This window comes from Mesoplodon bidens (assembly GCF_964165515.1).
Source record: "Mesoplodon bidens genome assembly, chromosome: 6".
NCBI classification, from domain to species: domain Eukaryota; kingdom Metazoa; phylum Chordata; class Mammalia; order Artiodactyla; family Ziphiidae; genus Mesoplodon; species Mesoplodon bidens.
In genome coordinates this window covers 5,582,384-5,812,120 of record NC_138162.1, presented here as the reverse complement: position 1 = coordinate 5,812,120, position 229,737 = coordinate 5,582,384, and the positions used below count along the sequence as shown (strand labels likewise).

At 48.7% G+C, this 229,737-nt stretch overlaps 6 protein-coding genes and 1 pseudogene across 8 annotated transcripts; 4 read left to right on the top strand and 3 right to left on the bottom strand.

Annotated features, from left to right (window-relative positions):
• Nucleotides 1-6,614: 6,614 nt before the first annotated feature.
• On the top strand, nt 6,615-20,147 carry PRDM12 (PR/SET domain 12; the record flags this gene model as incomplete). Its single annotated transcript, XM_081237264.1, has 5 exons — nt 6,615-6,837; nt 8,604-8,794; nt 10,256-10,411; nt 18,222-18,333; nt 19,744-20,147. The coding sequence occupies 5 exons, from the start codon at nt 6,615-6,617 to the stop codon at nt 20,145-20,147; spliced, it is 1,086 nt and encodes a 361-aa protein (XP_081093390.1).
• An 8,771-nt stretch (nt 20,148-28,918) lies between these two features.
• On the top strand, nt 28,919-43,353 carry EXOSC2 (exosome component 2). The gene is made up of 9 exons (XM_081236511.1): nt 28,919-29,046; nt 30,391-30,492; nt 32,278-32,323; nt 32,548-32,637; nt 33,726-33,791; nt 39,897-39,965; nt 41,078-41,254; nt 41,655-41,783; nt 42,313-43,353. The coding sequence occupies exons 1-9, from the start codon at nt 28,925-28,927 to the stop codon at nt 42,391-42,393; spliced, it is 882 nt and encodes a 293-aa protein (XP_081092637.1). The 5' UTR covers nt 28,919-28,924; the 3' UTR covers nt 42,394-43,353.
• Nucleotides 43,354-46,667: 3,314 nt separating this feature from the next.
• On the top strand, nt 46,668-47,546 carry LOC308619443 (uncharacterized protein). Its single transcript, XM_081238219.1, has one exon. It carries the CDS (start codon nt 47,441-47,443, stop codon nt 47,537-47,539), a length of 99 nt encoding a protein of 32 aa, XP_081094345.1. The 5' UTR covers nt 46,668-47,440; the 3' UTR covers nt 47,540-47,546.
• Nucleotides 47,547-47,574: 28 nt separating this feature from the next.
• ABL1 (ABL proto-oncogene 1, non-receptor tyrosine kinase) lies at nt 47,575-182,441 on the top strand. 2 transcript variants are annotated; one of them, XM_081238217.1, is made up of 11 exons: nt 47,575-48,287; nt 151,254-151,427; nt 151,972-152,267; nt 159,499-159,771; nt 167,645-167,729; nt 168,386-168,563; nt 170,392-170,576; nt 172,986-173,138; nt 174,335-174,424; nt 174,769-174,933; nt 177,175-182,441. In XM_081238217.1, exons 1-11 carry the CDS (start codon nt 48,152-48,154, stop codon nt 178,890-178,892), a joined length of 3,453 nt encoding a protein of 1,150 aa, XP_081094343.1. In that variant the 5' UTR covers nt 47,575-48,151; the 3' UTR covers nt 178,893-182,441. The 2 variants fall into 2 exon arrangements, with proteins under 2 accessions (XP_081094343.1, XP_081094344.1); XM_081238218.1 differs by lacking the exon at nt 47,575-48,287 and adding an exon at nt 135,060-135,263 and having other exon boundaries at nt 177,175-182,440.
• LOC308618771 (S-adenosylmethionine decarboxylase proenzyme-like) lies at nt 73,570-106,953 on the bottom strand (annotated as a pseudogene). Its single transcript has 6 exons — nt 106,838-106,953; nt 106,021-106,750; nt 79,699-79,749; nt 79,237-79,409; nt 78,093-78,224; nt 73,570-73,665 (listed from the first exon to the last, which is right to left on the bottom strand). The product of its transcript is annotated as an S-adenosylmethionine decarboxylase proenzyme-like (transcript).
• On the bottom strand, nt 181,524-187,318 carry QRFP (pyroglutamylated RFamide peptide; the record flags this gene model as incomplete). The annotated part of the gene is given in 4 exon segments (XM_081237875.1): nt 181,524-181,808; nt 186,790-186,977; nt 186,980-187,025; nt 187,028-187,318. Coding segments are annotated over 4 exon segments (795 nt in total). The 5' UTR covers nt 187,304-187,318.
• A 9,004-nt stretch (nt 187,319-196,322) lies between these two features.
• Nucleotides 196,323-226,731, bottom strand: FIBCD1 (fibrinogen C domain containing 1; the record flags this gene model as incomplete). The annotated part of the gene is made up of 7 exons (XM_081236335.1): nt 196,323-196,582; nt 197,201-197,380; nt 202,465-202,561; nt 212,407-212,543; nt 212,966-213,125; nt 216,717-217,196; nt 226,660-226,731. 7 exons carry the CDS (start codon nt 226,729-226,731, stop codon nt 196,323-196,325), a joined length of 1,386 nt encoding a protein of 461 aa, XP_081092461.1.
• Between the last annotated feature and the right edge of the window lie 3,006 nt (nt 226,732-229,737).

Here is a 229,737-nt window from a genome sequence, read left to right as displayed (position 1 = left end):
ATGACAGCTCTCCCAATGGAGTTTCTATTCTTATCCCCATTTTGCAGATAAAGAAACTGAGGCTCAGGGCTTCCCTGGTGGCGCAGTGGTTGAGAGTCCGCCTGCCGATGCAGGGGACACGGGTTCGTGCCCCGGTCCGGGAGGATCCCACATGCCGCGGAGTGGCTGGGCCCGTGAGCCATGGCCACTGAGCCTGTGCGTCCGGAGCCTGTGCTCCGCAGGGGGAGAGGCCACAACAGTGAGAGGCCCACGTAACAAAAAAAAAAAAAAGAAAGAAAGAAACTGAGGCTCAGAGAGGGAAAGTAAGTGCCTTGGCTCCCGGACAGTACCTGCTGGAGTCAGGATTGGACTCGTATCCTCAGGTCTCTGGTGCTTGGGGCATCTCCTGATGGGGCCAGTGGACCCGTACATGGGCCAAGTGGTCTTTGGAGAGGGGACAAGAATGGGGACGACAGCCACAGGCATCTCCTCAGTGTCAGCTCACGCACCGGGCACATCAGGCTGCATGAGACAGGCAGGGTGATTGTCCCCACTTTACAGATGAGGCTGAAGTCACTTGGACAGAGGCATCAGAGCCAGCGAGGTGCCAGAGCCACCAGGCTGGCCTGGGAGAAGCTGCCACCACCTCTGGCCCCATCAGAGTGTGCTCCACCCCTGGAAGCTGGTCAGAGAAAGCAAGGACTGGGTCTGCCCTGGTCACCTGCACCTCCCAGGGCCTTGCCCAGAGCCTGGCACACATAGGCACTCAATAAATATTTCTGGAACAAAGGAATGACCAGGGCCTCCAGGATTCCCCATGAGGCTGGAGATGGTGTGGGTGGCAGCGGTGGTGGCAGGGAGCTGCACCTTTAGGGCACAGCTCCCTGTGCCAACCCTCTCTGCTCTGGGGACATCCCAGGTGGAGGGTGAGCAGATGCAAGGGCCTGGAGATGGAGGAGGAAGGCCAGCAGGCTGAGTGTGGGGTGGGAAGGGCCTCTGGAGAATGGAAGGGGCATGAGTGAGTCAGGGATGGTTCCTCCTGGCTGCCCCTAGACTCACAGGAGGGGCAGAGAGCTGGTGACGGTGAGGGGTCAGGCGACGGGCAGGGAAGGGGCCCGCCCGTCTCCCACCTACCCCACCCGACCCCCCCTCTTCATCTTTCCTGCCTGCTTTCGTCGACCCCTCCCCCACTCCCACCCCCTCCCCCAATCTCTGTGTCTGAGGCACCCCCATTCCTCCCCATTCCTGCCTCTCCTCCGTCTCTCTAACTCTCAAAGAGGTCTCCCCAAGCCTTGGGCTCCTTTGGAATCCCTGCCTCCGCTTCCTTCATTTCTCTGTGTCCTTGTGTCTCCACGTCTCAGACTGATTTTTATCTGGATCCTTCCCTCTCGGCGTCTCTTTGCCTCAGTCTCCCTCCACCTCGGCCCCACTGTGCCTTCCGAAGCCTGTGCTTCCTCTCCCGCCGTGACGCGTCCGCCTGGAGGTCCAGGACTCTAGCGGTGGCAAAGGCAGGCCTGGGGGTCCGGGCTTGGGAGACTCTGGAGAAGGTTCCCGGAGGCGCAGGAGAGGGGGCACCCGGGCCTCAGCGCCCAGAGAGGCTCGCGTGCCAGTCACCTGGCGGCCCGGGCGCCGGCTCCGCGCCGACGCGCTCGACGTGGGCGCCCCGAGGCGCGCCTTTGTCTCTCCGCGGCCGAGGAGGCTAATTAAATTGAGGAAGGGTCGCTGTCCCCCTTCACAGCGCTGCGGCCGCCACTCCACCCGGCGGCCCTGCGCTGGCCGGCCCGAGTCACGTCGACTGAAACCGTCTCTGCGGCCCGGGCCTCCCATCCCACCTCGGCAGCGGTCGCTCCTTTGTACGCGCGAGCCGGGGCGCCCCCGGAGCCCCGAATCGTCCCGCGGGAACGCGGGAGGGGGCACACGGGCCCCACGCGGGGAAGGAATTTCCCTAGGCCACGCGGGCGTGGGGACCAGGCAGATTTTGAGACTCAGACAGCAAGACAGAGAAATGGGAGGAGGAAGCCCAGAGGGTGTGAGAAAGCCGGAGCGCCCGCGAAAAAGGAGAGGCGCAGAGGAAGGAGGGAGAGGAGGAGAGAAGCGGGTGGGGGACGCGCGACGGCGGCGGCGAGCAAGCGGAGGAGGGAAGTGGCGGGAGGAGGGGCGGGGGCGCCGGGCGGGGGAGGGCGAGTAGCCGCCGGAGGCAGCCGGACACGCGGACCGCGAGCCGCGCGGACGGCACAGGGGCCCCACTCCCGCCTTGCGGCTGAAGCGCCGGAGGCCGGGGGACCGGGGCAGGGGGTCGGGTAGCCGCTCGTCCACATTCTTCGCCTTTTCTTCCTCTGGCTCATTCTGGCCGATCGATACCTGCGCGGGACCTGCCCCCGCCGCTAATAACTTTTTAATGAGTTCGAGGGGCTTAGAGCGAGCGCGATCTGCCCTCCAGGGTGGATTTTCCCCTGGCAGATGTTTCGGGAGGAGGAGGCGCGCGGGGCCCCCGGGAGGTGGGAACCAATCTTTCCCTCCGAGGCGCGAGGCAGAAGACTTTCTTCTAAAGTTCAAAAGAAAGACGGGCTTTCACTCGGCCCCCAAAAATGTATTTCCCGGCGGACAATGGGCTCCTTTCTGCGCCTCCTAGGGCCGGTGGGGCGGGAGGGGCGGGGACCCGTGCGCCTTGGCCCCGCCTGACCGGCGAGCGCCCCCTCCACCCGGGCCGGGACGCCGAGCGAGGGCGCGGAAGCCAGGAACCCGGCCTCGCCTCCGAACGCCCCTGGAAGAGCGCTGTCCGGACCTGGGCGCACAGGCGAGAACGAAAGTGCCCTGCGGGCCGAGAAGCGTGGCCTGGGGAGCCCTAGACTGCCCCCCACCCCGTGCCCTGGGCCTTGCGGGTGCGGCCGCCGGGCCCGAAGGGGCTAGTGCGGGTGCCTCGAGGGGAGGTAGGACAGGTCTCCGGGCTTGGGCAGCGGCCCCGGTTCTCTCCGCGATCCGCCCTGCGCAGGGCACCAAGGAGAGGTCAGCCGGCTTCCAGCGGCCGCGGGGCGCTGAGGCCCTCTTCACCTGCCCCAGCCCGGCCACCCCTCCCGAGGTCTCCGTGCCCTTGCCACCTCCCCACCCACCCAGTGCCCCTCAGCCCGTGGGTCCGTCGGCCTGCCGCCGCCTCCCTCTCTCCGCTCCCGTGGGCGCGAGGAGACGGGGGTGCCAGGGCTATGAGGCTGACCTCCGAAGAGCCGCGGCCGATTGATTCGTTCCGCCCGGAGCCCGGGCCGCGTGAATGGGAGCCCGGGCGGCGGCGGCGGCGGCGGGGATAAAGATGTTCTGCCCGCAAGGGGGAGGGGGCGCGGGGCGGGAAGCGGGGCCATTCACTCCTGGCCTGGCCCCTCGGGAAGCCGCGCCGAAGAAAGGGGGCCGGGGCCTATTCAAGCCCTACGAGCCGCCCACAATGGACCGATATACTGGGGGCCTCTCTATTAACGTCCATGAATATTGAAGAGAGCTCGGAGAGGCGGCCCGCGGCCGCGAGGGGGGCGGTGCCTGCGAGTTCAGGCTGCCGGGGCTAGGGGAGGGGGCTTGGCGCGGGCACACTCCGCGCCCGGGCCCCGCGGAGAACTACACGGCTCCTCCGTGGAGAAACCCCAGAACGTGCCGTGTTTTCCCTCGCGATCTCAGCGAGGGGAGGTGCCAGCGCGGGGGGCCGTGCTCCCCAATTCCAATGGGCCCTGAGACTGGGGCGCTCCCTACAGATCCCCTTTTCCCTGGGGCGCGGTCGGGTGGGTCTGCGGCTAAAACAGAAGCACAAAACTTGAGGGCGCAGAGGAGACGCTCGGGGCCGGCTCCGCTTCCGCCTCGCCCCCAGCACCTCTCCCGGGGTTTGCGGGTCCAGGGGAAAGAAGAGGGCTCCCTGGCCGCAGTCCGGACCCTCGATCCTCTCATCTTCTGACCCCGAGCTAGCGTCCAGGACCCACATGCTGCATCCCCAGGGCGGAGGGACCGCACAGAGCTGAGGACTTTTTGTCAGTGGGGTGTGGGCTGGGAATCCTCGGGGCTTTCAGAGGAAAGTGACCTGACCCAGAGAGACAAGAAGGGAAGAAACCTCAGTTCACAAAGTCCAACCCAAACCATTGCACACATCAGGACACTGAGGCTCAGAGAGGGGAAGGGCCGACCCAAGGACGCACAGCGGTCCTCATCCCTCCTTGGTCTCCCGGAGGCGCCGCTGAGGTTGGTTATGGCTCCTGGTGACTCTCTTCCCCTCCATCAAGTCTTTGTAGAAGCCGAGGCCCAGGCGCGGGTGAGGCTCCCATGCCCGGACTCCATCCGCCCTCCTCAGACGCGAACTCTGAGCCCAAGCCAGAGCCAGTGTGACTCTCCGGCGACCTCTGGAAGAACGTTGAGGTTCCGGGACCCTAACCCTTGGGCTGCCCTTGCTCCTCCGCAGCTCTGCCCTCTGCTGGCGCCGGGCCCGACGGTCGCCCCTGCTGCCCAGTGCGGCTTCTCCCGGGCATCAGATTCGAGGTGACCCGGGCTCTGGGTCTGAAGGCCAGTGGTTGCTGCCTTCCTTACTCTACGCCCCGATGCGGACCCCGGGATGCCAGGAGACCACTGGCCGGAACGGGGTACGCAGAGGCCGGGTGTCTGCGGCCGCCAGGTGTGAGGCTGGCTTAGCAAAGGCAGGACCCCGCTATGGAGGGAGCACTTTTCCAAGGAGCCTGAGGACGGTCCTCCTCGTAGGAAGGCCAGGCCCCCTGCCCCTCCACCCAAGTCCTCTCTCTGAGGACAAGGCCTGGGGAGTCCGATTCCTCCAGCTAACGGTGAGCCCAACACACTGCCCTGAACGTCTAGAAAACCCGGCTCCATTATCGGAATCTGACATTGCGGGGAGGTGGGGCGGGGGGCGCTGAGGAGTTCAGCAGATGGAGATGTCCCTGTGCTCCCCATCCCTTGTCTGGGGCTGAGGTGGGGATGAGGCTAACCCTGGGAGGCGGCAAAGCCCGCAGGAAGCGGTGACCTTTCCCGCTTTGGCTCCGGGCTCAGCAGCTCCCTGTCTCCAGGGAAAGACCGCGCTGGCGCTCTGGGTACCTCGGAACCTCCGCGAAGAAAGCCGACCGGTGGGACGAGGTTGAGGTGGGGTGGGGTGGGGTGGGGTGAGGAAACGAGTAGGGAAGAGGGGAGAGAGGAAGAGGGGGGCCAGAAGAGAAAGGGTGAGAGCTGCGAGGCAAGCAGGAAGGAGTGCAGGACGCAGCGGGCCTCCCTAAGTCGCAGCTGAGCGAAGGAGCCTGGAGGCTCGAGCCTTAAGCCGAGGGCGCACAGCGGCCTGGCCCGGGGCTGCCTGCAGATTCGGAGGGCGTTCGCTCCAGGGCACAGCTGCTGCTCCCATTCACGACGGTCCGGAGACCCCTTTCGGTCCCCCTGCCTCCGTAAGGAAAGCCTTTTCCAAGCGACCCGCGGCTGTCTCGGATTTCGGTCTGCCCTTCCCGACCCCGACCTAGCCCCCTAGGGCCGGGAGACGGTCGCCTACGAAGCCGTCTCAGGCCGGGCTCAGCCCCGACGGCAGCCCCGCCCCGCAGCCCTGTCCGCCCACGGAGGAGTTTGACAGCCGGCCGCGGGCAGCGAGCGGGGCTGCTGCAGCGGCCCGTTTGAAGCGAAGAGCAGGCCTCCGCAGCGCCGTCTGCGCAGGAGTTCAGCGCGGCCTGCGCCGGGCCTGCTGGCTCCAGGGCGACTACCGCAGTCTGGGGCGTGGAGCCCGGGAGAGCGCGGGACCCGGCGGGCCGGGCGGGCCGGGGAGCGGTAGGGGAGGTGAATGCCGGCCCGGCCGGGCAGGGATGCTGAGCGCAGAGCCGGCCTAGGATAGTGGCTGAGCGCGGGGCCCGAGGCCAGGCGTCCCCTCCGGCCTAGTCTGGTCCCCGGAGTCCGAGCGATCCTCGCTGCGCCCCCTGCCCTGCTCTGTCCCCTCCTCTCCTCGCCCCGGGCTGAGCCTCCCTCCCTGCCCGGCACTTCCCACGGGGAGAGGAGGAGGAAGAGGAGGGGGGTGGAAGGGCCGGGGAGGGGCGGGAGGACGCAGGGGGAACGTTCCGAGCGGCCCGAGCGCCCCCGCCCCTTGAGCTCTCGCGGTGGAGGCTCCTCGAGCCGGGCCGGGTACAACAAGTCTGTCCTCCGACGTCAGGGGGTCATTAATAACCAATTAGGAGGGTCACTGCGGCTCCTATAAAGGCGCTGAGATTTTGCCAAGGGGAAGACCGTCCGGGCCGGGTGTGCGAGAGGCGAGCGCGCGGCCGAGAGCCCCTCGCCGCCGTTTCTCTGAAGCCACCCGCCTCCCACCCACCCCGCACCGCCCCCCTCCCCGCACCCGTCTCCGCCTCCACCCCTGGCTCTCCAGCCCTCCGCGCCGCCTCTGCCATCTCCGCAGATTTCTCCATCTCTCTCTTCATTTCTGCCTCGCTCCCCCTCGTTCACTTTCCTCCCAGCCACCCCGCCCCCCGCCTCCCACTACCTCCGGCGTCCTCGTCCTCATCCTCCTCGTCCTCGTCCTCCCCCATCCCAGCCCTCTTCTCTCGCCCTTGTGCTCCCCACTCGCCCACCACATCCCCGCCTCGGCCCGGCCGGCCGTCCGTCCGTCCCCGGCGCCGGCGAGCCCCGGGCCGCCCATGATGGGCTCCGTGCTCCCGGCTGAGGCCCTGGTGCTCAAGACAGGGCTGAAGGCGCCGGGGCTGGCGCTGGCAGAGGTCATCACCTCCGACATCCTGCACAGCTTCCTGTACGGCCGCTGGCGCAACGTGCTGGGCGAGCAGCTCTTCGAAGACAAGAGCCACCACGCCAGCCCCAAGACAGCCTTCACCGCCGAGGTCCTGGCGCAGTCCTTCTCGGGCGGTGAGTCGCGCCGTCGAGGCCGATCGCATCCCCTCCTCCCCGCGGCCCCTGATTCCCGGGCCCACACGCGCAGGACGCGGCGGGGACACGGGGCGTCGCAGCAGCTCGCGCCAATCTGGGCGTTCCAGATGCTGCGTGTGACTCAGTTTCCCGCGAGCCGAACCAGGGAGCGAGCAGCCAAGCCCGGGCGGGGAGGGTCCGGGGGAGGGGGGCACCTCCACCCCGCGCGGCTCGGTGAAGAGATCTCGGCGTCCAGGCGGCCGGGCGCGCCGCCCCCGCGCTTCCCCATCCGCCCCTCACCCCTTAGAGCCGGCGGGTTCCCGGCATTTAAAGCCTTACTAGGCGTGTAATAGCAGTTGACTCAAAAAGAAGGGGTTTTAAATTCATTTAGTTAACTTGGGCTTGACCCGCGAAAGTTCCCACTTAAACCAAGAACTTTAAAAGGCAGCGGGGGCTGGGGAGGGGGCGGAGGGCGGGCGGACGGGAGGGAAAGCCGCGGAGAGAGAGACGGAGAGAAAGAGCCAGAAAAGTTTCTTTTCTTTAAGATGTCTCAAGTTCTTACTCCTCATTCATCAACCCGCAAACAATATCTTTCCCCGGCGCTGGCATCTCTGCGCGTCGCCCCCTTTTCCCCCTTTACGATTTCTGTTCCTCTCTTAATTTACCGTGCAGACTAATTCCACTTCCATTCACGCTATGTCAACCATCTAATCCCCCCTTTTTGTAAGGGGAATTCCTCGGCCCCTTTTAAACAAGTCCCCTCCGCATTGAGCTACAATTTACTGCTACAGCATTCTTCCAGGGCTAATGAATTTAGAATTAGCAATTTCTTTCGAATGGAGCCGAATGAATGCGATCACTTTAACAGCGTGACAAATTGCCGGCCGCGCCGCAATGGACACCGTTTAACCCCCCCTTTCAGCTGGCCCGCTGGCCGGGTATTTTCCCAGGTAGCTTAGAGGGGGACCTTGTAAGACACGGAGGCCGCCCCTGTGCGCCTCGCCGCTCCCACTCCGGCTGCCCGACCAGGCGGGGGGACCCCCGGAGGTTGCGGGCCGCCCCGGCTCTTGTCCGCCCAGAGAGGCGACTGCGCGGCTCGCCTCGATCCGGGCACTGCCCTTCCTGGCACCCCGGATCCTGGCGGCGGCGAGGGACCCAGGCGCGCCCGGGGTCACCCAGAGAGCGCGAGACACGGCCCGCCGTCGCCCGCGTTTCTTTTGAGCTTCCGCCGCCTCGAAACTAGGCTTCCTTCCCGGGCGCTGCCAGCCCGCCCCGGGCGCGAGGCCCGCCCCCCGCACCGCGAAAGGAGTCAGAAGCCCTGACCGCGTCCTGGGTCCTCCGACTGTGCCCTGTGCTCGGTGCCGCGACGCGCAGTGAGCGCCGAGCGACGCACGATCGGCCCAGAACCAGACAGGGCGAAAGAGTCTTGGCTGGGCCGTCACCCCCTCGTGGGAGCGGGCCTCAGTTTACCCATTGGTAAAGCCACGCACTGCGGTCGGCTCAGTAGTTCTTAAACTTTGCCGGGGTGGAGGGCAGGGGAGGTTGTGGGTGCTTTGAGAATTCGTGGAGAGACTAAAAACAAAAACAAATGCAAACAAACAAACAGAAAACTCTCCTCGAAATGAGTCCCAAAGCACCTCTTGCTTTCGGAGGGTCCCCGGGTTGCAATCAGAGGAGGCTCGGGTCGCTGAGCCTCCAGCCCCGGGGAAGAGCCGGGCCTCCCCTGCCTCAGGCTCTGACCGGGTCCCCATGCCTGGCGGCCACAGAGGTTCAGAAGCTGTCCAGCCTGGTGCTGCCGGCCGAGGTGATCATCGCGCAGAGCTCCATCCCCGGCGAGGGCCTCGGCATCTTCTCCAAGACGTGGATCAAGGCGGGCACCGAGATGGGCCCCTTCACCGGCCGCGTCATCGCCCCGGAGCACGTGGACATCTGCAAGAACAACAACCTCATGTGGGAGGTACGCGCGGGCTGCGGGGCGCTGGCTGTGGGCTTCGGGTGGGGCCCAGGCGTCCGGCCGCTACTTCCGCCCTCGCTGGAAGCTGCGGGCGCCTTGGGCCAGGCCTTGACGCTCCCTGAGGCCGGATCCTACGCCGCCTGATGCCTGGAGGTTCTTCCCCAAATCGCGAGGCGAAGGCGCTCTCCTCTGGCCGGCCCTAGGGATCACGTCTGTTGTTAGGTCCGCTTCATAGAGGAGGGCACGGAGACCCAGAGAGGCCGTGCCCTTTGCCCAGGGTCCCACGGAGAGCCGGCAAGCCACTCCTGGGAGCCACCGCCCAGCCACCTGCATTCTTTCCCTCACTCCAGAAGCAGCAAGGAAAGCCCCTCAAAGCCAGCCTGGCCTCGGGGTGAGGGTGTCTGGAAGGATGAAGGGAGCCTGTGCTCCTTGGGCCTCGGGCTTCTCAACCCAAGCACAGTAATGGCATTGGAAATGAACACCGACTAACCGGCACTGAGTCGGCTTTCTGAGCGCTGGGCCTACATTCCACCAGATTACCTCAGCAGCCCCATGAGTTATTATTCCCATTTTACAGAAGGAAACTGACCTTCCATCCAGGCTCTTCTGACCCTCCTCCTCCACAACTGTGCCAGATGCCAGGGAGGGCCCCCCTGGGGACAAAGCCCCTCCCAGAGCACTTCCTCCTCTTGGGGGTCTCACCTTGAGGAGGCCAGGCTGAGGCACCCTCTCCCTAATGTCATTTCCCCTCTTCCCCCCATGGCTCCCCACCATAGCCCCCACCGGGCAGACCATTAAGGAGACGAATGGGCCAAATCCTGCACCCGGTCACGGGAGCCAAGGAAGAGAGCAGAGGGCCATGAGGCCTCTCCTAACCTCACCTCCTCCCACCTCTGGAGGCCTGGGCCGTGGTTCCCATCTCCCGTTGTTGCTGGGTTAGGAAGTTGGGGTCCAGTTTGGTTTCTGAGTACTTTTGGTAGCTCCCACAAAGGGGGCCTGGGCCAGGCCAGGGTGACACAGTGAGCCAGGCTTCCCTTTCTAGGCTCTTCTGTGTCCCCCGCTGAGGTCCTGGCCAGTGCCCTCCGCTGCTTTGGGGAGCACCTCTGCATCCCCGGAGAACTAGCTGGAGTGGATGTCACTTTGTGTGCTCAGTGATCTCTTGGAGATGCTTTTCATCTGGGGATGGGGAGGACATGGCAGCAGGAGCCTGTGGGGCCCTAGAGACTGACTCCCTGTTGGCCACTTCTAGCCAGCTGGCCTCAGGCAAGTCACCGTCCTGCTCTGAGCCTCCCTTTCATCGGCTGGCAAACCAAGACAATAATAGCTGCGTCCACTTCCTGGGGCTCTTGTGAGGATGGAGAGACAGAGTGTGTGGATGTGCCCAGCCTGAGGCCTAGCCCTGGCCACGGGCGGCACACGTGACCCAGCCCCGCCTCACCTGGCTCCCGATTCACCTGCGCCCAGGTTTTCAACGAGGACGGCACGGTGCGCTACTTCATCGACGCCAGCCAGGAGGACCACCGAAGCTGGATGACCTACATCAAGTGCGCACGTAATGAGCAAGAGCAGAACCTCGAGGTGGTCCAGATCGGCACCAGCATCTTCTACAAAGCCGTCGAGGTGAGTGTGTGTGGTGTCGTGTAGGGAGCAGCGCGTGCAGCTGGCGGGGGGCGGGGGAGCCGGGCATCTGTGTCCAGGGGCCGAGGGGGAGAGAGGGGCGTACATGCTGGCCCAGCTGGCCCTGCCCAGGCTGGAGGACTGAGGCCCATGCATCACTGTCTCTGGGAGCACGACCTCCAGGGCAAGCTTTCTGCTGTCGATCAGAAAGGACAGGGCTTTCCACTTTATGCCGTTGTGAATATCATGAGCACCTCAACTGGGGTCCCCAGATAGCTGCTGAGGGGGTGCTGCGGTTGAGAAGCCATAGAAATACAGAGAGAGAGACACCAGAAGGCAGCCCAGGGAAAGCATTTGGGTGGGAGAGAGGGCGTTGTCTCGGCAGCATCTTGGTTGTGCGTGGCCTGTCACCGGTGACGGGTGGACCTCGCGCGACTCTAATCTCAGCTATCATGTCCTGATCGCTTGTGGCGTCGGGCTTTTCCTAGACACTGTATGTGCATTATTGTATTGAATCCTCACGTATTTAATCCACAAGGGAGGATTCTGTGATTACCTACAGTTTGCTGGGTCTCACTTGATGGCTGGCAGACTCAGCAGCTTTCATGGGCATGTGTGAGGGATGCGAACGCTAGTGTCTGAGCTGGGTGAAGCTTCTCAGACGAGAGAGAAAGGGAGAGATTAAATAGCATATCCCATGGTGGGTGGGAGGGGCTGTCAGAGGAGCTGGCCAGGCCCAGGGCAGGGAGAGGTTCAGGCGGGATGGGGAGAGAGGTGTCCCCAGTGGGGAAACGCTTGGGCAGAGGCAGACAGGCTCGCAGCGTCTGGAAAGCTGATGATAGCACAGAGCAAGCCGAGTGGTGGTAGCCGGGCGGTGGTAGCCGAGGCAGCCATGCTGTTAGGACCCTCCCTGCACGTTGTCTCTTGGCAGGACATTTGCTCAGCGTCCCGCCCAGGAGGGGGCAGGCAGCCCAGCTTCCCTGTGGCAGGTTGGTGGCGAGTGCTCGGCCCGGGTGGTGGTGGGGCTCTTCCCCCAATAGTCCTCTGGACCCCACGCTTCTGCTCCTCTGGAGGGAGAAGCACGGTGCCCCTTGGGGTGCGGCTAGGCTTGGCTGAGTTTGGAGGTGTTCTGAAGGAGCGCCCCGCCCCAGGCCAGAGAACGACTCTCCTTTCGTTTAGTCCGTTTTCTTCCTGTAACTCAGAGCCCCATGTCTCTCTAAGGCCCCGAGGGGCACTGGACAGCTGTCCCTCAATAACCAGGCCCCTGGGAATCTTCCAGGAGTGACAACAGAATGGCCTTTGCCTGGGCCCTGGTGTGGTCCAGCCAAGGGCTGGACCTGAGGAGAACCAAGAAGGGTAAAGAAAGGTTGGGACTTCCCTGGCGGTCCAGTGGTTAAGACTCGGCGCTTCCACTGCCGGGGCCTGGGTTCGATCCCTGGTCAGGAAACTAAGATCCTGAAAGCTGTGCGGCACAAAAGAAAAAACAAAGAAAGGTGAGCCGTTCTTGGACTGGGGTTCAAGTGAGGTGGGACAGTGCGAGGATAGGACGGACGGTGGCCCAGGCTGAGGACTGAGTTGTTTCTTGTGACTGTTGGCCGGGCGGCCACCCTGTGGGAGCAAGGGCCTCGCATTAGACTTCCTAGGACCAGCCTCACGTGTGGCTGAACCTCGCATCTGGCAGAGAGCACCCCCTTTACCTGCTCAACCTTACACACGGCCTCACATTTGCACACTGCTTCCCGGCCCCCCTGAAACAGATGAGATGGGGGACACACAATCATTCCATGCCTCCACGCAGACATACGCACGCTCACACACACACGTGCTTACACACAGGAGAGAGGGTAAGGATGCTGATGTGATTTTGGCAAAAGGACTCCCCAAGGCGTCAGATGCGGAGGCCTGAGTCTCATCTTGCTGTTCAGGTCATACTGGCTGAGAGCTGGACAGAGTCAGGAAATATTAATAGACGTTTATAGAGAAATTCAGAGTCAGAGGACAAGGTGGCTGAAGTGTATCTCCACGGAGGAATCTAAGATTATAAGATTTTTTAAAAGTCATCTACATCTGATCAGGAATTTAAGTTGAAAAAAGAGGATCGGGAAAACCTACCGTATATGATCAAGATAAGTAGATATCACCGGTTTGGCTATTCGTGCTTTTACAGAGTTAGCAAGCCGAGTGCTGGAGTGAGGAATAAGGAAACACAAAATATCACCCATTTTACTTTTAATAAGTGAAGTTAGGTACATTTTTCGTGGTGGCAATTTTCTTAAAGCAATGTGTCAAAATGTCAGACGCCACTTACGGGACCAACTGCGTGTCCAGGTGTGTGTGACTACTGTGCAGCAGGGCTCGGCCAGAAGAGATTCCTGCTGCTCCAGGCCACTCGCCGGACGCCTCTCGAATTCGTGGGCTGTTTGTTCTGTGCATGTGTGTGAGTGAGCCAAGAAGGGTCTGTGCCGTGACCTGTTTTCTTAATCTTTCCGCCACTCAGAACCACCGTGTAGATTTCATAACAGTAACCCATTACTTGCCAAAAAAAAATGAGAAGAAGCATCTTCATTCAATAAGCAGAATATACTACTGCTGCCCTAAAATTTCCCACAGATACAAAATTAACAGCCGTCCAAACAGAGACGAGGGTGATGGGTCTCCAGGCCGGCCAGTCTGTGCAGAATCCCTAGGCGGGGTTTATGCATCTGGCTGGATCTACCAACATGTTATCCCAGGCTCTCCCCTCGCTATCTTCAACCTCAGGTGCCTAAAATGACATTTCTAGAAAGTGCCCAGCACATAGAAAATGGGCACTAAATGTTGAATGAATAAGTCTTTCTCCAGGTGATGGGGGCTGGGTTGAAAATGGGCACACGGACCCTTTTCTCCCAAGAAAACAAAACCGGCAAAGAAACCAGCTGCCCCAGGGAAGCAAGAACTTTGACCCCAAAACTCAACACAAGAAAACGATTTAGGAATAAATTATGAAAATTTTGGATTTGGGAACTGGGAAGAAAATTCCCAGGCTTTTCCCCTCCTGAGGTTTTGGCAAATGACTGTGCCCTGAAGTGTGGGCTTTTTCTTTCAGCTGCTTTTCTTCTCATTTCAGGCAATTGAGGTTTGTTTTGGGGTTTTTTTCCCCTAGAGCCTCATAGCCCCATCTCTCTTTTTCTTGGCTGTATGAGGGCAAGCACCATTTTCCTTCTGATCTTGCTCACCGGTGGGTGCAGTTAGGCACTTTGATTATTAATAATCAGCATAATTAAGGATGCTACCATCTGTGGAGCCGTTACCGTGTGCCAGCACCGTGCAAAGGGTCTTAGCAACTTTGAAAAAATTGAATCCACTCAGTCTGGTGCTATCACTGTCCCTGTTTTAATGACGTTGAAACTAAGGTTCGGGAGATCTTGGGAGACTGTTGAGCTGTGATTTGAATCCAGACCTGTGTGCCCCCACGGTGGAGCCCTTGGTCACCACGCCGTGGGACCTCCCTGGCCAATATCTATTTGCTGGAACTCTATTAATTGGTGTATTGGGACATCTGTGGTACAATGGAAATTGATATTCGTCCAGATGACACTGAGGTCCTTCTAGACAAGGGCTTCTGTACCACCGGGGGACGGGGAGGACATCAGAGCCTCCTGGGAGCATGTTCAATACCGTGACATGAATTTGTATTAGGAAAACAAACCAAAACCCCCAAGCGTTTTCAACTGATAGTAAAAATTCGGAAATGGGTCAGAGCAGAACTTCTGGGCCAACAGGGAAGCTGAAGAGGCACCAGTTAGGAGATTATATAATTTGTCAGCCAAGGAGTCAGGCGCTGATATTCACCCCGTGTCTTGAGGATGTGGATTTTATGGTACAGGATGCATTTCTTTGGGAATTGCTTTGTTTATTGTGTATCCTGAGCCAGTCTCAGATCCCCAGAAAAGTAGATAAGCAGCTGATTCTCCTTCTCCGAGCCCCCGTGGAAAGCCCTGGCTGGGCCAGGCCAGAGTGTTGGCCATAAAGAAACAGGGCTACTGAGGAGGTCTGCACAGGACTGTGGCCGTTCTTTGCTCTTAGGTGATTGGCTGATGGGACCCTGGCAGCCTCTGGACAACGGTACTAAGATCTCAGGGAAGAGGCTGTGGGTCTCCCCGGCACTCCTGGTCTCCATCTCCGGGGTCATTCCATGAGGGGTGTCTGGGAGCAAGCAGATGCCAGAGGTCCAGGCCAGGAGGAGCTGCTGCTGGTTTCCCAGAGCTCTGAAGGGCAGAGAGAGACTCCAGTGCCCGGCCTCTGTGCGGGTGAGACTGCCTTCCCCAGCGCTGCCTTACAGCTGGAGGCTTCTTGCTGTCTGGGGATGTGTGTCATTCTCAATTCTAGTAGGTTCTTTTTAATAGATTTTCTCTCTTTAAAAAATATTTTTTTGTATAAACGTAATATGTGCTCATTAATTCTTAAAAAATCAGGTGCATCTCGTAGAAAATGAACGTCACTCTGCTCCATCACGCTGTTCCTCATGCACCTTAAATCAGCATTAAAAAAAAAAAAAACTGGTCTCAAAACGACAAACTCTTCTGAGGAAAGATGCGCAGAAAACCGGCCACAGTGGCTGGGTGCCCTGAGTGGGAGAGATGGTTACTTTTCCTTATGTACTGCTTTGTGTCTGTATCACTGTTTTAATTTTTAAAATGCACTAGTAAAATTAATTTTAGTGCATTTGAAAAATGTGTTAGTAAATACATGACTCAGCCTATATTGAAGCAGTCAATATTAAAGCTCTTACTGTAAAAATATGATTCCCAACCACCATTTTCTTTTTTTTCTTTTTTTTTACATCTTTATTGGAGTATAATTGCTTTACAATGGTGTGTTAGTTTCTGCTTTATAACAAAGTGAATCAGTTATACATATACATACGTTCCCATATCTCTTCCCTCTTGCGTCTCCCTCCCTCCCACTCTCCCTATCCCACCCCTCCAGGCGATCACCATTTTCAATAATAATATTCAGGATTTGTTCTTGGCTTCTCATTCACCACCATGATTGTTGTTGCTGTTATATCTGTTTTATATTTAATAATAATTGTTAGTCAATTCAAATGAAAAGGCCGGTGTTGACTTAGATATTTGATTCCCAGACTGCACGTCTGGGGGTGGAGATGCAGCTCCCACTGGCGACTTGCTGAATCTGTCATCCCACATCTGTGCTCCCCCCGGGCAGATGGGCCAGGGAAGAGGTGGCACCGGAGGGGCACTGGTGTCCAGGGAGCATGTGGGTCCAGCCTGTGCTTCTTTTTGCTTTTTTCGCTGCGCGGCTTGTGGGACCTTAATTCCCCGACCAGCGATTGAAGCCAGGCCCTCAGCAGTGAAAGCGCCGAGTCCTCACCACTGGACCACCAGGGAAGTCCCCAGCCTGCGCTCTTGATGGTCACTGAAGGCAAAGCCGCAGGATATCCTGGGCCACCCCTCACGTTCCGTGGGGACAGCTGAAGGACCCCATGTCCCAGAGATGGCTGCCAGCTTCTCTGAGCGGTTGATGAGCTCTCAGAAAATAGTACAAACAGCTTTAAGTGCGTGGCCCCGTTGAGCCCGGACAAGCACCCTGTGAAACTACAGAAGGGGCTGTCCCTGTTCTGCAGTTGAGGAAACTGAGGACCAGTGACAGAAGGCACCTTGCCCAAAGTGGCACGCTCAGCAGGTGGGGAGCCCAAGTGGACCCCGACGTGTGTGAGCCCAGGGCCTGAGCCAGGAGCCTCAGCAGGACAGTCTCCTGAAGGAAGGGGCGTGTACAGACATTTGGACAGGTGGTTGGTTGCTTTAGAAGAACCATGATGTATAAACATCTGGTGTCGTCTGAGAATTGAAACCAGGGGTTGGGACAATGTCAGAGGTGACATAATCAGAGTCTTAGAGTTGGGGGAGCCTCAGGGATCATGCTCCCCACCCCCTTCACTTGAGGAGACAAGCTTAGAGAGACAGAGTGCTTGCCTAGGGTCACCCAGGGACCTGGTGACCAAGGGCCCACCGGCACCATCTCTCAGCAGCTTCCTTCACGGTGAATTTATCTTGAATATTTTAGCTCCGTCACCCTCTTTTCTAAGGGGTTCACAAAACTCTTTCAGCTCCACCCTTTCTCCAGCAGGGCCTCCAGCTCTGACCCGCGCTGGCCTCCTTTACAGCGGCCGTGACTATGAATGACCAGAGAGGCCTCGAGGACTCTTGCTGTGGTGCCAGATTCTAACCTGCCTGCTTTCTTTGACACACTGCCTAATTTTCCTTGGGTTCAGGGACTGCATTTGGTTTTTCCATATTAAAACCCCGTCACTCCGCGCTGGTGTGGCACCCTCTGCCCGGCTCCTCATCACTCACTGTCCCTGAGGCTTGATGTGACACCCCATGGGCTGTAGGGTCTGTTGGGAAGGGGCACAGTGACCCCTGGCTGAGTCTTAGGAGGATGGACGTTGCCTAGGCTCCCTGGAGCTTCACTTCTCCCACCCCCTCCTCTCTCTGCTTCCCTCTCCTTTCAGGGTCCAGCAGGGCTGGCTGTGATGCTCTGAGGCTCTTCCTGGCTCTGACCAGAGGAAGGAAGGTGTGGTGAGCAGATCGGGGGTCTGCAGGCCAGAACCAAAGGGAATGGAAGGGAGCCTTCTCTGTGACCATGGAGGCCAAGGAGAAGGGCCCTATTCTGGTGTGATTTCAGACAGCCCTAGATGGAGTCCTGTGTGATCTTTTGTACTTCAACTAAAAGAAGACCCACCAGGAAAACAATCCAGCCATTGCCCGGGGGGCGGCATCCATTCTTCTCTGGGCAGATAAGAGAGTGACCCCCCAGGGTGGGTGCCACAGCTAGCTCCTCCGGGGTCCAGGCCTTGGGAGGCGATGGGCCTTCCCCTCTCTCGTTTGCTCTAGCTGTCTGGGGCCTGAAGGTTCTTTGCTTTGATGAATAGCTGGCTTCCACCAAAGGTGTGGCAGGCCCCTGGGCTGTCCCAGAGGGCGGGGTCAGCCTCACCTCTGGAGCAGGCCTTCCACTGCCTTCCTGGATTGTCACTGCAAAGCCCTCCCTCCTGACCACCGGCACCGTGTCCCTGGGGCAGTCCTCCCCTGGGAGCAGCAGAGCCCTGTCACCATTTGTGGAGTTCTCTGCCACAGACCTAGGACATGGCAAACGGATCTTGTTTAAGGCTCTGTGCCCCAGTATTTCCGGAGGTGGAGGTGTTCACTGAACCGAATGCTTCTTTTTTAGCTGCGTACAGGGAGTCAGGCAGAACCCTGTGATGGGGAAAGAAGGGTATGTGACGTGGCGCTGCCTCGTGGCTGCTCTGGATAAGAGATATTTCCAGAACATCATCAGGCAGGGTGTAAGCGAGAACCACAGGGTGCCCCGCAGGCCACTCTCCTTGGGAACGTCTGGCTCAGCCCCACAGACCTGAGGGCTGGCTGACTCTGCTTCCCCTCGGAGAGAAATGAAAAGTTTTCTAGCTTTCCTTCTTCCTTTACTTCTGCTTGTGGCAAGGCTTCTGTTCCACTGCTGTCAGTTTGGGAGCTCCTGTGTGGCCAGGAGACAGCTCTGATCCCAGCAGCAGAGCCAGGACAGATGCAGCGAGAAGTCCAGGCAGAGGGGGGCAGAGGGGGAGAACAACCCAAGGCCTTCCATGTCTGTGAAGCTTTGCCGGGGATAGAAAGGGACCCAAGTGTGCCTTTCTTGGGGCTGAGACTGTATCCACATCTCCATGGTGGGCACCAGGACAGCCCCTCCCGGCTGTGAGGGGACGCCCCCACCCCCGGGCTGCTGCCTTCCTGATCTCCTTTTGTCTCCTTCCCTACAGATGATCCCTCCAGACCAGGAGCTGCTGGTGTGGTATGGAAACTCACACAACACCTTCCTGGGGATCCCTGGTGTGCCCGGGCTGGGGGAGGAGCAGAAAAAGAACAAGCATGGTAGGTAGTCCCCATGAGGCCACAATGACAAGGGAGCCACGGAAGCCAGAGAGAGAGTGAGTGTGTGTGTGTGTGTGTGTGTGTGTGTGAGTGTGTGTGTGTGTTTGGCAGGGAGGCTCCTGGTCTCTGGGGACCCTGGTTCCACGTCCAGCAGCATCAAGCACATGGGACTTACTGGTTCAAGGAGGCCAATGCCCCTGGAGCCGCTGCCATGGTCCAGGCATAGATGGAAGACAGTTCTGATTTTGGACAAGACAGACTGTCTGGGGGCAGATTGGGTGGAGGTAGCAGCAGTGCGTGGTGGAGAAGCAACGGGCCAGGCAGTAGGAGCCTGGATTGAGTCCCAGTTCTGCTGTGCAATCTTAGGAAATGGCTCGGTGCCTCAGTTTACCCACCTGTAAAAGAAGGATGTTGGGCGAGATGATCTCTAAGCTCCCTTCCAGCTTTCACAATCTACATTTCCCTGCCCTGTCCCTGGTGCTGAGCCTGGCCCAGAGTAGGTGCTCAGTATAAACCTGTTGAATGAAGGCAGAGCAGAGTGTGCCTGTGTGTGTGTTGCAGCGGGGTGGGGTGGGGCGCTGATCATCACGGTAGAGACCATTTGCTCAACACCTATTTCCTGCCAAGTACTGGGCTAAACCTTCTACAGATGTCATCCCACATGGGTCCTCATAAAACCCTTGTGATATTTGGTTATCCTTATTTTTAGAGGATGAACCTGAGGCTCAGGAGCTACTGTTTATCCAGCACTTGCTCTGCAGCTAATGTTTCACAAACCGTTTCTCTGATCCTTACAGCAACCTTTTGGGCGTGATGCTATTATTACTTCCATTTCAGGGATGAGAAAAGTGAGGTGCAGTTCACTGGTACATAGTTGGCACTCAGTAAATATTTGTGGGATGAATAAATGAAAGGTTTTGGGGGGAGAGGAGGAGTTATAACAGTGGCTACCACTGATGGAAGATTACTATAAACCTGGTACTTCCCCATATCCGGCCTCAGGCAGGTAAAGTGATCAATACAGAGTAATCTTCAAAGACGTCAGTTTTTTGTGATCATCTCGTGTAGTCGTGCATAGCCCCGTGAGGTCGTAGTAGGTTCCCATTTTACGGATGAGAAAGTTGAGGTTTCCCGAAGCTAAGTCACTAAGTCCCTGAGATCTCGCAGCATGGTCTGGAGTCCAACTCCTATTTGATCCCAGGCCAGGGCTCTTGCTGCCCCTACCACCCCTCTGCCAGCGCCAGCAATCTGCGCAGTGGGCACCCGACGATCGGAGGCTGTTGGGCCCTGGGAGGGGCGCACGTGGGGGAGGGGTACGGGGAGATCAGGCCGCGGCCGCGCGGGTTCTAACAAGGCTGCTCTCTCTCTCCCCCTCCCCGCCTACCCCCCGGGCCCCGCCCGCGCGGCCAGAGGACTTCCACCCGGCGGACCCGGCGGCTGGCACCTCGGGCCGCATGCGCTGCGTCATCTGCCACCGCGGCTTCAACTCGCGCAGCAACCTGCGCTCGCACATGCGCATCCACACGCTGGACAAGCCCTTCGTGTGCCGCTTCTGCAACCGCCGCTTCAGCCAGTCGTCCACGTTGCGTAACCACGTGCGCCTGCACACGGGCGAGCGCCCCTACAAGTGCCAGGTGTGCCAGAGCGCCTACTCGCAGCTGGCCGGCCTGCGCGCCCACCAGAAGAGCGCGCGCCACCGGCCACCCAGCGCCGCGCTGCAGGCCCACTCGCCCGCGCTGCCCGCGCCGCACGCGCACGCGCCCGCGCTCGCCGCCGCCGCCGCCGCGCACCACCTGCCGGCCATGGTGCTGTGAGCGCCGCGGCGCGCCCGCTCCCGCCCGCGCGCGTCTCCGCCGGCCAGCCCGCCGGGGCGCGCGGCGGGGCTGCTCTCCCTCCCGACTCGCGCTCCCTGCGGCACGCGGCCGCCGGACCGGCGCTGTAGGTGCGCCCCAGAAATGACGCCCAGGCATACACTCTTCGCCCCGTTTCGCAGATGAGGACGCTGAGGGGCGACTTCCTTTTCGCCCAGCTGGTGCAGCTGCTCGGCCGCCTCCTCTTCAGGGGATCCCCATGCTCGGCCTCACCCCTGAGTCTCCCTCCTCTTGTGGAGTCGGCTGCCCAGGCTGATAGCCCCCTGGTGGGTGCCAGGAGAGGGGACCGACAGTCTCCGAGGGCCCTCAGCGGGGAAAGGGGGCCCTCACCACCCCCACAGAGAGCTGCGTGTTGGGATGGAGCTCTCTGTCCCAGTGTGGGCAGCGGGCCCGGGCACTACGCGCATGTCTCCTCCTACCGCCTCTGAGACTGATATCTTGCAATGTCAGGACTCAAGGACGCGACCTTGAGAGTTGGGGACTGAAGGGGTTCAGGAGCAGCCAGAAGAGGCCGGAGAGACCTGCCCTTTCCTGCCAAGCGGGCCCTTCTCTCCTTCGGGCCACCTTCCCCCGAAAGTCGGCTCCTTGGGGATGGACGAGGCACAAATGTGCCAGGTAGGCTGAGAATGAAGGCAAAACGGAAATCCACTATGGGGACCCCGGGAAAGGCCCTGCCCTTCTTTGGGCCTCCGTTTACCCTTTCCCCATCTGTAAAATGAGAGAGTTGGACCAATGCCTCCTCCCCTTCGGCTCTGACATCAAGCTTGGAAAGAGGAATTTTCCCGCCCCTCCTCGCCACTCTCCGACCCGCGGAGGCCAAGACTGGCTTCTCAGCCCGGAAAGCATCTCCGAGCTGTGCGGGATCCCGGGAGGTTCCGCCCTTGCTCTGTCCCAAGTTTCCCCAAGCTCCGGCCGTGGGCGCCCTCTGGTGTCGCCTTTCCCACCTTGCAGTCATTTACTAGAATTCCCGTAGGGCGTTTTGTAAAATAAACCATAATAATATTAATGAAAAGTACAAAATGTATAGAATTTTCAAAAACTTGTGTTCTACTTCCAGAAAATGGTCACTTTAACTTTGTAAATATTTATCTAAGATGATATTTACGAAACTGTGATATATTATTTGATTGTATATGTACAACTGTAAATACATTTGTACCTCTCTTGTATTCTAAAATAAAAATTACTTGGAACATTTATCACTTAGCATCTGAATGGATTGACGCTTTTGTCTGCATGAAAAGGAAATATGGAAAAGGAAAAGGAAAAATGTCTAGAAGTTGGAGAGGGGGCAGGAAGAGTTGTTCCACTTACTGGTTTTGAAAGTCACCCTTGTCACAGCTGGGTGTCAGCTCCCAGAGATATGACCACAGTACAAATCAATCAGAAATCTCCCGAGGGGCTGGCAGATTCCTCGTGGTTTCCAGCTGACTCCCAAATATCAGTGTCTTGCTTTGTTACTGCCCCCAAATCTTTACTTACTTTTTTTTTTTTTTCATTTTCATGGACAACTTGAGGAATCTAAGCAGCCAGTGTGGGTGGACCAAGATGGACACCAAGTGCACTCCCAAGGCCTAGAATTTCCAAATGCTCTGGGCACCCATTTCCAGACCCTCCTTGAGGAAGACCAAAGAGCAAGGAGGCCATCAATGTAGGGCCAGGCCCTGGCTCTCCTCTCCAGGACCTCCTGACCAGGAGGTGTACACACTGGGAAGTGTGAGTTCTCACCTGTGCTCCGGCATGTAAGGCTGTGAGGCTGTCACCCTTCCAACCCACTGGCATCCCCCAGGCACACCTCTCTGTGCACCCTCGTCTAGCTGTACACACACACACACACACACACACACCCCTGAAGACACTGGAATTCACACTTGTACACACAGGCCATCCCCATTTGGAGCTTCAGGTATTCCCAAATACGGCATACTTTGGGGGACTGGTCTTGCACCCTGGCAGATGGGGGCACAGGCAGAGATGCACACTTGATGTGTTCACTTGTAGGTCCCATCTGGGGTCTGGGGTTTCCTCCTTGGGCTAGTGGGGGATGTCACCCTTGGTACTCCCCCTCCTCCCATTACAAATCTTGCCTCTCCTTTGATTCCTCACCGTGAGGCTTCCGATGTCTCTGGGGGCCCCTGGCCTTACCCTTCTCTCACTGCAGTGCAGGTGTCAGACTTCAGAGAAGTCAGTGGGGCCCCTGATCAAAAATCTAAATCGCTCTCTGTAGGTAATTCTGTGAAGTTTCAGCTGCAGTTCACAGGGACGCAGCGCGGGCTCCAGAACCCACCTGGTGGCAGCAGGCTGTAATTGCAGACGAAAGTGCATGTGCTCTGCCGGCTGCTGACCTGTTTCTCCTCCAGAAGTGTGCTGGCGCTGGAGATGCTAGGATGAGCAGATAGGAATCATCATTTTGAAGAATTGCACGCTGGTGGGAGGTCTGGTACTCAAAGCCTAATCTACCTTGCTCCCATTTCCAGAAGAGGCTTCGGGCCCCTTTCCCAAGAGTGCACGCCCCCTCCTCCCCACAAAGGCATGCAAACACAGCCACAGTCATTTTGGGGTTTAGAGATTTACCTGCGTGCATTCCAGGAATCCTCCCCGTGAACCCATGAGCTTGGTACTCTTTTTTCTTGTTTCTCCCCCATGCTCTATTAAAGTCCATTTGAAGCATGAGAAAACTGTGGCAGAGAGGAAGTCATTTGCCCGTGTCACTCAGCCAATGAGTGGCAGAGCAGGTGTCACCATGGCAACTGACCTTAGAAGCCATGCTCATGACCAGCAGGCCACACCACCTCCCAGTCAGCCTGCAGATTCGGCCAGAAGGGCTTGCTGCATAACCCATAGGGATGCAGTGTAAACCAGCACTGTAAATTGTTCTTGTATATTTCAACCTTGCAAAACTCACTTATTCATTCTCGTAGTTTTTTGGGGTAGATTCCTTAGGACTTCTATGTACACGATCATGTTGTCTGTGAATAAAGGCAGTTTTATTTCTTCCTTTTCAATCAAGATGCCTTTTATGCCTTTTTTATTGCATGGTTCAGGACCTCCAGGTGTAGAGGATTCTAGATAGAGGCCACTGGTCTGTGCTTGAAACCCTGCTCGGCCATTCACTAGCTGTGTGACCTTGGGCAAGTCAATTAATGGCTCTGTGTCTCAAGTTCCTCAAATGAAAAATGGGGTGATACTTAGCTCCTCAGGATATTGTGAGGATTAAGTGGGATAATATAAATAAATGAATAAAGTACATGGCTTGGTATCTGGCACATAGTACGTGCTCAAGAAATGGGAGCTGTTGTTAGCATATGGATGCCTTTGGTGGGTAAGAAGGGTTGTAGCTGCTTCTACCACCTACCTTACTGTACATCCCCCAGAGGGCATCTAAGGCAGCTGTCCATCTCCTCTTCTCCTGCCCTTTCCTATAGCCATTATCCTCAGATCTCTTGAAATGGAAGAACAGATATCCTAAGCTTTCAGCTTCCTTCCCACCTTGGATCTGGTCTGCTGGGATGTGTGGCCGTGAGGGGTGGGAAAGGTTATGGATGGTGGCTGGTTAGCACCCAACCTGACTGCTTCCTACAACATGGCTGCCTCAGGGAAGTCAGACTTCTTGCATGTTGTCTCAGGGCTTCAAGGGCAGGTGTTGCAGGAGAACCAGGTGGAAGCTGCATCGTCTATTCTGACCAGTCCTTGGAGTCCCCTAGAGGCACTTCCGACACATGCTAGCTATCGAAGCAGTCACAAGTCTGCCCAGATGCAAGACGAGGGGGCACTGACTGCACTTCTTAACTGAAGATGTAGCAAAAATTCTGTGGACATGTATAAAAACTGCCACAGACATCAAGGCTATTTCTATGTTTTCAGAAGGCAATACTTTGATGAGGGTCCTTGGGCAGAAATCTTTGTGCACATCTCTGATTAGAAATTTTCTGAAGAAAAAAAAAAGGGGGGAATTCCCTGGAGGTCCAGTGGTTAGGACTCCATGCTTCCACTGCCAGGGGCACGGGTTCGATCTCTGGTTGAGGAACTAAGATCCCACAAGCCGCGAGGCACGGCCAAAAAAAAAAAAAAAAGAAAACTTCTGCAGTTACTTTTTTACCATTTCATGGAACACAAGGTGAAGCCAGCGGGTGGATCAGGACTGGGCAAGAGCTCAGGGCCAGAGGGTTCCTGCTGCTTCGGTTTTCACACTTTTCAAGATTTCCTTGTTGTTTACTTTCACTTGAAGTTCATCTGTCCCTCTCAACCCACTCCCCAGTGTCAGTAGTTCCTTTCCTTCAAGGCTCACTCATACGCCGCTGCTGTCAGGAGGGCTTTTCTGTCTTCCCCTCACCACCACCCCCATCCCTGAGCTCCTGACCGAGCACCTTGATGCCTGGGGCAGGAAATGCTCCAGAAATGCTTGCCGAATAAGCTTATTCATTCGTTCCGCAAATATGTATTGAGTGCTGTTCTAAGGGTACCCGGGATTTGTTTTAATCAAGTATGGTAAGACATGCAAACATGGAAATGACTGTTCTGAAGGGAGAAGTTCATCATACTTAAGATTGCCTAGAAACAGGAGGCACGGCACACCACGCAGAGCCACATGGGGAAGCACGTGGGGGGCCGATCAGAAGGCAGCGGGAATGAGGAGAAAATGTGGGAAAGAGCCTTTGCTAGGGTTTCCAAAAGGAAGGACCAGGGGAAGCAGGGGAAGCAGGTTTAGGATTGGCTGGTTTGAATAATTTCAGTAGGCTCTGAGGCACAGGGCCTGTCCCTAGTTGTCTGGTACGGGGCCCTGGGGGGATTAGGGCAGGCGCATAGGGGTCCAGAGTCTGAGAGCCCCGTAAAAGAGGTGGTAGGGGGCATGGGCTCTGGATTGATTGGTTTGCATTCAAAAGGCACACTCCTGGGCCAGTTGTTTACCATTTCTAGGAATCAGCTAACCCTGGAAGGGGCAGTCCTTCCAGGCTCTGGGAGGCCCCAAAATGTCCAAACATCAGACTACCATTGAAGATATGGTTAATAAAAGGGCCTACTCTGTACCCAGACAGTGCTAGGGACTGGACAGTGAACAGAAAGTCTGGGCATTTGCGGGGCTTATACCCTGTGGGGAAGATACATGGTGAGTAAATATTTTGTAAATATATGTCATTTTTTCGACAAATGTTTTATGGTTGCCCTCTAGGTACCAGATGAACAAAATAGATAAAGGCCCTATTCTCAGAGTATTCCCGTTCTAGTGGAGGAAGACTGCAATAAACAAACAAACAAAAAAACAAATAAGAAAATTCAGTGACAAGAAATAAAACAGGATCAAGTGGTAAAAGAGGGACTGAGGATTATTCCAGATAAGGTAGTCAGGGAAGACCTCTCTGAGGAGGTGATATTTGAGCAGAGATCTAAGTGAGGAAGAGCAGCCAGCTACACAAAGACTGGGAGAAGAGCATTCCATGCAGAGAGCACAAAAGCACGCAGGTCCTGGGGCCAGCGCCTCTGGCTGCAGCGTCTGTAGTGAGTAATAGAGCAGGTTAGGTCAGAGATGGGCAGAGCCAGGCAAATGCGAGTTTGGATTTCATTCTTGTGTACAGGGAAGCTGCCAGAAGTGTTCTAAGCAAGGAAGTGGTTTAATCTGATCTGTTTTTATTTATTTATTTATTTTTGAATATCCTAAAAGACTTATTTATTAATTTTTATTCTTTTCCATTATGGTTTATTACAGGATATTGAATGTAGTTCCCTGTGCTATACAATGAGACCTTGTTGTTTATCCATTCTATATATAATAGTTTGCATCTGCTAATCCCCAACTCTCAACCCGTCCTTCTCCTACTCTCCCTCCCCCTTGGCAACCACAAGTCTGTTCTCTAGGTCTGTGAGTTTGTTTCTGTTTCGTAGATAAGTTCAGCTCCCTCTGGCTGCTGTATGGAAATTGGGTGGTAGGAGGGGCAAACACAGAATTAGGGAGCTGAGTTAGGTGGTGATGCCCAGGTGAGAGATGACATTGATCGGCTTGGGGAGATGGCCCTGGAGGTGCACAGATGGGGAGGTAGAAGGATATGGGAAGAAGTGGTGAAGGTTAGACCTGATCAGCAATTCAAATCACACTGGGGGTTAAGACACACCCTCACAGACTTCTGGACCCCACTTTGCAAAGCCCCAGTGCCTAAATCTGGGCTCAGGAATCTGTATTTCTAACAAGCCCCTTAAGGATGTGCACTCAGTGGCCCCAAACGTCCATCAAGGATAGCAATGCCTATGTCCAAGATGGGCTGAGGATAAGGAATTCATAATGTAATGTTTGTAAAGCATTCAGCAAAGGACAAGTCCCTGAGGATGTGCGGGCTCTAGGGTAGAGCAGGTGCAGTCTGAAGGAACATGGCCCTGCTGCCAACTGCTGTATGAATTCTAGTCCTTTTTGGGCCTTGGTTCCCTCCTCTTTAAAAAGGTACCTACAATGGACTGAATGTTTATGTCCCACCCCAAGTTCATATATTGAAATCCTAACCCCAAGGTGATGGTAGTAGGAGGTGGGACCTTTGGGAGGTGATTAGGTCATGAGGGTGGAGCCTCCATGAATTGGATTAGTGCCCTTATAAAAGAGACCCCAGAGAGTCCCCAGCCCCACCCACCATGTGGAGACACAGGGAGAAGACAGCTATCTGAACCAGGAAGTGAGCTCTCACCACACACTGAATCCGCCACTACAGTAAGACAGATCCATAATCCCGACGTTGTGACAAGCTCCCTAAATGTAAGTGCTGTGAGAATGGGAGGGGTTAACGTTATGTCCATCCCTCCTTGAAACTGAATGATGTCAAGACTGTACCCCAGCCTTGGTCTAGGGGCACTCCAAGGCCTAGCTGCCTCGTGGACTGAGCTATGCTGGTTCAAAGGACAGCACCGCCCTCTTCTGGCTGAGGTCAGACTCCACATATGGACCCTTCTCATGCTTTCTTGGCTCTAGCCCCTTCCTCCAGGCAAGGAGGAGGGCAAGCGTCTGGCCTGTCCACTTACCCATGACCTGTGGCTCATTCGAATTTATATCATTGACTGTCTCACAGGGTTGGCTTTCTTTTTTTCTTTTTTTCTTTTTTTTGTGGTATGCGGGCCTCTCACTGTTGTGGCCTCTCCCGTTGCGGAGCACAGGCTCCGGATGCACAGGCTCAGCGGCCATGGCTCACGGGCCCAGCCGCTCCGCGGCATGTGGGATCTTCCCGGACCGGGGCACGAACCCGTGTCCCCTGCATCTTCAGGCAGACTCTCAACCACTGCGCCACCAGGGAGGCCCGGGTTGGCTTTCTTGACAAGTGTAGTTTGTGAGCCGTGCTTAGGTGAAAGAAATGCTGTCCTTTTGGAGATTTATCCATCTATTGGTCTGTTGGACCTTCAGGAGGCAGCAGACCTGATTTACTGGGCTCAGTGTGTGGTGACGACACAAGGTATTTCATTGAATCCTCTTTAGAGTCTCTGTGCATGAAGAAGTATCATCTCCAGTTCCCTGAGGTTGAAACTCAGTCTGTTGTGGATGCTATAAACCATGCCGGGGAAAGGTGAGGGAGAGGGTAGTGCGAAGCAGGGAGAGAAACGAGGGACATGCTCCTGGCCCGGAGATAAAGCCACACATCCATCTATCTGTTCATCACGGGACCCTTAGAACAGCTCCTGGCTCAATTCACTGTATGAGTAAATACAAGCGAAGATCTCCGTATTATGTGTGCATTTGTCCTCCCTGCGAAATACACCCTTCTGGCAATGTCTTCTTAGATGGTTCCTTGTTTTTTCAAAAGAAATACTAGGGAAATCAGCTCACTTAAGAAAGAATGGAAACAGCACCTGGAGCATTGTTCGGGGGTGTAGGTGATGGCTGGTGCTGAACCAGCACCCACGAGGCAGCAGCGTGTAGAACACAGGGGCCACTAGTAACAGTATGAAAAGGGGCTCTTCTCTCTGTCCAGATGGTGTTTTCTGTATATCCCACCTCCTGATCCTCCTGGGCAATCTCATACCCAAAAAGTTCGATTTTTTTTTTTAAGATAAGGACTTCTTAAAAATTTATTTATTTATTTATTTTTGGCCTTGTTGGGTCTTCGTTGCTGCCCGTGGGCTTTCTTTAGTTGCAACAAGCTTCATTGTTGTGCATGGGCTTCTCATTGCCGCAGCCTCTCTTTGTTGCAGAGCACAGGCTCTAGATTCACGGGCTTCAGTAATTGCAACACACGGGCTCAGTAGTTGTGACACATGGGCTTAGTTGCTCTGCGGCATGTGGGATCTTCCAGGACGAGGGCTCAAACCTGCATCCCCCTGCATTAGGCAGGTGGATTCTTAACCACTGTGCCACCAGGGAAGTCCTCCCCAAATTAGATTTTAGCAGCTTAGAGTTGGAAGGAAGCTCTGAGGCCCATTTCTCAATTATCTCTAACCCTGTAAAACAATAGCTGGGATGACGAGTACAAGAGAGTTTTGGTGAAAAGTCAATACATCATACAACTTGAGATTTTCACTACTCCACAAAGGCAGCCTTGCCAATAATAAAAATGGCAACTCGACTCCTTCCTTCCCTTCATGTTAACCTAATGGTTGACAATAGTCAAGATGGCAGCCAGACCGTGAGTTCCCATTGGCGGCTTCTCTGAGGCCCCGCCCTGCCCCGCCCCTAAGAGCGAAGGGCGGGAATTGCGGAGGCGGATATTGCGACTCCGAGTCGGGCTGCGCCTGCGCAGGTTATTGACGTCAAGATGGCGATGGAGATGAGGCTTCCTGTCGCTCGCAAGCCTCTTAGCGAGACCCTGGGCCGTGAGACGAAAAAACACCTGGTAGTGCCGGGGGACACGATCACCACGGACACAGGCTTCATGCGGTACGTGGGGACGTGGGGGACTCTGGGCCACAAGGGGCGGCTACATTGCTCTCCACGTGAAACCCGGGCCTGTGCTCTCTTCCATCTAAGTTCCCGTGGTACCCGGGGCACATCTGCTGAGCATCTCAGTCGCCTAGTTTTCTGGGCTTCGGACTTCTTACCCCCTGCATCTTGTGTGTCCTTGTCTGCATTTGCCCCAGTCTCCCGAAACCTTCCTCTCTTGACCTCTGGTGGCCGCGACTCGTGGGTCCTCTGCCTGAGGCCCAGATCCTGAGCCTTCCTCGTGGAGGACTTGGAAAACTGGGGTGGGTTAGGAGCTGGGGCCTCTTAACAGTTTTCGGCGGGGAGACGGTGGGCGTTTTTGACTTGGCCCCCGTATCCCTCAGCGCCGTCTCCTAGCCAGGGGTTACGGTTTGGGGACGAGTCATTGTTTGGGCTTAGGGCGTACAAATACATTGTTATATGCACCCAAATATCCACCTTTGAATCTGAGGGCAGTACCGTATGTTGTCGTTAAGAGGGCAGGCTCTTGAGTTGGACGGCTGGAGTTCCAGTCCTGCTGCCGTCACAATATTATTGGCTGTACTGTCTCTCCGAGGTCAGTTTCCTCATCTGTAAACTAGTGATATTAACTATTCAACAAGGTTGTGAGGATTAAATTACGTAATGATTACGAAAAAAAGCAAAACTTACCGTTCTGTCACCATCATAGAGAAACACTAGTGGTTATCTCAGCCTTTTTTTGGGGGGGGCGGGGGTACACTTGTACATACAGGAGAGGTACAGCATTTATACTGTTGCCCTTTAACCTCTTAGTCCGGGGTTGTTGGATCCCAGGAAATCTTAAGATTCAGCCCTTTATTCCTGCATTCAGTATGTGTGCGCTTGGGGTACAACAGTGAACCAAGTGGAAATCAATGTCCTGGAGAAGTTTATTTTCTATTTGGGAGAGACAGATAACAAACAATAAGCACAACAAGCAAATACGTTATTCAGAATGTTTGGCGATAAATGCAATAGAAAAAATTAAAAGCCAAGCAGGGTGAGTGGAGCGTAGTTGGGATGTGGTCGTGGCGGCAGCAGCAGGGTGGGTGACTATTGTAAGTGGGATAGTCGAGGAAGGCCTGGTGGAGAAGGTGACATTGGAGTAGACTTGGGTGGAATGAGGGAGATGTCCACGTAGCTGTCTAAAGAAGGAGTGTTTTGGGAAGAGATGGCAACCAGGGCAAAAGCCTGCCTTTAAGGCAGGAGGAGGCTGTTAGGTTTGAGGAGCACATTGGGCTAGATGCGAGAGGTCACCTCAAGTGTTACCCTGGTATTCTTTGTATCTTCCTGTTGCAACAGGGGCCATGGGACCTATATGGGCGAAGAGAAGCTGATTGCATCTGTGGCTGGCTCTGTGGAGAGAGTAAACAAGTTGGTCTGTGTGAAAGCTTTGAAAACCAGGTGAGAACAAAAGGTGTGTATTCTCTTGTGGCATCCGAGTTGCACAGCCAGGTCTTTTCTGCCACGACAAACCCTCCACCCCCATCCCGGCCTGCTGTATCCTTCTGTAGGTCTGGGATTGTGGGAACATGGCTATAGGAAGGGTATAGATGACTACAGGTAAGCGCGGGCTTCAGAGGTTTGCCTGTGTTTCCTGACCTCTCCAAACTTTGGTTCCCTCCTCTGCAAAATGAGACCTAGCATGACCTACCTTGTAGGATTTTCATTGGAATTCACTGAAACAGTGCCTGTAAAGTGCTTACACAGAGCCTCCTACCTAGAAGGGCTCCATGAAGGTTAGCCCCAGAATGTAAGCCAGTGGGGTTGGAAGAGAGCGAGCAGGCGAGGGGTAGGAGCGGATGCAGGCAGAGAGGTGAGGTGGGCAGTCTGTCTGCCTTGTAGCCACACTAAACATTTTCGACGTGCACTTTGTGTAATCTGGGAAGCCACTGGAGGAGGTGGAGCAGAGGGGGGACATGACCTGACTCCTGTTGGAATAGAATCACTCTGGCTGCTGTGGGTGGCCGGGGAGGTGGGGGGATAGGGACAGGGTTAGGGAGACAGATGAATGTACTGTTTTGAGTATGTGTTGTGTTCTGAGTGTTTTTTTAATCACGAAAATGTGTCGGATTTTATATGCCTTGGCATTTTCTATATATAGGACCATGTCTGTGAGAAGAGATATTCTTCCTTTCCGATTTGGATGCCTTTTATTTTCTGCCTATATTGTAAAGGTAGAGGTAGTAGGATCTGCTGCTGGACTTGCCCTGGAGCCTGAGAGAGAGAGACAGAGAGCGAGAGATTGAGAGAGGTCAAGGGTTCTTCCAAGGACTGTGGCTTGAGCAACTGGAGGGGTGGAGTTGCCATTTCCTGAGCTCGTGACACCTGGGAGAGTTTCAGTTTGTTATGGGGGAGTGAAGGGGGCTGCTGGAAAGCTTTGTCGTAGGTGTGTTACTTTTGCAGATTCCTATTAGCCACGTAAATGGAGGTGCTGGGTAGCCAGCAGTTGACTAGAGTCTGGAGTTGAGGGGAGTGGTATACTCATCAGTGGTCTTTAAAGCCATTAGGCTGGATGAGCTCACCAAGTGGGTATGGGCTGAAAAGAGAAGAGGTCCAAGGACTGCGCCTTCGGCATGGAACACGTCATCATTAGAACTGGGATGAGGAACTAGCAAAGGGCCCTGAGATGGGCAGCCAGTGGTCGGGGGGACAGTGAGCAGGCTGGTTTGGGCGGTGTCCTGTCTCAGTTTCCTTTCTCCTCCTCTGGCTGAGGCAGAAGCCATCTGTGTTCCAGAGCCCACCAGAAAAGATTCCATGCTTATCGTTTTCTTTTTATTTATTTATTTATTGTTTTAAGTTTTTGGCCGCACCCCACGGCATGTGGGATCTTAGTTCCCCGACCAGGGATCGATCCCGCGCCTCCTGCATCGGAAGGCAGAGTCTTAACCACCGGACCGCAGGAGAAGTCCCTCATTTTCATGTAATTAACAAAATAGGGGTTTCAGGCTTAATGAACTATTTGCAATAAATGGTTTAAGAATAGCTAGTTAATGGAGGCTTGATACATACAGGATGTTTGAAGTTATCAGTTCCTGAGAATAAGTCCAAACAGCATAGTTATGTGAATTTACTAAATGTGGTGCCTCATCAAGGCCTTCATCCCTGTTTAACTGAAATCTCAAATGGTAACTTGGTCTTGTAATGAAGTCTTTTCACTGATGGAGGACCTTCTGTTTTATCTTTCAGATATAATGGTGAAGTGGGAGACATTGTAGTGGGGAGAATCACAGAGGTAAAGTCTGTCTGATTGGTTTTTACAAAGTAAAAGCAGGCTGGTGATCTAATGAATGGCATAGTCATTCTATGTGTATTTATGCGAACTAGGCATTCGTTGTGTTTGGCTCTCATGTGACCTTTGATGTAAACAGTTTGTTACATTTGGAATTATTGGTCATTTACAGTGTGAGCTCTGGCCCCTGGCGTGTGTGTCCAGGTGTGGGGTTTCTTTGTTTGTAGGTTCAACAGAAGAGGTGGAAGGTGGAGACCAACTCCAGGCTGGATTCAGTCTTGCTTCTCTCATCCATGAACCTTCCCGGAGGAGAGCTGGTAAGGGTCTCCGGCTGGGACTGAATAGTTTGCTGGCGAGAGCTCTGGGGTCCTTTGCTCCACCAGAGAACTTTGCTTTACCCTGAGGTTGCCACTTTTACTCCTGTTTGTCTGCTGTGAAGTTTGCTGCCTTGATGTACACGTAGGCTTTTCACTTGGCCCAGGCCTCCCAACTTAGGTAGCAACTGGTATATGGTAGGATCTGGAATGTCCATGGGGAGCGATCCCAAAAGAGAGTTGAGAGAAGCTCTCAGATGCTTGGTGCTAATAATTTTCCTTTTCTGGGTGTATCAGCTTTGCTCAGTGAAAGTGTTCCTTGAAAAGTTGTGTTTAGATTAGCTTTTCATGAATTGAGTGGCATTTGATTATTCCAGACAACCACAGGACCTAAGCTGCCTCCTTCTATAAAATGCAGTGGTTCAGCTTTACCTTCAGGCCAGCATCTATCTATAGAGAGGCTCACTGTGCTAGGCTCTCTGGAGAATGCCAAGATCCAGGAGGCACGACTGAGTTCCTGAAAGAGCTTAGACTAGCAGGGGATATGAGATAACTGGTCTGAATACCCAGCAGTCCAAGAACAAACAAGCGTGTGATTGTACAAAAGGAGTGATTAAGTTCCCGGAGAGAAGCTCGTAGGAAAGATGAGTGTTGGAGTTGATCCTTGAAGGATGGGTAGAATTTTAGTGATGAGTTCAGGGAATCTGAGATAAAGGGAAACGTGTGAGCAGAGATACAGTCAAGCTGGAGGTAGTCTGGTCCTGCTGGAGCGTGGAGGGCCGCCACAGAAGATAAGCGTGGAAAGGGGGCCTGGTCTAGATTGGGAGGGTTTTGAATAGCACGTGAGGAGTTTGAGTATTATTCAGAGGAAGGAGAAGAGAAGCCGTGGGAAGGTCTGTCTGTAAGACGGAACGTAGTGGTTGTCACTTTGTCTTCCTTCAGTGGTACAGGTTACCTACTCTGGTGTGTGAACATTGTGGCTGCCTTCGGAGATCGCGGGAGGCAGTGAAAGAGAAAGAAGAGATGGATGGAGAGAGATCTTCCTTTAGGATCTGACTTCCATAACGTGGCCATCTCTTTGTGTATTTCAGAGGAGAAGATCTGCAGAAGATGAGCTGGCGATGAGAGGTTTCTTGCAGGAAGGGGACCTTATCAGTGTATCCTGTACCTTGCATTCCAGCATCTTTATGTTTGCTGTGGAGCTGGCAATTGGGGCTTAAACTGTAGGTCTCCCACACGAGAAACATGTAATCCTGGCAGGGTTCTGAGTCCTTGACTGAGTGTGAAGGGCTCTGCTACAGCCTTTCTCTGTCTCCTTAACCCAGCTAACCCTCCAGCTCTTGTTCAGACCTGCTGCTGCTCAGTCATGTCTTTGGGTCTTGTAACTTACGGTGGCCCATGCTTTAAGCTAGCTCAGATTTTCTTAGCGATGTTAACTTTTTTTTTTTTTAATGAAACTATAAGAAAGATATTGTTTGGTAAAACTTTTGTTTCAGTTGCTTACACAAAAACACATACATGTACTCTGAGTAAAATATGCTTCTTGCTGTGGGTTGTATAAAGAAAAGTTTGAAAGCCACTGATCTCTATATATATATATGTGTATATATATATATATTTTGTGTGTGTGTGGTACGCGGGCCCCTCACTGCTGTGGCCTCTCCCGTTGCAGAGCACAGGCTCTGGACGCGCAGGCTGAGCGGCCATGGCTCACGGGCCCAGCCACTCCGCGGCATGTGGGATCTTCCTGGACCGGGGCACAAACCCGTGTCCCTTGCATTGGCAGGCAGACTCTCAACCACTGCGCCACCAGGGAAGCCCTGATCTATATTTTTGTTTATTTATTTATTTATTTGAATATTTGAATTTTATTTATTTTTTTATACAGCAGGTTCTTATTAGTCATCCATTTTATACACATCAGTGTATACATGTCAATCCCAGTCGCCCAATTCATCACACCCCCACCCCCACCACCCCTCCACTTTCCCCGCTTGGTGTCCATACATTTGTTCTCTATATCCATGTCTCAATTTCTGCCCTGCAAACTGGTTCATCTGTACCATTTTTCTAGGTTCCACATATATGCGTTAATGTATTTGTTTTTCTCTTTCTGACTTACTTCACTCTGTATGACAGTCTCTAGATCCACCCACGTCTCTACAGATGAACCAATTTCATTCCTTTTTATAGCTGAGTAATGTTCCATTGTATAGATGTACCACGTCTTCTTTATCCATTCATCTGTCGATGGACACTTAGGTTGCTTCCATGTCCTGGCTATTGTAAATAGTGCCGCAATGAACATTGGGGTGCGCGTGTCTTTCTGAATTATGTTTTTCTCTGGGTATATGCCCAGTAGTGGGATTGCTGGGTCATATGGTAATTCTATTTTTAGTTTTTTAAGGAACCTCCATACTGTTCTCCATAGTGGCTGTACCAATTTACATTCCCACCAACAGTGCAAGAGGGTTCCCTTTTCTGCACACCCTGTCCAGCATTTGTTGTTTGTAGATTTTCTGATGATGCCCATTCTAACTGGTGTGAGGTGATATCTCATTGTAGTTTTGATTTGCATTTCTCTAATAATTAGTGATGTTGAGCAGCTTTTCATGTGCTTCTTGGCCATCTGTATGTCTTCTTTGGAAAAATGTCTGTTTAGGTCTTCTGCCCATTTTTGGATTGGGTTGTTTGTTTTTTTAATATTGAGCTGCATGAACTGTTTATATATTTTGGAGATTAATCCTTTGTCCGTTGATTCATTTGCAAATATTTTCTCCCATTCTGACGGTTGTCTTTTCGTCTTGTTTGTAGTTTCCTTTGCTGTGCAAAAGCTTTTAAGTTTCATTAGGTCCCATTTGTTTATTTTTGTTTTTATTTCCATTACTCTAGGAGGTGGATCAAAAAAGATCTTGCTGTGATTATGTCAAAGAGTGTTCTTCCTATGTTTTCCTCTAAGAGTTTTATAGTGTCTGGTCTTACATTTAGGTCTTAATCCATTGTGAGTTTATTTTTGTGTATGGTGTTAGGGAGTGTTCTAATTTCATTCTTTTACATGTAGCTGTCCAGTTTTCCCCGCACCACTTATTGAAGAGACTGTCTTTTCTCCATTGTATATCCTGCCTCCTTTGTCATAGATTAGTTGACCATAGGTGCGTGGGTTTATCTCTGGGCTTTTTATCCTGTTCCATTGATCTATATTTCTGTTTTTGTGCCAGTACCATATTGTCTTGATTACTGTAGCTTTGTAGTATAGTCTGAAGTCAGGGAGTCTGATTCCTCCAGCTCCTTTTTTTTCCCCTCAAGACCGCTTTGGCTATTCGGGCTCTTTTGTGTCTCCATACAAATTTTAAGACTTTTCGTGCTAGTTCTGTAAAAAATGCCAGTGGTAGTTTGATAGGGATTGCATTGAATCTGTAGATTGCTTTGGGTAGTATAGTCATTTTCACAATATTGCTTCTTCCAATCCAAGAACATGGTATATCTCTCTATCTGTTTGTATATCTTGGATCTCTTTTATCAGTGTCTTATACTTTTCTGCATACAGATCTTTTGTCTCCCTAGGTCGGTTTATTCCTAGGTACTTTATTGTTTTTGTTGCAATGGTAAATGGGAGTGTTTCCTTAATTTCTCTTGCAGATTTTTCATCATTGGTGTATGGGAATGCAAGAGATTTCTGTGCATTAATTTTGTATCCTGCAACTTTACCAAATTCATTGATTAGCTCTAGTAGTTTTCTGGTGGCATCTTTAGGATTCTCTATGTATAGTATCATGTCATCTGAAAACAGTGACAGTTTTACTTCTTCTTTTCCAATTTGTATTCCTTTAGTTTCTTTTTCTTCTCTGATTGTCGTGGCTAGGACTTCCAAAATTATGTTGAATAATAGTGGTGAGAGTGGACATCTTTGTCTTGTTCCTGATCTTAGAGGAAATGCTTTCAGTTTTTCACCATTGAGAATGATGTTTGCTGTGGGTTTGTTGTATACGGCCTTTATTATGTTGTGGTAGGTTCCCTCTATGCCCACTTTCTGGAGAGTTTTTAATCAGAAATGGGTGTTGAATTTTGTCGAAAGCTTTTTCTGCATCTATTGAGATGGTCATATGGTTTTTCTTCAATTTGTTAATATGGTGTATCACATTGATTGATTCGTGTATATTGAAGAATCCTTCCATCCCTGGGATAAATCCCACTTGATCATGGTGTATGATCTTTTTAATGTGTTGTTGGATTCTGTTTGCTAGTATTTTGTTGAGGATATTTGCATCTATATTCATGAGTGATATTGGTCTGTAATTTTTTTTTGTAGTATCTTTGTCTGGTTTTGCTATCAGGATGATGGTGGCCACATAAAATGAGTTTGGGAGTGTTCCTTCCTCTGCAGTTTTTTGGGAGAGTTTGAGAAGGATGGGTATAAGCTCTTCTGTAAATGTTTGATAGGATTCACCTGTGAAGCCATCTGGTCCTGGACTTTTGTTTGTTGAAAGATTTTTAATCACAGTTTCAGTTTCATTGCTTGTGATTGGTCTGTTCATATTTTCTATTTCTTTCTGGTTCAGACTTCGAAGGTTATAGCTTTCTAAGAATTTGTCCATTTCTTCCAGGTTGTCCATTTTATTGGCATACAGTTGCCCGTAGTAGTCTCTTAGGATGCTTTGTATATCTGCGGTGTCTGTTGTAACTTCTCCTTTTTCATTTCTAATTTTATTGATTTGAGTCCTCTCCCTCTTTTTCTTGATGAGTCTGGCTAATGGTTTATCCATTTCGTTTATCTTCTCAAAGAACCAGCTTTTAGTTTTATTGATCTTTGCTATTGTTTTCTTTGTTTCTATTTCATTTATTTCTGCTCTGATCTTTATGATTTCTTTCCTTCTGCTAACTTTGGGTTTTGTTTGTTCTTCTTTCTCTAGATCCTTTAGGTGTAAGGTTAGATTGTTTATTTGAGATTTTTCTTGTTTCTTGAGGTAGGATTGTATTGCTGTAAACTTCCCTCTTAGAACTGCTTTTGCTGCATCCCCTAGGTTTTGGATCGTCGTGTTTTCATTGTCATTTGTCTCTAGGTATTTTTTGATTTCCTCTTTGATTTCTTCAGTGATCTCTTGGTTATTTAGCAACGTATTGTTTAGCCTCCATGTGTTTGTGTTTTTTACGTCTTTTTCCCCGTAATTCATTTCTAATCTCATAGCGTTGTGGTCGGAAAAGATGCCTGATACGATTTCAATTTTCTTAAATTTACTGAGGCTTGATTTGTGACCCAAGATGTGATCTATTCTGGAGAATGTTCCATGCGCACTTGAGAAGAAAGTGTAATCTGCTGTTTATGGATGGAATGTCCTATAAATATCAATTAAATCTATCTGGTCTATTGTGTCATTTAAAGCTTATGTTTCCTTATTAATTTTCTGTCTGGGTCATCTGTCCATTGGTGTAAGTGAGGTGTTAAAATCCCCCACTATTATTGTACTACTGTCAATTTCCTCTTTTATTGCTGTTAGCAGTTGCCTTATGTATTCAGGTGCTCTTATGTTGGGTGCATAAATATTTACAACTGTTATATCTTCTTCTTGGATTGATCCCTTGATCATTATGCAGTGTCCTTCCTTGTCTCTTGTAACGTTCTTTATTTTAAAGTCTATTTTATCTGATATGAGTATTGCTGCTCCAGCTTCCTTTTTAGTTCCAGTTGCATGGAATCTCTTTTTCCATCCCCTCACTTTCAGTCTGTATGCATCCCTAGGGCTGAAGTGGGTCTCTTGTAGACAGCATATATATGGGTCTTGTTTTTGTATCCGTTCAGCAAGCCTGTGTCTTTTGGTTGGAGCATTTAATCCATTCACGTTTAAGGTAATTATCGATATGTATGTTCCTATGACCATTTTCTTAATTGTTTTGGGTTTGTTTTTGTAGGTCCTTTTCTTCTCTTTTGTTTCCCACTTAGAGAAGTTCCTTTAGCATTTGTTGTAGAGCTGGTTTGGTGGTGCTGAATTCTCTTAGCTTTGATTTCTCCATCGAATCTGAGTGAGATCCTTGCCGGGTAGAGTAATCTTGGTTGTAGTTTCTTCCCTTTCACCACTTTAACTATGTCGTGCCACTCCCTTCTGGCTTGTAGAGTTTCTGCTGAGAAATCAGCTGTTAACCTTATGGGAGTTCCCTTGTATGTTATTTGTCATTTTTCCCTTGCTGCTTTCAAGAATTTTTCTTTGTCTTTAATTTTTGCCAATTTGATTACTGTGTGTCTTGGCGTGTTTCTCCTTGGGTTTATCCTGCTTGGGACTCTCTGCACTTCCTGGACTTGGGTGGCTATTTCCTTTCCCATGTTAGGGAAGTTTTCGACTATAATCTCCTCAAATATTTTCTTGGGTCCTTTCTCTCTCTCTTCTCCTTCTGGGACCCTTATAATACGAATGTTGGTGTGTTTAATGTTGTCCCAGAGGTCCCTTAGGCTGTCTTCATTTCTTTTCATTCTTTTTTCTTTATTCTGTTCCGCAGCAGTGAATTCCACCACTCTGTCTTCCAGGTCACTTATCCGTTCTTCTGCCTCAGTTATTCTGCTATTGATTCCTTCTAGTGTATTTTTAATTTCAGTTGTTGTATAGTTCATCTCTGTTTGTTCTTCCATTCTTCTAGGTCTTTGTTAAACATTTCTTGCATCTTCTCGACCTTTGCCTCCATTCTTTTTCCAAGGTCCTGGATCATCTTCACTATCATTATTCTGAATTCTTTTTCTGGAAGGTTGCCTATCTCCACTTCATTTGATTGTTTTTCTGGGGTTTTATCTTGTTCCTTAATCTGGTACATCGCCCTCTGCCTTTTCATCTTGTCTGTCTTTCTGTGAATGTGTTTTTTGTTCCACAGGCTTGTAGTTCTTCTTGCTTCTGCTGTCTGCCCTCTGGTGGATGAGGCTGTCTCGATCTGCTAGTGTTGGAGGGTCTCCTGCAGAGGCGGGGGGGTGGCTGTGTCTCAGTGTGAGGACAGGGACACTCGCAGCAGAAGTTCTGGGAAGTACTCCTTGGTGTGAGCCCTCCCAGAGTCCGCCATTAACCCCACCCGTGATGTTAACTTTTATCTGAGGGAGTAGGAAGGGTGGTGTTCATGTCAGCATATTCATGACAGCCAAGGGGGAGAGGTTAGGTCTCAGCAGTGTGACCTCCGGGTCCGTCTACGACTTTTGGCGGGACTCTTGGCCATTAGAGGAAAGGATGGAGGGGGGAGCCAGGGACGCAGGTGACGTGAAAGTGTTTGTTCCTTCATCACCCGGCCAGGCTGAGGTCCAGGCAGTGTTCTCTGATGGAGCTGTCTCCCTGCACACGAGGAGTCTCAAATACGGGAAAGTAAGTTGGGCTCTGGCTGTTCTCATTTGCTGACGGAGACTTCAAACCCATGTCCCAATCCCCAGTGCTCTCTGGTATTCTGACCTAAAGCCCCCCAGAAGTCAAGCCTTCACAGGCTGGCATCCTACACACTGATTCACACAGTCAAGGGCCGGTGGCGTCATAAAGGATGACAACTCTTAACCTTTTCTACGGAGGAGATTGTTCTGTCAGAAGAGCCCCTGTGACCCTGGGCCCCGGGCCCTGCAGCCCTGCAGTCTCTGCTCTCCCCCAAGGGCGTGGCAGCTTTGCGTTGCATTTGTGCTGAGAACAAAGGGAGGCCACAGACTGATGAAGTAGGATGGCCTCAGCCCTTAGACACGTGTCCCGTCAATAAGATGGATATTATTGTGAGGGAAGGTGGGCTTGTCACTTGAGCCTCTAAATGAAATTTCACCGCTTTTCTAATATAAGGTGACAGTATGGAGGCTAGTTATTTTTGTAATGATAACATACTTTCCAAAACAAATTATGATTTATCAGTCTCTTGCCTTTCTCTGGGTGAACGTTCTCGTTTTCTGGGTGGAAGAAAAACCTCTCTCCTCAGTGGAGTGGCTACAGCCAATCATGCTCACATCCTTGAAGCAGGAGAGGAAACAGCTGCACTGCACGTGCTGACCTTCGTGGGCCCGGGTCCTGTAATAGACGCCCCCTCAGCGGGAAGCCCTAGGCTTGTCGCCTTGTCCAATGGCGTATCTCGTGGGCAGGATGGGTGGTTGAGGTCAAGGTGGAACAGAATAGTGCTCCTTGACCCACAGGAGGCTCGAGCCCACATTCTCACTGGCTCCAGCTTCTCTAACAGCTGTGGCACCAGCCCTGGATTAGAATGTGAAGACGACTGCAAAGGAAAATAAATGGTAGAGAAGAGATGGAAAGTTACCTTCTCTTGGGATATGTAAACTACTTACTGCATCCGGAAGTGTTCTCTGTATTTACTATGTATGTGCATGTAGGGGCAGTTATCAACAGGAAGGACCCTGATTCCCGTCTAACTAGGACACATCCTGTACTCTGCTTTTAAGTTACCTCACTGATGATCCTACAGTGACTTAATTTACGATATACTTTTTTAGCTAGGTCAGGGCGTCTTGGTTCAGGTCTCCCCCACCCTGGTGAAACGGCAGAAGACTCACTTCCATGACTTGCCCTGCGGTGCCTCAGTGATTCTGGGCAACAACGGCTTCATCTGGATCTACCCAACACCTGAGCACAAAGAAGAGGATGCAGGGGGCTTCATTGCAAACCTGGAGGTGAGTAAACGCCGTTGTCACTGTTGGGACGGAGCGGCACTTAGTCGGTGCTGTGCTTCTGTGGCAGGTGGGGACGCGCTCTGTCTGCCACGTTGCTATGGTTTGAGTTGGTTTGAATTTCCATCGAAACATTGTGTCGCCCTGTCTTGTTCTGAAGAGATGAAATCAGCTCCTGGTTTGATCTTTCTAGTCAGAGATGGCAGAGTTGCAGGGTAATAGCCTAAGAGCCACTAAAGAAGCCCTCCTTTTTAATCTCCCTTGGAGCTAGCTGTTTGATTGGTTTGGAGTCCCAGAGTGATATTGCCTCAGTTATAAATGATTCCCGGGATTTGCTGTAACCATTGGCTTCTTTTGGTCCTGGTTCTGTTTCCCTCCCCTTCCCCTCGGCATCCCCTGGTAGCCTGTCTCCCTTGCTGATCGAGAGGTGATCTCCCGGCTTCGGAACTGCATCGTCTCGCTGGCAACTCAGAGAATGATGCTGTATGATACCAGTATCCTGTACTGCTATGAAGCATCCCTTCCACATCAGGTAGTCTACCCGGGGCCTCCCTTTTCCTTGTTGATGTGTGAGCAGCCTTCAGTGTCATCTGCGCCATGTTTCCTCAGACAGCAAGCACGTCTCCCACATACCTTAACCATGTCCCTCGGTGTGAACTGATCTGGTGGACAGCCTTGTTGAGTGTCTGGAGAGCTGTCGCCAAGATGCTAGTGATATTCTCAATGTCTAATGTCAGTGTAAGGATTTGTGGGCGTTTGGAGGCGCCAGCTGGGGCTAATTTACAACAGCAGCCCCCTGGACTTCATCGTGCCCGTCCCAAGTTTTAGCTGTCTTTCTAGTGACTGCCGGGGTAACGTCCTTGTTCTTGTCAGCTTCCCCCCTGGAACCTTCTGCTGGTTTCTTAAGCTGTTTCTAGCAGATCATCCCTCGCCAATACTGAGCCTCCGATACATGACAGGAAAGCAGAAGGTTCCCGCTTCTGCTCCTGGTTTCTGCGTTTGGATTGGCTTGATGGTGTGCTGATGGATGGAACAAGTACCTTTTTCCCTTTCTTTTTCAGATCAAAGACATCTTAAAGCCAGAAGTAGTGGAGGAAATCGTGATGGAAACACGCCAGAGGCTTTTAGAACAGGAGGGATAGGGAGAAGCATCTGAAGGACAGGACTGTGTGTACCTGACCGGAGCAGTCCTTGAAAGTGAACAGTTGGCTTGGTGGTCCCCATGTGCAGCTCAGTGAAGACCTGGGGAGCTCATCACTTTACCTACAAGGGGCCGCCTCCACCCTGAAGGCCTGCTTTCTCCTGTTTTAAGGCAAAGCCTGGGGGAAGGTGAAAGCACTGCTGGCCCCTTGGGTTGCCCACAGAGCTTTGGTACTAGGGGTAGTTTCAGGCCTTAAAAGCACACTCAGCGTTCCAGCCGAGTGGACTCCTATCCTGGAATAATGCAAGGAATCTTTTGTCCTGTACTTACCATCAACTCACCAGGCACAATGCCCCATGAAATTGCCTGTATAAAAAACATGGCCTCCCTGACCCCCAAATTGTCTGTTTTGGCCTCCATCCCCACCTCTTCTACAGCGCGGGTGCAGCACTGAAGAAATAGTTGGTAAAGTTAACCCAAGAATCTAATGGAAGAATAAAGCAACCAAGCAGCCTTTTGCTGGGTTGGAATCTTATTTCCCATTGCATGTTCCTCCTAGATAGAGGCGAGTATATTCCCGCCAGGCTGCCCTTAATCTATCCTGCCTTCAAGGATGAGTTGTAAGAAGTTGAATTATTGATAGAAGAGAATGAATGTTTTGGGTGCTCTGATAAACATGAAAACAAAGTAAGAAAAACGGAGATGGGAAAAGAAAAGGTGTTTTCCTCCTACGATTGAAGGAGTAACGCATTAACTTTTTAATAATTCAGGGTTAAAAGGTAAAAACAAGATGCTGAAGTTCTCAGTGGGAAGGGCTAGAATGTCTACGCATTGTTTTTCAGATGACTATCTAAAAATGATGCCCTGAGTGGGGTTTTGGGAAACATTCTTTTAAAGTCAGTATATGAGAGTGCTATTTGGTGAACTATTTTTTTATATTTATAAATGTGGCATCACTGTTTCTGTTCTTGTGTTCTGTGTCATACTTGGGAGCTGAGTACAGTTGAAGGAAGGCTTGGGAGATAGGAATTCTGACAGAGACCTAACTACTCGAGTCACCTAGTAAAATGTAAACCTAGGACAGTTTCAGGAGTAAGGTGGAACATCTGACAGTTTTGAAATATAGCTCAGCTCTTTCTTGTTAAATTGTATGTCTTTTCTTTATAACATTATTCAGACAAATTTTATCTCTTTTTTTTTTTCTATCCCAAGTGTATCACCTGTTTTGAGGAGTTTGCAGACACCTGAATACTGTATATGCTATGTTGCAACTTTGGATTTGCTCCCTTGTTGTTTCTGAAACACACTCCAGGTTGTGTGCCCCTTAAGAGAAGGGAATGGGGAAGGATGGGAGCCTGCATCCCTGGTTTGGGTTGGTTTTGACCAGGACCACATGGGGGTTCGTTGCAAGTTTATCTTTCTCACTTGGTCTCCCAAGCTGCCAGCCTCTGCCGTTCATTCAGTATATTCTGAATAGTGATTACCTACTAAGTGGAAATGTATAAAGGTCTGAAAGCACCTTTCGGTGATTATCCACTTTCTTTGGCCCACTAGAGGGTGCCCTTGTTAAGTGTAATTCCAGTAGGTGTTTTTTTTTTTAAAAAAAAAAGCTGAAGTTTTTACATGGGTACTGAATCCCTGTAGCAACTTGTGGGTTGCTTTGCTTTATAAACATGAGGACAAAATTAGACTGAACTGAATCACTTTTAATAGAATATATGAGCTTAAAGGGATTTATTCAAAAATGGCAACACTTATTTACTTCTGACTGTCAGGCATTTGCTGGGCTCAGGATTCTAGTTTTAAGTCCTTTAGAGTATCATTCTACAGTGTTATACAGTGCATCTGTGGAAGAAAATATTACAGTCTGGGCTTGGGATTCACCTAAAACTAGTGCCGTTGGCTTCTACCCAGACTTTAGGAAGCATAGTCTCAATCTTTGTGGGAAACAAGATCCCATTTGATCCTCACGATAACCTTGTAAAGTTTGATATGACCCCCATTTATAAATGAAAGCCATTCACGGAATTACAGTGACTTCATTAAAACTCATTAGCAACTATGAGTCAGTAGGTTTAAGCTCTAGAGAGGCGTCATAAAGCAACCCTTTAGAGAATGGGTTGGACTGATTGTGAAAGGTTATGGGGTCCAGAAATTTTATTTCCAGCATCGAGACCAATACTTCGGATTTTACTCATTTTACTTATTGCCTGTCCCTCCCATGTCTGCTCTGGGAGGACAAGGATGAATCCGTTTGTGCCCCCCCCCCTCAATTTTATCCCAGCACCTAGGACAGTGGTACACAGGGGCTCAACAATGCTTGTGAATGAATTATTAGTTTAAGAAGTGTGGGTCAGTAAGAAGTGTGGGTTAATTATTAGTTTAAGGAGTGCGCCTGATTTGATTGCTCAATTTTAAGCTAAACTAGAGAGAAGAATGAAGATGTGTAGGAAATGATTAAAGCTTTAATAGGAATAAAAAGCAAAATTCAAAGAGAAAGATTAGGGTGATAATCAGGATAAGAATGGGTGAGTTGTTGAAGAGTCAACAACTTCAACAAAGTTGTTGAAGTTTGAAGAGTGATCTACAAGCCAGGACCAAGTCTGTCAGCCAGACTATTTAGTGATAGAGCAAAGCTAATCCAATTAACATCTAAATATAAATTCCAGTTCTAAATCTGGGCACACATATTCATATGCTTCACATTCAGTACCTCCAAGTGACTATTTTTTCTTCAAGCCAATATCTATAAAATTAGCACCATTTCCCAATCCAGCAAAAGTATTTCTAAAATACACAACTCAGTAACTGAATGTACAACACCTGTAATGCAACTGGTTTCCCCCTACTGTCAGTAGCAACTTCTAAAAAATCAACTGTCTGGGTCTTCCCTGGTGGCGCAGTGGTTGAGAGTCCGCCTGCCGATGCAGGGGACACGGGTTCGTGCCCTGGTCCGGGAAAATCCCACACGCCGCGGAGCAGCTGGGCCCGTGAGTCATGGCCGCTGGGCCTGCACGTCCGGAGCCTGTGCTCCGCAACGGGAGAGGCCGCGACAGTGGGAGGCCCGCGTACCGCAAAAAAAAAAAAAAAAACAACAACAACTGTCTGACATTAAGTCAACAGTTACTTGATGCTGAATGGTACGGTGGAAAAATAGTGACTTTGTCACATCACTAGGCCAGTGACCTTGAGTAAGTCACATCTCACTCGGTTTCCCCATCTGTATATGGGGGTTAGCAATCCATGCCTCACTGGGCTAGAGTGAGGATTAAATGAGAATACAGGTTATAACAGCATAGTATAGACTAGGTGTTGTGATGAGTGGATCCCCTTAGAAATGGGTATATCCGGGGAAGGTAGGTGCACTGCTCTGGGGAGACATGGAGTGAAGAACTGGGGACAAGGGTACATTTTAGTTGCATAAAATGCGTTATGGCAGGTGTGGGTTTGGTGTGTCCGGGTCATCGGCTAGCTCTGTAGGCCTACTCAACAATCTCGGCTAACATGTTTCCATGTAAATATGTGTACACCTCTGAAATCAGATTGTTTAATCTTCCCGCCCCCCGCCAGAAGTTAACATACATCACTGTATGAGTTTGAGATTAATCTCAAAGGTTCCTTCTCACCCAAACATCTAAGATTGTGTTTGGCTTTGCCTCCGAAAGGTTCTTAAATTTTGTTTCTTTAATGGGTGAGCTTTCTGATACTCCAAAGAAAGAATTCGTTAGCAGAATGTCGGACGCTTTCCAGTTGTCTATTTTTCGCTAGTTCTAATATTTATGCTTCTTGGAGTAAAGGTGGAAGCTGGGGGTGAGGGGGGGCGGTGAAGTCACCAAATACCTCAGTTTCCAGAAGCGAGATAAATTTTCTCTCCTAAAGAGGCTCAAGGAAGTAATCCAACTCCAGTTCTGGGGAAATCCAATCCGCAGATTTCCCCTTGCTTTGGTTCCTCGCCGGTTTTAATTACCCGCTCAGGGGAGCCATCGGCCAGCCCTACGCGAGGCCGGATAGAGTGCACCGGCTCCCAGGAGGGCGGGACCGAAGCTCAGGAGCTGGGAGTAGAAGGCAAGTCCCCGGCGAGCTCTGACAGGGGCTGGCGCCGCAGGACCACGACTCCCAGCATACCCTGCGGGCTACGCCAAAAGTGGTTGGCTGGGAGCTCTAGCCGTACTGTCCCTACTGGCCAATGGGATGCAAGATAGTGATCTGACCCGGATTCTCGGAGACCAACGGCAGTACAGGGGAGGCGGGAGCTTCCTTACCACTCACCTTGTGCTCGGAAAAACCACATTTAACAGGTCGTGCGGGGCTGGGCTCCGGAGGGCAGGGAGGCTAGAGCCGAAAGGTCCGGCGGCATCCCAGAAAGCGGCGCCGGGAGGGTACCGATCACCTCGCGGCGCGCACCGGACGTCACCGGGGGCGGGGCCAGAGGCGGGGCCTGGCCTCGTTGTGAGCGGCTCGTAATCCATCATGGCGGCCGCGGGGGTCGGTGACCGTCCCTGAACAGCGTTGGAGCCGGAGCCGGTTCCCGGGTCCTGCGGCTGAGGAGCCCTTCCGTTGTCCACGGCCCCTACCTGGGGGGGAGGTCGGGTCCTGCGACGGAGCCCGGGGGATGTGACTGCCTGGCGGCGGCGGCCGTAGCAACGTCCGGGGCCGGGGGAGGGGGTGTTTCGGGCAGAGACCCCCAGGATCGGAGCAGCTGAGGCGGCCGGGCCTCCTCCCCCGCTCCGCCCGCGACCCGCCTTCGGGGCCGTGAGAGTCCTTCGTCCCTTACAGCCCCGCCCCGGCTCTGGGACCCTCGGGGTGGTCTCTTTCCCCAGACCTGGGACACCCCGTTTCCTGAGGCGTGGAGGAGCGTCGCCCCCGGAGTAAGCCGCCCGTGCCTCGCCCCGGCAGCCTCCCTCTTGCCCCCGAGCCGCTCCTTGCTCCGACTCCCGGCCCCAGGTTTGGTCTCGGAGCCCCCCATTCAAATCCCATCCCTGCTGTCAAGGGGCCTCCCCTTCCCCCCAGGTTGCTCCCGTGAGCCTCTAATGCCCTGACTTCTTCCAATGTCACCTACGGCCCCCTTAGTCTCAGCCCAGCCAAAAACTTTAATGCAAAGGAAAAGCTTGGACTGGTTTCACAGGCCTTTTAAAAAGCGGACTTAAAAGTTGCTGGCAATGCATTCCTTCTCGTCTGAGTGGAGGGCCAGCTCTCGCTGAAGTCGGGGTGACCCGTGTCCTTTTCCGGAGAGCAGGGTAGAGAAGCAGGAGCGGCAGCTAGTGCAGCAGGAAGTTTGTCGGAAGATGAAGACACCAAGATAGGGGTTGGGTGACTTCCCCAGGAAAAGTTCTGGAGGAGCATCCAGACACGATCAACGTTTCTTGATGTGTGGAAATCGACATGACTTTAGCCTTACTGACCCTTGTACAGCATACCCTGTGAATATTTCTGTTTAGGTTTTTCTCCTTGAAAGGGAAGAAACTTACTCAGCCAGTAAAAGACACTTAAAATCAAGAAACTTTGGGATCACGTCGCAATTACATTACTTCGAATTGATAAACTGCGAATATAATCTGAACTCCTCTGTTTACATATGTCAACCTAAAATCTTCGCTTCCTTTCATTATGGAAGATGTCTTGTGATTGACCTCAATTACTGACTTGTGGAGATGCGGTGAATGTGAAATCCCACATATAGATCGTTTTCCTTCTAAGCTCACTGATCATTCTGAAAGATCTTGAACCCTCTTCTGGAAAGGGGTGCCAATCGTTACTTTATGGGGCAGCAGCCTGGAAAAGTTCTTGGGGACCAGAGAAGGCCAAGTTTGCCTGCCCTGCACTTTATCAAAGGAGCAGGGAAGAAAGAATCATCGAGGCATGGGGGTCCACACTGCAATGTTTTTGTGGAACATGGTGAGTGCTTTTCAAGCTTTCTGGTCCTGTTTTCAGCTTCGGGATGCCTAAGGAACTTTTGAACCACAGCCCTTGTGTCGGTTCTTTCCAGTTTTACTTAAAACTTCTGTTTCTGTAGTTAACTCTTAGTTTCTGGTGGGACTTTCTTTGTATAAGAAAAAGTTACTTGGTGACACTGGATGGCTTTATTCAAAATCTCTTTGAGTTGCTTATTTCTTGCCTGATTCCCCTTCTAACTCACTGTTGACCTTGGACACGCCATTTTACTATTCCACCTTCCTGAGGAGGTTGGATTTAAGTGGTTTCTCAGGATCCATAGTCCACGATTCTGCTCTGATCTAACGCATGGGGTCTTCTTCCCCTGCGGTGCGTGGATCTTTTACTACTTTACCTACAGGGAGCTTTTACCATATCCTCAAAGGGGTTTGTGCTCCCCTCCAAGTTAAAAACCACAGGTCCTAGTTGACACTAATAGTCTTGACCTTTTCAGTCATAAGTAGAACTTGAAAATACTCACTTTGGAGCTATGTGGGAACAGTCGAGGCGGGGGAGGCAGCATTCCTTGTGAATTGGGGATCCCCAGCTTCTAGTTATTTCACCTTACACCAGGAGTATTCCTTTGCCATGGATGGAGCTTTTTCCTCTTCCTCTCTCCCTGTTTCATATGACATTTGGGACAAGAAAGGTTGTCTTTGACATTTTTATGAAAGTCACTGGCCTTTGAGTGCTGACAGTACATATTATACGGGTCACGTCCAGTAATTTTGCGTGAAGTTTTAAAGCTAAGCAAGCGTCAGCTTAGACTGATGTCTGGGACAGGGGACAGCCATGCACCAATTAATTAGGGTCCTGTTTGTACTGCCACAGCCTGACATTTTTCAAACCGTGTACTTTACATTAAAATATCAACTGAGCCCACCCACCCAATAAGCAAATGTAGGACGTGTGCAAGTAGCATATACTTTGAAATTCAATCACAAATACCCTTAACAATGGGTGACTACAATGAACAAAGGTCTCTATGCAGTGAACTTGCATTTGACAGTTGAGGTTGATTTTCTTAACGGAAATCGTCATCTAAATAATCTGAGTACTTGGATTTTACTTTGCCTTGAAACATTAGTTATATTTTAGCATTGGTTTTAGACAGGCAACTATAGTAATGTTATGGCGCTTCCCAAATTCAGGATTTATAAAGTGAATTGTTTACATTTTTAAATAGTGATGATCATGCAACCTTAGTGAAAATTGGTACAGACGTTTTGGAGAGCTTTGGCCAAACTTATCAGAATTTAAAATATACATACCAGTGACCCAGTAATCTCACTTCTAGGAAACTACCCTGGTATAGAACACTGTAGTGCCTTACATGTGCCTTATACCCCTCCGGGGGGTCCAGAGGTTAAAACTTTTCGTATTAACACAATACTAAGACGTTATTGGCACTCTTTGCTCTATTGGTGCAAAAGTAATGCAGTCTCCTACGCATGAATCCAGGCTGTGGCGACTAACTATAGTAGCCATTGTATTCTTCATGCCATGCACTCATAGTAAAAAAAAAAAAAAAATTTTTTTTGGTTTTCACTTAATGTTCCTGGTGAAGCAGCAAAAATGATTAATTTTACTAACTCTTGACTCTTGTGTTTATATCTTGTTAATCTTCTGTGGATGAACGGGGAAGTAATTTTGTGCACTGGTTGTCTCTAGGAAGAGTGCTTGGGCAGTGGTTAGTTGCGAGCTGAACTTGCCGCTTTTTTCATGGACTACCATGTTTACCGACAAACTATGGTTATTCAGATTAAAAAACGTATAACAGAGTCTTTCAAGGAAGACAACTGGTAGGGTCTATTGTCAATGATAAAATTTTTGCTTTCCAGCGAAAATTAGGATTTTGGAAAACCTGTATCTGCTACTGTGATGTAGAGATTGGTGGTAATATCTACAAACGTGCTATTTTGATATCTTATAATGGAATGTATTATTTGGAAAATCTACATAATTCAGTGAACTGATGTTTTCTAAATGATCAACACATGATGTTATAAAATCAGGCACAGGTAAAAAAGATTCATTCAAGGTGCAAGATGGACCATTGGATTTTAATGTAACAATACAAAAATTAATTGATAGAGTTTTAGATTCTACTCAAAACTAATCTTTAAGAAACTACCACTTAGCGAGTTTGGTATACCTTCAAAGAACAATACCTACAATTATCTATAAACAGGGGAAAACAAGTTATTTTCCAGTGATAATAAACTTTATTTTTAGGTGGACAAATGAATAAATGATTTAACTTTTTCAGTTTAAATTTATACTGTGGTAAATATTGATGAGATAACCTATATAAACAAAAGCACTTTGGGGTCCTATATAATTTTCAAGAGAGTAAAGTGGTCATGAGATAAAAAAAGTTTTAGAACTGCTGCTACAGAAAGTCTATCAAGAAGTCATATAAGGGTGTGTGCAAAAAAAAAAAGGAAAGTCATATAAGGATGTTTATTGCCAGCATACTGTAAAGTACCAACACTGAAAGATGTCCATGTAATGGTAAGTGGAAGAAAGCAATATGGGGATCAGTCTGCATGATATGGCCGTATTTTTGTAAAACAAAAATTAACTATTTATTTGTACATGCACAGAAAAAAGTGTGGAAGGATTTAGACTGACATAGTTGTTCATCTCTAGGGAATTGGGATTTAGGTGGAACAGCAGAAAACTTTCACTCTTTACTTTGCATTTGTGATATTCCAGACCTTTTACAACAAATTTGTTTTATTTTGTAATACCCAAATTATGAGGGTTTGAAAACCAAATTGATGGGAGCCCAACCAAATAATCACTTCTTTGTAGCACCTTTTAATGAAAGAAGTTGCCTAGATCATGTTTTACTGAAGACAAATCAATTTCTTTGGACTTCGGGTATACTTTTTCTAGGGGAACAAATGGTTCTTGATCTCTCACAGGCTGATCTTTCTAGAGTTGGTTAACATCCATATAGATTGGATTAAAAAACTCGCAGCCATAGCATACAACATTGAACCAGACATGAATCTGGAAGCCAAGAATAATGTTGCACGGTGGTGGTGAATCTGAAAGGAGTGGGCAGATGGCAGCTTTTTGCTGGGACCTTTCAGGGTCAAAGGGCTGGTCATATGTGCAGGGGAAAAAAAGGAAGCCATGATATTATTTCAGGGACCATATGTTCCAAATTTCGGTGTCTTGACAAAGAAAATTCACTTTTTTTTTTTTTTTTTTTTCTTTTTGCGGTACGCGGGCCTTTCACTGTTGTGGCCTCTCCCATTGCGGAGCACAGGCTCCGGATGTACAGGTTCAGCGGCCATGGCTCACGGGCCCAGCCGCTCCGTGGCATGTGGGATCCTCCCGGACCGCGGCACGAACCCGTGTCCCCTGCATCGGCAGGCGGACTCTCAACCACTGCGCCACCGGGGAAGCCCAGAAAATTCACTTTTATGAAAGCTGGTAAAACAGGATTGAAAGCATTCACTAGTAAACCTGTTTACCTTAGTGTGTCCTTCTTTCTTCAGCAAATATTTATTGAGCTCACACTATGTTCCAGGTAGTGTTTTAGTCATTGGTGATACATTAGTGAATAAAAACACTTCCCTGCCCTTCTTAAACTTACATTCTAGTGGGTGGAGACAGACCATAAATAAGCTAAATAAGTAAAATATAGAGTATATTAGGTGGTGGTAGGTGCTGAGGAGAAGAATAACATAGAAAAGGGGGCAGGGAATATTGGAGGGGGGTGATTTTCGTTAGGGTGGCTAGAGAGGCCCCACTGAGAAGGTGGCTCTTGAATAAAGACCTGAGGAGGGAGGTGAGGGAGCAAGCCATGGAAATAATGGCTTTCAGGCAGAGGGGAATCAGGGCGCACAGGGCCCTAGGCAGAGCTTGCTTAGCAGGTTCACGGAGAAGCCTAGAGTAGCTGGAGCAGAGAGAGCAGAAGGAGAGTTGTGGGGGAAGAAATGGGCGGTGGGGGGAGGTGGCTGGAGAAGAATGTGGCCTTGTTGTCCATCTCAAGAATTTTGACTTTTACTTATGTGGTGTTGGGAGAATTTTGAGGGAGGAGTAACAGGGCCTGATTTACGCTTTAATAAAATCTCTCTGGCTGCTACGTTCTGAAGGAAAGCGAAGGAGGAAGGAGGGATTCCACTTGGCTGTTGATGGCACTACCCTAGATGAGAATGGTGAAGGCTTGGCGCAGGGTGTGGTGGTGGTGAAGGGGTCAGATTCTGTGAATATCTGAAGGCACGGCAGACTAGATTTGCTCTTATATTCGATATGAGACGTGGGGTGTGAGGGAAGTCAAGGGTTTTTGGACTGAATAACTGGAAAAATGGCGTTGCCTTTTACTGAAATGTAAACTAGAGGAGCGGGGTTTGGGGAAATGGGTTGGGGGATGAAGATCTGGAGCTGAAGTGCCTGTTAGGCATCCAGGTGGATATGACAGATACACAGTTGAGTCTACAAGTCTGAATTCAGGGAAGCAATCCAGGTTGGTGAGAGAACCTGGGAGTCACCAGGTTCTAGATGGTATTTAAAGCTAGGAGAATGGATGGCATCCCCAAGGGAAATCTCCATGTATGTGTCTTTCATATAAGTAAGGTGCTATTCAGTAGTTTATGATATTAAGACTTTACATTTTTATATAGGATTAGTTTGAAACTTTTTTTTTGCGGGGGGGGGGGCGACATTCAAATTTTGCGTGGGAATGATTTTTAAATCCTATATTTCTGTGGATTTTTCCCCCTAAATCAGAAAGTTTCAGAGTTTAAAAAAAATTGCACACAATTTTTCCTATTTTTCTTGGTAGTGAATACTTTTAATATAAAATCATTTCAATTTTTTTTTTGGCGGTACGCGGGCCTCTCACTGCCGCGGCCTCTCTGGCCACGGAGCACAGGCTCCGGACGCGCGGGCCCAGTGGCCATGGCTCATGGGCCCAGCCGCTCCGCGGCACGTGGGATCTTCCCAGACTGGGGCACGAACCCGTGTCCCCTGCATCGGCAGGCGGACTCCCAACCACTGCGCCACCAGGGAAGCCCTCATTTCAATTTTTAAAGTTTTGTAATGCTTTTCTAGTTAATGCTTTAAAAAAATTGAAGCTTTTTTTTTTCTCTATAAATTATTTCTGGATTTTCTAATTTTAACTTAGTACATCTATGTCCTTCAAGGTATTACTTAATTAATTTGTTTATATCAGATATTTTGCTATGTATGACCTTAACTGAAAAATGATTTTCAGAAATTGTTTACTCTCAATTTAAAACTACTCTTTTCAAATAAAAGTTTATTCAAGGTAATTGAATGGGAACTTGATAGATCAACACTGTAATTCTCATCACTGTTAAATTATACTAAGCATTCAAACACATCAGGAGGTGGGAGAACATACAGCTATTGAGTCTTATAGGTATTAAAGTTCAATCAGATCCTTAAAAAGAGGTTGTTTGGAAAGATTATATCCCTGTATTTATTAGGTATTGGGTTGTGGTACATGAACTAAGAAAATGCAAAATTGTATGTTTGTACAGTTTTTTTTAAGGCATCCTGTTATTTTCCATAGTCTTAATACATTTTGTATGGCTTTCTTGTTTTTCATGAAATCTTATTGCCACTTTAAGAAATATGCTTATAATATAGAAGAATACGGAAATTTCAGTCTTGGGATAAGTAACGGAGGATGATCAAAGATGATTTAACGAAAAGAGTTTTTACCTTATTTAAACGAAACATCCTGTTAAAGAAAATAATAGAAATTGGAGAAAACAAGAAATCATTTTGTATTGGTTAAGATCTGTGCTTCAGATCTCCATGTGATAACCACTGGTGTGTTGTGAAGTGTGTTGCAAAGAGATACATTTTATGAGTGGGAGGAAAAAGGATGAGTTAACATGATTGAGTTAGGAATTATACCCATAGGAGTATGTCAGGCATATTATCTGGGTCTACGGGGTAAAAAGATTAAAATTGCTTCTTAAATGATGAGCGTCAGTAAAAAGAAGCACTCCCTTAAGGTCTTCTGTGTGTGTATTCTGCAGTTCCCTGACTCCTTGCCTTTTTGGTGGTTGTGCCCCTGACATCACTCTTCTGTGGGTTCAAAACCCACCTGCCTTTCAAAACTCTGCTTGGGTCCCACCTCCTTCTTGAACACAGATTTTGATGTGTTGAGTTTGGAGTGTTTATTTCCCAGATATTTGGGAGAGTCTAGATATCTTACTGATTTCTAACGTAGTTCCATGTGGTCAGAGAACATCCTCTGTAAAATTTCAGCTTTTTGACATTTACTGAGATTAATTTTATGGCCCAGCCTATGACCTGTCTTACTGAATGTTCCATTTGTACTTGAAAAGAATATGTGTTCTGCAGTTGTTGGTTGTAATTTTCTATAAATGTGAATTAGATCAAGTTGGTTGACAGTGCCGTTTAAAATCTTCTACAGCCTTACTTATTTTTGGTATACTTTTTTATCTGTACTTTTGCTAAGTTTCTTTTTGGTCTCTTTTGTTACTGAGCAGGGGTGTTAAAAATCACAGCTGTGATGATAGATTTTGGGTTTTCTTTGCTTTTAATTCTATCTTAAATTTTTTTTTTAGCTTTTAAAGTGTTTGTTAGAAAACAAAGATGGCAGGGGTGGGGGAAGGAGGGGGGCTAAGCAATTAACTAAAGAAGCTAGAAAAACAAAGTAATCCCACAGTACACAGAAGGAAGAGAATGGTAAAAATAAAAACAGAAATTAAGGGACTTCCCTGGTGGCACAGTGGTTAAGAATCCGCCTGTCAACACAGGAGACACAGGTTCAAGCCCTGGTCTGGGAAGATCCCACATGCCGTGGAGCAGCTAAGCCCGAGCACCACAACTACTGAGCCCACATGCCACAGCTACTGAAGCCCGTGCACCTAGAGCCCGTGCTCCGCAACAAGAGAGGCCACCACAACGAGAAGCCCGCGCACCACAATGAAGGGTAGCCCGCACTCGCCACAACTAGAGAAAGCACGTGTGCAGCAGTGAAGACCCAACACAGCCAAAAAAAAAAAAAAAAAAAAAAAAACCCAGAAATTAATAAATGGAAATGATAAAAATACCAAAAGCTGACTTTGAAAGAAATTTGTAAATTAGGCGAATGTCTAGCAAGATTGATGAAGAAAAAGAAAAGGCATACACAAGCAATACTGAGAATGAAAATATAAGTATTCTGTTAGTTTTTGTTTCATGTATTTTGAAGCTCTGTTATGTAACCAAAACTTAATTTTTTTTTTGTTTTTCAGTTGGGATACTTTCTGTTGATCTGTGTTCAAGTTCACTAACTCTTCTGTAGTTTCTAGTCTTAAGTTTCTTTAAAATTTTCATTTCAGATATTGTCATTTTAAATTGTGAAATTTTCATTTGGTTCTTTTTTATAGTTTGCATTTTTCTAGTGAGATTCACCATCTTTTCACTCATTAGGTCCATCTTTTCCTCCAAATCCTTGAAGGTATTTATGATAAAGATCTGTCTGTTCATTTAAATATCTGGGTCATCTTGGGGTCTATTTTTATTGATTGCTTTTTCCCTACATTATGAATCACATTTCCCTGCTTCTTTGCATGTTTAATCATTTTTTATTGTATGTCAGACATGTGGATGTTACATTTGAGGGATTTTTGGATCTTGTCTTACTTTAGAGAGGTTTTCATTTTGTTCTGACAGGAAGTTAAGTTACTGACATACTCTTTTGACCCTGAAGTTTGGTTTGTGTTTTGTTAGATTGAGTCTATTTTGGATTTATCCTTAGTCCAGAGGCATGGCCCTTACTCTAGGGGGTATTCTTTTTTTGTTTGTTTTTTTTTGTTTTTGGCTGCATTGGGTGTTCATTGCTGTGCGCAGGCTTTCTCTAGTTGTGGCGAGCGGGAGCTACTCTTTGTTGTGGTGCATGGGCTTCTCATTGCAGTGGCTTCTCTTGTTGCGGATCACTGGCTCTAGGCGCGTGGGCTTCAGTAGTTGTGGCTTATGGGCTCTAGAGCGCAGGCTCAGTAGTTGTGGCGCATGGGCTTAGTTGCTCTGTGGCATGTGGGATCTTCCTGGACCAGGAATCGCACCCATGTCCCCTGCACTGGCAGGCGGATTCTTAACCACTGCCCCACCAGGGAAGTCCTAAAATTCTTTTAAATTAAAATTTTTCTTTCAGATTTTCTTTGATACTTAGTACTTGGTTCCTTGATGGTAGAGACAAAGTTCATACATCTTCATGGGTCAAGCACTATATTTTTTACAGGCTGGATGCTCAGTAAATATGGAATTGAATCTAGTTAAGTGATTTTCTCAATGCCCCCTCTGTATCATGAACTGTGTCAGTCTGGGGTAGGACAGCAGACTACCCCAGAACAAGGGGACAAGGTAGCTAGCCAACAAAAGACTCTTTGTGTCCAGTTTACAATCCTGAGGACCACCATTGGCCATCTGCTTGGGAAAATGGTTATTGCCTTAGAATCAACAGTGTGGGATAGGTCCGATAAACAGGCTGAAGTTAAGGGGTACTTGTTCAATTTGATCTTGGTGGTTAAGTGGTGGGGAGACCCCTGCTGGAGCCAACAGTACCTTTTACCTAGGTTCTTATCTTTTTATGCCAAGGGCTGCTTGTCGCCACTAACTGAGTCTGGAAATACAGTATAGCACAGGAGTATTGGGCTGAATTTATAGTAATACCTAAACTTAATTGGAACCTTCACTTAAATAGGTTTTATTTTTTGGCATTTTCACTTTTATGAGAAAGAAAGAAAGGCAGCCAATCCAGTATTAAGAATTTGGTCAAAACAAACAACTCCTGAATTTGCCCTGATATTGAGCAGATTCAACATTAACTTCTGTACTTTCTGCTTCTGCAATATCATTTAGTAATTCATGGTTTTATTGGTGATTCTGTAGAATCCTGAATTACAGAGGGTGTTTCTTATGGATGTGTAAAGATCTAAATATTTTAAAAGCACTTTCATATACTTTTTTGGGGGAAATCTCTAATGTAGATAGGATAGGTGTTATTCCTCTTTTTCAGTAGAGAAAACTGAGGTTCAGGGTGGTGAAGTCGTGTTTTTAGGATTATATTGCTGATTCATTATAGAGCTGGGGTTGAAATCAAGTGTTTTTTGATAGCTTGAGTATTTTTTCTGTCAAAAACATTACTTTTTTGAAGATGGACTAATGCCTTTTGAAAATCTTCACAACGTTGAAATGGGGCGGGGGCGTGTTTAGATTTAGAATGCATCTAATCAAGAAGTTTATTTTTTTACTGTTTTGTGGAATATGTTTTTGACACTATATTGAATATTCTTACCTTTTGGTAGTTGGGTGTTTGGGGATGGTAGTGCATAACAAAATACCTTATTTAGGCATTTATAACTTACAATTTATGCTTTAATAAATTTAATTTTATTCATAATTTTAGAAACCTATAAATTTTCCATGCTTTGTGACAGTTTTAAATTTTATTTAAAAATTTTTAATAATTTCAAATAGACAGTACAATTTCTGATTTAACTACAAAACTACATTACATATATTTAAACTATAAAACTATATTACAAATGTCTATTCTGAGAAGCTTGCTTCTATCCCAGTCCTGTCTATCCTTTTTATTCCACTACTCCCTTTGGGAAGCCAGTTTTATTAGTTTCTCTTATCCTTCCAGTGTTTCCTTTGCAAATATGAGCACATATATATTTATTAAACAAACGATAGCATGCAGTATATACTGTTCTGTACCTAAAAAATTTTTCACTTAATGTATCCTTAGGATCTCTACATATTGGAATATAGATATCTTCATTCTTTCCGTTGGCTTCTGTTGTATCCCACTGTCTTAGAAGTACCATTGGTTTTTCAACTAGTCCTCTGTTTCTGGATATTTAGGTTGTTTCCTGTCTTTAGCTATTACGGACAAAGCTGCAAGAATAACCTTATATCTGTCATTTTATACTTGTGCAGGTATAGCTGTGGGAATGGGAGTACTGGGCTAAAGGGTAAATGCATTTGTAATTTTTATTAATAGCTAGATATTACTTAGTAGATAGTAGTAGCAGATAGTTAGATATTAATATGGATACTATGTTGATAGCTACATTCCCTTCATTAGTAATGCACAAGAATGATTATATCCCTAGAGCCTAGCTGAGAGAGTGTTACCAAGTTTTGGGACTTTTAAGTAAGTGATAGTATTTTGGATTTACTATGGATTTAACTAGTAGCTCTCCTATGAGCAAGGTTGAGCATTTTGAACATGATTAATGGACATACATATTTATCTTGCTGTGAACCATCTCACCAGGTTCATTATGTGGCAAATGCTGAAGTAGGGAACTGTGCAGGGCCAGGTTGGTTGCCTGAACAGCATCCACTGTCCTCTGATCCGTCACTGCCCATGTATGTCACGAGAAACAGCCCCATCCCAACCTCCGGAGGGGGCCTGATGAGGTGGTTTTCAGCCCTAGCTGTACAGTGAAATCTCCTCAGGAGCTTAAAAAGACTTCTGTCCAGGTCCCACCCCTAGGGAGGATTTAATTGGCCTGGGGAGATGCCCAAGCATCAGTTTTTTGCTTGGTTTTCTATTAATGAAAGATTTTATTCAAAAAGATTATTGCAAGGGAGGGTAAGGGGCTCTTGAAATAGAGAGAATGCTCTGACCATAAGGGCTGCAAAGTGTCCCCTTGTTTTTGTTTTTAACTCTCCAGGTGATTCTAACAGGCAGCCAGGACTGAGCACCCCTGGTCTAAGACAATCATAGCATTCTGAGTTGACCCAGTCTGATGGAAAGCAAGGCCTTTTCTTCCCTGGAGCTGGGGGTGGACCATCTTTGCTTCTGGTCGTCAGTGTAATCCTAGAGGGCAGCCAGCCTTAGGCTGGAGCCTGAAAGCCCTGGGGGCGGGGGGGGGTTGGTGTTGGGGGTGGAGTTGGGGGAGGGAGTGGGCACAACATGGTGCTGCTATGCCAGCTTGCCTCTGGACTTTGAATTAAGTGACGTCGTATGTTTCCTTATAGTTTAAGTCATTTTGTGTTGGGTTTACTATTACTTGCACCACCAGTGTTCTCGCTGAAAAAGCAATACATTTTAACTTGATCAGTTATTTCACCTTTCCATCTTTTGAGAGAAAAATGACAGGTTCCATTGACAAACGATGTTATAATTCTTTATATTTGTTAGGCTCTTAATTTACATACTACTTTCACACTTGTTTTTATGTTTTGTAAAATTGGCAAAATCCTGTGTTATAAGGATATTCTTACTTCTCCCTACCACAGTGTACTAATTATATCCCTGAGGTATATTGCTGGACTGCCATGTTATAGCACCACTTTGTTAAAGATAATGCGTTATTTATATTGTCTTAAAACCCATTCCTGGGTTGGTAGTGCGGCCTGCCTGCTTCCGCTTCTCGGGGACTGACTGGATCAGCCACTGCCAGCCCTCCTGTGCCCCTGCAACTTAGCTTGTCCTGCAGTTGGCACCTCCAGCTAACATGCTAAACTCCGGGCCGCTTTGAAGAACACAGGACTTCTGGCTTAAGGACCTTTTATGTTTGTTCCAGACTGTGCTGCGAGGAAGCCACGGGGAGAGTGGTAAAGCCTGCTGAGTGCCCAGGGGGAGACTGGTCAAGGACTCAGCTCAGTTCCAGTATCTATCTTGAAGAGTGCTTCTGGCTACTGTTTGCCTAAATGTTAAAACAGCTTCTTCCTCACAACAGTGTCTGTTCTTGAGGAATGACGGTCAATTAGGAGGAAAAGCAAAAAAAAAAAAAAAAAAATCCCAATGCTAGGAACCTCATAGCCTAAGATGTAGTCAGAACATTGCCTAAGGGGAAAGAAATGGCATGATAATGTTTGTCTTTCAATTGCCCTTCCTTCCGGAGGCTAACAATACTAACAGGTGACAGACATTTGATGAGTGCGTACTATATTCAGGCATTAGTCCAAGCACTTGTAATATATTAAGTTATTTAATACAACAGCAATTTCAGATATTTTTAACAGCAATGAAAAAATGGAAATTAAGAAGTGATCATCGGGCTTCCCTGGTGGCGCAGTGGTTGAGAGTCTGCCTGCTGATGCAAGGGACACGGGTTCGTGCCCCGGTCCGGGAAGATCCCACATGCCGCGGAGCGGCTGGGCCCGTGAGCCATGGCCGCTGAGCGTACGCATCCGGAGCCTGTGCTCCACAGCGGGAGAGGCCACAACAGTGAGAGGCACGCGTAAAGCAAAAAAAAAAAAAAAGTGATCATTATTAACACATCTGGAAGGTTTGTTTTTGTTTGAGAATCGCATTTGAGGTAGTTGCTGGGATCCGGTGGTTTGTGTGGATGAACGATAACACCTAAAAATGTTAAAACATGCTATTATGAGTAATAGTAACAGTTATTACTCTCCACCCCCCCCACCATTCAAAACAAAATATATTGTTCAGCGGCTACAAGGTAAGGACAATTTTTTACCCTTAGAGAAATGTGTTGTTTTTTTTGGGTGGTGGGGGTGATTGTGAGCCTTTTCAGTCTAGCAGGGAACATAGAGCTCTTGAAATACAGAAAAGTGCATTGCCTCTGTTATGTGTTCGCAGTAAGCTGCCTGCATGGCCCTGTGTTACTTGGGCCGAGCCACGACGTGTGACGTTTACTTAGCAGCCCCCCCCTTGGTGCGTGTACTTCACGAACATGCTATTGTGTCATTGTCACGTACATTAAATGCGTAGTGTTTCCTGAGAAAACATTGTTGAGGGCTGTTTTAAGTTTAATTAAGATATGGGCATAATAGAGAAGAGCCTTCAGGAAATATAAGAAAGATGTATTATTTTTAAAAGAGCTACATGGTTTTTAATTAAAAAAGCACGCATTTCTGTAAATTATTCAAAGAAGATTTGATTCAGAAAGTAATTCGAAGTTCAGTCAGCATGATCAGTGTTACTTTAATTCCTGTTCAAATGAAAAGTAATCATTTCCTAGTAAAAGTAATACATGATCAAAGTAAGAAAAATGTAGGTGTCCTAAGAGCAGTTTTCAGGGTGCATTTGGGTTACAGTGTTTCCAACTTATGAAGTCAGTTATTGGATGGATTTTTATAAGTTGATCAAATCCTGATATGACTTTCTGTGTAAGTTCACATCATTGCTTTGTAAGAATGTGTAATCATGATGTTGATAGTGAGTCAGAAGGGCCAGTAACTTATGATTCTTTAATAGAAATGAAGTTTTTGTTTAAGTTGGCTTGTTGGAGAACTTATCAGTAAATTCATAATGAATCCCATAATGAATGGTCACAAATACACAGTCCAAAGAGCCATGTCCTTGCTCTTTGGGGTGTCCTTTCATTGCAGGACTGGAAAGAACTGGAAACTGCCTCCTTCTCTGTGCTCAGGTACAAAGTTCCTAAGCTTCGTGGGCGGCTGCTCTGCTCTGTGTGAGTGCTAGTCATGGGTCTGCCTGTGCCCACAGATGCCATTGCAGACCCATGAGCAGGGATGCCAGTTAACCCACTGGAGAGCATGTTTTGGCCAAGAATTGTGGCTTACCCAGAAGAGGGAAAGACCACACCTGTCCTCAGGCATTTACAATCCAGTACAGAGGAAAACAAGAGAGAGGTAAGAAAAATGTGGTAAAAAGGAAATTGGGGGCTTCCCTGGTGGCACAGTGGTTGAGAGTCCGCCTGCCGATGCAGGGGACACGGGTTCGTGCCCCGGTCCGGGAAGATCCCACATGCCGCGGAGCAGCTAGGCCCGTAAGCCATGGCCACTGAGCCTGCACGTCCGGAGCCTGTGCTCCACAATGGGAGAGGCCACAACAGTGAGAGGCCCGCGTACCGGAAAAAAAAAAAAAAAAGGAAATTGGATGAGGGCCTAAGAAAAGGGATAAAGTAGGTTGGTTAGGATTGGTGACGCCCAGCTACTTGCCACTGCATAGCACCAGGGCTCTGGGGGCTGCAGTACATCTGACCCAGACCTTCTCGAGCAGGGGACTCTGTGCCCTCTTCAGACCAGTTGTCAAGAGAGAGGAACCCAGGTCAGAGGGCAGACAGCAGAAGCAAGAAGAACTACAATCCTGCAGCCTGTGGAACAAAAACCACATTCACAGAAAGACAGACAAAATGAAAAGGCAAAGGACTATGTACCAGATGAAGGAGCAAGATAAAACCTCAGAAAAACAATTAAATGAAGTGGAGATAGGCAACCTTCCAGAAAAAGAATTCAGAATAATGATAGTGAAGATGATCCAGGACCTTGGAAGAAGAATGGAGGCAAAGATCGAGAAGATGTAAGAAATGTTTAACAAAGACCTAAGAATCAAAAAACAAACAGAGATGAACAATACAATAACTGAAATGAAAAACACACTAGAAGGAATCAATAGCAGAATAACTGAGGCAGAAGATCGGATAAGTGACCTGGAAGATAGAATGGTGGAATTTACTGCTGCGGAACAGAATAAAGAAAAAAGAATGAAAAGAAATGAAGACAGCCTAAGAGACCTCTGGGACAACATTAAACTCACCAACATTCGCATTATAGGGGTCCCAGAAGGAGAAGAGAGAGAGAAAGGGCCCAAGAAAATATTTGAGGAGATTATAGTCGAAAACTTCCCTAACGTGGGAAAGGAAATAGCCACCCAAGTCCAGGAAGCACAGAGAGTCCCAGGCAGGATAAGCCCAAGGAGAAACATGCTGAGACACATAGTAACCAAATTGACAAGAATTAAAGACAAAGAAAAATTATTAAAAGCAACAAGGGAACAACGACAAACAACATACAAGGGAACTCCCATAAGGTTAACAGCTGATTTCTCAGCAGAAATTCTATAAGCCAGACGGGAGTGGCTTGATGTATTTAAAGTGATGAAAGGGAAGAACCTACAACCAAGATTACTCTACCTGGCAAGGATCTCATTCAGATTCGATGGAGAAATCGAAAGCTTTACAGATAAGAGGGAGGAACTCGGCCATTTGCCCCATAGTCTCATTTGCCCCATAGTCTAAGTCCTCTGTTGTGGTGTGAGTTTCATTCCTGGGCCCACCAAGGTTACAGTGTCATATGTGTTCTCTGGTTGTCTTTGGTTTTGGCTGAACTCAAGGGATGGCCGTTTGAGAGGAATATTGGTACATTTTACCACTTATGTGCTCCAGCTGCAGTGGATGTCATTTTGAGGATGCACGCTTGGCAGTGAGTCAGATGGGATGCACACATGGCTTTTCAGTTATTAACCCAATACACTGCACTCTCCTGACAGACTTCTGAGAAGTACTGGTGACTACATTTAAAAGCTTTTCTCCGCTGGCTGGAGGTTGAGCCCTATTTCAGCAAAAGCACTTCCATCTCTTCTGAAGTGCATTAGGAAAACTGGAGTCCGTCCCTGATTCACAGACAATGGGTTGCATGTAAATAACCCATCTTAGACACCAGGTGTTGTCATACATTCCTTACCTGTTGTAGCTGCCCTTTGAGTGCTTTCTCTGTGCTAGACTCTGTGCAGAGCCCTTGGCATATAATTTTTTAAAGTTACCAAACAATGCCAGAGCCCTTATGCTAAGAACAATCTAAGTTTCGGGTTTTGTAGCTTAAAACCCTCTCGTGGTTCCCACTGTGTGGAGCAACAGTCTCTATTTTTGTAAAAAATCACGTACCTTTATCCCTAAAAATTTTTTTAGCAAGCAAATTATAGTTACCAATTAACGTCAGAGCCCTTATGCTAAGTTGGAATCTGTTTGGCATTTTGTAGCTCAAAAATTTCTGGTGGTTCCCATTATATAGTGCAGCAGTCTCTAGTTTTGTAAAAATTTATGTACTCTTTGTTTTTTTTTTCTTTGCTGTGCCACGTGGCACGTGAGATCTTAGTTCCCCAACCAGCGATTGAACCCACGCCCCCTGCAGTAGAAGTGCAGAGTCTTAACCATTGGACCACCAGGGAAGTCCCCAAAATTATGTACTCATCTGAAAATTTTTTGAGCAAGCAAACCATATATATATATTTTTTTCTTTTCTTTTCTTTTGCCAAAGTTGTGTTTAAAGTTTTGGAGTTGAATTTTCTCACCTGTTTGCTTTTATGGAGACCAAGTGAGCAAGGAGTAAAGGTAGGGAGGTGAGAGGGTACTACCCTTCCTTGGGACCTTTAATTGTCTAGTGTGTGGGTGGTTTTTGCTGGCCTACCTAATAGAGCACCCTGCTGTTTTGATTTGCAGTTTTCTGTAGAAAGAAAAAAAAAATCAAACCTCCTCATTTCTCCCTTCCTTCTGCCTACATACTCTGGCTTATGATAGGAAATGGAAACTCCCAGAGTGAGCGGGAAATGACTTTCACATTTAGCTTTCTCATTCTAAAGTTCTTTCCCTCAGATTTCAGCCTGAACTCTTTTGATAACAGACCTTAGCTCTGTTCTTTGAAGTGCATATGGAAAAATGTTTATCAGTGTTGAAATTTAGCATTTTTGATTTCATAAAGCTCCCAATTTGGCTGATTATTAAATTCCTGCTTGTTTGGTTTTGGCTAAATTCTGTTTTTAAAAGAGTAGAATGTGCTCCCAGCAAATTGAAGATCAAATTAATAAATAAAACTGGACCTGGAAAAGTAAGGCTTGACAGTGTGACCAGTATATGTTAAACCAAACCTTCCCAGAAATGAAAGTACAGACTGTAGAATGTATAGTTATTTTGTCCCTTGACAATTTCCTGCTTCTGTGTTTATCTCCTAGTCCAACAGGGAGACAGGGGTGATATTGAAATCATGGTTTTATCTGAATTCAAATCCCAGCTTACCACTTAACAGCAGTGTGACCGCAGGCATCAGGACTGACGTAGTAGATACTAGTTGAGCACGTTGCCAGCAGCTGGCAGTGCAACAAGTCGTTTTAATTCTCGGAGTCTCTGGTTCCTGATTTGCAAAATGGGAATATAGGGCTTCCCTGGTGGTGCAGTGGTTGAGAGTCCGCCTGCCGATGCAGGGGACACGGGTTCGTGCCCCAGTTCCGGGAAATCCCGCATGCCGCGGAGCGACTGGGCCCGTGAGCCATGGCCGCTGAGCCTGCGCGTCCGGAGCCTGTGCTGCACAACGGGAGAGGCCACAGCAGTGAGAGGCCCGCGTACCGCAAAAAAAAAAAAAAATGGGAATATAGTCCTTACCTTGATTGTGCTGTTGATGAGAGAATTAAATGAAATAATAAGTAAAAAACGTCTAACAATGCCTGGCACTTAGCCTCTAACAAATATTAATTATTGCTGCTATTATTCTTTATAATTCTAGAATAATATACCTGTCAGTAATAAGGAGCAGGCCAAAAGAGACTACACCAGAGAAAGACTAAGAAATAAACTCCAGGGCTTCCCTGGTGGCGCAGTGGTTGAGAGTCCGCCTGCCGATGCAGGGGACACGGGTTCGTGGCCTGGTCCGGGGAGATCCCACATGTCGCGGAGCGGCTGGGCCCGTGAGCCATGGCCGCTGAGCCTGCGCGTCCGGAGCCTGTGCTCCACAATGGGAGAGGCCACAACAGTGGGAGGCCCGCGTACCGCAAAAAAAAAAAAAGAAATAAACTCTGGTAGTAATAACGTTGTGATGAGCAGTTTGCCTGAGACACGGTTGTACGCTGTTGGTAATTATGGATTATCTATAAAATCCGTGGGTTATAGCTGAACACATTGATGACACTGGAATGCAACTCCTCAAGAAAATTCTAGAGAAAACCCCTGCTTAAACTGTAAATACTTTTTTTTTTTCAAAGTACTTCCTATAGGGTGATTGGAGGATGTCAGCTGTAGAGATCTTTCCACCCCTGCTGCATGAAATCCGGGCTTCTCATGACTTGCCCTGAGGCTTTCCATGTCGTTTGGGCCTTCAGGCAGTTCTTGCTGTGAGAGGCAGCGTCCTCTGACCAGATGGCTGCTTTTCTTTTCCTCGTGTAATTTATTGTTTCTTCAGGACAAAGTTGTCTAATCCTAAATCTGCTGCTTCTTGTTTAGCACACATTTTTTCAGCTCTTTTCTCACAGTCTGCATAGGTTTTATTTATGAACCTGTGTAGATGACAGATTTGTGAAGCACAGTTTGGTGTAATATATATTGTGGTTAGTTGGCTAGAGGTGAGTTCTGAGGTTTGTAAGTGTGTGTGGTCACCAACCCAGCAAGCTTTTAATTTTCCTTGGTCCGAAGGATTTCTTGTGTGGACAAAAGCCTAAGCAATTTACTGGTCTACCAGAGTATTTGGGTTTTTTCTTTATGTTGTTGTGATGGCTAATTCTCCTCATGACTTTCTGGGAATCTGTCAATTTAAAGAAATTTATAGGAATTTAAAGTAAACCTTACGCTCTGTGCCGTTTATTTGGAGATTGGTCTTCCAGGCCCTTTCTTTCAGTCTCCTCCCTTCTTACGCCATTTAGCCATGTTATTTTTTGCCAGCATCTTCACTACCCATACGATGAAGGGAACAGGTGAATTTCTTTGAGGCTGTTCCCCTAAGGAGCATTTTTTCACTTTATAGTCCTTAAGTTTATATTTAATTGTGCAATGAAAGTGGGCTGACCCAAACGGCTTTGGAGAATTCTTCTGGCTCAGAAGTTATTTCATTCTCCTTTGTTACTGTGCTAGTGCTGATTTAAGTAGGGAAGATATAGAATAGACTATAAATAAAACTTAAAGATTTGTGTAACTACCACCCATCACAACAGGACGCAAAATACTTCCATAACCCCAATAACCTTTCTCATGTGATCCCTTTACAGTCATTCCCTCCCCTCACCCCTGCCCCCTGGCAACCACTGATCTGTTCTTGTCGCTGTATTTTGTCTTTCTGAGAATGTCATATAAATGGAACCATGAAGTGTATAGCCTTTTAAGACTAGCTTCTTTCACTGAGCATAAGGCCTTTGAGATGCATCCAAGTGTTGCATATAACAATAGTTTGTTCCTTTTCATTACTGAGTAGTATTCTGTGGTATGGATATACCACAGTTTGTTTATTCGTTCACCTGTTGAAGGACATTTGGGTTGTTTCCAGTTACTGATGCTTATGAATAGAGTTGTTATATATCTTTGTGTACAGTTTTTATGGGAATACACACTTTCATTTCACTTGGCATCTTAGTTTCCTATGGATGCTGTAACAAATTACCACAAACTGGGTAGCTTAAAACAAGAGGAATTTCTTTTCCCACTATTCTGGAAGCTAGAAGTCTGAAATTAGTATTGCTGGGCCAAAGTCATGGTGTCAGCAGGGCCTTGCTCCTTTAGAGGTTCTAGGGAAGAACCTCTTCCTTTCCTCTTCCAGCTTCTAGAGGCCACCAGCATTCCTTGACTTGTGACCCCTTCCTTGAATCCCTCCAACCTCTCACTTCCATTGTTACATCTTCTCCTGTTTTGTAGTCACATTTCCCTCAGCCTCCCTCTTGGTTTTTTTTTTTCTGTTTTGTTGTATTCATTCGCTTGCTTTATTTTTTAGATTCCACGTATAAATGATAACATACAGTATTTATCTTTCTCTGACATTTCACTAAGCAAAATACGCTCGAGGTCCATCCATGTCCTTGCAAATGGCAAAATTTCATTCTTTTTTATGGCTGAGTACTATTCCATTGTATGTATATATACCACACCTTTTTTATCCATTCGTCTGTTGATAGACACTTAGGTTGCTTCCATATCTTGGCTATTGTAAATAATGCTGCTGTGAACATAGTGGTGCATGTATCTTTTTGAATGAGTGTTTTTGTTTTCTTTGGATATATACCCAGGAGTGGAATTGTTAGATTATATGGTAATTCTAGTTTCAGTTTTTTGAGGAACTTTCATATTGTTTTCCACAGTGGAGTTTACGTTCCCACCAACAGGGTACAAGAGCTCCCTTTTCTCTACATCTTTGCCAGTATTTGTCGACTGTGGTCTTTTTGGTGATAGCCATTCTGACAGGTGTGAGGTGGTATCTCATTGTGGTTTTGATTTGTATTTGCCTGATGATTAGTGATGTGGAGCATGTTTTCATGTGTCTGTTGGCCATCTATATATCTTCTTTGGAAAAATGTCTATTCAGTTTTTCTTTCCATTTTTTAATGGGGTTGTTTTTTTGATAATGACTTTTATTAGCTGTTTATATATTTTGGATATTAACCCCTTATCGGTCATATCATTTGCAAATATTTTCTCCCATTCTGTAGGTTGTCCTCTCATGTTGTCACTGGTTTCTTTTTCTATGCAAAAAATCTTAAGTTTAATTAGGTCCCATTTGTTTGTGTTTGTGTTTGCTTCTTTTGCCTTAGGAAACAGATCTCAAAAATATAGCTACAATTTATGTCAAAGAGTGTTCTGCCTATGTTTTCTTCCAGGAGTTTTATGGTTTCTGGCCTTACATTTAGGTCTTTAATCCATTTTGAGTTTATTTTTGTATATTGTGTGAGAAAATGTTCTAATTTTATTCTTTTATATGTAGCTGTCTAGTTTTCTGAGCACCACTTATTGAAGAGACTGTCTTTTCTCCATTGTATATACTTGCCTCCTTTGTTGTAGATTAACCATAAGTGCATGGGTTTATTTCTGGGCATAGACATTACTGGCTCTTGTGATAAGTTTATTTAGTTTTATAGGAAACTTCCAAACTATTTTGCAGAGTGGCTATCATTTTACATCCCTACCAGCACTTTTCCATGCCAGAATTCCTGGCATCCTTGCCAGCACTTGGTATTATCATTATTATTTATTTTTGCCATTCTTGTTGAGTACTCATTATGGTTTTAATTTGCATTTCCCTGCCGGCTAATGATGGTGAGCATCTTTTCATATGAAAACTTCAGGGGCTTCCCTGGTGGTGCAGTGGTTAAGAACCCACCTGCCAATGCAGGGGACACGGGTTCAAGCCCTGGTCTGGGAAGATCCCACATGCCGCAGAGCAACTAAGCCCGTGTGCCACAACTGCTGAGCCTGCACTCTAGAGCCCGCAAGCCACAACTACTGAGCCCACGTGCTACAACTACTGAAGCCCACGCGCCTAGAGCCCATGCTCTGCAACAAGAGAAGCCACTGCAATGAGAAGCCCGCGCACTGCAACGAAGAGTAGCCCCCACTCGCTGCAACTAGAGAAAGCCCGCGTGCAGCAACGAACACCCAATGCAGCCAAAAATAAATAAATAAAACACATTTATTTTTAAAAAAAAGAAAGAAAAGAAAACTCATGGCTTTTAATTTTTGTCTTTTTGTTGCCTTCGTAAGTATGAGGAAGAAAAGCGTGAACTGAATCACAGCTAAAGAAAGAAGAACATTATAGTCTTATAGCAGAATCTCGCCTAACAGCATTGTTATACAGTACAGTACCATAACACGTTCCAAGTCTCTTTTATTCCATTTAATCTGTCTTCTGTTAAATTTCTTTAATTTAAAAATTTTTTAAAAAGTATTATCTGAGTTGTTGATATGCTTGGTTCTATTTTAAGAGGCAAGTGTTATATAGCTTTCTAATGAATAATAAAGAATCTAAACCATGCTGATTCTCTACCACATTATCTTTTTAAATGAAAAACCTCTACCAAGCCTCACCACCTCCATGATCCCGAGCATGATATGGGCTTATCTTTTTGCTGCTGTCAGGCTGCAGTTCACGCTGGTTTAATGTTGCTGTAGGTCACTTTTAGGGACATTTAATCATCACTTAGACTAGATTTGAAGTCCTGACCATTTATCTTCTCTTGAAGCAGTGGTTTATAGTAATAAATTGTGCTAAGTTGTGTTTTGGTCCTTGATTAAGTCCAACACAGTAGCTTCTGATGCTTGAGTTCTTATTGAGTTATGACGGGCAATTAAGTGAATGCTGGTAACCATTCTGTGAGAATTAAAAACCTTGGTTCAGAAAGGCATGGCAGAGTAGAATAAAGGAACTGATGCAAAGTAAATGACATATCTTTATATTATTAAGTTATTCTAATTGTGCTCCTTTTAATATGACATTTGGGGTTTAACATAAATAAATAGTACCAAGTTTCAGTCTCTGAAAATTGAAGAGCCCATTATTTAACCTAAAAATGGTCATGGCTCAGAAAATGGCATTACATGTCATTTCCTTGCTACCTACCAGAATCCGCCCCCTCCAAAGAGGTATCACTTCCTCTGCTCCCACAGCATTCTTTGCTTATCACTGTGGTGTTTCTCGCACTGTGTTATAATTGCCTCCCTGTCACTTCCTTTGAAATGCCTTTAGAGCAGAGATCGTGTGGTAGTACCTATCACATAGGATGTTCAGTAAATATTAAATGAATGAATGCATAATGAATGGTTAAAGAACCTGGGTGATGTTTTGAGCTTGGAGAAGAGACTAAGGGAAGGTGTGTTAGCTGTCTGAAAATATTTGAAGGATGGTCATATAAGAGGGAGTTGGTCTCACCCGGCACTGCTTTGGAAAGCAGAATTAGGAGAAGTGGATGGCAGTCACAAAATAAGACATGTTTGAGCTTAGCGTGGAAAGAGCTTTCAGAGAAGGAGAGCAGTCAAGCAATAGAATGGGTGCCTTGGAAGACCGTGATTGTTCTGTCACTGGGGATATTCAAGAGGAGGCAAGATATGACAATAAGGAGGGATTTGAACCCAGTGGGGCTTCTCAGGACTCTTCCTTCTCTGAGTATCTTTGTTGAGTACACTAGGGAACAGTCTCAGGGAGATTCTTATCTAGTAAGGGAGAGATGATAGCTTCAGGTGGCAAAGGGCAAAGTATGTTAGGAATAGCTTGGCTGGGATATTCAGGGTAGTACATGGATTAAGATGGAAAGGCACGTTTGGTCTACTTCAGTGATGACCTTGAGTGCCAAGCCAGAGATTCCAGAGATATTTGGCGGCCAATGAAAGCTGTAGATGTTAGTTAGCATCATGAAAGTATCCCCGGTACTTAGAACAGTGATAGTACGTGTTCAATAAATATTTGTTGAAGGAGTTTGTCAAAAGATCAGAGCCATGATTTAGCAAAATTAATCTGTAATCTAAGTTTAGGTTGCAAGTGGAAGGGAGGACACTTAAGTAGAAGTAAGGAGAGCCTGAAGAAAGGAAGGTGACACCAAGAGCCCCCTTGGATATGGGATTGGCTGGACTGGTCAAGTGGGCAGAGATGGGGAAGAGGTAAAAATGATTCTCTGAACTTCAGTCTGGTGACCAGAAATGGGAGTGACATTCACAGAAATAAGGTGGTTCCTTGTAGTTCTTATGGAAGCAGAAGGCAAGGCTTTTGGTTCTGGACATGCTTCAGTAATGGTGTTGGGTTGACAGTGTCTGTCCACTCTTCCCACTGTGGTTTGTACGCATGTGTCACTCACTCCTCACTTACTTCCATGTTATTCACGGTTCTCACCATGACTTGGAAGTCTGGGTCTCTAGAGAGGATCAAATATAATGATGAGAATAAGTGCCTGGTAGAACTTATTTCCTGCAGGTTCAGTAAGACACACCCCTTCATGTGGTTTTCCTGTTCACTCATAAGGTGTATTTGATGTGTTAGCTGTAGTAGTGGGTAAGTTAGGAGACCCTTTTGACCCATTCTCCCCTTTTTGCTATCTTGGAAAAGCCAAACAAAGCTCTGTCTTGTTGAGTCGTTGGCGCCAGCCCTGGAGGTCCTTCCCCTGGGCATGTGGGGTTGTGGAATAAGGGCACTCTGCGCAAACCCAGCGCGAGGGGCCTCTGCTTGGATGCTGCTCTGCCTGGTCCCCAGAGATGGGGTCTATGACCTGCCATCTGTAGATGTCCGCTTCAGGTGACCGAGGAGGACCAGGATGCGCTCCAGGACCTATGCCTTTCAGGACTTTCATTGTGCAGAAAGAGCACTCTTTAGTGTCAGGATAAGTTTTTGTCAAAATACAGAAAAGTGTTGATTACACTTCTCATTTATTAAGAGTGATTTGTAAGCATTGTAGTTGGCCCATTATGTAAGCCATTTAGTATAATATTTCTCCGTGAGAAAAGGGGCAGCTGCTTTTCTTACGAAGAAGAATGGGTTTATTTATTTATTTATTATTTTTTTAATTTTTCGGGGCTGTGTTTGGGTCTTCATTGCTGTGCACGGGCTTTCCTCTAGTTGCAGAGCGGGGGTGCTACTCTTCATTGTGGTGCGGGGGCTTCTCTTGTTGCAGAGCATGGGCTCTAGGCGCACGGGCTCAGTAGTTGTGGCTCGTGGGCTCTAGAGCCCAGGCTCAGTAGTTGTGATGCACGGGCTTAGTTGCTCCGCGGCATGTGGGATCTTCCCGGACCAGGGCTCGAACCCAGGTCCGCTGCATTGGCAGGCAGATTCTTACCCACTGCGCCACCAGGGAAGTCCCAAGGATAGGTTTAGAAATGCAAAGATCAACAATAGAAGTTGGTTCCCTGCTGTAGCCTGCTTCCAAATTTATACTGCTTTACGAAAGCAGCTGAATTCGGGAGGCTTTGTAGTTTTTCCTTTCTCCTTGACTTTTTTTTTTTTTTTGCTTTACGCGGGCCTCTCACTGTTGTGGCCTCTCCCGTTGCAGAGCACAGGCTCCGGACGTGCAGGCTCAGCGGCCATGGCTCACGGGCCCAGCTGCTCGGCGGCATGTGGGATCTTCCCGGACCGGGGCACGAACCCGTGTCCCCTGCATCAGCAGGCGGACTCTCAACCACTGCGCCACCAGGGAATACCCTCTTCTTGACTTTTGACACACCGGGTTCACACTGAGGCTTCCCCCCAGTTCTCCTCTTGCAGAAAGCTGCTTCTTGGGCTTTCTGCATTTGAATAGGGAGTTTAATTAATTATTTGGTCAAATGAAAGACACTTACCCCAGATTTTCCACATGAAATTGCAGCAGTCTTTAGATTTCCAGTCAGCTAATTCAGTGGGTCACGTAGTTCTTCGTAACTTTTAAAACATTTTACAAATTCGAACACTATAAAGTTGGTGCCTTTTTCAGCTATTTTTCAGCACTGCTATAAATGGAAGGTTTTCTCTTCCGAGCCATTGAAGTGCAGTGTATCCTAACATTGTCTCTTCACCTTTGGAGTTATCTTGACAGTGTCTAGGGCAAAGAAGAGAAGTTATTAGGGCTGCGGGGTGAAGGGAAGGTGTTGTTTCTGTTGCTGCTACTTGCCGAATCGTCTTTGGATGTCTAGAGGAACTTTTGTACCCGCGGTGCAGGCCGGCTGCTGGCCTCTGCAGCATCAGCGCTGGCTGGCTGCGTTTAATATGTGATAGCTGATCCGTGTCCACTTTGACTTGACTGTAAGAAGGTTTTGAGGTGTGTGTGTCTGGGGCGTTTTAAAAGGAAATGAAAACAAAGCTCTTCCTTGCCTTGCGCTCATGGTTCTGAACTTGGGCATTTGGACTCCTCCAGGCCCTCAGCCTGGGCCGAGTTGGGCTCTTCTTGCTGCTGCCTGCTGTCCTCTCTACATAGCTGACCTCAGGGAAGGCGGGGGGGGGGATCCTGAACACTGGATTTTATTCTGCACAATGCTCTTCTGACCTTGTGGGAAGGCAGTTTGGGGCCCTTTTAGAAGCTTGCTTTATAAGTAAAGAAACTGAGGTTGGCTCAAGCGTACATTCTCAGAGCTCAGAACAAGTTGCTCTAAGACAGGCTCTGAGATCAGCCCCCTTGGGAAGGGCTGCTCGCCTCCTGGAGGAGAACGCCAGATGGTGGGAAGCATACGGGCCCTGTTGAGAATCTAACTTTCATACAAGAAACTGGAGGAGTTTGATGAAGATTCTGAGAAAGCTAAGAAGCTATGGTCCCTCCAGGGCATCCCCCAGGCACTGTCTTTTCTCCCCCAGGAGTTTTACCTCAGTTCCTTTAGAAACTGGGACCAGTAATACCTTCCTTGAAGGGAAATTGTTAATGCTACTTAGGTGATTCGCCGACTTACACTGAGTACTTACTCTGAGCGGGTGATGTGCCGGGTGCTTGACATACTGTCCCCCTTTTGATTTGCAGAGTGGCTAAGAGTTTGGGTGCAGGAGGCAGTCAGACCTGGGATGGAGTTCTGACTCTGTCTTTACTAGCCGGCAAACCTAACTACTTATTTCGGCCCAAATCACACCTGTTTCATTGGGTTTGGGAGGTTGACTAAGAGAGGACATTCTCTCATTCATCAGAGGAGAGGGAGGCCTGGTAAGGTGCCTTCCAACCATTCTCCAGAGCTGTGGGGGCCTGGGGGCACCTGCACAACTTGCAGGCACAGGAGCAAGGGGTGAGCGTTTCCCAGGATATCTGCCATTATCGTAGTAATTGTTGAGTATATTGTGTGTCTGGGATTCTCCTAGTCTCTTGCTTAATCTTCCCAATAGCACTGCAGGGCCAGGATTACTCACTAGCCACGCTTCTCACTTAGTGGTGAGGCCAGGACGGGAGCCCAGGCTCCTGTTGCAGACTTGGAAGGCTCACCCCAGGCCACGTAGCAGTTGTTTAGTTTTCATGATTTAACCTGGTTGAAATTGGTCTCCTTAGGCTTGGGTCACAAACCAATAGTCATTGCCTTGCTTGCATATCCTGGTGCCGTTGGGATGTCATTTTGCTGTACCAAGGAGAAGCAGTTGCTGTGTTTGGTCCCTTACCCCCTCCGTAAAGGCAGTCCCGTGGTGTGGGGACTCGCCCTAGTAAGGACTGGAACCTTGTTGTCAAATGGATTCCTGGTATCCTTGGGTTTGTAATGGACACTACCGTCCTGTCACAAGAGACCTGTTTTTCCTGGATTTCTTTCTGTTCACTTAACATACACCCTTCCCAGTCTTACAAATGTCAGGGGTTCTTGAAAGCAGGAGATATTCTGATCTTTTCCAAGGGGCTGCATAACTCATCCTTGTAAAAAGACCCCAAAATATTAGGAGATGACTTTTCTGCTTAAACGTTAGGATAATAAATCATTAGACTGCTTCTCTACGTCTTAAGGAAGAAAATTTCTCTTATAAATTTCTTTTGGTGGCTAAATGTATTTTTTCCTACTTTTGTGACTAGTCACGGTCTTTGGCATATTACTAAAATCTGATAATTGACTTCTGGTTAGCAAAGTGACATCTATCTTCTCTCCAACCTGTCAGTTCTTCCCCATCCTGAAGCCTCTCACAGCCTTTTCTCTTTTCTTTGTGAAGGAAAGGTCTTTGTTCTGAAGCATTTTTAGGACCAGGAGAACAAAAATCAAGAAATGCTGAAATATCCTGTTTTAACCAGCTCCCCCTTTAATTTTTTTAAAAGTCATCATTAGACGTTAACAGACAAGAAGCCGTTCACTGTTACCCAGCATTGAGAGCATCATTTCTTCCCTGCTCTGTCATGGACGTTGCATTTCGCTGTTGCAATGTGATCAGAAGATTCTCCCAGTTAATATTATTTCTCCTTTGAAATGATATAAATCTTCATTTAGTGGACTATCCAGCCATTTCTTCAAATTTCTTTCTTTTTCTTTAAGTATACAGAAAAGTTAAGTGTTTTCCTACAAAGGAAAACAATTTTATATTTATCTCTATTAAATAAATAAATGTTCATTATTAAAAAAGAGAATTCATAAGTATAGAAAGGGATAACGAAGAAAGTAAAAATGACCCACAACTGCACTGAGACCTCTAATCCTATTTAGAGATAACCACTGTTTATTTTGTGGAAACCATTCAGATTTATTTCTCTGCTTAGAGCCATGCCCCTCATGCGTAGAAACTGTTCATTTGCTTTTTAAAAAACCTTTAACAATATATTGTAAACATTTTTCCATGCCATTGAATGTAGAATATGGTAAGTTTTTATTCTGTGTTGTGTGCATGTGTACTTTATGGTGATTGCATACGTTTATCGTGATTTTCAAATTGAGCATTTGCAAAGAAAAAATAACAGTTGGGTGCCTAACGTCTGCCAGGCGTTGTGCTAAGCACTATGTAGGAATCATCTCATCAGATCCTCACTTCATCTGGGCTTGTGCAATGGCCTCCTCTTGCTTTCAGACTTTCTGCTTTACAACTTATTTTTCATACAGAAACCTGAATAATCTTTCAGGAATGCAAATGAGATCATCTTGCTCCTCTGCTAGAAACCCTGCAGTAGCTTCTCAGTCCACTTCAACTAAAAGCCAGATGGCTAACTGAGATCTGGCCTGTGTCCCCGGCATCCCCTCACAGCCACATTGTCCCATCTTCCTATTCATTAAATATGACAAATCTATCTCAACCATAGGGTCTTTGCACTGCTTTCTAGTTCTTCTGCCCTGGGGCCTTTGGATGATTGGCTTTCTTTTCTTTCAGATCCCAGTTCCAATTGAATTCAAGTGAGGTGAACCCCATCATACATGTACTTTGTAGAAAAAATTTAAAATATAGCAAAGTATAGAATAGAACATGTCACCTATAATCCCATCATTGACTCTTAACATTTCTGTGATTCTTTTCATTTCATTCACTCCATTTATTCATTCTTTTGACAAAATATCTGCTGTATGCCAGGTATATTGTACTAGTGTTTGGTAGGGTTACAGCATTAAAAAGACAGTCATGATTCTTGCCTTGTGAGGTCTTCTGGGACATTAATCCTGCTGTGGAGAAGGCTGCCTGGTGTAACGGTTAAGAGCTCAGGCTCTGGAGTCAGACTAGCAGGATTCAAAACGTTTGGCCCCACCACTTATAAGTTGTGTAACTGTAAGCTAGTTACACTCTGAGTCTCAGTTTTCCCATCAGTATTAGTTATCTATTTCTGCATGACAAATCACCTCACAATGTAGTGGCTTAAAACAGCAAATATGTATTATCTCACAGTGTCTGTGGGCCAGGAATTTAGAAGTGGGTTAGCTGGCTGGGTCTGGCTTGTGGTCTTCACTGAGATTGCAGGCTGGATGTCAGCTGGGGCTGCAGTCATCTGACAGCTTGACTGGGGCTGGAGGGTCCGCTTCCAAGGAGGCTCGCTTGCAGGGCTGGCTAGGCGGTGCTGACTGTCGGCAGGAGGCTTTAGTTCCTGGCCACATGGCCCTCTCCACAGGCTGCTGGAGTGGCTGCAGAGCAGGCAGTCCAGACCACAAGGCAGAAACCACTACGTCTTTTTTGACCTGGCGGCAGAAGTCACACTGTCATTTCTGCAGTATCCTATTGGTTACACAGGTCAGCCCTATTCAGTGAGGGAGGGGACTAAACAAGTGCGATGGGAATCACTGGGGACCATTTTGGAGGCTGACTACTATACCAGCTGTACAGTGACCATCATAATGGTACCCACATCCTTGGTTTATAAGGAGGATTAAATGAGAAATACATGTAAAGTGAATGAGGAAAAGTCCTGGTACTTAGTAAGCACTCCAGAAATCTTAGCTGCAATTGTGTGTTGTCATTACCATCACCACTACCTCCTCTGCCAGCCCAAGTGGGAAACGAACCTAACGTAATGGGGTCGGGGGGGGTGGGGGAGGGCAAGAGGAGGAGACATTTAAGCCGAGACTGGACCAAGGGGCAGGCTTTGGAGAAGTAAGAACATTCCGGGCCAAGGGGCAGTATATGCGAAGGTGCTGAGTGGGCAGGCTGCTGAGTGGAGAGGGCAGAGTGGCCACGAGGGGGCAGAGATCACGTCACGCCCAGCTGCCGAGGCCAGGATGCAGTCATCACCATGCTCTTTAGGGAGATTTTCTTCTCTAGGAGTATAGCTGAGTTTATCCAGAAACCAGTGGAGAAAATAAGAGCCAAGCTTTCTGGATTGCATTTATCCTGCAAAGTGAGGTTCTTGTGTACCATGCATCTCCCCAGAGCTCTTTAAATGGTTTTGTTTCATTACCCTGGGGGCGAATGTACATCTGGGTCTTCTGGTTCAGACTGAACTCCGTTGCTGACCTTTCTTTTGGTGAGAAGGTCCATAGCCTTTACCGGCTTCTCAAGGCGGTTGCCGGAGGTGCTAGGCGAGGCTTTGGCGCGGTGATGATAGCGCTGCAGCCAGCAGCCCGGGGCCACCTGCGTGCTGCTCACCTGCGTGCTGCTCACCTGCTTCTCTGCTGAGTTCTTGCAGGAGGAGGGAGTGCCATACAAACGTGTGGCAGAATGGAAATCTGCCATGTGAGAGATGTGGATATATCATGATTTATTCTCCTAATCCCCTATTCATGAGCACTTAACGTTGTTTGCAGTTTTTCTCCCCAGGATCTTCTTCATGATACATTTTTGTATGTTCTTATTATTTCCTTAGGATAAGTTTCTAGAAGTGGGATTTCTGCATCGAAATAATAGGTACTTTAAAGGATTTAGAGACATACTGCGAACTGCCCCTCTGGAAGGTGTGTCCAGTAGAACAGTTTACCTGCACGCTGACAAGGACGGATCAGTATGTATTTCTCTTTATCAAGGAGGAAATCCAAGTCAGTTTGTGGCGTAGAGCCATAATTCCACCCGACAGCCCCTGTGTTTCTGATCTGTCTCTTAGGCCACCAAGAGCCCTTTTTGGGTTTTTGTGTTTTTTTTTTTAAACACCATAGCTTAATGCTTTAACAAATGTTGAAATTTTTGAAAGTGTTATAAATCCAATAGGGCATCACAGTCTGGCACATTTTCCCAATCCTGGGAAAAACTGACCAAAAAATCAGTTGTAGGGCTTCCCTGGTGGCGCAGTGGTTGAGAGTCCCCTGCTGATGCAGGGAACACGGGTTCGTGCCCTGGTCCGGGAAGATCCCACATGCCGCGGAGCGGCTGGGCCCGTGAGCCATGGCCGCAGAGCCTGCGCGTCCGGAGCCTGTGCTCTGCAACGGGAGAGGCCACAACAGTGAGAGGCCCGTGTACTGCAAAAAAAAAAAAAAAAATCTGTTGTATGCTGCGGCTTGGTGGAAAAACCATTCGTCAGCAGAGTTAGGTAAGGAGACTGTCACAGGACTGGGTGTTGGTCTCCTTTTGAGCACTTCCCCGAGGAGAGAAAAGATAAAGCAAAGAATTGGGTAAATTCATCAGATTGTATTTGGCAGCATGGAGACCAAGTGGGTGCGGGTCATCGCCCACGACAAGTTTCCCAGGGTTGTGGAGAAACGGCTGCCCGGGGCTTCCGGTGCGTTGGTGTGCTCTGAGGAATGCGGCCGTATCCGTGGCATTCCACCCGCACATACCGAGCACACTTGGCCTCCCCCGGCGCCTCCCGCCACTTGCTCACGGTCAGGCTGAATAACCAGAGCAAGCCGTGTGACCACAGCATGGAAAGCGGGTCTGGCCGGGCAGGACAGACGCCTTACTGTTGGCTCAGGGAGAGAAAGGATGATCCTAGACAAACTTCTGAGAAGGACCCTGAGAAAAGAATGGAAAACCCGTTGTGAACGGCAGCCCCAGCCAACAGTGGCTTCTGATAGGAAATTGTAGGGCCGAGTAGGTAGGCTGCCGGGGTCGCTGTGTTGGACGCGGCTCATTAGGGCGCAGACGAGAATGTGCCCTATGATTATGACGAGGAGGAAGGGCAGGTCTTTCAGGGGCTTTTTCTTTCGCATTAATGGGTTCTCACCAAACCTGGTCTTCACATTGTCGTCCTGTTCTTTTTTGGATGGCTTAGGACCTGGGGAAAGGGTGACAGCCTGTGATCATGGCATCATACCCCCAGGTACCCTGCCACCCCCGTAGGTGTCATCCTTGACTCCTCCTCCCACATCGGATGCAGCAGCAAACGCTCCAGAATAATGAATCCTACAGTAAATCTTAGAATAACCCTGGAGTCCTAGAAAAAATCCTAGAGTAAATAAATACCACCCTGGCCCCTTACCACCGCCATCTCTGTTCTGAAAAATTTCTCAGCCTTGCAGCCTGGTCCTGTTCCCATCTGTGTCTGCTCTCTTGCCAGCAGAGAGACCTTTCCTCGGACATTTATGTCAGACCTTTTCACTACCCAGTTTGTAGCCTCCATTGGGTACTCATCTCAGAATAGAATTCCCAACTTCTCTCCACAGCCTGTTGGCCCTATGTGGTCTGGGCCTGGTTTCCCTCTTGGACTTCCCCTCCCGTCACTCCCTTTGTTTACTGGGATGCTCTTCTCTGTTAGTGCCCGCCCCAGGCCCTGCCCTGCCCTCTGCTGGGTACTGTTACACCAGATCTGGTGCAGGCTGATCATGTGGCACCTTTAGGAAAGACCTCCCCTGATTACCTAATCCAGAGTACCTAGGAAAGACCTCCCCTGACGACCTAATCCAGAGTACCTATGCTGGCAGAGTACCCGTGCCAGCACCAGCTCTTTATCTGCTTTCCCCCTTTAATTTCTTCGCAGCTCATGCCATCTGAAATCACCTTGTTTAGTTATGGATATAGTTGTTTGCACTCTTACTAGAATGCCGAGGATCCCTTCACACTCCTGTTCTTCTGAAGGCACACCTGGCCTCAGAATGCCCTGGAGAGTCTGACCTCGTGAGGAAATACCAAATTTTAGTTCCGGAAGAGCTGCAGGTTGTATGAGAAACACATTTGATTCCTCAAACCAGCCACGGCACCGCCTTCCAAAATAAAGTGCACACATACACCCATTCCTCCCCACCCCCCGCAGAAGTAAGGCATCTCTTGTAAACAGAAACTGTCACCTGCATTTGAGCAAGCAAAGTTCTCCCATGAAAGGAAACATCAAAATATAGCTCCTACCATGTTAAGCTCAGTCATCAAAATTTAGACAGAGGGGAACTCTGGAAAAAATGACTTGGTTTAATTAATGAGTAAATTGGAAGAAAAAAATTAAGTGGAACCTATAGATTAAAGGAGACATAACACAATATATGGAGCTTATTAAGATCTGAATTCAAACAAAGTATAAAAATTGGGGTGGTGGAAATCCATAAATTATATAATATTAGATATAGGCTTCAAAACTATTTGGGCTGGAGGAGTGGGTGGGGGTGTAGGTGAAAGAAGGTGAGCTATGAGTCGATGCTTGTTGAAGCCAGGAAGACTAGGATGTGGGTACATGGGTACGTGGGGTATGTGGAGTGCATGGAGGTTCTGATGCTCTTCTACTTTGAGGTATATTTTTTAAATTCCATAATCCTTTTTTTTAACTGGGAGATTTTTATCCCCTGCATTTTTTTTTTTTTTTTTTTTTTTTGCGGTACACGGGCCTCTCTCTCACTGTTGTGGCCTCTCCTGCTGCGGAGCACAGGCTCCGGATGCGCAGGCTCCGCGGCCATGGCTCACGGGCTCAGCCGCCGATGAGAGTCCGCCTGCCGATGCAGGGGACACGGGTTCGTGCCCCAGTCCGGGAAGATCCCACATGCCGCGGAGCAGCTGGGCCCATGAGCCATGGCCGCTGAGCCTGCGCGTCTGTAGCCTGTGCTCCGCAACGGGAGAGGCCACAACAGTGAGAGGCCCGCGTACCGCAAAAAAAAAAAAAAAAAAAAAAAAAAAGAAAGGTAGTGAGTTACATGATGGCCAGGAGTATCTGACCCTGTGCACTGTTGTATTCCTGGCACAGAGTAGTATTTGTTGAAGGAACGAATTAGTGCATCTTTCCAAGTCTCGGGGGACTTATCTGTAACAGGTCCACTCTACAGGGTCGTTGGGGGAATTAAACCCTCTGTGAGGAACCTAACTTAGAGCATTTGGAATAACTTAAATATTCATCATTAGGGAATGGCTAAATAAATTGTGGCCAGGGTTCTGTGTAACATTCTGCAGCTGTTAAAGAGGTGAAGGTAGCTTTATGTGGGTTGCCGTGGAGAGATGTTTAAAGCATCCAATAGAAAAGCAAGTGTACTACAATCCCATTCATACTACAGGGAAAACTGTGGGTCTGTACAAAAAGTCTGTCGATAGCTGTTATTTCTTGGGAGTGGATTGGATGGCAGAGTATGGTGTGGAGAGGTGAGGGGTCATTTTTCCCTCTTTATTTTACATACATCTGTAACTGACATAGAAAATTAAGCAGTAAACCTAAAGAAACAGAATAGTACTTGTTACATAGTTAGCTCAATAAATTATAACTATGATAAAGGGTAGTTATAAAGTTAATAAAGGCTAGAGGTCTAATTAGAGTAGGTCACTTACAGAGAAAAAAATCTAATCAGGTTTTGTTTAACTTTTATGGAATGCAACTTCTTTAGCTTCTGAAAACATAACCAGTCTTTAATTTGGAAAGCCAAACTGTGGACCTAGTCTTTTATTGTATTTTATCTTATTATTTATAGTCAGGTTTATTGAGTTATAATTTCCATATAGTATAAAACTTACTCTTTAGTGTACAGTTCTGTGGACTTTGACCAATGCATACAGCTGTGAAATTACCACCTCATTCAGATACAGAACAGTGCTATGACCCCCTAAATTCCCTTGTGCTGCTCCTTTATAGTCGTCCTTCCTCGACCCCTCCTCAGCTCCTGGCAACCACAGTCAGTTTTCTGTCCTTATATGTACAGGATGACATATAATGGAATCATGCAGCATATGACCTTTTGAGTCTGGCTTCTTTCACTTACCATTGTGCACTGCAAGTCATTCACAGTGTTACATGTTATCATAGTTCCTCCTGTTATATCTCTGAGTGGTATCCCCTTGTGTGGATGTACCGCTGCTTGTTTATCCAGTCACCAGTTGAAGGACAGTGCTCCAGCTTTTTGGAGCACAAACAGACTTCTGGCTTTTGCTGTTAGCTTTATTTCTACCCATTTTGCCTCCTTTTTTTTTTTTTTTTTTTTTAAACCCTAGAAGATTGTTGAGATTTTATAACATAGGCTGTTATTTCAGAATCCTCAGATGAGAAGAGTTGCATTAAATACAAATTATTTAGAGGCTTTAATTTTTTGTTTATTTGACACATATAGTGCTTACAACAGTTGCAGGCACATAGTAAGTGCTATATACATGTTTGTTAAATAAATAAAAAATTTAAAGTTGCTAAATAACTTGCATTTTATATAGAAGAACCGGGCTGTGGGATAGTACAGAGAGGCAGGAGACCAGGGTGGTAGCCCCTAGCGATATTCCTTCCCCATCTCACCCCTGCCCCAGTTGCAGGCTTTGGTACCGTGGGTGATTAATTGACTCTGGGTCTCACTAACATGAGATAAGGGTCCCAATCTGGATCGTCCTGAAAGGAGCAGATAATATCTTAACTCTAATATTTTAACTCTAAAGTTTGATCATTGTGAAAGTAATCTGTTATAAAATATCCTATAAAACGTGGCCTGAGTAATTTGTTCCTTCCCCTACTGTTTTCAAGTACATAACACATCCTATTGGTATCTATGTTAAAAGTGTACTAAAGTTAGTCACCACATGGTGGCACTCCCTTAAAAAATGAAATTTAAAACATTATAGGTTTGGGCATGGAATTGAGTACAGGCAGCTAGAGTGCCAGTTTATGTTCTATACATTTGTGCCTTGAATTTTGGGGGACAAGTAGGGAAATAGAATCCTTTCATTCTGTTGGCTCAGGAAATTATGCAGATGTCAGAATATAGGAGCATTTGTTCTTTCTTAAACAGTGTGACAGATTCATGTTACATTAACCAATGCTATACTTTTCAAAATGTTGTGGATATCTTCACTCAGAAGCTTGTGTGCTTAGCAGGAAAAAAATACATCTGTAAAGAAAATATCACCAATATTTCTCCTTCAAAATTTGGTATTAAAAAATGCTGCCTGGGGGCTTCCCTGGTGGCGCAGTGGTTGAGAATCTGCCTGCCGATGCAGGGGACACGGGTTCGAGCCCTGGTCTGGGAAGATCCCACATGCCGCGGAGCAACTGGGCCCGTGAGCCACAACTACTGAGCCTGCGCGTCTGGAGCCTGTGCTCCACAACAAGAGAGGCCACGACAGTGAGAGGCCGGCGCACAGCAATGAAGAATGGCCCCCGCTCACTGCAACTAGAGAAAGCCCTCGCACAGAAACGAAGACCCAACACAGCCAAAAATAAATAAATTAATTTTTTAAAAAAGCTGCCTGATAATTACTGTAGGGAGTGCAGTTTTAACATTTTAGGTGTGATTCTCTTGAAGCAAAGTGTACATGGCTTGTAGATTTGAAATGGATGCTTCCAAGCAGTTCTTGCTGTGACTGTCTGGATTTAGGACATTTACATCAGAATGTCAGGCTGGTTGACCTTTGCACCTTTGGGAGCCATCTCCCATTATACTACTTTCCCTTCAGGATTTTCATTCCTGCCTGTGTTCAGTGATTCACTTGCCAGGTATTTATTGTTTGCTCACATGAGCACAAGGCATTGTGCTATAGAGCTGTGGGAGATTCAGAGATGGTCGTGATTTTCAGGAACCAAATTGAGAAGATGAAACACCCAAACATTTAATTCAAATGCTAGGCCTTATTTTGTTGACATTAATAATATAGGTAAGAAGAATTACAGTGGTTGAGAGAAGGAGAGCCTGCTCTTCACTAGGGTGAATGGTCAGGGAGAAACTTGGGAGTGGTATTTGGTGGGGGGAGATGAGGAGAGAGAGCTTTTGGGCATATGAAGAGGCCAGGAGTAAGGAGGTAGAATTTCACCCCACCCCAAATCTGACTATTGAAAGGAGTAAAGGGTACAGGACAGTGACACAGATTCCGGGCAGAGGGCATGTCCTTCCTGTACAAGAGTCTGAGGAAAGGAAAATACAAGGTCCTTAGGAATTAGCTTGTGATCCAACTCTGTATGCTCGCCTAAGGGGTTTTGGTGTTGAAGGATTTGGGATGAGATGGGGACAATGTGACAGAACTTTGGGGAAATTTAGCATTGCCTTCCAACACAGATATGAGGGAGACTTTTGCTGGCCATATGACAGATTAACTGTTCTGAAAATCCACCTGATAAAAACACTTAGACATGATGCCTAAATATATGACGTCTTTTTAATGAATAGCTGAACTTGCAAGAAAAGGGGGAACTCCTCATGGCCTAAACAATAAAGGACAAACTGGAAGTTTGAGGTGCAGGCGCAAACTACAGCTGTCGTGGAGTCATTTGCTGATTTCAGTAACCAAGAGGCTTTTTTTCCCCCCAGATAGTTTTATTGAGGTTCATTGACATACAGTTAACTGCAGATATTTAAAGTGTACAATTTTATAAATTATGACATGTGTGTATACCCATGAAATCATCACCATAATTAAAATAATGAAACTATCAGTCATCAAGTTTATGACCTTCTGCAGTCTTTTGCTCACCTACACCCCTCCATCCCCAGTCAACCACTTAGCTGTTTTCTATCCCCATACATTAGTTTTCATCTGTATAAAATTCTAGGCAGTACAGTCATATACTATATACTCTTATCTGCCTGACCTAATTATTTTGAGATTCATCTGTGTTGTTGTGTGTATCAATAGTTTGTTCCTTTTTATTGCTGAGTACTATTTCATTGTCAGGATGTACCGTACTTTGTTTATCTATTCACCTGTGGGTGGGCATTTGGGTTGTTTCCATTTGGGGGTTATTACAGATAAAGTTGCCAGAACATTTGTGAACAAGTCTTTGTGCAGGCATATGCTTTTATTTCCCTTTGGTAAGGAGCTAGGAGTGGAACGGTTCAGTCATATGGTGGACGTCTGTGAGACTTGGGTTTTAAAGGCTATTTGGGCGCAGGAGACAAAGTCTTGGGCTTGTGTTAAACATGGAGGTGGAACTGAGACTACTATATAAAGCTGGGACTTTTGAAGTGCTATCCATATCTCTAGCAAATGGTAGAATGAGAAAATAAGCCCATTGGCAGATTTTTTTTTTTTAAACTTGTCTGATTTGGCCTGTACTTTGAATGGGGGAAAAAAGTCTCCTCAGGTAGTTTTTACCCTAGGCCTGCCTTCTCTTGAACTTTGTTTGAATTTACCTGACCTATGTAATCTGGGTATTTCCAAGAAGAGACATTGTCTTAAAGAGATCCTAGGTTGATAGAGTTCCCAGATATTGGCAGTAGTCAATAACATAACCTTTTTGGATATTCCTGCCTTTATCCAGCCTTAGCCCAGGATTCCCACAGATAAATCCTCGCCAAACATGAGCTCATAATCCAAAACTTAAAAACACAAGGAAATAAACAACTATGAATGAGAGAGAGAGAAAAAAGCAGAACTAGAGTGGAGCTTTAGATATTAGAACTATCAGGTTCAGAATATAAAATAATGGCTTAAAAACATTTAAATAAGTAAAATGTGAAGTAGAAAGTAAGTAAGGGCTAAAATCCTATGAAGAAAGATCTGGAAGAATTGAAAACAGAGATATATAATCAGTGAAATTAAACCCTAATGGATGGGTCAAACGATGAGTTAGACACAGCTAAGAGAGATTTTGTAAATTGGGGATAAAGCTTAAGAAATTATACAGAATGCAGTATAGAAAGACAAAGATGAAAACTATGAAAATTAAATCTAAAGAAACAGAACAGAATGAAATGATTTAAAATAAATGGTGAGAGACTTCCCTGGTGGTCCAGTGGTTAAGAATCTGCATTCCAGTGCAGGGGACGCATGTTCGATCCCTGGTCGGGGCACTAAGATCCCACATGCCACAGGGCAGCTAAGCCCTCACACCCCAACGAAGAGCCCGCACACGACAATAAAAGATCCCGCATGCTGAAACTAAGACCCGACGCAGCCCAAAATAAATAAATAAATATATATATATATATATATTTTTTAATGGTGAGGCAGAAGATGATAGAGGTAATAGGGGAGAGGCAGTATTTGAGGAAATTATGCTAAAAATTTCCAAAAAATATTGAAAACCAGAAATCTTTAGATTTAGGAATCAGAGTAAATCCCAAGTAGAGTTTTTTTTTTTTTTTAAAAAAACCTTATCCAGACAAACTGGAGTATAATAGAACACCAGAGACATAAAGGTGATCTTAAAGCAATCAAAGGGAAACTGATTGCCTCCCAAGGAATGCTGTTTGACTGCAAGGAAACTTCTCTGCAGCAACGATGGAAACCAGAATACAGAGGAATAGTATCTTAAAGTGCTGAGAGAAAATTATCACCAACCTAGAATTTTAAACTCAGCTAAAATATAATTTAATAATGAGGGAATGATAACATTTTCAGTTAAACAAAAACTGAGCTTTTGCCTCCAACAGACTCACAAAGGAACTTTTATACTTTAAAAAAAGGGGAAAATGACCCCAAAAGGGAGAATGTCTGCAATGCAAAAGAGAATGTCTGTGCAATGCCTAGGAGACTAGCTCTTGAACGATAAAGTCACTCTGAGATAAAGGAGTTAAACCTGAGAGTCCTCTGTCAGTCTGCTCTAGGTGTCCGCTGTGAAATTTGCATCAAGTGAGCTTTAAGTTAACCTAAATTAAGAAGTTTTGGTAACTGATTTTCAGGCACATTGGTGGCCAAGGGTGGTATGCAGGAGAAAGCCCTGGAGGGGATGGGCAGAGTTGCAGGGATAGTGCCAACAGCTACAGAGTGATGAAACAGGGTCACGTTTCTTAGAAGGGGCTCTTTGTTTGTATTTATTTAGTATTTGCCCTCCTGGACCTTTGCCTTTTTTTCCTTTGCTGTTTGGGAAATTTCCTTGACTACTTTTCATTCATTTTTTAAATTTTTTATTTTGGCGGTCACATTTTTAACTACCAGAGGTTTTTTTTTAATTAATTTTAAAAATCTTTCTCATAACGTGACATTCTTGATTTCTGAACATATAATCCTTATGAGTCTCTCTGAGGATATAAACTAGAGGAGTTGTGGGGTTTTGTTTTTTGGTGTTTTTAAAAATTTTCTCCAGTTTCCAAAATTATCTGTTTCCTTCAGGGTTAATCTGTTTGTCTTGGTCTTGTTCTGTGATGTTCTACGCTTTCCTTAAAAGTCTGATGATCCTTGTTGTCTATTCCTATTTAAGAAAGTGGGAATGGGAAGGTTGATTGGGAGTTCTGTGTATGTGGGTGGGATTGTAGCTTGGCTGGTTCCATTTCTGGATTAACGAGTAGGGGAATTAAGAAATTTTCTCAGATGGCTTATATGACATTGGGGCACCAACATGCTGCAATGTGTTTTAGTGTTTTCCAGACTTTAATTTCTTTTTTTTAAATTAATTAATTAATTAATTAATTTTTGGCTGCATTGGGTCTTCACTGCTGCGCACGGGCTTTCCCTAGTTGTGTGAGCAGGGGCTACTCTTTGTTGCGGTGTGCGGGCTCCACATTGCAGTGGCTTCTCTTGTTGTGGAGCACGGGCTCTAGGAGCGAGGGCTCAGTAGTTGTGGCTCAGGGGCTCTAGAGCACAGGCTCATAGCTGTGGCACACGGGCTTAGTTGCTCCGCGGCATGTGGGATCTTCTCGGACCAGGGTCGAACCCCTGTCCCTTGCGTTGGCAGGCAGATTCTTAACCACTGCGCCACCAGGGGAGTCCCTCCTTTTATTTCTTTAGAGGAGATTCCTCCTTACCAGTGGTCAATGTCTGGGCGTGCAGAGGTGGGTCAGTGTGTGTTTTGGCTGTCGACCATTTCATGTACAGATGTAGAATCATCAGTTTTCACCCCTGTGTCTCACTCCCACCTGCATTCTACCTGCAGTCTTCATGTTTGGAGCTCTTCCTGGCACATGGGCTCCCTCTGTCACTCTGCTCTTTCAAGACTCTCCTCAGCAGGGGTTTCCCCCACTCTGCTTCACTAGGCAATGTGCACCCATCCCCTTTCAGATTCCAAAAAATTTGTCGAAATTTGTTGTATGATGACAACCCCCTTTCTTTTCTCTTCACTGTTGTGGGTTTAGACTTCTAAAAAATTCCTTTATTGTAATTTAAAGGGATCACAGTCAGGAGAGGGGATAAGCACATGTGCTCAGTCCACCATCTTTCCCCAGAAACCCAGTCATTAGTTTAACACCTTTGATGATTATGGATTACTGCAGATAGAGAAAACATAGGCCATGAAGCCAAATATATATTAACCTCTAGGGTATTATCCAGAGCTTAGAATTTTTTTTTTTAAGTTCCTTATATTTTGAAAATTTGTCATTTTCTCCTTGAAAATGAAAAAAAAAAGTTTATGGCAATTTGGGAGGAAAAAACTTTCTAGTTAATTGAGAATTATGATGAAGTGAGATTTAAATATTATCATATATTGAGAACTATGACCTTTTTTAAAAATCTGAGAATTAATTTCTAATTACTTGTTCACAAAACAGCCCCCCTGTGTGATGTGTATAACAGCCTCTGGTCTAAGCAGCTGCCAGGTGAATGAAAGCTGAACTGGAGTGACAGAGTGGCAGTAACAGCACTGGAGATGTGTATGCAGTTGTTAAGATGATTCAAATGGTAGTTATGGCAACAAAGATCAACAGAGGGAAAAAGAGAGACACTGGAAAAGCAGCAGCACATTTTAGTAACGGTCATTATTCACAATGGCCAAGTTGTTCACTATAAAAATTCCATCCTCCTCTGCCTCTTTGTGGCCCTCCGCCATTTTTTACTTTATGTTAGAGCTTGCTGATTTATGGCGTAATGTACAATTTCGCCTCTGAAACCAAGTCTGTAAAGTCTCGAGGTACGTTAAAGACTTTAGTCCCCAACAGTAAATCACGAAAGGATCTTGTACTGTTTATCCCTTTATGCTTGGAGAGGGGGAGCTTATACATTTACATAGAGAAATGAGTTTGAAGTGGTGCGTTTGATAGTGAAATGCCTCAGCTAAGCAACCAACAACATGTGTATCATATGAGTAATCTGTTTTGTGGGGAGTTACTTTGGGTTTAAAACAATGTCACACTTTTGATACTTTCAGGTGGCTGATGTCTTGGTCAGGATAAACTTGAAATACGGTGAAGTTGCATTTGATGCCATGGGCTGATGCTCTTCATTTGGAATGGCTGGGTGGAGGTCTGCCATTGCCAGTCCTTTCCGTTATCCACTATGCCCATGGTTGGTGGATGCAGATGGGGACTGATTTGGGAGATGAGGTGAGCCATTCAGTGTCACCTCTATTAGCACTGGAAGAAATATTGAGTTACAGCCAGCTTTCAGTTATCTCTAATAATGGGGCAGGAGAGCATGGCTAATTTAAGTTGCTCTCCCAGTCCCCACAATGAGTTTTCTTTTTTCAGATTAAAAAAAAAAATTAGAGGAGGGAACTGGAGATGTGTGAGACACCCAGCACTGGAGAAGTTTGAAGTGGATTTCTTGTTTCCATTCTTTTCTTACCACATGATCAAGTAAGTCCAAGGAAGCAGATTGGCCCCTAAATGGGCAGTGAAGATGGATGTGAGGTCCCAGAGAGGATGGGCAAGTTAAGAAAAGATTTAGAAAAAATGGTCAAGCTCTTTTACCAGTTGAGGAAAGTGCTTGGACTACGATGAGACTGGCGATGAGGCGCAGAGCATTCTTGTCTCCTGCCTGGTCCTCGGGGTTCTGTGAATGGGTGCCTGATGGATCTCGTGGTTCCTAAGACAGCCTTTGCCTGGATATATCCACAGTCTGTTTTGAAGTTGTACAGAGAAGCTCACTTGCGTCATTCTGAAGATGTAGTGAGTCAACACAGTCCCAAGGGAGCAGTAATGGCCTCAAACAGAAACTTGGAATGAAAAATGGCTGTGGATTTAAAGACATAGTACTTTCTTCCTATGACTTCATTTGGTAATGGTAAGATGAATTCAGGTGACCCTCCTTTAACGGTGGGCCTTAAGCCCATGTGGAATTTTATTTTTTCCTTCACTTTTGTCATTTAACCTTTTAAAATAGGACATCTAGTTGGGTGCTTGGTCTGGGGAGACTCTATTGATATAATTGTCTACCGCTCACTTGCCCTGCCCACCTCCCCCCACCCCCACAAACAGCACAGACACATACATACACTCCTCAACTTGGACTTCTCAGGATAGTTTTCCCTGGTCATTCTTGACCTCAGTCATGTTGACATGCAATGGTATTTTCCATGGAGAAGGATCACCAGAGAAGAATCTTCACTTAACTTTAACAATGGACCATATTTAGATATACTATTTCAGCCAGAATTTTAAATCGATATTATTTAATAGGATTGCAGATAACATCTTACTATAACAAACATCAAGGGGATTATCCAGATTCCTACTTGCAAGTGTCTTTTATATTAGCACATTTGCCAGCTGTATGATTATCTGATAGTGTGTACTAAAAGTATATTATTTTGGCTTACTTTGAGATTAGAGAATTCTCAATAGAATTTTTCCCTTAACTATCCAAATCTGCATTGCTTTTTTTCCCTCTAGTCCCCTAAACAGTGAGCCTTCTGGGCAGGAGATGAAAGAGGTGGAAGGAGGCAATATAGAATAATGCAGTGGTTTTCAAGCATTGCAACCTGCGTGGGGAATACATACTCTACTGTGACTCTGTGTGTGTGTGTGTGTGTGTGCGTGTGTGTATCTGAAGAAAGTCTGTAAACTAATACATACCCTCATTATGCAGCACAGTGATTGTTCTTTTTTATTTCATATTGAAAAATGCTGGCTGTGACTTACTAGTGGATTTCATGACCAAGCATGAGTCCTGATCTAGGTTTGAAGAGATGGTAGTGTAAAGAGTGTGGGCTCCAGAGTTTCTCTACCTAGAAATCCCGACTCTACCATAACTTGAGTGGGCTCACACAGTCACTAGATTAGCCCTTGAAAGCTTTGGCTCTGACGCCTGTGAGATAGGAATGGAGATAACACACACCCACCTCAAAGGATTATTGAGAGGATGCGAAGAGGCAGTGCACTAAAGCTCTTAGCGCGGTGCCTGCAGAGAAGCCCCAGTAACTGTAGCTGCTGCAGTGGTAGTTGTGACTGTCCTTACTAAGGTGCTGTAGCTGTATTGGCTTCATGGGAAGTCGTGGAATTTACTTTCCTGAAGATGTTAAGAAGGATAGATTGTATTTATCAAGAGCATTTATTTTATTTTCTTAATTTTTTATTATGAAAAATTTCAAACCTATAAAAACTTGAAAGAAGAGTGCAAAGAACTACCAATCTATATCCCTCACCTTGATTCCAGCTCTTAACACTTGCCACACGCTCTCCATCTCTCTTTACATAAAACACTTCCCTTTTACCAGACCACCTGGAAATTGGCTGTAGACTCACGATAGCCAAGAATAAGGACATTCTCTTACACCACCGCAGCACCGTTGCAGCGCATAAGCAAACCAGCATTAACCCAATAACATTGTTCAACATGCAGTCCATATTCAGAATTCCCCAGCTCTCAGTAATGTTTTAAACATGAACCATTCAAAGAGTTTAGGATGAACTAGATGGCCTATGAAGTTCCTCATGGAGCTGAAGGCTCCTGTGAAGTTGTGAGTAACCACCAGAAGTGTAACTCTCATGTGGAATATTAAATCAATTGTTGGCATCCTTTTATGTGAACCTGAGAGAGCTGGTGAGATGAGATGGAGGTTGTGGTTGTCTCCTCTGTGTGGGACAGTCAACACACCTGGTTTAGAGATTGCATCCTTTACTTTGCCAGTTCACACAGATGTGTTCTGGTAATAAAAGGAGGCACCAAAAAGATACCCGCCGGCATGCAAAGTGGTAGAACAGTAGGTTACGTTTGAATTTAAACGGCTGTGAATTGGAAACACATACTTGTTGGAATTAGAATGTGTCTAGGTAGGAATTTAAGTTCTTCCCTCAAATTGAGGATGACAAGGATGTTTTCTAAGGAGAGAATTTAAGATGAATAGTATGGAAGTTTGTACATGTGTGCTTTTTAAATACACATACACACACAGTAAGAAAATTAAAGCAACAAAGGCAGGCATTCACTAGAAGTAAGGCCTACCTTACTGGTTTCTTCTGTATTTTTTCAAAGCTACTTTAATTAATTCCAAAATGTCCATTATTTCACATTAAAAAAACTCTGTAGCAAATATTTTATAATAACTACAAATGGAATATAACCTTTAAAAATTGTGAATCACTATATTGTACACCTGGAACATATATCAACTATACTTCAGTTTAAAAAAATAGTTAAACAATAAAAAATGAGAAGAAACAAATCTCTAAAACCAGGATGGATCTTATAATAATTCTATTATAATAGAATGCCATGGTTTAATGGAACATAAAGTAAAGGTGCATCTCACAGTGGCATCTTAGATGTGATGAAGTACGATATTCTATGCATTTACAAGTTTGTGTGTTCTTTTTGGTTTTTTCCTCTTTTTTTAAGACACATAGTAATGTAGAAGAGTCATAGATTTGTATACTCCTCTACTAGCCAGCTGTGCAGAGATACGATAGTCTTAAAAAAAGAAACCACCCACCTGCCTTCCTCATAAATTGCCATGTTGTAGTGGGGAGAAGTAAAGAGAAGTGTTTTAATTAGCCAATTAACGAGGTCTCTCTGCCTTATCCTGCCATGCTACTCCCAACTTTTATTCTGTGGCCATCCGTGTATACAGGGATGGGAGGTGGCATCCCGCAAGGTGATCTTCTCTCAGTTTCAATTAGGAGGTGGGGCAGAAGTTCATTATTTCCCCCTCAATCCGCCGGTCTGCCCTCCCTTCCCCTCACGGTGTCAGTTACCAGTTTATTTTATTTTATTTTATTTTTATATATTAATTAATTTATTTCTTTCTGCTGTGTTGGGTCTTCGTTCCTGTGCGAGGGCTTTCTGTAGTTGCAGCAAGCGGGGACCACTCTTCATCGTGGTGCGCGGGCCTCTCACTGTCGCGGCCTCTCTTGTCGCGCGGCACAGGCTCCAGACGCGCAGGCTCAGTCGTTGTGGCTCACGGGCCTAGTTGCTCCGCGGCATGGGGGATCTTCCCAGACCAGGGCTCGAACCCGTGTCCCCTGCATCGGCAGGCAGATTCTCAACCGCTGCGCCACCAGAGAAGCCCCAGTTACCAGTTTATTGCCCTTCATCTCCAAATCCATTTTTCTTCGCTCTGCTTTGTGACATAGGATCTGGACTCCATAAGCGCTTCTCCCTTGCCAGCTGGCTTAATGTTAGGCTTTGTCAACAGAGGGACAATGTTAAAGGGACACGGCAAGGCCATCGAGGGAGAAGGGGTTTCCTTTCCTATTTCCGGTGTGCTGATTTTCAGTGGGGTATGTCCTTCAGTGGGCTATGCCCAGTGACACTCAGCGTCCCTCACAGACCACCCGGGAGGCCGTACTGTGGACTGTCGCCAACCCGTTCACACCCTCCAACAAATGTCTCCACTGCACAGTGGGCCGCTTTCATAGACCTCTGTGGATTACTTGCTGTGTGTTCCTGCGGAGCACCACCTCTCTGCAGGGTCTGAACCTAGTCTTTGGAGTGGAGGGGAGGAGGTTCTTCTGAGTTCTTTAGCTCCTTCCTTGTTTGCTTTCCCTCGGCCCTAGTTGTCTGGTGCTTGGCCCTGGATGACTTAGGGCAGGGGAAGTACTGGCTGGGTGTATGAGACTCGGATAAGGGGGTGGTTTCGACTGTTAGCTCTGGATCACAGGGCAGATCTAACCAAGTTGGCCCTATAATTAATGGAGGCCAAATAGACAAATATGGACTCTTAAGAACACACAGTTAGAAAATCCTCTTATTCGTTAACAACTTTCTGTTAGTTAATTCTTTATATTAAAATTTCCCTGTACATATTACTGGTTTGGTTTCTGTCTCTTGACTGGACCCTGACTGATACATCATCTCTTCCCTCAGAATTTTGCAGGGAAGGGAAGTAATGACACTTGTTTGACTATTGGCTTCTTCCTCTCTTCTTCTCTTTACACTTTGATATGATGGAAGGGTTGGACCTTCTACTTCTTTCTGGTGGGATGGAGCTCCTCTCATATCATTTTCTCCCTCTTCCCTAATGCAGTTGTTCCTAAAACATCTCTGCCAATTTGTCATAGAAGGACATTTGAGTTATTTTGCTAACACAAACAGTGCTGCAGTGAAAATGTGACATTTTTTGAAATGACTTATTAGCTTTAAAAGCTGGTTATCATATAATAATAAGTAAACAATTATGTAAATAATTAGCTCTAAAAGCTGGTTATCATATAATAGTAAGTAATAAAAGTTGGACAGTAAGGATGGAGGAGAAGCAAAGAAATGACTAGTCAGGATTAAAGGGAAGACTAAATTACTTTTATTTACATTATTTCTTTTTATATTTTGAAGCTCTGTTATTAGGTACATACGCATTTAGGATTGTTAAGACTTTTTGTTGAATGGACCCTTTTATCATTATGTAACATCCCTCCTTATCCCTGGTAATATTTCTTGTTCTGATAGCCAGTTCAGCTTTCTTTTGATAATGCTTGCGTAGTATTTTTTCCCCATTCTTTTACTTTTTTTTTTTTTTTTTTTTTGCGGTACGCGGGCTTCTCACTGCTGTGGCCTCTCCCGTTGCGGAGCACAGGCTCCAGATGTGCAGGCTCAGCGGCCATGGCTCACGGGCCCAGCCGCTCCGCGGCATGTGGGATCTTCCCAGACCGGGGCACGAACCCGCGTCCCCTGCATCGGCAGGCGGACTCGCAACCACTGCGCCACCAGGGAAGCCCTATTCTTTTACTTTTAACCTACCTTTATTATTACCCTAGTGGTAAATTGCTGTAGCTTTTTACTTGGAGCCAGGCTCATGGTTGGTTGGGGCAGAGAATTTCTTGGTCCTCTTAGTCCTTAGTCTTAGACATGTCCTGTGGTGGGGCTCTCTTAGTATTCCAGCACTTCCACTGGTGCTCTGTGTCACCCAAACTCTACCTTCCAGGGTGGGGGGTGTTGGTTGGGTGGGATAGAATTTCTCATGGGCCCCTCCTCCCCAGCAGTAGCAGACCTCTATATTGTATCAGTGCATGATCCAGCTGACAATGGCTTTGCTTCTCCTCCACCCCCAGAAGCGGTAGATCTTTGCCTGGATCCTGGGGGGCAGGGAGGGTTTCCTGCCCTTCCCCCAGTGGATTAAAGTTTTCACGCTATATGAGAGAATGGTCCAGGAAGTGGGCAAGATTTTATCCCAGTTCAGTATTGAGGGGCTCTCTCTAGCCTCCTTCTCTGCTCCCAATCTTTATCATGAGCATCTGGTAGAGGCCCCATGGAAAAGAGCTTGCAAGTCAGTTCAGACAGCTGTGATGTCTGGAACTCCCAGGGATTCGATATGTTATACTAAGCCACACTCGGCTTTATAAGACTTTATTAAAATTTAAGCTGTTTTCCTCTTACCTAATTTTATGGCAGCCACCTGTTCCTCCTGTGCTCTGTGAAAGGTCACACAGTTTGTATGCCTTGTCTCTCTTTGGAGGGACTTGTCACTCTTTAGAATTCTGTTCACTTGGTTACCTTGTGACCTCAGCTCTCTGATTAGCTCAAGAAATGTTACGATTTTATAGATTATCTAGCCTTTTCTTGTTAGGTTGGGATGGAGGTTCTCTTACGGCTTTCTGTGTCTTAGGCAGGAGCAGAACTCTATATTATTTCTTCACCTGTTCCTCAGCAGAAATATTTGGTAAAATGGAGTTTGGGTTCCTCACAGATCAGTACAGTTTGCTAATGCAAACATTGTATGTTTGTTTATTCTGTTTTCCACATCTACCATTGGCTCACGTTTGACCACCCGTGGTTTTTACTTTGTATTTTGAAATTGTTTCAGAATTTGCTAGAATAGTAGAGATTCCCACATACTCTTTACTTAGAGTCATCAACTTTTAGCATTTTGCCACATTACATTTGCTTTATCATTCTCCCCCCTCCTCTCTCTCTTTCTGTATGTGTATGTGGATAGAAAATTCATTTTTCTGAGTCAGTTGAGATTAGGTTGTAACATTTTGTCCCTTATGCTTCAAATGTATTTCTTTAGAACAAGGATATTCTTTTATTTAACTACCGTATAATTACCAATTTTAAGAAATTTAACCCTGATAACTATATTTTTGTTTAATCTACCATCCATATTCCAGTTTTCTCACAGTAATGTCTTTTATAGCATCCCCCCACCCCCACCCCCAAGTGTAGGATCCAGATCATGGATTGCATTGTCATGTTCTTTACTCTCCTGTAATCTGGAACAGTTCCTTAGTATTTCTGTCTTGCATAACATTGATATTTTTAAAGAGTATAGGCCAGTTATTTTATAGAATGTTTTTCAGTTTTGGTTTGATGTTTTCTTACTATTAGATTCAGGGTACACATTCTTGGTTAGAATACTACAGGAGTAATGTTATTTCTTTCTCATGGTATCACATCCAGGTACACACAGTGTCCTTCTGCCTGTCATTAGTGACACTAATTTTGATTATCTAGTCAAGGGTGTGGTTTGGTTCCTCCATTGGATAATTAGTTGCTAGTTTTCCTCTTGCAACTAAAAAGCAATCTGTGGGGAAGACATTCCCTGACCATGTAAATCATCTGCTCCTCACAAAACTTTAACCCCAGAAATTGATGATAACCTGGGTATACAGATTCAAATGACCCAGAACTCTGGTGGGGTGAGGGAGGAGAGTAGTGTGCCTGTGACAAGCTTGGGCTCTCTTAGGGTAGAGAAAGGGGTCGCTGATCCAAGACCATTTCTTGTAAAGCCAAGACTTCAGAGAAGTTACACTCTCAGAGAAAAGGTGGACTAGGAGAGGAGTACTTTACACAGTATCAAGCAGCAAAGAAAATTTTCCGTTTCACTTTTGGCTTTGGGTGGAGGACAAAGTAAAAAAAAGTCACATGAGAACTTGTGGCTACTGACCAGCTCTCACATGGGTTTGGAAATTGATTTTATACTATTTGTGTGACACTGCCCCCCCCCCGCCATAATTGCAAGTTGGAAATCTTGATTTAAAGTGGACCTAGGTTTTTAGTGTCCGTGGGCCCATGACAGAAGCAAATTGAAGTCTTCTCTGGACTCAAAAGAATTCCCATGGATCATTGCAACTAATATGAACACACAAAAAGAGACAGGCAGGCACACAGACACACAGAAACAGGATATCATGAGCAAGAGTCAATAGAAATCATAGTAAGCTCTGACATCTAAAGATTTCAGATATTGGAAATATTGGATATTGAATATAAAATAAATTCACTTAGTAATTTTTGGAAACAAAAGAAGGAATTGAAAATATGAGTAAAGAAAAAGATATCATCAAGAACAACCAGGCAAATTTATTTTAAAAACCAAATATAATGTCAAGAAGTGAAAAGTGTAATCTTTGAAATAAAAAATTCAAGAAGGGGTTGAATATCAGAATAGATATAGCTGAAGAGAGAATTAATGAACTAGAAGATAAATCTGAAGAAGTAACACAGCTTGCAGTTTAGAGACATAAAGAGATAGAAAATATGATTGGTTAAGAGCCAGGGTATATAGTGAGAAGATCCAACTTAGGTTTAATTGGAGTTCCCAGAACATAAGAGGATGCTAGGGGGAATGGCAAAGAGGAAATATTGAAAGAGATAACTGGTGAGAATTTTTATAATTGATAAACATCAGGCCGTCCCTTGCCATTTGTGGAAGTTAGGGCATCAGTATAAATGGAGGCCCACAAACTATATGTCTAAATATTTAAAAGTTACAAGTGTAACAAACTACTAAATAAAATATGTTCTATACTCTTGCCTTGGTGAATATACCATAGTAACCTAGAAATTTAGAGTGTTTGAACTTCACAGAGTTTTGCACTGGCATGTAGCAGCACAGACTGAGCCAGACCCTGAACTATGGCCTGACCCTCTTCTCTTTCTTCCCCCAGCTTTTTTGTGCACTGTGAGGGGCCTCAAGCACGCATGTATAGATGTTTCAGCCTGCCTATATAATCTCTGTTCACATTTCTCACAAACATGCCACTAGAAGACACCTCTGGCATGTTTAATCTGCCCACACTGCTGGTGCATTCCACTTTCAGAGTAGACCTGGGAAGAGATCCATGTAAGCCCTGAATGTGGGCTTGGAGCTGACTAGGTAGGGAATTCCAGGGTCCTGGATACCTAGAATATGGTAGTTAGGCTCTTGGTAGGCACATCCCCTGAGCCTTCAGACCCCTTGCCTTGTGGGGAGAGCTGGAGTCTGTTAAATTGTGGAATTGAGGACGGGGTCCTCTCTTGTCCTAAGTTCTAAGTGTGGTAGAGAGATCAAAGTTCTCAGGTTCAGGAAGCCCATCAAAGTCCAACACAGTCAAAAAGGAAAGGAAAAGAAGGAAAGAAACCCATGTCTGAATATATAGTGAACCTATAGAATATCAAAGGCAGAAAAGACTCTTAAAATAGCTAGAGAGAGGGCTTCCCTGGTGGCGCAGTGGTTGAGAGTCCGCCTGCCGATGCAGGGGACACGGGTTCGTGCCCCGGTCTGGGAAGATCCCACATGCCGCAGAGCGGCTAGGCCCGTGAGCCATGGCTGCTGAGCCTGCGCATCCGGAGCCTGTGCTCTGCAAGGGGAGAGGCCACAACAGTGAGAGGCCCGCCTACCGCAAAAAAAAAAAAAAAAAAAAAAAAAAAAAATAGCTAGAGAGAAAAGACAGATCACCTGCAAAGGATTAGAGTGACGGCTGGCTTTTCTACAGCAAGAGTAGAAGCCCTGAAACGGTAGAATAATATTTTCAAAGTAGGCAAAGAAAATAGCTATTAACCTAGAATTGTATAGCCATAAAACAGTCTTTCAAGACTGAGAGTGAGATACATTTTCAGATAAATAAAAACAAAAAGAATTTACCACTGAGAACTCATCACGAAAGGACATTCTCAAGGATATATTTCAAGAAGGGAAATGACTCTAAGAAAGAAGGTTTAGAATTTAAGAAGTTAAATAGACCCAGAGAAGTGGATTAACTTGCCTAAAACATCCCAGTTGGTTTAGAACCGAGCCAGGACTTAAACCCCCAAATCATCTTTCTTCCATCCAGACAGAATGAAAGTAAGAAATAAAGTTGAAAATAGAATAGCATTTTCATCTAGGAAGTAGACCTAGGTTGCCTTGGGGTTCACTTCTGAGGTATGCCCTACGTTTGTGCGGGGACACACCATCACTTAGGTTGAGTCTTGACAGCCTCTGGGAATTCGCTCTGAGCTTCCCATTGCTAATGTGTCATTTTTCCTTTCTCCTGACACTGAGTTGGTTGCTCAAACTGAGAACTTTACATTTTGCCCTTCAAGAGGCCACATGGTAACCTGAGGCCACAAGTAACTGAAAGCCTCTCCAGGGAGGTGACCCCTTTCATGTCACTGCTTGTCTCTTGATTTTCTTCTTTTTCCTTTCCAGTTTCCATCAGCTACCTCCTGCACCAACTGGTCCTTCAAGAATTTCTTCATCCTCCCAGCCCTCCGCTTGTACCCTTTCTCTATAACAAACCAGTAACCATGTCAAATAAGATTTCTGATGTGGGGTCCTGGGCAGTACAAAGAGTGGAAGTATTGAATGGGGGAGGGTATAAGATGGGTTAAGATGTGTGGAAAATGTTGAATAGGGTATTTTAAGAGAAAAGTAACTATACTTCAATAAAACTTAAAAAAGGATTTTTTTTAAAAAATAGGATATTTTAAGAGATATTTCAAATAATACTGTACTGTCTATTTACGTAGTTGTGCTTGAATTCTTAACTGGTGGTAGTCATAATCATCAGGGTTTCCTGTAATTGGAATGTTCTTAAACCTTTCAGAACATGTTGATATTATCCTCTCTGTCCATTTTAGAAGTTTCGGACATTTCTTCTAAGAAACAAATCTGGTCCATACAAGCTGTGTTGTGAACTGCACATTTTGACTTGAGTTTTAGTACTGAGCTTTGCCTGCTTTTTAAAGAGTCAGGTAAACACAGCTAATGAGTGCACCTCATTAGCTACCATCATCCTGCAGGTGACATTGGATCATGGTACACTGCTATCTTGTTGAGTTTGGTGCTTCAAACAGCAAAGTTTGTGACTGCCCTTAGGTCATATATATTTTTTTACCTGCAAGCTTACATCCATAAAGTTAGCAGAATATATCATGGTCAAGTTCATAAACTAGCTGATTTATTTTGTTCATTTACTGAGCTTGGGAAGAATCTTTTTTTAAAGGCCAAGTTTAAGATACCTTAGAACATAAAAATATGTGTGTTTCCTGGCCCATTCTATCTTTTGAAGGCCAGATTTCATCAAAACAAATGAATCACTGTTTTTTCTTCCTTCATCATCCCCTAATTGGTTTCCAAAATAAAATGATTAATGGCTGCGTTTCTCAACTGCATTGTTTTGATTACAGTCCTACCACCAGTACTGATGATACACTGGGAAACATTTTCAAAATGGATGGATGTTCTTGACTGGGTCACATGACTTCCTGAAGGGTTCCCCTGATATGTCGCCACCAGGAAGTCTTCAAAGGGGCAAGCCCTTTCATATGCTTTTGTTATAAGTTAAGGAAAATGATTTTAAATAATGAAACCTTGGTTATGATTCAGGCTCCATTTTTCTTCAGATCTGTTTTAGTTTTCAGATTGGAAAAAAGTATGCATTTTAGAATTCCCTAGAGCATATTTTTAATTCCTGGAGTTTTTTGTTTGTTTGTTTGTTTTTTAAATCATCAGTTTGTGTGAAAGCGTCATCAGTTGATCCACTGGCAGAATATGATTATTCCTGACTGTAGGCACCTCTCTCCTGGTACCCTCAAAAGAGCGACTCTCTTCACATTTCTTTAGCACTTTGTCCGATGTGTGATAAGGAAGCATAAAGCTAGTTGGACTAGCTAGAAGACCCAAGGGTTTCTTGTGAGCATCCACTTGTACTACAATTGGGCCTTTTGTTCATTGGTGAACTGCTCCTTGCCATGCTGTCTTATAGCTCGTTGGCCATTGAGTATTTCATTTATAGCAACAGGAAGGAATAATTACCCAGATATTACGAAGTGGGTGGTTTTAGAATTCCACTTCAGATGGCATCGACCCTTAATGCAGCTGGTTTCACTTAATACATTTTGTTTAAACAAACCCTGTTCCTGGAAGTGGTTTCGGAATAGTCTGTTCCTTGTAGCTGTTCCTTTGCTCTTATTTTTAAAAATGTTTTCCCAACGATATCATAAGTGCATGAGCCTGACAGATACAAAAATTTTGCTTAAAGTTATTGCACTTATGAATAGAGTTGTGTCCAGATATGATATATTGATTATTGTATTCAGAGCTTAAAGATTTAATTTGGTACCTTTATTTTGCATAACTGGCCACATTGTTTTGTTGTTTAGGTATATTTCTCTTTAAGGGACTCTGATGTCTAGAAATCACGACTGACTGACTAAATAGATAAATTAGAGAATAAGTGTTTTTCACTTTGTAAACATGAAAAATTCTTAACAAAAAGCCATGGCTGGGCTGATTAAGCAATCAGTATATTTTCAAGTGGGATATAAATTTCTAGTTTAGGTATGATACCACAATATTAAATTTTAAAAAAGACTGAATAGAAATAAAAAATAAGGTACTGGTAGTCTCTACTCTGACTTTTACTTTATCAAAAGAATTTTAATGAGAGAATCTTTTAAAAACAGGAATTTATAAAACATATGCAAGTCATTAAGAACTTTTTATATAAACTTTCATTTTGCTGTATTCTCTCACAGGATTTATTCTTGTCTTTGGAGAACTTATTTCGATTTGTAATTATACTTTAATTAACGTGATACTTTGTTCACTGCCCCTCCCCTTCCTGGACTGTAAGCTCCCTTAGCACAGGAACATGCCTATATTGTGCTTTTATTAAATCTCAGTACATATTCTATTACCTGGCATACAGTAGATGTTTAGTAGAAACTTATTGAGTGAATGAATGAATCAGTGAAATGCTTTTCACATTTCTGTGCTACTAGAGTGCAGTATAATGATAATGATAGCAAACTTACATTACTGTTAACTATGTCAGACCCTGTTCTGAATGCTTTATATACTCCGTAAGTATTGGGTAGTCACTGCATACAAAGCATTCAACAATGTAATGGTTAACATTTAAATCTTGCTGCCAAGACCTTTCTTATTTGTATTTGACAGTTATTCCAGGCATTTTCCATATAGGAATATTTTGGTAATAAAAGAACACAGGATGTTCTTCCGCTCCCAGGACTAGTGTGTTTGTGATTCCAGGTGCAAATCTCTGTTGCCAGGACCCATGGACCTGTTCTCAAAGCTCAAACACTACATCAAGAGATTAGACCAGGTACCTTTTCCTATTTTCCCTCTTTTTCCCCCGCTTTGGTGTTCATCTATTCAGCAGGTCAGAATTGATACAGCTTCCAGAAGCTTCCAGTAAACAAATGATTACCTTTTAATTCTTATCCTGATGAATACTTTTTGATTGTAATTGTTTTTATTACAATGGTAGTGTTTACTCATTATTTTACAATAAGTAAATGTCTCTTTCTCTTGATCACCCCCCTTAGGAGTATCCCCTGTTGTTTGTTGAATTCATCAGACCTTTTTCTCGTGGCTTCTTTTTTTTTTTTTTTTTTTTTTTTTTTTTTTTTGCTGTATGCGGGCCTCTCACTGTTGTGGCCTCTCCCGTTGCGGAGCACAGGCTCTGGACGCGCAGGCTCAGCGGCCATGGCTCATGCGCCCAGCCGCTCCACGGCATGTGGGATCTTCCCGGACCAGGGCACGAACCCGTGTCCCCTGCATCGGCAGGCGGACTCTCAACCACTGCGCCACCAGGGAAGCCCCTCTCCTGGCTTCTTGAATGTTTAAGAAGGTTGCATTTGAAAACACTGTATCCTACACCATATGTAAAAGTGGATGTTCTGCTTCTCAGAGTACAATTTAATTTACTTTGTAGATGTTATTAATGAAAGGCAGAGAAGACACTGGGCCCAATATTAAGTGTGGAACTTACAAAACGTGTATTAATGATTGTTACTAAGTTATTGCTCGCAATGGAACCTGTAACATATTCCTGTTAAATTAATCTCAAATTGCTAAGTGTATTATTCCAATAATCAGAAAAGGTAGATAAGTAACAAGGAGCAGGAGACTTGTGCCCAAGTTAAAAATAAATGTTCATTTACAGCATCTAAGAATCTTTTGGCAAATCAAGAATGATCACCAATAGCAAAAAGCTTTACTGGTCATCTGTCTGCTTGGATTTAGTACACTGGTTTAGTACAATATTTGGTAGAACATTACTGGCCAGAACACATGGATGTCACATCTCTAGAAAGAAAAACTATAGTAGTTCAATTCCCAATGTGTACCTTAGTTGTTTTTTGTTGTTGTTGTTGTTTTTATTTTTACTTTTCAAGTAAAAATAAGAATCTCAAAAAAAAAAAAAAGAAAAAAGAAAGAAAAGAAAAGAATAATCACCAAGCTCTTTCACACTACTTGAGAATAGTGGAAATACAGAAGAGACATGCTATGAGATTGATTGGTATTTCCCAGTGTGCTTTTTCTATTTCTTGAAAATTGTACAGTACTTTGCCATGGTTTCTTACCTGGATGAAATGAGAAACCTGTGCCTTCAGTATTTCCTACCAACCCTTTCTTGACTTTGTTCTCTGCCTCTTCCTATAATAACAATGAATTCTTTAAGAATAGCAGGGGGGGCTTCCCTGGTGGCGCAGTGGTTGGGGGTCCGCCTGCCGATGCAGGGGACACCGGTTTGTGCCCCAGTCCGGGAAGATCCCACATGCCGCGGAGCGGCTGGGCCCGTGAGCCATGGCCGCTGAGCCTGCGTGTCCAGAGCCTGTGCTCCGCAATGGGAGAGGCCACAGCAGTGAGAGGCCCGCGTACTGCAAAAAAAAAAAAAGAATAGCAGGGGGATTGAAGAAGTGGTTAAACAAAAATTGTCTTTACACATACCAGCCCATTCTGTGATGTACATGAGTTCAGAGCAACCTCAAAGGCCCCTCTTCCAGCCCCATGCTTCACCCTTAACAGTAATGTGAATGAAGCCAGGAAAGTCATAAAACTGTGGGTTTAAGGTGCCATAAGGAAAGGAGGCTGCACTAACGCCAATGTTTGGAGCTGTGTTTGTCCTCCCAGAGGTGTTGGTACTGGTAAGCAGTGCTCCGTGGTGAGGGTGAGCTTTGCCTTTGTAAAGTGCATGATGGGTGATAGTGAAAGGGCCATGGGAAAGAATTACTGGGAGGGTTGCAGGTGCATTGGCTCAGGCAGATTGGTTGTACGAAGAGTACACAGGAAGGCTGAGGTTTGGGAGTTTATTCTCTTAAAAGTGATCCGTGTCTAATAACCCCTGGAAAATCTTCATTTACTTCCAAGGGGTACACATACTCCAATCTGAGTCCTGATCTAGATTCTATCATGTATTAGCTGTGACCCTGGACAAATAACTTTACTCTTATGGCCTCAGTAAGAAAATGGATCATAATGCCACCTCCCTAAAGGGTTTGATGGGATTTCAATGGGATATTGCATATAGAGTGCTTGATACAGTAAGTAGAAAGTTATGTGTCAACCATTATTGATATCATGATGATAAAATCTGTAACATAATGGTTTTTATAAGTGAAATATAGTTGAAATTTGTTAACAGTCAACTCCTCACAGACCTTCAGGGAAGCCTGTCAAGGAAGGAAATCTTAGTGAAGTAATGGAGAACACTGAACAGTACCTTGACAGCGTCTTAGTTAGGGGAGGATATGTATAGAATATTAGGGCCTGGGTTGGGAGATTTTTTTTTAAGTAATTAAAAAAAAATTAAGGTATTCTTTACATGTAATGAAGTCCACCCATTTTAAGTGTACGTTTTGATGAATTTTGATGTGTAATCATGGAACCTCTGTCACAACTGAGATTATAAAACAGTTCCCTCGTTATTACAATTTTTTCTGTGCCCCTTTCCAGTTAATTCCCTTCTCCAACCACTGGTTCCAGGCAACTACCCATCTGCCTTCTGTCTCTGTAATTTTGCCTTTTCAAGAAGTTCATGTAAGTGGAATAATACAAAAACCATAGACTTTTGTATTTGACTTCTTCCACATAGCATGATTTTTTGGTATTCATTCATGTTGTTGTGTAGACTGTCTCTTTTCTTTTCCTTGCTAAATTTCTTTATCCATTTATCAAGACGTTTAAAACCTTCAATCTTCTGGGGCAAAGAAAGCACTGTGCGACATTTAGAACTCTGATTTACAAACAGGGTGGTCACAAATTTTCCTGGCTTGAAGACTTCCACAACTTTCCTGATCAGGTCATCATAGGAGGTCTGACTTAGGTTTGTTTCAAAGCTAACATAAGAAAATTGTGGTTCTGGAGTGATGGGAATAGTCCAATAAGTTCCATCTGATTTCATTCCATTCATTGAATACCCACAAGGATTGAACAGTGTGGGATCAATGACAGAACCTGGTATCAGGTCACGAATTCCACTCTCACGAGTGCCATCCTTTGCAGTAACACCATCTTTCATGTAGAACTGGTCCATAACTGCTGGGTCAAGCTCACTCATCAGAATTTCCAGGGTTTGATCTGGCTGATTGATTACCCGACTCTCTGGGAAACCCAAAGTATACAAGTACCAACAATCAGAATTCATGCCTCCCATACAATATGCTGCTCCATTTGGGGAAATTGAGTTAAGAAACTTCCTGGAAATTCCGGTGTGGGTACCCTTGGTGAGAAGACTTCATGAAATTCTTACAAGAATAAAAGAAGCTTTGAGTCAAACCCGCTGTAATCCCTAGCAAGTTTCAACAGGGGAACCAGTGCTTTCAGCAAGAGGGTAGTACCACACGTCTTCAAAACGAAACGTCTCTTGGAGACAAACATGCTACTGTCATGGAGTACATAAGCTTCCTGCTTGTCAGTTTTTGTCACACTTACGATTGAACACTGCACATCCTTCAAAAGTATGTCCCACTCGGATCTTGGGATGGTGCGAAGATCCCCAGATCCTTGGTTTGCGCCGGGTTGCTGCCTGGAGAACCAAACCTCCAGCAGCTTCTGGGTCCCTTCGAAAAAATGTGCAACTTCCATCAGCGTGAGACTAGTGAACAACCAACAACCCCCCAAAATCAACTAAATTAAATCTCTTCTCCCGCTGCTGCTGCCGCAGCTGCGGATTGTTCCGGCTGTGTTAACTAAAGTTCAGGTTCCATTTTTGCTATAATTCTATGTTAACTTTTTTTTAAAGGGTTAATAAAATTTTCCCGGCTTTTTGTGTGTGTGTGTGTGTGTGTGTGTGTGTGTGTGTGTGTGTGAGTGAAAGTTGAACGTGAGTCTGTTGGAAATAGAGGCAGATACAGCTCAGTCCCTTGTAGTCCACTGTTTCCGCGTTAGAGAGAGTAGAGCGAGCGCTAGCTAACGTCGCCGGCCATACTGAGGAAGCCTCTAACTTTGTATTGCCAATGTATAGAAGTAAGAACGACTTTTGTATACTGAACTTGTATCCTGCAATATGCTAACTTCACTTATTAGTTCTAGTAGCTCTTTTGTGTGTTGCTTAGGGTTTTCTCCAAACACTCGGAGTTTTTTTTTTGTTGTTTCTATCTTCAGATCTTTTGTCTTTAGCTGAGCTGCTTTGAGTCTGTCCCACATATGAGTATGAGTAGTTCAAGGGTCAGTGAGAGATGAGTGTACACAGTTTGGAGATCACCCCGTCTCTGCCCCTTCTAGGATTACCCTGCACTCTTCGGCATTTGTAGTTTCCTGGCTTCACTTTTCTGATTCACCAAGTCAGAAATGCTGTGAGTTTCTCTATGCATGTTCCAACCCCCTCTGTATATGACATGTCATAGTATCCAAAGACAAGAAATTGTTGATTATAGGAACTTAAAAAAAAAAAAGGGAACTTTTTTTCAAAATGATTCTTGAGTAATGACAGAAAATTCACATAGTTAACATAATATTTTGTTGATAAAAAGGAAAGGAGGGATTCCCTGGTGGCGCAGTGGTTGGGAGTCCACCTGCCGATGCAGGGGACACGGGTTCGTGCCCCAGTCCGGGAAGATCCCACATGCCGCGAAGCGGCTGGGCCCATGAGCCATGGCTGCTGAGCCTGCGTGTCTGGAGCCTGTGCTCCGCAACGGGAGAGGCCACAACAGTGAGAGGCCCGCGTACCGCCAAAAAAAAAAGGAAAGGAATCTTTTATCTAGAAGCGGAATAACTTGGTCACTTTACAGAAAGAAAACCCAAATTCTGATTTTACTTTTTGTCTATCATTCATTTAAAAATTTGCAATAAAGATTTATAAGTCCTTTTTTTAATGAATAAATAAAGTTATTAACATTGAGCCAAGATTTCCAATATTTTTAAACACAATTCAATATTTTCTTCAAATTCACTATCTGTAGGCATTATAAATCTAGACAAACAGTTTATTTTCCTCAGACCCTTTACATTTACAATTAATAGTTTATCCTCAAATTTGTCTTCTGGTATCTTTTATCATTTATAAAACTTTGAATTAATTAATATACCTTCTTAGGTATGTGTTTAGGAATAGATGACAATTTTTTTTTTTTAATTTTATTATTTATTTATTTATTTTTAGCTGCCTTGGGTCTTCGTTGCTGCACGCAAGCTTTCTCTAGTTGAGACGAGCGGGGGCTACTCTTCATTGTGGTGCGCGGGCTTCTTATTGCGGTGGTTTCTCTTGTTGCGGAGCACAGGCTCTAAGCGTGTGGGCTTCAGTAGTTGTGGCATGTGGACACAGTAGTTGTGGCTCCCGGGCTCTAGAGCGCGGGCTCAGTAGTTGTGGTGCACAGGCTTAGTTGCTCCGTGGCATGTGGGATCTTCCTGGACCAGGGCTTGAACCCGTGTCCCCTGCATTGGCAGGCGGATTCCCAACCACTGTGCTACCAGGGAAGTCCCATAGATGATAAAATTAAACCTCTTAACTAGTTGTAAAATTTAACTGATTACATCACATTAAATAAAACAATGCATAGATTATATTGGTTTACTCTCTTAATAAACTAATAATTTTCTTAATGAAAGAACAGACAGGGCTTCCCTGGTGGCGCAGTGGTTGAGCGTCCGCTTGCCGATTCAGGGGACACGGGTTCGTGCCCCGGTCCGGGAAAATCCCACATGCCGCGGAGCGTTTGGGCCCGTGAGCCATGGCCGCTGAGCCTGCGCGTCCAGAGCCTGTGCTCCGCAATGGGAGAGGCCACAACAGTGAGAGGCCCGCGTACCGCAAAAACAAAACAAAACAAAAACAAAAACAGACAAACCACATTTATCTTAGGTACCTATTCCTATTTCTCTGTAACCATTTATATTAGCTAACTTTAAAGTTATAGTTTCTAGACACAAGAGAAAACTAGAAGACTGGAAACCAAGAACTGTCTAGCAAATTTTTCTATGAGCATACATTTTATGTCACTTTAACAAATTTTAAAGTGACAAAATAAGCATGGATATATCATTTAGAGAAATTTACACATCCAGTTAATCAATCTATTGGTAACTTTTATATAAAAATAAGGAAGAAGGGTAATTTAAAACTATATGTGGTGCCCAATGTTTGGATCTTTTCCTTTAGTTAGACATTATCCATATATCAGAAGATTATTAATTAACTCAATTTATCGTTTGTTTAAGAGATTTTTTTTTTTTGTGGTACGCGGGACTCTCACTGTTGTGGCCTCTCTCGTTGTGGAGCACAGGCTCTGAACGCGCAGGCTCAGCGGCCATGGCTCACGGGCCCAGCCGCTCCGCGGCATGCGGGATCTTTCCAGACCGGGGCACGAACCCCTGTCCCCTGCATCGGCAGGCGGACTCTCAACCACTGTGCCACCAGGGGAGCCCTAAGAGATCTTTAAGTGGACTAAACAACTGGAAATTAAAACTTAGACCAACACATCAAATCTTTATGGTTTAAAGCATTATAAGAATTCATGAGATTAAATCATTTAAAAAAGATATTTTATTATATAAGTTCTTTCAATTAAATTCAATTTTATTTTTTATAATTTTAAACAATTTGTGGAAACAGTGATAACTTACTGGATCCATAGAACTAATAAAGTTAATTTAGAAGGTTTAAATCATGAGAAATTAACCCCAAATCTTACATTGATTTAATTATTGCATTATTTTTATATCATAATAAAATCAGGAGGCATAGAGTTATTTTTAAGCTAATTTTATCTCACTCTTGTATATAGTCCAAAGAATCATCTAATTATCAGGAATATTACATAAATATTTTAATATAAATAAACCTCCTATGGTCATATATCCAAAAAGATTTTTAAGACTCTTGGATATACTAAGCCTAGGTATAGGAAACAAAACTATTACCCAAACCCACATTTAAACTTTTGGGTTATAATTTCAGCAAGGGAAAAGTAGAAGCAAAAATAGTTTAATTTTTCTCTTTCTTATGGAAATTTTGGACTGTTAATCTGTACTAGATATTTCTTGAGTCTGCACATAAGGACTGAAAAACTATTTATTATTAGTTAATCTCCAGACTTACCCAAGAAAAGAGAAAATATGGGAAAGGAAGGAAGAAAGAAGTGAGAGCAAGCTGACTGCAGATAGATACAAGTGGCTGCTTATCTTCTCTGTGTAAGGAGAGGAGAAGACTTAGACAAGGCAAAACCCATTTTGACAGACCCACTCAAAACTACCAGAGCTAAAGTCAGTACAGCTCGTTTAAATAGTAATTCAGATTCTTGGCATCCTATTAAGTCATGTCCTTTAAAAGCTGGCACTTAGTAAGTATGGGAGAAAAGAGGAGGTCTCCCAATTTAAAAAGGTGATCTGTCTTATAGATGGGCAAGACAGAGACTCTCCTCATGAGGTTTCTTCCCTTTTTGTTCTGTGTTTAACGTGTCTCTTAAATGAAAAATCTTATTCATAACAAAATTTTCAAAATGGCAACTGCAATTTCAGATTGGTAGAATTACACCAGTTAGAGAGTGGGGGCCACTCTTCATCGCGGTGCGCGGGCCTCTCACTATCGCGGCCTCTCTTGTTTTGGAGCACAGGCTCCAGACGCGCAGACTCAGTAATTGTGACTCACGGGCCTAGTTGCTCCGCGGCATGTGGGATCTCCCCAGACCAGGGCTCGAACCCGTGTCCCCTGCATTGGCAGGCAGACTCTCAACCACTGCGCCACCAGGGAAGCCCTATGCAATCTTGAGAAAGAAGAATAGAGCTAGAGGTATCACACTCCCTGACTTCAGACTATACTACAAAGCTACAATAATCAAAACAGTATGGTAGCAACACAAAAACAGACATATAGATCAATGGAACAGAATAGAGAGCCCAGAAATAAACCCGTGCACTTAAATGGTCAACTGATCTATGTCAAAAGAGGCAAAAATATATAATGGGGAAAAAAGTCTTTTCAGTAAGTGGTGCTGGGAAAACTGGACAGCTACATATGAAGGAATAAAATTAGAACATTTTCTTACACCATATACAAAAACTCAGATTAAACGTAAGACCAGAAACCATAAAACTCCTAGAAGAAAGCATAGAACACTGTTTGACAGAAATTGTAACAGTATATTTTTTATCTGTCCTAAGGCAAAGGAAGCAAAAGCAAACATAAATAAATGAGACCTGATTAAACTTAAAAGCTTTTGCACAGCAAAGGAAACCATTGACAATATGAAAGGACAGCCTACAGAATGGGAAAAAAATAACTGCAAATGATATGACTGATAAGGGGTTATTATCCAAAATATATAAATAGCTCATATAACTCATTATCAAAAAAATAAACAACTCAATTAAAATGGGCAGAAAACCTGAACAGACATTTTTCCAAAGAAGACACAGAGATAACCAACAGACACATGAAAAGATGTTCAGCATCACTAATCATCAGAGAAAGGCAAGTCAAAACCATAGTGAGATATCACCTCACACCTGTCAGAATGGCTATCATCAAAAAAGACCACAAATAACAATTGTTGGCAAGGATGTAGAGAAACGGGAACTCTTGTACACTGGTGGTGGGAATGTAAATTGGTGCAGGTCCTATGGAAAACAATATGGAGTTTCCTCAAAAAACTGAAAAGGAATTACCATATGATCCAGCAATTCCACTCCTGGATATATATACAAAGAAAACAAAAACACTAACTTGAAAAGATACACGTACCCCAGTGTTCAAAACAGCATTATTTACGATAGCCAAGATATGGAAGCAACCTAAGTGTCCATCAATAGACGAATAGATAAAGAAGGTGTGGCGTGTGTGTGCGTGTGTATATATGTATAATGGAATACTACTCAGCCATAAGAAAGAATGAAATTTTGCCATTTGCAGTGACATGGATGGACCTGGAGGGTATTATGCTTAGTGAAATGTCAGACTGAGGAAGATAGATAGTGTATGTTGTCACTTATATGTGGAATCTAAGAAATAAAATGAATTAATATAACAACTGAAACAGACTTACAGATATAGAGAACAAACCAGTGGTTATCAGTGGGGAGAGGGAAGGCAGAGGGGATTAAGAGGTACAAACTACTATGTATAAAATAAATAAGCTAAAAGGACATATTTTACAGCACAGGGAATATAGCCAATATTTTATAATAGCTTTAAATGGAGTATAAGCTATAAAAAATTTTTGAATCACTGTGTTGTACACCTGAAACTAATATAAGATTATAAATCACTATACCTCAATTTAAAAAAAAAAAAAAGAGAGACTGGTGCTTATGCAAACCTCATATCTCCAGAATCTGGTCAAAGGCCAGGGAGTCACCAAGTGGAGTCCCAATGAACCCCCCAACAATTGATGTCTATCACTACCCTTAGAAAACAGGGCTTGTGGAAATTCACTTTAACACCATTTGCTTAACAGTGGAATTAGGTTCTTAATTCAACCAACCCAAGCAATCAATAATGAGCGACTGTATACAGGACTTGGCTGTAGGTATATACAAAGATGGATCAGACATAAGACATAGTATCAGCTGCCTAGGGAGCTCACAGTCTAGCTCTTCTTTTGAGCAAAATATTGCTTAAGTTGTTGCCTTAATGGTAGGATAAATCTGCCTTGGAATTGATCCAAGGTGATTTAATTACTGTGAAATAGTTACACCAATAAGACTTAAATTCCAGAGAAGCCCCTACTGGATTCCAGCATGCTGCAGAATATTAGGATTCCTGTTCTTATGTTGGTAAGCCAGGCCAGCCCTATTTTCTGTGATGACTTTTTTTTTAAATAAAATAATGCATTCACTAGTTTAAAAATTAATATATAAAAATGTAGATTGAGAAGTCTTACTCTGACCCTTGTGTGTATCTACTTGGTTATTGCATTCTCATTTCTCCCATGAATAAACACTATAATCAGTTTCTTAGATGTCTTTCCATTGTTTCTTTGTGCAAATACAAGCAAAAATGAATTCATATACTTTTAAATCCCATTCTTACACAGAAGCTAGAATACCAGTTCAAAGGTGGTCAGGCAGGAGGAATTCTGTCTTACTTGGGAGAGGATCAGCGCTTTTTTTTCTAGTCAGGCCTTCAACTGATTGGATGAAATCCACCCACATTAAGGAGGGCAATCTCATCCAAAAACACCCTCATGGAAACAACCAGAATAACGTTTGACCAAATATCTGGATACTCTGTGACCCAGTTAAGCTGACACATAAAATTAACCATCAGAAGGGTCTTGCCCCAATTAATGGTAGAGTAAATGCTACTCTGGTCTTGCCTAACAACGTTTAAGAGCAAAACCCAAAAGGATCAAATTGTTTCCAGACTGTATCTCAGAACAAAGCTAAAGAATATTTTTAGCAATGCAAAAAAATCTAGGACCCAACATGGTAAAATACACAATGTCTGCATCCAGTCAAAAATTACTAGGTATGTAAGGTAGTAGGAAATATTCCAGTAACTGACCAGAAATGACACAGATGGTAGAAATAGCAAATATGGACATTAAAATAATTATTATAATTGTATTCCATATGTTTAAGAAGCTAGAGGAAAGGTGTTAATTAGAGACATGGAAGATAAACTTCTAGAGATGAAAACTACAATTGCTGAGATGACTACATTGAATGAAATTGATGTCAGAATAAACAGCATAGAAATAAAGATTAGTGATTTTGAAGACAATGTAAGCTGTCCAAAATGAAACACAGAAAGAAAAAAATCTGAAAAAAATTAATGAACAAAGCATCAGTGAAGTGCGGGGCCAATTATATGTGTAATTGGAGTGTCTGAAGGAGGAAGGAAGTGTGAGGGATAGAAGAAATAACAGAAGAAAAAAATGACTGAAAAAAAAACCCTCCAAATGTAATGAAAGTAATAAACCCATAAATCCAAGAATCTCAAGGAACTCCACGCACAAGAAACATGAAGAAAAATGGTATCAAGGCACATTATACTCAAATTGCATAAAACTAGTGATAGAGAAGAATGTTAAAAGCAGCCAGAGAAAGTGAAGATTAGGATGACAGGAGATTCCGCTTTGAAAACAGTGTAAGCCAGGCAACAGTGGAGCAACATCTTCAAACAAAAGAAAAACATCGTCAACCTAGAATTCTTTTCTTGCTGAAAATATCTTTCAAAAACAAAGGCAATATAAAGTCTTCTTCAGACATATCAAAAACTGAAAGAATTCACTACCAGCAGGCTTGCACTAAAAAAAATGTAAAAGAATGTCCTTGAAGCAGAAGAAAAATGATACCTGGTGGAAACCAGAGCTACAAAAAGAAAGTGATACACTGGAGAAGGGTAACTACCTTGTAAATATATAATATTTTTTCTCATTATTTATTTATTTGTTTATTTATTTTGGGCTGTGTTGGGTCTTCGTTGCTGCGTGCGGGCTTTCTCTAGTTGCGGAGAGCGGGGGCTACTCTTCGTTGCGGTGCGCGGGCTTCTCATTGCGGTGGCTTCTCTTGTTGTGGAGCACGGGCTCTAGGCACGCAGGCTTCAGTCGTTGTGGCACATGGTCTCAGTAGTTGTGGCTCACGGGCTCTAGAGCGCAGGCTCAGTAGTTGTGGCACACGGGCTTAGTTGCTCCGCGGCATGTGGGATCTTCCCGGCCCAGGGCTCGAACCTGTGTCCCCTGCATTGGCAGGCAGATTCTTAACCACTGCGCCACCAGGGAAGCCCTTTCCTCATTATTTAAATCTCTTTAAAAGATACGTCTTTTAAACAAAAGCAGAAACAAATAACACAGTGGCATTTACAGCTTATGCAGAAGTAAAGTTTATGGCAGCAGTCGCACAAATGGGAGTGGGAACAGGGAAGTATACGGTTGTAAGATTCTTATGCTATATGTGGAGTGATATATCATCTGCAAGTAGATTGTGATAAGTTAAAGATGTCTATGATAAACTCTAAAGCAGCAGAGTTATAGCTAATAAGCCAACAGAGATAAATTATAATAATGAAGGTATTTAATTAATACAAAAAAGGGCAGCCAGAAAAACTTGGAAAAATGAACAAAGAACAGATTACATAGCAGTACATCTGAAACGTATTTTTTACAAAAGAACAGATTGGATAAATATAAAATAGCAAGATGGTAGATTAAATTCCACATTGATAGTATGTTAAATATAAAAGTCTAAACGTCCCAATAAAAAACAGAGACTGTCAGATTGTATAAAAATAAGACCCATTTATATGTTACCTACAGTGAACCCAGTTTTAATATAAAGATACAAATAGATTAAAAGCAAAAGGGTGGAAAAAGTTGTACCATGTCAACATTAATCAAAAGATTAACTTGAATGTCTATATCAGACAAAGTAGATTTCAAAACAGAGCATAGTACCAAGGATAAAGAGAGTCATTTCGTAATGGTAAAGAGGTCAATCCAATAAGAATATATAATCCTAAGTGTTTATATATGTATTAGAGATTCAAAATACATGAATCAAAAACTGATAGAACTGCAAGGAGAAATCCACAATTATATTTGGAGATTTTAACACCTCTCACTCAATTGATAGAACACATAGACAGAAAATCAGTAAGGATATGGGAGATTTGAACAATATAATCAACTGTCTTGGCTTAATTAGCATTTATAGAACACTCTACCCCTCTACCCCAAACAGTAGAATACACGTTCTTTACAAGTGCACATGAAACTGTTACCAAGATAAATCATTTTCTGGGCCATTAAAAAAGTCTCAATGAATGTAAGCTGATTCAAGTCATAGGAAGTATGATCTCTGACCACAGGAGAATTAAATGAGGAATCAGTAACAGAAAGATATCTGGAAGAGCTTTCAATTATTTGGAAATGAAATAACACACTTTTAAATAAACCATGAGTCAAAGAAAAAAAAATCAAAAGTGAAATTTAGTAAGTATTTGGAACTGAATGAGGGTGAAAATGCAACATAAAATTTTGGGGATGGGGCTAAAGGGAAATTTATTTAACACTAAAACCCTGTATTAGAAAAGAAAAGAGCTTCAAATAACTGACCTTGGGATCCCATCTTAAGAAACTAGAAAAATGAAAGCTATTGAAACCCAAATTAAGCAGAAAAAAAGGTCAATATGGAAATCAGTGAAATGGAAAACAGAAAAACCATAAAGAAATCTATGAAACCAAAAGCCAGTTCTCTGAAAAGAGCAATAAAATTGATAAACCTCTGGCCAGACCAATCAGGAAAAAAAGAGAAGACAAAAATTTTAATAAGTATACCAAATAGCAACCTAGAAAAAACAGACAAGTTCTTTGAAACACACAAACTGCCAAAACTCTCTCAAGAAGAAACAACCAGAATAGGCCCAAATCTATTAAAGAAACTGAGTTTGTATTGTAGTTAAAAACCTTCCCACAAAGAAAATGCCAGGGCCTGATGGTTTTACTGGTGAATACTACCAAACATTTAAGAAAGAAATATTACAAATTCTATACAGCCTTTCCAGAAATTAGAAAAAGAGGGAACAAACACTTCCCAGCTCATTCTTCAAGGTAAGCATTACTGTGCAGATGTTCCCTCTTAGTCTCTTCTCCCTGTGCAGCCAGAGTAATCCTTTTAAATATAATCAAATCCCAGCCTCTTCTCTGCCCCAAACCTCCAGTGCCTTCCCAGCTCCTTCAGAGTAAAAGCCAAAAAGACCTGGCAATCACCTCAGGCAGACAAGATCTCCCCACCTCTCTGCAACTTCTGACTAATGTCCTTTTACTCTCCCTCTTACCTACTCTGTTCCCTCCACATTGACCTCTTAGCTCTTCCTTGGACCTCCCCCAGTCATCCTCCCTGCCCCACTGACTTTGCAATTGCTGTTCCCTATGCTAGGAAAGTGCTTCCCCCATAGTTCACGCTACCTCCTTTGGGTCTTTGCTCAATTGTCATCTTCAGTGATGGTGTTTCTGACCACTTTATTTAAAATTATAATCCCAATCCCCACTCCTCAACCTCAGCAACCCCATCCCTCTTACCTGCTTTTTCTCCCTAGCGATTTTTACCCTCTTATGTATTCTATAATTTATTTTGTTGTCTGTCTCCCCTACCCCCAATGGAAAGTGAACTATCGAGGGGCAGGGATTTTTTCCCCATATTCTACCTGTTGTAACCCTAGAGCGTAGCACAGTACCTAGCTCTTAGTATGTACTCTGTAAACATTTGCAGAATATTTCTCTCTTAATGGTGCTCTCTTTGCTTTGTTCTCAAAAAAAAAAAAAGAAAGAAAAAGAAAACCACCTTCCTGTCTAACGCGATATATTCTCAGATTGTCCCATAGTTTGATGACCAGGAATCTTTAAACCCGTGGATTTACAAGAGGTGTTCCTCTCTTTTGTGGGGAAGGAGAGGGGTAATTACGAAAGCAACATGAGAAAAGGAGAACTGACACAGGAGTTCTTAGGCAGATCAGTTTTAGAAAGGATGATGTATGAAGCTGAGGCTTTGCAACTTGATTCCTTTTTAAATAAATACTTGCATACTTGGAAAGCTCACATGAACCCCCATCCAGGCATCAATGTACCCCATTTTGAAGGCTAAGACCAAAGTTTATTTAACTTAATGATAGATCCTTGCTATTTAAACAATCTACAGTGAATATATGTGTATTCATATTCACTTGTATGTGTATGTGTAGGCAAGTCTGTAAATTCCCAGAAATAGAATTGCCGGGTCAAAGGGTGAATAAATCTGAGGTTCTGAGAGATATTGAATATTGCCAAATTTCACTTATGGGGCTTTTTGAGAACCAGGAATCAGATACGCAAATCCTAGGCAGAGTCAAGAGCTAGCAACTATAGGACAAAGTTAAAGGCAATTTTGCCACCTTAAATAGTGGGAAGCTGCAGAATTAATTAAACGCTGCTTTCAGTCCTTAGGAGACCATGTACAAACCTGATAAGCCCCCGCCCCTTGTCTTTGTACAACTCCCTGGCAGGAAGTTGAACACCCAGGGCTCTGGACACTGTTTTTCATAAAGCTTTCTGGCTCACTTGCTCTGGAAATGTTGAGACAGGAATCAGTTGCAGCCAGCCAGGGCTGACTGTCCATGTTCTTGATGTGATTTGCTGGAGACCTGCCCCTCATCCTCCTGTGGCCCAAAGGCTCCTAAATCCATTCGTGAGGATTGGTTGGTTGTGGGCACAGTCTAGATAAGGGAAGCCAGTTTTTTGGTACAAGTGCTGGCATTTGTAAGTTAGCAAACTCACTCTTTCTAGTCAGGAAAATGTCATTTTTAAAAAGCCCTTGACAAGGAGAAAGAGAAAAATTTACCTTAGACCTTGAATCGGCTCACAGACTGAGAGCCTAGACAGGTGGTACCAGGCATTTGGCTCAGCCTCCATTTTGCAGGTGAACGAGGCTCAGAGTGGGGGAAGTGCCCCCCCCCCGCCAGCCTCCTACTGGAACCCAGGGCCCTGCTCTCTTGCAGGGTTTCTCTCTACCACCCCACAGCTGCCTCTCCTGCATGGTCACCAGTGCTTTCCTATCCAGGTACAGGGAGGTGTGCATTAGAGAAAGACAACCCTTTAGCATGGATTTCTACCACCTGGCATGACAATGGATAAAGCTACTTATCGGTGCTGTTTGTACTTCTGATATATATTCCACTTGGGGTCTTGTAGAGCAGAAGGAACAAAGGGAAAGAAACCGAATTGTACAGACTGTACTCACTCTAGGACCACTAATCTAATTCTCACCAGCCAAATCAGGTCCAGCAATGGAGTGCCCTCTCACAGCCCCAGAGGGGCTCTATTCACAGGGAAGCACCAAGCAGGGGCTCTGGCAGTGAGTGGACTCCCCTGAGGAACGGGACATTTGAAGAAGGAAAGCAGTGTTTTTATTGAGGTATAATTTACATATGGTAAAATTTGCCCCTCTTAGAGTATGAGTTTTGACAGTGCTTATAGTCATGTAATTACCACCACCCTTGACATCTAGAACTGTTCCATCACTCCCTGCCCCTCCCGCGCCAGTCCTAATTCCTTTGGTCGGCAATGCATCCTCCCAGCCCCTGCAACCACTTTTCAGTTTTCTGTCCTTAGGATTTTGTCTGTTACAGAATATCATAAATAGAATTATAAAGTATATAACCTTTTGAGCCAGGATGCATTTAAGATTCATCCATGTTGTTGCATGTAATCAACGTGGTTCATTCCTTTTTATTGCTGAGTAGCTTTCTGTTGTATGAAGATACCGCAGTGTGTTTAGCCATTCAGCTGTTGAAGGACATTTGAGTTGCTTCCAGTTTTTGATGATTATTAGTAAAGCCACTGTAAATTCACATACAGGTTTTTGTGTAGACATTAATTTTCATTTCTCTTGATTAAATAATTAGGATTGGAATTGCTAGGCCATATGTTAAGTGTATGCTTAACTTATGAGAAACTGCCAAACTGTGTTACAAAGGGAATGTATTATTTTGCATTCCCACCAGCAGTTCCTACCAATTTGCATTCATGCCAGTTGCTCCACATTTTTACCAGCACTTGATATTTTCTCCCAGTCTTTGACTTGTTCTTTTCATTCTCTTAACAGTGTCTTTAGAAGAGCATAAATTTTGGGAATTCCCTGGCGGTCCAGTGGGTAGGATTCCACGCTTTCACTGCCATGGGCTCAGGTTCAATCCCTGGCTGGGGGGAACTAAGATCCTGCAAGCCTCATGGCACGGCCAAAAAAAAAAAGAATGGCATAAATTTTTAATTTTGATGGAAGTCCAATATATGAGTTATTTCTCTTAAGGTTCATACTTGGTATTGTACCTAAGAAATATTGCCTAACACAAGATCACAAAGATATTCTTCTAGAAGTTTTATTTAACATTTAGATCTATAATCCATTTTGTATTAAATTTTATATGTGGTGCATACTGACCAAGTGTCATCGTTTTGTATATGGATGCACAATATTCCAGGACCATTTGTTCAAAAAACTATCCTTTCTCCATTGAATTGTCTTTGCACCTTTGTGGAGAATCAATTCAGCACATATGAGTGGGCTACTTGTTATGCTTTTAACTGATTTCTAAATTGTGAAAGGAGAATGGTAAAAGGAAGAATCTTCCAGTCTTTCTATACTACTGATTTCTCCACTAGGAAGCCTCTCCTAACATCTGTAGGCAGAATTATCCACTTCTTCTGTGCTCCTTTTTATTATTATTTATTTATTTACTTATTTATTTGGCCACACAGCACAGTTTGCAGGATCTTACTTCCCCGACCAGGGATTGAACCTGTTCCCTCGGCAGTGAAAGCACAGAGTCCTAACCACTGGACTGCCAGAGCATCCCCTGGGCTCCTATAGCTATTATGCATACACTTATTATGGAATTTTTCTCACCCTTATGATTCCTTGTTTCAGGGTCTGCTCCTCTCTCCTTCCCACCTCTCTCTCAAGACCAAGCATCCTTGGAGGCCCAGAAGTGTGTCTTCTTCCTTTTTATCATCTTCATCACCACTGGCTCTATAAAGTTTGTTGAATGAATGGCCCATTCTCAGATCTCTGATGACAAGTCAGATCTTTGATTGACAAGTGATGACAAGTCAAGAGTTTTATGAGAGCTCTACCAGTCAGATGAGGACCAAGAAGTGAAGATAAAGACCCAATTCTCTTTAAAGCAGGAGCTGTTTCTTATTCTATTGTGGTGTGACCTCTGTTTTGCCAGGCATGCGTAGGGTGGGTCTGTCATACCAGGCACATTTGGGTTATTGGTGGAATCTCAGCTTCAGAGCATGCCTGGCTTCTTGAGTCCCTCTTCCTTTGGGATTCCTTCATGCTGGGCTTCAGTCACTGTGGCTTTGTTGGGAATACAACCCCCTACTTCCCTTGAGTTGTTTTGGAGATCAGACAAGAAAAAGTAAGGGAAAACGCTGGACAGTATTGAGAATTATTGACTGATTAACCTTTGCAATTCATTTGTTTATCAGAAGCCTAAGACTCATGACATATTTATTGTTAGTTCCAGTATTTAATTGGTTGCTTCTCCTTCTCCTAGTACTTTGGAAACATAACATTTACCACCTAGAAATTTTACTACCTAGAAATTTTCTTACAATAGATCTTAAATATTCTTCTTAACATTTTGATCTCAACTAACTTACTCTGATTCTTGGTTTCTATGAGAAGTTTAACAATTTGGACTGTCTGTCCAGAAGATGAGTGGTGCCAGGGTGTACATTTGGGAACTCTTAAAGTTGTAGCCCTTCAGGCCTCTGTGAAGGCTACATACTGGAAAGCTACAGTTACTTGTGAGAGTATCCAGGTGCTTCCTAGGCGTGGGAGATGTGTTTCTGTGCCTTTCAGTCTTTGATGTGCCAGGCTGCTGGCTTTCTCAGATGTCTCTATTTTAATCAACCTGAGCTACATCTCCTACTCCCACCCAGGTCTCGATCATCTTAGTTGTATATACAGTCCTCCCCCTCACATACACTCCTTAGCCAGGAGTATGCTGGGAGTCAGTAGAGGTGTCAGGGCTGGGTGGAATTGTTGCATGTTTCCTCTCCGGGAATGTGGCTCTCATTAGAAGCATCTCTAAATAAGATGCCACGTACCTGCAACACACAGAGCATGGTCTCTTTAGGTTCACAGCATGGAATTGAGCAGCCAAACTTATTGCATTTCTAATCCTCTGTCTCATCCTTTCTATGACATCCAATCAGGAAATGGGGTCAAAATCTTAGAACACATTGCTTTCTCCCTTTTTTATTAACATTTTTTGAGGTAAGATTTACATGCCATAAAATTTACCATTTTAGTGTCCACTTCACTGATTTCTAGTAAATTTATAGAGTGTGCAGCCATTACCACAATCCAGTTTTAGAACATTTCCATCATCCCAAAAAGATCCCTTGTGCCCCTTTGCAGTCAGTCCCACCCCCATGCCCAGGCAGCCGCTAAATCTGCCTTCTGTCTCTATAGATTTGCCTTTTCTGCACCTTTCCTATAAATGGAATTATACAATATGTAGTCTTTGTGACTGGCTTCTTTCATATCACAGTGTGTTTTTGAGGTTTATCTATGTCGTAGCACATATCAGTACGTCATTCCTTTTTATTATTGAATATTATTCCATTCTTTGGATGTACATTTTGTTTATTAATTCATCAACTGATGGACGTTTGGATTGTTTCCAATTTTGGCTGTTATGAATAATGCTTCTGTGGACATTCATGTACAAGTCTTTGTGTGGATATGTTTTCATTCCTCTAGGGTAGATTCCTTGGAGTAGAGTTGTTGGGTCCTCTAGTAAGTTTATGTTTAACTTTTTAAGAAACTGCCACAGTGTTTTCTATAGTAGGGCTGTACCATTTTACATTCCCAGCAGCAGTGTATGAGTGTTCTAGTTTCTCCGCGTCCTCACCAATGCTTGGTTTTGTCTGTCGTTCTGATCATAACTATTTGAGTGGCTGTGAAGAAGTACCTCTCTGTGGTTTTAGTTTCCATTTCTGGAATGGCTGATGCTGAGCATCTTTTCATGTGCTTATTAGCCATTCATATTTCTTCTTTGGTGACACATCAATTTAAATCTTTTATCCATTTTTTCATTGGTTTGCTTACTGTCTTATTATTGTGTGTTGAGTTCTCTGTATTCTGGATACAAATTCTTTATCAGATCTATGATAGAACACAGAATTTTTTAATCTTCCTCACACCAGTACCAGAGGCTCTGGAAAGGGGGAGGGACAGTTAAGGTAGCAATAATAATTAATGTGTAACTTTTGAGTCTTTGTTATGAGCTGGATACTGGACTACGTGTTTCACAACGATCATTTAAGACACTTTCTCATTTTCTAAAGGTTATAGGATAATTTCAAACGCTTGCTCTTCAATTAACAGTTTTTAATAGATAAAGAAAAGAAACAATTGATTTGGGAAATTCTTAGATTTAGGGGAGTTAAAACTGGTCTTTTAGTATTACCGTAAAGACTAAATGGCTGTTATACAGATGCAGAATACCAGCGGTTTAAAACAGCTAGATGTTTATTTCTCGCTTCTGTTAACAGGCTGACATTAGCAGTCCTGCATGTGTATGGGGACTCCACAGAATCAGACACCTGCTATGTTGTTACTTCTTTTTTTTTTTTTTTCCAGTACACGGGCCTCTCACTGTTGTGGCCTCTCCTGCTGTGGAGCACAGGCTCCGGACACGCAGGCCCAGCGGCCATGGCTCACGGGCCCAACCGCTCCGCGGCATGCGGGATCTTCCCGGACCGGGGTACGAACCCGCATCCCCTGCATCGGCAGGCGGACTCCCAACCACTGCGCCACCAGGGAAGCCCTATGTTGTTACTTTTAAGGTGTGGATTCTACCTCAGGATCCAAATGGCCACTCCAGCAAGCCTGTCCCCTTGCAGGCAGTGGGAAGTAGAAAAGAGAGGGAGGGCATTCTCATTCCTTTTAAGAACCTGACCCAGAAGTTGTATGTATCGGTGCTGCTCGCCGTGTCATTGGTTAAAACTTGTTACATGGTAATGACTAGGCCCAAGAGGGACTAGGAAATGCAGTCTTTATTCTGGGGCCATATGTCCATCTAAAACTTAAGGGTTGATGGTGAGAGAGGAGAACAGATGTTAGGGGACATTGTTGGGCTTGGCAGTTCCTGTAACTAGTCTGTGTGGGATTCCCATTACTTTTTCATCAAAGAAAGTCTAGTTGATATGAGGTTATTGGCCTAAACCTTTTGGAGCAGTTCATTTTACTTTTGTTTTAGAATTGCACTAGAATGTTCTTAATGGTGAAGTAGCCATAAATATGAATTACTGTTGCTTAGGGAAGGTGAAGATACCTTAGTGATTAAATACAATTCTGGAGTTGCTCTACTGAATACAGATTTTATATACCAGCTCGTAGGAAGGGTAGCAAACAAGAGGACAGCTTCTGCCAGGTTGACTTTGTTTTGCAGTTTTCTTTTCAAGGGGCCCTTTCCTCCTGACCGTGCCATTTAATGAGCAGTTTCTCCAATGTTAACCGTAGCTGTTCTTCTCCGGTTAGTATGTAGTTCTGGATCAATATGCCAGATCTGTCTCTTTAGGAAGAAAAAGAGCAGTACTGTTTCATTTAGAGATGTCATTACTTGTCTAAGGACAACAGTAATTTCTAACACGTGTAGGGAAGCAATCTTCTGGATCCATTTGTCCTTTGTATGTTTAAAACCCTGACAACAAAACAAATTGGTACTGAATGTTTTGAAGAAACAAACATTAACGCTCTCTGAGTGTTTCATTTCTAGGTTTTCAGGCCTTGGTAACATTACCAAGAAATCTGCTTTCCCGGGTGCAGCTCTATTGCTGAGAAGATTTTAATATCAAAGGAGCCCATACTTTTACAGCCCATTTCAGCTGCCCCAGAGATAACTTGGATAAACATGGGCTCCTCCACGTACCTCCTAATCCCTGCTGGGTCTTACACTGTGGGGAGGTTCAGACAACTTGTTTTCTTTCCCTTCTGGCCCTTCTCTCTACACTCCCCTCCAGCTGCCTTCTTTCCCCCACCCCCAAAGTAACGTGATCTCCTAGGCCTGGTCTGCTGCTTTGGCAGATTCTTTTAGTCTTAGAGAAAGAGAGGAAAAAAATTAACCATTGGTTTTCCAGTTCAGACTTAACAAAACTATAAAAGCCAAAAGCAGTACCAGTGTTTGAAAATAAAAGTATTGTTTGTAAATAACCAGTGCTTGGACTTTTCTTTTATCAACGAGTTCTACTCAAGGGAGATTAAATTTACCTTATTATAATGATGATAGTTTATCGCCTTTAGATTTTTGCAACATTGCTACTTTTGTTTGTTTTGTAGATATCTTAATCTTTATTCGGTATTCAGATTAAAAACAAACAAACAAGACTTTCCACGATTTACAATAAAATTCTGTGGCATTTATTTCAAAAGTTAACCAAAGTAAAAGGGACAAAGACAATTCATGAAATCATGCAAAACCTCTTTAAGTTGAATTCAAGCACTTAGATTTTAATAAGTATCTCAAACTATTTTTGTTTAATAACATAACTGTTTATAATTTAACTTTATGTGACTGGATTTAAGAATTCAGGGTTTGGTTGTTTCTTCACCACCAGCAATATTAAGATTTGAGACCTGTAGTTTGCAACAAATTTTTTTTTTTTTTTTTTTTTTTTTTTTTTTTTGCAGTACGCGGGCCTCTCACTGTTGTGGCCTCTCCCGTTGTGGAGCACAGGCTCCGGACGCGCAGGCTCAGCGGCCATGGCTCACCGGTCCAGCTGCTCCGCGGCATGTGGGATCTTCCCGGACCGGGGCGCGAACCCGTGTCCCCTGCACCGGCAGGCGGACTCTCAACCACTGCGCCACCAGGGAAGCCCTGCAACAAATTTTAAATACTTTTTCAGCCTAGTATCCTAAAACTAGTCTGTCAGCTCTTAATTATGGGTGCCTAGTGGGTGTCACATAATCGAAAAAATCTAGCAACGTGGTTTGGAGATCTGGGCTCTTTTCCTGGCTCTGCCACTAACTTGCTATGAGACCTTGTACAAGTTTTCTTAACCTGTTTGTGCCTCAGTTGTCTCATCTGTAAAATGGTCGAACTAGATTCTTTTTATTTATTTATTTATTTATTTATTTATTTATTATTCATTTATTTTTGGCTGTGTTGGCTCTTCCCTGCTGCGTGCGGGCTTTCTCTAGTTGCGGCGAGCAGGGGCTACTCTTCGTTGCGGTGCACGGACTTCTCATTGTGGTGGCTTTTCTTGTTGTGGGGCACAGGCTCTAGGCATGCGGGCTTTAGTAGTTGTAGCACGTGGGCTCAGTAGTTGTAGCTTGCGGACTCTAGGGCGCAGGCTCAGTAGTTGTGGCACACGGGCTTTGTTGCTCCGGGCATGTGGGATCTTCCCAGACCAGGGATCGAACCCGTGTCCCCTGCATTTGCAGGTGGATTCTTTTTTTTTTTTTTTTTTTTTTTTTTGCGGTACGCGGGCCTCTCACCGCCGCGGCCCCTCCTGTTGCAGAGCACAGGCTCCGGATGCGCAGGCCCAGCTGCCATGGCCCACAGGCCCAGCCGCTCCGAGGCATGTAGGACCCTCCCGGACCGGGGCACGAATCCCTGTCCCCTGCATCCGCAGGCGGGCTCTCAACCACTGCGCCACCAGGGAAGTCCCAAAACTAGATTCTAATTTAAAATGATTAAAGTTTGCAGACCTGTTTTTATTTCTATTACCTTCCCCAAGCCCCACTGGAATGATAATAAAAAGATTTTTTGAAAAGTGAAAATGCATAAGGACAAAACGAACCCAAAGGGAAAAGTAGATAAGAAAGGTGAACACATTTTTGGAAAATGAGAGGCAGTCAAAAGCGTGGTAATAGACTTAGCAGAATCGAAGAAGCTGAAGCCTAACCTCTTCTAAGAGAGACATTGATTAGAAGTAAGCCAGTTTACTTGTAAGAACCTGAGAGAAAAAGTCAGAAATTAGAGGCATTAGTACCACAGAAAGCAGGGGGTCATGAGGCCTTAACTGAAATCAAGGGGATCAGTTGAAAGTCTGTAAAGGACTTTTTAGATTCTTCACACCCTTCCCCATCCCTGTACAGCCAGGTGACCACTTCTGTTTCCCACCTACATGAGAGAAAAGTATTATTGAGAAATTGCCCTATAAAGGCTCCAGACTCAGGGATATTACCCCCAGCTGGGGTGCAGGTAAGCCATTGAGCTGAAAACAGTGGGGTGGGCAAGAGCAGATTTTTTTTTTTTAAGTCTGCATGCTGAATAATGAGATTCTCAGGCCTCTTCCAATACCTGGTAGCCAGAGCCCTAACAGAGAAGAGATGGAAAGATTCTTTTCTAGAGAAAAAAACAAAAAAATAAAATTTACTTGTCCCAGAGAAAAGCCCATGTGGGGGTTCTCTTGATGGAAAAGTAAGCTCACCACCTCCCTTCACTGAAGTCCACATGTTGTGCCACTTCCATGCATATTTTTTTAGTTCCTCTTTCATGTATAATGAATGGACAGCCAAATTAAAAGTCTCTACATGATAGATAGAGGGTAAAACAAATTCACAGAAAAAGGGAACATGGTGGAAATAAAGACAATGCAGGAAACAGAAGAAGAGTTCAGAAGAACTATTCATTGCTCTCCTCAGAGAAAAATACAGCAAACATCAAACAACAGTGTGTTATTAAAAAGTAACAATCAGAATAAAATGAGCTCTTTAATATTGAAAACATGATAGCTAAAATTTAAAATTCAACACAAGACGTGGCAAATAGTCTATCTCAGAAAGCAAAACACAAGACAAAGACTTGGACAACAAAAGAGAACAGATAAGATTAGAAGCTCAATCCCAGGGCTTCAGTATACATCTGGTAGGAATTCCAGAAAGAGAGAAAATGGAGGAGAATTTAGGAGACAATAAATATCAGAAAAATTCCAGAGCTTAGTGAAGTGAGTATTTTCTGGAGTTAAATGAAAAATCTTTGAATTGCATTGGCTCCCTGAGTACACAGAATATATATATATATATATATAGAGAGAGAGAGAGAGAGAGAGAGTCCAAGCCATATCATTGTAAGATTTCAGAACACCAAGAATATTAGAAGATCCTAAAAGCTTCCAAAGAGAAAAGCAGGTGATATATAAAGGATCAGGAGTCAGAGTGGAATTGCATTTCTAAACAACAATACTGAAAACTAGAAGATAGTGGAGAAATGCCTTCAAAATTAAGTGGGGAAAATGATTTTCAACCTAGAATTCTATACCCAGCCAAACTGAGTGGAATGGAAAGGCATTTTTTAGACATGCACCTCCGCTCACCCCCCCAGGAAGCTACTGGATGATGAGTTCCAGCAAGATGAGGATGTTAAGTCAATACACAGAACTGAGGATATTTTAAGTGTCTTAGTATTTGGAAAAAATTCTACTGGGTGTTTGGCAGATACTTGAAATGTTTGGGGGAAAAACAGTAATAGGCATAGAGAAGATGAATCAAATGAAAAAATCAAGGCAATTAATATCTCCAGGATAAACAAAGTTATATAATAAAGGAGACATTCATAGTGTATTATTGGTGGAGCAATGAACAATATTTGTATCATCATAATAATATCAACACTGACCAATGATTTAACCAAAAATTGTGATTTTATTGTTATGGGAGGTTGGAGATGGTGATAGTATAATACTGCTATAACAAGTTAATATATAGTGTGGAAAGCTGATGAATCCAGAAACAATAATATGAGGATATTAAAAATCTGAAGAAGGCTGCCTCTGGGGAAACAGACAAGGGGATGGAGTCAGGGGACTACTGATTTTATTATAAGACTTTTAGTGTTTGATTCTTAACCATGTACGTATTGATATATTACTTTGATTAAGAAAAATTAATAAAAAATATTTAGGGCATACCAACAATATTTCCTTCTTCCGGGAGAAAATTTGTTTAATCATTATGTTTGACTTGTTGATTATAAAAAATACAGTAAAATCTTACTAAAATGAGATTTTCTAGAAAGTGGATGTAATTACTCTAAAGCAGTTTAGATTTGGCCCCTCCATTAAGAATTGTAGCTCTGTAAATACTAAAGGGACTAACAAAACAAGCAGTGTTATATGAAAGACAGTCCTATGTGTGGCCTGCACATCAAGTTCTGGGCCTGAAATAGGCCCCCACTAAAGATGTGGGGTGTGGGGCTTCCCTGGTGGTGCAGTGGTTGAGAGCCCGCCTGCTGATGCAGGGGACACGGGTTCGTGCCCTGGTCCGGGAAGATCCCACATGCCGCGGAGCAGCTGGGCCCGTGAGCCATGGCCACTGAGCCTGCGCGTCCGGAGCCTGTGCTCCGCAACGGGAGAGGCCACAACAGTGAGAGGCTCGTGTACCGCAAAAAAAAATAAAAATAAAAAAAGATGCGGGGTGTGGAGTTTGTGTTTTGCCACAAAGCTGTGGTTGTAAAACTTTGGCTTTAGGATTAAAGATAGGACTCTGTGTGACATTGAACCTTGGTTGCTACTCCTACCCCACAGCTACTGTTTCTTTCCCTTAATCAAATAAGTTGATTTCCTTGTCCCTTGGAAAACCTCCAGACTGCTTTCACTCCCTCAGACTGTGCTTTCTGGAATCATTTGCACATATCACATTTGTTAATTTTAGCTCTTGACTTAGTGGCAGTAAGACTTAGGCAGGTAAACAGACCATCACCTGATATAGTTAAGAGGCCTCTTTTGGAAATAACAATAGTTATTGTTTATTGAGCACCTTCTCTGCATTGGGCACTTTCCATACATTATTTCCAATCTTCATAACCCAGTGAGAGAGCTACTCTTAAGACCATCCCCCAGTTTTACAGACTAGAAAATTGAGTCACTTGCCCAAGCTATCACAGTGAGTGGCGAGTTTGAGACTGAGAATAAGTTTGCGAGATGTCACACCTCATTCAGTCTCCACTGTGTTGCCTCCCCCTCTCACCTGGTTTCCCCATTACCAGAGTCCCTGGACCTTTCTGACACTTGACCAGTAAACAGTGTTATCTCACTGAAAATGTATGATACTTAAAGGGTTGCATGTATGCCCTTTACAGAGGCAAAAGTGGGTATGATTGATGTGATATTCTAAGCTGCATTCTCCAGTGGGTTGGGCCCACAGCACTAGGGAGCCTGGCAGTCTCTCACTGGACAGTGTCTGCAGAATCAGAGGATGTGGGCTTTGTTGGCATGTGAAATAGCATACACATACCTCAAGATCTTTGCTTTTTCCTCCTAAAGTTATTAACTGGGCTGGAAACAGTGAAGAGATCAGTCAGATCTGGGACCATCTCGTCCTGGGTGCCCCAGACCAGGCACCATGTCAGATTCATCTGTCTGTCTGCCTTAAACTCCCACCCCCATCCTGCTGCTCCCAGGTGGAGATTCCACATCCTGCATCTGTGTCCTGCTTTCTTCCCTTGACCAACTTCTGTGGTGGGCCCTTGTCCACCCGCCCACCCTGCTTTTAAAAAAATAGGACTGGGGGCTTCCCTGGTGGCGCAGTGGTTGAGAGTCCGCCTGCCGATGCAGGGGATACGGGTTCGTGCCCCGGTCTGGGAAGATCCCACATGCCACGGAGCGGCTGGGCCCGTGAGCCATGGCTGCTGAGCCTGCGCATCCGGAGCCTGCGCTCCGCAACGGGAGAGGCCACAACAGTGAGAGTCCCGCGTACCGCAAAAAAAAAAAAAAAAAAAAAAATAGGACTGAACTTCAAACTTAAAAAAAATTCAATCTGTATCCAAAATTTTCAGAGAAGAGTTCTCTTTTGGTAACTTGTTTAGAGTTATACAATTTCTTTAACTCACAAATTGCTTTCCAATGAATAAATTTTAGAAATATCCATCCCTGTTTGTCCTATTCCCAGGGAAAATAAGAAGCAGCTCTTCCCACTTCCAAAACAGTGGTTTTTAAACTTAAGTGTGGGGACTTCCCTGTGGTCCAGTGGTAAAGAATCCACCTTCCCATGAAGGGGACGTGGGTTCGATCCCTGGTCGGGGAACTAAGATCCCACATGCTGCAGGGCAACTGAGCCCACGCGCCACAACTACTGAGCTTGTGCGCCTTAGCAAGAGAGCCCGTGTGCAACAACTAAGACCCAATGCAGCCAAAAAGAAGAAAGAAAATAAATAAATAAATATAATTTTTAAAATGTCTAAAATATGCACACAGATCATCTGGGGAACATGTTAGGATACAGCCTGCTCCATATATTCTGATTGTGTAGGTCTAGAATGGAGATCAAGAGTCTGCATTTTAAATAAGTACCCCAGGCGATTCAAAATAGGTTGTCCATGGACTGTACTTTTAGAAACACACAGCTCAGATCACATACTTTAATGTAATTAAGGACCTTTATTCTTTCTTTCTTAATATTCTTAATATATTTTAAAATATTCTTAAATATCAATAGTTCTAATTCCCTGAATTGTTTTAAGACATATTTTTCAACAGTTAATGATTTTCATTTCATCCTCTGGCTTTGCTACAGTTATCCACCTTTCACTTAAATTGCAAATTATGTCCATTTTGGAAAGTTCAAGGGCTTTAGACCTTACTACTTCTAGGTGTGTGAACCTGGACAGAATACCTACCTGTCCCGATCTCTGCTTACCCCCCTGTTTCCTTACCTGTGAAATGAAGTTAAACTACACAAAATTCGTAGGGTTTTTGGAGGCTTGTGCCTGGCACATATTAGGCGCATATTAAAAGTTTATTCCTTTCCCAAACTGAATGTAATGTAGCAAACACATTAGCTCACAGTCTTTTTAATTTCTTTGTTTTTTTTCCTTTTTTTTTTTTCTTCTTTAAGTTAATGGCTTTTAGGTTTAAGGTTGCTTAGAGGGAATCCTTCTCAGGCCTTTCTTCATTCTAGTAAGGAGATTGAAGCTCTCTTATTTGCTTGTAACAGAATGGTTTTTGTATCTTGTGAATAAGCTTCAGAGAGCATCAAAAGCCAGTACTGGTTTAATTTGGTGGTGTGCAGCTTGACAATGTTTTCAATATTCGTTGCCGCTAATTCAGAGTGTTTTGCCAGACCTGTTGATGTATGGTTTTATAACTAAGTTTTAAAAGATTTGGACACAGTTTATAAGCATTACTCATTTTAAGAGTTTTTAAAAGGATAAAGTCATTTCATTTTATTTTATTATTTATTTATTTATTTATTTAGGCTGCACCCGACCTTCCCTGCGGCATGCGGCATCTATTTAGTTGCAGCATGCGGACTTCTTAGTTGTGGCATGAGGGCTTCTCTTAGTTGCAGCATGCGGACTTCTTAGTTGCGGCATGCATGCGGGATCTAGTTCCCCGACCAAGGATCAAACCTGGGCCCCCTGGCATTGGCAGCGTGGAGTCTTACCCATCGGACCACCAGGGAAGTCCCCAAAGGGATATGGTCATTTTAGACTCAAGAGCAGAATATTAGTAACAGTCATTAGCTTTTTAAAATAAACTTACATCCTAATATAAAGTATAGCACATGCAAACAAATACCTGGGCCTGTATTAAGTGATAGAATTCAAGGATATGGTTAGAATTGCAAAAATGTCCATTAACATATAATCCTTTGCATTAAGGTGCCTATTTAAATATAGCCCATTAAATCTTTTTTTTTTTTTTTTTTTTTTTTGCGGTACGCGGGCCTCTCTCACTGCTGTGGCCTCTCCCGTTGCGGAGCACAGGCTCCGGACGCGCAGGCTCAGCAGCCATGGCTCACAGGCCCAGCCGCTCCACGGCATATGGGATCTTCCCGGACCAGGGCATGGACCCACGTCCCCTGCATCGGCGGGCAGACTCTCAACCACTGCACCACCAGGGAAGCCCGCCCATTAAATCTTAAATGCTATATAATGACAGACTTTATTATAGTCTGGTCCAAAGACCTTTAACTTTCTAAAATGGCACCAACACAGTAGTTTTCAGCTTATTTGTACTGGTGGCACCCTTTGGGATTTTATTTTTGGCATTACACTGGAGGTTGAAAGTTTCAAGTAACACTAAATAAGTTGGCTATCATTACAAACAGGCTCTCTAGCAGAATGATAGTGTCTCCCAGAATCTAGATAGCATCCACAGTCACTTGTCACCTGGTGGCCCTGTAGCCCTGTGTCTCCAGGCGATGGGAACTGCTGTGTCTTCTTAGGTGCCTATGAGGCCTGACCTGGTACTACAACACAAACCATAGGTCCCTTACTTGCAGTAGAAACACATTTTGTACATGCATCAGAATCTGACAGGACATCTCTAAAAAGTTAATGACGCCCTGGCTGAGAAACCCTGTGATATACACTAGTCACATCCAGTCCAATCTTGAACTGTCCTGTACTCTTTTTGACAGACCTGAGTGAAGATCTTGTTACTTAGCCATTCCTGGTGTACTGAAGATACCCAGGTTTTTGTCACTGCAGGGTAGGCTAGACCACGAACGAGTCCAGCTTTGCCTCTGGAGCTGATCACCATAGCTGGGGTCTCTTGACCAAGGCTGCTTCTGAAACATATGACAACCTTAGTTATTTAACCAAAGATATAGATATCCAACGCTTTAATTTCCTTGGAATTTATTCTTGGTGGGAAGGGGCTGCATAATCCACTGGTTAGGAGCCTGATCCTTGGAGCTAGGTAGACCTGGGTTGAGTCCAGCTCCACCTGTTTCCAGCCATAGGACTTTGGGCGAGGTGCTTGACTTCTCTAAGCTTCAGATTTTTACCCGAAGAATCATATAATAATTCTGTTTTCCTCACAGGATAGTTGTGCAGATGCAATGTGGTAATGAACAGAGGGTGCTTCTCACAAGAGTCTGACTCATAGTAAGATCTCAATACATGTCAGCTTTTAGTGTTCATGTGCTCTAAGATGTGTACTAACTTAATTCTTCTCCCTATTGCAATTTAGTTATCTAACACTATTTAGATAACTTCACTTTCCTATAGTTACTGAAATCTATCTTATTTATTTAATTTATTTATTTATTTTTGGCTGCATTGGGTCTTCGTTGCTGCGTGCAGGCTTTCTCTAGTTGCGGTGAGCGGGGGCTACTCTTCGTTGAGGTGCACGGGCTTCTCTTTGCGGTGGCTTCTCTTGTTGCAGAGCACGGGCTCTAGGTGTGCAGGCTTCAGTAGTTGTGGTGCACAGGCTTAGTTGCTCCATGGCACGTGGGATCTTCCTGGACCAGGGCTTGAACCTGTGTGCCCTGCACTGGCAGGTGGATTCTTAACCACTGTGCCACCAGGGAACTCCCTCTCTGATTTTTATTAAATTATTTGATATAATTGGATTCCATATGGTTTCCCACTGATCTGGATTTCCGGTTTTGTGCCAAGGAACACATTATTGTGATTATTGTTATTTATTATGTTGTTATATTTTATGATATTGTCTTATCATTAGTTATAAAAAGATTTGAGCCAAGTACAGCAATGAAATGGGTTTTAAACAATGGCCCCCCATGGCACACACCAAACAAGGGAAGAGTTCTGTGTTGAAGAAAATGAGGCTTCTTAAAGAAGGGGCACAGGCCATGACCCTGCTGAGATCTCATTGCGGAGACTAAGCTAGCTCCCTTTACAAATTATCAGAAGTTATGTTTGAATTTGAACTCGCCCATCTCTTTTGTCTCCTAGTCTGGATGTATGGTTTGACAAATGTGTTGCAAACTTGTGTAGTTGTAATGTGGGTTGCAGCTGATTATTCATTCCTCAGACACCCATTGAGTTAGCCTGAATCACAGTAAGTTCACTGAGTGTAAATGAGACCAGAATTGATAATTCCAGAGGAATTTGCATTATTCACCAACAGTCTAGGGACACAGGGTTCGCCAGGGCACCGCGCCCAGTGGAACTCGCTTGGCCTTCAGTGGTGCAGGTTGGGGGCACCTCCTGCCACAGAGATGCAGGCCTGCCCTCCCGAACTGCCGTAGTTGTCGGTGTCTTTCATGGGGAGTTAGGACCGCACTTCCCAACGTTGAGAACCCATGAATGCCGCGCTTAAAATAACCACCGTCTCTCTCCTTAACCTAGAAATTGGTGGGGCCTCGGTTTCGGACCGCGGTAACGGTCCAGGGCCGGCCTAGGCCTTGAGAACGCCGGGAAGCTCTGGGTCCGGGCGCGGCGCGGCGCGGAGAGGGTTAAGGCGGCGGGGGCGGGCCTCGCGGGCCGGGCTTTTGGCCCTTTGTTAACAGGCGCGTCCGGAGCGGAGACCGAGACGCGGCCGCGGCCACGGGCGGGCGCGCGGGGCGGCGGGGCGGCGGGGAGGCGGCATGGCGGGGCCGCGGGGGCCCGGGAGGGCAGGCGGGGCCAGCCGGGAGAGCCGGGCTTGAGCCGCGCCGCGGAGCCAGCCCAGGGCGCCGGCCTCGACGCCGCCGGCACGCGAAAATGTTGGAAATTTGCTTGAAGTTGGTGGGCTGCAAATCCAAGAAGGGGCTTTCGTCCTCCTCCAGCTGTTACCTGGAAGGTAAGCGCGGGGCCGGCGCCGGGATTGGGTCTAGGCGGCCGCGTGTCCGCCGCCGGGCCTTCCTAGGCCTCGCCCGCCCGCCCGCGCGCGTTCCCTCCTCTTCCTCGCCCTCCCTCGCCCTCCCTCGCGCTCCCTCGCCCTCCCTCGCCCTCCCTCGCCCTTTCTCTTTCTCCCTCTTTCTCTTTCTTTCTCTTTCTTTCCCTCGCCCGCCCCTGGGCGCTGCCGCGAGCCGGGAGGGTGCGGGGCTCCGGCCCCCGCGCACTCACCGCGGCACAGCCCATGTCGGGAGGGCGAAGTCGCGGGCCCGGACTGCGGGGCTCTGCCCGAAAGTTGGGGAAAGCAAACTCTACAGGCCTGAACGGCCTTGTGAGCCCACGTTGTGGAATTTCCACCGTTAATTAGGAATTATGTGTCAAAAAGGTCAACCCGTGTTTGTGAAACATACGATTTTCATTAAGTCTCGTGTACAAAGAGAACACGGCTCTACCATTTATGGATACAGAATTTCAAGTGATCTTTCTACTCCCCCCCCCACCCGTTATCTGCGGACCACGAAGAGGTCTTAGGAATTCTCTCACTTTTGCGGGGTGAAAAGAAAAGTTACGCCGCATTTTAAGAAGGCATTTTGAATGAGTCCAGGGTACTTGGGAGGGAGGAGGATAACCTCCTGTTCAGTTCCTTCGAAAAAGCCTCGGAGCCCGGAGCGGTTCACTTTCTCCCTCCTTCCATGCTACTCTCCTTTTCTTCTCTGATCCCATTTTTTTTCTTTCCTGTTTATTTGTCTTTGTTTTCTGTCTTAGTAAGGTGACAACTGAAAAAAAAAAAAAAGCGCCAATTGAGTATGATGAGTGGCCCTCATTTTGTAGCTTCAGGATGAATCTGAAATTTATCTGATTTGGGGACTGGTCACCCCAGACTGCTTGCTTTCAGCAGAAAGGCTAATTCTTCAGAGATGTAATCCTGCTTGCATTTGTTTGTCATTTTCATTTAGGACTTGAAATAGGAATAGAAATGTAAAGCTCATTTTAGAACAAGTAGAATTTCTGCTGCGATAAGTGCCATGAAGTTGTAATGTTTTTATTTTTTAAATGAAGGCAAAATAAACGGAGGCCTTGTTAATCGTCTAACCTATTTTTCTTTTCTTTCCAACTTTTTGACTTGAGGGTCTGCCTGCAGTCACATACATGTGCAGCTCAAACCATAAACACCAGCGATACAGGTGCCCCTCTTGCCATGAGATGTGTATATTGTTAGCCCAAGGTTAGTCCCTTGGAGAAGATGCATCCAGATGGAGTGGGCTCACAAAACCTAGCATTTAGAGGGGAAGATGGTTTATTTGTCCCTAAAAGTTGGCATCTGAGCAGCCAAAATCATCTTCAGTTAATACGTTGCTTACTTTCCAAGTTGCTCAAAATTCTGGACACATTCTCATTTACATCTGTAACGAGTTAGTGTTAGGCATTACCGTCTCCATTTTGCAGATGGATACTTAAGGCAGAGTAGATGAATGGGCTTTTGTAACTGCAGTGATGGAAGAAAGGTTAGGTCACAGCAATGCTGTGACATTGTTTTGTTTTCCTGGGAATAAACAGGAGATTTAGTTCTTACCTGGCTGGTCTAATTATTGTTTTGGGGGAGGGGAGACAAAATCTAATGCATCTTATTCCAGCATATCTTGAAATAATGTTGACTGTCAAGTCTCAAAAAAAAAATTCTGATTACAGCAGACTGCCTTGCATTAAGGCTTCATCTAGGAAGGTATCACTCTAGGAATTCTTTTTTGTGACTGAGTTTTCCTTCTTTCATTGTTATGGTTAATCGGAGAAAGTAAATGGAATTACTGTTTTGTAGTTGAGAGAATTTAACAAACCTCAGTGATCATTTCTTAAAGACTGGATGTGCTATTAGTCGCTTGGGAAAAACACTTGCCAACATCTGGATAAGTAATCCAGGCTTTTTGTTTTTACTGACATCCTCAGTCAGTCAGTCAGTGTTTAATTGACATGCACTAGGGACCCAGGCATCCCGAGTCACGGAGAAAATTGAATATGGTCAAGTTTTCCATTCTATCAGAGAAAGTTCAGCCATAAATGCAACTTGATTGTGCATCTATTGCTACTTGGGCCTAGCTGTCAAAGCAACAATTATTAAATGCTTACTGTGTTCCAAGCACTGTGTTTCAGCATTCTATATGATTTAATTTGCTTATTTCTCATGATGGCCCTTTGGTTACTTCCATTTTATAGATGAGGAAGCTGAGGCATCTGAAAGTTAGGAAAACATGTCTAAGGTCACAGAGCTAGCACGTGGTGGTGTTGGGATTTGAACCCTTGCTGTCTGGCTCCAAAGAGCCCAGTTTTAGCCAGTGTATGCTGTACCAGCTGTGACTGTTTATATCCTTTGGAACTCTCTGTGGATGTTAAAATGGTATCTTCAGAAACACTCTAAAGCCTGAAACAAAGATATTCTTTTTTTCTCTTCTAGAAGCCTGATACTGATAAAAATGATTACCTTTAGCAGTAGATGTATATTCAAATAGCTGTACATCATAAAAAATTCTAAATAGGAGAGTGAAAATAAAATTCTGTCCTTTATCCAGTTTCCCTACCCAGAAGCCTCACTTGAGTTTCTTGTGTGTCCTTCTAGGAACATTTTATGCATATATAAGCATTTATAGCATTTAAATTTTGTGCTCCAACTTTGTGAAAGTGTATGTTTATAGCAGTAACTATTCACCATGACCACATTTTGCTTTACAACCTTAGGTTTACTTCAAGCACTGAATTTTCTGATTATTTCTTCCCTCTCCTAGCGGTGTGAAAGAAAACATGAACCTTAGCCAATTGAATTCTTTTTTTTTCCAGTTTACTTTTATTTGTTCATGTATTTGTATTTGCATACATTGTGCATGAATGTCGTACATGGGCATGTTAGTTCTGTACTGTGGAATCAAAAACTAATGTCTGTGAAGTGACCTCTTCCTGAACTTTCAAAATTTATTTTAAGGGCCCACTTTTAAACGCTTCTTTTCAGCAGTTAACTTTCTGGCGAATGCTTTATGTGGTGCCAGCCACACAGATACACTTTTAGAACTTATGCCTCAGAGAAGCTTATGCTCTCTTTCTAAATACTCTCTTCTGAGGTCATCAAATACTTCCCTTGTTTAGTAACAAAGAAAATCTGAAGCTCTTTCTGTAACCAAATAGAAAGCCAGTCAGTCCTTCTCATTTGGGGTTACGTTGAAATTGTTGAACGTTTATGTGACAGTTCTGTGGCACCAAGCGCTTCATAGACATCCTCACTTCATCCTCATACCAACGCTCTGAGGTTTCTAGAGAAGAGGAGGAAGAAGGGCCCCAGTTCACTTTGGTTGGAAATAGTTTTGAATTTGGAGTCAGGCGATCCCAGTTTGCGTCTCTCAGCTTTTCTGTCTTCTTACCTCTAAAGAACGAGAGAACAAACATTCTGCCCAGCCCACCTTCAAGGATTGTTTTGAGGATCTAGGAGATGATTCAAGGGAAAGTGTTGAGACCAATAAAGTGCTAAACGTATGTATTTATACTGATGTGAGGTTCTTCTGAGATGTCCTTAACTCAAGGCAGTGTTATGGCTAGGGTATTGCCAAGGTCCCATTCTCATGTGAAGCACACAGCTCTGGAGCCAGCCCGCCTGAGCTCAGATGCCGGCCTGGGCCCAGATGCTGGTGACCATGGGCATGTTGCTCTCTGAGCCTTGGTGTTCTCCTTTTTAAAATAAGGCTCTTGGGGCTTCCCTGGTGGCGCAGTGGTTGAGAGTCCGCCTGCCGATGCAGGGGACACGGGTTCGTGCCCTGGTCCGGGAAGATCCCACATGCCGCGGAGCGGCTGGGCCTGTGGGCCATGGCCGCTGAGCCTGCGTGTCCGGAGCCTGTGCTCCGCAACCGGAGAGGCCACAGCAGTGAGAGGCCCGCGTACCACAAAAAAATAAATAAATAAATAAATAAATAAAATAAGGCTCATAGTAGTCCCTACCTTCTTGAGTTGGGAGATTCACATGAGAGATTTCATTTAAATTGTTTAGCACAGAGCAAGATGTTTGCAAATGTTAGCTGTTGTTATTTTAAGTAAATATTTCACAGTCTAAAATGTTGGCATTGCCAATTTCTCTAATGGCTGAAGTGTGATGGTAGAATAGAGCTAAACCCACCCATAGTTTTTCTTGTTGTTAAGAAAACAATTTGTTTCCAGGTTTGCTTTGATGCATATAATTAATACTTCCTGTCCTTGGTTTTAAGGAAAAGTATCTTCCCTTCCTCTGACCCTTTTTTTTTTAATATAAATTTATTTATTTTTTGGCTGCGTTGGGTCTTCATTGCAGCGTGTGGGCTTTCTCTAGTTGCGGCCAGTGGGGGCTACTGTTTGTTGCGGTGCGCGGGCTTCTCATTGCAGTGGCTTCTCTTGTTGTGGAGCACGGGCTCTAGGCATGCGGGCTTCAGTAGCTGTGGCTCGTGGGCTCTAGAGCGCAGGCTCAGTAGTTGTGGCGCATGGGCTCAGTAGTTGTGGCTCACGGGCTCTAGAGTGCAGGCTCAGCAGTTGTGGCGCATGGGCTTAGTTGCTCTGCGGCATGTGGGATCTTCCCGGACCAGGGCTCGAACCCGTGTCCCCTGCATAGGCAGGAGGATTCTTAACCACTGAGCCACCAGGGAAGCCCTCTGACCCTTTCTTATTCCCATGGTGAATATTTTAATTGTGGAAGAAAACTCCCGTTGGTTCATGGTTGGCATCTTATTTCTTCTCTCTAGAGGCAGCATTTCCACAGCTCCAAACATATGAAAGCTGAAAATTTCATACTACTTATTACCTTTATTGCAAAATCAAATAGTAATTTTGCCAGTGTAATCACTGGTCTGAAATAGAAACAGGAAAAATCATTGATGAGTAGGTTTTTAAAATCCATAACATTGTATAACATGATGACTATAGTTAACAATACTGTATTGTTTATATGAAAATGGCTAAGAGAGTAGATCTTCAAATTAAAAGTTCTCATCACAAGGAAAGTAATTTGTAACTATGTATGGTGATGGATGTTAACTAACTTTCTTGTGGTAGTCATTTTACAATATATACATATATCCAATCTTTACGTTGTACACCTTAAACTTATACAATGTTGTATGTCAATTACATCTCAGTAAAACTGGAAAAAAGTAAAACCAAAAGTATGTATAACAAGAACTGAAGATCAGATGAGTCATTGGAAGAATTTAACTTTTCCTCTGTAATGGTGAATCATCATTAAACACCCAGAAGAATGACTTACAAAATAAATTCTTAGGTTAGTTGTGGGGTTTTTTTGTTTGTTTGTTTGTTTTTTACTTTTTTTAGTGGAAAACTTTTAAACCTGTAACAAAAGCAGACAGCATAATGAATGTCCTTGTACTCATCGCCCATCTTTAACAGTTATCACTTATGGTCAGTCTTGTTTTCTTGCCTAAGCCATTTGGAAGAATAGCTTGCGAGTTACTGACTTTTGCGAGACTAACTTCGTCCTCAGATAATGACAGTTGTTTTTCTCTGAAATTGGTTTTCAAATCCTTCTTTCTTTTTCATTCATTCATTCATTCATTTATTTATGGCTGCGGTGGATTTTCGTTGCTGCACGTGGGCTTTCTCTAGTTTCGGGGAGCGGGGCCACTCTTCGTTGCGGTGTGTGGGCTTCTCATTGTGGAACACAGGCTCTAGGCACATGGGCTTCAGTAGTTGTGGCACGCGGGCTCAGTAGTTGTGGCGCACTTTCTTAATCCTTCTTCCTTAATCCACACCTTAATCCACACCTTCGATACTTTGTTATACTGTATGTTGGGTGGTGGTGATAGAGAAGACAGACAGAAGGGAGAGATACAGACAGACTGGGAGACAAAGACAAGAAGTCAAGATAAGAGGGAAGGAAGGGGTGGGGGCTGGGACAGGGGCAGAGAGGGGATGGGGGTGGCAGGGAAGAGATCCAGAGATGAGAAGGAAAAAGAGCCAGATCATGAGAGAGCAGTGCTGGAGACTGAGTGAGACCGACAGACTGACAGACAGACAGGTGGCTGATGGATGGATAACTGGAGGGAGAGCAGGTGAGTCCCTTCACCTCTGCTTCCACTTCCTGCCCTCTCAAGTGCACTCGGTACTAGCTGTTATTCACTCACGTTCAGTGGCATAAACTTTAGCCTTCTTACTCTTAAATTCTCTTTGGAGACCTAATCCTTATCAGTCTCACCAGTCCTCAAATTCACCTGATAGCATTGTACATTGAATACCTTAAAATTTAATTTAAAGGCAGGCCATGGGCTTCCCTGGTGGCGCAGTGGTTGAGAGTCTGCCTGCCAATGCAGGGGATGAGGGTTTGTGCCCTGGTCCGGGAAGATCCCACGTGCCGCGGAGCGGCTGGGCCCGTGAGCCATGGCCGGTGAGCCTGCGCGTCCGGAGCCTGTGCTCCACAATGGGAGAGGCCACAGCAGTGAGAGGCCCGCGTACTGCAAAAAAAAAAAAAAAAAAAAAAAGGTGGGCCATGAGTAGAATTAGCCATTGCTTTTTGGAGCCAAGATACCTGTTTGGGGGTCATGTTCACTTACTCCAATTAGCAATAGGAATAATAATGGCTAATGAGACATTCTGGGGAACTTGCCTGCCATTGGGCAGCCCCTTCACTTAAGTCAGTCGGGTCTAAACTGTCCCAGGAGCCTTGATGATGCTTTAAAAGAGAACAGGAATTGTGAAATGAGTGCTTTCAAACCATCCCAGGCCTGGCAGGCAGAGGGGAAGGCTTTCAGTCTGTTGCAATGGCCTGTGACAGAATAAAGATGCTTTTAGGGTTAGCAGGCTCACTGTGGATAGTTTGCATCTGGGCCAGTACAGGGATTCATGGAACCTTTCTTCACCCACAGACAAGAAGTGTGTAGAGGCATTGGGATCTCACCGGGTGTCTGCCTGTTAGGAGACTGTAACAAGTCCTGTTTCTTTTGGAAGCACAGAGAAATGTACTTTCCTGTTACACCTTGTTTTAGGATCTTGGCCATGGTTTACATTCCATTAAAAAGTTACTGTATTTCTTAGATCTTTATAAAAGTTTTCCTGGTCAGGTTGCATTTGCTTTTCATCTTTTTTTTTTTTAATATTTTATTTTATTTTTTAAATTTTATTTATTTATTTATTTATTTATGGCTGTTTTGGGTCTTTGTTTCTGTGCGAGAGCTTTCTCTAGTTGTGGCAAGCGGGGGCCACCCGCAGGCTCAGTAATTGTGGCTCACGGGCCCAGCCACTCCGCGGCATGTGGGATCCTCCCAGACCAGGGCCCGAACCCGTGTCCCCCGCATCGGCAGGCAGACTCTCAACCACTGTGCCACCAGGGAAGCCCTGCTTTTCATCTTTACTGTCTGTCATTTCTGCTTTTCTTAATTCAGGCTAACAGATAATTAAGGTTCACTCTTCAATCATGACTTAATATTTTTACCTTCTTGCTAAAGACAAACAAGTACAGGGTGTTCTTACAATTGAGTTCATTTTAAGCAACACTGAGCGGTGTGGTGCTGTATGTCCTGCATTGCGTTAGGCAGGTGCTGAAGACTCTGCTAAGAATGCTTGGTCTCTGCCCCAAAGGAATTCACATTATTGTGGTAACAATAATAAGAGAAGGAATAATTATCCTGTAGTGCAGTGCCCTGGTGCCAGGTACCACTCCCGCATTCGTGCAAAAATTCTCTGCATGCAGTATGCGTTGACCCCTCCTGATGGCCCAGCTAGGTTGAAACCATCGTGCAGTTGAGAAACTGAGGCTCAGAAATTAACATCTTAAAGACATGGTGGGCTGAGGTTTGAACAAGGCTTGTCCACCCTGGAGCCCAGGCTTACTGTACTGCAAGGGACATGGGAACAGATTCCTTACTGTGTCCCTATCAGACACCAAGTGCTCCCCAGACGAGGTGAAGGGGAAGTAGTCAATGGGGGGAGAGGCGGTAGGGAGGCAGACAGACCCGTCAGAGGTTTCCTAGAGGGCGTGAGGGCGCAGGATGCGGAGTGGGCTGGGAAGGCATTCCAGGGGGAGTGACTGGCCCTTGTCCAGGTGCGCACGGCTGAGGCAGCAACAGGGAAACTGCAAGGCATTTGGGGAGGCTGGGTGAAGAGTGGGTGTCGGGGGGAAGGTGCTGCTTCTGGAGCGCGGACTGCTCCTGCCCAGCCGTTTTCTGAGGCCCTGTTTTACTCGCTAGGCTAGGAGCAGTGTCGCCTGCAGTATCGGCAAACTGCCAGCTACCCTGCAAGGCACGTGATAACACTGTTCCTTCTGTCGCCACAGGTGACAGCGCTAGTATTGATAAATGCGACTGAGCGTTGACAGGCAGAGCTGCCTTGCGAGGTTTCTGTTCTGCCTCTTGGCCAGCAGCCATCTCAGTGGGTTTTAGCAGAAGAGTGGCTCGGCCAGATCTGCATTTTAGAACGACTGCTCTGGTGGCAGTGTGGAGGTGGAATGAAGTGGGGAGTCAAAGGGGGAAACCAGTCAAGGGCGTGGTGGGGCCTGGAGAGTACGGGACTGATCAGAGGTTTAGGGGGGAAAGTGGCCAGCCTGTGGGTGTGCGCTTACTGGGATGAGAGGGAGGGGGGTGTGAATGATGGGGTTCAGAATGGTTTGAACACCGTAGGGTCTTATTTTGTATTGGTCTTTATTCTTCATTTGCAGTAACGGTAGACTTCTTTGACAGTAGGTTCTTAGAAGGTGACACAAAATTCCTTTTATTTTTTTGCTTTCTGGCGGAGGGAGGGGGGCAGGGACTGTGTATCTTCAGAAGGGAGCACTGTGTATCTGGACTGCTGATAGGGACAGAGGTTTGTTAGCATGGAGAATTCTGTTTTCTAAAGTTGGCTAGGAACACTTTAATGTAAAAAGATTCCCAGACATAGTTAGACCTTGGGCTAATTTAAATAACTTTATTTTTTAACTTTTTATTTTTTAAAGGAGATTTCTCTAAGAAACCCATTTAATTTATTACCTACAATGCCCCTAAGTGGGAAGTAATAAAACTGCATTTATCTATAAAGAAAACTGAATAATGCGGGCTTGGCACTAATTTATTGCAGCCCCCTTTCTCCGCTCCTCTCCCTGTCAGGTTACTGGGGTTCTAGTGAACCAAATCTGTAGTGTAGCAGTTGTGAACCTGCAAGGCCCTCGGGGTCTGGCATGGAATTCGGAGCCTCCATGTCCTTGGATGGAAAAACATTCAAACTTTATTTCACTAAACATAACTGAAAATTAGTATATTATTCTTTGAAGAATGTAGGTAACAAACCACAGTAATATTAGCAGTACTTGTGACTTTGCCACCAGTAGAGATCAGATATTTTCATACCATGTAACAATTGTAATTATTACTTACACTCATTACTACTTTGAAATGACAGTGGCTACTACTAGAGCTTGTTATTTAAGGTGTTAATAAAGGAACATATATTTAATGCATTAATAAAGCAGCACCGTACCACAAATTCCTTCTTTAAAAATATTTTGAGGACTGTTTCAATAGACTTGTTTTCCTTTGCAGTACTCCATATGTATTTTTTTTTTTTTTTTAGATGTTGGGGGTAGGAGTTTATTAATTAATTTATTTATTTTTGCCGTGTTGGGTCTCCGTTTCTGTGCAAGGACTTTCTCTAGTTGTGGCAAGCGGGGGCCACTCTTCATCGCGGTGCGCGGGCCTCTCATTATCGCGGCCTCTCCTGTTGCGGAGCACAGGCTCCAGATGCGCAGGCTCAGTAGTTGTGGCTCACGAGGCCAGCTGCTCCGCAGCATATGGAATCCTCCCAGACCAGGGCTCGAACCCGTGTCCCCTGCACTAACAGGCAGACTCTCAACCACTACGCCACCAGGGAAGCCCGCTCCATAGGTATTTGATGCATTTACAAACTGTATTCTGAGAAGGAGTTCCTGGGCATCACCAGAGGGTCCACAACACAGCCCAACTGAAGACCCCTCCCTTAGTAGCCTTGATGTGTCAGGCTGGCCTTGGGTCCCTGTGTTAATCCTGCTTCTCTTGCCAGGCACGGTCTGGTTCAGGGTCCACCTCCTTCCTACTGAGCTCGCCCCCCCGCACAACTCCTGGCCCTCAGTGTCTGTGTCCTTATCAGTTAATCCGCAGGACAGCGCCCATCTTCTGTTAGACTTTTGCATTGAGGGTGTGTAAATTTTCATGAACTGTGTTCCTCCCACAAGGAGCGGAGGCTGTGTGACGATTCCTTGCATCGTTACCACGTTGCCCTACCCCTGCTCCCCAGCAGCTGACACAGTGTTTTGGGGTGCTGGGAACATTTTGTTCAGAATGAGAACTTAATGCCAAGGCTATATTCAGCCAAACTTGTTTTTTTAAATAATTTTAACTGCTCCGGTGAGGGTGTAAATTACAAAATAAAGGACCCTGTAGCATGTAGGTAAAATGGCTTTCATCGAGTTCAGATTGTGGGAAATAATACTTTTCCTTTAAGCTCATATCATAAAAAGTTGTATTAGACCGTTATAAACTGACTTGAGAATAGTCTGAGCATGATCTCATCAGTTGGAACCGAGTATGAAATAAAACGCGAAGGCTTCCTTCTTTTTTGAAGGATCTGTTTTATAGATTTTTAAATTACAGAGATTCCTTGAGCTAGAGCATAATAATGAAGGGCCCACAAAGGAAATAAGACTAAAGCAACCAGGGTTTAAATAATTGAACGTGAGCAAAAGTAAAGGGAATGTGTATCACAGGCGACACGCCCCACCCTCGCGCCCCTCCCCCACACTGAACCCCAGTGAGAGCCCCAGTGTGGATAGTAATGACTGCCACAGAGCTGGCTGCTCTGACTCTAGAAGGAACCGTGACCTTGGGCATGAGCGCCAACAGGAAGGTAGGAAGCTTCCCAGGGATGTTTTTCCTGGAGGTGAAGCCTCCCCTCCCCTCCCCTCCCCTTGGGACTGCAGTAGCACATTACTTCCTCCTGCTTTTGCCAGTGGCAGCTCCAGCAGCAGCCCCTGAAAGTCTAGACAGATATGCCATATGGGAGAATCTTTTGTAAACATTTTTGATCAGTGACTCACAACTTTAAGAAAGGATTATCTTTGTATAAAATGCTCTTTAAATTGTACTTTAAAGACCCAAGCTATTTTCTTAGAATACTGTCCAAATAAGTTAATCACACACAGATCCAGTGAATTCTGTGGCATTGTTCTTACAGAATTTTCAGTTTGTTATTCTCGTAGTTGGAGCCATGGCTTTTTAGAGCTTTGGAGGCATTTTTTTAGATAGCACCATTCTTGGTATATGACTTTTCCTGAGTTTTGTTGGTGAGTAGGAACCTTCTCTTTAAAGATGTAGTGACATAACAAAAGGATTTTCAATGAGATGGGAGACAGTTTTGAAGGTATAAAAAATATTTTAGGGCCTCCCTGGTGGCGCAGTGGTTGAGAGTCCGCCTGCCGATGCAGGGGATACGGGTTCGTGCCCCGGTCTGGGAGGATCCCATATGCCGCGGAGCGGCTGGGCCCGTGAGCCATGGCCTCTGGGCCTGCGCGTCCGGAGCCTGTGCTCCGCAACGGGAGAGGCCACAACAGTGAGAGGCCCGCATACCGCAAAAAGAAAAAAAAAAAAAAAAAAAAAAAAAATATTTTAAAAATATAACTCAGGGTGCCTCAGAAAATGTGAACTAAAATTTTTAAGAATAATAGATGCTAAGATTCCTTTATCCATTGGCAGAACAGAAGAGGGGAGCTGCTTGGGGCATCCTTTTTTAATGAATCCTTTGAGCTTCTTTAGGGGGTCTAACCTGGGACTGGCAGGAAGTTCATGTATTAAGCAAGGAAGCTTTAAGTACATTCTGCAACTTTGGCCTTGTAAACTGTGATCATTTTTAAGGTTGACGAGCATAGTTCACTGTGAAATGAAGCAAGGAACTTGGCATTTATACATCGTGAGTCAATTTTGACATCAGCCTGAATTGGGAATTGACTGGAAGGTTTTGGTGTTCGACTGTGGCTACACTTCAGTGTCTCGATCCAGAGGCAAGCATGAGCAATACTTCCCTTTGGGCTTCGGCCATTAATCTGTGGAATGGAGCAAGAACTGGAGAGGAAAACTGAAAGGCTGCCTTGGATTTCCTGACGTCCTGTTGAATCAAAAAGCTGTGGGAGGCCCTTTCCTTCCTGACAAAGGCCTCATCCCCTCACATGAAATTCTCAGCATCTGTCTCCATGTTAGGGACAGTCCCCCTTTAACCCATACTTCAAGTCGACAGTCACCCCTGAGCCAGTATCTGTGTTCTGCCTATTCCAGGTGTTTTCCAGGCTACTTCCCCTGATTATGTAACTTTGATCAAATCCAGATGCTGCAGAATGTTTGATAGAAGAGGTCAAATGGCATTTGAGAAGAAAAGCATTTCTGTATTCATGACTTTGCTTTAATTTCCTGCGTAGGCCTGGTCCGCGAAAGTCGTGTGCTCGTGGCCACGAGGTTGGGACGCTGGAGGGGAATGCACACATACTTTTTCAGGACAGCTTGAGGAGATGCCCTCCCCACCCTGTGTACTTTTTCATGTTAGATGATCAATTATATAAGTGTCCACTGGCTTCTATATATGACAGGTTTTTTTATTTTTGTAATTGTTTTCTGATTATAAAAACAATCCACATTCATTGTGAGAAATATGCCAAAATACAGAAAAGAATAAAGAAAACTTAAAGTGTTCATAATCCCACCACCCCAAGTTAAATTACTGTTAGTGGTACTGTTAACATACCACCATGCATTAACTACTGTTCACATTTTGATATAGTTCCTTCTGGACTTCTTTCAATTTTTATGAAATGGGGGATTGTTATAGTATATTTCCAAGTTATTAGGTATTTTTTCCAAAAATATTTTGAAGGGCTTTATGAATGTATTCTATTTTATCGATGGACCACGAACTAACTGTCTTGTATTGATAAATATTGTGTACCTTTCCTTTTCTGTGCTGTTATTTAAAAATCAGTATATACAAATCATTGTGTGGGTCTCCTGGGATAAATTCCTAGCAGTATGTCAAAGGTGATGGAATTCTTTAAAGACTCAGTTCGGTTCACATTTCCAGTTTTCCTCCTAAAATGTTACAGCAATATCTATACCAACTATTAGCATTGTATGAGAGTGCCCATTTCATTGAAATTTTACCCTGTTAGCCTCAGGAAAATGTCCCTGCCCAATTTCATGGAGAATTTGCATTTCTTTGATTATTAGGAGGGTGGACATGCTTTCTGTGTTTAACGGTAATTTAAATTTTCTGTGCGCTGCTTATTCATAGTTTCGGCCTATTTTTCCATAGAGGAGGGTTTTATCTTTTCCTTTTGATATGCAAGAGTTCTTTTATGTTAAGAATCCTTTGCCTTGGACACATATACACTACCAAAGATAAAATAGATAGCTAGTGGGAAGCAGCCGCATAGCACAGGGAGATCAGCTCAGTGGTTTGTGACCACCTAGAGGGGTGGGATAGGGAGGGTGGGAGGGAGGGAGACGCAAGGGGGAAGAGATATGGGAACATATGTATATGTATAACTGATTCACTTTGTTATAAAGCAGAAACTAACACACTATTGTAAAGCAATTATACTCCAATAAAGATGTTAAAAAAATAATGAGTAAAGAAGAGAAAAAAAAAGAATCCTTTGCCTAATAATTTTAATTAATATCGACGTAACGACAGTAGAAGCTCCTTTGACTTGCTTTCACCCAACTGACTTGCTGAAGTGACCAGCGGCTCGGCTTCCTTAAATACACATGCCTCTCTGGTGCCCACGGGGTAGGGCAGCCACTCCGCTACCACACGTCGCTCCCACGACCTGAGTCACAGCCACACCCAGAGCCACTTGTGTTTCTTTCTATACCTCTTTATTTCAGATACACTTGTTGCTTTATTACTTGGTTAATATGAAACCAGTGAAATCCAAATGTGAACAGAGATTTGTCTCTGAAAATTTAAGTGAATGTTTTAGATAGCCTCTGTAAGTGCAGGTAACTTTTTAAAAATTGCTACAGGACTAGGTGTGAGTGACACACCTATAAACACTGGAAGGGATTGTACTGAGATGACATATCGAATGGCTCCAGCTTCTTCTTCCACCTGTAGGAAGCTGAAGTGAGATGGTGCATTATAGGTAGGATGGTAAGACAACATCCAACTGTAAACACATATCCGCACTCAAAAGGACAGTCCTTGGCCCTGTCGTCAAGACTAGTAAATCAGTGTACATTCAGGTGGGGTTAGGGGATCACAGATGTTAATTTCCAAAAATTCCCTGCTTTGACCAGCTTTTTTTGGTTAATCGGTCAATCTGTGATCATGATGGCACTAGATACACTTTTAGAGCTGCTGCAGGTACTCAGAGAACAGGGCCTAACACATCACTAAGCCTTTTGCACATTCTAGGAAATGGTAGTGTTACAAGACGCTCTTCCTTGAAATTATCTTTGCCCTCAAGATTCATAAAGCGAAATTACCAAGCACAGTAGTGACATAATTTGGGATCTTCTCTTTTAGAAAAACAATTCCTGAAGGTTCACTATAGTCAGTATACAAAAGCTAGAATTGAGAGGCCTTCTTATTTATGTTCTATTGGTTTATTCCAAAGAGATAGTTTAAAGAATGTTTGTTTCTGAAAGTTCTCCAGTTGCGTTTCTGGAAGTTTAGGCTAGTCTCTCAGATGTATTAGGTGCCTCCAGTGTCTTTTTTGAAGTGAGTACTACAGAATCACGCCCATCCCTGAGATGGGTGTTATTGCCCAAGAAAAGATGTTTGGGGGTCCTCTAAATCCATAAAAAGGGAGATTTAAAACAATTTTGTTCTGTTGCCATTTATGTTTGGTGTAAACAGATGGTAGATCTTTCCATTCTTCTCAAATTAGAATTTTCCCCTTTCCTCCTTTTTAAAAGTTTGAGTTCTTAGCCATAATATTCTATAACTGTTAAAATCTACTTGGAGTAGATTTGCTGGCGTGAAAGGACCCATGGAGAGTTTGAACATAGTTCAAAAAAAAAAAAAGAAAAGAAAAAAAACTTCAGGAAAAAATATTGAACTGTATTTATCCCTGTAGTGAGTAATAGTCACACTTTCCTAATGTAGAAGATGTTGATTGGTTTTCAACTTTTAGAATCTACCTATAGACAAAAGTGAAAGACTTCATTAAAGAATAGAAGAACAGAATTTCTTTTACACGAAGTGGAAGAAAATGTAAAGAAGGCCATACTTTGAGTGTAGAGCGGGGAAAGCTGGAAGAAAGGGTAGGATGTTAATATCCTTATCTTGTGAGGTAAATAGTTGAGAGATACGGTCTCTAGCAGGAAGAAAAAGAAATAAAAGTGTAAGTCTGTTACTGAAAATGCAAAGGTGACCAGTAGAGGCTGGTGCAGGAGAGATGGGGGGAGAGGGAACATCGATTATAATGATACAGCTTCTGTTCAGAGAGATGGAGGTGGTCACCAAGAAAACAGCTGTTGCCTCTGGGTGTAGAGGGGAGTGGGATGGAAACTGTTTGTCCTTCACTGTAAGCTCTTCAGCACTATTTGACTTTTAAATTATGCACGTTTATTAACTTTCAGACATTTAAAAATGCTTTAAAGCAAGAAACTTTTGCTCCGTGTTATAACATAAGCAACGGCAAAGACGTGTGAGGATGGACTGTCTCTATTTCTAGATGAATTTTTTGAATTAGTGAACTTAAAAAGTTTAAACCATTTGGGAACGGTAGTTACCACTCTGGAATGTAAATATTTAGGGTTTTTCACAAGATTTGGGAAAGGAAGAGTCCGTTTTTTTAAATCACCTTTCTGATTAATAGATAATACGTGCAGATGTTAAGAAATGAAATCAATTAAGAATATGTATAATGTTGGATACACAGACTTTTTTGCTCCTGAGAATAAAACTTTCTTCCCTGTTTCTTTCTTCTGTTTCTCTCTTTCTCTTCCAGAAGCCCTTCAGAGGCCAGTAGCATCTGACTTCGAGCCCCAAGGTCTAAGCGAAGCAGCTCGTTGGAACTCTAAGGAAAACCTTCTCGCTGGTCCCAGCGAAAATGACCCCAACCTTTTTGTTGCACTGTATGATTTTGTGGCCAGTGGGGATAACACTTTAAGCATAACTAAAGGTAAAAGAGCTGTGGGCAGCTGGTGATCGTTGCAAGAGACAGAAAGCCGGGGAAGCCGGAGCCGGACTGGCTGCCCCTTTGCTGGCGGAAAAAGCAGCTTTAGTTTGGAATGCAGAGAGACCCGAAAAACTAACAGCATCCTTGCAAGAGTCACTTTTCCTTAAGGAGAAGAGTTCCTGCATAGTTCTTGGCAAAAACAGAGCTTTCCCTATTTTATATTGAAAAAGACATCTGGACCAAACACTGAAAACACTTTTTTTTTTTTAAGAAAAAGTATCTTTTCACTAAAAGCTTCCTTATATTAGAAACAAAGCACTTGAGTAATAGATTTATAAAAACTGAGGCTATGTATTTATCTGCATATGTAATATAAACAGGAAGCTTCCTACTCGTACGCTTGCAAATACATATATTTATGTGGACTTGTTAAAATGAAATAGGTATTTAGGAATTTGGAGATCTTTAGTAATCATAGAAGAGTACATGAGAATGAACGAATTAGCTTCTAAAACTGATATGTCTGATTTGGTTCTTTTCTTCTAAGGTGAAAAGCTCCGGGTCTTAGGCTACAATCACAATGGGGAATGGTGTGAAGCCCAAACTAAAAATGGCCAAGGGTGGGTCCCAAGCAACTACATCACGCCAGTCAACAGTCTGGAGAAACATTCCTGGTACCATGGGCCCGTGTCCCGCAACGCCGCTGAGTACTTGCTGAGCAGTGGGATCAATGGCAGCTTCTTGGTCCGGGAGAGCGAGAGCAGTCCTGGGCAGAGGTCCATCTCGCTGAGATACGAAGGGAGGGTGTACCACTACAGGATCAACACTGCTTCTGATGGCAAGGTAGGGGGCCCCAGGCAGGGGAGCCTATGGGCCAGGGTGGGCACAAGAGGTCCTGCTGCTAGGCTGATAACGTTTTTGCAATAAAGCTCAACCAAGAAGATGTTTGAAACAGCAGGCATCATCCCACTAGCCTTGTTAAAGACCCTCCGTTGAGGACCGATCATGTGACATTACAAGTCCACGGGCTGATGTGGTTCTCTGATTGTCCTGCTGGAGTTTGGTTGTTAGCAGTTTCATAAGATAAGTGGATTGTCCGTTGGGTTTTGGACGTATTTATTACACTAAGACTCTTCCTTTTTAAAAAAAAATCTCTTATTATGAAAGTAATTTATCCTCAGTGAGGACAATTCACACAATAGATGGTTATTTTTAAAGTGAAAGACCACCTTAATAGCACCTCCCCAAAACAAGTCTGGTACGTGGCTTTCTTTCTATAGATAAAATCACATTTGTGTGTGTGTGTGTGTATAATACATATATACACACAGTTTTTAAACAAAAATGGGATCGTGTCATACCCGTGTATTTCCAAACCCAAACTGTAGTTTTGTAAAGGAGTTGATATATATGGTTTTGTGATCATCATATAAACAGTCATTAAGAGTCCATGAAGGGAAGGGAGAAATTAACATTTACTGAGTTCCTACTGTTTGCTGGGGCATTTTTCAATCTTCATTTCTTTTAAACCTCACCTTAGTCCTCAGGGCAGATACTGCTTTCAGCTGCATTTTTGCATTAAGGAAACGAAGGCTTAGAGGGATAAAATTTCTTGCTGAAGATCACGTAGTGAGTAATTGATGGAACTAGGCTCAGATTCCACTGTCTGCTCCACTGCACCATGCTGTCATTGAGGGTGTAGATAGGTGGATTGTCGGGATGGGCCCAGATGGTGTATGTATTTTTTAGTAATATGTAATGCATGCACATGGTTTAAAAAAAAAAAAAAGAATTACCGTGAAACATAATTCTGTCTCCTAGTTCAGTTCCCCTGCCCAGAGGCAACCACTGTGACCAGTTTCTTCCAGAGTTCCCCAGTATATATATGTTTATATATTTTCAACAACACACATGATGCATAATCGATGCTGTTCTGCGTCTTGCTTTTACCACCTAATAATATATTTTGGAGATTGTTTTATGGCAGCACATTTAGAGCTGCCTCATTCTTATTAATGACTGCCTAGCATGGTTGGACCATCATTTATTTAAGCAGTCCCCTGCTGGCCGACTTTTAGGCTGTTTCCAGTCTTTTGCTGTTATAAATAATGCTGTTGTAAAGTGGATTTCAAACCTTTAAAAAAAAACAGCCCACTGTAAAAAAAAAAAAAGAAAAAAAAAAAGTTTTCCATCACCATCCAGTACACACACTGGGAACAGAAGGTTCATGAAACCCTACTTACTCTGACCGTACGTAATGCATTCCGATCTTTTATATACCATTCTGTTCTGTTGCATTTTTTTTTTTAACTCCTGGTCACAATGCCCTGAGTTTATTTCATAGACCCACTAGTGGGTCACGACTGGCATTTTGAAAATACACTGCACATACTTCTTTGTGTACAGTCCAAGCATATTCAAGGTAAGCTGCTAGAACTGATTGGCGGTTATGTGTATTTAAAACTTGTGTAGATATTGCCAAATTACTTTCTTTAGAAATCGTACAGATGTGTTTTCTCACCAGCCATGTTGTGAGAGTGCGTGTTTCCCCTTCCCCTCATCAGCAGTATATTCTCAGACTTGTAAAAACATCCCTGTCACTGATTGGTAAACATGGTATCTCATTATGTTTAATATACCTCTGCTTCCTATGCCATCTACTAAACTCATCCTTCCCTGTGTATTTGAGGTATACCAAATTTGCATATGTATTTAGGTCTGTTCTCTTCCATCCGTCTGTCTGTTCATATGCCAGAATCAGACTTTTAATTGTTATGGCTTTATAATATGTTTTAATATCTGGTAGGGCTAGTTTAGTTCCCTCTTCTTTTTTTTTTTTTTTTGGCCGCGCCATGCAGTGGCATGCAGGGTCCTAGCCCCCCACCACCACCACCGACCAGGGATCGAACCCATGCCCCCCTGCAGTGGAAGCGCAGAGTCCTAACTACGGGGAAGTAGTGGGAACTACTGGGGACTGGGAAGTCCCTAGTTCCCATTTCTTAATCTTGCTAGCATTTTCCTGGCTATCCTCACACATCCATTTGTACCACACAACTGCACAATACGTTTCTTTTTTCAGTGTTCTTATCTGTTGTTTTTCCTACATGTCTCAAAGTCTTCTGGCTAAAGTCCTTATTGCCAATATCTGATCCTTTTCGTCATTGCACATGTCTTTATACCAGCCCTGTAGTCTGTAGGACAGACAGCATAGTCTGCCTTTGATGTGTGACCAGAGAGCGGCCTCATCAGCATGCTTTTCAGGTCATTGTTCTCATCCCAGATGTGGGACTAGGTCCTCCATTCTGTGGGATATATTGCAGGGTGCTGGGCCCTTGGAAACCTTGACTTCAGACCACAAGGGTGCCTTTTTAGTGAATTAGAACACCAGAGTGCACCGCCCATGAGGGAGGTGATTTCCTGGAGCTGGCAGCTTGCTTCCCATCTGTGCCGTTTATCCAGGGCGAGCCCCGCTGCACCACGGTAATCAGTTGAGGTTTGTACTGAACAGGATAATGGTTCCTTTTCCCTGGAGCTGTTTAATCAGCATCCTTGGAACAGATGCAGGCAAGCATGATCTAGTCTGACAACTCATTAGCTGGGGGTTGGTCTAAAATATGGTGAAAAGGGGGAGAGCAAAGCCTACGTGGATACATGATTTGCAGAATTTGAGAGTCATCTGACGAGGAAGCTGAGCCCTCTGTCTAAAAGCTCACGTGTGCCAGGTGGGTTCCTTTCATTCCAGGTAGAGCACAAGGAACCCATTTGATCAGGCTGTACCCGCCACGCATCGAAGTGACCTGGGTATCTTGCCCTCCTCCTTCCCTCCCCGGCAAAGAGCACCTGGAGACTTCTCAACCCACGGGGTCATCCGGCCACACTCGAGGGGGCTCTGTTGGGTGGGATTATATTCCTGGAATGAGTGGAACAGTGTCAGAGTCGGGGAGGGGGGGTATTATAACGACGCATGGGACAGTGTGGCTCGGCATTGAAAAAAAGCTGCTCACATAGCAGAGCTTTGATGCAATCCTTTTTGGATTTCGAAGGGGAAAATTTAAAGTTTGGTGGGAGGAATAGGCTGGGGTTGAATACGTTTTAATTCTTATTTTCAAATTAGCTAATCTTTAGAAAACAACTGAATTTAGAAGATTCTTCTCTAAGGCCCCAAAGGATTTCTTTCTGCCTCCACCCTCTTGGCTCTGGTTTACCTCCCTCCCATGTTCCTGAGCTTTCAGCAGCCGTTGTCTGTTGGTCAGTCAGCCCGGGGCCACCGGCTCAGGGCCCAGAGCCTAGGACTCTGGGAGTTTCAGGCTAGACTCTTGAAAGCACCATAACAAACTGAGCCATTGCTGTTTCCTAGGCGTCCTGAGAGTCTTAACAGCCCTCAGATACCCTGGGATTTGGTTTTCCTTCTTGCTGCTTTCTTAAAGTTTGGAATCCTCTGCCAATGTAGTGGAATCAGAGACTGATTTCCCTCCTCCATCACCCACTCTCAGTCATTCTTCACTTGTTCTGGTTCTCTGTGCCTGCGTCTTACGTACCTGGGTGGGTTGCTGCCACCAAGCCCCACGATTATAGCCCTTGATAGAGTCTTTCCTCTCCTTCCTTTTCTCCAAGAGATGCAGTTGACGTTTATTTTCATGGTCTCCTAAAGTGACAGGTTGGGGTTGACAGGAGTGGAGTTCAGGCATCAGCTTCAGCAGGGGTGGCAGGACACTGGCTTAGCAGGTGCAGGCATCTGGTGAAAAGCCTGCTAAACCGTAGCTGATCTTCCCTTGTCGAGGAGACTGGGGGCCTTATTGTGAAGTACTGCTTCATTATTAAACACTGCCTTCCTGCTGGTATTTGAGTAGCTTGGAGGTTGGTTGTGGGGGGGGGGGTCACTTCCTGGCCTTGCAGCCTGTAAATACTACGTCCCAGGTGGGACTCCAGGTTCTGAGGCAGCCAAAGGTTGCACACGTCCGATAAGCCTGTGAGTCTGGCTGTCAGGAGGAAAGCTGTTTCTGGTGAGTTTCTTTGACAAGTCCTATCTTTCTGGTCCCTGCATGATTAGGAAGAGGCACACCCTGGCTGAGCACCCAGAGTGTTTATGTAACTGGGTGCATAGCATAATGACATGCCATTCATAACACTAATTTCACTTTCTTCTGTGAACATGCCATGAATTCCTGATGAAGATTACCCAATTCGCTAGCAAAATGCTGCTCACAAACTAGCACTAATCAGAAGGAAGCCACCAGCCATGACTGTTAGAAGATGACTGTGCAGTACATTTAAGGGAGTTTCAATATTTAATGTGTTGGTACGTTGGTATTTTATGTTGAAAAATGAACTAAGTTTTGGGGTCTGTAAATTTAATTATTGAAAAAGATAAAGTTTGCCCATTCAGTGAAACCTCCCATAACTCTGAAACCTCTAATAAAGGAGCCTGAGAGGGAATCAGCTGAGACCAAGAACAAATTCTGCATAGACTAGGGCTTCGGGGAGCCATTAGCATTCTGGGCGATTGAGTGAACTTAATCTTCGGGTTGGGGAGTGCTCCTTTCAGGCTGACAGGGAGAAATAGGTAATGAGCCTTGCTCCCAGGCGACCTGCCCCAGGAGCCCAGCAAGTGAAACAGGCTCTTTTTTTTTTTTTTTTGCGGTACGGGGGCCTCTCACTGTCATGGCCTCTCCCGCTGCGGAGCACAGGCTCCGGACGCGCAGGCTCAGCGGCCATGGCTCACGGGCCCAGCCGCTCCACGGCATGTGGGATCTTCCCAGACCGGGGCACGAGCCCGTGTCCCCTGCATCGGCAGGCGGACTCTCAACCACTGCGCCACCAGGGAAGCCCAAAACAGGCTCTTTTGCGTGTACTGTGCCAGTGACTTCCAAGGAGGGAGGGGTGCTGTGGCTCCAGGGGGGTGCCTTCTCGGAGTGGGTTTTCTCTCTTCTCGTCCCTCCTTAGTAGGAAAAGTGCCCACCGGCTGAGTAGCCAGAGAGAAGAGGGCTTGGAGCATTTGCAGCCTGTAGTGAAGCAGTTGGACAGCTGACTTCTCCAGAGAGGGGCAAGGATTTGGAACTCTCCCTGCATCCCCGGCTCCATCATCTTTGTGAATTGCACGTGCATTGGTGACTTAACACCCAGGAGAGTGCCGTGTTGTCAGTGTGCGGACCTTAAACTAAGGGCAGGCTCAGCGGTGCCCGCCTCTGCCCCCCACCCCGATCCAGCCCCTGGCACGTTCAGGGACCTGAGTGAGGCTCATGGCCTCTCCCTAGAGTGGTTCACTTAGAGGTTTCTCCTCGGTGCCCTGATGTCTAAAAGTAGGGCCTCCTCGCAGGCTTTCTCCTCACCCTGAAAGGTCCTGCTGTTGTTCAGAGGTACCGTCTTCCAGAGGGATGAGGCCCCCAGGGCTGCAGAATCTTTCTGGACAATTCTTGGGTTGCTCAGAATTTTATTTTAGTAGGATTGCTACAGAAAGATTGTAAATTATACATCTCTAAGTCAAAGTTTGCCATTGGCTTGCATGATTTTTAAAAATTTGTTTGTCATCTCCCCAAACAAAAAAGGAAAAAAAAAATCTCCTGTTAAAGCCTCCTGTTTGTTTACCCTCTTGAGACTTACAGATGGTTCCGATTGTATATTTGTTGTTATTTCCTTCTTCTGAAGTATTTTTATTATCTAACATTGCAAACATGCAGAAGGTAATGGAGCCTACCATCGCCGACAGCCAAGGCCTTGGCCCTGCCATATGTGTTTCAGGCTTTTTCTTCCTGTTTCTCTTTCTTAAGTAGTAAGATATTACAGCTACAGCTGACTGATCCTGTTCCTTTTTGTCCCTCTGGCCTCAGGCATCACCACTGTCCCAAATCTGTTTCCTCCTTCCCGTGTCTTTGCAGTTTGGGCACGTCTTAAATGAACACCTAATCGTGATTCTTAGTATCCTTTCCACCTTCAGCAATCATGGGCTGCCCTTAGTGAGCCAACAGATTCAGTTATGTGCCTGGAGTCCAGATGTTCTATGTGAGTTTTAATGTGAATTGGTTTTGGTAAGGAAGTATCCCCTCACTACGTCACTGAACCAAACAAAAAAGAGAGGAGAAGAAAGATAGCTGTCACCATCCACCTTGTTGCTCTCTGCCAGCCTGCGCCTTTGCCTGCCTCCCCTTTGCAGCGTCCAGACGCGAATGACCCAGGGAGGGGCTCCCTGCATGGGTCCTCACCCGCTGTAGGTCTCAGTTAGAGACTCACGTGCACTTGTGTCTCATATCCCTTCTCCTGACTTCCCTGTGCCGGAGGAGGCTGTACGGCCTCTGTGCAGCCCTCCCACTCCCCACCCTGTTCTGGGGGAGCGCTGGCGGGGGCATCCCACGTGGGCACACTGCTGGGATTTGCAAGTCTCGCCCTCTGATGCTTCTTACTCAGCCCAAATCGAGGGAGCAGGAATGCGAAGGAGTTTTGTGTTTTATAGTGATTTTCATCTCTGATCACTGTTTAGTTCTAGATGATTATATAATTATAGGTTTCAGGTAATAATAATTAAAATTTTCTTTCTTTTCCAGTCAGCAAATGCTTATTAAGTTCTACTCATTATTAATTTAATCAACAACATTTACTGAGTACCTGTTATGTGCTCATCTCTTGTTCTGGACATTGGGGATACAGGATAAAAGCAGACAGCTTAGGGCTCTGTTGTCATGAAGCTGTCATTCTAGTAGCTGGAGGCAGGCAGTAATCAGGCAGATAAACAAGGAGTTGTCAGCTAGTGGTAAGTGCAATGCAGAGAAGTAAGACGGGTGATATGGTGACTAACTGGTGCCGGTGATGACTCTACACTGGGTGGTCAGGGACTGCTTCGTGGACATTTACGCTGGGCTCAGAATGGTTACAGAGAGCCAGACATGTGAGCATTAGGCAGGCGGAGGAGGTCCTGGAGAAACACAACATAAGTGGTTTTCTGAACCCTCGACCCTGTGTGCAGAGTCGTTTATCTGAGGTTCTGCTGTGCATTCATTAAATTAAGGCTCAGCGAAGCTGGCCTCCGGAGTTGTTGGCGTGTGTGTCGCTCTGTGGCTGAAGGCCGTCCCTGTCCCCTCAGCTCTACGTCTCCTCAGAGAGCCGCTTCAACACTCTGGCCGAGCTGGTTCATCACCACTCAACGGTGGCCGACGGGCTCATCACCACTCTCCACTATCCGGCCCCCAAACGCAACAAGCCCACCGTCTACGGCGTGTCCCCCAACTACGACAAGTGGGAGATGGAGCGCACGGACATCACCATGAAGCACAAGCTGGGCGGCGGCCAGTACGGGGAGGTGTACGAAGGCGTGTGGAAGAAGTACAGCCTGACGGTGGCCGTGAAGACCTTGAAGGTAAGCCCGGGACCACCCAGCCGTCCGTCCAGTGAGAGCCTCGCCGCTCACAGCGCCTCAGGGTGGCGCACCACCTTAGCTCAGGGTGGCCTGTTGCCCGCTGGGGCGCAGCGACGCCTGCCTGTGCGCACAGCCCAGGGCCTCGCTCTTCAGCTCGAGCCGGCCGTGTTTCTGTATACGGCTTGACTCATTCTCTCATTCTCAGTGTGTTTCCACATATGCCGAGAGCTGAGAAGTGCTGTGGGGTTTTTGGTGTAAAAAGATTAGTCATTTGGAGGAGTCTTTTCATTCTATGGCAAGGGTGTTTTAAAGCCGTGGGTTTCCGTTCTGTTTGTGTGGCATTTGGATCGCTTCCTACTGAGTTAAGAGAAGGGGGGCGGCGGGGGCGGGTCTCTGAGTTGTAGGAGATGTAACCAAAATGCGTTTGACTCTTCCGTGGATTTTTGTTGGTGGATTTGAGAGGCAAGTGCATTGGGTGTTTCTAGCAGGTTCCCATTCCCCAAATCGTATGTCCAAACTTCGGGAAGCACAGGTGTGGGCTGCCTCCTCTGGGAAGGCACCAAGGAGACATGGGGGCTTCACAGGGCCTCGGATACTGCCTGCCCGCTGTGGATGACTGCAACTTCCACTCTCAACTGATGCCTGGCGTCTGTAGTCTCTAGCGGCTGTTGGCGAGCCAAGGGAAGGAAGTTCAATTTGCAGGCCTCGCCTCCTTCAAACTGTGAGCCATGTTGTTAGCTGTGGTGAGAGTGTCCCCTAGTGTTGCCCTCTGTGGCTTTCGCTTGCTTTAAATGAACTCCCATTGTGTTGACCTGTGCACAGAAATTGAGAGAGGGAGCCCCGTTCTGCAGCTGTTAACAAAGAAGCAGAACTGAAACACCCACCACTGGGAAAAACGAACCCGAGTGTGCATGCTTCTTGAAGGTCGGTCAGGTGCACGCAGCCAGAACGCCCACCTTTTCGGGACTCGGTCATTTCCCTGCTGCCCTCACTCAAAGGCACAGTAAAATGGAAATTGTGATTTCTGGTTGATATGAAGTGACACTTTAGAGAAACGATTGCATTCTTCAGTCCCAGAAACCAAAGGTGGCTTCCTGCCCTTCATGTTGACTGTGTCCCCTCAGCTTGGTCCTTGGGGCAGGACTGACGCTTGGGGAGGGGGCTGGGGAATGGTGGTGGCATGGGTATTTCGAGGAGCCCTGGATATTTTCCAGATAGGATTTTCTTTAACTTAATAAGCATTTATCAAACTCCTCACTTTTATTTGCCAGACCCTGAGCTTAACACTGGGATTGTGGAAACGAATTGGACAGAGTTCTTCACCTCAGGCTGGTCTAGGTGGTTAGAATCATCTGGTTGGTCGTAGTCTAGTTAGTAGGAGAAACAGGCGAGTATGACAATAATTACAGTGTGGTGTGACAAGGGCTGTGTTAGAGGTACGAGCTCAGAGCTGTGGCACCACACGGGGACGAGAGGAGGGACGGGTGAGCTCTGCTCAGCAGGGAGAAAGCAGGACGGGAGTTGTGAGCGGGACGAGCAGGAGTTGGCCAAGGGAACAGGGCCAGGAGAGGAAGGTAGAGGGCAGAGAGGGCTCGCCGAGTCACAGAGGCCTTGAACCCGGCTGAGGGGCTGGGACGCTGTCCCGGAGGCAGTGGGGCGTGTTGAAGGGTTTGACGCACAGGAATAAGGTGGTCGGATTCGCTGTTCTCAGGGACGCCCATGTTGGCGAACCCTCGAATGAGCTGAACAGCTATTGCCCCACTTCCCAGAGCTCAGGCCAGGGCACGGGGAGGCGTGCGCTCCAGTGTCCCAGGGCGGCACACGGCCGAAGGCCAGGCCCAGGGAAACTGGGCCTTGACCAGCTTGCAGAAGTGTTAAAGGGGCAGGCGCTACCCACACGTTTGCCAGGGCTTGCCAAAACAAAACGAGTAAAAGCACAAAATACACTAGATAGCAGTGCAGGAAAGGCTTGTTGGAAAACTTTAAAAAGAGGTAGAGTTTGCACTTGGGGAAACTGTAGCTCAGTAGCTGATGCTGTGCCATTATTTTCCAAACAACTGAAGAAGATGATTCTAGAGGAGGGACCCCCTGGAGCTCGGCGGTCGTTTTTTTTTATACCAATACATCAGAATTTTCTGGAAGTGGGTGCCTTCTAGAACATACTTCTCTAATGGTTTGTTATTAAGCTTTTTATTATACTTTTAATGATTTTTCCTAAGAGCCTTATTAACTTGTGATCCCATAGTTCATTAAAAAAATTACAGAATATAGTTGCATAGATTTCTGTGAATAGTCACTCCAAGTGGTAGCTAATTAGGCAAAAGAGAATGTGTCATTTTCTTTCTTTTTTTTTTTTTTTACTTGTGAATGTGTTTTTTTTTTAATAATTAATTTATTTTTGTCTGTGTTGGGTCTTCATTGCTGCACACAGGCTTTCTCTAGTTGCGGCGAGCAGGGCCTACTCTTCGTTGCGGTGCACGGGCTTCTCACTGCGGTGGCTTCTCTTGCTATGGAGCACGGGCTCTAGGCCCACAGGCCCACTAGTTGTGGCTCGCGGACTCTAGAGCACAGGCTCAGTAGCTGTGGTGCACGGGCTTAGTTGCTCCGCAGCATGTGGGATCTTCCCGGACCAGGGCTCGAACCCGTGTCCCCTGCATTGGCAGGTGGATTCTTAACCACCGTGCCACCAGGGAAGTCCCAAGAGACTGTGTCATTTTCTAGACGTATATTAACCCAAAATAAGGTACTGAGCAACTGCTAAAGAAATTATCCCTCCTTCCACCCCACCCTGCACAAAAAACATCTGTACAGTATGTTTCCCACTTGGCAAATAAGATTAGTATCAACATTTGGGGCGTTCATCTCCACTACAGACATTGAGAGTTTGAGTGGGTTCTAAGTAGCAGTGATGGCTAACATTTATTGATTCTTACTACGTGCATGAGTCTGAGTGCTTTATGCTTTACAGAGAGCATCTCATTTAATCCTTCCAACCACCTTAAGAGAAGGCTACTGATGCTACCACCATTTAAGGTTGAGAAAACTGAAGCAGAGAGAGGTTAAGTAACTGACCTAGCGTTAGTTCCATGGCTAGCAGTGACAGAGCCAGGATTTGAACCTAGGCATCCTGCTCCAAAGCCCGGGTCTTTTTTAAAATTGTTACTCAGGTTCTGATTTCTCATATACCATGAAAAATATGCATAAACCACAGTTACACATGTTAAAAATCACCTTTTCCCCAACCCCCCGTTCACTTCCCTCACAGGCTGTAGCTACGATCTGCCTCTCTCTCGCAGACTACTTGGGAAACCCTTGCAGTTCTAGCCCGAGCTTTTGTTTGTTCAGCCGCTTCTCACCGAGCCCCTCTTTGTGCGGGACCACCTTGTCCTGGGTGTTTGGTATAGCGGGCCCTCAGTGGTCAGGACCAGACTCTTCTTAACCAGCAGGGGGAGCGAGCCCTACTTTCATCCACCACTGGGCCCTATACCTTCAGGGCAAAAGGAAGACCCGAGGAGAAAAGAAGGGAGCCCTAGGTTGGCCCCTATGGATGGGAAACTGGAATTACAACAAAGACCCCCTGACGGGGCCCAGCTAGTTGGAATTTTGACACTCTTCAGCAGGTCGTAGGCACGCACTCTCTTTGTTAAAGGCCGGATGTGCCTAAGAGAGCTGTCAAGCCCAGGAAGCCCCAAGTTTCAGATGAGCTGTATAGTACGTGTGTCAGTCAGTTTTCTTCCCTGAAGCAGTCGTGTACGTAATAGAATTTGGAAAGGTCGACTGTTAATCTAATTGTGTTATTAAAATGGACTCATACGCTAGCTGACAAATTTACTAAAAGAGCAGAAATCAACACTGTTGAAAAAAGTTAAAACTTAGCACTGTACTCAATTCTTTACCTATTTTTCCAATAGGTAATATATACACAGATAGCTTCCTCCACCCTTGGTTTTGGTGTCTTTCCAGAAACAGTCCACATGCACGTATCTTTCTTAACCATACGGCAGTGTGCTCTAGACACTGCTGCTCTCTACCCTCTGTTGTTTGCTTAACGTGTCTTGGCAGTTATTCCTTGACAGTACGTGTAAGGTGGCCTTGTTTTTGTATGGATATATTCTAATATCTCACCAGCCTTCAGTCGACGCTTGTCTTCGTCCCACTACTTTGCTGTTGCAAGCAGTGCACAGGGCTTCTCCTTGTGTGCACACGTGGGAGGGTGTCCTGTTAGGTCAGCTCAGAGTAGAGCTGCTGGATCAAAAAGCTCGAACCAATTTGCGCTCCACCACTGGTGTGGAGGAAGTGCCTGTCTTCCCTGCCCTCACCAACACAGTGTGTTTCGGTTTGGGTTTTATGTGTGCTGTTTTCCCCCGCAGCAGATAAGGGCTCCAGGACCGCATGAACACTGGGCCGTCACACGCGGTGCCTGTCACCTCACGGTGGGACGGGGGCTGTGCGCTGGGGAGAGAGGCCACTGCCACGTCGCAGTCGCTCGGGCAGCGGCTTCCCTTCTGGCCGTGGAGCTAGATACGGCCGCAGTACTGGGGGACCGGAGTCACGGGGGCTCCTCTGTGAGATTGTTTCCCGTGGACTTTTCACTTGAGCTTCACGTCCCCCACCTGGTTTGTGGACCATCCGCCTTCCTCGGTCTATAGCCCGGAAACCCATCTCTCCCACGTGTGGACCCTGGCCGAGCTGATAGGTGCAGGGTGGCACTTCGCTGTGCCTGTGACCTCGCTCCCCTGACATCGGGTAAGAACCGGAAGCATGTGGAAACTGATCTTAGACACGAGCCCAGCACTGCGGCCACGGGTCCCTGCTGAGAGGAGGCATGGAGAGGTCTAAAAGCTGTGCAGCGGCAGCGGGGCGCTGAGCTGTGTTTAAAAATAGTGTTCTTTTTTATGCTGTAGAATTCCTACCCTTGGGGATGAGGCCAGCGAGCAAAAAGGACGAAGCTGGTTAGAAAACACCTGTGAGATGTTGAGTCTGGAAGAATGTATCTTTGAGAAAGACCAAAAAGCCAGCGTTAATTAAAGAACCAGGCTGTCTTCCATACAAGCAGTGTGTTTAGTCTGCTTCTCAGGAGTAGAGATCAACTGTGTTAATAATAAAACTGAGTCCCACTGAGTGGGTGCTGACCGTGTTCTGGGCACTGCACTCGGCACTCTGTGCACGAGGCCAGATACTGCTGTTCTCTCCATTTGGTAGATGAGAAAACAAGTTCACAGATAATCTGTTATCTATTATGTAGGTAACTTACCATGGTTACACAGCAGCAGAGCTTGGTCGGTATAACTCACAATCATCCTCTTAACCTCTGTGCCAGCCAAAGCATTCGTCCACATCTGGCCAGGCCAGTCAGTCCTCATGAAGAGAGGGCAGTTGACCCAACTCCCCCGCTTGACAGACAAGACTGAAATCCACAGCTTTTATTCAGAGCGTTGCCTTTTGCCCTAATCATTCGGAATTACTTTTACTTTTACTATGTAAATGGAAGAAATCCTCTTCAGAAAGATGATGGAAATTTTTACAATAAAAGTAAAGGAATATAACAGGGATAAGCATCAGGGAAATTTCCAGTTTAACACAGCTAGAAATGTAGGATGCTGTTAGTCGTTTAAGTTATAAATTGAACCAGGTCTGATTCCAGCAGGGGGAGACAAGTTCACACTGACTGTCCTGAAAGAAAAAACAAGGAATTATTTATACTGTCCACACATCATGTGCGTGCGGTTCGTGTGTGTGTGTGTGTGTGTGTGTGTGTGTGAATGAAGAGAGAAAGGCAGAAGAGGGAAGCCTTTGAAAGCCATAGTGTTCCTTTTGCATGTCCATGCCTCTCAAGACCTAGAACATGGTTCTTGTAGAAAAAAGTCAGTAGTTACAAGAGCATTGTTACGTCGGAAGCGAGTTCACTGTGCGAGGCTCATTACGTGGTGCTTTAAATCTGGAAAGCTTCATTTGAGAGCTACTTTTTGAACATATTGTTGCCTGAGCAAGATTCTTAAAGGCCCTGGTCCTTACATGAGCAGCATTGAATCCCCTAGTTCTGGCAGGCACTTGGCTCTCCAGCCGTTGGCAGTAGTAGCGTGTCACCCCGGTGGCTCAGAGCACTCCACGCCAGAAACGGTATGGTCTTCTGAGCATGTTCAGGGGCAGGGAGGACTCCAAAGAAGTAAACAGCCAGTGAGGTGGTGGCAGAGATGTGTTCTTTTCCCACCCGTGCAGCTTGACACAGAGACTACCCAAGATGTTTACTTGACATTAGGAGCAGCTCACCATTTTTATTTATTTTTATTTATTTATTTATTTATTTATTTTTTCTGTGGTACGCGGGCCTCTCACTGTTGTGGCCTCTTCCGTCGCGGAGCACAGGCTCCGGACGCGCAGGCTCAGCGGCCGTGGCTCACGGGCCCAGCCGCTCCGCGGCATGTGGGATCCTCCCGGACCGGGGCACGAATCCGCATCCCATGCATCGGCAGGCGGACCCTCAACCACTGCGCCACCAGGGAAGCCCCAGCTCACCATTTTTAAAGAGCAATAAACTGTGTCTAAGTTTCAGTCCCATCGAGCTCTAAGCTAAGTGATAGCGGGCTGACACATCTCCTCACTGGTCATGCTTCGCTTGTAAACATGACTGACCAGAGCAAGACAGCACTAAGTAAAGGGTGACCCGTCCTCTGGAAGTCTTCCCCACGTGCCAGAGTAGGAACCGGCTAGCCACAGTGAGTAGGACACTTTAGCTCTTTGTTTCCCAAAGGGGCAGGTACAGTGTAAATAAAGCACCACATTTAACGTGCAGTTGATAAAGCTTCTCTTGGGGAATCTAGTTTTCCAGAAGCTCTCTCCCTATCTCCCATGCAGTCTTGCTCTTCAGACAGTCTCAGACTCCATGTTGAAACGTGGAGGGTGGGGTCCTGCTTCCCTTGCTGGTTTTTATAGCAACAGACTGTGTCATGTATCACCCACCCGCTTCTTGCTTTGATGGTCAGCTGCGAGGACAGTGGGTTCTTTAAGTCAAAAAGAGGTTAACTAAACCCACAGCCAGGCTCCTGCACACAGAGGCGACAAGAGCGCTCCAGACTGCTACGTGAGGAAGTGCAGAGACATTATCGCATCTGCTCTGGGCATTTGCTGATGTCTTTGTCTCCCCTTGGCGTTTAAATACCGTGAACTTGCCTAACACGTGATGGGTACTGATGATACTTGTGACGCCGTCGTTAGGGCAGCTGCTAGTGAAGATTATTTTAGAATCTGTGAGTACGTGACCTGACAGGTAGTGGTGATTGCTTCATTGAGAGCCCCCGGGGACCGCATTCTTAAGAAGTTCAGCATCCTCTCTTTCTGCCATATCTTGAGGCATCGTTCTTCGGTAGTGCTCTACATCTTTTTGTGTCATCAAGGCCTCTTCTCTTAAATCAAGTACATTTCGGATTCTTCAAGTGATTTTTCTTCTTTTTTATATTGAGCATTTTGGGAGGCCTTGGAAGCCAGCTAGCTGTTCCTTAGGGAACTGGCACCAAGTTTGTGGTATTTGCCTGTACACATCTCCCTTGCTCCCCACAAGCTCCACGGGTGACGGAAACAAGTATAGTCTGCATAGAGCCACCAGGGCAAGTCACCAGCGTATACAGCCAGCCTTGACGTAGTGCTCAGGGTGAGAGTTCCAAAGCTCAGCACCGAAGTGGAAAATTCTCTGTGCCGTTGGGGGTGATGATCGGGCCACCTTGGAACCTGACCGGAGCGATGTCGTGGTTGAGACTGGTGCACCGGGATGATCGTTCGTGGAAGCTCCAGTTTGTATTAACCATTCAGGTCAGACTTCCCCACTTCAGCACTTTCCTTGCTGAGATAACGTCATCACTTCTTTTTTTTCCTGCAGGAGGATACCATGGAGGTGGAAGAGTTCTTGAAAGAGGCCGCAGTGATGAAAGAGATCAAGCACCCCAATTTAGTGCAGTTACTCGGTGAGTGCTGGAGCTCTGGAGAGAGCGCCTCTTAATTAAACCCTCTGGGGTGACACAGGTGCTATGAGAGAAGAGGGGGGCGGCTCACTGCACTGAGGTTTCTGATTTGTACACGTGTCCCCCCGCAGCACCCAGCCCTTGGTAAAAGGAGGCCTGTGTGGGAGGGGGGCGTGTGTGTGTCCGTCCGTGTGCCCACGCGAGCGAGGGAGAATGTCATTACTTTAAATTGATACCCCAAAGCAGTCAAATGCAAATTGGCCTCGGAAACCTAAGAATTTCAAGGGTTCCTTCACGGAAGCGATTCTGTACGTAGACATATCCAATTGCGGGGAGGGGGTGGGTGGGCGGCGGGCGTTAAACTAACGGTGATTGAGTTTGTCTGATGTGGCCGGGCCTTTGCTTGTGAACTCAGTGGCAGCCTCTTCCTGTTGAAGTTCATTGGCTTGAGAGGAAGGAAAGAGCGGGGCCACGTCCCTCCCCCAGGAACATAATCTCAGCCCACCCACCAGCGCATGGAACCATGTTAGAACTCGGGCCCAGGACGCAGGGGCGGAGTCCGAATCCGTTTCGGAAGCCTTGTTCTTCAGGGCTCGTCTTCTGTGATCTGTGTTCGGTCGGGAGCAGGGCAGCACACTGAAGCCTTGTCTTGTTGGCAGGGGTCTGCACCCGGGAGCCCCCGTTCTATATAATCACTGAGTTCATGACCTATGGGAACCTGCTGGATTACCTGAGGGAGTGTAACCGGCAAGAGGTGACCGCCGTGGTGCTGCTGTACATGGCCACTCAGATCTCGTCGGCCATGGAGTACCTGGAGAAGAAGAACTTCATCCACAGGTAGGAGCCCGGCCAAGCTGCCCCCGCCACGGGCCTGTGGGGCGCGCGTGGGGCGCGGGCATCCTTCGACAGAAAGCCCCAACCTGCGAGGTCTTCTGGCTCAGCCTCTCGCTTCAGTGGTGGCAGCTCATCGGACCTTGGAGCAAAGGCAGACGCCAGGTTCCTGACGCCGCCGGCTTCGGGCGTGCATCCGGGACTAACTTCAGCCCGGCCCGGCCCGGCCCCTGGACCGCCAGAGCGCTTCATCCCCAGCCTGAGAAGTATTGAATACTTCACTTTGGAACCATTTTGGGCTGAGAGGAATATTGAATGAAGTTTATAAAAGGCGCCCCTTCTGATCATCACGGCTCCCTCCGGAGTACAGCGCTCATTGCCCCTCCAGGGCCGGGGTTCATCCTTTATGACCTCTTCCTGGGAGCCGTCGGCATTGCTTTTACACAAGCGCTCAGTAACAGCCGTGCGTGGGTTTTGTTTCTGTGCTGCGTGTTTTTCCTTCTCTTCATTATCGTTTCATTCTCCACTTAACTCGCTGTCATCTGGTTCAGGGATGTTTCCACGAGTGTCAGAACTGTATATACGTGGTTCTGAATTAAGCGTCTTTGCTGCTTTAAAGCCTGGAGCATTTTGACCTTCAAGTGTGCCACAATTATCTTGGTCTTTGCATTCTTGGCTGGTGGAAATGGCTTCCTAGCAAAGTGACGGCCTCTGCAGGACAGAGCCTGACGGGCTTTGCCGGAGTCTTTTACACAAGACGTTCTCCCCGCCACCATGGTGACCTTTCCTACCCAATTAACTCAAGTACGAAACCTGTACATGAGACTTCATAGTGAGGAGTAAGAGCAGCATGTGTGAGTTGCCGGCGGCTCCTTGTAAGACGGATTTTCTCTGCTCCATGAGAGCCTCTGCTTCAGATGCCCCTGTCACTCTAGAAAGTGAACCCTCTGAGGCTGCAGATTGAGATTCCTTGACTCCTCCTGGTTTGCCTTGCACGGCTAGGTTCCTTCTCTCTTCATTCAAGCAAACGTAAAGTGCTTTACCAGAATCCTATTAGGCACAACTCTCCTGTATTTCCTTCCCCTCTGATCGCTGATGATCAGGCTATCTTACGCAGCCGTCGCCTTAAGCTGGCGCGTCTTCTCATCCCTCATTCCGGTTTGCCTTGCGATTTCATGGTTAATGTCCGTGAACCAAAGATTAGACTCCTACTTCCCAGGGAGAATCAGGAGGCGAGAGGAAGCTGATTACACAGGGGAGAATTTATAGGACACGTTCGGATAAGCATCAGGAAGAAATAGGACGGTGGGAAGAAATACATTTGGGTAAAGGATGTCGTGGGCTTTTTTTTAAATTTTGTCCTATCAAGTCTGAATAGGACCAGCGAGGCTCAGTCTGATGTAAGCTTCTCAAGGTCGAGGCCTGGCCTATGCGTTTGTGCCCCGTGCCCGGCACAGAGCAGTAATAACTGAACGGACGCTTAGATGACACTGTTCTCCAGGCGTCAGTCGAAGTGCTTTACCTATTAATTCACTACCACTCACAACCACCCTAAGAAGTAAGCGCCGTCATTATCACCTTCATTTTATGGATGCCATAACTGAATCCGAGGGTGATTAACTTGCTCCAGGTCGTGGGGCCAGGGAGGCTGCTCCCTGTGCCACCCTCTGCGCGTGGGAGCGCGGTGGGTGCTGAGAGACGGGCGCTGCTCCCCAGGGGGCCCAGACTCCATCTTCCCATTGTCGGTATTGCGCCTTTATAGACAACGGGGGTGGACTTGTGAAGCTGGAAAGCTAGCTGGGAACTCTCACAGATTAACTTTATCCTTTCCCAGAGATCTTGCTGCCCGAAACTGCCTGGTAGGGGAAAACCACTTGGTGAAGGTGGCTGATTTCGGCCTGAGCAGGTTAATGACAGGGGACACCTACACAGCCCATGCCGGGGCCAAGTTCCCGATCAAGTGGACGGCACCCGAGAGCCTGGCCTACAACAAGTTCTCCATCAAGTCGGATGTCTGGGGTAAGGGCTGCTGCTCCGGTTTTGCCCTCGCCCGTGCGGGGTGGGGCTGTTTCCCTGTTTTTCTTTCTCTCCTTGCCTTTTCACTCCCTCTTTCTTGCTCTTTCATTTCTTTTTCACTACTTAATTCTCTTCTTTTTCATTTTAAAATCTTTTCTCCCCTATTTTCTGTCCAAAATGAAGTAAAAGTGAGCTTTTTTCTTCCCAAATAATTCAGATTAACTTTTCTTCCCCACTCACCATCTTTATGTCTTCACTCTTAGTTTGCTGCCTAGGTTTGCAGGGGCAGCCGGCCCACCCTGCAGGCACCCAGAGTCTGCCTCTGTGGAGAGAATGCTGTATAGTTTGGTTTGGGATTCAAATAGAATATTACCCTCTGAAGCCTCGTGTGACAGTATTTTATTTTTACTTTTTTGAAAAGAACTTTATATTATGCCAATTGTAAGCATACACTGAAGAAGACAGAGTTGCCTAATGCGCTCCAGGCATCACCCAGCTTTGCCGTCATCACCTCATGGTGTCTCTCATCCTGTACCCCTGCCCACCCCTCCGACCCTTGTTGTTTCAAAGCAGGTCCCAGACAGCATAATATCTTGTCCATGAATATTTCATATAAGTCTCTTAAAGATGACTTTTTTATTTGTATAACCACAAGTTGAGATTAATTTCTGAATATTATCAAATATCTAGTCAGTGTTCAAATTTCCAATGAAATCATAAAAGTCATGCTTTTTTGCTTTTTTAAAAAAATTATTTATTTATTTTTGGCTGTGTTGGGTCTTCGTTTCTGTGCGAGGGCTTTCTCTAGTTGTGGCAAGCAGGGGCCACTCCTCATCACGGTACGTGGGCCTCTCACTGTCGTGGCCTCTCTTGTTGGGAGCACAGGCTCCAGACGCGCAGGCTCAGTAGTTGTGGCTCACGGGCCTAGTTGCTCCGTGGCACGTGGGATCTTCCCAGACCAGGGCTCGAACCCGTGTCCCCTGCATTGGCATGCAGATTCTCAACCACTGCGCCACCAGGGAAGCCCTTTTTTTTTTTTTTTTTTTTTTTTAACAGTATGTTTGAATTGGGACGGAAATAGGAATCTCACAGTGCTATTAGTTGACAGTGGCCCTTAGGTCTCCTCTACAGTGTAAATTCCTTCTTTATCCCTCTGCGTCCCTTGCTAGTTATTTGTTGAAGAAATCCTGTCATTTGTTCTTTAAAGTCTCCCACACTCTGGATTCTGCTCACCGTACCCCTGTGGTGAGATTTATCATGTTCTTCCGTCTTCACTCTCCCTAGATAATGGGTATTTGGATCGAGACAGCTTGATCACGTTCGAGTTTGACTTGTTTTTCTTTTAGTAAGAGTACTTCATAGGATGGGGTGTACATTTTCATCAGTAGGCCCGTAATTCTTGATTTTCTCTCTTTGTCTAGATCTGCTGATTTATTAGGGGTTGCCAAATGATAATTCTCTAATTCTCATTCCTTTATGCATTTATTAGCTCAATACTTCTATAAGAAGAAACTTCTTCTCCCCTACTGTTTGGGTATAGTAGAGGTACAGTTCATACAGGAAAGATAGGATAAATGTTTGCTTCCTTCCAAATGTTTGCCATTATTTACCGGTTTCCACGATAACAGATTGGTTTCTTAATACCCTCCAATGGTGACCAGGTTTGTAGTGTTTTTCTTTTGTCATATTATTATAAGCTCTTGGATTTAAATATATTTGAGTATATTATTGATTAATCCACTGCAGTTGTTTTTTAAATTGATATTCAGACTGTCTCATCTTTGGCCAGTGGGGACTTCAAATCGTTCCTGGTCCTTTTGACAAAACCCTGTAGTCTTCTATAGCATCTCTGCTCTCTGGAATGATAAAATATTCCAGGTTCATTCTCTGTCCCAGACCTGAATCACCTGTTTCTCCAAGGAGTTCTGGTTCCTTAATGGGACCTGGAATTTCAACGATTCTGTAAGATTTGAATGAAATTTTTGGAGTTGGAAGGGCCCTTAGAGATAATCTCATGTACCCAGAAAGGAGAGGTGGCCTGTCTTAGGCACATGGCTAGTTGCTCACAGAGCCATGAGTAGTAATGGCCTCCTCAGTTCCAGTCCTAGGTCCCTTTCATCACATCTCCCAACAAGATGGCTAGGCTACCTGAAAGACCCTGGAGGGGCTGATCAGCCCAGGCCCCTTCTCTCCTTCTGTTTTAGTCGGTGGGAGTCAGTAAACGGAAAGCCTCATAGTCTGTCCTGTTCTCTCCGGGGCTGTTGGTAATTAAGAGCCGGGTAAAGTGTCAGTGTCTGACCTGCTTCTGAGGGGGTAACTTCTGATGTCTGCCGCACAGTTAACCAGTTTTAAATGCAGCGTAGTTAAATCTTACACATCTTGAACGATCCTGCTCTTTCTTTTTTCTTTTAGCATTTGGAGTGTTGCTTTGGGAAATTGCTACCTACGGCATGTCACCTTACCCAGGAATTGACTTGTCCCAGGTGTATGAACTCCTAGAGAAAGACTATCGCATGGAGCGCCCGGAAGGCTGCCCAGAGAAGGTCTACGAACTCATGCGAGCATGTGAGCCTTCCCCTGCCAGTTCTAGAAGTCTCTGTGGGCACTTTACATATACCCAGGGCAGGAGGATATATGTAAAGTAAAAAAATCGAAGTATTCCATTTCCTCTCTTCATTCCCTTCTTCAGAAGCAACTAATGTAACAGTTTGCTACCTTTTTTTTTTTCACTTTTTTCAGTATGCCTTTATTTACCCATAGTATTTTATGTGTGAGTGTTTTTTGTTTGTTTTGAATGCAAAAATGAGATTGATAGATACCAAACCTGGGTTTCTTATTAATAAATACAAATTTCTGGTATAGTAGGCAAATATTCCAGGTGACTTTTATCCACTCGTTCTTTTATATATATATGTATAAAAATTTATTCCCTCAACTTTTTTTTTTTTTTTTTTTTTTGCACTTAGCTGTGTAATAGGCATGTCTTTCCATGTCCGTAATTCAGAGCTTGTGCTCTTTCTCTCTCTCGCTCTCTCTCCCGCTTTCTCGCCTCGTGTCTTTCTTTATATAGCTGCCTGGCATCTATTACGTGATTTATTCATTCATCCAGTCATCTTTTGATGAACATTTGTTTGTTTTTTGCCATTATGAACAAGACAGGAACCAGCACCCTCATACATACATACCTCTGTGCGTTATGCTAGTACTTATAGAAGTTGAACTGTTGGTTCAGAGAGCCATGTGCATTTTAAGTTTTGATAGATTTTCTCAAATTGTTTTCCCAAAAAGTTTCTTTGAATTTATATTCTCACCCGAAACACGTGAGAGGGACCCTACGTCCTCACCTACACTGGGCTTATCAGGCAGTCCTTAATCCTCATTTTCACGTCTTTACTGATGAGGAATTCGGACTTCGATAACCATGAAGTAAGGGTGAGATAGGAAGCAGGCTACTTGGTTGAGTAATTTTCTACATTTGCTGGAGGCAGGTTGGGAAGAATATATTTGTAAATGTAGTTGTTGCTGTCAGCGTGTCCCTGGGATTTTATAATCCATATTCCTGCCAGTATCTAAAGTCTTCCCAAATTCTTAATGTCTGCAGCAGGGCACAGTGGCATTCATCACTTTAACTTGTCATAGCAAAAGATGGTTAGCAGGATTGGAATGTTGCTTTAATTTCCAGGGTTTTCCTTGAGAATTTCTCGTCCTCTGCTTGTTAGCAAGGCCTCATGGGTAGTCTGACTTGGGTCTCATCTGTCCAGGTTGGCAGTGGAATCCCTCTGACCGGCCCTCCTTCGCTGAAATCCACCAAGCCTTTGAAACAATGTTCCAGGAATCCAGCATATCAGATGGTAAAGTGCTGGTCCTTTGGGTGCCTGCAGTGGGGAGAGAGGTTGGGATGGGAGGGACGGCCGTGTGGGACCCAGCCCAGTCCTTCAGTCCGCTTCCTGCTAGAGTGCGTGGGCCAGCAGCTTACCTGAGACCAGAAAGCTGGGCGGGGGGTGGCCCTCTGTCTCTTGCAGCCAGGGTTCTGAAAACTACTCAAGTACTATTTCCTCAGGATGTGTATCTCTTTTCTGTAACTGTGTATAGATGACTACTCTTGTCTTAAAAAGAAAAAGAAAACCAACATACCAAAATGACGTCGTTACTGATGACTGCTGGTTTTGTTGTTGATTTTTTTGGTGGTTCTTAGAAGTGGAAAAAGAATTGGGGAAGAAAGGCATGCGAGGGGTTGCAGGTACTCTGCTGCAGGCCCCAGAGCTGCCCACCAAGACGAGAACCTCCAGGAGAGCTGCCGAGCACAAAGACGCCCCCGACGTGCCCGAGACGCCCCACTCCAAGGGCCCAGGAGAGACTGGTACGTCCTCACCACCCGCACCCGCCTGAGGCCTGGGGGAGTCGACCCTCAGAGCCAGTGCAGGCAGATGGGAAGCAGTGAGTGGAAACTGCACAGAAAGACAGGCAAACCCCGTGTTAGTGGCCCAGCTTCGAAAAGAGGAAGGTTCTCCTTTTCCTACAGCAATCCCCTGCCCCGTCATTTAGGAGCCATCGGCTTAGGCAGTGGTGCTTATGAAACCTACTAAGAACAAACCCACCTCTTCATGTATTATTCACAGCATTTGTGGTTGCTCTAGCGGCAGATGCAGCAATAATAAAATATTGAACCAAACGAAGAGCAGCTCGTTGTAAAAGCACTGATATGAAAAACTCACTGGCACTGACGCAGCCAGGAGACACCTGTGGAGAGCTGGTGTCCCCCTCATGGTCTCTGAGAAGAGACTGTTTCTGGTGCTGTTCCCTAGACTAGCGAGGGCAGTGGGAGCGGTGAAAAAGGGCTCTCAAGATGTTAGCAGGAGTAGCATTAGCAAACACTGATCCAGTGCTTCCTATGTGCCGGGCCTGACTCTAAGCGAGACTGTTCTGATTTAGCAGTTCCCCCAACAAAAAAAAAAAAAGAAAAAGAAAAAATACAGAAGCCTCGGTTCTACAGCAGACCAACTGAATGGAGGTGTCTGAGGTGGGCCCGGCATCTGGGTGATGGTCTGATGGGCCACACGCTGGGTGAATGGGAAGGAACAGGACAAAGCCAGACTCTGTAGACCCCATGATTCCCAATTTTTTTCATCATGTACCCATATTAATTTTAAAAAGTTGAGGGTGGGAGGGAGGGAGACACAAGAGGGAAGAGAGATGGGGACATACGTATATGTATAACTGATTCACTTTGTTAGAGAGCAGAAACTAACCATTGTAAAGCAGTTATACTCCAATAAAGATGTTAAAAAAAAAAGTTGAGTGTGCAGGTCTTATACATAGGTACGTGTATGTACTACTGCACAGACATGTATACTATAAAATATAGCAAAAATATACACTTGAAAGGTTTACATAAGAAATGAACCTAAATTAGAGTGCGTTCTTGGCGCGCCCTCGGACCGTCTTGCTCACCCCACTTTGACAGCATGTAGACTATCCAGAATCTGGCCCCTGCGTCCTTCTGTTAGTGGTCCTGATTTCAGGTCATGGAACGGTGTGGGGAGGAGAGGCTGCTATGAAAGCTTGCAGCTTATTAAAAGCCCACTGATAAGCAGTCGTGTTCGTTTATGCCCATCAGTATTCCTCTGAGAGGTATTTTGATACGTGATCTCATGGTGAGCCAAGAGTGTCAATTAGCTGTTCAGCCCTGAAGTAGAGCTGTGCAGAATTCATCAGAATTTCACTTTCTTCACCTTCTTCCGCTGGATGAAGGTTTGGGGAGGTCCTTGGCTTCCCCTGATTCAGAAGCCCCGTGTGCCGCCTGGTGTTCTCACAAAGGCCCCCCGCTACCTCAGCTTTGAGTTAACAGGGCGCTGACGGCAGCCGCGCTCGCCGCCGCCCTCGGAGGGAGAGTTCTGTCATTCACTCGCGGGGAGCTTGGCAACAGCAGAAGGATTTCTTAGGAGCTATTATTCATATTTAAAGAATGCCCATTTAAAAATTTTAAAAGGTCACCCATCTTGTTTCCCAAGCATAATGGCCCATTGTCACTGCACCCTGTGGTATGTGGCCCCTTCCCTCCTGACCACCCTCGTGGGAGCCTCAAGCGGCTGACTGGTCTGAGAGGCACAGGTTCTGACCCTGGGCTTGGCCTTGTCATGCTTTTTACTCTCCAGATAGTGGTGTTGAGGGGACTCTGCTACTTTAAAGGAAACCGGCAAAGAGATGAGGGGACTGGGGGTGTCCCCGCTTTTTGCTGGGCTGTCTTCAAGGAGAGAGGCCTAAGCTTTTCCTAATAATAGTACCAACAACAGTGACAAGTTACTGAGAAATTTCGTGCCAAGAGCTGTGACGGCTCCACGTTCGTTAGCGCATTACATTCTCACAGCAGCGCTGTAGATAGGTTTAATGTCCTCCGTGTTATAGATGAGAAAGCCGAGGATGAGCGGAGAGAACTAACTCGCCCAGGTGGCTGGCAGCGGGACCGCACGCAGGCCTATCAGAGCCCAGTGCCCGGACCCGTGGCTGCTCTGTAGGAACAGGCCGGCCGGTCCAGGCAGCTTCCCCGCGCACTCAGTCGCCTTTGGCCTGGAGTCATTAAACTCTTCCCCATGTGTTTCAGATCCTCTGGACCACGAGCCTGCTGTGTCTCCATTGCTCCCTCGAAAAGAACGAGGTCCTCAGGATGGCGGCCTAAATGAAGACGAGCGCCTTCTCCCCAAAGACAAGAAGACCAACTTGTTCAGTGCCTTGATCAAGAAGAAGAAGAAAACAGCCCCAACCCCTCCCAAACGCAGCAGCTCCTTCCGGGAGATGGACGGCCAGCCGGAGCGCAAGGGGGCCCCTGAGGACGAAGGCCGAGACATCAGCAATGGGGCGCTGGCGCTCGCGCCCGCGGACGCGGCCGAGCCAGCCAAGTCCCTAAAGCCCAGCAGCGGGGCTGGCGTCCCCAATGGAGCCTTCCGGGAGTCCGGGGGTACAGGCTTCCGGTCTCCCCACCTGTGGAAAAAGTCCAGCACGCTGACCAGCAGCCGCTTAGCAGCCAGCGAGGAGGAGAGCGGCGGCAGCTCCAGCAAGCGCTTCCTGCGGTCCTGTTCCGCCTCCTGCGTGCCCCACGGGGCCAAGGACACCGAGTGGCGGTCGGTCACGCTGCCTCGGGATCTGCAGTCCACGGGCAGACAGTTTGACTCGTCCACGTTTGGGGGGCACAGGAGCGAGAAGCCAGCTCTGCCTCGGAAGCGGGCAAGTGCTTCCGAGAACAGGTCTGACCAGGTGACCAGAGGCACGGGCACGCCCCCCCCGAGGCTGGTGAAGAAGACCGAGGAAGCAGCCGACGAGGTCTTCAAAGACGCGGCTGAGTCCAGCCCGGGCTCCAGCCCTCCCAGCCTGACCCCAAAACTCCTCCGTAGGCAGGTTGTGGTCGCGCCTTCCTCTAGCCTTCCCCACAAGGACGAGGCTGGGAAGTCCAGTGCCTTGGGGACGCCTGCTGAGCCGGTGACCCCCACCGGCAGGGCAGGGCCAGGTGCTTCTGGAGGAACCAGCAAGGCCCCTGCCGAGGAGTCCAGAGTGAGGAGGCACAAGCCCTCCTCCGAGTCCCCAGGGAGAGACAAGGGGAAATTGTCCAAGCTCAAACCCGCCCCACCGCCCCCTCCTCCAGCCTCCGTTGGGAAAGCCGGGAAGGCCTCCCAGAGCCCGAGCCAGGAAGCAGCCGGGGAGATGGGTGCCAGCGGGAAAGCAAAACCCATGGCTCTGGTTGTGGATGCTGTGAACAGTGACGCTGCCAAACCCAGCCAGCTGGGAGAGGGCATCAAAAAGCCCGCGCTCCCGTCCATGCCAAAGCCCCAGTCGTCCGCCAAGCCCGCGGGGACCCCGACCAGCCCAGCCCCTGCTCCCTCCGTGTTGCCATCAGCATCCTCTGCCCTGGCAGGGGACCAGCCGTCCTCCACTGCCTTCATCCCTCTCATATCGACCCGCGTGTCTCTTCGGAAAACCCGCCAGCCTCCGGAGCGGATTGCCAGCGGTGCCATCACCAAGGGCATGGTCCTGGATGGCACCGAGGCCCTGTGCCTGGCCATCTCCAAGAACTCTGAGCAGATGGCCAGCCACAGCGCCGTGCTGGAGGCCGGCAAGAACCTCTACACGTTCTGCGTGAGCTACGTGGACTCCATCCAGCAAATGAGGAACAAATTCGCCTTCCGCGAGGCCATCAACAAACTGGAGAACAATCTTCGGGAGCTTCAGATCTGCCCGGCGACAGCGGGGGGCGGCCCGGCGGCCAGCCAGGACTTCAGCAAACTCCTCAGCTCCGTGAAAGAGATCAGTGACATCGTACAGAGGTAGCAGAAGCCGGGCGTCGGGAGCCTGCAGTGCGTGAGGGCTCCCCCGTGCCCGTGACGCTGGCTGAGAGAGGACCAGTGAGCTGGGACCTTGGCCCAGGAGCTCTGCGCCGGGCAGGGCCGAGGCCGCCGTGGAGTGCAGCCCTACTACCTATGTCATGGCCCCGCTGTTGTCCTCCTGCACTTGCCTTCTCCTCAGCCCGGGCTCCCTGAGCCATCTGTCCGAGTTCTATCTGTGGAGTTCCTGCTCTGTGGACTGCACGCCAGCCTCCTTCCCACATCGTGCTTCAAAACTGAGCTCTTGGGGGCAGGTGGGAAGGCGGATGAGCACTCCCTTTTTCATCTGTCTTTCTGGAGGACCTCCCCTGGCTATGCCTTCACCTCCATTTCACCCCAAGACGAGTACCCCGCATGGGAGCTGTGTCGCCAAGGCCTTGGGAACGGTCACCTCCACTCACCCTGCGCAGAGAGGTTGTGCACTCATCTTCCTCGGGCCTCCTGTGCCGAAGACGCGTTTCCAGAACTGCATCTTGGGAAGTGCTGCCAGCTGGCCACCCTGCCCTCCACTGCTGCCGCGGGCTGGTGCCCTCACCATTTCCTCACGTGAAGGACAGCTCTTGATTTGGGGGGTAGAACAGGGTGCTAAAACCAACCAGCCTCCGGGTCCTGGGACAGGTGGGGAAGCTGAGGAGGCCCGTGATGTGGGAGAGGCTCCTTGTCATTCGCTCTCTCCATGTCCTTAGAGCCCAGTTCCCGGCTCTCTTGTGACATGCACTGCTAATCCTGGATAGAAAGCTTGAGTCTTAAGGGTAGCAGGGTCGCTGGTCAGCATACAGGGGCTCCAGAGGCGGGAGGGGTGGCGGTGGGTGAGCAGCTGCTGCCGAGATAGCCCAGGGCTGGGCCGGTCTGCGGTGAGCGCAGGGTTACCTTCCTTCTGAATTTCCAGGTGCCCTGAAAAGGCGCTTGGTCTCGCTTTCCGACTGATCTCTTTCCGCTCTGTTGTCCTCCTCTAAGGCAAAGCAGATGCTTGCAGGGCTCTTTCCCTGGTGACAAGCCAGTCTTCAGCTTTCTGGAGTTCTTGAAGCCTTTCAGAACTCGGCCCTCAGCACAGCTGCCTCCGATACAGAAGGAGCTGCCATTGGGCGCCAGTGCACGCAGAGGAGGAAAGGGACTGGAGCACCCAAGCCCAGCCAGTGTTGGCTGCACCCTGACGGGCACATGTCTTATTTAATTACCACGAGCAACACTTAACCTAATGTTTCGGTTGGGCTCATCAGGGATGAAGAAAATCACAAACAAATGAACCCCCAGAAAGGGTCTCAGAGAGCAACGTAATCTCCCCCAGGCTGTCCAGGACCAGGCTCATAGGGCAGGAGCCCAGTGTCCTTGACCTTGACCTAGAGCGGCTGCTGAAGAGCAGGCTGATGGGCACCTGTCTGGGCCTCGCCGCGCTCAGGAGCGCCCCCTGGAGAAACCAGGAGGAAACCACCTTCCGCTCCCCAGGCCTCCCAGGGCCCGTGACCTGCACAGGCCCGATTTTTACGCTCATCACCTAAATTTGTATCTTATTTCTCTGGTAGAGGTGGTGTCCTCTGAGTCGTTTTATGCTGTTTTCACAGCACGTCACCTCTTTGCCCCCCAGACTGCTGTGCTACACAGACCGAGGGAGGTGCCAGAACACCGCCAGTGGCCTTGCAGACAAAGCAGAACAAAGCCCACCCAGGTTCCCTCCACTGCCTGTTTCTGTGAGGTACTGGTCTCTTCTTGTTCACATGATGTGCCACTATATTTTGCATTTATACTTTGGTATTACACTCTTTTTATAGACTTGCTCTTTTATAAATGATGTGTAAATAGTTTTACACCGTCCAACCTTCCGGAATGCCTATGGTGTCTTTTTTTTTTTTTCCAGTCCAATACATTTTGTTTCTGTATGTGACTCTGTTTTTTGAATCCACGTCTCTCCTCCGTAGTATTTTTTAAATAAATGTTTACAACACTAGCACATGGGCAGGTTGCTTTGGTCTGCAGTTCCTCCCTGTTGGTCAGAGCCGTGGCGTGCGTGTGGGCAGGGAAGGGGTCAGGCTTTCCTGAAGGGGCCGGGGTCTCCGTGTTGGGTCTTACAGAATAGAATGATCCCGCATTGGCCGTTTCACAAGCCTGTCCTCATCTCAGGCCCTTCCTGTGCCCTTGACACCTACCTGCCAGCAGCCTGGCTCTTGGCGGCGGCACTGAGAGTGGGCTGTGCCACCTGTCAGGCCGTCAACGGTGTCACTGAAATGGGGGAAGGAGGTCACGTCCCAGATGTCTCTCTGGCCTGAAAGGGTTAATCCCTCCCCAAGTGCGTTCTTTCTCTTTACATTTGAACTCACTTTCAGCCACTGTCATCAGTCCCCAAAGCACCCCTCGCTTGTGTTTGACGCACCGGGCATCATATTTCTTTGTGTGGATGAGGAAGAACAGGGTGTGCTGGCCCGGGCCGGGCTGTGACCTCTCCCAAGGGGACTGTCGGGGGGGGTGCTGATGAGTCCTCGTCTTGGTCTCCATTTAACGCCAGCTGGCAGCTTGGAAAGTGGAAGTCGGGGGGAGTGAGTAGCACCCTCTGATAATGGTACTTACTAAGGCAGCAGCCTTGTCAGAGGATACGGATCCTGTCCACCAAAGCACATTGAAGAGCACGGTTCCGTGAAGCCTCTTCCCCAGAGACCTCGGCAGCGCGCTGGGCTGCACGTCGGGCGGCGCGCTCGAGCCAGAGCTGCAGACGGCCCCCGGGACCCACTTCTTCCCTCGTTGCAGAGGCAGGACCCAGGCCCAGGCCGCAGAGTCTGTTAGTGGCTGAACCATCACTTGACACCAGACCTCCTGAGTCCAGGGCTTTTCCACAGGCAACACGCTCTTCCCTGGAGTGACAGCTCGCAATCTGAAAGAGGGCGTTGAGCGATTACGTTGACAGCCACACTGACGTGGACCCGTCACGGAATCCTCACGGCAGCCTCTTAGGCAGGTGCGTTGTCCCGTTTTCCCCACGCTCTACGACTGGAGTTTACTTGTCCAGCCATACATAGCTCACACGCGGTGAGGCCGGGACGCAACCTCGTATACACGCTAGCCACCTTGGCGGCTGTTCCGGTGTGAAATAAGGGTCTTAGAAGACTCTTCTCCAAAGTGAGAATCTTCCATGAGTCTCACCTGAGCCCAAGAAACTTACTTGGGTCTAGCCATGCTAGGACAGTGGTCCTTAACCTTTTTTTAGGTCACAGAAACCCTTGAGGACCAAATGAGGACTGCGGATTTAGCCCCAGGAAGACGTACCCATGTGCGCACACAACGGTGTTCAGAGAATTCTGAGTCCTGCCCTCAAGGTCCAGAACCGAGGAGTGAGTACCCGAGGGCCAAGCCCACCGAAGGCGGGCAGCTGCTGTGGATAGTGCTACCGCAAAATACAAGCCTCGAGTGTCAAAGTTTTAAAAACAAAACACTTGCTCTTTCTGACCACGGAATGTAAAATAGACAGCTAGTGGGAAGCAGCCGCACAGCACAGGGAGGTCAGCTCAGTGCTCTGTGACCACCTAGAGGGGTGGGATAGGGAGGGTGGGAGGGAGACGCAAGAGGGAGAAGATATGGGGATATATGTATACGTATAGCTGATTCACTTTGTTACACAGCAGAAACTAACGCACCATTGTAAAACGATTATACTCCATTAAAGATGTTAAAAATATATATATACATAACAAAAAAAACCCCAAACACTGAAGAACCCCAAACGGAAAACAACCCAAGGTCATGAAGAGCAGGAAGGATAGGTACGCGCGGGGTGTTCACTCCGTGGAATGTCGGGGAGCGGTGGGGTGGGACAAACTCGCCCCACTCCATGGTGTGTCATGCCGGGCAGCCGCCAGGCGACATGATGATGTGTCAGCTCCCATGTACTTCAATGGGCATGTAGTCTGGTGTAGAAGTCAGGGGCGGGTGATCGGGGTACGGGAAGGAGGCTCATGCCTGGTCGGGGCACAAGGGTGCTCTGGGGGCAGGTGATGTCCTCTTGCTTAGTCTGGGTGGTGCTGGCTAATGGGTGTGTCACTTGGTGAAAACTCATCAGACTACACTTAGAATTGGGGCACGTTCTGGATGTGTGTTATATTGCGATGAACGTTTTCTTAGAATGACAGCTCACACCTGAGTGCTTTTAGCTATTATAGACGCGCTCTGCATGACTACGTGAAACACCCACACCTTTTTTTTTTTTAAATGAGGGAGGTTCTGTCACTGTCTTCAGTTAACGGGTGAGAAAGCTGGCTTCAGAGATGTGAAGCAGCTTGCCCGAGGTCACACAGCACGTGCCAGCTTAACATCTGCTGTGCCAGACAAATTTGTTGATGGTCCAGATGGCCACAGCATGACTAGCAGAGACCTGGGCTCCAGGGCCAGGCTCCTGCCTTCATCATGGAAGAGAAGAAGTCAGAGTTACAGCTAGCCCAGCTTTTTGGGTGTCGGGGATAGTTTATAGACAGGGTTCCCAAACTGAGTGCTCTGGGGGATGGATTTCTAAATGTCATCTTGGTACAGAAGGCATCAGGTGGGATAAGACTGCCCAACCACAGTATCCCCTGCCTGTGTCTGCCCTCCTCCCTGGTCGCCCACCATCTTGGGTGGGGCCCCAGCTCCCTGCCTGGAGGGTGAAAGCCCCTTGCCTGGGTCGGGGTCTCCAGTGGAGTGTGTCATACAGCATCTTGGGCACCAGCGCCAAGTTAGGATGAGGTGGCCTCTTGTTTACTACAGCAGTACCCTGATGGCTTGCTGGCCACACAAATCTCTTTTTTTCTTAGACATTTTTATTAACATTTCAAACATAGAAGAAAATATAGACAAATGTTCCCCATCCATTTTTTTGTTTGTTTGTTTTTGGAGGGGGGGTTTGCAGTACGTGGGCCTCTCACTGCTGTGGCCTCTCCCATTGCGGAGCACAGGCTCCGGATGCGCAGGCTCAGCGGCCATGGTTCACGGGCCCAGCCGCTTTGCGGCATGTGGGATCTTCCCGGACCGGGGCACGAACCCGTGTCCCCTGCATCGGCAGGTGGACTCTCAACCACTGCGCCACCAGGGAAGCCCTCCCCGTCCGTTTTAGTAGCTAAATACCTTGAGATCTACACACCAAGATGAAACCTTTTTTGTGTCTTGAATGTATAAAATGGGTGAATGCAAATAGCTCTCGGGTGCCTGGGCTGGAGGAGAGAGCACGGCCACGCCAGGTGGAGCGGGCCTGGTGGCCCAGGGGAGCTTCATCTCCCCGCTTGCAAAATAAGTGTTTTCCGAAGAGCCTCACCTTCACTAATCTGGGGAGTAAACTTCCCCACCAAGAAGAGAGCGAGGGTGTGGGGTGGCACGAGAGGCCCCCAAACCTTGGCAGAGCCAGTAGGGTCGAGAGGGCTGGGGGGTAAAGAGGAAATTGAGCTAAATGTAGTGGGAGTGGATCTAACAGATCAATGCCCTCAGCAGTGTGATTGCTCTGATTTCCAGGGTTATTGAGCTCAAATATACAAGCCACTGGGAAGAACAGCTTTGTTGTTGATTTTTGTTCAGTGATGAAAAAAGCCTAATGACGGGATATCCTCTGCTTTGAAGGCTCTCCCCCTCCCCGCTTTATCTCAGATTTCTCCATCAAGGTTAATCTAATCCTACTAAATTAAAAACCAGCCAGTGTACACCCAGAGCGGGTGTAAACACATGCAGGAGTGTCTCCACCTTGGTGACCTCCGAGTTCTCACAATTAGTGACTACAGGGGTGGCTCCTTTTGTCCTAAGAGTAGAAGTTGGCGAGAGAACGTCAGCCAGGGGACCTTGCCGTCCCTCCGCCCTTGGCCTCTGGTCTGTTCTGTTTCACCTGGTCTTTCGTGAGCACGTTCTCTGGCTTCTTTGTGTGTATCAATGAGCTAAGGGATGGGGTGATCCAGGTTGCTGCCCCCGCACCGCCCTTAACAGAGTGGAACTGAGCACGTGCTTGGCTGAGAGCCCGGGCTGGGATCATGCTTCCTTCATCCGGCCACCCTGTATTGTACAGTCTCAGCACCAGGGCTGTTCTTTATGGACACACTGGGGCTCGTTTTCTTGAGATTTGCCTTCCGTGGCTTGAGGGCTGAGTGTCTGCCTCTTTCACCAACAGACAAAGACCCACCCCTGTCAGTCTGTCTTGTGAGCAGGAGGCATCCTGGATCATCCCTTCCTCGACAGTGGCAGAGGACAACGGAGCATGATGTGCCTCCCAGACTCAGTGTCACTGTCTGGCCCCCGTCACAGCGGCCCTGAGCCCCAGGGCACGTATACCAAGGCATCGGGGGGAGCAGGGAGGAGCCCCAGGAGAAGGCAGCTCGCCTCAGCATAAGGTGATGTTCTGACTCCCGTCCCATCTCTCCAGCCCATTTCTGCTCCCCAGTCAGCCCGCCTCTTTTGTGGCTCAGATCCATCACCCTTTAATGAAGTGGCTTTCTGGCTGTCGAGGACTGAGAGCTGCTACTGGGGAGTATAAGTCTCTGATAGAATGGAAAACACTGTGAAATGCTCCAAGGTGCCAAGCTGGGCCCTGCCCGGTGTGGCTCTAAAAGGCTAATAAAAATCTACCAATTAATTGTGACAGCTCAATGGAAAATTATTCAGTTGTGAACAGGGACAAGCCATAGCTCAAAAGGAGGAGGGGAGATGTTGCCATGGGAACATCAATACAGGTTCCCATCTCAGCAATTGAAGCCAGCCTAGGAGTGAGCAGCATCAGACTGCTGTATCTGACTCGGGATGGGATGCAGGACACAGCAAAGCAGCGTTTGAAAGAGATGCTGTGCCTCCCGCCCGGGCTGCCGCCACTCCAGGCCCAGCGCCGGCTTCCCTCGGGGTAGAGAAGCTGTTTTCAGAATGCTCCCTGCTTTGAGAAAACCAGGGAGAGAGCAATCTAGTGGGAGAGGAACACGCACTTTGTGTGTGTTTCCCTATACTTTTGGCCATGGGTAGTTTACCAACTGCCAATTAAGGGGATGCTGGGAGTAGTGTGTGGGTACATGCAACACGATCTCCATCTCCCCAAAGTTAAGGCACTTGCAGCTCAGGAAAGCGAAGTTCCTGGGACACAGAGGACCTGTAGCCAAGAGTCAGGCGGGCTTTCCCTTACAGTTTTGCAGTTGTTACAACTTTTATTTCAAAAGATACAACACATTCATCGTCTGAACATTGGAAATGCAACCTTGCTACAGCAAAACTGTATTCCTTCCTCGTTCATCTCCCACGGGACTCTTGGCTTGGCAAATGCTGCACCACCGAGAAGGACAGTTGTCAGAAGGGGATGGGCAGGTGGTTCCAAATGGCATCTCAACACCAGCGGGATGAGGTTTTCTTGCCTGGGGGATGTTGTGTTAATGGAATGGAGAACAAGATTTCTTTTTTCCACTGTTAACTTTCAGAACCATACTCTGTGCCCAGCGGAATGTGCTCGCTCACAGTTGCACTTTGGATGTCAACCACAGACGTCCCAATGGAGGCGGTCAAAACTTTGATTATCCCACTGTAATCGCTCAGTCCACCGACCTTCAACTCGGGGCCAGCACGGCCAGCTCTGCCTATTCATATTCACGGCCCAACGGCATCCTCAGGCATCCTCGGCTCCATGCCACCCCGGCCAGGGGACTGCTCAGAGCCAGTCCCCCAGCGGAGGGGGCTGAAACACAACAGTCCGCCAGGGAGCTACACCAGCAGCAGTGTTCTCTTCTAAACCGGGACTTGCTTTTGGTCACCTCCTTTTTGACACCATCCAGAATTTTGCTTCAGCAAAGTTGGAAATCAAAAGTAAGCACCCACCTAACCAAACCCACCGCTATTATAATTCCTGTTATAATTCGTTATACTAATACCCACACCTTCTCAGCATCTTGGTCTTTGAGGCTCGAGGAGAAGATGGGAATGGAAACGGCGGGGGGGGGCGGGGCGGCTCGCGGAGGAGCCCTTTCTGGGGTGCTCTGGCCCCTTCTCCCCCGGCCGAAGCGGAAGCTGAAGCCGCCTTTCTTCCTGCTGTAGCCATTGAGCTCCTCTGCCCGGGTCCCTAACAGCCACCAGCTTTCTCGCCGTCACCCAGAGGGAAGCCGCTGGCCTCACTCCATCATCCTGCTGCCGCCCGAGCCTCAACGTGAAGCCGGCACATGCTCTGCCCAGCGTCGGCGGCTCCTTGGCCATGACGCACAGGGCGTGTGGGTGTGGCGCTCTCGGCCACCCAGGGGAGCCCCAGGGGACGTGGCGTCCCCCCGCCAGGTCGGCCCAGCTCATTTCGCCTCCGATGCCACCCACGGCGTCCACGGGCTCTTCTGTGTCCAGCAGAGGAAAGCAGGCGCCCAGCGGCAGGAAGAGGAGGTAGGGCAGGGAGTAAGGGCTCGTCATCTGGTCCCCAGGGGGGAGAGAGGAGGGTGACACGCTCCACTCCTGGGCCACAGCACACTTCCCAGGGCCCAGGCAGCCAGCAAAGGCGTAAGCTGCTGGGGCTTCCCTGGTGGCGCAGTGGTTGAGAGTCTGCCTGCCAATGCAGAGGACACGGGTTCGTGCCCTGGTCCGGGAGGATCCCACATGCCGCGGAGCGGCTGCTGAGCATGCGCGTCCGGAGCCTGTGCTCCGCAACGGGAGAGGCCACGGCAGTGAGAGGCCCGCGTACCGCAAAAAAAAAAAAAAAAAAAAAAAGGCATAAGCTGGTGGCTCGGCTGAGCCCAGCTCGCAGGCAGCGAGAGGAAGTGTCACCCTGTCGGGGGACCGGCCTTTATTGTCTCAGCAGGCTCAGGAGCCGAGCGCACCAATTAGGCTGGTGCTCCCTCTCCTGCAGTCTTTGACGGCCTTGGCAACTGAGCACTCTTAACACCGCTGCTGCTGGGATGGCTTACAGGCAGCCCCGGGAGAGCCGAGCAAATTTGGGCTCATTCTTCCTGTATTATAATTACTGATTCTTGGGCCATATCATCTCAGAGCCGTGGGCTAGAAAATTAATAGCATCAATCCCTCTTAGTTTTCAACTTGATAATGAACGGGTCTGGTTAAGCCGTTTAGCCGGGACGCTCTGCTAATGTCTCTCTGACGTGGAAACGAGTTACTCCTGAAAGCAGGCCTAACTCAGACGTCTCCCTGGAGAGGAGTGGCCGCCAGTCCCCGCTGAGCACCACCTGTGTGCCAGGCTGTGAGTGAAACCTCTACGTGCACGGTTGCACTTTATCTTCATGATAAACCTTATTTTAAGCACGGTTATTCCCATTTTTTTCAGGCAAGAGCACTGTCAGAAAGGCTAAGAGATCGTGCCCAGGCCATACAGCTAGAAAGTGGAGGCTCTGGGGTTCCTGATCCTAATGGCCAGGGGACTTGTTGGCGTGCCAGACCTGTGGGCAGTGCTTTCCGTCCGTACCTGATACTGTCCCTCCTACAGGAGGGCATCCCTTATTCCCATTTATAGAGGAGGGAGCAGTCTCAAAACAGGTGACTTGCCCAAACTTGTCACAGTTTTGTAAGTGACAGAGCTGGGATGCTAGCCCAGGTCTAATTGGGCCTGATGCAGGAATTGCCACTCTACCCCAAGGATGGCGGTCCATGGGGGATTTGAAACAGAAATAGAGCCTTCCCAAAATGCCCCTGCCTTGCAATAATTGCTCGTTCCCTTGCAAAGGAATCCTTTTTGGTAACGACCATGGTAAGTCTATGCTGGCTGGTCCTCTGAGGAGTGGAACCGAGGCTGGAATAGAGAGAGTGGGTTCTGGAGAAGGTGCCACAGACTCCCCAGAGCTCTTTCCAGAAATGGCTCCCTTGAAGACATTCAAAGTGTACTCAGCCAGAAAGCTTAAAAAAAAAAAAATCATAAAAGCAGCCCTCCTCTTCCCAAATCCAGTCCTCCTAAGCTTCCCTCATCCCCTGAGGCTGGAGCAGCCTCTTACCTGCTTCAGGGAAGCCTCTCCATCGGAGCCTGGATGGAGTGGGGGCTTTTCACAAGGTGTTTCCTCCCCATAGAAAGCAATGCAGACAGCTTTTGGACCGGGTGGGATTCCATCTGGTGGATGAATCCACCTGGGAATGGCCTCTGGGTCTCAAGAAGGGGGGCATCTTGATGCACAGAAGGAAGTGACACTTCTCCCCTCCCCTTTGGGGGGACCATGGACCTCTTCAAGAACCTAGTGGAAGCTTGGGACACTCAACACCAAAAATTGGGCCCCAGCACAGATGCAAGACCAGGGGCCAAGCCCTGGAGGGCACCTGTGGCCAATCTCTGTGCTGCTCTGGGCTGCAAGATGAGGTGCTGGTCTCCACGTCTCTGGGCCTTCCCAGCCCGGTGGGTCCCCGCGGTACCTACTGCCCATGCCCAGCTCCTGACCTGGAGGAGGGCCTGAGTGGGGCTCCTGCTGGGGATGGAGCAGCTGTACTCACCATGCTGTAGGCCTGCTCCCAGGAGGGCAGCTGGACCCTGGGCCGGGCTGGGCAGAGCTGCTCTGGGTTCCTGTCCAGGAGGTGTGGCTCCCGGGTTCTCCCTGCCTTATATAGGCCCCCTGGGTGCACTTGTGTGGCGCGCTCTGATTGTTGCACATTCCTGACCCTGGGATTCCATTAGGGACCTGGTGGTGAAGGAGGGCACAGTGTGGACCACATTGATAAAAGACCCAACACAAACAGGATGTGGTCTGATGAGAGGGCCAGACGGGGCTGCCCTTTGCCCAGAGGCCCGCCTTGTTCGGAGGAGTGCGGGCAGCATCCTTAACTATGAGTCACAGGCGTGGCCCTTGAGTACCCTTGGAAGAGGCGTCCGAGCTCCCCTGCAGAATCCTAGCAGGGGTCTGCCTTTGGGGGGTCCGCCTTGCGCTTACTGCTCACACACCTGCCGCCCAGCCAGCACCACCGCCGCCGTGGGCTCAGGAGGTCAGATGGCTGTGAAGCCAGACCTGGCCTTTCACTCTGGTTCGGTGTGAAGTTGTGTTCGGTGCCATAGCTCACCTGCTCTGGAGCCTTATGAGGGGCATCCGGTGCCAAGAGGCTGAGCTGGGCAGTGGGAGAGGGCGCGGAGGGGGTTTGGCGAGCCCCTCCCTCAAGCCCATGGCCCCCGAACCACGGTAGGTTTGCTCCTTAGGAGGGAAGCTCAGTCTTCCCGTCACCATAGCCCCAGGGCCTGGCTCGGTGCCTGCGGCCCGCTTGGGAAAGGACAGACGGACCAGCGAGTGATTTCAAAACTCATCTCCCTCTCTGATGTGAGTCATAGAGATGAGGCTGTTAACCCAGTGTGGGGTTTGTCAAGGGCTGGGTGAAGGTCCTGGTCACAGAGGACACCAGCGTTTGTCATCTCCCCAGGTGAGCTTAAGGGCCAGGATGGGGCGCGTCACGAATTGTCACCTGCACCGCACCCCCACAGTGGGCTTTGGGGCTGGAGGGGGCTGTGCTGTGGGCGCCGAGTCCCTGTGGGATCCACGCTGGTCCAGGCGCGGCCGCGGCCGGGCATCTTGCTCACGCCTCCGGGTGCCCACCCCCCGACTGTTCACAGCAAAGTCTGCTGCATCCCTCCCCCTGCACCTGTGTGATTGCAGAGCGTCCCTGGGGTCTGCTCCGGGCACAGGGAGCTGTGCGGCTAAGCCAGGGTGCGGGTCCCGGTTGGGCAGAGCGCTCTGCAGAGTGTTCTCCAGCCACCAGCCAAGGGGCAGGGCCGGCGCCCAGGACGGGGAAGCGCTGCCCATGGGTGCCCTGCTGACTGGTCCAGCCGCCCGCAGACCCAGGAGCGCCCCTCCCCCTCCCGTCCCCTCCTCCTGTCCCACCGCTGCTGTTGGGAGACCAGCAGCAGATGCCGAGAAGGCCCAGCGCTGCCCCAGCCTCCACTTCTCGCCGGGCCTAGATATGCCCTCTGCTGAGCGTGAGCAGATGCCTGGTGAGGCTGCGGCCACCCTGCAGTTGTCTGGGGGTAGCTGCGCGGGCCAGGCTGGGGACTGAGCACAGAGGATTCCGTCTCCAGGGCCCCCATCCAGCTGGTCTGTCACCTTTGCCTGTGGGGTTGGGTGGAGGGACCGAAGGGCGGAAAATCACCCCCCACGGGAATAGACGGCCTCGAAGACCCTTCCCCGCCCCCAGCGCCCTAAGGGAGGGGCCCGAGTCTTTACCCCCTCATGGTGAGAGGGTGGGGAGACGGAGGCTCCCACGCCAGAGCCCTGTCCTGCGCTCCCCTCTCCGGCCCCGTCCGAGGCAGGAAGGAGGTCAAGAACAGGCAGAGCTCGTGGGCTGTCTTCGGACCCCTCGGGATGGGGTGGGGTGCACTCTGGCCTCCCTTGGCAAGGGTGAGGACTTTGAGAGCAGGTGAGGGCAGAGGGTGCACCCGTGGGCCAACTGGAGCAGGTGCGGAGCCAGGGCTGCCTCTGAGGGCCCGGCGTGCGCGTGCAGGCGCGTGTGCGCACGTGTGTGCCTGTGTGCACGTGAGATGGGAGGTGCGGTGGCATTTTATCTCCCTGGTTCGTGCTGGTTTGTTGAGACACCGGGTGCGGGTTAACGATGGAGTGCAGCCTGCAGTCGGTCACCAACTCGCTGTGAGGCCTTGGGCCAGACGCTTGCCCTTTCTGCCTCAGTTTCCTTGGGTGTAAAATGAGAGGTTTTGGTTCCCAAGCTGCTCTCTGAGGAATCCCTCAGGGACGGCTGTGGAGAGTGGGGAGGGCAGAGGTGAGGTCGAGCCCCGAGGGCCACACCCACCCCAGGAGGAAAGCTCCACTTGGCCGTTGACACATTGGGCGCCAAGAAAATTCTGCTGTGAAAACCACCACTGGCCTGGCTCCCTTCAGGACGGGGGCCTGGGGCTCTGGGAAGTGGCCATAGAAGGTCCCAAGTGTTGGGCGTGGGTTGCGTGGGGGGCAAGACTGGGGGCGAGTATGACAGCCCCAGCCCTCAAGTAGGGGCACCTGGAGCCAAGTCTGAGGCCAGATTTGGTGCCAAGCTTCCCAACTCCAGGGGCTGCCAGGTGATCTCCAGAACTCCCGGCCCAAAAGATGGTTTGCAAGCGCACTTCACTGGATCTGGGAAAGATTCCCTGAACCGGGCCAGAGCAGCTTGGCTTGGTGGCGGCAGGAGAGGGACCCACCTCGGGGGGGGTGGCCCCTGGGGAGGTGGGTGGCCACAATCACCTCAGTGACTTCCCATGGCCTGGCTCAGGGGTGTCACCCCCAGGCGTCCCTGGGGGCCTGATACGAGCCGTCAGTGGGCAGGAGGGCACGCCTGTTGGTGAGACCACTTTCTGGAGGGAAGTAGTTAGTGCTGAGGATGGTCTGGGAGATCTCGGGCCGCATGGCAGAGACCTCTGTCTGCACAGGCGGGCAGTGCAGACGCTCCAGCCACGGGTGCCCTCGCAGGTCGACCCGAGGCAGGACATGGGGCACATTCACTTCCCCTGGCCCTGCACCACGTCTCCAACACAGGCACTCGATAAATGTTGGATTTCATCACATAAACTCAGGAGATTGCTTTGTCCTTAAGCTTCAAATTGGTTTTATGAATAAACAGCCATTAGGGACTGTTTTTCTTAATAAAGAGTCTCGACTCCTCAGGACTCCAGCCCCGGCCACAAGAGAGACCCACAGGGACCGACTGTGACCCTGGGGACCGTGATGGGAAGCACAGGTAGAGAGGCCTCCCCTCCACCCACGCCGACCCCTGGGGCTGCTGGCCAGGTGTGGAGCCGGCTCTGCCCAAGGGTCTCGGCAGCTCCTGGGGGCACTAAGCTGTCTGGGGAACACTGTTTCCCATGCAGAAATAACGACGCTGGGGAGTCTGGGGAAATGGTGCAGGAGGCGTCTTGGAACGCTGGGGTGTCTGATCCACCCTGTGGGGCGCTGAGCAGGGTGGGGGGCAGAGGTCTGAGTTGGTCACCACGAGACTTTATTGGAGACAGGACCACACACACACGGGTGCACACAGGCCGCACTAGCAGCCGTGCCTGCTTTGTCCATCGCAAGCTGCGCTGGCCTCTAGCTCCCTCCGAGCCCCGCCCCTCTTCCCAGCACAGGTCTTGTGTGGAGTCAGGCAGCCTGACGCACAGCAGGTCACAGCCCGGTTCCCCACTCCGTCCCCGCAGTCCCGCCGAGGTCCAACTTCAGCCCTCCGGGTTTGCCGAGTCCTGCCAGCTGCGTGGCCACTCAGGGTTTGGGGACGGCCCTCTCCCTGCTAGCGGATGAAGAGAGAGGCCCTGGGGAGGCCCCAGCACTTGGACCAAAGCCTCATGTCCTTGTCTGTACATCCTCTAATGTGTCCTCCGGTGGGCGTGTGGCTCCTTAAACCCCACCGGTCCGAGCCCTGCTCCCGTCCCCCCACCTCCCCCCTCCCTTCTGCTGTAGCAGAGGCAGCTGGCAGTTCCTGTTGATGAACCCCACAAATCCTCCGAATCCTGGGTGACGGGACTCCCACCTTCCAGGCCAGAGGCCCACATGGATGAGGGTGGGTGGCCGTGGGGGACCCAGGAAGAGGTGGGCCCTGGGATATGGGTATCGCTTCTGCCCCAAGGCAAACATTACACAACCTATTTACATGCGGCTGCAGGGGGAACATGCAATTTGAGACCTGCCCACAGCTCGGTCCTCACCTCCTGTCGACTGTGCTGAGGCCATCAGGGTGGAAACCCAGCGTCCGTCCCTCCTCTGGACTCGGGGAGCAGGGGTGGCCAGCTGGGTGGCGCCCCAGAGATGTATCCAAAGTTTGCGGGGCAAGGAATGCGGCCATTGGCTGATCCCACAGAACCTACCTGTGCTTGTGGAAAGGAACTTTCGGAAGCTTTGGGGGGATAAATGCACTGCCTGAGGATCCCAGTGTAGAGAGCACCCCTCCCCTGCTTGGCTCTCTCCTCATGGGAGAAGGAAGGAAAGTGGAGGGTGGGGTGTCAGCCAGGTCACGTGGTACAACTGGGCCACAGGTACCCCGTCATCAAGCCATCAACTCAGGCATCGTGGGTCAGGGTTCCGGTGCAGTGACCATGGGTCCTGGGTGACCTCTGCACCCATCTGTCATCCCTCGGTCTCGGCAGAGCTGCCGCTTCCCCGGGCTTTCCCAGGGCCTCCTTCCTTCTGTGGTCACTCTCATCTCCAGTGATGGTCATTTGCGCTGTGAGCTCCTCCAGGCCAGGGCCCAGGCCTGCCTCGCCCACCTCAGCCTCCTGGCCCAGGGACTGTTTGTGCTCAGCACCAGCCTGTGAAGGGATGCCCTTTAGGAAAGGGGGTGCGCTGGCCTTAGCTGTCGTCACCATGACTGGCTTTGTGCCCATTCAGCCAGCATCTGATCCGGCCGTGTCCCCAGTGGTGCCAGGCCTGGACTGGGACCGGGGCTGGTGTTCTCCGGCGGGAAGGAACCAGTGTCTGCAGGTCGGCCAGAAGCTCCTGAAAGACCCTCACCCAGCCCCCTGCCAGGCCCAAGCGGTGGCACGTCTGTTCCTCGGCCAAGCCCTGGCACGAATGCCCCTGAGCTTCCTGATGTACACACGCATCTGTGAATCCATTAACATCACTCTCACCAGGAGTGTGTTTGATGACAGATCAGAAAGCGCTTGGCACTTTCTAAAGAGTGCTGGCACTGTGAGGCTGGCAGCAGCGGCTCCCCCCAGCCTGGAGCGGGAGCGAGGGGGAAAGTGGGCTCCCGGGATGAGGACGCAGGGCCCATCCAGCCTCTGCTTCGTGGCTGGGGGCCCAGCGGCCCAGGTGGGCTGCTTCTCTTGGCTTCTAGAGGATGGGAAAGGAGCCAGCAGGGGGGCTCTGGGGTCTTCTTACACACACCTCTGCCACACTGCCCCTACCCACCCGCGCCTGTGTGCTCCCGTCACCGCCCTGGTGACACTGAGCTGTCATCACCTGTTCCTTGGCCATCTCTGATGCCAGCTGAGGGCCAGGAGGGCAGGGATGGGGTCTCGTCCAGCAAACCTTGCCAAACGCCGACAGCCAGGTGGGGCTAGAGGGGACCGGCCAGGTCACGTGGTGAGCCAGTGGCGCTCGGGGCCTTACCTGCTGCCCCTGGCCGACTCTGAATTATTATTATTGAAGCACAAAGCTTGGTGGGAGGGGAAGGGAGAGCTGAATCCCGCGCTCCCCCACTTGACTGCCTTCAGGTGTCCTGTATCGGAAGCCCGCGGAGGGCTTCCCCCCTGCCTGAGGAGGGGTCGCTGGGCTGCCCACCCTCTGGGCGGCTCTCCAGGATGACCTCGTGGCCCCCTCGGGTCCCCTCAGGTGGGAACGTGGAAAAGCAGCCCTGCTCTTCCTGGCCGCTGGCCTTGGGAACCTGTGTTTCTTGTTGGGGGGAGCAGTAACAGTACATCGGGCGTTGAGAGGATTCAGTGAGAAACGTCTCTGAGTGCCCGGCGGGCACCTCAGTCTCCCCCACTTGCCCGGTGAGGCCCTCCCTGCCCCCGACTCCAGGTGGCAACACCCCCAGCCACCAGCAGGGGGCGACCTCCCCACTGAGCAGTGTCCGGGTTGACCTGGTAACAGCCACCAAACCCATCTGGGTCCAGCCTTCACCCTCCAGGCCTGCTCCTAGGAGGTCCTAGGGTCCCAGAGTCCCTGCCTGGAAATCGGAGGTGGGGTGGTACAAGCCCAGCCACAGCCCAGACCAGCCCAGCGGTGCAGGCCCCGCCCCTGCCTTCCACAGGCAGGGGAACGGGGTGGGGCGAGGCTCCAGCTGCTCCGGGAAGACAGGAGGAGGGCAGGCACAACAGCCAAGGGGACTGGGGACGTCCCAGGCCTGCAGAGACAGCGGGTTGGCTCGGGGGTGGGGAAGGGCTCCAGGGAACTGATCTCAGCCACCTTGGGGGGTGCGTTCCCGAAGGCAGCTGCACCCCAGCCTGGCCGAGGGGCATGGCGGGATGTGGCCACCCAGCCCATGGGCACAGGCAGCCCTTAGCACCAGCCACTCCCCAGTCCTTGGGAGAGAGGGCGGACCTCCAGGCACCAGAGGAACGAGGAGGGGTCCGGAGGGCCAGGGAGGCTGGCCTCAGACCTGCCCCAGAAAGAGCTGACCCTTCCCTCTGTCTGCTAAAAGGGCTCCAGGGGTGCCACCTGCCCCTCCTCTGTGTGCCCGTCACTCCAGGTGTCTGGGCTGGCAACGTGGAAGGGCTGCCAGGAGCACGTGGCAGATTCCTGGCCCAGGAAAGGCAAACAGCCCAGGAGCCAAAGTCTGGGCAGGCAGAATTTGGGGTGGTCAAATTTGCCCGGCCCACAGCAGCCGGGGCAAATTGGGGATGGGGACAGTGTGAAGGTGACGTGTGGCCTCACTGGTTCAGGGAGTGCTCTCCATCGCGAGGGCGGGTCAGTCACGTGCGGGCAGGCGGGCGTCTGAGCAGGAGTGGAGTTCGGGGTGGGCGTGGGGATGGCGGGCAGGGTGGGGGGTGGAGGGGATGGCGAGGGGACGGGCGGTGGGCGGGGACGGACAGCGCGCCCGTCTAGCGGTCCTCACGGACCGGCCGGATCTTCATCTCGGAGAACTTGAGTGAGTACTGCCAGCCGGTCCAGGAGGACCACTCGACGCCGTCGGCGTAGGAGGCGTGCGCGCCGCGCAGGTACTGCCCGTTAAGGTTGGATGTGTGACAGTTGCGGTACCACCAGGCGCCGCGGTAGAAGGCCGCGCAGTTGTTCTCCGAGTGGTCAGTGTCTCGGTCCTTGGTGGTGAACCTCATGCCGCTGTGCTTCAGGAGGGAGTCCCCTGCGCAGGTGCACACACAGGTGTGTACTCACGGGGGCACAGGGGCGTGCATGCATCACAGCTTCCCGTACACAATGCAGTCCCCTGGACGTGCGTCCAGGATGTGCGCGTGCACACATGCAGACATGCGCGACCCCCCCCCATGCACACTGGTGCACACATGTGCGCGCACACCTGCCCCGCCGCCACGCTCGGTGTCCACGCAGCTCACAGGCACGCACGGTGCCGCCTTGGTGGTCCCTAAGGCTGTCCCTGCCTCTAGGCAGCCTCTCCCTCCTCCTAGCTTTGTCACACACTCCCTTTCCTTGCTTTCTTGCCTTGGCCTGAGAGGAGAGACACAGCCCAGAGGGGGTCTAGAGGCTCAGCTGAGCCCAGACTCCAGCTGTCCTGATTCCTGGCTCTGAGCTCACTTTGTTCATCTGCAAAATGGGTGATTTTGCAGGTGAGGCCCTGCAAGCTTCATGTGGCTGGTGTGAGGACCAGTGGGGACTGGGAGGTGGCAGTGAAAAGCCTTGATCCTGGCCCCTGGCCTGGAAAGACCGCCTTTGTCCTCCCAGCTGGGGAGACTGCTAGGCTACCCTTGCCCCTCCCCATCCCCGCTGTAGCCCGGAGCCCCACCTGCAGTGCCCGAGTAGTCGGCCACAGTGAGCGGGTACCCGTCTTCCTCGGGGTCCACGGAGAACAAGCCCACGCTAAATCTCCCATAGTGGGCGTAGGCTGTGCCGTTGTCAAAGTCCTCCAGGTCCACGTGTAACTCGTAGGCTGCCTGTGTGGTCAGGGCGTGAATCCTCTTGAGCCCTGGAACAGGGGAGAGAATGGTGGGAGCAGTTGGGGGGGCCTAGGAAGTGACGTCCCCAGAGAGAACCAAGGACAGACAAGAGTTAAGCTCACGTGGCTGGTGACAGAAAGGGACAACCACCACCAAGTGTATGCCGTCAGTCCTGGGCTACTTCCTTCTTCCTGCAGGCCTGTGTTTGGCAGGAAACAGGACTGGCAGTTTTTCATGTTTCATGTTTTCTGTGCTCGCTTTAAGTCAGGCTGTGCTTTCCAAATGTTTTAAGCTGAAGGCTGGTAGAAAGGCTGCAGGAGTCAGGAAGAGTCTGGAAACTCTTCTGGATTGGGGGTGAGGGCCCCTTTATCTTCTCTGACACTCTGGGCTCCAGCCGGACGGGATCTGGTACTCACATGCACTTCCCTGGCCTCTGAGCCTTTGCACATGCTGTTCCCTCTGCCTGGGACACTTGGCCCTACTCCTCCTCACCTGGCTACCTTCTGTTCATCTTCAGGTCTCACTTCCTCAGGAAGGCTGCCTGACCTCCTGTGGAGGTTGAGGACCTCTGCCAACCCAGGTGCCCCCATCAGTGTTCATCATTCTGGTCCTGGCTGCCTGCTTCCTTGTCAGCCTTCCCCCCCGCCGTGCAGAAGCTCCATGAGAGAGCAACACAACTGTCCCGCTCACTGTAGAACCCCAGCATCTGAGGGTGGGTCCAGCGCACAATAGGTGCTCAATAAATGCTGGCTTCGTGGATGAGAGGCAGAAGACCATGCCCTCTGCCGTCTCTGGGGCCTGGCTCTGGATGCCCCCTTCCTCTCCCACCCCACCCCAGCCCCCGTCCCTCCCCTCCTCAGTTCTCCTGCGCCCTCCTTGGGGGTCTCACACCAGGCCCTCCCTTCTCCCTCCCCACACCCACTCACACTCAAGGTGCTTCCCTGCCGGTTTGATTACCTCTTGATTAAGAGGGCATTTAATTAAATGCCTTACAAGTTATCAGCATCGAGTGACATTTCATCAGCCGCCCCCCCCACCCCACCCCACTTTCCTTTCCTGCACAGGTCAGCGTGTGCACGCCCCTAGGGTGTGAGGGCTGTGCGGTCCCCTCCCCACCCGGCCCAGAGGAAAGCTTCTTGTCCAGGGTCCAGGTCCAGGGCAAAGGAGAAGGAGCCATGAAAAGAGCAACAGCCGTACAGACAGCAGATCTGCCAGAACCTCAGAGCATCCACCCACGTTCCTCACCGAGGACCCAGCCTCGGGAGCATAAGGGCCTCGTCTCCCTGCCTCTCTCGCTCCTCCCTGGGCTGGAGGCTCACAGCAAGCTGCTGTCCCTCTCTGGGCCCCAGGCTGCACACCCGTGGAGGGAGGGCCAGAGGGCTTTCCAAGCTGTAAAGGGCAGACTATAGGCAACACTGACAACAGCTGCCACCCCACCTGGACAGCACTCACAAGTGCTAGACACCACTATGAGCGCTGCACGTGGATTAATGAAGCCGGTGGGATTCAAACGCGTCCAGTTTAATTAAAGTGTCCCTGTATGGCTCTTAGAACAGTGCCTGGCCCATTGCACACATTATCCAGGTGTTTGCTGCTTCTGTCAGCATCCAATGAGGCAGGTGCTATTATTATCCCTGGTTTATAGGTGAGGAAAATGAGGCACCAAGAGGTTAAGGAACTGGCCCAGGTCACACAGCTGGTAAGCGGCAGAGCTGGGATCTGAACCCAGGCAGACTTGCCCAGACTGTGCTCTCACTCAGTACTTTTTTTTTTTAAGGTATTTTTTCCCCAATTTTAGAACTCTATTTATGTTTTCAAAATGGACACTGCTTTACATCATCATCATGAAAATAACGCATGGTCTTTAAACAGAGGAACAAAATCCAGTAGTACGTGAAAAATGAAGTGAAAATGTATCTTCCCAACTCATCATCTTTTGTAAACAATTATTTAGAATTAACTACTGTTAACAAGTTGATGGACATACTCCAAGACTTTTCAAATATCTCATTCAGTTCTTGCCCAGGACCAATAATCTGATCCAGGAATAGGGCAAGAGGGAGAGCAGCCCAGGGGGGATGCTGGAAGATTCCTTTCCCCACCACTGAGTGGTCACTGGTGCCCATCATTAGCACCCCACTCTTCCGGGCGAATCAGGGCTCCATGAGCAGTCCCAGTGCCCATGAGGGTGCCCTGAGGGAGGGCCGGGTTCCTCTGGGATTTGGTCCCCCTCGCCTCTATCCTTCTCCCCCTGAACGCCACCTCCCTCCCTGCCTCTACCTCCCTCAGTCTTTACTCTCTGGGTTTTTCTCCAGCCCTTGTTGATATGCCAGGATGCTCACAACCCTGGGGGTGAGCCAAGATCCAACCCCATCCTCTATCAGAGTTCAGATCACAGACAGTGGGGAGGAAGACACTGGTGGAAGAATACTGAGATGCCCATCATCACCCCAGTGAACTCCCAGATGGATAACAGACCTGAACCTACCACCTAACACTGAAAAAGCATTTTAAAACTACTCCTATTTTAAAAATTTTTATTGATATACAACTAGGAGGGGAAAGCAGGGCCTAAAATTCAGAAGATATGAAGGAAAAGACTAGCAGAATTGACTACATAAAAATTGAAAACTTCTAGGGAATAAGCAATAATGTTATCAAAAAAAAACAGCTGAAAGACAAATGACCAGGAGTAACTATGTATCATGTGTATCTGACAAAGAATCAATAACCTTAATATATAAAGAGCTCCCATAACTCAATAAGAAAAGACAAAACACGCGAGGAGAAGGTGACAGGAGAGTGTGGAAAAGCAGAGGCAAGGAACAGCACAGGGCAGTCGAGGGCTGGGCTCAAGCTGACATTCTCGTCAGGGCTCCCTGTCTGTCAGGAGCCAATCAAGGCCCCGCTTAAATGCTTCTCCCACACCCGGTGGCTGCCGACAGATTTCAATTAAGATGCCAGGAGTGGCAGAGGCACCAGTGCTGCTCCAAGGGGGTGGGTGGTGCTACAGGAACAGGGTCCCCACCTGGCCAACTTCTCCCTATCTTTATACACCCACCTGGGTGTAGGGGACGGGGAAGGGACTCCCCACCTGGAAGCTTCTCTCCCCTGACCCCTATCCTGCCCTGCTTTCGTTCACTCAGTTCAGAGTATGGTTCAGAGCTTGGATGGACTCCAGCGCGTGAGTCCTGCTCAGGCTTCCCCGACCCCAACTCGTGCGCGTGCACATACACACACACACACCAGCCTATGACTTGGGTTACTTGCCACCTCTCTGGGCCTCAGTATCTTCATCCCTAAAAGGAGAGGACACGGCAGTTCCATCCCCCTTGTGTGGGCATGCGGCGTCAGGGCTGATGTATATAAAATGGGCTGAGTGCACAGCAGGAGTGCGGTACGTAGGGGCTGAGGTCATGAGGTCCATCTTGGGGTGTCTGGCCTTTCCTGTGGCCGGTGCTCGCCTGGGCACTGGGGACACAGTGGAGGCCAGGGCAGAGAGGGTCCTGACCCTCTCATGGACTCCAGGTGGGGTGGAGATAGACATTAAGCAAATGACAGTGCAAAGCAGGTGCCTCTGTGCACAGGAGAGTGGGCAAGCGTCTGGATCCTGCCCCTGGGACCCACCTTCTCCTGGGTGACCTGGGACCCTCCTGACCCCCCCCTGGAGCCCAGACCTTGGCCCCCAGTGCCCCCTGGTTAGTGGTCCCGGCCAGCCACATGCCTCCACCTTGCTCTCCCCTCCTCCCCTCCTGCCTGGCTGGGAAAGGTTCCCGAAATCCGTGCCCAGGAAAGCTGAAGGGGGAGAGGTATGTCGTGAGGTGTTCAAGGTCATTCGAACGATGCTGGGGAGGGGGAGGGCGGGGGGCACGTGGCTCCAATGACATGTGTTTATTTTATGTTAAAAATATAAATGGGGGGCTTCTCTGGTGGCGCAGTGGTTGAGAGTCCGCCTGCCGATACAGGGGACACAGGTTCGTGCCCCGGTCCGGGAAGATCCCACATGCCGCGGAGCGGCTGGGCCCGTGAGCCATGGCCGCTGAGCCTGCACGTCCGGAGCCTGTGCTCCGCAACGGGAGGGACCTCAACAGTGAGAGGCCCGCGTACCGCAAAAAAATAAATAAATAAAAATAAATTAAAAAAAAATAAATGGGAGATGACTGCTAAAGGGGCACAGGGTTTCTTTTGGGGGTGGAGAAAATGTTCTGGAATTAGATAGTGGTAACAGTTGCACAATTCTGTGAAAATACTAAAAACCAGTGGGACTTCTCTGGCAGTCCAGTGGTTAAGACTCCATGCTTCCAATGCAGGGGGCATTCCTGGTTGCAGAACTAAGATCCCACATGCCACGCAGCATGGCCAAAAGAGAAAACAATAATGATAATAAAAACCACTGAATTGTGTCCTTTAAAATAGTGAATTATGTTTCAAACAAACCAAAAAAACCCCAAACCTGACCTCAGGCCACAGCTTCCTCCCAAATATATACATGACCTCTGACCTGTGATGTTTATGGATGTTATTCTTTAGAATGAAATTATGTGAGATATTTACATTTTAAAATACTGAGTGAATTTAAAGATAAATAGTAAGTAAATAATAGTGATAATAATAATATTAACATAAGCTCATTGAGCCCTTACTTTGTGCCAGGCAAGGAATACATGCCAGCCCTGGGACCGTGGGAGCTGTGGCCAGGAGCACCGACTGGCCGCTGCTTTTGGGAGATGCGCCCTTGGTGTCCAGAGCACAGCATCGGCAGTGCTGACCCCCAAGAGCAGGGCTGCACTGGGGTCGTCCTGGTCCTCCAGCACCTGGAACAGTGCCCTTGCACTGGCCACAGCTGCCTGAGCCGGGACAGCGACCAAGTCCCAGGGCGTCCCCGGCAGGAGAAGCACACATTTCTGCGGGACACCCCCCCACCCCCGGCGAGCGCACCGCCTTTGGTTTTGTGCTCGTGGAGCTCCTTCACACTGGACGCACTGATCCCCTCTGCACGTAGCACCAGGGAGACCCGGACGGCATCCACATGAGGAGGGGGCTCGGATGTGACAGGATGTGGTGCACAGGGAGAGGGCAGGCCACCCCGCGGGCGGGGCATCAGGAGCCTCACCTAGCCAGTGCTCGCCCGTGAGCCTGCCGAAGCCATCCCGGTACGCCTCCCAGCCTCTGAAGAAGTTCACGGAGCCGTCTTCCCGGCGCTGAAACACCTGCGAAGCGAGGAGGAGGATGGAGGGCGAGTTCCAACCTTCCCAGGACCCCACGTGCGTCCCCCTGCCCCACACTCTCCCGTCACCTGCCTGTTTGGGGACAGCAGGGGCTGGGCCTCCATTTCCCTCAACAGCTCCCACCGGGCCCCAGAGCAGAGCAGGGACTCGGGAGTCTCGTGGTGGCCCGAGGGGGGACTGACCGAATGCCCCCCGGCCCTGAAACGTCCCCTCAGGAAGGAACTGGGGTGGACTGGGGTGCAGTGGAGGAAGCCTGGCTTCCAGGCCCACCTCTGCCGCCTCACTGTGGGACCCTGGACGGGTCCCATCCCTGCTGGGGCTTCAGTTTCGTCACTGGTCAAATAATAAGGGGGTGAGCAAGCGTCCCTACATCTTTTCCCAGGTCAAAACAAAACTGAACAAAACCCCATTCTCAAGTTTTTAAAACCCGATCACACACACACACACACACACACACACACACACACACAGGCCTGGCCGCCAGAGCTCTGTCTCTCGATACACCCCTGCTGCAGTCACGCACTGCACATCCCCCCTTATAAAGAGCCTGGGCAGGGGATGAATGGAGGCTTGGGAAAGCAGAGCCCCGGCCACCTCTCAGGGAGGGACCGGGAGTCCACAGCCAGCGGGGGTGTGACGCGGGTACTGACAAGCAGCCCGGCTACCTCTGTTCTTCATTTTAATAACATTCTTGATTTGGGAGTCGGGAATCCCATCGGTTAAATTGCTTTGAAATAAGTACCACGCTGGTCCAGGCCAGAGCTGCCTTGAGTCTGTACAAGACCCACTGACAATCCTGTTCCCAGCTCGCCCCCCCACCCCCCCAACTCTTTCTAACAAGACCTTTTCTTGCTCATTTGCAGAGGGGGGCAGCATCCGCCCCCAGCGCCCCCACCGCGCCCACGTGGGACGTGTTAGAGATCGGGCTGCGGCACCAGCGAGCCGCCCCTTTCATCCCTAAACAGCCTGATTTCAGCCGCCCGGAGCTGCGTCTGCACGCAGCGCTGCAGCTGTCCGCGGGGACCCATCCGTCACAGCGCTTGGGCAGCTCTGACCTCAGGTGGCAGGAGGGAGGTGACACCTTTTTTTCTTGTTCCGCTACCTGCAACCTGGCCCAGCCCTGACACGTGAAAGCCCTCAGAAGGGACGGGCGCGGAAGGAAATTCGATCAGGCTCGGAGATCTGAGAGCCGGCGGACAGTGGTATTGATGGCTGCAGATCGGGACCCTGAGCACGCGCCCCTTGAAAGGCCTGATCCTGGCAGAAGCTCAGATGCTCCCCCGAGAAGGCATCGGACAGCGGAGCCTGTTTCTGCAGGAGGAGGCGGGGGAGATGGGGGCTGGAGGGGCTGGGGAGGGGGCATGGGGGGGCAGTGGCTACAAACCTGGGCTCTAGAGCTCCGGCTCTGCCCCTTACAGCACCGGCCAGTTACCCCACCTCTCTGAGCCTCAGTTTCCACATCTGCAAAATGGGGACCCTGGCAGCACCTCCCCCCTCGGTGACCCACCGAGAGTAATCTCGGGGCCTGGCACACCGTAGATGCTCAATCCACACCAGCCAAGGAGACCCACAGCCTCGGGACGCAGGCCGGCCACGGCCACCCCTCCTCCCTCTCCCTCGGACCCTGCCCCAGGCCACACCCAGCCCCTCCTTCCAGACTTGGGCCCCTCTCCTCCCGAGCCTCCTGTCCCAGGGCACATCCCCAAGCCTCGTTCATTCTCTCAAATGTTCCACTGAGCATCTCCATGTCAGGAGGAACATGGGGAGAGGCCTGGCTCAGGGGACCCCCCCCCAGGCGGGAAGTAGGACTGGTCTGACGAGTGGCATGTGGCCAGCAGGGCCGGCATCTGGGAAGGAATCCAGGGTGGCCCTGAGGAAGGGCCGGGCCCTGGGCCCTGCATTTCCCAAGGTGTGGTCGGGGAAAATCATGCCTCCCTCCGCTGCCCCGCGCCCCGGGCCACGCTCCCCTCGCCCACGGATCAGCCCACCTCCCGGGACCTCAGCGAGGAATAAATTACCGAGTGGCTGGTACTAGTGTTGCCATCGTTATTGTTGTTCCTGTTCCCGCTATTAGGAAGTAGAAGTGGGGTTACCACGCTTCCAGGCACGGGCAGGACTCGAACCCCAGAAATGGGGACGGACGGGCAGAGTGGCCAAGACCGGCTGGGGTTGAGAGCTGACCACAACAGATGCTCGGGGTAAGTCCTCCCTGCCCGGCAACACGCACATCCTTACCCCAACCCTAGGAGGCTGGTTCTGTGTCCCCTGGGCCCCCTCCTTGTTACAGGAGACAGAAGCTCGGAAACTGGCCAGAAGTCAGGTGGCCGTGAGTGGACAGTCTGAGCCACACCTCACCCCTCAGCCTGAGGCCAGGCTGGACACCCGGAGGCCAATGTCCTACCCCCCACGTCCACGCTCTCATCTGTCACTGGCCAGGGCCTCCCAAGCCTGCCCCCTTGCCTCCTTGCCAGGCCTCTCAAGGCAAGAGCTGGCCTCTAAGCCACTGTCCTCGGCCCCTCTTTCCCTCTGCCCTCCGGGGCTGGGCGCCAGCAACAGGCAGGGCCCCTGCTGGGGCTCGGTCTGGGTGTATGATCAGAGGGGATGAGCGCACGTTTAAGGCCACCTGGGCCTCCCTGCCTTTCTCCTCCACCTGGGAAGGTATCTGCAGTCAGCTGTGAGTGGCAGACATCCCGCCGAGATGGCTGGAGTCGGCAGCAGCTCAGAGGCCACAGCATCGTTTGCTAACACGGGCGCTTTACCCTGAGTGGTAACGAAGCATGAATCACCCCTTGAAGACACATCCACGACGCGTGGCTTTTAGACTTTTGGACCGTGATCCAGGGAAATGCAGTTTACATCATGACACATACACTCACAGCTGTTTGTATCTGAAACAAAAGCTTCCCGAAAGGATATTTGCCTTTAACATGAATAGGCACTAATATTTTCTAACCTGTTCTATTCTATTCCACTCTATTTGATTAAAAAAATAATGTTGATCACAACCCATTAAAATGGAGCACAACCCAGCCTTTGATGTTGCTGGCCTTTGCCATGGGCTGCCCTGATTCCTTGGTTCAAACGCTGAGTGACTGAGCATGCCGGGCACTGGCTGGGATCTCAGACTCGAAACCCTGGCCTTGCCCTTGAGCCGATCACAGTGCATGGTGGCCAGCAGAAGCGTGTTCCAAGTGAGCACCGGCACAGGTCATCCACGGGTCCTGCAAGGCTCCCAGGAGTATGTTTCCTCTGATTCAGAGGCTCAGGGTGAACTGCAGATGTGGCTTCAGATTTCTGGAAACCAGCTGGACTTCAGGGGACGCCGGATGGCAGGATGTCACCAACGAGAAGGCCTTCAGTTACAGAGCAAGGATCAGCCAGATAAGAAGAGGGAAGCGAGTAAAGGATTGATCCCCCTCCTCCACCCTGCCCACAGAACGGGGGTCCCCACTTAGGCAAAAAGTGGGGGAAAGGTAGGGAAACAGACTATTTATTTTAGGGCTAAAACATTCATCAGTCTGGCTCCTGGGGCCTTCTCCCTAGGGTTCCGGCTGCAAAGTGATTGATGTAGAAACGCTTCCGCGGCCTCTTGGGCAGGTGCCACGAGTGGGAAGACAGACGGGGTGCGTTTTCTTGGTGCGGATTCTCAGAAGCCAGCAGCCTGCTGCCCGGCGTCTTCCAAGTGCCGCTTCGCGAGGCTCTGCCAGGGGCGCGCTGGGCCCACACGGTCCTGCAGATGGTGCCGGGCGGTTTCAAAGGAAGGAGCGGCTGCACTGGGGCGGCGGCAGGAGGCGGGGGGGTGGGGGGGGCAACAGAGCCGCTGACTCTCCCGTGTGTCAGACGGGCTCCCGGGGCCTGTCTCGTGCTCTGCAGGTCTGGTCTCCACCGGAGCCCCTTCCTCAGACGGGCCCTGTCCGACCTGCTGCTTGTTTGCCACGCGGCCCAGAGTGTGGAGTCTTCCCGAGTGTCGGGGCCCGGCTCTGTGGTCACCCCAGTGCCTTCAAGGACAGTCACAGCCCTCCCCGCCACAGCCCGGGAGGGAGCGGTTCGTGCCCTCATTTGGCAGATGAGAAGACTCAGGTTTGGAGAGGTGGGGCGACCTCTGCAGAATGGGGGTGCCTCAAGGTGGGGACCCACTGAGACCAGAAGAGGAGAGGCTGACGGTACACAAAGTCTGAGGACAGCCGAGGGGTACCCCACGGCTGAGCGGGTGGACGTTGCTCCCCTACATCCATGAGCCCCCGTGGCCCTTATCATAGCTGAGCCAGACTGGCTCCAAAAAACACCCTGGGCTGGCACTCAGGAGACTCAAGTTCTAGCCAGACTCCAGCCAACAGGCAGTATGAGCATCTAAGTCTTGGCTTCTCTCCCCTGCAAAATGACAGGTTTGCTGCTCCAGACCCCGTAGGGTATGCCTGGACTCATGGGGGACTCTGGCCCTCAGAAAGTTCACAGCCCCAGGAGAGATGGATGCACAAGCCAGCAGTCTCAGGGCAGAGCAGCTCCCGACCTGACCCTTGTGCTTCCGTTTCCTCATCTGTAAAACGGGAATTATAACAGCTCCAACCCACGAGGATAAATGTGCTGGTTGATACGGGGCATCCCATAAGGGTAACAATTGTTGTTACATTTGTTGGCCGCTCAGAGGAGGATGAGCCACCTGCTGGGGTGGCTGGGAGGGTGTTCCTAGAGGGCTTCCTGGAGGAGGAGGTGCTCAGCTGAACTGCAGATGGAGCAGGGTCTCGGCAGGTGGTCAGAGGAGCTGAGGCGCAAGCGATAGAGGCGGGGTGGGTCCAAATGCTACGAGATGGGGAGGGTGTGTCTCTGCCACCTGAGAAGGGTCCCCACGAGGCAGCATGTGAGATTTTCCCTCAACTCTGATGAAGCTGCTACAGAAACCAATTACAGGCAGAATCGTGTCGGTTGTGCAGCTGTGGCGTCCACCAGCTTCCCGGGCCTCCCGAGCAGGTGATTCCGTGAGGAGGGGTGGCGGGCTGTGGCAGAGGCGGATTCTTGTCTCTAAAGGGCAGAGAACTTGGACAGGCGAGCAAATGCAGCCCCTCAAAGGCGGCCCCTGGGGGAGACTCTGCCCGCTTTCCCGGGAGACAGTCACCCCTCAAATCCTTTCCAGACACCTCTGGATAGCAGGCCCACCCCAGCCCCGCTGCCTGGGCTTGCGGCAAGAGCACACTTCCTGGACTGAGGCCGAGCTGAGTTCAAATCCCGGCTCTGCGTCTCCTGGGCTGTGTGACCTCGCAAAAGTCACAGACGTTTCTGAGCCTCAGTTTCCCTCTCTGTAAAAAGGCCCCACCAGCAACGCCTTCCTGACCCCTGCAGGATCACGGCAGAGACGCAATGAAGCAAAAGGTGTACGCTCGGTGGGGGTGGGGGGAAGGAGCACAGTAGGTCTAACTTCCCTCCCCTTCAGAACCAGCTGCCAAGCCCAGAAGGAAGCGGGCCCACTCCTTGTTTTTGACTGCAAATGGTACCCCTGGGCCTGGCTCCCTGCCACGTTTCCCAGGCTTGGCAGTCGGTGCCTGCTGGTTCCTGGCAAACACCGCTCAGAGCTGCCATTTATCAGATGCTGAGGCACCGGGCCGAGCTCCACGTGCATCATCCCGTCTACGTTCAAAGTTTGAGAAATCCAAATTGCTCTGGACAGAGGCAGCTTCTCTCCGACCTAATGGGTCAAGGGCCAGAGGGGTGTCGTCACCAGTCGCCGTGGCCATTGTGAGCGTGTGCAGGGCTCCGAGGACTCCCCAGAGCAGTTCGGAGCCCGACAACAGCCTGGGGCACTGATGTCACGGCAGGTCCTCCTGCCACCACAGCCTGTGGGACACACAGGGAGAAAACAGCACCCCTGGTGGACTCCCCAGTCCTGCTACCCGGCACCCCCAGTGCATCCCGAAGCAAGCTGGCTGGCGCTGGGGAGCTGTTCATCTCTCCTGAGCCTGGTTCCCCTGCTGGGCTGGGCTCTGCTCAGGTGGCGGCTTCTTTGATGAGAGAAGGATTTTCCTCCCACCTGGGGAGCTCAGGTAGGGCAGGAACGGGGCACGGTGGGAGGGGAGGGTTTCTCACGCAGTGGAGCCAATTAGAGGCCTATCTGAGTAAAATGCCTGGCAGAGGACGCAGGTTCGGGCCACTCGGCTCACGGCACTGGGGGAAGCTGGCTTTGCTGTGGATCCGCCTGGGGGCGCAGAACAGAATCAGTCCTATCGCAGGTCCCCACTGTAGGAGATGCCGAACTGGACCCGATTGCTGTGACCCCGGCTGGTGATTATGCAAAGATGAGGGCTTGGCAGTCAGGCCCAGTTTGCCGCACAGCGGAGGCGGATCTTGGTGGGGACAAGGCTGTGCCTCGGGGCCGAGGGGCAGGACAGCAGGAGACCCAGTCTGCTAATGCCGGGCTGGACCCTCCTTCCCACCATAAAACACACATGGGGCCCTGGGCATGGTCACCCTGTTCCCTAGGCTCTGAAAGGTGACCACGTGACATACAAGGGCCACCCCACTGGCTGGACGAGGAAGGAGATGCCCCAAGAGGGAATGTGATCCTTCCAGTCTCACAGGGCCGGGGAGATGAACTGGAAATGGCTGCTTCGTCCCATGCATCACCTTCCAAATGAGGGAATTAGGCCTCTGTTTTTACGAATTTTCTTCCCCTTTAAAAACACTGCTTGACTGAAAGATCCTGCAGGGTGGAGCCAGATTCCTCTGTTAGCAGGGAATCCCCAAGGCTCACGTGGACCCCTGATGTCCCTTCCCCCTTCCCCTGCTCCATCCCTACCGGTGAGCACCCTGTGGAGGAGTCTGACTGTTCCCACCATGAAGAGCACTACATTAACCCATTTAACAGATGAGAAAAGTGAGGATCCGAAAGGTGAAGTTACACTGCCAGAAGATGCCAACAGTCACCTGTCCGGCAAGTATTTAGGCAGCACAGATGGTGTGCAAGGACCATGCGGACCCCTGAGCTACAGTGGCCACCAGATGACAAGTCGCTGCCCTGCGGAGTGCAAGCCTGGCTGGGACATAGACGGGTAACACCTGGGCAGTGATTGCTTAGCCGCACCTGTGACAGGTACAAAAAGGGAGCATGAGGGGTAGACCCGGGAGGCCTTGTACCAAAGGACCTGGCCACCAAGCTGGGCCCCTTGCCCAGGGTTACAGGTCAGCAGGGGCCGGCCTTTCCTTCCTGCCTTCCCCCTTCTTTTCTGGGGCAGGGATGGGGTTGGGTGTATGTTAGGTTCAGGAGTGGCCTTGCTGATCAGCGTGACCCTCTGTGGCCTGGGTCACTGGGGTCGTTGGTGAGTGTAGAGCGGGGCTGGGGCTCAGCCAGGGCCAGTGGCCACATCAGCGGAAAGGCCACCTTGAGCCGTGAGTCCATCTGTCCCCAACCTCATTCCCACGTGGCGACACCCACGCCCTCAGCAAGGGTTCAGGGCCCAAGGAACTCATGCGCCCCCTCCACCCCTCAGCCCCACGTTTCTGGGTCATTCCCTCCGTGGGGAAATTCTGAGGGCAGCAGGAGCCCACTCTACCCCCCAGGTAAAAGCCCGATTCCTATTGTACCTGCAGAAGCCACTCGACCCAGGCCCTGCCTGCCTCTCCACCTGGCCCTGGCCCCGCGAGCGCCATACACCAGCAGAACGGAGCCACCGCGGTCCCAGAACAAGCCGTGCCACCTCCCTGCTGACCCCGCACGTGTTCCCTTTGCCTGGAACACCGTTCTCGCCTCACCCCCCCACCCCAGAGCTCCAAATTCCCAGTGCAGAAGCCTCTCTGGTAACCCCAGGTGGCGTGAGGGGCTCCACAGCCCTCACACAAGTCAGCTGATTCGCCCAGCTCCCCGCCCGGCCGGCAGCTTGCTGCGGAATCTTCTGGCCTGTGGTTGGCGCCCTGTGGTTGAATCCATGAATTGACAAGTGACACCGTGTGACAGTTCCACGGACTTGCGTAAGGCTGGGCTGCTTATTTGCTGGGTGGCCTTGAACAAATCTCTTGCCCTCTCTGAGGCTGCCCGGCTGGCCTCCAGGGGTTGGAGGAGGGCTGGCACAGTGCCAGGCAGGGCCGTGGTATATAAACTGTAAAGTGTCCCTAAGGGGGCAGGGATGCTGAGCCGCCTCCTCGCCCAGGCCGGCCGGCTCTCTGGGAAGCAGGCTCCGGTTGACATGTCCATCCCCAGGCATCCTGTCCACCGGCGTTGGCACTTGAGGCCCGGCAGTTTGGACATGGAGCCTAATGAGGATGGATGGTATCGGGGTCCAGAAAGGCGGCGGCCAGCTCCCTCCCAAGCAATTGGGTTTCCGAGCGATTCCGTGTGGCAGGGAGGTAAGCCTGACAGACGCCCAGAGGTATCTGGGACAAGATTGCTTCTGACGGAATCCCAAATGGATATTAACGTCTATCGGCCTCGCAAGCACTTCTCAGCTGAGAATGGCCTTTCTTCCAGGCCAGCTGATCCAGATGTCTGAGAGGGAGGGCTGAGCAGGCCGGCGCACCTCACTGACTCCCCTCTAATTGGCCCCGGAGCCCGGGCCCGAGGAATTACCCGCCTCCCGCCCCAGTCCTGGTTGACTCCCCAGGAGATTGGCTTCAAGTCCACTGGAGTGGAAGATGCACGGCCCAGGTCGGCGTCTTGGTGTTTCATTTAGCCTGTCCTATCCCCTAACTCTGATTTCTGGGCTCTGGCTGGTGCATTGGAGCTGTTCTGCCCGCCGAGGGGTTCCCAGACACAAAGGCCATAACTCAGATGTTCCGAGTTAGGAAAACAAAAGCGCTTTTAGGCCCAGAATGTGAATCCGGTACACTTAAACTCTCTCCTCTGGAGCTTGAAGAGAGGTTTAGAGGTGTGTCTGTCTCGGGGTCCTCGGGGATTCTCACCGGCTCTCCCACCAGCTCCTAACAGCAGGCTCTGCCCCCCGAGAGCATCTGCTTGCCCCCTGCCCACCCGCCTCGCTCGGGCCTCCCCGTCTCGCCTCCTGCTTGGATGGTTTACGATGTCGCCCTCACCCTTGCATGCCACCATGCAGCCCCCAGGCATTTTTGCTTTGTGGCTACGTTCCCCCCCGCCCCGGCGAAGGCAGAGTTGAGCCATTGCGACAGAGACCATGGGAGACCAGTGGGCCGACCCTGGTCTAGAAGGGGCTTCCCAGCTGGCAGATCTGGAGACCCTTATGTCTTCAAGCCAGGGCCTCTGCCTCACCACCTCCACCCCTTTCTCCTGCCACTGGGGAGGTCTCAGGGCCACCTACGGCTGTCTCACCCCTGCCTTTCTATTGCTCCCACTTCCCTCCCAGGCAGGAACCAGAAGGCGCAAGGAAATCACGACGGCTCCTTGCCAGGAGACCACCAGGGTCTCTGCTGGCAGCAGCTGTGCTCCCCCTTTTATCTCCTGCACACGCACCATCTACTGAATAACAGAAAAAGTCAGCCCTTGAACTCACATTAGCAACAGTTCATTCCAGGACCCAACCCTAGCACCCCCGGCACAACTGCTCGGGGACGGGGTGGAGGCTCCAGCCTCAGGGAGTGGAAGGCGGCTCCATGGTCAGACCTCCACCCGAATGGAGCCCCAAGGGTCAGCTCATGACCTCTACTCGCCCCGTGCAAGCTCTGAATGTGGAGATCTTATGGGCAGGTTTGCGTGGCCGGGAGCACCCGGGCAGGGCCAGGCCAAGGGTGGAAGGCTGGGTGAGAAGCCTCTCAGAGCACCCCGTGTTCATGTGCACAGCCTCCTGGGTCACCCCAGGGTCTGCCCTGACCATCTGCAGGGCCCAAAGGAAGCGGGGCCTGGCCGAGCTGGCCACACAGCCCCGGAGACTCACCGTCCAGCCACCACCATCAGTGCGCATGTCACAGTAGACCTGGAAGCCGGCGGGGTCGTGTGTGGGGAAGACAGAGTAAACGCCGTCCTCCTGCTGTCCACTCAGGAGGACGTCCAGACAGTCGCGTGGCCGAGAGCCTGAGACAGGGAAGGCCATCAGGGCACTGGGCCTGGCACCCGTGTCCCCCCGCCACAGCCCCCTGTGCCGTCCCCGGGTCTCTCTGACTTGTCTGTCCATCCAGCAATGTCAAGTGGGCTCCAGAGCACTGGCCTTGGGGTCAGACCGTGGTTCTGCCTCTCCCTGGGTGAATCTGGTGAGTGAGCACCCTCTCTGAGCCTCACTTTCCTCATCTGGAAAATGGGTACAATGAGCTCCGCCTCATCAGGCTGGGAGAGGGGTCAACAGGAGGGTGTAAGTAGGGCGCTCAGTGCTGCCCAGCAGCATGAAGTCCTCAGCATACAGCAGCAGTGTTTCCTTGTTAGTGGGGCAGGTGGGGGACAATGTGGGGATGAACCTGGGTACCCAGGTCACCCAAGGAAGGCAGCCCCACCCCACTCACCGTTGGCACAGCCCCGGGGCCGCGATCCCCTGGCAGGCACCCTCTGAAGGTCAGCCTTGACGTGGGGCCGGCCCAGCCCTCGGTCCCTCTGCAAGGCGTCCAGGACATCACTGACGGAGTTCACTAGGTGAGCCATGTGGCCTTGGCTCTCGGAGAGAAGCTGCGGAGCACAGGGTTCGGTGGAGCTCCGGGTGGGTGGAGCACAGGGGTGGGTGGAGCTCTGGATGGGTGGAGCACAGGGGTGGGTGGAGCTCCAGGTGGGTGGGCCTCTGGGAGGGTGGAGCACCGGGGTGGGTGGAGTGCCAGGGTGGCAGGGGCTCTGGTGGGCACACAGCCGCCCCAAAGGTGGAGGTGGGCTCCTGGTGGGATGGCAGCCCCTACCCTACTCTGGCCCCCATCCGAGGCTGTCTCAGCCCCAGTGCTCAGAGGGCAGGGGCTCAGGTGGGAGGAGACAGAGTGGCTTCAGCAGACACCTGTGTCCCCGCTGCCCGCAGGCCCTGTTCTTCATCCATTTCTGTGCCTTCAGCCCAAGTGAGCTGACTAAAGGAGGCCCTGATGTTCAAAACCCCAACTCACCCACTGGCCAGTTACACAGCTGCGGGTGAGTGATTAACCAAGCCTCAAAACGGGGCTAACCTGGCCTCCCTGGCCCAAGTGCTATGGGGACCGGTGACAACGTGGGGAGTACCTAGCACAGCGTGGGGCCCACAGCAGGCACTCAGTACTCAGTACCTGGGTGCCCACCTCACTGCAAGGCACCTTCCAGGTTACAAAACACCTTCACCCCACGTCTCTTCTGACCCCCCAGCGAGGCTGTGAAGGCAGGGGTGATAGGTCTGCACTGGACAGGTGGGGCCCTGGGGACTGCACTCCCACCCATGCCCCATGGCTTTGACTTTCCAGGGCCCTCTGGTGTCCACCCCTTCACCTGCCCCCCCCCCAGTGTTGCCAGGAGGGAGGGCTTGAGGCGTCATACGCTCGTTACAAAGGGGGAAACTGAGGCCCAGAAGGAGAGGTCCCCAGGGCCGCCTGGCAGGAAAGGAACACTATGGGACCCTGAGGAGGGGAGACAGGGTCACGGGCAGACTGCAGCCAGCGAGCGTGGAAGCATGCTGGGTCTTTACACACTGAATCCGTCACTTGCCAGATAATAATAGCTCGTTCGAAGAAGGAAAGCAGAAATATACAGTGCCGGCAGTTTACAAAATATGATTCTCGGCTTGTCTGGAAGCAAAGGCCCTGCAAAGCTTTTAGTTGCCCTGTCAGTTTCTCCTCTACTGAGCAGATGATTCAGTGGGGCTGCGGCCTTGGGGAGAGGCTCTGAGAGGGGCGGAGGGAGCATCGGGGCAGGGTGGTGGGTTTCTCCCTGGGCTCTATTGCAGGGTCCAGTAGACAGGCCCTGTTGGGGGCGCCCTGCAGAGGGATGCAGGCCGCCCCAGGGAGCAGGGGCAGGGGGCCACCCTGCAGGGTGTGGGCAGCAAAGATCACCGGGCGCACTAGTTAAGTCGAATCAGTACTGCCCATCCTTCTGTGACAATGCAGACACGCTCGAGAAACTCAGGCATGGCTGGCTCTTGCTAACGGGCAAGGAAGACCTCAGTTTAAACCAGCAAATGATTAAAGTTGAAAATGTACATATAAACATGCCCCGAATTAATGGGGAAAGTCAGTCCCTGCTCGCTGAGCCGCACAGATGCATTAAAGAGGAATTGGCAGCTTTTAGAGGCAGTGAAATTGGAGTTGCTGCTTCCAGCACTTCTCAGTTGTTTCAGTTTAAACAAAGCACTTCGCCAGGCCGAGCCTCAGTCTGTCACTCCGTAGAATGGGGTAACGATCCCCACCTCCTAGGGCTATTGTGCTGCACAGCGCTTATTAACACCCGGTGTGGACCTCAAAAAAGGTTTTCAGTGGCGGTCCCCCATGGGCTGCAACTTCAGTTTACAAACAATTTCCACCATCATAATAAAAGAGGTGCTGATGTGCAGACAGCCCCTCTCACGTGCCATACACCAGCCGAGCCCTGTACATCCACGAGCTCCAGCATCCTATCAGGTATGGACTGTGCTATCCCTGTGTTACAGGTGAGGAGGCCCAGCCCAGGGAGGGCACCTGACATGCCCAGGGTCCCCGTGCGCATGTGCCGCCCGGTTGGGTGCTTGTTGAACTGTTGGGACCCTGGCGGGGTTTGGGGGTGAGGTCTAGGGACATATCTTTTAACAAGCAGCTCTGGAGACTCTGGGCATTGCTTTGAAAAACCTGGGTCTGGGCTGATCAGCTAAGGGTCTGGGCAGCTTGTAGAAGGGGAACTATAGGAGCTATGGTGACCTAACTCTGCAAGACACATGGTCTCTGAAATCACCTGGAGTCTGTGGGAAATGAGTCAAATTAAACACTCTTGTGAGAAGTAAATATATCAGGTGAGCCAAGGCACTGCTGGGTCCCAGAAGAGCTGTTAGTCTCACAGGAGCAGCTCTAGGCCTCCGCACAGGTGGGCGGGTGGGAGACCCCGGGCCCCTCCCCCCAATCCTCCGCCCCTGCCCTAAGGGTGAGCGTTTGAGGGCAGGCCTGGCTGACCAGGGGCTGAGCCATGTGGAGAGTGGGGTGGGGCACCAGAGCCCCCCAAACGTCTAGAGGTCTCCCCGAGCCCTGATGATGAGGGCGGGGATGTTGCAGATGGAGGGGGGCGCAGCAGGAGGGCAGCTGAACACCCCACCCAAGGATGGGGAAGCCGCCTTCCCATCAGTCACCCAGACAGGATGAGGAAGACTGTCATTTCTCCAGCTGCAGCCTTCAGAGGGAGGGAAAAGGCCCATTGCTCTTGAGCTGCTGGGTGACCGAATGCCTGGTCATCTCGGGTGTCTGGAAGGGGCTGGGACCAATGGCAGCTGTGGGGCTCGCTTCCCAGTCCCTAAGTCACGGGGGGCACGAGGTACAGGGCTGGAGGCTGGGCAGTGCTCCAGAGGCCAGATGCCAGGCCTGACTCTGGACAAATCACTGCCCGACTCTGGGCCTCAGTTTCCTCTTCTGGAAAATGGCAGAGAGCCAATGAGATGATCCTGAACCTCCGATCCTATGAAGGGGAAAGTTCTTGCTGGTGCTCCAGGCGTGGTCAGTGCTGGAAAGCCTTCACCCAAATCTACCTGGTGCTTGCTGGGACCTGGCTCGGCTCTGGGAGGGGGCGGGCGCGGGGGTGGGGTGGAGGTGGTGAGGACAGTCTACGGGTCTGGTTGAGCACCTCAACTGGTCCCTCCTTCCCTGGAAAGCTGTGGGCATCAAATGGCAGTGAACGGGGGATCTGGGGAGGGGGTGCAGCTCTCTCTGGCCACGTGGCACAACTGGGGCGAGGGCTTGCCACGGACCAGCCACATGACCTCGAACCTCCATTAGCCTGATGGAGGCCATGTCCTGCCTTGCCCGTGTCTCACCTGCACTGGAGCGCCTGGGAAGCCCCTCCAGCCCTGGATTTGACTCGACTGTTGGATGCCATGGATGCTACACAAATACCCAGGTCACCAGGAAGGCATTCAGGTAAAGGTTTGAATCCTGGCCACACCAGCTGTGTGGCCTCGGATGAGACTCTCACCTGCCTGAGCCTCATTTGCTAGTCCGTAGACGGGAATGGCCACAGCCCCTGGCCCCGGGGCACTTGGGGATTGAGTGATGCCGTGGGCCTCAGGCACCCAGCCGGGCCGGCGTGCCCCTGACTCCCGCCACCCCTGCCCAGACCCCGAGGCGCAGAGCCCACTCTTACCTGGATGAAGCGGCCCTGCTCGCTCTGCAGGGCGCTGAGCCCCTGGCCCAGCGTGCTGTGCCCCTTCCGCAGCCCCACGCACTCCGCCTGCAGCTCCGAGGCCCGGGCCAGCAGCCGGTGGAGCTGGTCAGCCAAGGTGTCCAGCAGTTCCCGCTCCTTTTGCCCCACCAGCCACGGCTCAGGCTGGCGCTGGCTCAGCACCTGCAGCACAGAGGCCTGGGCGCCCTCCAGGCGGGCGAAGCCGTCGGCGAGGTCAGGGCAGCGCGGGTCGATGAGGATGTTGAGGCGCGAGGCGTCGGCCCTGTCCACGGTGACCAGGGCGCTGTTGGCACCGGCTGGCCCGGTGCTGACGAGGGGCGGAGGCGCCGTGCCCGGCGCATGGGCGTGGTTCAGAAAGAGCACGGCGCCGGTGATGGCCACGGCCAGCAGCACGGCCAGGGACAGCAGCACGGTGCACAGCGCGTAAGTGCAGCTCGGCCGCTGTGGGCCAGCCCGAGGCACGTGGACACAGAGACAGAGGGACAGACGGGAGAGAGAGGGGGCAGCGTCAGGGGCAGACCGGGGCCTCCAGCTCTGCCCGGTGAGGAGGGCCCAGGCAGCCCTAGGACGGGACCTCTGGCCTTTGTGAGGCCTGGACGAGGCTCAGAGGGTCCCCTTCTTGGGGACGGGGGAAGGGAGTCACACAGAGATGAGAAACAGAGTCCCAGAGGGGAGACAGAGACAGGAACACACCAAAGATAGCAAGATGGAGAGAGCGAAAGTTGTAGCGAGACAAAGGTGGAGAGGATGACGAGAGAAACAGAGGCGGAGCTGGGGAGACCGATGGAGAGAGAGGCACCCTTCCCTCGCTGCCCCTGCCCTGGCCCGTGTGGCCTGCCTGGGGTAGGCACATCTCCCCACGTGGAGCCCTCCTGGGTCTGGTAAGGGCGGGAGGTGGAGACTCCCACTCTGCAGCCAGACGGGCTGGACTCGGGTCCCCAAGCTGTCATTTCCTGCAGAGTGACCTTGGGTGAGGGGCTTCACCCCCCTGAGCCTCGTTGTCCTCATCTGTAAAATGGGGGCAATAATGACATGCCCACCCCATATGCAGGTACCCGCTGTGCAGACTCAGGAAGAGAGCTGTAACGGTGACAGCAGGGATGCTACAAATCACTGCACTGTCTCAGCGGAATGAGTGCCTTGGAGTCATGGGCGCCCGTCACTGAAGGCCCCTTTCAACCCAGAGCACCCACATCCCGAGTCCAGAGGCCGTTGCAGGCGCACAAGGCTGCCACGAGTCCCCAGGCAGAGGGTGGCCACCTGAGCATCTCCCCTCCCCCTTTCCTCTCCTTCCTCCTCCTCCCCCCACCTCTTCACAAAGCACCCCCTCCACCCCCCAGACCCAGCAGGGACTGAGAACAAAGGAAGCTGGAACCCAGTGCAGCTTGTAATTAAAGGAGGCACCGGGATGTACAGCAAATCCAGACTCGCTGGACCGAATCACACGTGGCCCAAAGGGAGCTTGCAAAGCGATCACTGAGCATTTGACACACGGGGAAACTGAGGCCCAGAGAGGGCCAGGGGCTTGCCCACAGTCACACAGCAGATTAGAAGCAGAGCTCAGACTGGACCCTCAGCCTCCTGCCTCCTCCCCAGGGCCAGGCATCTCCTACCACTGAGTTTCCCCACATTTTCAACTTTCTGAATCCGAGACGCATCTTTAAATGGGTTAGTATATTAAAGCACTTGGAGCCGTGCCAGACATGCTGTGTTTACGCAATAAATATTAGCGGCTTTTATTATCTCATGATCAATGTGCACAGAGCATCTGGAGGTGTTGGGTTTTTTATTTTCCACCCAAAGTGCTATTTCTGTGTCACTGATGCTAGGATGTACCTTCCCTGTTTTGTTTATTTTTTTCCCTTCACATTTTAACACCTCCGACACTTGGGGGGAATCTTACAATTGTAACTGACAACTTTCCTTTCTTTCTTGGTGATATATAAAATAGCCTCTTACGGGCTTCCCTGGTGGCGCAGTGGTTGAGAGTCCGTCTGCCGATGCAGGGGACGCAGGTTCGTGCCCCGGTCTGGGAAGATCCCACATGCCGCGGAGCACCTGGGCCCGTGAGCCATGGCCGCTGAGCCTGCGCGTCCGGAGCCTGTGCTCCGCAACGGGAGAGGCCACAACAGTGAGAGGCCCACGTACCGCAAAACAAACAAACAAAAAAACAATAAAATAGCCTCTTACATCCTGCGTTTTACTATGAGAAAATATGGTAGAGCAAACAGCTTCTTTTCCATAAATTCAAATTCTACAAGTAACTCCTGAATCTCCCACTTGGCACCAGAGGAGGATGAGGGCAGGGGTCTGTGTTGTTGGCAAGATGAGGGAGAGGATTCCTTAGCCTGTGGCTGCAGTGATGGGATTCAACACTCCATCCCTACCCTCTCCACCCCTGCCCAGGCCCTGGGGACACATCCAGCCTGGGCTCCCCACACCTACGCGATTTACTCCAGCCAGACCCTAAGGTGTCAGCTCCCCTCCGTCAGCTCTGCACAGGCTGCTCCCTCAGCCCGAGACATCCGCTTCCTCCGCTTCTCTTCCACCGACCTAAACCTGATCTCTTCCTTCAGGGCTCAGCTGGATGTCACCTCTCCCAGGACTGTTTCCTCAGCCCTTCTCTCGGTATGGGTGGGGCTCTCCCTCGGTGTTCCCACAGCCCTCCCTCCCCCCACGGTGGCATTTACCAATACGGTCATCACCTTTGACTTCGTTCATTCACTCAAACACTCGTTCAATATTCCTGGGTGTCCCCATGAGCCAGGCTCCAAGCCAGTCCCTGAGGAGGACAATCAGTGAAAATCATCCCAGCCCTGCCCTGAGGGAACTCATGTCCTGTGGACTATGATTCTTACCCTCTTTGGGGGCACGGATCCCCTTGGGAATTTGGGAATTTGATGAAAGCTGTGGATACAAGGAAATCTGGGACTTGGGGGCCCGCAATGCCCAGGTCCAGGAAACCTGCCCTGGACCATGAGCCCCTCCACCCCACAAAAGGCACAGAGCGGCTGGTTGTTGGACTGATGGAGGGACAAGCAGATGGACTGGGTCATTTCCCCGTGATCCTGCTGGCCTGGGGAGGAGGCAAAGGCCCTGGGACCTATGGTGCTTGGCAGGGCAGAGGCCATAACCTCCACGCTGAGCCCTGTGCCCACCTGGGATGGCCTGGCATAGAATGAAGGCCACCTCCAGGCCGCCCCATCCCTGTCACTGCAGGTCAACACGTTCCACACGGGCAGGCACTGCCTTATCACCGCTAATCCTTGAGTGCGTACTGGGTTCCTGACCCTGAAACCTCCAACACCCCCCTGCTGTGGTTGGATTCATTTTGCAGATGGGAAAACTGAAGCTCAGAGACAGAAGACCCTTGCCCAAGGTCACATGGGAGGCAAGCGGTAGAGCCAGCATTTGAACCCAGGCCCAGGTGACTCTGGAATCGCCCATCTGTGCCGAGACTGCTTGCTGAGCCATCTGACCCCATTCCTGCCTCTGCCAGAAGTGTGACTGGGGTTTGAGAGACAAACCCTGTGTCAGCAAGTAAGTCCCCGTCAGGCCCCTCCCGGAGTCCGCTGGGAGACACCTTGCCCCGAGCCGCTCTGAGCGACGTCCTCCACCGAAGAGCATGAAGGTCCCCAGCTGGCGAGGCAGAGTGGCCAGCCTCGTCCCTCCCGTGTCCCAGGATCCCAGCCCTCTCGGCATCCGCTTCCACCCAGGCCCTTGGTCCCTGGCGGGAAGACAGAGGGCGCAAAGGAGGGGAGGGGCTGGAGAAGGCTACAAGGTGTCCCCTGAGGGGCAGGGGGATGACGAGCCTGGAGATGAAACAGGCCGCTCAGCAGAGGAGAATTAGTCTTCAGAGATCACCTTAAACATGAAGTGCTGTTCGCTTTTATAGGCTGCCGCTTACGTGCCTTGCAAAGAAATCTGCCCGAGATGATAAAGGGGGGCTTCGGGCGTGAGCAGCCCAGCGGAGCGCGCGGGGGTCTGGCGCTTACTCATCAGCCCTTGGCTGGGGCAGAGTGGGTGCCCACACCCCTGGGATCTGCGGGAGGCGGGAGGATGCACACAGGACCCCCGCCTCTCAGGGGCAAGGTGCCTGGAGATCAGGAAGGTATCCCAGGTGGTGAGCCTCAGAGGAACAAGGGTCTGAGACCCGCTGCTGGCACTAAACACCTGTGTGAGCTCCCGGCTGGAAGGATGTGGCTTCATCTCCTGTGTGACCCCCAGTGCTGGTCCACGGTCCAAGGCTGCCCGGGAAGTCCCAGCCAAGGGGAGGACAAGATGGGCTCGTGCCAGGGGAGCGGGGGGGCAGGAAGCCCCAGAGCTGCCTCGGTTGAGGGGTGGCGTCCGTCCCAGCTGCCTCCTCTGAGTTCCCAGCCTGCAGAGGTGGCCACGGGGTCTGGCGGAGGCCAGGAGAGCTCTGGGGGACGGGGCTCACGGCCACCGTGCTCCGCCCAGCCCGCACCACCGGTTCTTCCTTGTTTTTTAAGGAAGCTGGGTCGTGGTCCCCTGGGTAGGCTGAGACTACACTCCTTGAACCACAGTGGGAAGAAGAAAGTCTCCCCACTGGGGGAGGCCAGGCAAGGCTGCTCCCAGCCCCCCATCTCCTAGGCACACCCCAGCCACTGGCAGCATGGCTGTTCATCGTGGCAGAAACACGCTGTGGGGCTTTGGATTGGGAAAACCAAGGGGGATGAGGTGTGTGCTCTGGGCCCAGCAGGGACTCAGAGCTGCACATGGGCTCATGGATCATGCAGGGGGCGGGCAGCCCAGCCCCTGCCCAGCCTAGAGCCCCTGGGGGAGTCTTGCTCGCCTCTCCCCAGGAGCCCACATCTGCTCCCACGGCCAGGCAAATGACCCCTGACCTGGGCTGGACTCTGATCCCCTGAGCCTGGCAGAAGGGGGATCCCAGAGATCCCTTAAAATGCGGAGCTGGATGTTCTGCTCAGAATTCTGGGGTCCCAAAGACTTGGGAAGAGGGCTCGCCGGCTCGTTCTATGAGCCCTGAGGAAGAGTGCCCTGTCCTGCCTTTTTTTTTTTTAAATAAATTCATTTATTTTATTTATTTAATTTTGGCTGTGTTGAGTCTTCGTTGTGGTGCGTGGGCTTCTCATTGCGGTGGCTTCTTTCGTTGTGGAGCACGGGCTCTAGGCACGTGTGCTCAGTAGTTGTGGCACACGGGCTTAGCTGCTCCGCGGCATGTGGGATCTTCCCGGACCAGGGCTCGAACCCGTGTCCCTTACCTTGGCAGGTGGATTCCTAACCACTGCACCACCAGGGAAGCCCTGTCCTGCCACTTAATGTGACCTATGCTGAGGGCCATCTGAAGCCTCAGGCCACCGGGAAGGCCCCAGGGGGAGTGGCCAGAGGTGTTCTAGGGGACAAAGAGAAGGGTGTGGGAGCTGCTCACAACGCCCCCTCCCGGAGGCTCCAAGCCCCCCAGGCTCTGTCACTCCCCAGACGGCACTCAGCTCCGTGTCCGTTTCAGATGAGGGAGGGTCTCCAGATGTTTCTTGTGAGGGTCTTGCTCACCCTCCCCACCCCCCACAGCTCCAGGCCTCCAGCCCACGGAGCCCCAAACCAGGCTCGCTCCACCCCAAACCTGAGCCCTCCTGAGATCCCCACCCGGGGATGGCACCAGCCTCCCCAGCCGCCCCCTCCCAAACCTCCCTGGGCTCCCCTCCCTCACCCCCTGCACTCAGCCAGCACCTGGCTCTGTCCACTGCACCTCCTCTAATCCTCTGGTCCCCTCTGTCCCCATGCCCCCAGCCCTGCCCTGGTCCAAGCCCCGTCATCTGCTTCTACATCACCACAACCATCTCCCCGTTAGCCTCCCTGCCTCTTCCTGGCCCCGCCAACCAATTCCCCACCCAGCGGCCAGGGACGCTCCTGATAGCAAAGAGACCAGGATACTCGTGCTCAGACTCCTCCAGGGCTGCGGAGGCCCAGGAGCAGGTCTCACCCCACCTCCCCCATACCAGCCTCAGCTATTGCTGCCCTCCTCCAGCCTCCGCCTGGTGGTTCTCTGCACCTGCCTGGCTTCTGTCATTTCCCCCAACACACCTTGGTGTCCCTGGAGCACAGATTTGGCAAATGCTGTTCAGCTTAAGCGTCACCTCCCCGGGGAGATGGTCTCTGCACTCCCACCCCTGGCCTCCCCTGGCCTCCTGGCCTCCCCATCACAGCCACACCACTGGGCTAGCGGGTGAGCTCCGTGGGGCAGCCCGTGGCCAGAGGAGGGGCCCAGGAAATAGAAGGAGAAGGAAGGAGTCCTTGACTTGTAGCCCGTTCTTCACTTACTTCACCCTCGTTCTCTCTCAACCCAGGCACAGTGACCTCAACCCAAACCCCAAGCAACAAGACAACAGAGGTGTGTTTTGTTTCCTTTACAGTGCCCATTGTGGTTTGTAATAATCCCACGATGTGTTTGTTCCTCCCATGAGACTCTGGGCTCCCAAGGCACAGGTTCACAGCTACATCTCCTAGATGAGGTAGGGACTCTATAAATAGTTAATGAGTGAATTAAATGCAGCAGGGTTTAGGTTAGACATCAAGAAGAACTTCCCAATGAGATTTTTTTTCCCTTTCTGGAATGTTTTTTAAAGTTTTGAAAATATCAGGAGACAAGGCCTGGGATAGTTCAGAGGTCGACCTCCCTGTGGAGTGGCTTGACTCAGGGACTGCTCAGAAAAAAGCCCTCCCTTCCCCACAACACGGGGAGAAGGTTACAGGGTGACTTCCAGCCCCACACTCCAAGACTAGGAGAATCATGTCTATTTCTAGATCCTTTTATCTGAGCAACTCCAAACTCCCGGCAAATATTCCACCGTAATCTCCTGCCCTAAGGCTGTGAGAGCCCCTTTGTTCTGCAAGGGGAGAAGGGAAGTTCTAACGAAGTTGGCACCTTGTCCAACGTCACGCAGCAAATGAGGGGCTGAGGCCAGACAGGCCTGGGACAGAGCTGGCCCAAGGCTGTCCCTGAAACAGCAACACTTGGATGCAGGCCCTTCAATGGCAGTGGGTGCTGCGCATGCCCTGGGACCACGCACTGGGCGCTGGAGCCCTCTCCTTGGGAATTACATAATGTGCCTGAGTGGGCTGAGCCAAGGGCAGCCAGCGCCTCTCCCTGCATCTTCCCAATAAGGCTCATCGGCCACCCTGGAGGACCCAGGTTCAAGTCCTGGCTGTGGCTCTCTTAGCCTCAGTTTCCTCATCTGTCAAATGGGTTGATCGTTCCTGCTGCCAACCTCCCAGGGTGGTTTGACTAAGAAAGGAGAGATCTGCAAATGAACCCAGCTGGCACTCAGAGTGTGGCATTGGCATCTTTTCTGGAGGAAGTGCCCTGTTAAAGAACCTCAGCCAGGCCCTTCTGGAGGGAACTGGGTGGTCAAGTTGCTTTCCCTGGTGGGCAAAGGGGAGATCAGGACACTGACAGCCTGTAAAAAGGGACACGCTGCTTTGAGAGAGACCCTCCTCAAGGGTGTACAGTGCTTTACAGTTTGCAAAGCACACCAGTATTTCACTCGGCCCTCGTTAACAGCCCTTGTGAAGTGAGGAGGAAGCAGGGATTGCTCTTCCCATTTTGCAGATGGTAAAGCCCAGACTCCGAGAGGGGGAGTAACTTACCCAGAGTCACACAGCATGTCAATAGTCAAGATGAAACTATTGGAGAAGCAAAGGAGGAGAGAAGGCCAGGCCCAAGGGAACCAGGGCAGGTGAGGTTCTCTCTTCCAACAGTGGGCACAGGAAAGGCCTTGTCTCGTATCTGAAGCTTCAGGCAAGCCTGGAGCTGGCATAGGACAGCCTGTCTATATGCTGGATCACCAAAGGAGTGGAGTGGGGAAGTGGTGCTTGATATTGACCCAGGCCTCTAGGACCACAAGCCCTCAGCAGCCTCCAATGCCAAGGGGCAGACAGCTGGGCTCTGGCCTGGTGTCGGCTGGAATATATTTTCCAGGAAGCAGCAAAGAAGCTGGGGCCTGCCCAGGAGGCCTTAAAGCCACATTTCAAATAGATCCCCCAGAAGCCACCTCCCCTTGAGACACATCAGCACTTGCTGGCTCCTCTCCCACAGTTCCTCCTGGCAGGGTTTCATGCAGTTCAATTCAGCAAATATCCCTCAGCTCCCAACCTGAGCTGCATGGAAGGACAGGAGACTGGACTCAGGGGGAGACCCCAGGATGGGGGCCCAGAAGGAGTGCATGTCCACAGGGAGCTCCTGATGGAATAGGGACTCAAGGCTAGGGAACATGGCGGGGAGAGATAAAGGCAGCTGAGCAGCACAGGTTAAATGCTGCTGGGACTTCAAGGCAGAGCCACCAGGCATCAGGGAGGGCTTCCTGGAGGAGGTGGCATCTGAGTAGGTTTTGAAGTATATGTAGGGTTTTCCTGAGTGAAGTGTGTGTGTGTGTGTGTGTGTGTTTGGGGGAAGATGAGACAGCAAAGGTTTGGAAATGGGCAGTCTGGTGTGGGCCCAGAGGCTGGCAAAGGACAAGATGACAAGCAACCAGTACCCGTAAGGAAACTAACGGGAAGGGAGAGCGGGCCAGGCTGGAGATGGCTTGAACAAGTGGAGGAGGTAAGACTGCTCTTGCTAAGCTGGGAGAAAGTCAGATCCCAGCAGGAGAGGACTTTTGTCTGGGGCTGGCTTGGGTGTGCACCTGATTTAACAGAGGAATAGACCAGCCCGGGAAGGCATTGGGAGAGGCTTGGGGTCAGACCTGGCTTTGAATCTTTGCTCTCCTGCTAACATGCTGTGTGACTTGGGTGCCTGCCTCAACCTCTCTGAGCCACCATCCCCCTGTGACGTGGGCATGTGCATCCCTGCCTAAGCCCCCAGGCTGCTGCAGAAAGTGAGATTGTGCAGACAGTCGGGAAAGGGCTTTGCAAAGTGTGGAGGCATGCCACGGCAGTGTCACTGCAGACAGAACGCGCAGGCTGCCGCTCCTGGGAGTGAGGGGCCGCCAAGGCCCGCCCCTGCCACCCCCTTCCTGCCACTGCAAACAAGAACTGTTCCTTCCCCAATGACATCTGTCTGGGAGAAATTTGAAATTTAAAACGGGCAGCTCCATTATTTCCTCTCCTTGCCGAGCGGACTCCTCATCTCGCCTGCCTGCCCCAGTCCCTTGGCAGCCCAGCCTGGGGCAGCCTCAGGGCTGCCCCTCCACTCAGCTTCCCATCTCCAGCCCCCTCTCTGGCCAGCCCTGGAGCTCTGCCCTCACCCCCTTCCAGGGCACAGCCCTGGGCACCCTCCACTGCCCCTGAAAAGGCAGCAGGAAGGGTGGAATGAACAGACCTGGAGCCCAAGGATCCAGGTTCAAATCCCAGCAGAGCTGCGTAGCCTCGGGCAGAAGCAACCCTCGCTGAGTCTTACTTTCCTTGTCTTAAAGCTGGAGAATCGCAGTATCCAGTGTTCTTACATGAGGCAGATATTTATTGATTCTCTACTGTATGGGGTCGGGGGTAGGCTGGCTAAAGTGTGAGGATTCTGAGGAGATGGGGTTGATGGGGTGCATGCCAGGCTTCTAGCACAGGGGGTGCCCAAGGTGAATACTTAGTAAGTGGTTCAAATGCCCATTGTAGAGGTGAGGAAACGGAGACTCACACTTAAGGGCCGGTGACACTGTAAAGTCCATAGGTCCCCTACTGCCTCTGCGCAGATGTGCACCTGAGTCCGTTGTGGAGCAAGGGGGCTTCTGCAGGGGTGCCGCCCCCATCCGCAGCCCGAACCCCAAGTTCAAGCCTCCTATGGAGGAGGAGGAGAGGAGGGTGCCCGCCCCAACCCGGGCCTGTCGAGCCTCACGGGGGTACGCCCCAAACTCCAGCCCGGGTGCCCAGCCCGCCGGCCAGAGAGGCCACCGCCTCGCCCACCGCCCCATGTCCCCACGATCCGGGCCGCGCGTACCTGCGGCTTGTCGCGCGGCCGGTCCTCAAGTTGGGAAGCGCCGCCCACGGTCTTCCACCGGTCGTTGACCATCTTCCCGCAGGACTGGCGGGGACGCCGGGCGAGGCGCGCCGCTGCGGAGCGCAAAGGCGCCGACGTGGGCGCGGGCTCGGACGAGGGGCGCGTTCTGCTCGCCGGCTTCCCGCCTCGGTGCCCAGCGCCGGGGCGGCCCGGGCCAGCGGGCGTGCGTGTGCGGGTGTGCGAGTGTGTGTGCCTGCCGGCGTGTGCGCGGGTGTGTGCGGGCGACAGCGGGAGCGGAAGCGCGAGAGCCGCCGGCCGCCAGCCGCCTGCCCGCCGCTCGCGCTGCGCGCCGTCCCCGCTCCCGCCTCCCGCGCCTCCCCCTGCGCGCTCCTCTCCCTCCTCCCTCCTCCCTTCCTCCTTCTCAATCTCCGTGTGTCTTTTTTGTCTCGTACTCTCTTTGCCTTTTACTGCTCCCCCGGTCTCCCTCTGACACACACGCACACACTGCGGACGGCGATAAACTCCACCTCCCCAAAGCCTAATTAAGAGGAGGCAGACCGGCCCAGACCCTCGGGCCCAGCCCGGAGGGCAGCAAACAGCCGCGGGCAGCCAGGCCCTCGCCGGCTCCGGAGGGGCCCGAGAGCCCCCGGGGCCGCCTCCTCGCAAACTTCCTCCCGGGCCGGACCCCCGCCAACTCACCGTGCGCGGGGGGCGCGGCGCCGGGCGGGCCCCGTGGGCGCCCGGGATGGGCCGTCGGGCGTGTCTGGGGAGCGGCGCCGCGCTCCTCCTGGCCCCCTCAGGGCGCTGGGCTCACCCTGAGACGCGGGCTGGGCCTGGGGTGTGGGCCGGCCGGCGTGCGCCTCCTGCCGGTCTCCGAGGTCTGAGACCGGACCCCGGGGCCAGTGCGCCCAGTCCCGGAGTCTCCAGCCACCAGGGACCGCCCCCTCCGGACCCCGAGCCGCGAGGCCGGCTCTGGGGGCGCTTCGGCCACAGTCGGTAGACCTGTGTCCCGGCGCTCGCGGACGGTGAGCCGGCCCGACGCCTCCCAGCCCAGGCGGCCCGCGGGCTGAATGGGGGTCTCCGCCGCCGCGGCAGCCGCCGGCGCCTCGGTCTCGAGTACGAACCGCTCCGCGCTCTGCCGCGCTCCCGGCTGATCGCCCGCGTTTCCCGGGCGCGCCCCGCGCTGCCTCAGCCCCCGCCTCCTCCTCTGCCCGGGAGAAGAGGGATTTGTGCCGGGAGAGGTTTCTTAGTCGCCCCTTTCCATCGGCAGCACTTTTAAAAGCATTTAATCCGCCCAGTGCAGCCTTCAGAGGTAATTGACAAAGTCCTTAATCTGCGCTGTTAACGAGCTGCTATTGTGGCTTCTGACCGGGAGGCGCCCACACGACCCGACGCCGCGTTCCTGACGGGCCGCCCCCTCCCCGGGCCGCCTCGGGAGCCTGACCGACTGCCACCCCCGTCCCTCTCTGCGGCCCCTTATCTTCTGCTCCCCCAGCTTCAGAATAGACCCCCCTATTCCCTGCCCCCCGCTTCTCCCCAAAGCTGTTTCCCGGCTCCCAGGGCGCCTTGGCCCACCACGCTGTTCCCTGGCACCATCTTCGTCTCTCTCCTGCCGGCTGCCAGTCTGTCGCCCCATCTTCTTCCCTCTCCCGGCCCCTCACGAATGCAGCAGACTACCTGGGGGTGGGGGTCCGGGGCACTCCCTGCCCCTTGCCACCTAAGCAGACTGTCACTCACCCACAGAAGCTGGGTTCACAGCCTGCCAGCTGTTTGTCCCCAGCCTCCTCTTCCTTCCAGGGCTGCCTGCCGGTCTCACCTGCTGCCCCACCCCCTCTGCCCCAAGGGAGGCAGCCCAGCGACCCGGAGTGGGTCCCACGGCACTAGCTGGGAGTCAGGGGACCCGGGTTGGAGTCCTGGGCCCATGGCTCTTTCTGGATGGCATCTCTCCCCGGAGACCTTTCCTGTGGCTTAAAGGGATTGGCAAGTGATGGCTTGGGCCATCAGGCTTGGGCAGAGGGGTGTAGTGGAAAGCACAGGGCCCTGGCCAGATGGCCTGGGGCACGCAGCTGTGCCTCTGAGCCTCAGTTTCCCCATGGATGCTAAAAGATTAACAGCACGTTCTTCAGAAGGGCTCTTGTGAAGTTCTGAGAGTGCGTTGAAACACCTGAGCAGCTTTCCCACTATGACTTGGGCAGATCTCCTGTCTTCTCCAAGCCTCAATTTCCTCATTGAATAAGAAATCACAATGTCCCCCTTCTAAATGGGGGAATTGTGAGGTTTGTAGGCATGAGGATGGGACTGCAAATCGATTCCAGTTTGGGGAGAGGATGTAAACTCCAGACGTCTCTATGCACAGACAGAAGACCACCCTGGGGGCACCCTGAACTGAGATTCTAAGTGTCGGGAGGGATACTAAGGACCCAAAGAGCTTCAGGGTATCTGCTCTGGGTGGGCGGGGAAGGCGTCCTAGAGAAGGAGGGGTGTGAGCCAGGCTGTGAAGGTGGGGACAGCTGGATGTTGGGGGGAAGGCATTTTGTGAAGCCAAAGAGCAAAGGCAGAGGATGGAGAGCAGCAGTAGCCTGCACGGGCTACTCCGTGCCAACCGGAGGCCGCCGGCTGGAGGATCGCCTCCCAGGCCTGCAGAGGGCGGTTGGACAGCTAAGCGGGGGCCACCTAGCGGCTCCTCCTGGCACTGTTTGCTGGCAGGCTGTCTCACATGCTCGGCCGTAGATTCCTCACTTTCCTGCCCGCGGGGCTGTGGTGAGTGCATGTGTCGGCGTGGTCTTCACCCATCACCCACTCTGTGATGACGCCCCTGCTCAACCCCCCAGAAGAACAGTCAGCCCTGGCGCAGCTCTGCCAGGAGCCTGCAGGCATTTGCTCAGCGCCTTACACACTGCCCTCACCTGACACGCTTGCGGTGGTGTCTTGGGGAGGGGAGGGGCCACCCTGTTCAGCGGCCCAAGGAGATCTCAGTGAGCAGCTGACCCCGCAGAGGGGACAGTGCCCCACCCTCTGATTTCCTTTGGACAAAGTTGGTGTCCACAGAGCCCCAGGGATCAGCCCTCGTGTGCTCAG

What these genes read in the sequence shown, in the direction of transcription:
- EXOSC2 (XM_081236511.1), top strand. Translation starts at nt 28,925, where the DNA reads ATGGCGATGGAGATGAGGCTTCCTGTCGCTCGCAAGCCTCTTAGCGAG. An exon ending in GGAGTCTCAAATACGGGAAA is followed by an intron (nt 39,966 to 41,077) that starts GTAAGTTGGGCT and finishes ATACTTTTTTAG; the next exon opens with CTAGGTCAGGGCGTCTTGGT. An exon ending in AAGCATCCCTTCCACATCAG is followed by an intron (nt 41,784 to 42,312) that starts GTAGTCTACCCG and finishes TTTCTTTTTCAG; the next exon opens with ATCAAAGACATCTTAAAGCC.
- LOC308619443 (XM_081238219.1), top strand. Translation starts at nt 47,441, where the DNA reads ATGTCACCTACGGCCCCCTTAGTCTCAGCCCAGCCAAAAACTTTAATG.
- ABL1 (XM_081238217.1), top strand. Translation starts at nt 48,152, where the DNA reads ATGGGGCAGCAGCCTGGAAAAGTTCTTGGGGACCAGAGAAGGCCAAGT. An exon ending in CACTTTAAGCATAACTAAAG is followed by an intron (nt 151,428 to 151,971) that starts GTAAAAGAGCTG and finishes TTTTCTTCTAAG; the next exon opens with GTGAAAAGCTCCGGGTCTTA. An exon ending in CAATTTAGTGCAGTTACTCG is followed by an intron (nt 167,730 to 168,385) that starts GTGAGTGCTGGA and finishes TCTTGTTGGCAG; the next exon opens with GGGTCTGCACCCGGGAGCCC.